Here is a 288,358-nt window from a genome sequence, read left to right as displayed (position 1 = left end):
GAAAGGAAGAATTGAAACTGTCATTACTTGCAGATGACATGATCTTATATATAGAAAACCCTAAAGAATCCACCAAAAAACTTTTAGAAATAATAAATGAATATAGCAAATTTGCAGGATATAAAATCAACACACAAAAATCAGTTATATTTCTATACAATAACGAAGTAGCAGAAAGAGGAATTAAGAATACAATCCCATTTACAGTTGCAATAAAGAGAATAAAATACCTATGAATAAACTTAACCAAACAGGTGAGAGACCTATACACTGAAAACTAGAAACCATTGTTGAAAGAGATTGAAGAAGTCACAGAGAAATGGAAATATATTCCATGCTCTTGGATTGGAAGAATTAACATAGTTTAAATGCCCATACTTCCTAAAGCAATCTACAGATTCAATGCAATCCCTATCAAAAGTTCCAATGACATTTATCACAGAAATAGAACAAAGAATCCTAAAACTTATACGGAACAACAAAAGACCCCAAATAGCCAAAGGAATCCTGAGAAAAAAGAACAAAGCTGGAGGCATCACACTCCCTGACTTCAAAATATATTACAAAGCTATAGTAATCAAAACAGCATAGTACTGGCACAAAAACAGACACACAGATCATGGAACAGAACTGAGAGCCCAGAAAAAAACCCACACATCTATGGACAGCTAGTTTTCAACAAGGGAGCCAAGAACATACAATGGAGAAAGGAAAGTCTCTTCAATAAATGGTGTTGGGAAAACCGGACAGCCACACAGAAAAGAATGATAAAGTAGACCATTATCTCACATCATACACAAAAATTAATTGAAATTGGATGAAAGATTTGGATGTAAGACCTGAAACCATGAAACTTCTAGAAGAAAACATAGACAGTACATTCTTCGACATCGTTCTTAGCAGTATATTTTCAAATACCATGTCTGACCGGGCAAGGGAAACAATAGAAAAAATAAACAAATGGAACTACATCAAATTAAAAAGCTTCTGCACAGCCAAGAAAACCATCAACAAAATGAAACAACAACCTAACAATTGGGAGAAGATATTTGCAAACCATATATCTAATAAGGGGTCAATATCCAAAATATATACAGAACTCATACATCTCAACAACAAAAAAACTAAAAACCCAGTTAAAAAAATGGGCAAAAGATCTGAACAGACATTTCTCCAAAGAAGATATACAGATGGCCAACAGACACATGAAAAGATGTTCAACATCACTAATTATCAGGGAAATGCAAACCAAAATTATAATGGGATATTACCTCATGGCCGTCAGAATGGCTATAATTAACAAGACAGAAAATAATAAGTTTTGGAGAGGATGTGGAGAGAAGGGAACTCTCATACACTGCTGGTGGGAATGCAAACCAGTGCAGCCACTATGGAAAACAGTATGGAGATTCCTCAAAAAACTAAGAATAGAACTACCATATGATCCAGCTATTCCACTGCTGGGTATTTATCCAAAGAACATGAAAACACTAATGTGTAAAGATACATGCACCCCTGTGTTCATTGCAGCTTTATTCACAATAGCCAAGACTTGGAATCAACCTAGGGGGCCATCAAGGGACGAATGGATAAAGAAGATGTGGTATATATATAAAATGGAATACTACTCAGCAATAAGAGAGGATGAAATCTGGCCAATCGTGACAACATGGATGGACCTCCAGGGTATTATGCTAAGCAAAACAAGTCAGATTGAGAAAGTCAAATACCATATGATCTCACTTATAAGGAGAAGATAAAAAGAACAACAAACACACACAGAGAAAGAGATTGGATTGGTGGTTACCAGAGGGGAAGTGGGGAAGGAGGAGGGTGAAAGGGGTGACTAGGCACATGTGTATGGTGATGGATTGTAATTAGTCTTTGGGTGGTGAACACGATGTAATCTACCCAGAAATTGAAATACAATGACGTACACCTGAAATTTATATAATATTATAAACCAATGTTACCACAATAAAAATATATAAATAAAAACAATAAAAAAATAAAATACCTCTGTCCCCAATGCTTTTAGTTGTTGATGTCACAAAATTATATCATTATGCACTGAGTGCCCCAAACCATAAACTAATAATTCTTTTCTATTTTTTTTTTTAATTTTTATTTATTTTTCCCCCAAAGCCCCAGTAGATAGTTGTATGTCACAGTTGCACATCCTTCTAGTTGCTGTATGTGGGACGCGGCCTCAGCATGGCCCGAGAAGCAGTGCGTCGGTGCGCGCCCGGGATCCGAACCCGGGCCGCCAGCAGCAGAGCGTGCGCGCTTAACCGCTAAGCCACGGGGCCGGCCCAATAATTCTTTTCAATTCATTAGCCTCTTAAATTATGTAGAAAACAAAATTTATAGTTACAAACTAAAGTTATAGTAATACTAGCTTTTAGATTAATCATTGTTTTCTTTTAATGTATTAGTCCCTTAAATCATGTGGAAAGGAAAAGTAGAGTTACAAATTATCATTACAATAATACCAGGTTTATAGTGGTCTGTGTATTTACCTTTAGTGAGATCTTTGTTTCCTCATACAGCTGTGAATTACTGTCTAGTATCCTTTCATTTCACCCTGCAGGACTCCCTTAAGCACTTCTTGCAGGGCACGTCTAGTGGTAAGGAACTCCTTCACTTTTTGTTTATTTGGGAATGTCTTAATTTCTCCCTCTCTTTTGAAGCAAAGTTTTGCCACATATAGATTTCCTAGTAGAAATTATTTTTCTTTTATCACTTTAAATACATCAGCCCACTGTCTTCTGACCTCCAAAGTTTCTGATGAGAAATCTGCTCATGATCTTACTGAGACTTCCTTGTGTGTGATAAGTTACTTCTCTCTTGCTGCTTTCAAGATTCTCTCTTCTCTTTAGCTTTCAAAATTTGATTATAATGTATCTCAGCATGGATCTCTGATTTCACCTTATTTGAGCTTCCTGGATGTTTATACTCATGTCTTTCATCTAATTTAGGACTTATTCAGCCATGGTTTCTTCAAATGTTCTCTCTCTCTTCTCCTTCTGAGACTCCCACAATGCATATGCCAGTCTGCTTGATGGTGTCCTACAGGTCTGTCCCTCAGGCTCTGTTCACTTTTCTTCAATCTTTTCACTTTCTCTTCCTAAGACTCAATAATTTCCATTGTCCTATCTTCAACTCCACTGATTATTTCTTCTGCCTGCTCAAATCTTCCTTTGAGTCCCTCTAGTGAATTTTTTCTTTTAGTTCTTGTACTTTTTAGCTCCAGAATTTCTTTTTTTGTTGTTGTTAGGATTCTACTCTTTATTCATATTTCTATTTTGTTCATGTATGGTTTTCTTGACTTTCTCCCCATCTTTCTTTAGTTCTTTGAGCATCTTTAAGACAGTTTTCTTTAGTCTTTGCCTAGTAGATCTGCCATCAGGTCTTCTACCTGGACAATTTCTGTTGATTTATTTTTTCCCTTTTCATGGACCATACCTTCCTGTTTCTTTGTATGCCTTCTGGTTTTTTGTTGGAAACTGAACATTTGAATCTAATAATGTGGTAACTCTAAAAATAGATTTTCCTCCTTCCCCAGGAAGACTAATTTTTTATTATTGTTTTTATATATTGTTTTGGTTTGTTTATTTTATTTGTCTTTTGTTTTCATTTGTTGTAGGCTGTCTCTGTTCCAGTGATAAGCCTGAGGTGTAAATTTAAGGTCTCCTCAAGTCTTTTCTGAGCCTACACCTTTCCCTGGGCACGCACAGTCACTTTCTAATTTTCTCTGTATGTGCCACTGTTTTTTGCAAGTCCTAATCTTTAATGAAGAGAGGGGATAAAAGGTGCTGGTCCCTTAAGTCTCCTGGAAGTTACTTTAGCAGGAGGGGCAGGGGCTTGCAAGAATGAAGGGAGGTGCAACAACAACAGCCACCCTTTTCTTTGTTTGTACCTCTGTGATCAGAAGCATCAATCAGCAATCAGAGCACAGATGCCCGAAATTTGGAGGACAGGGTCCTTATTGCCCATACTGGTGCCTGCAAGCTGTGTGCGGGCTGCTCCAGGAACGGGTGCAGGCCTTCTGCCATGGGGCTAGGGGGTGAGGATGGGTAGCTGTTACTATACTAAGAGCCAAAATTTAAAAAAATTAACTACAATTTACAATTTCCTGTCCAAGCCTCTCCTGAAAGTTGCAAGCCTTCAATAGACTTCTGAGTTCCAGTATACTTACTTCAGAGAGATTCTGCCAAAGCGATTACTGTCTAGGTGGGAAGATAGATTCCTGGTGCTTCCTCCTCCACCATCTTCCCAGAATCCTCCCCTGTAGTTTGTTTTAAAACATTCTAAAGAATGACAGTGACCAGGAATATATTAACAAAAGATTTTCTGAAGCCATAAAGGCCTCTCGTTCCACTGACTGTTTTATATTTAAATGTTTACTTTGTACATATATTTACTTATGGAAAATTTTTTAATTAAATTTCAAAAGCCATGAGATTCAAAAGACAGACACAGCAGTAAAAAAAAGATTTTGAGTCACTAATTAGGAATTTATAAGGAATATCTCCAATTTGGATTTCTCTGCCCTGGTAAGTCTTCTCTTCCTCAGCTTCGATGTCATATTTGCAGTTAGCAGATGAAGCAATGGCCCCGTGCAACATACACCACCACCCCAGCCCAATTCCTCTTTAATGTATTAAACAGAGAAAGATACAATCATTTCTCAGCATCTGAATACTCCAAATAAGAAGTGAAGTTCTTCTATAAGATTAGTAAAAATATCAGAATGCTGGTTACAAAGTCATGAAATTAATAGCTACAGCTAAAATGCCTCACACAAATGCAGAATAGCCCTTTTCATCTGCCTGCATGGAAATTGTCGACAGCCTAACTGGGACTATGGAAAGTAAAGGGAACAGAAAAGAGCCCCCATCAGATGGTGCTCTCAGCAGACACGTGGATGACATCTCATACAACGGAGAAACCACACTAATTCTGAAGTTCAGCAATTGATTGATGTAACTGCAGATATGAGGAACTGTGTCAGTTAATAGCACTGAATAGAAGGCCCAGAGAGAAATGCTTAGAGGATTAGTATTTGTTCCACAAGCAAAGGGCCAAATCTACTACTGCAGACGAATTGAGGTGATAAATGAAAATATTTTAAAAAATGAAATACGATGGAAACATTGCAAGTGTTTGTGTATTCGTGATTTTGTTGCAGTGTCAGGAAATGTCAAGACCCTAAACAGCATGAATTTTCTGAAATCTTGAGATGCAACTAACACGTGTTGTTTTATTCAGAGTGAAGCTCTCATATGGAAATGTTTGTCTGTAGCTCCGAGCTGAACATTGAACGATGAAGCCAAAATGGGGACATCTAACAAAATACAAGCTCCTAGCGTCCATCTGGTTTCAGCTTTCAGTGAAGCACGGGATCAGAGTAGCAGTCTGTTTGCACACCACAGTGTATTGGCATTCAAAGTAAGAGTTGTCAAGAATGTATGAGTTGAAATGAGGATTTTTTTACAAATTGATCTCACCTTGTAGATTTATTGAAGGATATGCCTAGTTTAAATAAAACAGCTTACTTAACTAACATTTTTGTTTACCTGAAGTTAAATTAAAAGCTGCAAATTTTTTAAATTTAAAAATGTGTAAAATGTGTGTGTGTTCACAAGTATTGAGGATTCAAAGCTCAATGCCAACTTTGGTGAAGTGAAGTTAAAACGGTTCACATGCGATATTTAGCCGATATTATTCAGGAATTGTTAAGGTTAAGATGAAGAGATCAATAGGTGCTGAAAGAAAAAGCTTCACCTTTTGAAATAATTTATTAGTCAAAACTTGATTGTAGTAGCGTCAAGATTGTAGTACGAAGTTTCACAAGAAACTTCCACAGGATTTGAAAGTAGCCTTTACAAGAATAAAGTATAAAGTTTGATCTAAAAGAAGTTATATATCAAATTGTCAAAAGTAATCAATTTGTACACTTTAAAAGGGTACACTTTTCTATATAAATTATACCTCAATAAAATAATTAGGTTCACAGAAGCAAACTCAAGTTTCTAATTAAAAAAAACTGAAAATATTTTATTTAGAAGTTTGACACTTGTTCAATAATTATCTTCCCGAATATTTTGTATTTTATCTATCATATTATAAATATATACTGAATTTTTTCACCCAGTCCCATATAGATGGCCCCAAATTCCTTCTAACTCATCCCAGTGTGCTATACAAATGCTACAAATGCCAAGAAATGAAAAACTTATATGTGGCATAGATTTCCAGCTATCCCTCAAAATACATTCTCCCTTCATTCACAGGGTGTAGGCTGAATTGTTGTTCCCTGTGTTAGAATTACACACCCACACCTTTGCCGTATGAGTTCGCAGCATCTCCCAATAGAGTAGGCAGAGTATTTTTCCTCACCCTGTTGATGTTGGGCTTAGTCATGTGACTCGCTTTGATCAATGGAATGAGCGTGAAAATGACAATGTGGCCCTTCTGGGCTGAGTCTCCAGAACATCAAGCATTTCTGCTCACTCCTGTGCACTTCTCTCACGAGAAGAACATGCCCCAGAGAGACACTGCCTTTTCAGCCTGGGTCCCAGAACACATCCATGTGAAGCAGGCCTGAACCCACCCACAGCCTGGCACATACCTAGCCAATGTGTAGCCTTAATCAGAGCCTTCCAGCCCAGCCTAGCTGAACAGCAGGTAACATGCAAATTTGTGAGGGTGAGAATAAATGCTTGTTGTTTAAAAGCCACCAGGTTTAGGAGGGGTTGTTACACATAATTATTGCAATGACCATTGACAAACATACATACTAATGTAAAGCTGCTGGACACATGGCTACCTCGCTAGACTCTGTGTCCCCTGAAGTTGGATGTAGACATGTGACTAACTTATTATCAATGAAATATAAGAAGAAGTGTTAGATGCCACTTTCAGACGTAGACAAGACTATGAATGTGCTTCCTCTTCTCTCTTCCCACTGGCTGGGACCCAGATATGGCAGCCACTCAGCTTTGATAATCCGTATGATGACAGTGCCCTAAGGGACGATGGAACAAGGACTTGGAAGGATTCTGGGCACCTGGATGACCTAGACTGCTCCCTTTGGAACTGTCAGATGAAAGAGAAGTAAGTTCTATATTCTTCCAGGCACCGTATTTTGAGTGTTTCTGTTACACCCATTTAGTTTTACCCTTACTAGTGGAGTTGGGAAACACTGCCTTCTCTGGGAAGTTCTGTGATGTTATTCCCAGAAACTTAGCCCCAAGTCTGCTTCTCTATCCCACTCCCCACGCCCCAGTGACTTTATAAGCCTACCAATATCCTTTGAATACCACTTCTTTTGTGTCTAATCAGTAGAGTCGCTTCCAAAGATTCCACGTGACATAGCAGCAAACAGAAGATATAAAAGGAGACAAAAGCCCTGTGGGCCTTTCCTGTGAAGTTCATCTGGGAAAGTTTATGACACTCATCATGGCCAAGCTCCTGCTGAACTTCTTTATGAAGGCCTTCCAGACCCCACAGAACCTCCCTTCCTCACTCTCTTATTCAAGCCTATCAAACCCTTCAACTCTTTGTTCATTCAACAAACTTTATGGAAGAGCTACTAGGCACTGGACACTGGGGAACAAAGACAAATGAAAGCGTATCAGTCAGAATTTACAACCTTATGCTTCAGTAACATGTGACCCTAAAATCTCAATGGCTTTAAACAATTTATTTCTTCCTTATTCTGCATGACCATCCTGTGTCGGATCCACTCCAGGACCCAGGCTAACAGAACAACCTTGAGTATTTGCTGGTAATCATGGCAAAGGGCAAAAGGAAAGACTATGGCAGACCACACGCTGGCTGTTAAAGCTTCTGACTCAAAATGATACATCTCATTTAATCAGCCAAAGTCAGTCCATGGCCAAGCATGACTTTAATAGAAGGGAGTATAATAACAATAGCAGGGAAGTATAATCCTTGCCACAGAGAAAAGCAGTGTATCTTTGCAAACAAGAAGACAGCCTACCACAAGGAAGGGCCCAGCCGGCCCTCTTTTCCTCCGCACTTCCACTATATCTCTTACGTAATTCTCTACCTGCACCCACTGTGCTGTATCACAAGTAACTGTGTATGTGTCCATCCCTTCCCCACTATTGTGAGCTTCACGAGACAGAGATCATGTCTTATGCATCATCCCAGCCTAGCACATTGCCTGGTTCCAGGTAATTCTTACTTATTTGAAGAATAAAGGAGTAAATGAGTGGATGGACTCAAGTACTCCTGGTCTAGAGAAGGCATGAGATCTGCAAGTGAACACTCACAGAACAATCTTGCTCAATATTTAGGAAGTACTAATGGAGTGACAATGGCTGCTTCCATCCAACAGGCTTCTTCACCCAGAAGGTACAAAAGTACCTCTAAATTGAGATGAGCATGGGCATGGAATTAGCATTCATGACGAGTGGGTTCTTAGATGTGTCATCCTTTACTATTGACTTTGTTTTCAATCTTTGAAGGAAGGTGGGGCAGAGAGAAGATGAAATAGCACTAACTGTGGCAAAGGCAGAGAGGTGAGAAGCTGATGACAAAGCAGGCTGTCACAATGAGCTCACTGATGGAGGCTGCCCACAAGCTGGGAGACTCTCACTCAGGCATCAGCAAGCTTGCTCTTGAGAGATGATTCAAAAGCTTAACAAATACTGCATCCCTGGTCAGACCACCACATGGCATTAAAAAGCTGTGCTCAAGGTGACTTCAACCAAAAAGAAAGACAGGAACATAAGACTCTGCTGCCAGGCCAGCTGGAACTTGGTTCTTTTCTATACCTTAGCTGCCTTCTCCATGACACCTGGCTCCAAATGACCTTTAGCCATTTCCAAATATTGAAACCAATCTCTCAGGGCAAGAATCTGCTGTCATTGAGCCACAGCTCTGTGAAAGATGTGTTTTATCTTTTTTTGGTGGGGGGAGAGGAAGATATCAATGTAGAGCTTGCAATAATAATAGAATTATAGAATGGCAGGACTGGCAGAAACTTAGACCAGTGGCTTAGACCCCCTTGTTTTGCAGCTCTAGGCTGGAAGTTCCTTGAGGATATACCCCATGTCTGTTTGTATATCCAGTGCCAAGCACAGGGTTTTGCCTATAAATGGTGCTCAATAAATGTGTATTGAATTAGAGAAGAGGTGGGGAATTAAGAAAGTATTTATTCAATGAAAAAAAAATTTAATGAGGAGGGAGTGAATGAATGAATGCATGCATACAGTGTGGAAACTGAGACCCAAAGAAATGCAGTTTTGTGCCCAAGATTACGTGGTATCTTGGAAGCAGAGCTGTGATTAAAGCCAGGCCCCCCAGCATCCAGCCAGGGCCTTTTCAAGTGTCATGAGGCTGTGTTAACCCCTGTCTCAGCTCAGGGACTCCCAAGTTCTTTTCTCTCAGCCTCCACCTCTACTCTTCCCAGGATAGGTTTGGGGACTTTCTCCCCACCCCACCCTCACTCACTGGGTGTCTAGGACCCCATGCTACTTCTCTTGGGTTTATAGGTGTCCCGAGGGAGAGCAGGGTGGGGAGACTGTCCTTGCAATGCGACAATCCTGCAGCACAGCCTCTGAATAAAGCGTTGGTGACTGTGGAAGTAAAGGCTTCACAGACCCCAACACAAAGCCGGGTTAGCTGGTTAGCCCCTGGCTCAGATGATGAATGATGTTCACTCAAGTATGAGCACTGAGCTGGTTCCCAGCTGGCTCCTGGGTGCTCAAACAAAGCCCACAATGCCCCTCCTGGTGCCCCCAGAGGGAATCCTCCTCCCTCTGGCTCCACTGACCACCTGTTCTCTTGACGTCCCGCCCCAGCTAGTTTATGAGTGGGAACCTCAGCTTCCCAAGACTTTGGCTATATCTGAGGCCTCTCCAGTCACAGAGGGCGTGGGCATTTGAAATGCAAAGCCAGGAAGAAGGCTTCTTTTCCCTGTTTTCTGCTAAGGAGGGAGAAAATAACAAATGATGGGGCATGGTGATAGGGAGACTAGCCAATATCTCAAACATTATCCTGCCACAAAGCGCTTGAGGGTCTTCAGAACATTTTACAGGGATTACTTTATTAGACTAAGAATATATCTTTAGAAGGTGACTACTTCAAACAATCACGTTTGCTTGTACACATTCTGACATGTTTATTTAAAATTAGTCTCCTGACGGTATTCCTACCTTGCAGTGCCAACACAGTGTGCCCACCTCTGATGGAACTCCATCGCCACGAGCACCTCCTTAGTCATTACCAGTGTAAAATTTGTTGTCTCAATATTAAAAGGCTGTTGCCAGTGAGAAAGGAATGCTCAGACATCAGTCCCATCTGTCCCTCAGGGGTCTCATGGCTGAGTCTCTGTCTGAGTCAGTCCTCAGGCATCTGGAAGTACAGTGGCCACATCAAAAGTGGAGACCATAATCAAAGGTTTGTTAACTGACTTACTGAGGACATTGGCAATGCATCCAATTAAAAAAAAATAATCTCCGCTGCCATATAGACCTCTAACTGTCTCCACTTGCTGCCTAAATATTCCTCTCCAATTTTACTCCACGTAAGTAGAAAGAAAGGGAAAGAAGACTTTCTAAATTTTATAAATTCCTAGTAATTGCCAAGCTCTGAAATGTCCTAGGAAATTCCCTAGCGTCAAGGCCAGCAGGCTCAATGTCTCCCTACGTTTGCACTGTGTATGACTAGAAAGTCTCTTATTAGAACCAACCTGTCTAGAACCTGACTGCTTAATAAAGCCAAACTGAAAGCAGTACGTGAACACAAGGGCTGGTTCTCCCAACTAAAGCCTAGCAGAAACCTGTGTCCTTTACCCCAGCATTTCAGGGAAAGCGCATCTCTGGTCTTCCTCAATTACCCAAATCTTCCTGTGGCCTGGTCAAAGTTGAACTAGCCGATGTCAGACCCTTTGTAGAGAGAGAAATACACCTGTTGTTCTCCATGCTCAAGAGCCATCACCTCAGTCACCAGATAGCTCTGATTGCTATCACAAAACACATATACTTCTTAAAGAATTTCTGCTTAGCTTGTCAAAGGGGGAGTTGGGGGGGACCTGTACAAAGTGTAGCCCGGGAAACCTGCAGAGCCGATTATTCACTTTTTAACACCAAGAGGCCATCAGGTGGAGCAGGCTGGCCAACCTGGGGGCACTGAAGGGGCCAAAGTTGAAAAAACAACCACCTCAGAAGGCAGAGGCAGCACATGTTGGAACTACCTTCTATTTAAGGATTTTTGGCTGTCCAGTTGGAGCTGGCTGGTAGTCAGGTTGTTGACACCAGAGATATTTATCTTAATTTTCCCCATGTAGACACTGTGTGAACTTGTTAATCCAGAGAGCCCATTTCCTGGGAATAATAATAATAATGAGATTTTATCAGGTACACAATTGTTCCAGTTGCCTTCCTTACTCCGCTATTCTGCTGAAGTCTTCCAGAGACGGTTGATACTATTTCTGAAATGGAAGCAAGAGGCAGAGACTGTTGCCCATCACATAGGCAGCCCTCTCCCGGTCCTTCGAGTACTCACTGGGCCCCACTGTAACAGGTCATCACATGTGGATACAAAAGGGCCTCAGGTTAGAGATTTTTCTATTGATTTCAATGTCCCTTTGGAGGACAGAAAGCACATTCTAGCAATTGTTTACCCGGAGGTGAAGTGTAAGGAAGTTGATTTCAGCAGTGGGTCCAGCTGAGGCTCCTCTGCTCCCGCTTGGAGCCTCCGTGCTAGCCACAGGCTCCCCAGCCTGGGGAACATTTGGCCCTTCAAAGATACTCCCCAGAGCCCCGTGGCAAACCCTAGTTCCATTCCATTCACATCTGGCTGGTAAATGGTCAGTCAGTCTAACACATTAGTCTGTGATAGGGAAGTAATGGGTGACAATGACATATGTGTTGTCCCTCCCAATAAAAATAATGTGCATTTAGTGGCCCATCCCAAGATGGCAGAGATCCTCCCTTACATTGTGGACTTGCAAGATGACATAGACGATGATTATATCTACTGTACTTTGAACCTGTAAAGCACATTCACCTACTGTTATACTTAAAACATCAATTCAGGAGTGACATCAGCATTATGGCAGAGTGAGCTGTTCCCCTAGGCTCTCCCCACTAAGATACAATGAAAAGGACATTCATCAACCAACAGAGGGCATCCACACAATAGATAGCTGAGAGATCCACACAGCCATATGTCTGAAGGTGGGGTTGCTGGGCCCCCTAGGAGGCAATGCAATGAGGTAAGTGGATCTCCTCTCCTCCCAGTGGCAGCAATATTGTGCATGGGACCTCGCACAGTGGCCAGCACATGACTCTGAGAGGGGAAGGGGCAAAAGGCAGCCCTTCATGGGAGTGCCTTCACTCTTGGAGTTGCTTCCCAGCCTGCAAGAATGTTCCACACTGAGGCAGCTAAGCCACTGTGGCGGCATCCCCACCAAGCCAAGCAGTCCAGGTGGGCAGCCAGTGAGTGCAAGAGCAGGAGCACGAGTGGGAAAGAAGACACTCCCTCCTCCACATCCCACCTGGCACATCAGCTTGACCAATGGGCCAGGGCAGGGGATCCCCACCAAACGCCAACAGCCCCATTGGAACAACTTCCAACACACAGGCACAACTGCCAGGGGTTGTGACAGACTCAGAAAACACAGTTTCTGCCCTGTGACAGGTGATGACAGGTGGAATCTGCAGATACTACCACTATGCGACAGCAAAGGTCCACCCCATCAAACAGCATGAGGAAATATATTAACACTCCAAACCAGAAGGAAGATGACAAGTATCCAGAAACCAATCCTGAAGTCACAGAAATTTACAATCTAAATGACTGAGAATTCAAAACAGTTATCGTAAAGAAACTCAACGAGTTACAAGAAAATCCAGGAAAATAGTTCAATGAACTCAGGAATAAAAGTAATGAGTGGAGGGAATTCTTAACAAAAGAGATTGAAACTATAAAAACAATCAGAAATGTTGGAGATGAAGAACAGAATGAAGGAGATAAAAAATAATCTGGAATCCCTAAAAAATAGAGCTGATATTACAGAGGGCAGAAGTAGTAATTTAGAGGACATAAATATAGAAATGCTTCAGGTGGAGGAGGAGAGAGAACTAAGACTAAAAAGAAATGAAGAAATTCTCCAAGAAATATGCGACTCCATTAGGAAAGTCAACATAAGGATTACAGGTATTCCAAAGCGAGAAGAGAGGGCGAAAGCAGCAGAGAGCTTGTTCAAAGAAATAATAGCTGAGAACTTCCCAAACCTGGGGAAGGAGCTGCAATTACATATAAATGAAGCTAATAGAACTCCTAATTACATCGATGTAAAAAGATACATTCTCCCAGGCATATATTAGTGAAACTGGTAAAAGTCAATGACAAGGAAAAAAATATTAAGAGCAGCAAGGCAGAAGAAAATGACCTTTCAGCAGATTTCTCAGCAGAAACCTTACAGGCTAGGAGAGAGTGGACCTATCTATTCAAAATTCTGAAAGACAAAAACTTTCAGCCACAAATACTCTGTCCAGTGAAACTAACCTGAAGATACAATGGAGAAATAAAAACTTTCCCAGGTAAACAAAAGCTGAGGGAGTTCATCACCACAAGACCCCCCCTACATGAAATGATCAAGAAGGCCCTCATACCTGAAAAAAAAAAAAAGAGTTTAAAAAGCACTGAGCGGGGCCGGCCCCGTGGCTTAGCAGTTAAGTGCACGCGATCCACTACTGACAGCCCGGGTTCGGATCCCGGGCGCGAACCAACGCACCGCTTCTCAGGCCATGCTGAGGCTGCGTCCCACATAGGGCAACTAGAAGGATGTGCAACTATGACATACAACTATCTACTGGGGCTTTGGGGGAAAAAAAAAGGAGGAGGATTTGCAATAGATGTTAGCTCAGAGCTGGTCTTCCTCAGCCAAAAGAGGAGGATTAGCATGGATGTTAGCTCAGGGCTGATCTTCCTCACAAAAATAAATAAATAAAAAGCATTGAGCAAGGAGATAAATAGACAAAATTAGTAAATTGCAGCTCTTTATCAGAACAGGTTAGCAAACACTTATTATAACATCAGAGATAAAGGGAAAGAAAGCATCAAAAATAACTATAAACACTTCATTTTAATCACAAACTCACAACACAAAATGGAATAAGTTGTGACAACAGTAACTTAGATGGGGAAGAGAAAAGGGGTGGAAACAGCTTAGACTAAGGAGATAAGAGGCTATCAGAAAATGGACTATCTCATCTACGAGATCTTTTATACAAACCTCACAGTAACTACTAAACAAAACATCAGAAACAGAGACACAAATGATAAATAAGAGAAAACTGAGAAAACCAGCAGAGAACATCACCAAACCGAATCAGCAGTTGGAAATACATGGGACGAGAAACAAGGGAAATACAGAACAACCAGAAAAAAAGAAATGAGGGCAATATTAATCCCTCATATATCAATAATCTCTCTAAATGTAAATGGATTGAATTCTCCAATCAAAAGACACAAAGAGGCTGGATGAATTAAAACACAAGACCCGACGATATGCTGCCTCCAGGAAACACATCTCAGCTCTAAAGACAAACACAGGCTCAGAGTGAAGGGATGGAAGACAATACACCAAGCTAATGGCAAACAAAAGAAAGCAGGTATTGGGGGCTGGCTCCATGGCCTAGTGGTTAAGTTCCGTGCCCTCCACTTTGGTGGCCCAGATTCGTGGGTTCAGATCCCAGGAGTGGACATATACCACATGTCAGCCATGCTGTGGCAGTGACCCACATATAAAAAAATAGAGGAAGATTGGCACAGATGTTAGTTCAGGGCTAATCTTCCTCAAGCAAAAAAAAAAAGGAAGATTGGCAATAGATGTTAGCTCAAGGCTAATCTTCCTCAGCAAAAAAACAAAAAGAAAGCAGGTGTTGCCATACTTATATCAGACAAAGCAGACTTCAAGATAAAAAAGACAGTGAGAGACAAAGAGGGGCAGTATATAATGATAAAAGGGACACTCCACCAAGAGTTCATAACACTTATAAATATATATGCCACTAACACAGGAGCACCAAAGTACATGAAGCAACTATTGACAGACCTAAAAGGGGAAATTAACAGCAACACAATAAGAGTAGGGGACCTCAATACTCCACTTACATCAATGGAGAGATCATCCAGACAGAAAGTCAAAAAGGAAATAGTGGAATTAAACAAAAAACTAGACCAGATGGACTTAATAGATACATATAGAACACTCCATCGAAAAACAGCAGAATAGACATTCTTCTCAAGAGCACTTGGAGCATTCTCAAAGATAGACCATGTGCTGGGAAACAGGGCAAGCCTCAGTAAACTTAAGAAGACTGAAGTCATGTCAAGTATCTTTTCTGACCATAATGCTATTAAACTGGTAACAAACTGCAAGAAAAAAGCTAGGAAAGTGAGAAATATGTGGAGACTAATCAACATGCTACTGAACAACCAATGGATCAATGAAGAAATTAAAGGAGAAATCAAAAAATATCTGGGGACAAACGAAAATGTAAATACATCATACCAACTCATATGGGATGCACAAAAGCAGTGCTAAGAGGGAAATTCATAGCAATACAGGCCCACCTTAACAAATAAGAAAAACCTCAAATTAGTAATCTTAAACTACACCTAACAGAACTAGAAAAAGAAGAACAAAGAAAAGCGCAAAGTCAGCAGAAGGAGGGAAATAATAAAAATTAGAGCCAAAATAAATGAAATAGAAACCAAAAAAAAAAACAAAAAAAACAAAAAAAACACAACAGTAGAAAGGATCAAAGAAACTAAGAGCTGGTTCTTTGAGAAGACAAATAAAATGGACAAACCCTTAGCCAGATTCACTAAGAAAAAAAGAGAGAAGACTCACATAAATTAAATTAGAAATGAAAGAGAAGAGATTACAATGGATACCATAGAAATACAAAGGATTGTGAGAGAATACTATGACAAACTAGATGCCAACAAATGAGACAATCTAGAAGAAATGGATAAATTCTTAGACTCATACAACCTCCCAAACCTGCATCAAGAAGAAATAGAGAATCTGAATAGACCAAACAAAAGTAAAGAGATTGACACAGTAATCAAAAACCTCCCCAAAAATAAAGGTCTTGGACCAGATGTCTTCTCTGGAGAATTCTACCCAACATTCAAAGAAGATTTAATATCTATCCTTCTCAAACTATTCCATAAAATTGAAGAAGACAGAACACTTCCTAACTCATTCTATGAGGCAAACATTACCCTGATCCCAAAACCAGACAAGGACAACACAAAGAAGGAAAATTACAGGCCAATGTCACCAATGAACATCGATGCAAAAACCCTCAACAAAATATTGGCAAGCCGAATACAGCAATACATTAACAAGATCCTACATCATGATCAACTGGGATTTACACCAGAGACGCAGAGATGGTTCAATAACTGCAAATCGATCAATGTGATACACCACATTAACAAAATGAGGAATAAAAATCACCTGATCATCTCAATCAATGCAGAGAAAGTATTTAACAAGATCCAACATCCATTTGTGATAATAACTCTCAATAAAATTTGTATAGAATGAAAGTTCCTCAACATAATAAAGGCCATATATGACAAACCCACAGCTAACATCATAGTCAACAGTGAAAATCTGAAAGCCATCCTTCTGAGAAGAGGAACAGGACAAATGTTCACACTCTCACCACTCTTATTCAACATAGTACTGCAGGTTTTGGCCAGAGTGGTTTGGCAAAAAAAAGAAATAAACAGTATCCAAATTGGCAGTGAAGAAAGGAAACTCTCGCTGTTTGCAGATGACATGATTCTACATGTACAAAACCCTAAAGAATGCATCAGAAAACAATTATCAATAATCAACAACTACAGCAAATTTGCAGGGTACAAAATAGACTTACAAAAATCAGTTGCATTTCTATACACTAATAACGAACTAACAGAAAGAGAACTCAAGAATACAATCCCATTTACAATGGCAACAAAAAGAATAAGATATCTAGGAATAAATTTGACCAAGGAGGTCCAAGACCTATACAATGAAAAGTATAAGACATTATGGAAAGAAACCGATGATGACATAAAGAAATGGAAAGAAATTCCATGCATATGGATTGGCAGAATAAACACAGTTAAAATGTCCATATTACCTAGAGTAATCTATAGATTCACTGCAACCTGAATCTGAATCCCAATGACATTCTTCATAGAAATAAAACAAAGAACCTTAAAATTCATACGGGGTAACAAAAGACCCCGAATAGCTAAAGCAATCCTGAGAAAAAAGAACAAAGCTGGAGGCATCACAGTCCCTGACATCAAAATATACTACAAAGCTATAGTAATCAAACAGCATGGTACTGGTACAAAAACAGACACACAGATCAATAGAACAGAATTGAAAGCCCAAAAATAAAACCACACATCTACGGACAGCTAGTCTTTGACAAAAGAGCCAAGAACATACAATGGAGAAAAGAAAGTCTCTTCAATAAATGGTGTTGGGGAAACTGGACAGCCACGTGTAAAAGAATGAAAGTAGACCATTATCTATGCCATACACAACAATTAACTCAAAATGGATTAAAGACTTGAAGGTAGGATGAGAAACCATAAAACTCCAAGAGGAAAATAGAGGCAGTACACTCTTTGACATCGGTCTTAGAAGCATCTTTTCGAATACCATGTCTACTCAGGCAAGGGAAACAAAAGAAAGAATAAACAAATGGGGCTACATCAGACTAAAGAGCTTTTGCAAGGTAAAGGAAACCAGGAATAAAATGAAAAGACAACCCACCAACCGGGAGAAAATATTTGCAAATCATATATCCAACAAGGGGTTAATCTCCAAAATATATCAAGAACTCATACAACTCAACAGCAAAAAAACAACCTGATCAAAAAACGGGCAGAAGACATGAACAGACATTTTTCCAAAGAAGATATACAGATGGCCAACAGGCACATGAAAAGATGTTCAACATCACTAATCAGCAGGGAAATGCAAATCAAAACTACAATAAGTTATCACTTTACACCTGTTAGAATGGCTGTAATTAGCAAGACAAAGAATAACAAATGTTGGAGAGGATGTGGAGAAAAGGGAACCTTCATACACTGCTGGTGGGAATGCAAACTGGTACAGCCACTATGGAAAACAGTATGGAGATTTCTCACAAAATTAAAAATAGAAATACCATATGACCCAGCTATGCCACTACTGGGTATTTATCCAAAGAACATGAAAACACAAATGTGTAAAGATACACACACCCCTATGTTCATTACAGCATTATTCACAATAGCCAAGGTGTGGAATCAACCTAGGGGCCCATCAAGGGACCAATGGATAAAGAAGATGTGGTATATACACACAATGGAATACCACTCAGCCATAAAAAATGATGAAATCTGGCGATTTGTAACAACATGAATGGACCTTGAGGGTATTATGCTAAGCGAAATAAGTGAGAGGGAGAAAGTCAAATACCGTATGATCTCATTCGTAAGTAGACGATAAAAACAACAACAAACAATCACATAGAGATAGAGATTGGATTGGTGGTTACCAGAGGGGAAGGGGGGAAGGGGGTGGGTTAAAGAGGTGATTAGGCACGTGTGTGTGGTGACGGATTGTAATTAGTCTTTGGGTGGTGAACATGATGTAATCTACACAGAAATCGAAATATAATGATGTACACCTGAAATTTATATTATGTCATAAACTAATGACACTGCAATGAAAGAAAAGAACTCTTACAACTCAATAATAAAAGACAAATAAGCCAATCAAAAAATTGGCAAAGGATCTGAATAAATAGTCCTCCAAAGGTAGGTAAATGGCCAATAAGCACATGAAAAGATGCTCAACATCACTAATCCTTAGGAAAATGTAAATCAAAACCACAATGGTATACCACTTCACAGCGACTAAGATGGTTATAATCAAACATATAATAACAAGTGTTTGCAGGATGTGGAGTAATTGGAACCCTCATACACTGCAAATGGGAATGTAAAATGATGCAATCACTTTGGAAAACGGTGGCAGGTCCTTAAAAGATTAAACATAGAGTTACCGTATGATTCAGCAATTCCACTCCTAGGCATATACCCAACAGAAATGAAGACATATATCCACACAAAAACTTGCACACAGGTATTCACAGAAGCATTATTCAAAGCAGGCAAAAACTGGAAACAATCCAAATGCTGATACAAGCTATAACATGGATGAAACTGGAAAATATTACGGTAAGTGAAAGGAACCAGTCATAAAAGACCACATATTGTATGAACCCATTTATATGAAATGTCCAGAATGGGTGGGCTGGTTGGGGAGAAGTGGGGAGGACTGCTGGTGGGTAGAAGGCTTCACTTTGGGGTGATGAAAATGTTTGAAACTTGATTTTGGTGAGTTGTACAACTCTGTGAATATACTATACTATACTTTCAATAGTATGGTATATGAATTGTATCTCAATAAAGCCGTCATAAAAATAAAAAGTAGGGGCCGGCTCGGTGATGTAGTGGTAAAATTCGCAAGCTCTGCTTCGGTGGCCTGGGGTTTGCAGGTTCGGATCTCAGGGGAGACCTTAAGCACTGCTTACCAAGCCATGCTGTGGCAGCATCCCACATGTAAAGTGGAGGAAGATGGACACGGATGTTAGCCCAGGGCCAATCTCCCTTGGCAAAAAGAGGGGGATTGGCAACAGATGTTAGCTCAGGGCTACTCTTCCTCACCAAATACATAAATGCATGCATGCATGAATGAATGAAATGAAGCAAGGAAGGAAGGAAGGAAGGAAAGAAGGAAGGAAGAAAGGAAGGAAGGAAGAATAAGCAATGTCTTAATCGAGTCTTGGGGTAAGACCCAGATCATAAAATGTTGAGACTGGAAGCATTCCGGGTTTAGTGAAACATATCCAATGGATCTTCAAGAAACCTTCCAATTCTTAAATTCAGTTAAAGTGATGTTGCAGAGTTTATTTTCTCTTAAACTTGCTTCATTGGGGAACACAGCATTTGTTTAAGCTTGGATATTTTAATAAAGAGTTGACTTTTTATTTTAAAATTTCAGGATGGGAAAAGATGTTAACTCCTCTCATGGTGGAACACCTTCAGATCACCAACTTTCCACGTGACAGTGCTCTCCCGACAATCTTGCATGAGGTTCAAAACTCTACTGAGTGGAATTTGTTAACTGAACAAACAAAAACACAACAAAGTTACTCATGGTGTATGTCCTTGATAATAAACTTAACGTGAATTAAGCAACAGAAGGAAATATTGGTGAGATGCTCCATTTCAACTTCAAGGCCCTGGAATTGGTAGCTTTTGGAGAGATTCCAAACTTCATTTCATAGTGTCACTGAGTCAGATCTCAAACTTAAGATCCTATCGTGACCTAGAATTGAGATCAAGTACAATTAGTGAAGCAGCTGAGAAAATTACTCAAACAGATCCAGAAATCAATCTCAAATTGTAAGAGAAATTGCAATTGATGTAGACACGCCTGCAGCCTTTGCACACACAAAGTTTTAAACGCAGAACACGTCTCACTCATAATGAAGCAGTGTGTCTTAAGAATTGAAATTGTTCCACTAAACACTAAGTCCTTTTCAGGTGATATTTAGAATCTTCACTGGCCATGACTTAGGACTTGTTTCCAGAACCAAGAGTAATTATTTTCCATCCAAAATAATTCTGTGACTTTCAAATCTCCTCTATTTTTGAGAATTAATTTAAGTGAAACTATATTTTCCTATTTTTACTGTTTTTTCTGCACACAAACTTGTCATTATAAAAATTTAGTTTGCTCAGATTATTCTTCCCCTAAAAAGAACATGCTGACTAAATTTCACTTTGGAAAACTTCAATGTTAATAACTTAACCCTATACCACCCTACTGACCCCTCATTCCCCTAAACACAGAACCAGCCATGTCCCCTCCCTGCCACCAGAGGAAGGAGTAGAGGTCCTTCCTAGCAATACTATCAGCAATTTTAAAACGCAAAAACCGTCTTTTCTTCCAATTTTCCCATAGTACTGAGCACATCTCTATTACATTTTGTCCAAAGGAAAAGTACATTTTTATCATTTTTTCAAATAGTAATTGAAATTGTGTGAGCAGGGCCGGCCCCATGGCTTAGCGGTTAGGTGCGTGCACTCTGCTGCTGGCGGCCGGGGTTCGGATCCCGGGCGCCCACCGACGCACCGCTTCTCTGGCCATGCTGAGGCCGCGTCCCACATGCAGCAACTAGAAGGATGTGCAGCTATGACATACAACTATCTACTGGGGCTTTGGGGGGAAAAAATAAATAAATAAAATCTTAAAAAAAAAAAAAGAAAAGAAATTGTGTGAGCAAACCCACTGGACACGCTCAATCCCCCTCTTGCTCTCAGCAGCATTGGAGGGTTGGCAGCTCTCTGGAAGCTTTCTCTTCTTCTCCCACCTCTCTGGCCATGACTCCTCAGTCTCCTTTGATGATGACTCCTCTTCTACCTGACTTCTAACTGTTGGGACTCCACAGATTCTGTCCCGAATGGAGCTCTTGACCTCCCCCGTGATCCTCCTCCTCCTCCACTCCTCCATGTCTCAGAAATAGCATCTCCACCCACCTGATTTCTTAAACCAGAACCCTGGGAGTCATTTTTAACCCCTCTCTTTCCCTTCTGGTCTCCACATCTCACCAATCACCAAGTTCTGTCAACCTACCAGCTAAATGCATCTTGAATCCATTCTCTTCTCTCCAGCTCCCCTGCCACCACCCTGGTCAAAACCGTCAGCCTCCCAGAACACCCCAGCCCTAATCCCTCCCTCCTTCAGACTGTCTCATACTCCTCCTTCAGGTACCACATTCTCAAGGAGATCTTAAGCTTTTGAGTCCCCAGACTTTTTAAGTTTGCCTCTCTTTTCCTCCAATTTCTAATTATTTAATGTGTGCCTTTTTTTAATGATGATTGCCTCTTCCTCTACACCAGCACTATCCAATAGAAATAGAACGTGAGCCACACGTGTACTTTAAATTTTTCTAGTCGCCATAGGTGAAATTAATCTCAAAACCTTTTACTTAACTCAGTATATTCAAAATACCATTTTAACGCGTAACCACCATGAAAATTATTAATGGAATACTTTATATCCTTTTTTTCGTACTAAGTCTTCAAAATCTGTTGTGCATTTTCCACTTACAGCATATCTCCGTTTGGATTGGATGAACTTAAGTACTCAAGTAGCGATATGTGACTAGTGGTCACCGTACTGGACACTAGGCTAACCTCCCAGAGGGCCAAGACCACGTCAGCTTTGCTCACCATCATAGCGCCAGCACTTAGCAAGTGCCTGAGTATAGTAAGTAGGCAATAAACGTTTATTAAATGAATGAATACGTAAAATCTCCATACTCTTCTCCACAGGGTTGCTTTCGGTGAAGTGCACGCTACTGGTAAGTCTTCAGCTTTCACCACAATCGTTCCCAGAAATAACTGTGTTTATCTCTTCTCCATGCATTAAACTGCTGTCGAAGATACTGTCCATTATCGTGTCAGTGTTTCTTGCGTGGAAAAAAAGGCTATTAAATTTTCCTAGAACTTTCTTTTGACAATTGCTATAATTCATCCTTTCTGAGAGCAAGAACCTATAACCTCCTTCCTTCTACCAGGAGCTCCAAGAAAGGAGGCCTAGCCCCATCAAATACATTATCTCTTTTGTATGTTTTAGTCTTCATTTTAATGATCTTGGTTTTTCTGCTTTACCCACCTTATTGTTTAAATATGTTCCTTATTGTAAGCCTTGCTCCTTAGTGTAAGCATCTCAAATCTCTTTTTAAAAAGAGTCTAGGTATACATTTTTAAAATAAACAAAAGTGCGCACGCTCCGCTGCGGCGGCGCGGGGTTCGCCGGTTCAGAACCCCGGGCGTGCACTGACACACTGCTTGGCAAGCCATGCTGTGGCGGCATCCCATATAAAGTGGAGGAAGATGGGCATGGATGTTAGCCCAGGGCCAGCCTTCCTCAGCAAAAAAAAAAAAAAAAGAGGAGGATTGGCAGATGTTAGCACAGGGCTGATCTCCTCACAAAAAAATAAATAAATAAAATAAAATAAACAATTATGAAAATTATATATGCTATAGTTGTGTGGCTGATTTGCTCAGCATCCATTCTATCTTCTTATGGTAATAGCACCTGATCTCCTTTGGGGGACTAGCGTCTCCTCGATTGGCCACAGTCTGGGGAATGGTTCATTAGGGTACCACGTACAACCAGAGCCAAAGGAAGGGCACCAGGCCAGCTACACAATCAGACGCTGTGTCCTTGGAATCAGCCCCTGAGCAGAGGGGCAAGACTAACAAGGGTGGGATCCATTTTCTCTGGGCACTGCCTGAATTGTCCAGTGGTTCCTGCCCTAGAGCCTCCTGGTTCCTCTCTGTTTCTCAGTCTGTTCCCCAACTGCCTGTGGATACTGTGGGCTCCAAGCCACCCTTCCAAGTTTCCCTTGACTTGAGTTCACGTAGAACTCCGACTTACACGTGTGCCCTGCGGTATGAAACCTGGAAGGCAGGGGCCTGGGGGTGGAGGAAGGGTTGAAGGGAGGGGTAGGGGGGCCATCTCAGGCAGAAGCTGTTTTCTGGTGCTTACAGAAGCATTTCAATATTGTAGTACCTGGTACAGCGCTTTAGTTGGGAACTAGCCAGGTACCAGCCCTGAATATGTGCTCAGAGACAGGTCCAAGAGGAAACACCTTAGACCTTTAGCTTTGGTCGCCTTGGGGAGAGGAGAAGAGAAGCATGTTCATCTCACACTTTACACAAGCCCATACGGCCTGAAATTTTTACAACCAACATATTCTACTTTGTGTGATCTTTTTTAGACCCAGCTAAACGGCAAAGATTTGCTGCTATCTATGAGCTTCTGGAAGACCATCCCAAGATCCCAGTAAATTATTACCAGATATTGTTGTATAAAATATGAGATCCTACACTTTTATTGTTCCAGACCATGGTACAAATGATGGATAAACAAGAGGAAAGGAAGTTTGGGGCCAGCTAGGTAAGCATCCAATCCCGGGACCTTAAGCCAAGTAGCAAGATGTTGAAAAAGACCCTTGAAAATTCTCATCCTGGCATCTCTTCCTCTCTTCCCCTCCGACAGAGGGAGGCACAAAGGTGAAGTAGAATGTCCACAAAGTTGGGCAATGCTTGGAGTATCCTCTGGTTTCCCCAGAATGCCTGTGGGGCTGGAGACAACAGGGACAGCTGGTCAGCCCCTGACCCCGCCACAGTGGGAAGCTCAGCCCCAGGTGAGACGCTCCAGCCTGGGGCCTGAGGCAGCTCCCCTAGAGCAGTGCTGCCCGAGTGTGGGCCCTGGAGCCGCAGCAGCAGCACCCGGAGCTACTAGGAAAGCAAATTCTCAGACCCACAGCAGCTGACTCAGAAAGAGTGACGGTGGGGCCAGCAATCTGTTTCAACAAGCCCTGCAGGGGAATCTGATGCTCATAAAGTCTGAGAGTCTCTGCCTTAGGACATGTTTTCTTTAAGGGAACCCATTGCTGGAGGCCACTTGAAGGAAGGAGCCTGCTGTGTGAGGCAAGGTGCTCTTTACTCTCCAGGAGGAAATGAGCTTCCTCCTGGAAACCTGGGGAGACAGGGGACATTCAGGCTACTGTTGGTGTGTTCCACAACCTGTATCACAGGGGCTTTGAAGCTTCTAACATTATTATATGAATGTAATGAAATACATAGATAATGATATAATGAAACCATAATGAAAAATATAGAGTTTTTTTTAATCTGAGAAAAATGATAACGGCTAATATGACATATGGGAAGCCATATTGTAGAAAAGAAACCCTATTGTAACTTTGAATGATCCCTGACAAACTAACCCAGCTGGATATGCACCCTCCAAGAGATCTAACCGCTCTGTAGAATTTACGACCCCTGCTTGTGCATGTACCTCCCAGCTGTGATAAGATGATGACTTTGTTCTTTTGAGTTCTTTAGGAATGTGATGACCCCAGAACAGAGAGTCTATGCTGATAGCCATCATCAATGAAAACTGAAAGGTCTGGTGTGGCACTCCCAGTCTGTAATATCAGAAAGTCAATATTCCTAACCCCCTCTCCTGTAACACAGTGGCCTATATAACTGCTATAAGTTTTTATGCCCCCTTAAGATGGTTCTTTGAGATATTAGTTGGCCATCTTACCCCTTGCTAGCTAGCTGTAATAAACTGCCCTTTCTTTTCCACCGTCTTGCCTCTTGACGATTGGCTTTTGTCTCGCGGTGAACAGATCATGCCCTTTGTGTGATAACAGAAATGAAGATAGAGAAGAGCAAGACGAGATGGAAAGTTGGACCTGGGATGATTTAAGAAGGAACTTTCCTTTCTGAAGAAACACATCCTACCCGCACAGGCCTCCTTTGTGCCTGGAGTTCCACCAGCAGATCCCCGCTCCTGGGCGTGGCAGCCTGGAGATTGTCAGCTGTCACACCTCAGTGGGATGAGAGCATCTGAGAGCCCAGAGCAAGGTCCTCTGGGGAAGAAGGAGGTGTGAGCTGCTGAAAGGGAAGGTGAGAGATGAAAGGATAACTGAAGTACCCCCTTGGCTGTTCTTCCTGACTCTAAACCCTGATGGGGATGAAAGAGTGAACTCTTGGAAGGAGGCTAGGAAGTGATGTTTCTTGAAACCAGTGTCTTGAGAGATTTCAAGCAAGTTTCATTTGCTTTCAAACTTGTGCCATAACTCTTCCAATTTCCCTCAAGAGGCAATATGAGGGAGGGCCGGTGCTCCTCTCAGGACTAGCTTAGGACTCTGCCATTTATTGGCTATGTGGCCTTGGGAAGTTACTTAAGCTCTCTGTGCATCAGTTGTCTGGTCTGTGAAATGGGGCCTAACAGTACGAGTAAGATGCCCGGCATATAGTAAGTGTTAGCTGTTAGGTGAAGAAGGGATGTGAGTGAGTCAGGAAACCTACAGGGCAGCCACAGGGCAGCCTCATTCTGTACTATTAGAGACCTCTCCCAACCAGGAGGAGTGAGGTGGTGCCTTTAACACAGCAGACCAGTGGCCCTGGATGGAAGCCTGAGGCCAGAAGAACCCAACAGAAAGGGGGCAGTCTTGGAAGAAATACTAAATATAACACAATAACAGAAACTACTACATATACACCCATAAATACAGATTACAGTTCCCCAGATCCTTTGAGGTTGGATGTGGCTATGCAGCTAAATTTTGACCAATGGAATATAAGCGGAAGTGAGCTTACACTGTCTTCTTCCTCTCTGCTGCCTGGAATGGAGACATGATGGCTGGAGCTTCAAGCAGCCATCTTGGACCTTGAGGTGACCTTGAACCTGGAAGCCTGTGCTAACATAGAGAGACGGAGAGACAAGAGCCTGAGTCCCTGATGATTTTGTGAAACTGCCACCAGTCCCGAACTGCCTACTTCCAGATTTCTTTACATGAGAGAGAAATAAACGTCCAACTTTTTTAATCCACTGTTATTTTTGGCTTTTTTGAAACAGGCAGACAAACGTAATCCCAACTGACAGAAATTTGACACAAGTTATCTGATAAGATTTTTTAAGTTTATGAGTGCACATCCATATCAGGGAAACTAGGTATTTCATCTCAGTTCCTGTAGAAAGGGATAGGGAATATCCCAAATGGCAAACGAAAGATAAAGAGGGAACTTTCACAATAATAAGAGAACAATTTCAATGGGAAGATCTTTTGAAATCTTAAATTTGTATGCAGTTAATGCCTCAGCTTCAAATTATGTAAAGCAAAAACTGAGACTATGGGAGAGAGAAATCCACAACCAATGGTGGAGGTTTAACAATCTCTCTTAGTAACTGACAGAGCAAGCCAACAAACAAACAAAAGGAGGTAATGATGTAGAATGTTTAAACAACCCAATTCCCTCCTGGGTATATTCCAAAGAAATGGGATCTTATGTCCACCAAGATGTGTTCAGGAATATTCACAGCAGCCTTATTTATAGTAGCCCAGATCTGGACACAACATTATGGTTATCAATGGCAGAATGGAAAAATGAATTGTGTTGTGTTCATCAACGGAATAGTACACAGCAAGGAAGAGAAATGGACTCCAATATACTCCGCGCATTAATCACATAGATGTGATACTGAATGAAAGAAATCAGTTACGGAGTACATATTCTATGATTCTGGGTGCATGAAGTTCAAAAATGGGTAAAACTGATCTATGATGATACAAGTCAGAATTGTGTTTAACCCTGAAGTGTTATAAGCTGGAAGCAGCGCAGAAAAGAGACTCTTGGGTTGCTGGAATGTTCCATATCTCTATCTGGGAGGTGATTACATGGTTGCATGTGTACATGCAACATTCATCACATCTATCTGTACGTTTTATTGTATATGTTATACATCAATAAATAAAATAAATTGAAGAGGCATTATTTGGAATTTTTATACAAATTAATAAATGCATATCTTTCCAAATACCTAGCATTTTATTTTCTTGTTATAATTATTTAAAGAAAAAGCAATTTTTTTTTCACCAAGCACCATGCATGCACCCCCAATTCCCTCCAGTTAACACTTGGGTGCAATAAAAATGTTTCATTATCTCTATGTGTCTTGACCTGAAAAGGCTTGAAACACCTGCTCCAGGTAAGAAGAAGCCAGCTAGGTTATTTGGGCAGAGCCTGGGGGTAGTAGGATGAGAGATGGAGTATGCTGGGATTGGACTGGGGAAGGACTAGGCTGAGAGAGGTGTAATGGCCAACTTTATGTGTCAGCTTGACTGGGTGACAGCATGCCTAGATATGTGCTTACATGTTATTTCTGAGTGTGTCTGTGAGGGTGTTTCCAGAAGAGATTATCATGGGAATCAGTGGACTCAGTAAAGCAGATGGTCCTCCCCAATGTGGGTGGGCATCATCCAACCCACTGAGGGTCAGAATAGAACAAAAATGCAGAGAAAGGCTGAATTCTCTCTCTGCCTGACTGGCTGAGCTGAGACATCGATCTTCTCCTGCCCTTGGACTAAAACTTACACCATCAGCTCTCCTGGTTGTCAGGCCTTCAGACTCAAACTAGAATTAACACCACTGGCTTATCTGGGTCTCCAGCATGCAAATGGCAGACCGTGGGACTTCTCAGCAACCATAATTGCATGAGCCAATTCCTTATATCTCATTATATATATATACACATATATATATGTATATATATAAACACACACATATGAAACAGAAATATATACACATATATGAAACATATATATATATATACACACGCACATATACATGTATATGTGTGTGTGGATATACATCTTATTAGTTATGATTCTCTAGAGAACCCTGACTAATACAGGAGGCCATCCAGGTTTGTCTCTGGGACGCAGGGATGGGGAGATGAGTCCCAGGAGAAGGAAGCAGCAGCTGGCATGGAAATGGGGGGAGGGGTGAGTGAGAGAGAGGCCCGAGGAAGACACGGGGCTCAAAGGGAAGAAGGAATAAGGGTCATTTCTGGGCACTAAATACCTAAGAGAGTGACACTTTCTAAACAGAGGCAGAGAAGCCACAGGGAAGTTGGGGAATTACAGCCATTTGGGGAATTATGATGCTTGATTTGACTTTGCTGGTGCTGGCAGACACCTTATAACCTGCGTTGAGCTGTGCTTCGTGTGCGTGGCCTCGTGGTAGGTGTTGTGCTGGCACATATGTATGCGGATTCTTCTCAGGAAACTCCACATCCTCTCAGACTCACCTCTGACTGGGCACATTCTGACCAGCTTCACGCAGGTGTCCCTGAGGGCCCCTCAGCTCCCCAGCACCAGGAGCCTCTCACTCCCCACCCCAGGGCTTTTCTGCTGATGCTACAGGATGGAGCTTCCACCAGGCCCCACTGGGGTCTCACACGTGCAACCCTGAAGTGTGGAAGAGTTGACACCTTGCAGACAGCCCTTGACTCACGGGGGACAGGAGCCAATGCCGAGCATGTGTCCCCTGGAGACAGTTCTGGGACACCTTCCATTGGCCTCAGCCAGTGGTGGTGACTGACTTGATAAGGCATCTTGCATTGGTGCTCACTCCTTCCCTGTCTCACTCCCGCCCTTCACTCCTGCTCCAGGGAACACCCCTAAATCGACTGCTCACACTCAAGTTCAGGCCTCAGGCTCTGCTCTTACAGGAACCCAAGAGCCTTGGCCAGGACAGAGAGGGCCTGCAAAGCTTTCTAATTTTCTGTAAGAAGATATTGGACTTACTCTCACCTTTGTGTCTGCTCTTAACCTCTCAGTAAAGGTGTTTGCTTGAGGACATAACTCTGAAAGCTGAGGACGGACTCTCATCAGCACGTGATGTAAGATGCTGTCTTCATGGAGGTCTTGCAGTCTGTCCATTCCTCCGCATGCAACTTGATTTCCTGGTCAAACTAGACCACTGAGAGTGGTGGACCAGGGGACACGTTGTCTTGGCCCCTGTGTGGACTGTTTTTAGTGAAGTCCCCGTGGGCCTCCTGCCACTGCCTGCTATGGAGAGATGTTTAGGAAAGAGCCATGTGAAAACTGCTATTGAATGGTCTGTGATGAAGGAATAGCAGATGTCGTCCTCAACATCTCTCAGTATCCCCTATATAAGGAAACCTCTCTCAGGCTGAAGAGACAAGAGAGGCTGTGCTCTTCTGAGAAGCTTGGGTTTACTTTATGATTATTTTCCCCACTTTGTCCTGGCTGCTAAGGAGCTTGCAGCCACAGCAACTAGAGAGGGCCTTTGAAATGCACCTTGTGCCCTCACCCTACTCCCAGCTTCCCCTTATTTTCCTTGTTGTACTTCCCTTTACCCTACTTTCTCAACTATTTTATTTCGTCTTCTTATGCATATCCTTACAGGCTGCCACAACTTCTCTTTTAGGATACAGATGGGGCATAAATAAATAAGACAGGACGTGGATGATGGAAGCAGTCCACTAAGATGGAGAAAGAGTGCAAAAAGTAAAGGCTGAATAGACATTACTGCAAGAATGATATACAACGGCCAACAAGCAAATATAAAGATCCTCAACATCACTGATAATTTGGGAAATACCAATCAAAACCACTTAATGGTACCCATTAAGATGGCTACCATTAAGAAAGAAAGAAGAAAGGAAGAGAGAGAGAGAGAGAAATAAGAGAAGGAAGAGAGAGAGAGAGAGATAGGAAGTGAAGGAGGGAGGGAGGAAGGAAAGGAAAGAAGGAGGGAGGGAGGAAGAGAGAGAGAGGGAAAGAAAGAAACAGAGAGAAAGGAAGAAAGGAAGGAAGGAAGCAAGGAAGGAAGGAAGGAAGCAAGAGCAAGAAAGAAAAAGAAAGAGAAAGAGAGAGAGAAAGAAAGAGAGAAAGAAAGAAAGAAAAGAAAGAAAGAAAGAGACAGAGAGGAGACAGGGAAGGAAGGTAGGAAGGAGGGAGGGAGGGAAGGAAAGGAAGGAAGGAAGGAAGGAAGGAAGGAAGGAAGGAAGGAAGGAAGAAAGAAAGAGAAGAGAAAGAAAGAAAGAAAGAGAAAGAAAGAAGGAAAGAAAAAGAAAGAAGGAAGGAAGGACAGAACGGAAGAAAGGAAGAAAGAAAAAGGAAAACAATTGGTGAGGATGTGGAGACAAGGGAACACTTGTGCACTGTTGGTGAGATTGTGAAATAGGGCAAAGAATTGGAAGTCGGGTTTTGAAAAGATACGAACCCATGTTCATAGCAGCTTTATTCACACTAGCCAAGAGATGGAGGCAACCCAAATATCCATCGACAGATGAATGGATAAGCAAAATGTGGTATATACAGACAACAGTATGTTATTCAGCCTAAAAAAGGAAGGAAATTGTTCACATGCTACAACATGGGTGAATCTTGGGGACATTATGCTCAGGCAAATAAGCCAGTCACACAAGGGCAAATACTGTATGATTCCACTTATATGAGGTATCTAAAGTAGTTAAATTCATGGAAACAGAAAGTTCTAACAGAGAGAATGGAGGTTACCAGGGGCTGAAGGGAGGGGGAGAATGAGGAGTTGTTGTTGAATGGTACACAGTTTCAGTTTTGCAAGATGAAAAGTTCTGGACATTAGTTGCACAACAATGTGAATGTACCTAATATTACTGAACTGCACACTTAGAAATGGTTAAGATGGTAAATTTTATGTTATCGCTATTTTACCACAGTTTTTTAAAAAGTAAAGACAAGGAAGACAAGCTTATCTTTTCAGTTTTGCTCAGTGTGTTTCCTGATCTCGAGGAGAAAGAAGCTGGTGGTTTCGTTTGGATCTGTTGCATCCCATCCCTGCCATTCAGGAGAGGGAAGAGGGTTTACATCCAACCAGTGAAGGTAAGAAGAAATTCAGTCACCTGGCTCGGATGTTGACAAATATTCAGGATTTGAACAAAGAAGCCTTTCACTTGGCATGATAATCCTTCTCAGATTTCCTTTTTCCTGAGTAAGACTGCCACACAATTATAACTGTTCTTGAATCAGAAGCATATTTCAACTTCTAGAAACTTCTCTCTCAACATCTACCCCCTTGTTCTTATGTACTCATGATAACGTACCTCCCACACACAACTAAAGAAGTGAAATTTTAAATGAAGTGTTTTCTATTAAGGATCCAGGTTATTTAACATATCGTGTAACTACAGCAGGCTAATGGTGCCAGCACAGAAGACAAGGCCAGTGAGTCAGCACTTGTCTAGCTCCCCTGAGGCCGAGCCCTCTGTCAGATGATTCACGTTCACTCACTCTTGTTCAGTCACGGTCGCTTCACTCTTCTTTTCATTCTCAACCTAAGGCCACCCTACTGGGAGGTTCCCATTCCACGGGTTTTTGAAGTTTTGGATGAGGTTAAAACATGATAAGTTGAGTTGAGATGTCTGGTTTCAAAGCCATATGATAAAAGCCAGAGTTAAATTAAGAAACAAGACCAGTAAGAATGTATAAAATAAAGTGAGTTTTCTGTGGAATTAAAAGTGAAAAACTGCTCATTCCCTCGACACACACCACCCCACACCCAAGTATAAAAACCAAGTTAAATTTAGATGGTAATCACACTTTCTCTGTGACCTTAGGAAAACCTTTGACTTTCATCTCATTTTTTCCACCCATAAAATGATCATTAATAATATACTTTTCTGACTCAAGACATCCAATCCTGCTTAAAGGAGAGAAGATGAACCAGGGGTTACCAGAAGCACTGAAGTTGCTATGTGATAGACCAGCAGGCTGGGAAGAGCCTTGTTACCCAGTCGACAATGATGACAGTCAAGAGGCCTTCCCAGTAAATGCCCATGGTGGGGACAGATCCCAGTCCATGGATCTGGAGCTGTGTTCCTCCAAATATCGTCCACAAACATAGGTGATCCCCAAAGATCTATCAAGTGGTCTTTTGATAGTTTGGCCATTTCAGAGGAAAACGTAATCAAATAATTTTGTTTACATGGATTTCAGAAATTTGAAATGTAATATTAAATCACAATTTTCACAGACATCCGATTACATTCTTAATAGTCATTATGTATTTTTTAAAATAGTACATAACATTTCAAAGATTCTGCTATTTAATTAATCTTGGAGTACTTTTGCCTCACAAACATGTTACTCTTGATGTAACATCATATCATCTAATATGGTAGCTAAGATAGGAACAGACTTAACAATTAAACAATTTTCTTCTAAATTGGTATCAACTAACATACGCCACCAGGATTTCTAAAGCATTTTGCAGTTTATGAATGCTTTCAGCTTCATTTCAACAACTCTATGAGGTAGATAGAACAAGTATTCTCTCCTTATTTAGAAGAAACTAAGCCCCCCAAATTTAAGTGGTGTGCTCAAGGTTGAGATAGCTTATGATCCATTAATGTAGCTCCACAAAAATTTGAAATTTAAAGCAAGAGAACAGAGAAATGACCATTCTTTTCACAAAGATACATGATTTAGAGAATTTGGTTTTGTTTTTCTTTCAGATTACTTTGTACTGAGGATGAGGGACTATTTCCATTTGAACTGCCATCAAAAAATAATTTTTTGTTTCATTATACTGTTTGTGGACTATCTTAGGCATAATACTTTCAAAAAAAAAAAAGGATTACTTTACGATACCAATAATGCAAAGGAAGGATGGGTTTTATTATTTCAATTGGCTTGCTTAATAGTTCTCAAGTGAGTTGTCTTTCCTATTCCTTCAAGGCAAAAATTTCTCAAGTTTTAATGCAGAAAAAAAAAAGGATATCAGGATATCTTAAGAATAATGGACAATTGTGCAAACAACTGACTGTGGAGTTGGGCTCTTTCCCAACAGTTGATGGTTCTTCATTTGTTCAAGAATAAAATCAAAGGCATGTTGTTGGGTATGTTTTGACACCGTATGCAAATACTTGTAACAGAACATGAAGAAAGACTTTTCAGGGCTGAATGAAGCCAGACTGGAGTAGGAATCCTCCTTCACGACAACACATGTGTGACGTGCTGTTGGGTCAGCACCTGAATGCAGTCACCCAGGAGCTCTGTCCCTCATTTTCACACCATCCAACACCATCTGACGGAGCCCCCAGCACATGCCGTCATCCTGATGACTTATCATTGTGAATTTGTACTCTACATTCATAGAGGTAAAGTCTAAGGAAAAGAACCAACAAGCTGTTGAACTTCACCTATAACTTAAGCTTTTCATCAAGTCTTATATAGATGCCTCATGAGAGATATCAAAGAATGTCATCCCTCTCATCAATATGAAAACATTATCATTTTTATCATTAATTTTTAAGATTCATGCTTATTTGTATTATTTAAAAATTTGTGACAAATACTTTTTTAAATTAACTGAAAATTTTGGGTCCACATGTTTCTTGTGGACCCAATACCCATTAGAGGCCCTACAGAGAGAAAAAATTCAGAATTATGACACAGGGGTTTGCAAACTATGTTCACAAGGAACATTCATTTTTCCATGAGATGGACCAACTAAAATCATACAACGGCAATTCGCATTTTACCAATCCACAGAATTAAAGTAAGTTTATGGACAGAATTCAGAATTTTCTCGATTATGTTTTTCTGCCATACATTTTCTTACGTTTTTTGATGCATGCTAATCTTGTCTATATATGAGCATCACCAGTAAATGATTAAAACGATAAACTGATAACAAAAAAATATTTACTGAATCTTTTCACTATGTATTTTTTTCTGATATGTATAAAACTTTTTTCTGCTGGTAAAATGATTCCTAGTTGACATGACAGAAATAAATATGAAAATATTTCAGTGTATTATATAAAAAGTGCCGTGACTTCTAGCTTGCCTTGAAAAAAATTATTTCAGAAATTATGTTAGATAAAAATCTTAAACTTCTCCAGGGCAAAAAGAAAATACTACAAATAAAGTAATAAAAGACAAATTGGAAAAATTATATTACAAACAAATACACAAAGAGGCTTTTACAACACAGTAAGAAAAAGAGAGACAACCAATAGAAAATGGAGAAGGGACATGAATTGGCCTTACTCAGAAGAGGAGCTACAATTCACTGGTCTCCTGCAGGTGTGCGCTGATTCCTGGGACAGGAAACCGTGAACAAGCAGAGTAAGGACGACGGCTCCCTAGACTCTTCTCTGCTTGTGGTACACATCCACTGAGCTCATTCAATACTTTTTCACTCTGAATCCATGCCCATAAGCAATCTTCTGATTAATCATTTGTTTTCTCAAGGTTTTGGAACATGAATGGGAGGAGTTGAATTGTAAATCACAACTGCATAAAGAAGCTCTGGGGCCTATACAACAGTCTCATGAAAAGAAACTAACCCATGAGGGAATTGGGAGATGTTAAGGGTACAAACTTGCAACTAGTAGATAAATAAGTCCTGGAGATCTAATGTACAGCACAGTGATTATAGAAAACAATACTGTATTATAAAATTCACAGTTGCTCAGAGACTACGTCCTGTGCCCACCACAAAAAAGAAATTATAAATACGTGACACGATAGAAGTGTTAGCTAACACTATGGCGGTAATCATATTGCTCTCTCTCTATATACATATATGCCTAAAATTTACACAGTGTTATATGTCGATTATATCTCAATAAGAAAAAAGAAACTAACACTTTGTAACAGAAATTTATAGACAACAAAATGCCTTCATTTTGTTACACAACCTTGGTTCGAAAAGTTAATTAGAACAGAAGCCAACAATTTTCTTTTTTTGTGTTGTCCTTGTCTGGTTTTGGTATCAGGGTAATGTCAGCTTTGTAGAATGAGTTAGGGAGCTTCCCCCCCTCCTCAATTGTTTGGAAGAGTTTGAGAAGGATAGGTATTAAGTCTTCTTTGAATGTTTGGTAGAATTCACCAGGGAAGCCATCTGGTCCTGGACTTTTATTTTTGGGGAGGTTTTTGATTACTGTTTCGATCTCCTTACTGGTGATTGGTCTATTCAAATTCTCTACTTCTTCTTGATCCAGTTTTGGAAGGTTGTATGATTCTAAGAATTTATCCATTTCTTCCAGATTGTCGAATTGGTTGGCATATAGTTTTTCATAGTATTCTCTTATAATCTTTTGTATTTCTGAGGTGTCTGTTGTAACCTCTCCTCTTTCATTTCTGATTTTACTTATTTGTGCCTTCTCTCTTTTTTTCTTGGTGAGTCTAGCTAAAGGTTTGTCAATTTTGTTTATCTTTTCAAAGAACCAGCTCTTGGTTTTATTAATTTTTCTATTGTTTTTGGTCTCTATTTCATTTATTTCTGCTCTGATTTTTATTATTTCCCTTCTTCTACTGATTTTGGGCTTTGTTTGTTCTTCTTTTTCCAGTTCCTTTAGGTGCATTGTTAGATTGTTTATTTGAGATTTTTCTTGTTTGTTGAGATAGGCCTGTATTGCTATAACCTTCCCTCTTAGAACCGCTTTTGCTGTATCCCATAAATTCTGGTATGTCGTATTTTCATTTTCATTTGTCTCCAGGTATTTTTTGATTTCTTCTTTGATTTCTTCGTTAACCCAATTGTTGTTCAGTAGCATTTTGTTTAATCTCCATGTATTTGTGGCTTTTTTGATTTTCTTCCTATAGTTGATTTCTAGTTGCATACCGTTGTGGTCAGAAAAGATGGTTGGTATTATTTCAATCTTCTTAAATTTATGGAGACTTGTTTTGTGGCCTAATATGTGATCAATCCTGGAGAATGTTCCATGTGCAGTTGAAAAGAACGTGTATTCTTCGGTTTTTGGATGGAATGCTCTGTATATATCTACTAGGTCCATCTGTTCTAGTGTGTCGTTTAAGGCCACAAAAAGAGAAAATTACAGGCCAATATCACTGATGAACATCGATGCGAAAATCCTCAACAAAATACTAGCAAATCGCATACAACAATACGTTAAAAAGATTATACACCATGATCAAGTGGGATTTATTCCAGGTATGCAGGGATGGTTTAACATTCGCAAATCAATCAACGTAATACACCACATTAATAAAATGAAGAATAAAAATCACATGATCATCTCAATAGATGCAGAGAAAGCATTTGACAAGATACAGCATCCATTTATGATAAAAACTCTGAATAAAATGGGTATAGAAGGAAAGTACCTCAACATAATAAAGACCATATATGACAAACCCACAGCTAATATCATCCTCAATGGTGAAAAACTGAAAGCTATCCCTCTAAGAACAGGAACCAGACAAGGATGCCCACTGTCACCACTCCTATTTAACATAGCATTGGAAGTCCTAGCCAGAGCAATCAGGCAAGAGAAAGAAATAAAAGGGATTCAAATTGGAAAGGAAGAAGTGAAACTGTCACTATTTGCAGATGACATGATTTTATATATAGAAAACCCTAAAGAATCCACCAGAAAACTTTTAGAAGTAATAAACGACTACGGTAAAGTTGCAGGATACAAAATCAACATACAAAAATCAGTTGCATTTCTGTACACTAACAACGAAGTAGCAGAAAGAGAAATTAAGAATACCATCCCATTTACAATTGCAACAAAAAGAATAAAATACCTAGGAATAAACTTAACCAAAGAGGTGAAAGATCTGTACACCGAAAACTATAAAACATTGCTGAAAGAAATTGAAGAGGACACAAAGAAATGGAAAGATATTCCATGCTCTTGGATTGGAAGAATTAACATAGTTAAGATGTCCATACTTCCTAAAGCCATCTATAGATTCAATGCAATCCCTATCAAAGTTCCAACAACATTTTTCACAGAAATAGAACAAAGAATCCTAAAATTTATATGGAACAACAAAAGACCCCGAATAGCTAAAGGAATCCTGAGAAAAAAGAACAAAGCTGGAGGTATCACACTCCCTGATTTCAAAATATACTACAAAGCTATAGTAACCAAAACAGCATGGTACTGGCACAAAAACAGACACACAGATCAATGGAATAGAATCGAAAGCCCAGAAATAAACCCACACATCTATGGACAGCTAATCTTCGACAAAGGAGCCAAGAACATACAATGGGGAAAAGAAAGTCTCTTCAACAAATGGTGTTGGGAAAACTGGATAGCCACATGCAAAAAAATGAAAGTAGACCCTTACCTTACACCATGCACAAAAATTAACTCCAAATGGATTAAAGACTTGAATGTAAGACCTGAAACTGTGAAACTTCTAGAAGAAAACATAGGCAGTACGCTCTTCGACATCAGTCTTAGCAACATCTTTTCAAACACCACATCTGACCAGGCAAGAGAAACAATAGAAAAAATAAACAAATGGGACTACATCAAACTAAAAAGCTTCTGCACAGCAAAGGAAACCATCAACAAAACGAAAAGACAACCTAACAATTGGGAGAAGATATTTGCAAACCATACATCTGATAAGGGCTTAATCTCCAAAATATATAAAGAACTCATGCATCTCAACAACAAAAAACTACCAACCCAATTAAAAAATGGGCAAAAGACCTGAACAGACATTTCTCCAAAGAAGATATACAGATGGCCAACAGACACATGAAAAGATGTTCAAAATCACTATCAGGATAAAGCAAATCAAAACTACAATGAGATATCACCTCACGCCCGTCAGAATGGCTATAATTAACAAGACAGGAAACAACATGTGTTGGAGAGGTTGTGGAGAGAAGGGAACTCTCATACACTGCTGGTGGGAGTGCAAACTGGTGCAGCCACTATGGAAAACAGTATGGAGATTCCTCAAAAAATCAACGATAGAACTACCATATGATCCAGCTATTCCACTGTTGGGTATTTATCCAAAGAACTTGAAAACACCAATTTGCAAAGGTACATGCACCCCTGTGTTCATTGCAGCCTTATTCACGATAGCCAAGACTTGGAAGCAACCTAAGTGCCCATCAAGGGACGAATGGATAAAGAAGCTGTGGTATATATACACAATGGAATACTACTCAGCCATAAGAAAGCACCGAAATCCAGCCATTTGTGACAACATGGATGGACATTGAGGGTATAATGCAAAGTGAAATAAGTCAGAGGGAGAAGGTCAAATACCGTATGATTTCCTTCATTAAGTAGTAGATAATAACAACAATAAACAAACACATAGGGACAGAGATTGGATTGGTGGTTACCAGAGGGGAAGGGGGGAGGGAGGAGGGTGAAAGGGATAATTCGGTACATGTGTGTGGTGATGGGTTGTAATTAGTATTTTGGTGGTGAACATGATGTAGTCCATGCAGAAATAGAAGTACAATGATGTACACCTGAAATTTTTACAATGTTATAAACCAATGTTACTGCAATAAACAAAAAATAAAAAAAAAAAAAAAAAAAAAGAACAGAAGCCAACAGCCTTAGCCAGAAGTTAATGAACAACTCTTAAAACAGCAGTTCTCAAAGTGAGGTCCACAGAACACTGAGGTCCCTTGGGAGCTCGACAGCTTCCCAAGACTTAAAGACTTCTCTGATGAGATCAGTGTTGATGTTACCAATGTGATTTTTTGATATATTGCATGATGAAATGCATCAACATCTAGATAAATTTGCATCAGTGAACCAATGTTTACCAAGTGATCAATACATGATGTTACAAAATCATTGCATGAGTAAAATATCCATTCAAAGTACAAGATAGATAAACGGATTTTAATGTAACAGTACATAAAGTTCATTTGTATGGTTTCAGATTACATTTTAAGAAATTACCACTTATCCAGTTTTGATATATCAAAGTAGAATATAGAGAACTCTCTTAAAAGTCTGCTAAAATAGCCCCACACATCCCCATTTCCTGCACATGTCCATGTGAGGCCACATTTTCTTCACATACTTCAAAGAAGAATAACATATTGACTGAATGCAGAAGCAGATATAGCAATTCTCCAGTCTTCTATTAAGCCAGACATGAAAGAGGTTTGCAAAAATGTAAAATAATGTCACTCTTCTCATTAATAACTTTTGTTTTAGAAAATATAGACATTTTTGCTAAAATATGTTATTTGTGTTAGCATGTAAAGGGTTTATTATTTTTATTTTTAAACAAATTAATAAATATTTTAACATTTCTCAGTGGTAATTTTTAATACAGTAAATATCAATAGATATAATCCTTATACAAAAGCTCTTTGGATTCCTGCATAAATTTCAAGAGTCCAAAGACCAAAAACTTTCAGAACTACCATCTTAAAAGACTGATGGGTGGAAGCTGAGGTTTCTTTTGACCCTGCCGATGGGGAACTGAAGTAACTCATCTGTGGAGAGGGGAGGGGGCTGTGGGTAGATGGTAACCTGAGATTTGAGAACAGGTGAGAAAGTTTGAGATGGTTACTATGGAAAACCAGAGGGCACTGGGAATATAATGCGATGGTGCTCTTGGGGCTCCTCTTAGGTGTTTCCTCTTGGACATCCTTTCTGATGCCAGTGGCCATGTGAGCAGGGGCTTTCTTGCGCGGAGAGCTGTTTCCAGATTACCCAAAGCTGCTGGGCCTCATGCTGTCCTCAGTGTCCTAGAGCCATGCTGAGATCAAGCAAAGGCTGGCTGAGTGTCCCCCACCCATGCCCAGTCTCACATGGCTCAGTTCACCTGTGTCCCGGGGGTTCAGGCCCCGTCCCAGAGACCCAGCATGGTCAGACTCTGTGCTGCTCACTGCCTTCTTTCTCCATTACCTGAGGCACCACGAAGACCCCCTCTCCTCACAGAGCCTCTCCGTTCACATTTATATCAACTCAGGCAAATGGTGGTCTTGAGAGGGGCCTCACCATCCAGTAGTTCAGCAGATACAGCCAGACTCTGAACTTAATTTTGGCTTAACCCGGACCTCCATGGTCAAGGAACATTCTCCCTGGCTGTACTATGACTTCTTCTCCTTGGCGTGCCTCTCAGACCTCTTTCTGCTCCCAGAATCTTCTCTTCTTAGTTCCTTATTAGAACCCAGAGGGGAAAAGTAATCCTCATGTGTCAGGCAGTCATTCCACTGTGGTGATGAGTCATTCATTCTCGTAACAGTTATTTACACAGTACCTGCCACGTGCCAGGCACTGCGCTAATGATGGGGACACAATTGTAAGACATGATCAGGACCCTCATGGAGCTGACAGTCGAGTAGGGGACAGACATTAGACAGACATTTAAAATAAATGTCTGCGTATAAATTGTGATGAGTGCTATGAGGGAAGAGAGTGGGTTCTAAGATCAGCAGAGATTGGGTGAGGGGCAGTCAGGGAAATCCTCTCTGAGGAAGTGGAAGGAAGCCCGTGTGAGCTGGGACCTGAGCAGAGCTAAGAGGATCGAGGGGGGATGGGGTGCAATGGGAATGTTCCAGTCAGAGAGAGCAGCACATGCAAAGGCCCAGGAGGGAATGAACTTGATCAGTTACAGGGATTTAACTAAGGCCAGTGCAGAGTGACAAAGAAATGGTATAGCCCAAGATGAGAGTTGGGCAAGGGTGGGATGACATGGGACTTTGTCGGTAATGTTAAGGTGCTTAAATTTCATTCCAAGTGTGATGATTCCCCATTACAGGGTCTTGAGCACAAGAGGGATGGTCTAATTCTAAAAGATCCACTGAGTGCCAGGTGTGCCATGGATGTTGGGGGTGGGGAGGCGCAGGGTGCCTCAGGAGTGGAAGCCGGATGAGCAATAGGAGGCAATTGCAGCAATTCAGGGAGAGACCAGGCAGCTTGGACTAGAGGGCTGGCATGAAGATAGGCAAGGTGGGGACACTAGGGAAGTGTGTCTCTGTACGTATACAAAGGCATGGCACTGGAGGAGGGGCAGAAAGAGAGGAGAACGTGACCCAGCACGGAGTGCTGAGGAGACCCAACATTTAGAAACAAGGGTCAGGCTGTCATGGGGTGAAGTTGGTGTGAATGACCATAGTCTCCAACAACTATTGAGCACTTGCCATGTGCCAAACTCTGGGCTGAACTTTACATGTGCTGTCACATTTATTATTACATGACCCCTACGGTGGAGCCTTAGCACACGATGACCATGGGAACTTCCACACCAGCCTGCACGCGCTACTTCCAAATGTCTTCCACACGAGGAGATAGACACCTTGGTCTTATATAAGCCACTCTTGTTCCCAGTCTCTGCTACAAGCAGCTGAACCTAATCTAAACCAACAGGGGAAGACGCTGGGATAAGTCATAGAATCCATGTAAGAGGCGAAGCTTCACGCTTTGAGATAGGCCTGCACCAGGACAGCTCAAGCATCCTCAACAGGAGGCCTTCTGCTCTAGGGCACTGCCACTCACCCAACTGGCCTGGGCATCTTCCAGGTTCAGTTCCAGATTCCAAATTCCCAGGAGAGAAAACGTGATCGGCTCAGTGTGGATCACAGGTCCACCCCTGGACCAATTGGCTATGGTCTGGGGACAGGGTCACATAGCAAAAACCTTGCTGCTCGGCTTCTGCACCACCACTCCTGGGTCCACTGCTAAAGTAGCTTGTAGCATATTCAGGTCAGAGTGACCACAGTCAAGGTGTTAGCAGTGGGACTCTGCACGTGCCCCTGGGGCCTTTGAACTTGCTCCTCCCTCCCTCTAGGATCCTCTTCCTCCTACTCTTTGCCTGGATAACTCCTTTAACCCCTAAGATCTTGCTAAAAATGTCCCTTTTTCAGGGAGGCCTTTCTTACTCCACCCCAATCCAAACTAGGTCCCTCTGTTACGGCACCCCATTGTCTTCCTTCGTGTGAAGGAAAATGCTTACGGTGTATGTGTTATGATCTGCATAGACCTGCCTTCTCCACCTGTCTGTAAGATCCTTGAGGGCAAGGACCACATTTGTTTTGTTCCCCACTCTACCTGCCAAGCATCAAAAATCAAGACTAGCACACAGTTTGTGCTCAATACATATCTTTTAATTTAATGAACCAGACCAAACATATCACCTTTTCAATGTTCTCAATTATCTGGAGTCGCTTTTCTCGGGATGTAACCTGATTCCTTCAACCTCTGGCCCAATGAGCCTGTTCTGACTTTCCTGGGTGCCTTAAATTTGTATCGGGGAAGAACCTGCTATTGTAGGAAAAGCTCTGGACGTGGCAGCAGGAGACAGGGCTCAGGTCTCAGCTCTGCCGTCAACTCAAGTCACTTCATGGAGCTGAGACTCAGTTTCTTAATTCGTAAACGAGGATTTTGACGAGATGATTCACAAGGCCCTTCTAGCACAAATGTCTATGATTCTCCTTTCCCATAACAATTCAATAGTCTGTGTATGGTTGAAATTTCCCTAAGTATATGAAAAGAGAGAGATGTAAAGTATATCTGGAGAGAAAGAATATATGTTCTGAACAAAATTCAGAACAGGCTAGCTGTTCTTTAATGTCAATCATCATGGACAGAAAGTGATCAAAATGCAATAAAACGTACAGGGTTGAAGATAATGAGAAAAACTGCACAAGAAAGGGAAAATATAGGTCCTTCTGGTAACATCGAATGAATGGCAGGGGCACCTGAGTCCCTGGTGCACAGAATGCTTTATCTTGTAGAGGGATGGGAAGGAAAGGTGTTCCCCCACTCTGACATCCCACCTCACCTGTCAGCTCAACTCACGCTGAAGCAAACCTCTCTAACTCGAGTCCTGATTTCTTCTCACTGAGATATAATTGACATATAACATTGCACATGTCTAGGGCGTACAACATGTTGATTTGGTACATTTGTATACTGCAATATGATTAACCCCATAGTGTTAGCTCATATCTCTATCACATCTCATAATTATCATTTCTTTTTTGTGGTGCAAATACTTAAGATGTAGTCTCTTAGCAATTTTGAAGAATGTAATACAGTATTGTTGACTATAATCACTCTGCTGTGCTTTAGTTCTCCAGAACTTATTAATTTTCTAGTTGCAAGTTTGTACCCTTTAATACATCTCCCCAATTCCCCCACTCTCCTAGCCCCTGGTAATGACCATTCTACTCTCTGTGTCTATGAGTTTGGCTTTTTTAGATTCCACATATAAGTGATATCATAAAGTACTTGTCTTTATCTGACATCTCACTTTGCATAACATTCTCAAGATCCATCCATGTTGTCACAAACAGCAGGATTTCCTTCTTTCCCATGGATGAATAATATTCCACTGTATATATATATGTATATCACATTTTCTTTATCCATTCTTCCATTGATGGATACTTAGTTTGTTTCCGTATGTCGGCTGTATCAACACAGGGGTGCATATATCTTTTCAAGTTAGTTTTTTCTTTTTTTTGGATATATACCCAGAAGTGGAATTTCTGCATCATATGGTAGTTTTATTCTTAATTTTTTGAGGAACCTGCATACTATTTTCCATAGTGGCTGCACCAATTTACATGGCCACCAACAGCACACATCCTCACCAACAATTGTCATTTGCTGTCTTCTTCATGATAGTTATTCTAACTGGTGTGAGGTGATATCTCATTCTGGTTTTGATTTGCATCTTCCTGATGATTAGTGATATTGAGAATCTTTTCATGTGCCTGTATGTCTTCTTTGGAAAAATGTCTATTCAGCTCCTCTGCCCATTTTTTAATCAGCAATTTAATCAACAATTTTTAATTGTTTTTTTGTTTGTTTCTTTTTGAGTTGTATGAGTTCTTTACATGTTTTGGATATTAATCACTTAACTGATATATGATTTGCAAATATTTCCTCTCGTTCCATAGGTTTTTTCATTTTGTTAATAATTTCTTTGGTTGTGCAGAAACCTTTTAGTTTGATGTAGTCCCACTTGTTGATTTTTGCTTTTGTTACTTTTCAAGTCCTGATTTCTTATCTGAATCTCAGATCCTGGTCAATACTTATTGTTGGACCCCTCCTCCCCACCCCCACCCCAGGGAAATCACCCACATGAGCAGGAGTTTGGCCTATGGCTATTCTATATGGATGACACATCAAAATGCCATGCTGTGTAACTAATGAATGGCACACTGCAGAAACATGCCTCTCCTGAAGAGCTCAGCATATTCATCACCTCCATAACTCTGGCTCTTTGTGTTAAATGTAAAATCTTTATTAACATTGTACTCTTGCATTTATATAAATACTTCTCCCTTCAGACGCATTTAATCATATTTTTAAAAATAATAAGGTATATACTGTACAAACAAGTGGGCTTAGAATTTTCCATCTCAAATATATAATAGGATGCTATTGAAACAAGGTCCTAGTATCAATCATGATAGATCACGTGATTCCCAAATCTTTTTGGGAATTTGGAGTCAGACAAACATTTTTTCAAGGTCCTGCTTCAGCATTTATTAACTAGTTCTTTAACCTCCCTGTGTGGTTTTCTCATCTTGTAAATCCCAATCACATAAGGTCGCTGTGAAAAGTAAACGAGACAACAGATTCAAGTGCTGTGTCTGCGTCTGTCCCACTGTAAGCCTCTTCGTCTCCCTCTCCCACTCCCCATGTGGGGGAATTTCAGGGGTCAGGCAGGGCAGGTCTGGGTCTGCCAGCACCCCATTACTGTGTCACACAAGTGTAACACAGGCTCAGGTTGAAGTGGGGCCTTAGGAATCACCTACTTCACCACTCCACTCTCCTTGGGTTAAAAGATTAGAAAATTGAGGCCAAGAGAAGTAATTCTATTTTTTATTTCATTTAATCAACAAATTTATTTATTCAAATATTTTTTGAGCACCTCCCACAAAAGGCATTGTGTGAGGTCATTGAGATTCCAGCATCCATTTTGAACTCAGCAATGTGCTAGGTGCTATGAACATGAACCATATCAAAGGTGAAATAGTCTTATAGACACACCAACCTTCCCAAGAGCAGTGCTTGAGGAGGGGTGTGGAGGGGTGCAGGAGACAGATGAAGGCAATGGAAATGGTTATGAGTATTTCTTCCACTTCCTTTGAAATGGAAGAAATAAACTAATCATCAACACATAAAGCAAACATTATTGCTATCCATGAAGAATCCATCCATATTGAATCCATCACAATCAATCACAAACCACCCCACAGTTAAGCAGGAAACAACATCTTGCACAGAACATGACCATGTCAAAGACTTAACCCAGAGCATCCAGCAGAGGTTCTTGCCAAGTGATTCTATCCCCTCGAAGGAAGATAAGCATTCATGGCAGGATCAGCTGCTTTCCAGAAAACCCACATGGAGTAGAAATCCTCTTGAGGTACTTTTCACATCTATAATTATGAGGAACTGTTGTTCTTTTAGTGCCCATACTCAGTGAATCGACTACTTCCGGACCCTGCTGATGTCCTCTCAACAATTGACAGGTGGCCATGACAGTGCAGAGGGAAACACTGCTATGTGATCTAGGTGAGTGTGTGTGTATAGCATGTTTGAGAACACACAGGGGTAGAGGTCAAATTGGGAAAGGGCAGAATATCAAGTGTCTAATTCTACAATAATGTTTTGTAATAACCACAAAATATCAGTGACATACAACATTCAGCATTTATTTCTCACATGGCTGTGGGCTGCTCTGCCGGTCTCAGACCTCCCGTAGTCTGCAGGTTGATTGGCAGTTGGCTGGTCCAGGCTGAGCTCAGCTGGGCAGCTGGGCTGTAAGCCATAGGTCCAGTCGGGTGTGGCTCTTCACAGTGTGTTGGGTTCAGGTCTGCCATATGTGTGTCAGTTCTGGGCTCTGACTCAGGGGGCAGCAGCTACCAAGGCAAACTCTTCTTAAGACGACAGCAGAAGCACAAAGGGCAAACAGAAAAATGTGATGCTTCTTAAGGCCTAGGCTCAAAACTTGCCCACTGTCACTTCTGTTCACATTCCATCAGCCAGCCAGTCAGATGGCCAAGCTCAAAGTCCAAGAGCAGACAGCTACACTTGGCTCTAGTGGGAGGAGCTGCAGAGTCACATGGCAAAGGCAACAGGTGTGGGTATAGCATGGGGTGAAGAACAGGGCTAATAAGTCAATGTACCAGACAGGTAGAAAGAATAAGTGTCTAAACCAAAACAGAGTCCAAAGACAGTGTAATATTGCCATCCACTAGCATTTGATCAATAAGAAATACAGCTATAAAAATTTACTCGATTTTGCAAGATGAAAAAGTTCTGGAGATCTGCTGCACAACAACATGAATATACTTAACACTATTGAACTGCACACTTAAAAAAAGTTAAGATGGTAAATTTTATGTTGTATGTTTTTTACCACAATTAAAATTTTAAAACGAGACAGAGAAATTACTGCATTATAGATTCTGCTTGTGGTATCCAGTCTCCAAGATAGCCCCAACAATCCCCACCTCCTGATAGTCACACCTGTGTGTAGTCTTCTCCTACATTGTTCCAGAAGTGCCAAGATTTGGTTATAAAAGGTTGTGGCTTTCATCTTGGTTCTCTCTCTCTCATAACTCACTCTGGAGGAAGCCAGCTACCATGTTGTGAAAACACTCAGGCAGCCAATGCAGAGGCAGATGTAGCAACAAACTGAGGTTTCAAGCCAACAGCAGGCAAGGACCTGACTCCTGCCAACAACCATGTGAATGAGCTTGGAAGCAGGTCCTTCCCCATTCAAGCTTTCAGATGAGACAGCAGCCCTGCTGATAGCCTGACTGCCAGTCCCAGATTTCTGGCCCTCAGAAATTGTACGATAATAAATGTTTGTTGTTTTAAGTGCTAAGTTTTGAGGTAATTTGTAATGTAGCGATAGATACCTAATACCCTAAATGATGATCACTGATGTTGTTAATGATGACCCAGGGCACTGAAATATCCTGACACATTTTCTGAATCTTCAATAAGAAGTTGCAGACAGCCAGACAGCCCCCTGATACTACTGAGGGATTAATATACTCAAATTCCCTGGGTGACACTATTTGTGACCCTCACTCAACAAGGAAGTCTGATTAAGCTGAAACTCATATCCATCTACTCTTTAGAGTTAGGAAGAGTTTATTACAGGCAAAAACTGAGAAAGAGTAAGAGAGAGGAGCCAAATAAAGAGCAATTCGGGGGCCAGCCCAGTGGCGCAGGCAGTTGGGTGCACGTGTTCCGCTGCGGCAGCGGCCCGGGGTTCGCCAGTTCAGATCCCAGGCGCTCACCGACGCACTGCTTGTCAGGCCATGCTGTGGCAGCATCCCATATAAAGTAGAGGAAAATGGGCATGGATGTTAGCCCAGGGCCAGTCTTCCTCAGCAAAAAAAGAGGAGGATTGGCAGATGTTAGCTCAAAAAAAAAAAAAAAAGAGCCATTTGGCAATTTTCATTCAATTAGAAGAATTAACTCAAAGAAAATTTAGAAAATGTATACCACATGAGCAAAATTTTTGAAAGGCTGGAATACTTTGAATTAACCCCATAACAGTCAACTTACTTTTCCTCAAGAGGTTAAAGAAGACACTATTTTTATAAGAGTTATGCAGTATAATTGTATCTTCCATTCAAAGAGAATTTGGAGGAGAAGCTTAGTTATCCAGAGAATTTGTACTTGTAAAAACTATCATCATTATTGCATTGACCAAAAAGTAAGAGAAAATGTACCCTGAGTGCATTTAAACAAAAATAAAATAAAATAAGTAATGCATGTCATTATTTAACATGTTGCCTGAATCAACTGGCCACTGGTAGAGGAGACAAAGTGATGCTAAAGATATGCTAAATGGTATATTTGTTTTGTTTTATCTTAAAGTGGAATTAAGTTTTTAAACTAAAATGTAATTCTTATTCAGTGGCAAGTATTCACAAACTAACGCCAATGAAGGCGTATTGTGCAATGTCATTGGTGTCAGAGACAGTTACCCTCAGATGCAATGTCAGCAGAAACACTAGCAGCCAGTTAAGGAGTAAATGAGGCTGGAGGAGATGAAAGTCAAGATCGACTCAGATTCTTAGCATATCAGATAGTCCTCATTCCTGCTTTGCCTGCTCACTTTGCTGAGTCTCTCACTGCTGCTCTGACTTGTAAATTAGGCAGGAAAGATCCCAATTGTGTGTGTGCATGATGTATCCTACATATAGAAGTGTATAAAATGTATTTGTACAGTTTAAAGTGAAAAAACAAAATAAACACCTTTGTATCTGTATTAGTCAGGGTTCTCCTGAGAAACAGAACCAATGGGATATGTATAGATATGTAGAAGGAGATTTATTATGAGGAATTGGCTCACATGACTATGGAGGCTGAGAAGTCCCACGATACACAGTCTGCAAGCTGGACAGGAAAGCCAGTGGTGTAGTTCCAGTCCAAGCCTGTAGGCCTGAGAACCAGGAGCACCGAAGTCCAAGGGCAAGAGAAGATGGATGTCCCAGCTCAAGCAGAGAGAAGGAATTCACCCTTCCTCTGCCTTTCTGTTACAGTAATCCCCTCTTATCCGTGGCAATACATTCCAAGACGCCCAGCAGACGCCTGAAACCACAGATAGTATGGAAATTTATATGTATACTATGTTTTTTCCTATACATACGTATTTGAGGTGTGACAGCAAAACTAGCATGAATTTCTTTTTCCTTCTTCACAATTTCGTGGATAGAAGACTCATTCATAATGAAGATCTTGGCAACCTTAGCATATGATTTTTTTTCTTTCCTTATTAAGTCTAGAACTTTCATCTTTTCACTTAAAGGAAGCATTTGATGGTTTCTCTTTGGCATATCCAAATTGCCAGCATCACTACTCTTGTGCTTTGGGGCCATTATTAAGTAAAATAAGGGTTACTTGAACACAAGCACTGTGATACCACCATGGTCGATCTGATAATAGAGATGGCTACTAAGTGACTAACTGGCAGGTAGTGTATACAGCATGGATATGCTGGACAAAGGGATGATTCACGTACCCGGCTGGATGGAGTAGGACTGCGTGAGATTTCATCACACTACTCAGAATGGCGTGCAATTTAAAAATCATGAATTGTTTATCTCTGTTTTTTTCCATTTAATATTTTCAGACCTTAGTTGACCTCAGGTTACTGAAACCTCAGACAGGAAAACCACAGATAAGAGGGCACTACTGTATATTTGTGCCCTCAAAGGATTGGATGATGCCCTCTCTCATTGGTGAGGGCCATCTGCTTTACTCAGTCTATCAATTAAAATGCTAATCTCTTCTGGAAACATCCCCACAAACACACCAGAAATAATGTTTTACAAGCTATCTGGGCATCCCTTAGTCCTGTCAAGTGACACATAAAATTGACCATCACACTATCCAATATCTAGGTTAAGAAATAGAATATTACCAGTTCACCAGAAGATGTCTTGTGCCCCTTCCAACACCCTTCAACTTGAATTTTAGGTTAATTATTCTCTTGGTTTTCTACATAGTTTTATATATATATCGTTAGACTATAAATGTATTGCTTAATATTCTTGCTTTTAAACTTTCTGTAAATGGGAATTATGTAGATTTCTTTTAATCATTATGGTTTTCATATGCTTTTGTAGCTGTAATTCATTCATATTATTGTCTATACAGTGTTCTATTGTTTGAATATGTCATGATTTATTAAACCACCTCATCACTAACGCATACGCAGGCTGTTTCCAGTTTGGGGCTATTATGAACGTGACTTCTTGCTCATTTGTGTACATATGTCCTGGTGTATAAACCTGGGAATGGAATTGCAGAATTGCAGGGTATGTGCCTAGTCAGTTTTACTCTATCATGCCAAACCATCTTTCAAGAGTGATTGGTGATACCAATTTACATTTCTTCCAGCAGACGATGAATGTTCTCAATTCTTCATATCTCATGTATACATCTTCAGAGTACAAGTTTTGTACTTCTTTTATTAAATTTTTTCCTAATTATTTTGTTCTTTTTGATGCTGTTATAAATGGGATTTTTCTTCTCAATTTCATTTTCACATTTCATTGCTAGTGTATAGAAACACAATATTTTTTGCATGTTGAACTGTAGCCTCCAACCTTGCTGAACTCATTCATTAGCTCTGACTCCTTGTACATTCCTTAGGATTTTCTATACACAAGATCATGTCATCTGGAAATACAGCTTTATGTATTCCTTTCCAATATGGATGCTTTTATTTCTTTTTCTCATTTGATTGCCCTGGCTAGAACCTCTGGAACAATGTGGAATGGAAGTGGTGAGAGCAGACATCCTTGCTTGTTCCTGATCATAAGGGAAACAGCAGACTTGCACCGTTAAGTAGGATGTCCACTGTGGGGTTCCATGTATGCTCCTTATCAGGTTGAGGATTTTGTATTCCTAGTTTGATGAGTATTTTGATCATAAAGAGATGTTAAATTTTGTCAAATGTTTTTTCTGCATCTATTGAGATAGCAGAAATCATTTTGCCTTTGGGCAAACCTTGTTCTGGGCCATTCAAGTGGCCCTTTTTAGTTATGAAGATGTGAAGCAATTACACAGCCATTACTTCCAGAAGAATGTGTAACAGGCTACTTTGGGGCTTGGCTAAGACCTGGGATTTGGTCTGTGGAGCTCTCCCATGCATCTATTTGAATTCTCAAAATTAAACCAAGATGAAGGACTCTCCTGGAAGAGAAGAGGTACAGACATATCCTCTTCTTAATGAGACATGTCAGATCTGTGAGGCACATTTTACAGGACTATCTACCCCATCCAGCCATCCTGGTAGTTGATGTGCTTCCCAGGGAAGTGCTTGTGTGCATTAAGAGAAGGTATTAGCCACTGCACCCCATTTAACCCCTATCGAATGGGCAGCTGTATACAGGAGCCTTTCCACAGCCACCCTTACTGCGCGAGACTTACAGTGCAGGCTGTCCTCAACCTGGGGGTGATCTGGACCTGGGTCACTATAGTAACTCATGCAGGAAGCAGTGCCTCACCGAGCATCTCTTCAGGTTTCCAGGGCACTGTGTGCCTCAGCTAGCATAGCAGTTCTTGCAAGAGACAGACATGACCTAACAACAGGCCAATGTTCAGCCTCTAGTTTGCCAATTAGCAACAGCTGAGAATCCCTGAGACGACCAGAACCAGCAGGTGGCACTCTCTGGAAGCCAAAAAATGTGAAATTCAGCTCTTGGGGTACCTCTGAGTTCTGCTGTCCTGGAAGAAAGCACGTGAGGATTATTTCACTGGTTCTTGAGAGCAAAAGTGCTGGATATCTTTTGTTTGCCCCATGAGATACACTCTTGACCCTCTTCTTCCCTGCAGGAGATCCACATGCATGGGCCAACTCAACAGACTGCCTAGCTCTCTGACTTCCAATTGGGTTTGGCCATTGGGGTTTGATCTTTAGCAGGAGATCAGAGGGCAAGGAAAGGGGAGGAGAGATCATTTATTCTCCTGATCCCCTCCCTGTTGGGTCAACAAATGGTGTCTGTCTCTCCTCCCAAGGGTACATTTCCTGTCAGACATCTCTATCCATACAGCTCTCTCTCTCTCTTTCTGTCAGCTCACCCCCATAAAGACTCCCTCCCATCACCCCGTAACACCTCTCCTCAGTTAATAGGACTAGGACATTGCCTCTTGTTGCTTTACTAACCCCACCCTCATCTCTGTAAATAGTCCCTTTGTTAAACTCTTTTCAAATGATGCAATTTGAGTATGCCATTTCCTGCCACCACCCTGACTAGTACAGGCATGCGTCACTTAAGGGTGGGGATACATTCTAAGAAGTGCATCATTAGGTGATTTCGTCATTGTGCAAACATCATAGAGTGTGCTTACACAAACCCAGATGGTTTAGCCTACTACACACCTAGGCTCTATGGTACTAATCTTATGGGACCACCTTTGTATATGCAGTCCATCATTGACCAAAACGTCGTTACATGGCACATGACTGTATAAAATACATGTAAATAATTAAAACCTTCAAATGATCTTGGGGGTAAGTCTGTAGGACTTATTTTTCTCAAGTTAGTGAAGTTTAAACTGCATAAAGACTTTTGGGACAGGCTATACACACACATACACACACACACACACACACACTCACACATCCTTTGACAAACCAATCTGGTATTTTCAAATCCAAGAATAAAGGGTTTTCTCCTTTTATTTCAATCTCTTATTTTTTATTTTGACCCTATTTTTTCTTACTCAACCTAAAATACAGACAGTCCCTGCCCTCTACAGGTATACAAATCCCTGTCTTAGTTAGTACAGGTTGTTATAACAAAAATATCATAGACCAGGTGGCTTAAATGACACACATTTATTTCTCACAGTTCTGGAGGCCGGGAACTCCAAGATCAAGGCACCGGCAGATTTAGTGTCTGGCAAGGCCTGCTTCCTTATTCACAGACAGCTGCCTTCTCCCTGCAACCTCACTGGTGGAAAAAGAGGGTGAGGGAGCTCTATGAAGTCTCTGTTATAAGGGCACTAATCCCATTCACGAGGGCTCCACCCTCATGACTGAATCACCTCCCAAAGGCCCAATCTCCTAATACCATCACATTGGGGTTAGGGTTCCAATATGAGTTGGAGGGGACACAAACATTCGGTCCATATATTTCCCAAAGGCCGGGATAGGTTACATTGTGCTAAGCTGTTGATCCCCTCAGCCCTCGGGTGGCAGGGTGGGACCTTGGAGTGTCAAAGCCTAGGGCAGAATCTAGTCTTGAGCAGCCTCATCTGATTGTTCTTGTGGGCCCTGTAAATACAATCTTTTCCTAAGAGTGCCTTGCCACGAAAACAGGCTGAGAAGCTCTGCTCCCCACATATGTTCGAAAATCAACTACCTGTCACACTTTTTTCAGGATCCTCTTGTCAGGTCTAAATAATCCCAGTATTTCCCTCCTCTTTTCCTACATCTTCTGTTGTAAACTCCTTATCTTCATGACAGCTGTCTTCTGACCTGTCTCCTGATTTCTCATGTCTTTCTTAAACTGTGATGCCCTTGCTCTGATACCCACGGCCCAGCACTGTTACCTGATCTCCTGTGAAAGGGTGAGGCAGCCTTCACTCCAGCAGTCTCCTTTCAATTATGCAGAAACAGGTACCCTGCCTGGAGGATAAAATCTGCCAAGAGGTGCCACTTCCTCCTCGCCTTGATACGCAGCCTAAGCCAGGTTTTCATTTAATAACATTTACTGCTGGAAACCAGGAGACACAAGTACCTGTAGGTTGTGGTCTCTGCTCTTAAGGACCTCATGGTGCGGTTTTAGGGAAAAGCCCTGCACAGGTCAAGAGTCACAGGAGAGGCCCCGGCACATTCTTGAACTGCCAAGGAATCTCTGGAAGAGATCAGAGAGGGGACAGATACTGTGGGTGACACCTGCTCATCACACCAGGCTCCTCAGAAAGGCATCCCTGCCGGTCTCCCCTCTCCAGATTCTGACACAAATTAACAAAGATGGTCACACAACAGCTTTTCTCCTTTAAAAGGGCATGTGTTGGCTAGATATCCTTATACATTGTGTGCCTTAAATTAAAACCTACCAGAAGTTTCAATAAAATGGCTTTTTCCCAAATGCTAGTAAGATTCCTTTTCTGAACAAGGAACAAGATACTAAACGTACAACATTTTTGGGGTTTTTTTTTTTTTGAACCACCAAAAATAAACTCCATTTGTGTTTCGTAGGAGAGGTTCATGGCACTGAGCCTTCCTGCACTAACATCAACTACAAATAATAAACTTATGTGTCTAATTTATAAAGTATTTTACCTTCAGCGATCTCAGTGGATTTTCACAACCCCCCTGGGATGTAAGCAGGACAGGTATTATTGTGCCCCTTCTATCAATGAGTAAAACTAAAGCTCAGAGAGCGTGAGGGACTTCCCTGGATCATTCAGCAAGTGAGGAGCAGAGCCCTGACTACTAAATCCCCTACATCCTCAACGCTTCTATTTTAAACAAAGTGGCTTCTTAAAATAAAAAGAATGCCTGAGTCCTAAAATTAAAGCACTTGTGTGGCTAAGAATACTCACTTTCTCCATTAAATGCTGGCAAATTTGGGAAGTAAAGAAAAGCTATATTTGTTATTCTATCACTTCTTAGGTATCTTTTCCTTTTCACTCTCAAAACCAGTGTCTTTATAGGTTTTCTCTATTGTCCTCTTAAAACCTGCTTTCAAGAAGTATATTTCATGTGACTCTCAGTGAGGTATAAATGAAGAATAACAGTTAAAACGTCACCCCTCCAGGAAGACACCTCACACATTTTATGTATATCTCACCCCTAAGCCCTGTAATAGAGCTCTCACCACAGCATTTCAGGCAGAGGTGGCAGAGAACGAGATCTTCTCCTCACGAGCCCATGACATCTTCCCAATTGACCGACCTTACCACAGAAGTCTGGTCCCAGATTTCAGACTGCACTTGGTTTTACTGTCTCCAAGGAGGAGTGTTTTCCACAAGCTCTACTAGAAGAATACGCTGCTGAGGAGACTCAATAGAGAGAAGTCATTCATTTAGGACTCTCATACGTTCTCAATTTTCTAGGGACAGCCCTCTCACATCCTGACCACTGTCCCTGGGATGAGCCACATGGAGGCAGCTGTTTGCAGGATACCAGAAAGCCTGGAGAAGAACAGATTCTGGGGCAAAATCCTCTAAAACTGCATTTAAAACAGTAGCTGTATGATGTCCTTCATTCATTCACACAACAAACTTTTATTGAACTCTACTGTGTAGTATTTCTAGTGGAAATATCAACAAAATAAGGCATTGCCTCTGCCATCGGGCAGGTCAGGAGGTGAGACCTGCAAACAACTATAATAAAGTGATAGGAACTGTAAAATGAGTAGGAATAAGAACACAATGAAAGCACAGATAAAGGAGCAATTAATTATCCTGCTCAGAGGGAGAGGAGAGAGGGGTCAGGGAAAACTTCAGAGTTGGTGCCAAGTGAGAGGGACCTTATGAGGTCACCTTCCCCTCCTCCCCGTCCTTCTTCATTTTCCCCCTCCTCTTCCCCTTCCTCCCCCACCTCCTCCTCTTCTTCTTTCTTTAAACTTTATGTTTTAGAGCAGTTTTAGGTTCACAGCAAAATTGAGCAGAAAATACAGAGTTCTCATGTGCCTCCTGCCCCCACTCCCCACCATGCACAACCTCCCCCATTATCAACCCCTCCATCACAGTGGAACATTTGTTACAATCGATGAACTACATTGACACATCATTATCACCCACAGTCCATAGTTTACATTAGGGCTCACTCTTTGTGTCATACATTCTGGGGGTTTGGACAAATGTATAATGACAGCTATCCATCACTGTTGTATATTATACAGAGCACTTTCACTGCCCTAAAAATCCTCTGTGCTCCACCTATTCATCCTATCCTCCCCACTAATCCCTGGCAACCACTGATCTTTTTACTGTCTCCAGAGTTTTGCCTTTTCCAGAATGTGCCGGAAAATATTTCTTTTTTGTACTGAATAATATTCCATCATCTGGATGTAACACAGTTGATTTGTTCATTCACCCGGGACATCTTGTTTGCTTCCCAGTTTTGGCAACTATGAATAAAGCTCCTCTATGCTTTATTTTTTTTTTTAAAAAATAAATTTTATTGAGACACAATTCACATACCATACAATTCACCCATTGAAACTGTACAATTGGGGCCGGCCAAGTAGCATAACAGTTAAGTCCGTGTGTTCTGCTTCAGCGGCCCGGGGTTCGCCGATTCAGATCCTGGGCACAGACCTACTCACCACACATCAAGCCATGCTGAGGCGGCATCCCACAAACAGGAGCTACAACTCTACAACTGTGATACACAACTATGTACTGGGGCTTTGGGGAGAAAAAAGAAAAAAGGAGGAAGATTGGCAACAGATGTTAGCACAGGGCCAATCTTCCTCAAAAGAATGAATGAATGAATTAATGAATGATTGAATGAATAAATAAACCTGTACAATTCAAAGGCTTTTAGCATATTCACAATGTTGTGCATCCATCACCACAATCAATTTTAGAACATTTTCATCACTCTACAAAGAAACTCTGTTCCCCTTAGCCTTCACCCTCCAATCTTCTCATTCCCCCAGCCCTAGGTTAGCACTAATCTACTCTCTATACAGATTTGTCAATTCTAGACATTTCATATAAATGGAATCATATATGTAGCCTTTTGTATCTGGCTTCTTTCACTTAGCGTAATGTTTTCAAGGTTCGTCCAGGTCCTAGCATGTATCGTTACTTCATTTCTTTTTATAGTAAATAACATTCCATTGTATGGATATACCACATTTTGTCTACACGTTGATCAGATGATGAACATTTGGGTTGTTTCCACTTTTTGGCTGTTATGAATAAAGCTGCTGTGAACATTTGTGTACCTGTTTTGGTATGAATGTATGCTTTTGCTTCTTCCTTATTGCAATAACTTAGTTACACTTTGTCTAAGCTTGTTGCTTTCTGAGATTTTGGTAGTATAACCATGTTAGACTTCCTATGAAATGAGATCTTTGGGGTCTAAATGCGGTTTTTATCAAACGTCTAGGTGCATCAATTTGCCCTCCAGCCAACACTCTCAAAATTAGCCCTTGAATCAGCAGCAGTGATGGTAATGCATAATGCTTAACATTTAAAAATAACACCTTATGCTCTCAAGGTTCTATTCTTGAGTTCCAGAAAGTCAGTAAAGGGTGTGGGAAGAGGAAGTGCAATCCAGCCAGAGGGAACGTGAACAAACATGTGGCACATACAAAAGTACATGTCTGGTCATGCTAAAGCATAGGGTATGTGCCTGAGGTTGAGAGTAGCAAGAAATTAGGCTGAAAAAGTAGAAGGGGACTCAATTGTGGAAGACTATGAATGACAGGATAAGAAGCTTGAACGTGTAACTGAGGGCAATGGGAAGCTAGGTTTTCATAACTGGAAGAATGGCATATCCAGATCTGTGTTTTGGAAAGATGACTGGCAAAAGAGAAGCTGGTTGAGAGTTCATGGGAAATATGTAAATTAATCACCCTATCACATAGGACTCTTTCTCTTACAGATGATAGAACACCGGATGAATTCTGGCTTAGGCAAAAATTTTAATTTATTGACTTATATTTCTCCACATACTGGAGTAGATTCAGCTTCTGACTCACCATTCCTTGGTTCTGCTTTCTCATTGTTAACTCATTCTCAAGTCACTTCTCTTGCGGTCCCAAGATGGCATCAGCCAGGAAAAACAGAGAATTGTTATCCCAGTGCTCTCAACTCAAGTCCCAACGTTCAAGTGAATGGGACCAGCTCAGGTCATAAGAATACCCCTGAAATAATTACCAGGAACCAGAGAATACTATTGGCCTCGTCTAAGTCAGTGCTACTCAAAGTGTGGTCCATGGACCAGTGCCTGTTCCCACATTTTTGTTACCATCTGCGACAAGATAAGTATAGAAATTGAGGATGATTGGAAACTTTTATTACGATTTGACAGAATAATTAAATCGAATAAAAAATTGAGGCTTGTATTTTGTAGGTCTTTGTTTTGTGTGTCATTTTTCCAGTGATTCATTTTTATTGTATTTTACACAAGTGTCAGTTCTCAGTGGATGGGGGTGTGGGGAGGAAGCAAACCAGTGCTTCACCACAGTTTGAGAAACTGTGGTCTAATGTACATGCTCCACTGTGAAGCCTGAGGGCCAGTCAGCACTCTGGAAGCACACAGGGGGACTTTGGGGAGATCTTTACCTATCACCATGAAAGGGGGCAAAACCATTGTTCAACATAATCATCAGACCTAATCTGGAGAGAGGAGGATACTTCCAGACTCACTTTAGCTCTCCTATTTTCTCGTGCTTTCTTCCTAGTTGACTGGCCCTTATTCAGAGTCCCTGTAAGAATGTACTCTGCATAAGCTTTGGATATGGCCATTTTAATAGGCTCAATAGTACATGTGCATTCACCTACCCTCCCCGTTGGAACTTTTATTACTAGAATCAAAGCATTTGCATGGCTCTCCTAAGCCATTAAGAGAAAAACAACTTTGAGCGAGACCAACACAAGGTAACTGCTAAACTGAGCCAAATTCCTTTGTCCTGCTCTTGGCACTGAGGTATGGAAACTCCAGAGCCCTAGAACAGGTCTGAAGGAAAAATATGTTTAAGACAAATTTCAGGGATCTAAGTTTCTCATTAAAAATCATTTTAGAAAGTTGTTTTTGCTTGTTTTAATTTGCCAGGTCAGTTGTATGGTAAGGAAATGCGTGTGGCAATTTGGCAAATTGTGGCTTTCATTTCTCTTTCAAAATAAAATGGAAACAATAAAAACACAAAAATAAAATTTAAAAAAACATAATCTGAAAGAGTATTTTAATTCTTTTTCTATTAAAGCTCTGCAATCAAAATTTTGCTGAAGAGCAACCAGTGTTTTTAATCTCACTGTCCATGGAGGGCTAACACAGGCACAGGATCCTAGAGGTCTGCTGCACTAGAAGTTGGAATGACCTTGGAGAACCTGCTAGTCTAGCTTTCTCATTTTACAGATTGGAAGCTGACGCCAGGACAGGTTTATTTCTTTTCTCCTCAATCCTTTCTTTCGTGGGTATGTGTCTGTGTTTTCTCTCAGAAGGCTTGGAAACTTGATGTCTGCATAGTTTTAACATAATTTAGACACTCAATATGGGACTTCTTTCTTCCCAGGGCCCTAAATCACCTTCTAGCATGAAGGTAAGGACTCAACAAGCACCAGATTTTATCTAGTACTGTCTCAAAATGTGCGGTTTTTGCCTAAGTGAACTTTATAAAGAACTGAGGTAGTAATGCTTTTTCGTGAAAATCTAACGGCAATATAGTATATGCCTCCACGCCTTCTGCAGTAAAACAAGCTGAATGTAACTTCAACGTTCTCTGATGACTGAAGGTTAGTCTAATAAGCAACTGCGGTCCTCCAGAGGAGCAGGTGTAGATGGTCTGAGACATAGAAACAAACACACATTGACTCCAGCAGCGGCCCCAAAATCTGCCATCATTCAAAAAAATCCATCAGTTGTATTTTAGGAGTTTACTTCTTTTTCATATAAACACAATGAATGTGTGTCAAATACACACACACAGTGCAAAACTCACCTGTGACAGAACTGCCTTTAGCAGGTCCCAGACCACCCTTCAGAGTCAATGTAGTTTGGATCACTTTCACCCCCTCAGGGGGCGAGGGAACCACAGGGAGGAAGTGGAAGAGAACTAATGTTTGGTGGGTACTTACTTACTATGTGCCCCAAACTTTCTCATTTCATTTCTTAACTATCCTGTGAGGGAAGAAATATTTTTCTCGTTTTACAGATAAGACCGAGCCCCAGAGAGATTAAATAACTTGCCCAAGGCCACAGAGCTAAAAAGGGACAAAGTATGGATTTGAACCAAGCTTGCTTTGGTCCCAGGCCTGCGTCTTCACTCTACACAATGCTGCCCCAGAGAGCAGAGTCACTGGGTCTTGATCCCTACTTTTCTACTCGATTGTCATACCAGCAGCTATCTTTTGCTGTATAACAAATCACTCCAGAACTTAGTGGCTTAAAACAACAAACATTTTATTTGCTCACAATTCTGCAGTCTGGGCTTAGCTGGGTGACTCTTCTGTTGATCTTGCCAATGGTCACTCATGTGGACTCATCCAGTTGGTAGGTCAGCAGGGGCCTGGGCTTCGCTGGGACCCTGGGACAGCTGGGCTTTTCTCTCAGAGCCTCCCCCTCTTATGTGGCTTCTCCTATGGCTTCTCCACGTAGCTCTGGCAGGGTAACAAAATTCTTATAAGGTAGAGCAGGGTTCCTGAGAGCACAAAAGCAGAACTTAAGGCTTAGATCAAGAACTGATACAGCAGCACTCTGCTACCTCCAGTTAGTTAAAATAAGTCACAGTCTCAGCTCAGGTTCAAAGAGAGACGACCACACAAGGGCAAATACTGGAAGATGTGGACCATTGGGGACCAGCAATGTGACAGTGGTCACCATAATCTTCTTCAGCATTGGCACCACCAACTCTAAAGGCTCCTGTTTCTTCTGTTCCCAACACTTTTCTTATGTCCAGTTTTTCTCTCTTCTCATGTTCGCTTCTCCACTTTCTCCTACCATTTCTCAGCTTTTATGCATTGTAACTGGCCTTCCTTAGCCAGCCACAAATAAAGGATTCCTTTCCTTCAGATCAGTGAACTGACCAATCACATCATGTCAACTCTATTCTTCAGGTCGACAGTCTTTGCAGCTAAACAGAGATTTCTTTGATTGGGTTGTTGTTTTGTTTTGTTTTGCTTTTATATCTGGGTTCACAGCTGGAAGTCTAGTTTAAAGGGAAATAAGACACTGCATCAAGAAGCAACTTAAGTGAATACATTTAAATGCTTTGCCCTTATAAATAAAATCTAGAATCTGTGATACCTCTCTCTAATTTTACCTGCAAGAAGGCAAGATGTCCAGTTCAATGGCCAAATCAACATATAGACATGTACTGTATCTTACAGGCTTTAAATTCCTTTAGCAGTCATTCACCAGGGCAGAGAAGAAAGAGAGGCCTGCAGCAATCAGATAATTCCAGCATTACATTCCAGCAGGTTGCCTCTTACACGTGGCTAAAATGAGATCAGATTCAACTTCCACTGAATCATTCAACCTGTCTGATCACTGCTTTCTGCTGTCAGGAGAGATACAAGAGCACCAAGAATTAGCCAGGGCTGAGAGAACCAGGTGTACAGATGACCACCAGCATGAGGAGGGCAAGGAAGTGAGAAAAAAATTTATAAACAGCCAAGGTAAAGATCCTTGCAGAAAGGGATCATGAGTTTCCATTTGAAATACTAATAAATTAAAATGAAAGTTGAAATGGGGACTACCCTTCAAGAGTTTCTAAATCCACTCACTGACAATGTATATTACTGTTTCTTTTATTCTGTTCCCTGAGGCCAATTATTGGAGCCTTGATTGTTGGATTATATCTCAATGAGACATTTAGGTGCAAAAATGTAAGGGAATTAAATTCAATATGGCTATTTACATATCTAAATTGCTCAAGTGAAGGAGGCAACTGACATAAAATGTCTTTGTTATTATTTTAGACCAATTCATTGACTCTGATCTGTGCTTTATAGTCACAAACATCAAAAGTTGATTGAAAATGTACATAAATTCATACATAAATGAATTATACATAAATTCATCACAATCCTCAAAATGATTTACACAAAATCCAATTAACATTCCGTGAAAATTTTGGAGATATGACTAGCTTCTGATGTTCTCAAGAAGAAAAAACTGATAAGTTCATCAAAGAAATTTTTGAATGAAGAATATGAGATGGGACTAGCCACACTAGATATTTAAATATATTGTAAGGCTATGAGAATTAAAATAAGACAAATAACACAGAACAGATAGTCCAGAAATTGACTTTGTTCTATATAAGAATTTGCTGGAAAATAAAAGTGACATTACCAGAAAGGAAGAACTACTCATTAACTTGTGCAGGAATAACTGGGTAAGAATTTAAGGGAAATAAAATTAATTTAGACCCATCTCTCATAGTGCATAACAAAACAAATCCAAGATACATTAAAAGTTAAATATTTTCAAAATATCCTTTTCCAAATGCCCACTCAAACAAGGTATTAGATCTGTGATTTTAAAACCAAGGATGACTTCCCAAGTTTAAAATCCTCTTAAGAAATCGTAAGGCAAAAGACCAACTGCTCAGATTACATAAAATTTACAACTTCTATTTGTGGCGGGGGGAGGACGGGGGAGTAGCACAAGCAATTTTTTAAAAAACCCAGCAGATTGGGAAACTTACATTCAGAAAATAGGGCAAAAAGTTAGTATCTTTCGAAAATGCATTATTTTTACTACTATAACAAGAGAGAATATTTTCATATTTATTATTTGTTGACGATTTTTTTCTGTCCATGGCCTTCGTTCAGGGCAGCAGAATTAATCTTCCTAAAACCCCGTTTCCCTATGACATTTTCTTGTTACAGGAGTATAGTGTAGAAATTAATCATCAAAAACGTCATTAAAATGGAGTTAGGAGGCCAAAAGGGGGAGCTCTCACAACCTACCTCATAGCAGAGCACAACAGAAAGAAGACAGACTTCTTTTTCTTGACCAGCAAGAAGCTCAGTCAATGAGAGACTATCACAACTCAGCCAATGAAGAGCCACTGCACTTCAAACTCTCAATCCCTCTAATGGACTCACTGTTTACTATAGCCCTCCCAACTTCCTCAGCCCCTCTATAAAAGAGTTTCTCCTCACTTTGCTGCTAGGGACTTGTATATGGCTTGCGATGGCTGCAGACCCTGAATTGCAATTTTTTGCCGATCCTGAATAAATCCACTTTTCCTGGAGAAATCACTGGCTGTCATTTGTTTAAGGTCAACAATAGCAATTCTCTGTCGCTAGCAATTCTCTGTCGCTTGCCATTCTCTAATCTCGGTCATTTCAGTACAACCTTCATATACTCACCATATCCATATACCGTATGTGCCCAATATTTATTTAATAATTTTCTTTAAATCAACTCTGTTTTACTTAAATAAATTTACCTTTCTTCTAACCAATAACTTCTGTGAAATCGGAAGTTTTAAGTAAATGAAATTAAAATATATAACACAAATTTTAAAACATGAATGCCTACCACAGATAATCACCTGTGCTGACTGTGATGGTTAATTTTAATGTGTCAACTTGGCTAGGCTACGGTGCCCCATTGTTTGGTCAAACACCAGTCAATGTTGCAGTTCTGGTGTTTTTTAGATGCAATTACCATTTCAATCAGTCGACTGTGAGTAAAGCAGGTGACTCTCCACAGTGTGTGGGCCTCATCCAATCAGTTGAAGGACCTGAGAGAAAAGACTGAGGTCCTCTGAAGAGGAAGAAGTTCTGCCTCCAGACTGCCTTCACATTCAAGACTGCAGCATCAACTCCTGCCAGAATTTCCAGGCTGCTGGCCTGACTGCAGATTCTGAACTTGCCAGCTTCCACAATCACAGGAGCCAATTCCTTGAAATAAATCCCCACTCCTACCCCTCTGTCTGTCTGTCTGTCTCTCTGTCTCTGTGTGTGTGTGTCTCTGTGTGTGCGTGTGTATGTATACGCATCCTATCCTATTGGTTCTGTTTCTCTGGAGAACCCCAATACCCTTACCAGCCTTTGGGAACACTGACTTTCCAAATCACATTCAAATGTCTCAGTCTGAACGCCAATGCCCACCTTAACCTGGCTCCTCCCTCCTCTTCCAAGTTCACTGCCTGTGATGTTCCAGTGCACACTCTGCTTTACTCCATCTGGTCACCTCACACCTTGTTTGTGCTCTGCAGTCTGATGAAAATGCCTTGGTTTGCCAGACCTCCCCAGTTCCTGCCTTCAGGCCTGGATCAATTACCACATGAGGAGCTAAGGAAGAAATAAAAGGTGGAATAAGATTCTGACATTTAGAAATACGTAAAACCAGCTTTGGAAAGGAACATTTCATCTCATGTGCCAATTCTTACTAATTGGTGGCGGCTACTTGGAATATGTTAAGAAGGCTTCTGAGGCTCTGTCTGAAATAATGCAGTAATCTATTACTGAAGTCTGACAGCAGAAGGGTGATAAGGGATCAGAGTGGTAATAAACAGTACAGATTTGCCACCTCTGGCGTGGTTATTAAGGAAACGAGCCAGGAGTATTTTCCTGAGCCCTTTCCAATTCCTACTCAAACCAGGTATTAGATCTATGAACCTTTTTAAATATGAATTTACATTCCAGTCATTTCTCAGATTTACATATGTAGGGAAAGTCAACCCAGAGCATTCAAACAAAGGTAGAAAGTGAGTGGGGACACGAATATCCCAGCACGCCCACTTAGCTAGTCCTCAGCCAAGCCGCCCAGCACCTGACACCGGGACATCCTTACAAATACATGTGGGGAATCACTAGGTATGAAAATGCTCTTGGGGAACAAAGGTTGCATCGGTCCTTCCCTCACATCCCTGCCTTCTCATCCCCAGGTTGCTGGAATGAGAACAGAAGCAACTCTGCAGCCCACCAAGGTCAGAGTTTGCCCTGTTGATACAGATTTTCCTGAAAATCAACCCAAAATTGTCCTGATAGGAAATCACCCTATGCCCGGTTTTCAATGGTTCTTTCCCATATTCTTTAAGGGTAGGGGTGCGGGGAGCATGATTATTTATACAGGTGGATTAGGTTACTTTCATTCTTTCTGAACTTGGGCACTTCTTTCCAACAAGACAGTGTGATAAGCAGTGAAGATACAAAGAGAAATGATATTTGGTCTGTGCTTTCAAGGAGCTCAGAGCTTAACGGATAGTCAAAGAATATATAGAAACATATCGTAGACCAGGGTCAGCACACTTTTCCTATGACAGGCCAGACCGTAAATGTCTTCAGCTCTGCGGGTCATGTGTTCTCTGCTGCAACTACTCAACTCTGCTGCTGTAGCACAAAAGCAGCGTGGACAGCACTCACGTGGATGGGCGGGGCTGCCTTCCAGTAAGAATTCACTCACAGAAAAAGGCTGCTGGCTGGATTTGGCCTATAGTTTGCTGATCCCTGATTTAGACTCTATTAGACACATTAAGACCTGAGAGGAGCATCTCTCAGAGGAAGAGGTAAAAAAAAAAATGGGTGGATCAGTCTTTGGTTAGTGTGGTCACTTGAATAATCAGAACCTTATTCCTTGCTGGTGATTTTTTTAATTTACTAAAACTCCAAATAAGATCTATAGCATCTCTTGTGAATATATGAAGAAATAAAGCAGTTACATTTAATCATACAATGGCTTTATTCATTTAAAAATATTCTTAATACAAGATTTGCCACAGTCATAATTCATTCAATGAGGAACAATTGCCAAATGTGAAAATGATGTTGTAGAAATCCACAGGGCAGAGTGGAGAAAGCACTAGAGGGAAATAAGAAAAGTCTCATACAACCTGGGCAGTGCAAATGTGTCCGTGTCATGCATAGAGTTCTTAATTTTCAAATCATCATGGAATATTCTGGAAAACCACCCTCACTCCATAACCTCAACAAAGGCTCTCTTTCTCATTCATGTTCCCTCTAGTAACTAGAAATTTATTGAGCAGTAGGGCAAATAAAGAAGTCTGGAAAATTTGATGGAAAACCAGAAAGCACTACTTTAATATTAGGTACACTGATGTTCTAACGAAATCCTGGCCTTACAAAAAGAACTTGATGCTGGCCCTGATATCAGTTCCCCTATGTTGAATCCAGCATATATGGGGTTAAAAACTAAAAAGCCCTTATTCCCCTTCCCTGCTTCTCTAAGGTCCATTCACATGTAGATATTGATTGTTTTAGCCTTTGAATCCCTGAATTCCACAAGGCAAATGGAGGTAATAAATCATTATGCACTGAAGTTCTGGCTAATTACCAGTTTGAGTAATTGAGGTTTGTTACAGGGAAACTGATATCCAAAAGTTATCAAGAAGCTGAAGCCCCCCAACTCCTTGGCTCCCTGGTGCCAATTCTACATCACACGGAGACAAACAAATGGAGGACACCCGTAGCTTCCTTTATCTTGGCCAAAGGCAGGCTAATGCAAAAACATTGAACTGCAAAGCCACAGCTCCCCCTCCTCCATCTAAAACCTAGCGGTTAAGTGCACACCCTCCGCTGCTGGCGGCCCGGGTTCGGATGCCGGGTGTGCACCGACACACTGCTTCTCTGGCCATGCTGAGGCCGCGTCCCACATACAGCAACTCTATAGAGGGATGTGCAGCTATGACATACAACTATCTACTGGGGCTTTGGGGGAAATAAATAAATAAAACTATAAAAATAAATAAATAAAACCTTGTAAACTTTGTAATCATTAATTGGCGGCAGTTTCCTTCCTCTCTCTAGGGCCCAATTTTGCATGGCATGGGAAGATTGATCTATGGGGCCCTAAATCTCCTGCTGTAGATAGAGATAACAGCTGGCCTGGTGCCAGAAGGTCTGGGACCCATACAATACTCCTACTCAGCAAATAATCACAGTCACGAAAAGTACATTCTTTCCCACAGACTTTCCTTTAAAAATCCCAACTCCTAATGCCTCAGGAGGACTGTGGGTCTTGGGGCACGAGCCCACCGCAGCCCCATTTTGCTGGCAAAATTAAACCATTTTTCTTTTCCTCGATCCCAGGTCACTGTGTTCATTGATTCGGCTACAGTGACAGGGTCCCAGGTTTTTCCAGCTACAAACTTGTTTCTGAAAAGTTGATTTGAGAGGTCTATTAAAACACAAAGGCTTTGGGTAGATAGTGCCACTGTCTCAGCTTGTATGACAGAGCAACATATCTCTCAAAGTCCACTGCACCAAGCCTCATGATATCATTAAACTTCACAGTGTCCTAGAGGTTAGGGAGAAAAGTACTAAGTTTTATTGTGAAACCAAATTCCAGACCGATTCAGCTACAGTCAGCAGCACAACCATTGCCATCATACTCAAAATTCAGTTCTAGAGGCGACAACATAAGCAAAACGGAGGACCTGGCCATCTGGCAGTTCACTTCCACATCACCGATGCCCCTACTTGAAACCGGCAAACAGTTAGCCCTTGATGATTAAGCAGCTAGTAACTATGGGGGATCAGAATTGGCCACCTCAAAATATGTCTCTGCCTGAAAGACAGTTTGGCCCCCACCCCCACTAACTGACCAAAAGAATTTGGGATGGGAGGCCTGTCCCCAGAACAGGCCATCACCATACACATCCCCAGGTACTTGGAGGGTCCTTGCTAAGCCCATTCTTAGTTCTGTTACCATTTTAAGAGACATTTACATTTGGAAAGGAAATCTCCATTTGTAAAGGTACATTCTTCCCTGTACCAGGAAGAAGCGGGGGACGGCCTTACCTAGAAACTTATCAAAAGGGAAAGCGAGGACTTAAATCTGCATGATAAACTTACCCAATGTTAACTGTACTGTTTAGGCAATATGCTATCTGACTCCCACTAGGTTCCTATAGGTAACATCTCCCTGGAACCTGAGTCACCATGGTAATGGGTGTTTGAGCTATTTTTTTTCAGGAATTGAACTCCTTGTCCACTTCAGACTGGATTGAGACCACCAACTCATCAATTGGACCCAAGCAGACATGTGTCCAATAAGCGATCTTTTGACGGCAAGAGGTAAAACTCCACCCTCAGGGCATGATAATGCCACCATTCTGTGAACACGCATCCTACGAAGAGGCATGAAGACTGACTACGCTTGAGCAGATCATCAATTACCTCATCTCTCCTCACCCAGTCATTTCAGACCACCTTTACCCCACCCCATAAATATCCCTGAGTCCCTATCTTCGGGAAAGCTGATTTGGGATTTATTCTCCCATTTCCACACTCGGCTGCCTTGTGATTAATAAACCCTCTCTCTCTCTCTGCAATCTCATCATCTCTGTGATTGGCTTTCTGGGCGGTGCGCAAAAATGGACCTGGTGCCATAAGAGACTCTATCCCCAATACAATCATGTGCCTCATAATAAAATTTTGGTCAACAACAGATCACATGTATGATGGTAGTCCCATAAGACTAGTACCATAGAGCCTAGGTATGTAGGAGGCTATAGCATCTAGGTTTGCGTAAGTACACTCTATGATATTCGCACAACGACGAAATTGCCTAAGGACTCATTTCTCAAAACGTATCCCCGTCATTAAGTGACGCACACCTGTATGGATTTTAGTCTTGTGAATGCTGAATAAAGAATTATTCATTTTAATTATTTGTCAGCCTCTCTGAATGAAGATGGTAAAGGCTGACTGAAGCAAAAAACTAAAATTCGCTATTGAATATTCACAAAACTGAGTAAGTGTAGCAGAACTTTAAATTCTATATCTGGGTTCATGTAAGGCAAAAACATTCCATAGGAAAGATGGATTTGAGGATGTATACGATCCTGAGTGTAAATGTCTGGGGACAGGCAGAAATTCCAGGCAGCGTTTCAGACTTTCAAGGCAACAGAATTGGTGAGACCCAAGTCAGGTTCTCCAAACAGTAGGAAGAACTCAGGTACTATCTGGAGTACAGATGGAACAAGCAGAAAATTTAAGGTAAATATATGATATGGTGAAAGGGTGGAGTTGGAAAACAGGATGGCAGGCAGGGCAGAGGGACCTAGAGGGCCCAGGAGGGGTGGAGAGATCTGCCAGGCTGGTGGATGGGGGAGGGGCTGTGGGCACACCTCTTCATGCTGTCCCCTTCCCCACCCTCTGAAACCCTTTGTGACTCTTCAATACTCTGTGATGCAGGCCTGGGACTAGAGTCAGGCACCTGCACTCTCAGAGCTCAGTTGCCTTAGGCAGTCTTGCGATTCAGACAATGGAGTTCAGTCAATGGAACATTCTCTCATTTCTGAATAGCCCTATTGAGTCCTGTCTGAGCTTTGGCTCAACATTCTTGGATACTGACTCCAACCTCACCTTCGTGTGTGGGTTGGCGTTGCTCATTCTGTTTCTGTGCTGCCTGGTGGGGATTCCAACTTTACCAAACTTCTGGAAAACCAAAGACAGCAAAAAGGTAAGGAACCCTGAGCAAGCCCCCAACAGGGACTCTTTATTGTTGTTTGCATGTCTACTGCCACATTTTAAAATGAGTTTGGTTGGCTCAGAGAGACACCCAAGATGGAAAGTCTGAGTAGAGGGTAGAAATCATCCTTCCAGGGGAATGAGCCAGGCAGGGCTGGGGATTCAGCTGGGACTGTTTCACTTTGAAGCTCACAGACCACCTGGGTGTGGTGGAGGATTCTGGGATAAAATCCCAGACTCAGTGATTCTGCAGTCCTGGATTGGGTTATTTAGAGAGTTTGGGATCTCTGCAGGAGAAGACAGTTCCCAGCACTTGATCATGAGTGACAGTCCCACGTCAGGCATCACTTGACCAAAACTTCCTTCATGTTGGGCAGATCAGGAGAGCAGGGCTGAGCCTCTGAGCAGAGGCTGGAGCCCAAGCTCTGTCCCAGGATACAGGGTCCTATCTGAGGGGGCACAGATGGGACTGCTGATCTCAGATGCTACACCCTCCTTGAGCAGAGGACTTCTGACTGAGAATATCAAGTGTGGACCTCATAGACAAAAATGCTTCTTTGAGTTTTCCAACAAAAGAAAAACTGAAAATATTTTATCACCTTTAAAAATTAATTAAAGGAGGGAACACAAAGTTCTATTAATTAAAATAGAGAGTAATATTATTCTTGGATACCTCTAGGAGTTTCCTAGAGTTCAGAGAAGGGAGAGAAATGAGCCCCAGCCCCTCATTCTTTTCTTTTTGTTCTCAGCGTCAGGGCAGAGCCAAGAGGAGAAGGAAAGGCGGAACATCGAGAGGTAAAGTTCTGCCTGTTCCACCTGAGCTCTCCAAGGGTGACCCTTCCTGTCCTTTCCATGAGGTCCCAGGTCCATGATCTCTGAAGATGTCAGTTGCTAGATACCCTCCCTCTCAGAAAACAGGGCCCTCAGAGGAGAGGTTCATGGGAAGGCAGTCAGAACCCTGAGACACTTCTCAGATTCCTGTTCTGCCCGCCTCTGGGCATGAAGCAGTGATGGACCTGGGCAATGGGTGTTGCCTAATAGGTGGCCATGTGAGACGTCGAGAGTCAGAACTTCTGTCTCCTGACCTTGTGAAAGTACTTTGACTTCCTGGATGATCAGATTCCTCTTTGAGGTAACCATTGACCTGAGTTCCTCACATGGTGGTTTTGAGTATTACATGAAATAATGTATGTGAATGTACTTTACAAATGAAGCAACATACACATATGAACCATGTTAATATCATCACCGATGATTTGACCTCATCTATTGATTCTCCGGGCTTTCAGAGTCTAATATCCCAAGGGTCTCCTATAAAGGGACTCCTGTCTAACACCCATGCTTCTCCCTACTCCCTCCAAAACCCACTGTTCTGGTTTCCCAGGTTGGAGATATTACGAGAGGGAAACAGAGGAGGAAAGGAAGCTGATTGCTATTCTGAAAAGGTAACTAGTCTTTCTCTTTCTTTCCTGATCCCTCTTTAGCATGTTCTATGCAATTCCAGGGATTCAGTGCAGCCTGCCCTAGTCATGGGAGGGGGTAACCATAGGAACAGGTATGTGAATGAAGGCCTTGGGGTGAGGGTTCTTGAGTGTATTGTGAAGTCATGGATGTGGGACAATGTGAAGGGGCAGCAGGCTTCAAGTGGCCCCTTCCCTGCCAGACCAGTAGATCCTCCTTTCCTTCTTCTGGTCCTGGCTGCAGCTTTGTACCTCCTGTCTCTCACAGCCCCCTGGGCCAGCATCATAATACCGCCCACATTCGTCAACTGTTATGTCCAGACTCCTCCTGTGAGGTGTGTAACAGCACAACTGCAGAGGTCAATCGGCTGCTATTCCTGGAGGACCTAGAAGACGATACTCTCTCTGTGTCTTCTTTGGCTTCCACAGCTTCTGTGACTGAGTCATTGTTCACTGTGTCCTCTGCCTTCTCAGAAGTCCCTCCAGGAAACCTAATACCAGCCACTCTGCCTGAGCCTTCCTCACCGCCCCCCTCCATTCTCTCACCTAATCCAATGACACCCTCAGCTGATTTTCTTTCACTCTCACCACCAGGTCACTCTCTGCCACCAGAGCCTTTTCTTCCGTTGGGGTCCAAATTCCTAGTGGACCATTCCCCACCCCAATCCCTTGCCTCTCCCCCTCTCCTACCACATGACACTCAGACAGCAGATCCTGTTCTCCAACCAGAGGCCACTTTGTCTCTGCATACCATCTTCTCTCTTGACCCCACTCTTTGCCAAGATATCAATTCTTTACCAGATTTGTCCCAGACAATGAATCCCACTGATTCACTGGCTTGTTATCACACACCACTAACCCTGACTGTTTCACCACCGCCAGACCGCCCTTTAACAACCACTAAATCTAAATCAATTTCCGCCTTATTGAAGCCTGTCCCGGAGAACTCATCTCCAGATAGCCCTGGTGAGTTGTCCACCTGTGTCCCAATAATCAGAGGCACTGACAATTCAAGCCTGTCAGTTTCAGAATTCTCCTCACGGCAAGCTCATGGCAAAGACTTGTTCCCTTCCACCTTGGCACAATGTGATTTTGATCAAGAGTTTCTTGCCCCCCATTCCTCAGAGGCCTCTTTTGGGGGAGACCCTGCCACCAACCTTGGAGAGCCTGGTAACCTCTCATTTCTCAGCCCCGATATCCTGGCACTCCTAGAGAGACAAGTCCAAAAGAGGAGTGATTTCCTGATACGGGAGGAAAAGGAAAAGAAAAGGGGTTCTTTTCCAAAAGAACTTAGGCCAGACTACCAACTAAATTCCTCAGAGAAAATGTTGGAGTCAATTGCTCATAAACACGACCCGGCAGTCTCTCTTCCTTTTTGGAGCAGCAAAGGCAAACCAAAAGAGCTGCACGTGCACCAGCAGCCCCCGTATCCTAAGACCCCAGAGGACCATTTACAGCAAAAACGTGTCCAGCTCTTCTGGGGTCTCCCATCTCTGCCCAGCGAGTCCTTGCCCTCTGCTGACCATGTCTCGGGTGACTGTTCCTCAATCATCATTCGCAATAGAATCTCGAATGCCCCCATGGACCAAGAACCACCAGTACTTCCCCATCCTCTACCTTTGTCCTTGCCTCAGATCCAGCCTCAATCCTTGCCTCAAACCCTGCCCCAATCCCAACCCCTACCTCTCACTCCGGTCCAGCCCCAGGCCCATTTTCAATCCTCACCCCCAATCGTACCATCTGGTCCTCTAGCCCAGACTGAGACCTATGGAGTGAGTTTCCATAGACCCCATAATGAATCAGAGTCTCTCACCTCATCTGAAATTCAACACCTGGAATGGAACGTATTGCAGAAGCAACAGGAAAGTTTGTGGGGTTTACCCTCTGTGGTCCACAGATCTCAGGAAGACTTTTGTCCTTCAGCTCCCAACTCTCCTTATCACCAGGGCTCCCAAGCCCATGTTTCAATATCCATCCTTCCTGGAGAGTTTCCTCTCAGTGAGGAGCTTCGAGGGAAACTAGATGATCACCTTCGAAAGCGGCTCATCCAACATCAGTGGGGCCTGCCCTGCAGGATCCATGACTCTCTGTCACTGATGATACCTCCGAGCAATTTTTCAGAGATACCTGAGTCAGAGAGTGATCGTGGACTCTCACGGGTCTCTGTGAACAAAAATCTAAATGTCAGATTGAGCCAACCCGAAAGCTTCCATGAAAGGAGCTCAGAACTGCTTCAGCTAGAGAAGGATGGGGGGAAGGATCAGCAACACAGCCCAGAGAATGGCCCAAAAGCTCATCTGCTGAGTGACCCAGAGAGGTCTTCAGATAAGGATCTGGGGTATGACTCTGAGAAAGACCTAGGTAGTCACATGGCGAGTCTGTCAGGGAAAAATTCAAGGGCCTCGGGGGGCAGTCTAGTTCAGAAACAACTTGAAAATGTCCTGAAAGTATATTTGAGTAAGAAGTTTGAGGAAATCAATGAGGGTCGGGTTCCTGGGACTGTGCATAGTTCACAGCATGCTATCAAGCAGACATTGCTGCTTTCTGAAAAACCCCACACCCCAAAAAAACAGAGAAATTTGAAACCATCAGTGGGTGGGAACTACACCCTGGATACTTTCCAGGAGCTTTCCTTCATTGATTCCAGTGCACGGCAGATGCTGGAAGCCCATATTAAAAAGTTTCATATGAGAATGCTGTGGGGCCTTCCCTGCAGGGTCCTTGAATCCATACGGATCTCTCAATTGGAAGACGCATCCCAGTCCTTATCCTGTTCCCACTTTCCCTCTTCAACCAACCTGATTTCTGAGCTGGACTCCAAATCTGGGGGCTTCAAGCCCCTTAGAGGAAGCTCTAAATTTGTTCATGAAGACAAAGTGGGAACAACAAATTCAGCCCCTGTCCGGGATCGTCCTGGCTCTGCCACCTCATCTGTGGGCAAGAAAGGACAGGGGTCCTCGAGACAATCACCCTCTGGTATCAACCAAGAGCTTGCAGAGGATGTTCAGAGAAGTAAGGGTGCCAAACAGACCCTTCTGCCTGTCACACACAGCATCACAGGCAAAGCAAGTCAGAGACAGACTCAACTAGGCAACAGATGCCCCCCAAGGCTGCCTGCACGGCAAGCTGGGGCCGGACATGAACCAAAGGAAAAGAGTGTGATTTCCAGGGATGGAGTAGAAACACGACAGGCCAAAAAGATGGAGAAGAAGTCAGAACCTCTCTCCGTGCTCAACGTGTCCAGGGAGATATTCAGGGCCAAGGAGCTCAATGCTCTTCAATCAAAAACTGGTGAAATCTTGACAACCAGCAAGCCAGGAAGCTCCCAAATGATAAATGTGAATGAGAGTAAAGTAGAAACTACTGGGACCACTGAAAGCCCCCCACCAAGAAGACCAGTTCCCAAATCATCAGACCTTAAAGAACAGCTGTTGAGTGAATTAAAGTTTAAACTGGAGAAGAGGGAGCAGAGGCAGGTGAGAGGCCAACCCACTGACAGGTCCCTTGCCTCAGAGAGCTTGACTGACAAGGCCTCACTGACTCATGCCCAGGGTGTCTCTAGCGGGGACGCAGGAGCTTCCCAGGTGCTGCATGTCCATTTGGAGAACAGAGGAATCGGTGTGGAGCAGCGGCAGGAGCCCTGGGTCCCTAAGCATGTCTTAAGGAGGTGCCAGGATAAGAATTTCCCACCAGCTGCAGAGAGAGTGAGCACTCCAGGCCCCAAAGCAGAAGAGTGTGGTGGAGGGGACGCAGGGTTGGGGACATCCCAACCTAGAAGGAAGAGTTTCCCTAATCAGGACATGGCATTAGAGGAGATGCTTGGGAGCAAGTCTTCCCAGACCCCATCAGAGAAGGGACAGCCTCCTCCTAAAACCTTCAGAAAAAAAATGAATGACCTTTTGCAATGGTTTAATCCTGGGATAAAATGCAAAAAGCAAGAAAATTCCCAGGAAAAGGGCAGCCCCATATCACCTGCGCAGAGCAGAGGCCTAGTTACAAGGAGAGCTGCCATGACTGAGACGACCACAGCTCAGAAGATCATGACAGATGCTGGGAAGTCCCCAGAGGAGAAACTGGGGCGTTGGCATGTGATAGATACCACCTGTCCTCGAGAGCCCCTTCCTGCCCTGAGGAAGTTTGGGAAAACTCAGCAGAAGGCAGAAGTGCAGGCCTGGGCAGAGTCCATCCAGGGCCATCCTTCCAGCTACAGGGCTCCCTCCTGTAAAGTGACAAACACCAAGTCCTGCTGCCAGGAAGCTCTCTCTGCCGGCCAGAGTTATCCAAGAGTTAGACGGAGCAGAGACAAGGACAGACACCTCCAGAAAGTTGTGGCCTTTAAGGACCAGCTATTGGATCAAAAGCATCCCTCATCTGTGCCTTGCAGGGAGCCTGTGCCCCATCCAGGCCCCACCTGTAGGCGTCAAGCCAACCAGGGACCTCCAGTTGTTCCCACCACTGCTGAAGGCACTGTGTTCAGAGATCTGTCTCTGCTGATTCAACAGAAAATGCTTCTCCAGAATTTCCAGAGAGGAAAATTTCCCACCCCAAAATAATTCCTTCCTTGTGGACAATATTGATTCTTCCCAATAAATGATTCTCTAATAATAGTGGTGTCTTTCCATGTGCTGTGTTGGGGGCATGGGTTTCAGGTAACTCAGAGTTTGTGCTTCAGGAAAGGAAGGAGTCAGTTCAGCTCTTACTAATTGCTTCCTTTGGCTTCTAAAAGGTCACCAGTCCCCTGGAGCTCTTGATGAGAGACAGGTATCACATGCCCCACAAAGCCCATTTCCTCCCTGGTGAGTTTGAGATGGACTCCGTCTCCTGCCTCTTAGCTTAGCCTTAATGAAAATGTAGAGCAGCCCACAGCTTCCCCTCACTGAATGCTTCTGCTCCCTTCAGAGCAGTAGGGAAGACAGGTCTTCTACATCTGAAGAGGGTCAAGGACAGGTACATTTCTCAGAAAATAACAGTGAGGAAGAAACAGTGGCTTCATCATGATTTAGAAGTCACTGACCAGAGGATCCCACAGGTGGATGAACCCTGAATGGGAGTGTTTGGGGGGGTACTGCTACAGTGGATCCTGGGCTGGTGGGGAGGAACTAGGAACAGCATAGATGCTACTTAAGAATCTGTCACGTGAGTCATGGTAATGTGTTGGGGAAGCATACTTTAGACTTGACACTGAGGTTTCCCTACTGGAAAGGCAGCTGGGAGAAGTGGTTCCCCTCCCTGAGTATTTCTTCAGACTGCCAACAGATGACATTTTGTTACAGAACAAAAGCATCACTGAGCTATCAGTGGTAGGAATGCTGCCCAGGCAGCCATCTACCTCCCAGGGAAAAATGAAGCTGAGAACAAGGAAAAGATGCTTTAGAGGGAGTGGGGAGGGAAGGAAAAATGAAGAGGGGAAAGAATGGCCTTGCTGGTGGAACAAAGCATTATGCCTCATCCCCATATTGTGACCCTGTCCTGCTCCCCCTCTTCTTCAAACTGATCCAGGCACTACCTCCATGAAGCTGATTTGAGCACTGCACAGCACACTGATGCCTTATACCAAAAAGGTACCAGGCTGTTCTTTGAGTACTAAACAATATCTGCAGGGATGTTGTCAGGCATGGCATCACCCTCTTAATGGAGGGTGATCTTGACGCCTTCCTTCTATCCATGCTTGAAGGAAATACACAGGATCTTGCCCTTGGTGTGTAAGGTTCCCCTATCAACATGGTGGTGCCATCTTTGATATCCACGGCCTTGGTGGAGCCATGGTAGGTCTCTCCCAGAACACCTGCAGCTCAGGAAGCAGAGGTGAGTCTTAGACTATGCAGCAGGTTGCAGATACTTGGGGGGCTCACCACAGACTGCACACTTACCCACCCTTACAGTAGGGGTCTGGAGGGAAGGCAACTGCACTTATACAGACTGGGACTCAAACATGGGGTGAGTGTCCTAGAGGGCACTTGAGGTAGTTATTCCAGAAAGACTTGTGAATGCTGAGTGCTAAAAAACAAAACAAAACCGATATCTACCATAGCCCTTTCTCACTCGCACATTTATATTTTCTTGTCCAGAGTTACGCCATTAACCCTAAAATGTCTGAAGCTTAGGGTCAAAGAATGCAGATTTGGTTGAGGCCCTGGGAGGGACAAAAGATGGGAAGGGGCCCAGGGCAGAGAACCTGAAGAGGTGAGGAGGCCATGGAGCTCTCTAACATCCATATGCATGGACCAGCCAGTAGCCCAGTTTCTACATCGTCTTATCTTTTACTTCCATTCCAGTGCAGTTACTGCCGCACACTCCAGAGCTTATTACCAGGAACGCTTCTGCCATCTGGATTAACACAATCTGAGATTCCACCCTCTGGCCTCATCCATGATTCTCCCGGTTTATATGACCCTTGTTAATTTTTCAACTCCAGGCCATTCATTTTTCCAATTACTCCTCGTCTATCCACCAAGCTCTAGTCTTCATTTCCCCCCTCTCCAAGGTAGACTTGATGGTCAACCAGGTAACCAACATTTAAAAAGCTCCACTACAAACGGGCCCCATCCAATCCTCTTTAATCCTTCCTGTCTGGAAAAATCCCATCTCTCTGCCTTTTCCAGGAACGGCTTCCTATAAGTAACTGATCACTATTGAAGTAAATCTCACAATCAAGTCCACTGGTGCCATGATAACTTGAGCCCCAGCACTACCTGGAAATCATTCATTCATTCCACAAATAATTATCCCATGCTTACTAACACGTGAACAAAGCAAATGGAACTTAGGTCACTGGTTCCTTAGTTTATTCTCTCTGATGCTACCCAGTTATTTCAAATCTCCTTCACTTTCCTCAAACTCAGGCCATCTCCACTTGCTCAGCAGGTGTGCTGGACCACCGTTCATAGAGGAGCTAGAAGCCATGAGATGGGAAACTTCCATCAAAACTTTCACGAAAACACTTTCCCATTCCTCCTTTCCTTCTTTCCTGTTATATGAAAAGAGGTTTCTTCCTAACCTCAAAGGAATTGCACTTCCTGAAAAGTCCTTATTGAGAGACCTAAACCCTCATCTTGATGGACTGAGCCCCCCTTGCCAGGCATCCTCTCATCCCCTCCCTCTCCTTATGAGGCACCCAACTTCTTTTATTTTTTTAAGCTGTCTATCACAGAAACGTTTAAACACGCACAAGAGCAGTGTGACTTCCCACATACCCCTCACTCAGCTTTCACAGATGTCATCTGGCACGTGTGATACGGCCCATCTCCCACACTGTGGTTAAAGGGCAAAAGCTCATTGGATCATCCTGCCATCCGTCTCCCAGACGTATGCTATGTGCCGCTGTCACAGCTCTCATACTTCTTTGATATTTACCACCTGTGGAGCACACTGATCCACAGCAGATGGACACAGCATCGGTGATGAAAAGCATTGAGCTTTAGAGGCTTTGGCCATCAGTTCTGCTCTGCCCTGTAGTCAAGCCTGAGGAGTCATCTGAGTGGATTCCTCCCTCAACCCCACACAGAAAGTAATCTTACTGAGCAAATGCAGTGGGGTGGTGCAGTCCCTTAATCACACAGTAACTACAGCAAGCAAAGAGTATAGAAGTAGAAGACCGTACATGTTGATAAGGACTTGTCATCACTATGTAAGAGTTTTCAAATATTTAGAAGAAAATCTTTTCTTGTCATACGTTTACAGTGAGCTATTGTGTTTTGAGTTAAACACAGTAGATCAAACACACTTGTTTATCTCCTCTCCTTCGCAAAATGCCACTAAAAGTAAAAGATTAGATGAAAAGATGCTCAACATCATTAGGCACCAGGGAAATGCAAATCAAAACCACTAGGAGATAGCACTTCACACACATAAGGATGGCTAGAATCAAAAAGTCAGATAATAACAAGTGTTGGTGAGAATGTGGAGAAACTGGAACCTTCATACACTGCTGGTGGGAATGAAAAATGGTGCAGCTATTTTGGAAAATGGTCTGGCAGTTGCTCAAAAGCTAAACATGGAGTTACCATATGACCTAGAAACTCTGCTTCTAAGTATATATATGTTCAAGAAAAATGAAAACATATGTCTACACAAAAACTTGTACACAAATGTCCATAGCAGTATTATTTATTTTAGTCAAAAGGTGGAAACAATCTAAACGGCCATGAACTGATGATTGGGTCAATAAAATAAGGTCTATCCACACAACATAATATTTTTTTTGCAATAAAAAGTACTGATACATGCTACAACATGGATGAATCTTGAAAACATTATGCTAAGTTAAAGAAGCCAGTCACAACCACATAAGATTGCATTCATATGAAATGTCCAGAATAGGGAAATCTAGAGAGATATAAAGGTAGATTAGTAGTTGCTTAGGGCTAGGGGGATGAGAGGAGGGAGGGATGATAGCTAAAGGTTATGACGTTTCCTTTTTTTTTGGTGAGGAAGATTAGCCCTGAGCTGACATCTATTACCAGTCTTTCTCTATTTTGTATGTGGGTCGCCACCACAGCATGGCTTGACAAGTGGTATAGGTCCGAACCTGTGAATCCCGGGCTGCCTAAGTGGGGCACACCAAACGTAAGCACTAAGCCATGGGGCCAGCCCCACGAGGTTTCTTTTTGAAATCATGAAAATGTTTTGAAATTTACTGTTGTGATGGTTACACATATCTGTGAATATACTAAAAATCACTGAATTATACACTTTGGGTGAATTGTATGGTATGTGAACTATATTTCAACAAAGCTGTTAAAACAAGTAAAGGATTTAAAAAGAATAAGCGCTTGAGGATGACAAGAAGGGGAGAAGATATGACAAAAGATGTCAACACATTTTTGGAAGATAGAAATCCACTGGAGGAGTTGTAACTGACTAGCAGGGCAGACAAAGTGCTGGCAAACCAATTCACAACTTAAAACTCCAGAAGATGAATGACCTGCTGGCACGAGATAAGAAAGAAATTAAGGGTTCCATGCTTTAAACATGTTGAATTTTTTTATTCTTTTTTCGTTTTATATTGTGTATAATTTTTAAAAACCTCTTCCTTTTTTTTTTCTTGCTGGGAGAGATTTGCCCTGAGCTAACACTTGTTGCCAATCTTCCTCTCACTTTTCTTTTTTTTCTTTCCTCCCCAAAGCCCTAGTACATAGTTGTATATTCTAGTTTTAAATCCTTCTAGTTTTTCTATGTGAGCCTCTACCACAGCATGGCTACTGACAGACAAGTGCTATGGTTCTGTGCCCAGGAACCAAACCCAGGCCGCCAAAGTGGAGTGTGCCAAACTTTAACCACTAGGCCATCAGGGCTGTCTCTAAAAATCTTTTTTTGGAGGGGGAGTGCTCTTTTCCAGTATTTTGTAAAACCCTGTTGAAATGTTAGCATCTTCAAATGCGCAAAGAGGATTCTGGGTTTCTTGCCTGGGACAGAACCTGAGACAACTGTTTTAAAGTTGGCATTGCACACTTCCGAGGTCTAGGTATGGTGGTGGTGGCAGCTGCGGGAGTCAAAGCCAGAAATCTTAAAGGTTAGGTAACATTCAGGACAAAGAGTCAATGATCCATTTTTGAAATGTACTTATTTGGAAATAAGTAAACTTGTAGAAAAGTTGCACGGATGATAAACAACCATATACCCTTTTTTTATCTAAATTTACTTGTTAATATGTTGACCCATTTGCGATCTCTCTCCTCTGTTTCTGTCTCCTTTCCTCCCTCCCTTCCTTTTCTCTCTATGAACACACACACATACACATATATGAAAAATATGTATACACTACTGAATATTTGAGAATACGTTTCATACATCACGCACTTTCTCCTTGAATATTTCATTAGATGATTCTTAAGAAAAAAATATTCTCTTACATACAACAGGTTATCCTCTTCAGTAAATTTAACATTGACGTAAAACTTTTTTTTTTTTTGTGAGGAAGATGGTCCCTGAGCTAACATCTGCCAATCCTCCTCTTTTTGCTGAGGAAGACTGGCCCTGGGCTAACATCCATGCCCATCTTCCTCCACTTCATATGGGTTGCCGCCACAGCATGGCTTGACAAGCGGTGCGGTTGGTGCGCGCCCGGGATCCGAACCGGTGAACCCCGGGCCGCTGCCGCAGCGGAGCACGCGCACTTAACTGCCTGTGCCTCCAGGCCAGCCTCGACATAAAACTTTTAACTAATCTCCCATTCATAGTCCATGTTTTTCAATTTATTGAGTAATGTCCTTTGTGGCTTTTTTTTAAGCCTCCTTTACAGGATTCAGTCTAGAATCACACACTGCATTTAGTTGTCGCGTGTCTCCAGTCTCCTTTAATCTGGATCAGTTTCTCAGCCTTTCTTTTTTGTGACAAGGCCACTTTTGAAGAATATGTTCAATGTGCCATTCTCATAACCCCTCCTCACCTGGAAATTTTTTGGTGGAGTTTATCTTGCTCAGACTTTAAAGGACGTTTTCATAATTGTGTCATAGGGACCTTAGGGGCAGTCAGGACCAGACTAAGTATTAAAAAAACAACGCCAGAGATTCAAAGATATGTAGAGGGATTTTTTCTGAACAGAGACACCTCCTGCAGTTGAGGGAGGGCACGTGAGAGGGGTGGGCTTGAAATGTCCCTTCCTTTTGGGTAGAGACGATGGTGAAACTGTGGATGCAGGAGAAGACAGGGAAAGAAAGGAGCTGCCGTTATTGGTAAACGCTCTCATGTGGGAGGGAAAGGTTGGGCATCTCTGGCCCAGACTGACTCATCAGAATCAGTGAGGGAATGCAGGCAGGCAAAGGGAGTTTCAAAATGACACAGGGCTTCATTGCAGCAGTTAAGCACTAAATAATGAAGCTGTAAGGGTTACAACTATTAAATGACTAGCTAGCATGGGGAGATGAAATAAATGCATATACACCATCAACAAAAATGACATTCTTGTTTAAAAAGGTATGGAGATGTTAATAGGAATTTTGGTGAAAAGATAGAAAGTAGAAGGGAAAAAAATCATAAAACCTTTAATGGAAGAAGTAACCAAAGGTGTGATTAAAACAACAACAACAAATAGTAACACTAAAAATAATTACAATTGTGCTCATTAGAAGTTATGCTAAAGAGAAGCCCACTCCCTAAACCAAGATGAGTTTGGTCCCGTGAGCTATGGTCCAGCACAACTGCTCTGTAAAACTAAGGAGAAATTTAAAATGTTGTGGGGAGAGAGGGGATTTGGCAGAGAGAAGAAAGAGGGAGCAGCAGGGTAAGACACTGTATGGGTGGAGGGGTCTAGGTTTGAAAACCTTAGGGGCTGAACAGCCTAAGGGAGATTTTGGGGAAAAAAAGAACTACTAAAGATTTTTAAGTTGTTTGCCATGGGTCCATGGGTGTGCCATGCCCTTGTCTCCCTCTTTCTCATGCTTTCTGTTTGTGGTTACAGGCTACTCTGCTCTCTCATCCTTTTTGGTGAAAGTGGATTCTTTTGAGGAGATATGGGGGTTGGGGCTGCTGCTGAGTATATTTCTGGTTTCATAAGGTAAAAACACATTATGTATGAGGGGAAGCTGTAGTTGAGGGCAGAGTAGATCCTGGGGGTATAAATCCCTGGGCATAGCAGACTTTCAAGGATGATGTGGGGTCCAAAGGGAGGTCACCAAGCAGTAAAAGGGTCTCAGGTAATATCTGGGTAAGAGGTGGAATGAACAGAAAATTTCACCAATTGAATTGACATGAGTAAAGCCACAATGGCCACTCCGTGACCCTCAGAAACCATTTGCACTGAAGGAATACAAAGCAGTTGCTTGTGATGGGAACTGGCCCTTCTCCCACAACACAAACTGCAATTGTTTATGTCTCAAGACTCGAGGAACATCGGGAACAGGCACAGACTGGCCATCTGTGTTGGCTCCGGACGATTACCCGGAGTCACAGTGCATGGACACACTAGATAACACTTAACATCTAAAGAAAAGAAACACCAGATGTTCCCATATGTGCCGTCGATGAAATCCTAAATAAAAACCCTTGCTTAGCATTGCCTGGGCAGGAGTCTCACCCGTGGAGGGGACGCCTTGCCCAGGATCCTTTCTCTCAACCGGCACTCCTCGCCTGGCTGTGCTGTTGGGACTTGCCCTGCTAAAGGCATGGTTGTTGTGAGTACCAGGTTTCATGTTACTTTCATTTTCCCATTCTTGTATTCTCATATATTACTGATTTTCTTTTTCTGTAGCTGTTTTAGCCTAATTTTGTATATCTCTATTAATAAACAATCATTGCTTACTTATTAGATATTTGCTCTGAGTGGTCCTTTGGGCAGGAAAGATGCTATTTTTTGACCGATCCGACCCCTTTTGCCTGGTTAAAACACCAATATATAGTAAATATATGGTATGGTGAATGGCTGGAGTTGGAAGGTAGGTTGGAGGTATCTAAATGGCCCTGGAGGGACAGACAGATCTGCGGGGCTGGATGGTGGGGGAAGGGTTGTGGGTTCATCTCTCCTGTGTTGTCCCCTCCCCTGCCTTCAAGAACCTTTGGTGTCTGTGTTAAAGATCTCTGATGTGGGCCTGGAACTCAAGTCTAGAATGTACTCTTAATGCCCAGCTGCCTGAGGCAGCAATGCACTTCTGATGATGTGGACCATCTTCTTTATCTGAGGAGCCTTACTGCACCATGGCTGAGCTCCAGCTCACCTTCCTAGGTATTCCCATCCTTGCCTTCCTGGGTGGGATGGTGCTCCTTCTCCTGTTGCTATGCTACCTAAAGAGGAATCCATGTTTACCAATATTTTGGAAACACAGACACATCAATCAGGTAAGTAAACCAGAGTCCCTCAGAGGTATTAAATTTTTCTTTACAAACAGGTGTGTTCAATGTTATCAATTCCCCCCAAGTACTGTTTTTGCTGCATCTCACTAATTTTGATAAGTTGTATTTTAATTTTCATTTAGTTTAAAATATTTTTTTTCTCGAGCCTTCTTCCTTAACCTATAGTAATGTGTTGTTTAATCTCCAAACATTTTGGGATTTCCAGCTATCTTTCTTTAATCAATTTGTAGTTTAATTCCATTATGCTCTGAAAACATAGTTTGTATGATTTCTATTTTATATTTGTTAAAGTGTGTTTTGTGGCCCAGAATGTGGTCTATCTTGGTGAATGTTCCATGTGAGTTTGAGAAGAATGTGTATTCTGTTTTTGGATGAAGTATTCTACAAATGTGAACTAGATCAACTTGATTGATGGTGCTGTTCACGTCAACTATATCCATACTGATTTTCTGCCTGCTGAACCTGTCCATTTCTGATAGAGGGGTGTTGAAGTCTCCAACAATAACAGTGGATTCATCTATTTCTCCTTGCAGTTCTACCTGTTTTTGCCTCACATATTTCAACACTCTGTTCTTAGATGTATATATGTTAAGGATTGTGTGTCTTCTCGGAGCGTTGACCTCTTTGTTGTTATGTAATGTTCCTCTTTATCCCTGATGATTTTCCTTGTTATGAAGTCTGCTTTGTCTGAAATTAATATAGTTACTCCTGTTTTCTTTGGTTAGTGTTAGCATGGTACATTTTTCTGTGCCTTTTAATCTATCTGTATTTTTATATTTAAAGTGGGTGTTTTGTACACAACATATAACTGAATCCTGTTTTTTTAATCTACTCTGATAATCTGTCTTTTAATTACTGAATTTAGACCATTTATGTTTAGTGATTTTTTTAACATACTTGGATTAATATCTACAATGTCTGTAACTGTTTACGATTCATTTTACCTATTCTTTTTCCTTCCCCTCTTTTTCTGCCTTTTCTGGTTTTAAATAAGCATTTTATATGATTCCATTTTCTCTCTTCTCTTAGCATATTGATTCTTCTACTTTAAAAAAATATTTTAGTGGTTGCCCTAGAGTTTGTAACATACATTTACAACTATTCTAAGTCCTTGTAACATTGTTTTCATTCATTTCACTTATCCTTCTACTATAATCACCTAACACATTATTGTTATTAGTAGTAGTAGTAGATCAATGGAGAAGAAAAAGAAAGGTTTTATTTTAGCTTCATTTAGTCCTTCTCTTCCTTTCCTTTATGTAGATCCAAGTTATAATTTTCCTTCTCCCTGAAGAATTTTTTTTAACATTTATTGCTGGGCAGGTCTGCTGCTGATGAATTCCCTCAGTTTTTGTCTGAGAAATTTTTTATTTCTCCTTCACTTTGGAGGGATAATTTCAATAGATGTAAAATCCTAGGGGGGTGGAGTTCTTTGTTTTTTCTTTTACTAAATATTTCACTACAATCTCTTCTTGTTTGTGTGATTTATGATGAGAAGTCCACAATTCTTATCCTTCCTCCTCTAGATGTAGAGTGTTTATTTTTCTTTGGATTCTTTCAAGATTTTATCTTTTGGTTTCCTACAGTTTGAATATGATGTGTCCAGGTATAGAGTTTTTTAGTATTTACCTTGCTTGTTTTTTCCTGAGCTTCCATAATCTATGGTTAAGCTGTCACTAATTTTGGAAAATCCTTGGCCATTATTACTTCAAATATTTCTTCCGCTCTGTTCTCTCCTTTTGCTCCTTCTGGTATTCCAATTACATGTATGTTACACATTTTGAAACTGTCTCACAGTTCTTGGATATTGTGGGTTTTAAAATATTTTAACAATTCTTTTCCTCTTTGCATTTCAGTTTGCAAGGTTTCTATTGACATATATTCAAACTCATGTATGCTTTCCTTGGCCATATGCAATCTACACATGAGCCAATCAAAGGCATTCTTAATTTCTCTTATGGTGTTTTTAGTTTCTAACATTTCCTTTTGATTCATTCTTAAGAGTTTCCCTCTCTATGCTTACATTCCTCATCTGTTCTTGTGTGTTGTCTACTTTTTCCATTACACCCCTTAACATATTAAGCACGGTTATTTTAGATTCAATGAATGATAATTCCAAAATCTCTGTCACATCTAAATGTAGATCTGGTGCTTACTCTGTCTCTTCAGCTTTTTCTTGCCTTTTTGCATGCATTGTAATTTCCTGTTCAAAGCAGACATGATGTTTTGGTTAACAGGAACTGAAGTAAATAGACCTTTAGTGTGAAGTTTTATGTTAATCTGGCTAGGTGCTGGGCTGTGCTTAATATTGACTATAGCTGTACATGTCAGAGGCTTCAATTTTCTCTAGTGTCCTTGTTTTTGTCTTTCCTGGTGTCTTTAGGTTTCCCTAAATCTCCTCCTCAAATAGAGCCTATGCCTTGCAGCTCCTTCAGCTATGATCCCATGACTATACTGGACTCCTGTGAATGTGGTGGTAAGCTGTTGGGGGAGAGGACATGATTAAATCTCAGTCTTTTAGGAGGCCTGTGTCCCTGGGTTGTGATGTTCACAAGTGTTTCTTTTTTTCTTTTCACTCTTTAGGTGAGACAGGAAGGCTGGAAGGGGCTGTAGTTGGGTAATTTCCCTTCACCCATGTGAGATAAGGCTTGGCAGTCTTTTCCCCTGCTAAGCAGGCTTCTGTTATGGAGAATACTCAGGGAATATTTCAATATGTTTTCAAAAGTGGTTACCTTTCTTACCACCCCTATCCTCCCCCACCAGAAACATCAAAGTTTCTTTATGGCTTTTCACTGTGAGAACCTGGTGGGGTTCCTGGAGGTAAAATTCATGAATAAGTTGGGGGCCCCACCAAGATAGTGACCCCAGGAGTTTCTCACTCTCATGCTACCCCACATGCATCCCTCAGGATTTGTCAAAGTGTCCGTTGAAGTGTTTCTACCCGTTTATGACTCCAGTGGCTTCTGCTCCAGGTAAGCTGATCTTTATTGATTCTCTGCACTCACCTTCTCTGAACATTTCAAGTAGTGGTTTGCCCTGTGACCTCAATTCTATGACAGCTCCAAGAAAAGTCATTGATTTTCAGCTTTTTCAGCTTTTGCTCCTTCTACAGACTGGAGTGACAACTCCAAAGCTCTTTAAGTTGAAGCTGGAACCAGAAGTCACCCCTCAAAGAATGATTATTTACTTTCCCGTTCCTCTTCTCACATTTCCAAATGAGTTTGGTTGGGTTAGAGAGACATCTAAAATAGGAAGTCTGAGAAGAAGATAGAACAATCTTCTAGGGGAAGAGAACGGGCAGAACTACGGGTTCAGAGGGGACTAAAGTTTCCAACTGAAGCTCACAGATCATCTGAGTGTGGTGGAAGATTCTGGACTAAACCTCAGACAGTGATTTCATGGCCTTGGATTAGGTTATTTACAGAATTTGGGATCTGTGCAGGAGAACAGAGTTCCCAGCACCTGATCATGAGTCACATTCCCATGTCAGGCATCACTCATCCAAGCCTCCCTTCATGTTGGGCAGATCAGGAGAGCAGGGCTGAGCCTCTGAGCAGAGGCTGGAGCCTGAGCTCTGTCCCAGGATATAGGGTCCTATCTGAGGGAGCATAGACATGACTGTTGGTCTGATTCTACACCCTCCTTGAGCAGAGAACTTCTGAGAATATCAAGTGTGGACCTCATAGACAAAAATCCTTCTTTGAGTTTTTCTAAGAAGGAAAAATTGAAAATATTTTATCACCTTTAAAAATTAATTAAAGGAAGGAACACACAGTTCTATTAATTAAAATAGACAGTCATATTATTCTTGGATAATGGATATCTGAGTTTCCTAGAGAATGGAGAGAAATGGGCCCCAGTCTCTCATTCTTTTCTTTTTGTTCTCAGCGTCAGGGCAGAGTCAAGAGAAGGAAAGGTGGAACATGGAGAGGTTAGGGTTCTACCTATTCCACCTGAGCTCTCCAAGGGTGACCCTTCCTGTCCTTTCCCTGAGATCCCAGGTCCATGATCTCTGAGAATGTCAGTTGCTAGATACTGTCCCTCTCAGAAAACAGAGCCCTCAGAGGAGAGGCTGATGGGAAGGCAGTCAGAACCCGAGACACTTCTCAGATTCCTGCTCTGCCCCTCCCTGGGCATGAAGCAGTGATGGATCTGGGCAATGGGTGTCACCCAATAGGTGGCCATGTGAGATGTCACGAGTCAGAACTTCTGTCTCCTGACCTTGTGAAAGTACTTTGACTTCCTGGATGATCAGACTCCCCTTTGAAGTAACCATTGACTCATGTTCCTCACAGGAAAGTCCATTGTGAATGATAAAACAACATACATTATGTGAGCTTTGTTATTATTATCATTAACCACGTGATCTTGAATCCTAATTCTTGGGACTCTCCAAGTCCAATCTACCAAGCATACCATAAAGGACATTCTACTCAGCCTCCTAAAAGATCTCTTCCTTCTATCTTCATCACTCTCCTGGTTTCCCAGGTTGGGCAGCTTGTCAGAGCAAAGCAGAGGAGGCAAGGAAGGTGCTTTCTCTTCTGCAAAGGTGACTAAACACTACTCTTCTTTCCTGTATCCCTCTTTTAGTAGAGTCTATGAATTTCTAAGGACTCAGTGAAGCCTGGGACTGACATGGGAGGGAAAATCCTCAGAGTCAGAATGTGAAAGCCTTGGAGAGAGGGAAATAAGGTATATTGTGAGATCAAGGAAGTGGGGAAACGTGTAAGGACAGTATGCATTGGCTGCCCCTTCCTTTCCCAGACCTGCCAGGGTCCGCTACGTTTGTTCTGGTTCTGGCTGCAGCTTTGTACCTCCTGTCTCCTGCAGCCCCCTGGACCCGCATCATGATACCATCTGCTTTCATTAACTGTTATGTTCAGACTCCTTCCATGAGGTATGTAATAGTGCAACTTCTGAGGTCAATTGGCTGATGTCCCTGGAGGCCCTGGAATATACTACTCCCTCGATGTCCCCTTTGGCTTCCAAAGCTTCTGTGACTGAGTCATGGTTCACTCAGTCCTCTGCCTTCTCAGTAGACCCTTTAGGAGACCTAATACCAGCCCCTCTGCCAGAGCCTTCCTTACCTGCCCCCTCTATTCTCTTGCCTAATCTAATGACACCCATAGATGACATTCTTTCACCCTCACCAACAGGTCACTCTCTGCCACCAGAGCCTTTTCCTCCCTTGGATTCCAAACTCCCAGCAGACCATATCTCACCCCAACCCCTTGTCCTTCCCTCTACCACCACATGACACTCAGACAGTGGATTCTGTTCTCCAACCAGAGGCCACTTTGTCTCTACATACCATCTTCTCTGTTTACCCTACCCTTTCCCAAGATATCAACCGTTTACCAGATTTGTCCCAATGAATTCCACTGATTCATTGGCTTGTCATCACATACCACCAACCCTGTCTGTTTCACCACCACCAGACTGCCTGTTAACTGTGACTCAATCTAACTTGATTTCCACCCTACTGAAGTCTGTTCCAGAGAACTCACCTCCAGATAGCCTTGGTGGGTTGTTCACTGGTGTGCCAACGATCAAAGGCACTGACCATTCTAGCCTTGCTGAAATTCAGAATTTCAGTATTCTCTTGCCAGCAGGCTCATGTCAAGTATATGTTCTTTGCCACATTATCACACTGAATATCCCTCACCAAAAATATCGGTTCCCCAAGATTCTAAACTATCAGACATTATAAAACAGCTCCTTAGTTAAAGTTTCAACTGGAGAGTGGGGAACATAGCCAGGCTCAAGACATGTTCCTTATTTCAGAGAGCTTGCCTTCCAAGTCCTCCCTCAGTCCCAGAGCATCTCCAGTGGGGACAAGGAGCTTCCCAGGTGCTGCATGTCCACTTGGAGGACACCCGGATCAGCACGGAGCAGGAGCAGGAGCCCTGGGTCTCTGAACGAGTCTCATGGAAATGCCAGGATAAGAATTTCCCACCAGCTGCAAAGAGAGTGAGGCCTCTGGGCTCCAAAACAGGAGAATGTGGAAGTGAGGATTCAGGAGCTGGGACACCTAAAGCCAGAAAGAAGAGACACTCTACTGAGGACAGAGAATTAGAGGGCACTTCCCTGTCTCTGTCACAGAATGAACAGTTTCCTCCTGAAAGTTAATTCAGAAAAAAGATGAGGCAATTTTTTTCAGTGGATCAATTCCAAGAGAAAAATCACAGGGCAGTAAAGTCCCCAGCAAAACCCAAGTTCATGTCAACCTTTGAGCAGCACCAAGACCCCGCTGCAAGTGCAGCTCTCCTTCTGAGCTGTGGGCCTCCTGAAGCTCATGAGCTCACGACAGCCATTGGGAAGATCCTAGAGGAGAAACTGGCATGTAGGCATGAACCTGAGGCCATGGAGTTAAGTCAGCAGAAGCAGGAACTGCAGGCCCAGGTACAGCCTGACAAGGGACATCCCTCCAACTATGGGGCTCTCTCTGACCCACAGCAAGGGGAATGGGCAAGTACCAAGTCCCGCAGCCAAGATGCTGTCTCTGCTCACCAGAGTTGTCTTATAAGTGTTAGAACTGAGACAGGATCAGACATCTCCAGAGAGTTGTGGCCTTCAAGGACCAGCATTTATGCCAGAGTCAACCGGCTTCCCAGCCCTCCAGGGAGCCTGAGCCCCATCCAAGCCCCACCTGCATGCATTAGGTATGCCAGGTCCCTCTGGCCACCCACACCCGTGATGAAGGCACTGTGTTCAGAGATTTGACTCTTCTATTCAAACAGAAAACGCTTCTCCAAGAATCCCAGAGAAAAATGTCCCCAAAGAAATTATTTAGTCCTTGTTGAGAAAGGCTTGCAGTTTTCATGATAAAACATCTTCCGACGGAGGACCTTTCTTTAGCACAACAGAGGATATTGATCCTCCTCAATAAATGTTCCCACTAACAGAGAGTGGTGTTCTCTGCATAGTGCACTGGAGGCGTCTGTTTGGGGTATCCCGGGGCTTGTGCTCAGGGAAAGGAAGGAAGGAGGTCAGCTCTGACTGATTTCCTCTTTTGGTTTCTACAAGATGACCAGTCCCTTGTAGGGGGCCCGACAGTGGTCTTCTCAGTTCTATCCTGGGTCCTTTATTTGTCCCTGTTTAGATGTCCTCTATTCAAAACACCTTATTTTTTCATAAAAAGTACAAGAAGTTCACTCTAAAAACTTTCAGGCCTTTTCAAAGACAGAAAAACCCTTCAAGTCCAGAACTTGGCTCAACCTATCTTTTCATCTGCTCCCTCACTGTCCCGAACTATACACAGCTGCAGGGTGGGACCAGTTCCTCTGGAAAAATACAGCCAGAATTCCCCCTTGTTGACTCAGAAAGTTTTGGAATTGCAAGTGTGGGAGTGTTTAGGCCCTGATATGGGGGGTTGGGAGAAATCTTCCTCATGGATCTCTTTGCGAGGAATAAATGTCACCTGCTCCTAAGAGCCCTTCTCTCCCTCATGAAGTCTGGGGTGATCAGTCATGTCCCCACCCCTCACTCGACCCTAATGAAAATGGGTAGCAGTTCATCCTCTCCCTTCCTCTAGCATTCCTGGAGCAGTAGGGAGAATAGAACGTGCAGATCTGAAAAAGTCCAGGGATACAAATATTTCCCTGAAAACAGTGGCTTATTTTCATTTAGAGAAAGTTGCCAATTCCACAGTATCTCACAGGTGGGCGGTCAATGGGGGGTGTGTATGGATGGGTTTTGTGATTGTGGACACCGGAGTGGCCAGGGCAGGGTCTGGAAACTGGGTGGGTCCAGCTAAAGAATCTGTTATATGTGGGGTGCTAATCTGTCTGGAAGGCATATTTCGAGCTTGACAATGTTGTCTCCCGGCTTGTGAGGGCACCTTGAGGAACAGGAACAGCCGCTCCTCAGGGAAACCTCCTCAGGATACCTAGCTTGACAGCATTATTGCAAGACCAACAGATCACCTGGCCATCATCTGTACGAATGGTCATCGGGCAGCCACCCAGAATTTGGGGGAAAAGGAGACAGACAGTAAGGAAAATGTAATGGTGGAGTGAGTAGGAAAGGAATCAAAAAATGAGGAGGGGAAGAATGACCTAATCATCACTCTTCACCACCCCATCCTGGCCATGCACTCCACCCAACACTACCTAGACCTCACCTCCTGGAGACTGATCAGGGCTTGGTAGAGCAGAATGATACCACTGCAGCTAAGAGAACATGGCATAGTCTTTGAGCATGAAGACAGAATCTCCAGGAATGTTGTCAGGAGGGTGTCCTCCTATTTGGTGCCTGCCTTCCCAGCCATGCCACATCTCACACTAAGGTTACAGTAATTTAGGGGTGTGTTAGTTATCTATTGCTGTGTAATGGATACCCCAAAATTTCATAGCTTAAAAAAACACATATTTATTAACTCAGTTTTTGTGGGTCAGGAATCCAGGCAAGGCCTACCTGGGTTCTCTGCTCCAGGGTCTCTCACAAGGCTGCAATTCAGGTGTCAGCTGGGGCTGGGGTCTCATCTGAAGGCTCGACTGGGCAGGACCCAGTTCCGTGCTCACTTATGTAGTTGTTGGCAAGATGCAGTTCCTCAAGGTCTGTTGGACTGAGATCCTCAATTCCTGGCTGGCTGTGGGCTGGAGTTGGCTGGAGGCCACCTCAGTTCCTTGTCATGTGGGCCTCTCCAACATGGGAGCTTGCTTCATCAAAGCCAGGAGCGAGTCTGCTAGCAATACAGAAGTTACAATCTTTTGTAAACTAATAATGGGAAGGACATCCCATCACATCACCTTTCCCCTATTCTGTGAGTCAGAAGCAGATCACTAAGTCCAGCCTACACTCAAGGGGAGGGTTTTACACAAGGGTGTGAATATCAGGAGGTGGGGATCACTGGAACCTTCTTAGAAGTCTTCCTAACACCAGGGTTTCTTCTTGGACACCTCAGGTCACAGAAGCAAAAGTGGCGAAAGGTGCCAAGTGGCCTTGTCCTCATCCTTGTCCTCATCCATCTCCATGTCATCAAGGTCAAAGCTGTTTAACAGCTAAGTGGAGTGGAGGCTGGTAAGAAAACATCAAAGAGGGTGGAGCGTCCAAAGGAGGGAAAGGTGGCATGGAGGTAAAGGTAGTGTGGGGTTCTCATGAATGGGAGAGTGAAAGGAGCCCGTAGAACCACCTGACTCACCACTGCCAGTATTCAGACTTAGAGGGGAGGAACAATTAGGTGGAATATGGCTCACCCTGGCTCCACCACAGTCTCTGCACTCTGCTCTAGATCCTAGACCATAAGCCCAAAGAAGCAACCTTCAGCTTCTGTACAGATAGCCAGGCTTATAGAGGAAGCAAACCCTACAGGGTGCAAAGTTTAATTTCTGCTCTTATTAATATATGTAATAGAGCACATCCATCATTTCAAATTTGGTTCTCACAGCTTGAACATCAGAGAGAATGAGTCACACAATCGATGGCAAAGCCAGTACTAGGGAACTCAGAGTATGTCACTCTCACTCTGGGACGTTTTCCACGTACCCATGGTCCGAGAACTTCTAACCAGGAGAGATGGTGGCTTAAAGGGGCTGAGTTACTGGCTGGGGTCACGTAACAAGTCACACCTGGTGCCCAGATATTTGCTTCCATTCAGAGAAACACTGGAGGAGGCAATGAGACAGAATTTGCACACACAGCACATTTAGGAAGTGGCCTGTCCAAATGAGGTGGCAGCACCATCCAAGAGTGATCTCGCACTCTTCTTCTAGTTCTAGGACAGTTTTCCTTTTTCCCAGACTCCAGTTCCTATGGGAAAGCAGGACTGCCATCAAAAGAAGGAAAGTGTATTAGCTGAACAATGATTACAGAGATGACAATCAATTTCTCTAGAAAAAGATTTCATGTGCTTTGTGCCCACACCCAGGGATGACAGTGTTGTGCAATTTCAGGGGGGGTCTCTTTTACATGATATTTTCTAGTGCCTGAAGAACTGTCACTGACATAGAAGGTAATGGGAATGGGCTACCGGAATTTTTACAACCTCAAGCCCACACTCAAAACCTAATGTCAGGGCAAACAAAATGCATGAATTGACTGGCACCTTAATGTGGTTTGGGCACAGGAACCCCAGATCCCAGCTTCAGGCATTGTGAATTTCTCTGGTGCCAGGTGCCAGGGAATCAGTTTCCCTGAGGGAGCCTTCATGGGGATTAAAACTGAGAAGTGTGCCCCAATCTGCAGTCACAGTGAAGGGGTCCAGGCTATGAGAAGGGGCTCTTCTCTTGAGGCTCTTCTTCTAGAACTTCCATAGGCCCTGGATCAGAGGCTACATTTGGCTGTTATTTTCCTGGAGTCACAAGGACAGGTTTGGTCTTCATTAGGGAGGCCAGTGGCAGCTCAGAGACTTGTGGAGTCTGTCTCCTTATCTCTCCCAGGAGACTCAGGATCTGTTCCTTCCTTCTAGGGGGCCAGTGGGTAGGAAAGGAATGGATTATGATGCAAGTTTAGCAATGCTTCACTGTGGGAGGGGGTTGGGCTGACAAAGACAAGACTGGGTAATTCTCCTCTGCAGGGATTCTTGCCCAGCTTGAGACAACTTTCATTTGAAGCAGGATAATTTACCAATGCCAGAGGGGACTCCAGAAGGAATAAAAGTTAACTTTCCCCTTTTGTCTTACAGAAAGTTCTGGGCTTCTGGTCTCAGGTGTTCTTAATGGCTTTCATGTTTCCTGGCCCCAAACAGAAGTTGTGAGGCACCTGTTGTACAGTCCTGTTCAGACCCTCACGTGGGAGGAAAATTTAGCTGGGTGTCCCCAGGAGAGAGGAGACAGAGGTTGACACAAGTGCTGGGTTCAAAGAAAGAGAGTTGTCTAAAGGTAGCAGTGGCTCCAATGCCTAGAGAACAAGGATGTAGAGACGAGTCCCTTAAGTGGATACATTCTGTGTGGAAGTCCTCTAGGAGACAGCACAATGTTTTATAGGATGAAGTGATGTTGCTGAGATGACTAATCAACAAGTCCCCTCATCTTGAGAGCTGCAGCAGACACTGCATGGCTCACACTTGGCACAGAGGCTGTGCGGCCACTCACTGGCCTTTTAACAGGCCAGATGGGCTTGGACAATGAACATCGCAGGGGCAACCAATATGGAATCAAGATCACAGGCTCTTTTCTACATATTTGTTTGACAGTGAATACTAAACTAAATAGGCAAAAGGCCTCCAGTAAGGACTAATGTTGGATATCTTCCTGCCCTTTAAAATAGGGGCTTTGAGCCAGATTTAATTTAGAAATATTAAGTACTGCGTATTGTACTTTGATGTTGTGGAACAAAGTTATGCTTTTATGTTTATTATCCCGCTGAATCTTTACAACCCTTTGAAGTAGGTTTTTATCCTCCTTTACAGAAGGGCACAAGCTGAAGGACAGAGGAGGTAATACATATTCAGTGTGCTAGCTCAGAACAGGGAGCCAGGGACGGAGAGCCTCCTTATAGTGGGAGGGATTCTTTGGATGTAAATGACAGCAAATACAAAGAGGATCTGTTGACTCAGGCACCTGAAAATGTCTGGGAGTAAGGCTGCCCTCAGGCAGGAGGGCGCATGCTGGGGCTCAGTTGATGCCATTAAGATTCAGTTTCTATCCATTTCTTGGCTCTATATTCTGGACTGGCTTCATTGTAACACTTCATGTCTGGCAAGTTCGTAGCTACATCTTCCAAGCTTCAAGTGCAGCTAAGAATGGTTGTCTCTCCCACTAGTCCCTTCAAATGTCCCACTGTGCCTTACTGTCTCCAGCTGGGTCACATGCCCATCCCTGACCAATCACTGTAGCCAAAAGCATGGACCGATCTTTTTGCCCAAGCCTGAGTTATATACCCATCGTTATAGTAAGAGTGTCAGGACAGACAACTCCACTTGCTCTTGGACTGATACTGAGAATGCCCTCGCTCCCCAGAGGGCAATAGAAGGACTATTTCCAGAAGGTAAGTGAATGCCGGGTGTCAAAACAAAATCAAAACAAAAAAGAAAATGGATGTCTACTACAGCCCTCTCTCTCAACACCCCATTTCTGCCTTCTTGTCCAGAGTCATATCATGGACTGAAGCTTAGAGTTGCAGGAAATGCCAATTCTGTGGAGACCTTGGGACAGGAAAGAGGCCAGGACAGGAACTCAAAGTGGGAGGAATCAGTCAGAAGCCCCAACATCCAGCCAATAATCTGGCCTCTCACTGAATACCCCTCCTCATCTTAGAGCCCTTTACCTCCATTCCAGGTCAGTTATGGCCATATCCTAAGAATGTATCACCAGGAAATGCTTGTGCATTCTGAAAAAAGACGGACATTCCACCCTTTACCCTCTCAGCTTCTGCCCTCAGCATGCCAATTCCTCAACCTATTCAGGAACTACAAGCCACTTCACACTTCTCCCTGTCCATCTGACAACTTTCTGTCTTCATTTCCTCCCTCTCCAAGGAAAACTTCATGGTCCATCATTAACCCCAAACCTACATAGCTGTACACTAAACAGTTTACCCCATTCTCCTTTCATCTGACCCACCTGGCAGAATCCAACTCGGCCTTTTTCAGACCTGCCTTGTGTAAGAGGCTGATTCCTCTTGGATAAAATCACACAATTAAGAATGTTGGCGTCTCCATAAATTTCTGTTCTACAGCTACTGCTCAGCTCCACCAGTGCCTGAGAATCCTGTCCTTCCTCCCGTGTTACCATATACCAGGCGCTCTTCTAAGCACTCGGGACACCCAGTGAAGGCAGCAAACAGAGCCCCTGCCTCGACAGAGCTTCTGTGATTGTTTTCTCAGTCAACTCTCTTACCTAAGCTCTCAGAACGATTCCACTTTCCTACAACTTCTCCACATTCCACACTCGTTGAGCACATGTGCTGGACCACCACAGGGGAATCAGAAGCCATCAGATGGGAACTGTTCATCACAAAAACCTCAAAACAACAACAAAACGAAAATGTGACCCCCCCATCCCTTCCTTCCCCTTCCCTTCCCATTATACTGAAAGGTTTCCCTCGACGCTTTCCTTGATCCTCCCAAGCTGGGATCTGTCCTTGTTTTCCAATGCTCAACACTTTTCACATGTGGAATATTTGGATTAATTATCTACCTTCCCAGAGGACCAAGACCATGGCTGCCTCATCACAGCCAGGCACATCCAGCTGAGCTCAGAATCCTCTGGAGGAACAGCCGAGCAATGGGAGGGATTTCTAAGAGGAGGCCCTGCCCAGTGTGCCCTGGGGGCTGGGCCACAACCAGGGGCAGGGCCTGAGAGGCTGTCTGAGAGGTCTGTTTGGCTTAATGGTGTCAGCACAGGCCAGTTGGCCAGATGTCTCACTTCAGGCTTCTGGATCCTGTTTCCATTGCTTCTGGAAGACAAGAGTTGAGATTTAACTCAAAGACAGGTTCTCATGAAGGTTTCTGGATGCCCAAGTGACTTTCCCCCTGTCCTGCCTGAAGGATCCTTCCCTCCACCTGCCTTTCCATCCTGGCCTGCCAGGCGTCCTGTCCTGTCCTGTCCCAACCCCTACTCGAGGCCCAGCCAAAAGATGCTCAGAGGTCTGGAGGCAGGGCTGCACCTGCCAGACACTGCCCCTTTCCCGAGGTCACTTGAGGGAACTCCACCGAGGTGATCACAGCGACAATACTGATGACTGTTAAGGCTTCACCTTGCACTGGCTGCCTGGCCTTGCTCAAGTAACCCAAGTCTCACACTTCATCTATTATGTACAGTGATACTAATATGTGCTAATAGGCTTGGCTCTGAGAACTGGAATGAAGAAGTAAAGAGCTTTGAACAGTTGGAACAGGTAAACTTCTAACAGAAGTTGAACATGTGTTACCTATTATTATCATTCACTTAAAATCATAGACTTCTTCTTTATTATTTTAGAAGTATCAATTTGCCACTCATACATCCTTCCTTCTTTCCTTTTTTTCCTTCCTTCCTAATGAATGTATTTATTTAGTATCCAATATATGCCAGACACTGCGCTGGTCTCTGGAATACATTGAAAAGCAAAAAAAAGATAGAGTCCCTGCCTTCATGGATCTTATAGCCTAACGGGGAGACCAGGCAGAAATTAAACAGTGATCCGAGATCATGTAAATATCCTGTGTTACATTCTAGGAAGGGTTCATGAGCTGGTTGACAGTGCCAAGGGTGTTTAAAACATGGGGATTTGGCCTCACCAGGGAAGAGGGTGTCTTCCTCAAGCGTCCCTCAGGAATTGATATGGGTTGAGAGGTAAAAGGTGAGTAGGAGACTATTTGGCAAAGCAGGGAGGGAGAAGTGCTCCAGGCAGGGGAATCTGGGTGATGGGAGCAGAGACAGTGAGGAGGGAGAAATGTGATGACTCAAAACATTTGACAAAGGCCGCTCGGGCTACTGATCACAACAAGAAGAGGGGAAAGTGAGGGAGGCACAAATTATGCAGAGCTCTCTGGGCCAAATCAACTAGTTAAGTCTTTGAAGCAACGGGGAGCCAGGGGAAAATTTTAAGTTAGGATTTATGTGTATGTGTAGGGTATTCAGATTTTAGTAGTATTATTTGAGTTTCCAAAAGATTACTGTGAATGAATTACTATGAATTAATACTGTGAATTAATGAGTTACTGTGAATTAATATGAAGAACGTTTTGGAGGGGCCTAAAGAGATATGAGGCCAGTGAGAAGGCTATTGCACTAATCTATGAGAGAGATGACATCAGGTGGACCACGCTGCTGGTGGCTAAAGCGGAGTGATGCGGATGCATGTGAGTGGCATTTAACAAAATTCCAAACATTTGGAGATGGATGAGGTTGAGGATGTGGCAGGGAGAGCTGGGTACCATGGCTGACTTCACTAATTCTAAACAAAATTCCAAATGTTTGGAGATGGATGAGGTTGAGGATGGGGCAGGGAGAGCTGGGTACCATGGCTGACTTCACTAATTCTAACGAGACAGAACATTTTTCCTTTTGTTTCCCTCCAATGCCCAAGAGGTCTATGTTGGTGCAACACGTGGGGTCTTTTATAGAGTTGGAAGAGTCAGCAGACTCAAAACATTTGACAAAGGCCGCTCGGGCTACTGATTAGCCGAAATCAAACAGGAAGTTGACTTTCAACCCTTGTCTTTGTTTTGTTCCAGCTGCAGAAATCATTTTCGGTTGCTCTCTGTCTCAAGTAAACAACACTCCCTGTCACCTTACCCCTTTGAGGGTTGGTTCCACTTCTATATTTTCACTGGGACATGATTCTCACTGACAGTGAGAAAGTTCGGCACCCAGACCCGCAGCTGTGAAAATATTTGCTCTTCTCCAGAACTATTAGTACTTCCGGGAAATACGTCCCAGTCCCAACCACTCACTGGTCCCGAAGTGACCCTATCATCTGGGGAGGCAGTAAAGGAAATAATATTTTCAAAACCCCAAATGGCACTCTCTTTGGGCATCAAAAGGTGTAAGTGATAAAACGTCCACCAGACTTAAAGACCAGGGAGTAAACAGGCCCAGACTCTGTGTCAACAACACATATCTCAGCTCAGTGAAATAACGCAGGACCAAGTGTTCTCCTCAGAGGAATAATTAGACAACAGAGCTGGTCAATTTAGAAAAGTAACTATCTTCTTCTGTCCCTGCTTAAGAATTTTTATTACAAATAAAACCCAGGGGCCGGCCCTGTGGCATAGCGGTTAAGTGCACACGCTCCACTGCTGGCGTTTGGATCCTGGGCACGCACCAACACACCGCTTGTCAGGCCATGCTGTGGTGGCATCCCACATAAAGGTGGAGGAAGATCGGCACGGATGTTAGCTCAGGGCCAGTCTTCCTCAGCAAAAAGAGGAGTATTGGCATGGATGTTAGCTCAGGGCTGATCTTCCTCACAAAAAAATAAAATAAAATAAAACCCAATCTTTAGGCAGATTTAAGAGCATAGGACAAAGATTGCTAGACGTTGAACTGCTGTGAGCAGATCCCATGTTTTACGCATCTTTGTATTCAAGCACATCCCTGGTGCTTGTCACGCGGCAGATTCTCAGTGAGTGTTGCTTGGGTAAAGGATTCCTCTACATTTTCATGGGGTATTTCTATGGTATGGGGAGTTAATCACATTTTGCCCAACTCGCTAGAGATGGATGCTTTCTGTACTCTGTATTTATTTTGAACACTGTTTAGCTATAAGGATGTTCTAAAATGAAATAATAAGGAAATCAGTTTTAGGAGAATTTTACATATATAGCTAGATACACTTGCTGACTACTAGTGCAGATATGGATGCTTCCTGGAAGATGCTTTTGCAACCTAAATTGCCCTAAAACGAGGTTATTGATGGGGAAGGAAGGGAAAGTAAGAAAACTCACTGCTTAATTTCTAAACAAGATTGCTATTTTAAAAATGGATTTCAGGTGCTTCTTGTGTACCTGGCCCAACAAGTGGAGATTTAACGATGATTTGTGATTTGAAATGACCCAGAACATGGTCCAACGGTCCCCTGTCTTTGGAAGCAATTGGTCTGTTTTCTTGATTGCTGTTCCGTACTTTCCCACCATCGGCTCCCCGTCAGGGCCCCACTCCTTCTGCTCTGTCCTGGTGGAACAGTCCCTTGACCTCCATTTTCACACTACTCTACTCTAGACTTCTCCTTGTTGCGCGATTACTCTACTACCAGTTCTCAAATCTCGGTTCCCAGACCAGCAGCATTAGCATTTCCTGGGAACTTGTTAGAAACGGAAATCCTTGGGCCTCACTCTGGACCTACTCAAGAAGAAACTTTGGCTGTGGGGTGGGGCCCAGCAATTTTGTTTCAACAAGCAGGTGATCTCCAAGGTGAGAACCACTGCTGTACGTAGAGCTCAGTTCTCAGCCTATCACCCCTTTGCTCAACGCCCTTTATTGTCTTCCTGCCAACAAGCACGTGAGCGTGTCATTCTATCCAAGGCCTTCTGCAATTGAGCACCAGCTCATGTGTCTCTGTCCACGTAGGTGTGTTCCATACTGTCATCCTAATGAGTTACCCACTCTTTCCTCTGCTCTCCTGCCTCCTCTCTCTGTTAACGTTGGCTCCTCTGCTAGGAAAGCCCCTCCCCCCCAGTAGAAACCTTATTCATTTTTTAAAGCCCACTTAATAATCAATATTTATCTAAGAAATTCATACTTGTGCCTTTAAAATCAAATAGTACTGAAGGGTTTATAAAGAAAGACAACAGGCCCTCTCCCACTTCACAACCCCAATCCTTCCTATCCCCTCAGTTCCATTCCCCACAGAAACCACTTTAGCCATTTCTATTGTAGTTCTTCTTGTGTTTACCTCTATTTATATAACAAATATGCAAATACTTCTATTTAAAAGTAATTTTAAAATGTTATCTACTGACTTCTTGCCATGGTAGATAAAATTTGAATAGATAAAATTGTAGGTGCATAAAATTTGGTCAACACCCCATTCTCCTCTTCCCTCTTCTCAATCCGTCCTCAGTTAAATCTTGATTCATGCCAAGCTCATCTTGGCATGAATGCTTTCCTGGAATGCTTTCAGATACTGCTCCTCCCCTGCCCCCACAGAGCTCTATCTCTCTCTTAGTGCACTGTCCCCCTGGCCCTTGTATTACAGCCACGTCTGTATGTGTGTGTCTCCCATCCCCACCAGCTTGTAAGAGCCAGGGAAGTCTCACCTGTCTTTTACTTTCTCTGAATCCTCCCAGGGCAAAGCACAGGGCCTGTGATATAGGGCACACTGAGTAGATGTGGCCATTTTCACCATAAAGTAACATATTTGCCTGACCTTTGAAGCTTGGTGGTGCGACAGCAGTACTAGGAAGGAGTCTTCCCTTTCCAATGTGGTTTTCCAACATTATTGTGGGGAATATTAAACTGGAGTCACGAGTCTTGAGACAGACCAGCCTTCTTGGTGACTTCTTCTAAGACCCTGGGAAAGGCACTTGATGGCTTTGCTGCCATTTTTCCATCTATAAAGTGGCAAGAATAATATCTATGGACAGAGTTGTAGTGAGGACCAAATGCAATAGCACAGGTTATCAAATATAAGGTATTGCATTGATTCCTTATGTTTAAAATGAAAAGGCAACCCATTTTCTGGTTGCACATAGGGCTATGAAGAACATTAAAAACAACTTTTAAACAGAAAACTTCATTTTTAGATTACCCAGGGGGTCTTTCTTCCCAGATCAGCCTAAGATTTTTTCAGGGGAAACTGTATGCCCATCATCTGAAATTTGAAGCAAGAAAATTCAAACATTTGGGACCATTTGTCTATTCTTACTTGAACTTTATTCTTACTTCAAGCTTTTTTTTTAAATAATCATTTTATTGAGGTCATATCGGTTTATAACATTGTGTAGTTTCAGGTGTACATGAGGCTTTGAAGGGACTTCAAGCTTTATCTTGATTTGATGGTTGAAAAATAAAATCAACCAAAGGCACGTTTTATATGCCCTTGTCTGGCCCTATCCATTGGAAAAGTGTGAGTTACTGTTCCATCAAAACTAATGAAACCTTAAATGTACAACCAACTCTCAATCACCAAGGTTAGTGGGACTACATGCATACATAATTATATCTTACATTTATACAGTGCTTTTAACTTCTTCAAAGCATTTTTCACTGTATTGCAGTATAAAACAGATGGATTTTTTTTTTTTTGAAATCCACAAACAAGGAAAAAATGAAATCTTAGAATCAATAATTTCAACTTTGTACCGTTCCAAAGCTATTAGAACTAGTAAAATTTTCTAATAGGATTTTCATTGCCCTACTCTCTTCTTGACCCCACTCAACCAAGGCCAGAAATGACTGAAAGATCTGGAGAAATCTCCAGAGGAGAGGAAGCCAAGGACCTGGGCCATCCACAAACTAGATCATTCGCTCCAGGGTAACTGAGAATAATGGACTGTATGTGTGACTATGGCCAGAAAGTCCAGAAAGAGATGAAAAGGCATAGGAAATGATGTGTGAGTAACAGTATTTACATGGCTCTTGTCACTGTCGTTCTCTCAACAAGCATTATTAAGCACCTACTGTACATGCCAGATACTTTCAACAATGAGGATGGATACAGCAATGAACCACCTAGGCAAGACTGCTACTGTCACGGAGATGACCTTCCTGAATGTGCAGAGAGACAACAAACAGGAACATAAACACACAAACAAGATACCTTCAGATAGCATAAGCTCTGTGAAGTCCATAAACAAAGGAATGTGATAGTCAGAGCCTTAGGGAGGGGATGTTATTGTAGATAAGGTGGCAAGGGAAGGCAACTCAGGGTATTTGAGCTGCAGCCTGTGAGAGGAGCCCACCCTGTGTATGTCTGCTAATCAGAAGATGGAATGAGTGAACTCGCCAAGTATGCTAGAGGGAGCGGGGTCCAGACCAGTCATAGGGGTGTCCAGGACAGTCACAGTTCTATAGTTCCTCACTTTGTATCCTTTTGGGGATATTTCTAAAACCTCTCCAGGACCCCTGACTTATTGCCTCTACAATGGAGTTGCTAATGCTGATCATCTTGACAGCTGCTCTGAGGAATAATGGCTTGTTGTGAGGAGCTACATAAATGCTGAACAATGATCACAGTACGTACCTTTCATTCATGTCAGCACTGTGATCAGCAGCTCACACTTGGATGCCTCAGCAAACGTGGAAATCAACACGGCTGCTCCCTGCGCACACCAGCACCATCCTTTAAAACAGAAAAAATAAATGAGCCGCTGGTCCTGATATCCAAAGTGGTTAGCGATCAACTAACTGTCTGGAGAGAAAGCTGGTGTATGAAGCGTAAAATGGGAGAAGCAAGATAACGGCACGGCACATCACAGCCCAGCGCAAAGCAGAAGGTAACTGGTGAACTAACTGGATGCTTGCTGGTGCACACGGCACCCGCCACAGGGTGGTAAGTCTAACCCCATCAGGATGCAGCGCTGCCACCACCAAAAGCCCGGGCAGACGTCAAGTGGGGTGACAAGGAGCCGAATCAGCAGCATCTCTACCAGTAGCCCCCTCTGACCCTCTTGGCCTTGGCAAGCCTCCCCTGGGCAAGGACTGAGCAGGCAGCACCAAGGGGCTCTACTTTGGAAGTGCACCAAGGAAGTGGGGAGGGAGAGAGGGGGGATGAGCACTGCATTTTCTAGAATAAAATATCCCAATGCCGGGAGATACTTCAGTTGTCGTCACGGCTTAGCCTCCCACACAGAGATACGAATCCACCCCCTACCAGTTCCTCTTCCATCCTCCCAAACCCTCCCCTAAATATACCATTAACACCACAAAAAATGAATTCTTTCTTATGGGTCCTACCATCTCTTTGATATAAATATGCACGTGCCTAAACATTCTTTCCTGTCTCCCACCCCGCATGGGCAATCACACTGTGTCACACACACACACACACACAAGCACACACACCTACCACATACCCCAACTCCTTTGTTAAGCAGTGGCTCAGCTATTCTAGAGTGTCTGTGGAGTGTAGGTCACATAGCAGAAAAGTTCAAACCATTGTTGCTTTTTTTCTGAAAAGCAGAAAGGAAGAAAAGACAATAAAAAAGAAAACCCGTATTTTAAGGCTGATAGTAAACACTTTGCTCCACGTTGCTGAGCAGGTCACTTTCCCACTGTGGGACGGGGAGAATCGAGATGATCTCTGAGGTGCTAAGAACCCGCAGTGCAGACTTCATGTTTTGAGGCTTCACTAGGAATGAGGGGGGTTAAAAAGAATATGGCAAGATAATCCTACTCTTCAGGAAATTATGGTTTAAATTGGGTGGGGGAGGATCAAGATCCTCCAAAAAATCTAACTGATTTTAACCAAATGGAGTAACTTTAAAATGTGAAATACACCAGGATATTCTATTTAAAGTACATTGGGGGAGCATGCTGCACCGCACATGGTAAGTGCTCAGCGAATTTCCTCCTGGTAAGTGAGGCATTTCCATCTGCCAGTGTCTCAGCCTGCTCTAACCTGAAGCATTATTTAAGTAGACCATTGGTTCAAGTGTTTTGTTTCCAAAAATAGTCAATGGAGGAATCTAAAGAGAACTGTCCTCAGAAGACGTGGTCATCATCATGGCCAAATGAGTCTGGACTAAGTTGGTTTACTGGCAGGACTGCCTAAAGGGCTTTCCGATCATTTGTTAAGTGCTTTTAATGCCTTGGCAAGAGTGTCAATCAGGTGGGAGATAAAATTATAAGAAGGGAAGGTACCCGCTCAGAGCCTGTGCTTTTAAATTAAGCTAACCCATACTCAACAAAATCCAGTATCAAACCCCAAAGAATATTCCCAATTATTGACTTGGACCCTTCATTTCACTTTGCCTTGTTTTTTTTTTTTCAAGTGTCTGTTTCTGTTTTTACCTGGCATTGACTTTCTTGACTCCCCTTCTCCTCCCAGCTTCTGGCTCTGTGCTCCCCCTTTGGACTTGAGTAATACTGGCTTTCCCGCTTTTCACCTTTGGCACTCCTTTGAAAACAGGTTAGGTTTCTCCTCCAGCTCTTTCTACTTCTGGCTGCTGCTAAGTTTTCACCCTACTCAGCCAACTTTTGATCCCCTAGCTTTGACCCGACTCAGGGCATCTGTGCTGGGCTTGACTCCTCCAGGTGGGAGCATGGGCAAGAGGAAGGAGCAAGCAAAGAGCAAGCAAGGAAACAGGGAGAATCTCTTGCTCAACTTAAACTGTGCAGAGTCTTGAGGCCTTGCTGGTTGTATAATTTCTGCCTCCTTCTTCCTCTGCTATTTTTATTCCCTCCTATCTCTGACTCTTTTCATTTTTAAGTCTCCACCTTCTAACTGGTCGATACTTTTCTAGTATCCCTTTGTAAGACTTAAATAGGAATGAGAGTAAGTGATATCCATTAGCCAAAATAAACCTGATAGCTAGGAGAAATGGCTGAATCTTTAGTGTCTTTACAGCACTTATCAAACGCCATTTAACCATATTCGTTGGCAAACTGCTCTGGCTTCCCAGGGATTCAGCTGGTAGGTAAGTCAATAAATATTTGTCAAATGAATGAGTGACTGCACGCTAGTTGTGTAGCACTGTGTCAGGTACTTTAAATAATACAAAGTTAAGACTTCATCCTTGGCTGAAGAAGGACATCTTCTCATGTCCATTCACAAAAGGACTGTTTTGAAATATCACCGAGGGCCACAACAGGTTCACTATTTCTTCTAGAAAACAAGAATTCATTTTTTTCTTCAGTAATTTTGAGATCATAATGGTTTACAACATTGCGTAATTTCGGTGTGCGTTATCGTTTATCAATTTCTGAATAGACTTCATCATGCTCACCACCTGTAGTCTAAATTTATGTCCATCACCATACACATGTGCCCCTTTACCCACCCCCCAGCCGCCTTCCCCTCTGCTAACCACTAATCTGTTCTCTTTATCCATGTATTTGTTTATCTTCCACATATGAGTGAAATCATGCAGTGTTTGTCTTTCTCTGTCTGGCTTATTTCACTTTGCATCATACCCTCAAGGTCCATCCATATTGTTGCAAATCCGACGCTTTTGTCTTTTTTTATGACTGAGTAGTTTTCCATTGTATATCTATGCCACATCTGCTTTATCTGTTCATCCATAGAAGGGCACTTTGGTTGCTTCCACATCTTGGTTTGTGAATAAGGCTGCAATGAACATAGGGGTGCATACATCTCTTTGGATCGATTTCAAGTTCTTTAGATAAATGCCCAGTAGCGGCATAGCTGGATCGCATGGTATTTCTATTTTTATTATTTTGAGAAATCTCCATACTGTTTTCCATAGTGGCTGCACCAGTTTGCATTCCCACCAGCAGTAAATGAGTGTTCCCTTTTCTCCACATCCTCTCCAACATTTGTTGTTTTCTATCTTGGTAATTATATCCATTCTAACTGGTGTAAGGTGATATCTCATTGTAGTTTTGATCTGCATTTCTCTAATAATTAGTGATGTTGAATATCATTTCATGTGTCTGTTGGCCATCTGTATATCTTCTTTGGAAAAAGGTCTGTTCATATCCTCTGCCCATTTTTTGATCAGGTTGTTTTTTTGTTGTTGAGCTGTATGAGTTCTTTATATATTTTGGAGATCTACCTCCTGTCAGATAAGTGATTTGCAAATATTTTCTCCCAGTTGGTGGGTTGTCTTTTCATTTTGTTCATGGTTTCCTTTGCTTTGCAGAAGCTTTTTAGTTTGATGTATTCCCATTTGCTTACATTTTCTTTTCTTTCCCTTGCCCAAGTAGATATGGTATTCAAAAAGATGCTAGTAAGACCAATGTCAAATAGCGTACTGCCTATATTTTCTTCTAGGATTTTTATGGTTTCAAGTCTTACATTCAAGTCTTTAAACTATTTTGAGTTAATTTTTGTGTATGGTGCAAGATAATGGTCTGCTTTCATTCTTTTGCATGTGCCTGTCCAGTTTTCCCAACACCATTTATAGAAGAGACTTTCCTTTCTCCTTTGTATGTCCATAGATGTGTGGTTTTATTTCTGGGACCTCAGTTCTGTTCTATTGATTTGTGTGTCTGTTTTTGTGCCAGTACCATGCTGTATTGGTTACTATAGCTTTGTAGTATATTTTGAAGTCAGGGATTGTGATACCTCCAGCTTTGTTCTTTTTTCTCAGGATTCCTTTGGCTATTCGGGGTCTTTTGTTGTTCCATATAAATTTTAGGATTCTTTGTTCTATTTCTATGAAGAATGTCACTGGGATTCTGATTGGGATTGCACTGAATCTGTAGATTGCTTTAGGTAGTAAGGATATTTTAACTATGTTGATTCTTCCAACCCAGGTTCATGTGGGCAAAATGGAACATGCACAAAGCCCTGCTTATGGCATAACAGACACACAAGGGCTAATGAACTATCCAAGGTGAACACTGCATTACTACCAGTGGATATTCTACATAACTTCTTTATAAACAGCAAAATGCGTAAAACATAAATGAAGAGAATAAATTGAGCACCCACAGAACCACCACCCATGTTATGTCATAAAACGTTGACATGGCCCCAGAAGCCTCCACTCACCTGTCTGATAATCTTTACTAAATTTTCTTTTTAATTTGACCACCTCCATAAACTCCTCTAAAAAGTTTAGTTTTACCCAGTTTTGAAATCAAAATAAATTAAAAAAGAAAAACAACTGCATGCACATTCAATACTGAATGTGAAAAAGAAAACTAGTTTTTGGGGCTGGCCCAGTGGCACAGGTGGTTGGGTGTGCGTGCTCTGCTGCAACGGCCCGGGGTTCGCTGGTTTGGATCCTGGGCGTGCACCAACTCAATGCTTGGTGGGCTGTGCTGTGGCGGCATCCCATATAAATTGGAGGAAGATGGGCATGGATGTTAGCTCAGGGCCAGTCTTCCTCAGCAAAACAAAAAAAAACAAAACAAAGAGGAGGATTGGCAGATGTCAGCACAGGGCTGATCTCCTCACAAAAAAAAAGAAAACTAGTTTTTTTAAATAAGATATTTTAAAGCATACAATTCCTATTGGTGATCGAGACATTCACTCTTTAGGCCACTTTTATGTTTGCTGACTGCCAGTCACTCTACTCCTAAATACTTCAAAGGCATTCTTCCCAAAGCTGCCTTTGGCCTTATACTAATGCTTTCCTTGACTCAATGGAACTTTGAAGGAGACTGGGTTCATCATGATGAAATGGATGTTGACATTCCACAATCATCACTGTAATTATTCCTAATTTGTACTTTGCTTCAAAAACTCTCTTCTGCTGCCCCCTAAGTCTGTACTCTCAGACTTTACAGCTTTAATTATACCTGACAATAAACTTCTCTCCCCACAAAATATGTTTGATCACAGACTACATCCATCATTATCTTCAAATATCCTATTTTTTTAAATCCCACTTATATCAGGCTCCCAAAGAGTTATCTTAGCAATGGTGTTTTTAACTATTTCTCTAATTACTGTTTGTAATTATTGCAAATCAAAGTTGTACAAATGATTGGATGCTGGTTGAATCATCTATCAAACTGGGGTGAAATGGTCCTTTAAACTACTGTACTGAACAAATCTACGAGTGAAAACTGAAATGGAACTTGGGCAACTTGGTCTCCATAGAGAAGCCAATCAGATGCTGTAAGGTTAACAAGGTACTTTGTTAATCCTGCTAATCCATTTCTTACAAATTAATTATCTATTGTCAGTTTCCATGAAGAAGAGGACTTCTTGTGGGTCCTAGTGAGATAGGATTTGGGAAGGCAGAGAGCAGCAGGGAAAGCTCCTGGTGATAGGATCCATTGGAGCAAAGGACAGAAGACAAAAAGGAGAAGGCTGTATTCATGAGAAGTGATCTGGACCATAAGTGCTATAATTAGAAGTTTACAACATTGCCACACTGCTTTGTGAAACATAATATTTTTGTTGATTAATTATTTTCTTTGATTCAGGTTTCATATTTTTCATGATGTAATAAACAGTGAGATCTAGTCTCATTTTTCTGTGTATTTGGATACAGTGAGTAGAATGCCCTGGCTGAGTCAATAGTTTCATGCAGGGGAGACTTGAGAAACAAGATTGGCAAGGAAGGTTAGGTCAGATTAGGAAAATCCTTAAAATGCTTATATTGGACTTTATCCTTCAGCAGTCATTTAATGTCTCTCTCTTTTTTTTAAACAGGGAGCACCATGAGGAAAACAGAGTTTTTGATGGTTTCTAAGAGGATAAAGGCCATACACAGGGAGATTAGGTAAAATGATATAGCAATAACTCAGACATTAAGAAAAAAGGTTAGACTAGGGTGGTGATGGTGGCAATGGATTGGAAAGGAAGGAAGGATGGTTGCAGCATTATACGGGGAGAATTCGGATTCTTTCCCTTTGTCTTTTCAGCTACTTGGGTTTAATACTATTCAGTCTTCCTGATTCATTTCCATCCCATTTATATTTTCCTTCTTCCCTTGATAATCTACTTTTTCTTTCCCATTTTTCCCTCTCTTTCCTTTGACTGCATTAAAAAAAAATTCTCTTATTACTTTCCTATATAGGATGGTGACTGAATGAGTCAGGCAGATATCAAATGGGAGATGTGGTTGGAAAATAACCATAAGATTTACTAACTGATTAGAATATGTTGCTCCTTTAAAAAAATTTTTTTAAACTTTTATCTTCAGTTAGAAAGAAGGAAAGAAAAGAGAAGAAAGGTGATGAGGGAAAAAAAGAGTGGAATAGGAAAGGGAGAGACAGAGACTTTCATTCATTCACTCATTCAAGAAGTGCTGTGTTTCCAGAGAAAGAGACAGAGCCAAAGAGACAGGGAAAATGCCACACAATAATTTGTGTTATTGTAATTTTATTATATTTTTCCCCTTCTAACACAGTTGGGTAAGGTATAGATGCCAGGCTGGCAGGCTAAAGACTAAGATGAGATGGGCAGTCTCCTTCCCTCCCTTATTGTCATGTTGTTTCTCATATCAAAAGGTGGAGTCTACAGCCCTCCCCCTAGGTGTAACTGGCTCAACCAATAGGATGCTGTGGAAGTAACTTTCTGGGACTTCTGAGGCTAGGCTGTAAGAATCCTGGGTCTTTTGGAACATTTCCTCTTAGGATGCTTTCTTTTGTAACCCAGCCGCCACTCTGAGAGAAGCCCAAGTCACATGGAGAGGCCACATGTAGGCCCTCCAGTTGGCAGCCCCAAGTAAGATAATAGCCAGCATCCCCTGCCATCTTAGGAGTGAACCATCTTGACGTCCACCCCAATTGGGCCTATAGATGATTGCAGTCCCAGCTGACATCTGACTGCACTTTCTAGGAGACCCCAAGCAAGAACTGCCCAGCCAACCGCAGCCAATCCACAGAACAGTAACAGACAAGAATAAATTACTGTCTTACGGTACTATACTTTTGTGTGGCTTGTTATGTAACAACAGATAACTTCTTTCATCCTTACATGAGACGTAAAGAATAGTTTATCAAATGCTTGAGAGATTCATATGCCACTCAGAATGCATGTATATTTTTCACATACTTTTTTTCTTTTAAAGATCACTTTATTACTCATAAGCCTTGAAACTGCAATCTGAATTGACCTTGATCAGAAATCCTAGGAAATGTTCAAGCAAATATTTTAAGCACTATCATATTTTGAGTACTGGTTCAGGATAAAATGATATCAATGTGAAAAAAATAATTGATGTGTAATCAGAAGATGGAGTTTAAATCCTAGTTCTGTCATTTGTCACTGTGTGACCTAGGGCAAATTATTTAACATCTCTGATTCCTAGTTTCCAATGCTATAATGTATTTGAAAGTATTTAGTGATGCTGACAAAACATATTCAATAAACTTCCATTTCTTTCTTTCCTATGAAAATCCTGCGCTCATAAGTGCAACCATGTCGAAGCTTATCTTACTGCTTCCTAAAACTGAATATTTTTATTATTTATCAAATATTTCCCTTGATAAATATTTCATAAGCTTTCCTAGTGTTGGCTTTACTAGTGTGATCTACCTCACTTTTCCTGTGGAATAGCTTAAAAGATTTTGGGGACTCATTCTGTTGCTAGATTTTCACAAAGGCACTTTTGTGACAACTTTCTTTGCTTTTCACGGACATGACCGTGTTTCATATCTTGAATGTGGTTCCCTACTCTAGTGCAAATTTTAATAAGTGCATAACAAATAAGAATTTTAAATCAGCCCATACATTTATGTATTTAAAGAGTCATACTGATATAATTCATAATATTACCCATTTGCTTTGATTTGAGATGCCAAGTGATTGAAAAATTTTAAATTGAAATAAATAGAAGCAAATTACCTTGCTTATTTGAATTTACCATTTTGCATAATTAGGGTGAACTAATTTAATCTGAAGTTATCCCTTTAAATACCTGATGTCTGCTGAGATACTCAAGGCCACATGATTAGTGGAGTCATCCTGAACATCACTCTGTCTCATAGGGTTGGAAAGTACAAGTGCACCTTATGAAGCTTGGAGATAGATCTTGCAAGCTTGATCTTTTCTCCATTAGTATTGTTTTTCTGTTTTGTTCCCCTCACCTCACTCTAGGCTGCTTTATGTTTTCCAGAGGGACACACATTGCATTTGGAGATGGTCCTCCTTTTGCAACTCTGTTCTGATTGTATGTTACGTTTACTCAGTCTTGAGCTCACACCTCAGTTCTGCAAAGGAAAGGCTGGTTATTCATCTGGTGACTTATGGTTGGAATCCCCAAGACAATGCTCTTTATGGGGACTCAGGTTCCTTCAGCAAGTACCGCTTTTTGATGATGCATTTTAATGAGCCTTTTAAAAATTTGGACACGAGACTACCAGCTACAGTATCTGGAACCCATAATTTTAAAACAGTGTTTTTCAAGCTGCAGGTCCTGACCCGTGAGTAGATTATGAAATAATTCTAGGTGTTGTGACAAGCACTTAAAAAAAATGAAACAAAACAGAATAGATAATATTAGTGTGCTTTACAAGTAATAAGGGGAAGAAAAGTTTCATAAAACTTTTGTATTAGTTTTGTGCATGTGTTTGTATACTGGTTTATATAAAAATTATTTCATCTATTTTTTGAGTTGCTGTCAAGAGTTTGAAAGCCATGGCCTTGGATTTAAAGCTATCTGAAACAGTTTTATAATATAGCAGTTTGAAATGAAGTCCCAACAATATATTTAAAATATAAAAGTATAGATACCTTTTAGTTACATATTTTAAGGAGAGTGGAAAGTTACTTTTCCAGAGAAGCCTAGCCCTGGGATGACTGGGCATTTTCCAAAGGGCCAGGAACCAGTTATCCCAATAAATGGTAGGAGCCTAAATGCTCTTTCCCTGGGAGGCTCCGAGGTAACAGGTTCCTCATCTCATCTGTGATCTTGTTGCCCTGCTGCAGTGGCTGTTGGAAGTACTGTGTCTTCCCTAACCACATCCGAAGGACCCAGTTTTCCCAAGGTCTCAGGCTGCCAGAAAGATGGCACCGCACTTCTCCCCCATTCCTGGGACCTGCACCTGGCTTGGAGAGATGGAAAACTCCAGCCTTTAAATCCCCTTTTTACTAGAGAACCACCCTTTTCCTTCCCACTGGGTCCTGGGAAGATGAGAGGCAGCAGTAAAGGTTACTTCTGTTTTATCCACACCAGGGGAGTCTGTATTTCTGTGTGAAGGTCTACTCATGTAGAAAGTACCATCCCTGGAATTAGAAAATTAATCCTAATAAGAGTAATGGAGGGTCCTCCTTTCAATATGATAATGAGACTTGGAGAGAGATGGCACATCTTTCTGCAGCTGATGGATGCCCCTTTTAGAGGATCTATAACATCCTCCCCAGGTCTTCACTCAGCTGGGCTAACACAATTCAGAACCAAAAGAATCCTCAGGGCAGGAAGGGACCACTTACGTTTCTGACTCTTGTCCACTTTACGTTTCCCAACTTCTCACTTTGCAAGCTACTCTCTCTCCATTAAAATGGCTGCCTACTAAACTCATTAGTGGAATCTGCCATATTGTGTCACTTAACTTTTTCCATCTGCTTATGGATTTTAATTTTTTTTTCCATAGAAAGCCCTGACCTAAATCCTTTACTCTTCTTTTATAATGCTTTTGACATTGCTACTGCTGAAAATCAATCATACTCCTTCATCATTGCCCCTCCCTCTAATCTCCATCAACATTTTCCTGTTATCCAGGTTTTTTAATAAACACTCAAGAGGTAGTCAAAAAGATGGACCAAATCTTTACATGGAACTTTTTTGTTTCCCATGAGACATGTTCAATATGAGCTTTCAGATGAATTAACAAAACAATGTAGATAAATTTGTTACCAGCATTAGAATCTCATTTAAAAATACTTTCTACAGCTCAAACCATGGCATAAGGCAGATTCCTATTTAAGAGAAAGGGGATCATTACATGTTGTCTTGAAGACCCTGAGATTTCCCTTAACAGCAGTGCTATGGGATGATATGAGGCACAATCTCGGTCACCCCCAAGAGTTAATTTAAACGGAGAAAGTGAGATGGTCTCACAAAGCACTGGAATTGATTTTGCCCTGAGCCTCTCCTGGGTTTTAAATTCTGATAATCACGGAATATAGAGAAGGAAGAAACTTGGTGTTCATTCTCACTGCCTCATTTTACAAACCACGAAATTGAGGCTCAGAGGCACAAAGTCATTAAGATAATTCAGTTATTTAGTTGGTTACTTGGACTAGGGTGGTTTCAAAAAGGATGCAGAAAAGTAGAAGTATTTGAGATGTAATAATCAGCACTGACTGACTGGTTGGTGGTGGGATGAGAGATTGCGTACCGAGCGAGAGGGAAGATTCAAAGATGTTGTTTGAGTCTTTAGCTTTAACATCCAGGCAAATGGGAGGCATTCATTTTGAAGGAGGACATACGAGGAAAAGTATCTGAAGAGAAAGATTGTGAGTTCGGTCTGGGAGTGTTGAATTTTGGGCGCCTTGTAAAATCCAAGACAATGTGCTACAATTGAATGTACAGAGGACGAAAACCACGAGATTACTGAATTATCAAAGTTTAGTAAAGAGAGTGTTTCCAAGAGGAAGTTGTCATCATCCACAGCCACTGTGAGGCCAAGCGATACAAAGATGAAAAGCTGTCCATTAAGCTTAGCTGTAAGGAAATCATCGTTGACCTTGGCAACTCCTAAAAGAAAACATAGGGAAAGAGCTCCATGACAACAGTCTTGGCAATGGTTTTTTGGATATGACACCAAAAGCACAGGCAACAAAAGCAAAAATAAACAATTGAGATTGCATCAAACTAAAACACTTCTGGACAGCAAAGGTAACAAGCAACAGAGTGAAAAGGCAACTTATGGAATGGGAGAAAATATTTGCAAATTATAAAATAATATAAGGGGTAAATATCCAAAATATATAAGGAAGTCACACAACTCAATAGCAAAAGAGTAAACAACCAGATTAAAAAAATGGGCAGAGGGGGGCCGGCCCAGTGGCGTAGTGGTTAAGTTCACGTGCTCTGCTTCTACAGCCCAGGGTTCACAGGTTCAGAACCCAGCACAGACCGACACACCGCTTGTCAATAGCGGTATCCTATATAAAGCAGAGGAAGATGGGCACAGATGTTAGCCCAGGGCCAATCTTCCTCAGCAAAAAGAGGAGGATTGGCAACAGATGTTAGCTCAGGGCTAACCTTCCTCACCAAAGAAAAATGAGCAAAGGACCTGAGTTGACATTTCTCAAAAGATACTATACAAATGGTCAACAAGTTTATGAAAATGTGCTCAACATCACTAATCCTCAGAGAAACGCAAATCAAAACCACAATGAGGTATCCCTTCACACTTGTTAGAGAAGGGTGATTATCAAAAAAGACCAAAGACAACAAGCGTTGGTGAGGATGTGGAGAAAACAGAACCCTTCTACACTGTTGACGGGAACGTAAATTAGCAGAGCCATCTGGAAGACCCTATGAAGGTTCTTCAAAAAACTAAAAACAAAACTACCTCATTATCCAGCAATTCCACTTCTAGGTATATATCCAAAGGAAATGAAATAAGGATCTCAAAGAGATGTCTGCACTCTCATGTTCATTGCAGCATTATTCACAATAGCCAAGATATATAAACACTCTATGTGTCCGCTGACGGATGAATGATTAGAGAAGATGTGGTATATATACATACAATGGAATATTATTCAGCCAAAAAAAAAAGACGGAAATCCTGACATCTGCCCCAAATTGGATAAACCTTGAGGGCATTACGCTAAGTGAAATAAGCCAGAAGCAGAATGACATATACTGTGGGATCTCAGCGGAATATAAAACAGTCAAATTCATAGAAACAGAGAGTAGAATGCTGATTTCCAGGGACTGGAGAGATGGAAAATGGGGAGATGTTGGTCAAGGGATACAAAGTTCAATTATGCAAGATGAATAAGTTATGGAGATCTAATGTACAGCAATGTGACTATAGTTAACAATACTGTATTGTATTCTTGAAATTTGCCAAGAGGATAGATCTTAAGTGTTCTCACCACAAAGAAAAAAAGGTAACTACATTACGTGATAAATATGTTAATTAGCTTGACTGTGGAAATTAACTCACAATATATACATATAGCAAAACATCAAGTTGTATACCTTAAATATATACAATTTTTATTTGTCATTATATATCAAGAAAGAAGGAGAAAATGCACAAAAGCCGTGAACAGACACCTTACTAAGGATATATAGATGGCATATGAACAAATGAAAAGATATTTAACATCACTAGCCATTAAGGAAATGCAAATTAAGACCATGAGAGATATCACTATACATCCATTACAACCACAAATACAAAAAATAGTGACAATACCAAGTACTAGGAAGGACGGGAAGTAACTGGATTTCTCATACACTGCTGGTGGAAATGCAAAATGGTACTGCCACTCTGGAAAATAGTTTGGCAGTTTCTTGAAGAACAAAACATATACTTACCATACAACCCCAGTAACACTCCTGGGCATTTATCCCAGAGAAATAATAATTTATGTTCACACAAAAACCTGAACATGAACGTTCACAGCAGCTTTATTTATAATAGCCCAAGACAAGAACAACCAAGAAGTCCTTCAACAGATGAATGGCTAAACAACCTACGATACATTCACACAGTGGAACACTCTATAGTAATAAAATAAATAAATGATTGATACACACTACAACTTGGATTGATCTCAATCTCACATCAAATATTCCATGATTCCATTTGTATAATGTTCCCGAAATGGCAAGATTATAGAGATGAAGAGCAGATTAGTAGTGGGCAGGATTAGGGAAGGTGTGGGAGAGGGACAGGTATGATTATAAAGAGGCAGCACAAGAGAAACCTTTGTGGTGATAGAATAGTTCTGTATCTTGATTGTGATGGTGCTTACACGAATCTCTACATGTGATAAAATGGCACACAGCTATTCACACATGTGGTACCAGTGTCTGTTTACTGGTGTTGAGACTATATTATGGTTATGTAAGACATACTCATTGGGGGAAATTTTTGAAGAATACAACTGTGCTAATTCCTGTGAATCTACAATTCTGTCATATAAAAAGTTTTTTATAAAAGTATATGTAAAAGCCAAAAACAATCTGAAAACATTTCTTTCTTAAAAAGGCAAGCCAGAAATGGAGAAAACAAGTTTGCAAAACATGTATTTGATACAGGTCTGAACTTCAACTCAACAATAAGACCAAAAAAACAAACTAAACTCAACAAAAAATGGGCTAAAGACTTGATCAGACACTTCATTGAAGGAGATTATAAATGGTTAAAAAAAAAGCATATGAAAAGAAGTTCGAGACTGTTAGTCACCAGGGAAATGTAAATTAAAACTCAATAAGATAGAAGATACCAACTAAAATGGTTAAAAATAGGTAAGAGTTACCAAAGCATCTGTTGGTAACCAAAGAGCAATGAGAATTCTCAGGCATTGCTCATGGGCATGAAACACAGTAGAGGCAGCTTGGACACATTTGGCAGCTTCTCATACAATTACATATAAACTTACCAGAAGACCCAGCAAACCCTCTCCTAGGTATTGACACAAGAGAAATGAAAACATGTCGACACAAAGACTTGTATGTGAATGTTCTCAGCTGCTTTATTCATGACCATCCCAACCGGAACAAACCCATGTGTCCATCAACTGAAAGATAACACACTGTGGTTTATGCACACAAAGGAACACTACTCAGGACAGAAGGAATAAAGTAGTGATACAGACACATGCACTAGTCTCAAAAGCATTCTGCTGAGTGAAAGAAGCCAGACAAGAGAGAATATACATTATGATCCCATTGACATGCAAGTCAAGAAAAGGCAAAACTACCGCAATGGAAAGCAGACCAGTGATTGCTCTGAGGAGTCTGAGAGGTAGGGATGGAGGGAGGAGACTCACTGCAAAGGACAGAAGGATCTTTCTGGGATGATGGAAATATTCCAAATCATGATTTTGATGATGGTCATCTACTTTTCATTCTTGAAAACTCACTCATTTATACACCGAAAAGTGCTGAGTTTTATTTTCTGTTAAATACACCTCAACAAAAGTGATTAACAGTTAAAAAAGAAAAAACAGAATTTGCAGTCTAAAGGGAGTCACATGGTAAGGTCTGCTCACCACGGAGACGAGGTGGCTGTAGCTCTCCAGCATCGTCACATCTCTGTACAGGGTCCTCTGTGCAGAGTCCACCTGCCGCCACTCCTCCCGGTGAACTCCACAGTCACGTCCTTGAACGACACTGACACCCGTAACAGCACATTTCTAATCAACTTGAGGGTCCAGAGTCAGTGACATGGAGGGAGAATACCTTTGGAAACTATGTCTTACTATGTTTACTGTTCAGAATTTAAAACAAAATGCTATAAAGGATGACTATCACGGGGCCCTAATTCTGTCTTATGCTTTGAGGAGACGTACGTCATTAGTAAAAAAAAAATTATTCTCATGCCGATTTATTTATTTCTATTTTATACACATATATTGTTACTTAATATAAGGAGGAACGTTAATGCCTTATTTTTTTAGGTAAAGTTATTATAAATAGGATTCCTGCATACATTTCTCATACACCAGCGGATTATGCTGAGCGCTCTGCAGATTATACACACCCCAGCCTGGAAATCTGTGCTGGGGTAATAGGGAACCAATAAGAGATACATGCAAGCCCGGGAAGGTATTACACACCACCAGATTTATATTTCAGGAGCAATGCTCTAGAACAGGGTTTTTTTCAACATGGCACTACTGACACTGTGGACCAGATGATGCTATTTTTGTGGAAGACTGTCCTGTGTATTTTAGGATCTTTATCAGTATCCCTGTCTTCTACTGATTAGATGCCAGTAGCATCCCCAGTTGTGACAATCAAAAATATCTCCCAACACTGCCAAATGTTTCCTGGGGAGCAAAATCGACCCTAGTTAGGAACCATTGCTCTATATGATTAGTGGACAATACCTTAAGCAGCAAAACAGAAGAGCTAATTTACGGAATTACTATATTAAGGCACAACAACAAAGATAAAGAATGGGAAACTAATCCTTATAGGAACAAAATCTGGTCATTCTTTTCTTGTGCAGCTATACACAGAGATGCTGCACAAGCAACAAGGTGGATGCTGAGGCCATACACAGAGGCTGGAACAACAAATAAGAGTCAGAGGTTGGGTCACAGTGAGGCAGATGTTTTTCATTTGCACCCACCCAAAATGCCTGTGGAACCTACAGAAGGAATTATTTGTTTCACTGTTGTTGCATGATTTTGGAACAGAGACAGAGGTCTAAAATGAAAATTAGAATTTAGGAGACATTATTCATTAAGACGATAACTGAAGTCATCAGAGAAAAATGGCTGGTTCAGAAAGGACATAGAAACTGAGGAGAGAAAATGAATAAGTACAGAATTCAAGTGAATAGCAAAATTTAAGCGGCAGGTAGAAAAAGAATATGATATGAAGGCCAAGAAAAAATTTCTAAATGGTGGAAAAAGAAAGCAAAAAGATTAGAGTACTGGAAATTAAGAGAAGAGAGAATTAGAAGCATTAATGATTCCTCTAGTTCAAAAGAACACACTGAGCACACATATCTACAGTTCCTGCCTCCAAAAAAAAAACTCAGGTAAAATACAAAACCTAATATAAAAGTATGACGAAAACAGAATATAGAAAAACGTCCCAGCAGAAGGCCAGAAAATTTGAACAAATTCTGGAAGACAGAGGGTAAGATCCTATTAAATAAGAAAGACAGGACAATGTGGCCCACAATCTATTGCAAAAAGAGAAGTGGGCAGAAAGAGCAGGGCACTGATGAGAGCCCAGAAAGACATCCAAGCTTCAAGTGAACAAGACCTGAAACAAAGTGTGTAGTGGGAAGAACGATGAACAGAGTAAACTTCCTATTTGACTATGGGTGACACTGAAACCTGCAAACAGTTAGCCATTGATGATTAAGCAGCTAGTAACTATGGGGGATAGGAATTGGCCACCTCAAAATATGTCTCTGCCTGAAAGACACTTTGACCCCCACCTCCACCAACTGACCAAAAGGGTTTGGAATGGGAGGCCGGCCCCTAGAACAGGCCATCATAGACATCTCTGGGTATCCGGGAGGGTCCCTGCTAAGCCCATTCTTAGTTCTGGTTACCCTTTTTTAGAGACATTTACGTTTGGAAAGGAAATCTCCATTTGTAAAGGTATCTTCTTTGTACCAGGAAGAAGGGGAGGATGGCCTTATCTAGAAACGTATGAGAACAGAAGGCAGCGAGGACTTAAATCTGTATGATAAACTTAGCCATTGTTAACTGTGCTGTTTAGGCAATATGCTGACTCCCACTAGGTTCCCATAGACAACTTATCCCTGGAGGCTGGGTCACCATGGTAATGGGTGTTTGAGCTATTTTCTTCAGGAGTTGGAACCCCTTGTCCACTTCAGGCTGGTTGAGACTACCAACCCATCAACCGGGCCCACGCAGATGTATGTCCGATAAGCAACATTTTGACGTCAAGAGGTTAAAACTCCACCCTCAGGTCATGATAATGCAGTCATTCTGTGAACATGTGTCCTACAAAGAGGCATGAAGGCTGACTACGCTTGAGCAGATCATTAATTACCTCATCTCTCCTCACCCAGTCATTTCAGACCACCTTGCCCCTTACCCCATAAATATCCCTGAGTCCCTATTTTCAGGGAAGCGGATTTGAGATTCATTCTCCTGTTTCCTTACTTGGCTGCCTCATGATTAATAAACACACTCTCTCTCTGCAATCTCATCATCTCGGTGTTTGGCTTTCTGGTCTGTGGGCATAAACGGACCTGGTGCAGTAACAACATCATTCAAATGAGTAAGGAAAGGCTAGACACTAATGTCACAGGGAAAGCTAAAGGTTACCTGGGAAAAGATAGTTATCTCTCTCTCTCTCACACCACGGAGCAAGATAAAATTAAAAAGCATTCAAGATCTAAATGCAAGTAATAAAATCACATTCTAGAAGACTACACAGAACAACGATTGTACAACGTTACAGTGGGAAATGCACAACTATGATTGAAAATCCAGGAATCAAAAAAGAAAAAACTGCTAAATTTGACAACAATAAAATGCCTTTATGGCGAAAACAAAAGTCACGAGTAAGACAAAAATACAAAAACCCGTAGGAAAATGGTGCAACTTACATCACAGAAAAAGGGCTATAAGGGTATACCGGATACAGTCATTAAAATCAGCACATCAATAGGAGAATGAGTAAGGAATAAAGAGTTCAACAACAATGAAATACAGTGAACTAAACTGAGATCATTTTTAAGCCACACTGGTAAAAATCCAAAGCTTGATGCACACTCTATTTGCAAGGTAGTGGAAAGGAAACACGCGCTCTCAGACTGTTGGCTCTACCTTCAATTACACCCACAACCTGACCACTTCAAAGTAACGAACACCCTTATGATCATCATTTCTTGCTAGGATTACAGAAATGGGCTCCCATATTGTACTGCTTCCACCACTGCCCCACTAGAGTCTATCCTCAAACAGTAGACAGAGTTATTCTTTTAAATTCTAACTCAAAACTATCCTTTTGACTCAGAAAGATAAAAACCCAAACCCTCCATATTATCTAACCAAAAAGAGAGAGATACTGTGTTCATGAACTGGAAGACTCATTATGATCAAGATGTAAATTCTCCCCAAATTCATCTACACTATAAATTCTATAGGTTCTAGGCAATCGAAACCAAAATCTCAGCAGGCTCTTCGGTGCTGGGCAAGCTGATTTTCAAAACTTTCTATAAAGTAAAGGACCTAGAATACCCAAAACAATTTTTAAAAAGAAGCAAGTTGCAAGATTTGCATTACCTGATTTCAAGACTTACTGTAAACAGACACTCATCAGGACAGTGTGGTATCAGCAAAAGGATTAACACAGATCATCAGAAGTAAACAGAGTCCAGGGCCGGCCCCGTGGCTTGGTGGTTGAGTGAGCGCGCTCCACTGCTGGCGACCCGGGTTCGGATCCCGGGCTCGCACCGACGCGCTGCTTCTCCGGCCATGCTGAGGCCGCGTCCCACATACAGCAACTAGAAGGATGTGCAGCTATGACACACAACTATCTACTGGGGCTTTGGGGGAAAAAAATGAATAAATAAAATCTTTAAAAAAAAAAAAAAAAGAAGTAAACAGAGTCCAAAACAGACCCATACATACACTGCTGGTTGATTTCCCACAGAGGTGCCAAGATAATTCAAGGGAGAAAGGACAGTCCTGTCAGCAAATGGTGCTGACAGGTGGCTGTGCAAAGCTGGAGAGCACAAGCATGGCAAGGACATGTTCCTCTACTCCCAATATCTAGAGTCTGCTGCCAGCACAAAATATGAAGACCCTCTGATCCTAAACTTCTCGTTTCAGATTGGGCCAACCAGAACATATTCTGTCCTTTTCTGATTAGCAGGCTTTATACTAAAATAAAATTTAAAAGCTGATCAAAACAGGAAATTATTGATATAACAGATAAAAGACTGAAATCCTAAGGGAATACTATCAATCAAGTCATGAAAATACATTGAAAAATATAAATAAAAATGAACAGTTTTCTATGAAAATGTAATGACCCAAGTCATACCAAGAAAAAAATACAAATCCAATATAGGTTTATGACTAACAAATTAATTCAATAATCAAAATCTTCAAGCACAAAAGTCTTCATAAGGCCCAAATTTACAGGTGAGTTTCACAAAGCTTCACCTAACACAATTTTCTTATCTAAACTATTAGAAAAGAAAAGGAGCAGGACCATTTTTTTATAAGACTATGACCTTGATACCATAATTGGACAGAGAAACAAGAAAGTATAGTCTAATCCAGCTGTGGATACAGAAATAAAAATACTAAATATAGTATTAGCAAAAAGCCCTAGGAAAATATGTAAGAAACAACTTATCACACTTAGCAACTAGGGTCTATACAAGAATTCAAGTTCACATTAGAAAATCCATTATACCATTTTACAGTATTTACAGATTAAAGGAAGTAAGCTACAGCTTTATTTCAATAGATGCACAAAAAGGAATATAATACATTGCACATTCAGGACTAATATGAAATCTTAGCAAACTGGAGAGACTCTACTGTCTTAACATGAGTACAGCCATGTTTGGCCACTCCACTGACCTATAGCCACCAGCACACAAAGAAATATAAAGCTGCTTTCTGTGTGGTGGGAACTGGCCTTTTCCCAGGAACTGGCCTCTCTCCCACGGAGAGAGTTGCAAATTGTAACATTTCAAGGCTCTTGGAGCCGCGTAGCAGGGGATGGACTGACCATCTGTGCCGGGGTAGGACGATAACCAGAGAGAACAATGCACGTACACAATTACTGGGCTGGGACGTTAGCCAGGGGGCTCAATGCACGTACGCCACTGATAACCATTTGTACATGGAAACACTAAATGCTTCCTCTGCAAACTCTGTAATTGCTTACTCCGAAAATTATTGATGGCATAAAAACTGCTGGAAACTGAGACCTAGTGAGAGTTCCACCTATGCAGCGACGCGTTGCCCAGGAAGTGTGATCCTTGCCCAGCCTCATCGATTGACAGGACTCTCCCGGCAGTGGGGCGTGAATATTGTGAATAATTGATTTGATGTGAAGTAATTGATTTGATATGAAGTAATTGATCTGATGTGTTCTCTTTTCGGTCAACCTGGTGTTTCTCTTTCCGGTTGATTTGTGTCATTTCTCTTCAGCCGATGTGGATGTTTTCCCTTTCCAGTCGAGCTGATGTTTTTTCCCTCTTAATATTTGACCTATTCGGATCTGTTTGCAGACTATCACCTTTACTATCCTCTATATAATAAAATATACCTTCAGTTCATTTGTTTGGAGTGGAGAGTGTCTTTTACGTCTCCGATCGAATCCCCGAACCTCTCATAACACCTACTTACCCTGACAAGGTTACCTACCCAATGCTGACAGCAAACATCATAGTTAACAGTAAAACAGGGTATATTTTCCCTCAAAATTGACTTAATCTATTTCTATTTCTCCTTTTCCATTTCATGCATGGATCCTTCCAAACCTTAAATCTATTACAACACAAAGTGGGAAATAAAGAAAGAGCTCCCCTGAGAGATGTTCATTTTCTGTGGGTCCTGGGAGAGTGTAGAGAACTGTGGCTCAGCTGAGGGGACAGAAAGAAGATGGAGGTCCTGAGATTCCACCTCGCCAAATCTCAGCACCCCAGTTAAGGATCATCTACCCCAAAGACATAGGACCCTCTGGGCCTTAAAAAGGCACGAGAAGGATCACGGGCAGGCAGCACCACTGTCTTTGTGTGACTCTGAAATGATCATCTGCAGTTTTTTACTGAGTGAACATGAAGTTTCCTTGATTGATTTAACAATAACACCTGTCTTTCTGACTAACACAAAGAAATAAAAACAACAGATTAGTTGAAATAAGTACACCAAAGGATAAGACAGCATTCTTTCATTAAAATTAACTTAGAAGAAAAACACTCACTATGCATCATTTATCTATTTTTCTCATAGGATTATTTACCCCCTGGTATAGACAATCCACGGTAAGCCTAGTAAAAGAGATAGGATGGGCCGGCCCCGTGGCTTAGCGGTTAAGTGCGCGCGCTCCGCTACTGGCGGCCCAGGTTTGGATCCTGGGCGCGCACTGACGCACTGCTTCTCTGGCCATGCTGAGGCCGCATCCCACATACAGCAACTAGAAGGATGTGCAACTATGACATACAACTATCTCCTGGGACTTTGGGGAAAAAAAAGGAGGAGGATTGGCAATAGATGTTAGCTCAGAGCTGGTCTTCCTCAGCAAAAAGAGGAGGATTAGCACGGATGTTAGCTCAGGGCTGATCTTCCTCACAAAAAAAAAAAAAAAAGAGAGAGACATAGGATGCTGGAAGGCAAGAACTTTTAATTGTTTCAGCTGTGAGGTACTTCCCAAAAGGCCCTTTTGATGAGATGCTTTTGCTGACTTACCTGTGAGAAAGTGAACTGCACTCTTTTCCTTCTGACTCTGTCACAAACAAATTGGGTTTCCCTGAACAAGTCACTGAACCTTTAAAGACATTGGGTCTGAAAGGTTTCGAGAGTTGGAAGTAAACGACTTTGGAAAATCCTTCAAGTATCATCATCCTGGGATCCTGTGAGATCAGGATAATGGTATTAATGTCACACGTGGTGATGGACACCTGTGACAGCAACGCAGCATCTATAACGAGCGGGGGGCCTTTAAGGGGACTGGAGACAGAACTTCCTCCCTCTGCCTGGTTATCCCTTACCCCCGGACCTCGCCCTCACAAGCTCTTCAACAAAGCAGCCTTCCCTGAGCAGCCTGCCCCTGGGCCACCCCAGCTCTCCCTGCTCTTCTCAAGGATGGCTCAAACTCCCCACTCACAGTGTGGTGGCTCCTGAAGGTGGCATCATCATTAAGTCTGGCTCATTCCGAGCAAGCGGATCAGATCTGCTCCTTCCTGGGCTCTTCTGTCTCTGCTCTGAAGCTCTAGACAAGGATCTAAGGTCAGAGAGGTGCTCTCTTCCAGGTAAGACTGCTTGACAGAGGCCCCTGCTTCCTACCTCACAAAGGTTACTTCATTTCAAGGCAACTGGGGTGTGGCTCCGAGAAACAAATTCATTTTAGGGGCAAACACCTGATTCTTGAAATTCATTATAATACCAGACTTAAAAGGCAGCCTGTCAATGCAGAAGGGGCCAGGAACCTCTGTCTGACCTTTGTACCTGAAGAGACACTAGAAATCCCAGAATAGTGGCACATTGTAGGGTTCCATCTGCATTCACTTTCCCTTATACCCCTGGGGATTCGGGGACAGGCCACTTTCCTAAGTGCTGTGAAGGCTGCGATGCCAGTCTTAGGCAGGCGTGATATTAGACGAAGCCCGAGACTGAAGTAAGCACACCTGCCCCTGAATCCAAACTCCCTCACTGCTAGCTCCTGACTCGAGCACATCGTTCCACCCCGCTGAGCCTCGGTTTCTGTTCAGGTGGTTGTGAGGGTACGGTAAGCCTCCAGCGAAAAAAGACAAAGCGTCTTCTAACTATGACAGCAGTTGTCACTTACTCAGGGCTTACTACCTGCCACTTGTCTAAATACTTTACAACGCATGACAGACCTAAGTTCCAAAACGACGCCGTGAGACAGTCATTATTAATATTTTCAGATGAGAACCCTGACCCAGGTTCCCTCTGTCGCCCCTGCCTGCAGGTGACAGAGCTGGAATTTACCTGGGGCCTTTCAGGCTCCAGAGCTCGGGCTCCACCGCAGACCCGGGGTCACCGTCCGCGTTATAAACGCACTCCCACCTCCCCGCCCCCCGCCGCCGACTTGTGCTTTTCTCGGGTCGGGCTGCAGCGGGGCCAGGCACACGGTCCCCGCAGACCCCGGGCCGCCCGGGGCGCCTGCTCCTGACGGGCTCAGCCGCACCTGCGCCCCGGGAGCCCGAGGGGCCGGGTCCCCCACCGGCCTGCCCCCCGCCGAGGGCCCGCCCGGGCGCACACAGCGGCGCTGGGGGCGACGGGGTCCCAGAGACTTCCCGCTCCCATCGCGAGGCATAGGCTCCCGCCCCGCAGCGGTCCCCAGGAGTGTCACCCCGCGAGCGCACCCCTTACTTTCTGAGGAGACTCTCAGGTACCCTAAAGGCTTCCTCCGAGTCCAGGGAAGACGAATGAGGAGGCGGGGCTACGGCTGCACATGCGCAGAAGGAGCCTAGACTCCCCTTCCCACAGTGCCGCGCGGTGAACCGGTAGGATTCGAGACTACGTTTCCCGTAGGCCTCAGCCTCCACGTTTGAGGTCGCTCTTTTAGCGTCTCCGCGTGTCAGAGAGCTGGAGAATGATGGTGTTAAAAGTCTCCTGCGCAAGTTCTCTCCGAGCCTGAAGAGGTTAAGGGTTAAACCTGAACTCTGCCGCCAAATGCAAAGAGTGGTCCTCTATTGGCTCAAGATTGAAATAGCATGTTTTTCGTAAGTCATTTGCAGACGAATTGGGGAAACTTGTATATGGATGGGATGTTGAAAATATTAAAATTATTTAGATGAAGTGTGAAAGAATTTTGAGTTATGTAGGCAAATTAATTTTGGAACAAAAAGGCATGACGACTGCGGCATGTAGGACTGAAATTATATAGCTGAAATTATAATTTTATAATTATAAAATTATAATTATATAATTTTAAAATTATATAATTATATAAATTTTAATTTTAATTATATAAATATTAATAAATTATATAAATAAAATTATATAAAATTATATAATTTTATAATTATAAAATTATAATTTTAATTTTTCAATCTAGGACCTCCACCCCTTTACAGCCACCGGACCCACCAACCCCTGAGCCCCTTCTCCCACCCCTGGAGTCTAGTGTGGAGGTTTTCCTGGGGAGGTGGAGACAGGGAATCCGGGTGTAGATGCTTATAGGAAAGCTGTTGGTTTTGATACAGGAACATTCTTTCTTGCAGAATTCTCTTATTGTTGCAACAAATTTTTATGTTAATTATCTTGGATTTCCGTGCACGACTTTTGCTTGCTTTTTGCTGGCATTTGTAATTCTTTGCCATTCTTTAACGAATTATGAATAAAAGCAGAAAATTGCTGTCAAACTATGTTAAATCAATCATAATAGATTTTAATATAAAGCTCACTAATGGAGAGAAAATGTTCATTTGTTCATATGTTCGTTTAACAAACATTTATTGCAAATCTGCTGTGCAATAGAAATTATTCTAGATGCTGGGATAGCAACATCAAATAAAAGAGATTAAATTCCCTAACCCCAGGGAGTTGATGATCAGGGTTGTTGTGTGGACCTATTAGTCAAGGTCCCCTCAAGAAACAGGTGTCAATTGTCAAGAAACAGTGGGACACGAGGAAAGTCTAATAAACAAGGCTCTAAAAACATGGGTAGGATAGGTAAAGCATCTTGAAACTAGCGATGGTAAGGAGTCATTATCACACCAGGCCTAGAATGAGGGTAGATAATATTACTAGAACCTGGCAGAAAAGGCCACTCTTATGAGAGCTGTGGCCTTAGGAAGAGAAACCTTGTAACGGCCATTACATGGCTCAGCACAGAGAGCCAAAGGAATAAAGACGCAAACCTCACTTGTTCTCCCTCTAATATCCTAGCCTCTGTTAAGCATTTGTAAACCCTATTCAGTAACTATTCCTAGAATTATGCACAGACATCTCCTCCAGACCTTTTTGTCACCAATTTTCCATTCTTATTCTTGTCTAACCCCCTACTACTAGTCAACTCATTGAACTATTGGACATGACTCAGGATAAATCTAAACTCAGGACATGTCTCTTCTTCACAAAGTCAACAACTAAATATACCTCCTTAAACTCTGCCCCCCTGGGAAGATTTCTTTTCACCACACATTTCAGAACCACCCCTAACTGAGACTGTAATTGCAGCAGCCATAACTTGCAATGATGCCACCATACAGTTTGAAGGAGATTCAACTGCTATGTGGCCTCAGATCTCCCTTGGGGACTTCTGGGGAATGATTAATTGTATATACTTGTGACTAAGTTATGAGGAATTTTGTCAAAGGGACACAGCCTCCCTGTCATTGAAGCCTCCTGTCTATAAAGTAGGATATATCAAGGACTGGGAAAGAGGATCTGAATCCCTGTTTTGATGACTTGTGTTAGTTTTCTGCCTATGAGACCCAGAATTTCATATGTATATATAGATATATATCTTAAGAAGTATCTTAGTAGGGTGCCCATCTATTTCATTTCAATAGACTTCATGATCAAAGAGCCACCACCAAAGATCTCTTCAGGTCACCACAAAAGATGGCTGCGTGTCAGAAATATGGAGAGTTTTAAGAAATATTTGTCAGGATCCTATTAAAGAAATATATATTTCATTGGTACAAAATGCAGCATGGGCTGCTCCTGAGTCCACAGGGAGTATACTCGCATTGATAAATTTGGCCCTATCCAAACCTGGTAATTCATCCTTCCTGGTCTAGTTTGCTAAGGACCCATCCTCATATATGCTACCTATTTCTGTTTGTACTATTGAGCAAGATCTTGAGTTCCTTTTGTGTTTTGTGTTTTTATTTCTGGGTTAGACCTTGCAATTTTCCTCCGAGAATAGCTGGTTTTGTATTCCCATTATGGGCCTGGAGTCAGTAAGGGAGGTTGTACAGGCAGGCACTAAGGAGAGTGTGCATCCCCTTTCAGGGGTGAGTTATATTAGGGTCACCCCTTAGGATTTGGAGAGAGAGAAAAGTGAGAGAGCCACTGTCAGAAGTCAGTTAATTTTCACTTCTTTTCCTCAGCTCCTCACAAGCCATGACTTTTAGTAAAGCTTAAAGGCCTTAGAATTGCAGAGAGTGTGTCAGGTACAATGAACTTGAACTGCCTAGTAAGCCTCAAAGGCCTAATTTGCCAGGCAAGTTGTACAGAACAGAGAAGATCTGTTTTGACCAACCAGTAGTGATGTTTGACCATATCTTTCTCCTCTGATAATAACTTTGGGCTTCCTGGATGCTTGGTAAACCCACCTAAGTGAAGGAATACAATTTCTTCACCTTGATCTTGAACTCACACTGAGTCCATCCTAGCAGGGATTGGGGGAAAAGGTGTGCTTACCTGGCATCTGTCCTCATATGGTTAGTGATCATTTTTAGAAGATGCAGGAACATAATATCCCTCTTGAAGATATTCCTGTATTCAGATCTTATCTGAATGAGTACTTGAGGTAATCTCCATCTATTGAGAGCCCAAATATATTGGATTGCTTTTTAAACTGTTCGGACACCTCCATCTGGGAACTGTTCCTCTCCATTTCTGTCGCTATAGATTAGTTTTGTCTTTTCTAGAGTTTCATGCAAAAGGAATCATACAGTTTATTCTCTTTTGTGTGTGACTTCTCATTCAGGATAATGATTTTGAGATTCATCCTGTAGTTGAGTACCAGCAATGCAGGAACAGACTCACACAGAAAGAAACAACTTATGAGATCAAGTGGAACTCATTGTGACAAATGAGTTCAGGCTATATCTGAATCCAAAGACATGTAATTGTTCCAATTTCCAAGTTCCCAGATTTTCCCGATAAAATTTCCAAATTTTCATCTAATATACCTCCTCAAATTGTCAATCCAATAGTTACTGTAATTTTTTAAAGAAATAATGGCCCCAAAATTCCCAAATTTGATGAAAAAATATTAATTTACATGTCCAAGAAATTTAATGAACCCTAAGTAGGATAAATATAAAGAAATTTATACCTAGACACATCATAGTCAAACTGTTGAAAGCCACACACAAAGAGAAAATCTTCAAAGAAGCAAGAGAAAAACAGCTTAATGTGTACGGGAGAGCATCAGTATAAATAATATCTTAACTTCTCATCAGAGAAAATGGACCATAGGAGACAGTGGAATGACACAGTCAAAATATGGAAAGACAAAACTGCTAATGAAAACTTTTATTCAGCAAAACTATCCACAAAGTATAAAGGTAAAAAAAAGGACATTCCTAAATTTAAAAAGACTGGAAGAATTGCTTGATATCAGAACTGATTTATGAGAAATACTAAAGGAAATATTTTGAGGTGGAAGAAAATGATACCAGACAGTAGCTCAAATCAACTGGAAGAAATGAAGAGTTACAGAGTAATAAATATCTGGATTAAAATAAAAGAATCTATAAATATATTTTCTGATTTCTTCTGTTAAATTCTTTAAAAGATGTAAAATTGTATAAAGAAATAATTATAACACTGTATTGTTAGCTTTATAAGGCATATAGATGTAATATGTATGAAAATAATAGCAAAGGAGGGAGAAGGAATAGAGTTATATTCGAGAAAACATTCTATATTTCATGGAAATTAAGTTAATGTTAATTTGAAGTAAGTTAAATAACTGTAATAAGTTACTTAACTGTAATAAGTTAAGAGGCATATTGGAATTTCTAGAGCACACACTTGGAAAATAGCTCAAAAATATAAAAAATAATAGAGGAATTAAAATGATATGCTAAAAGATTTATTTAACACAAAAGAAGTTAGTAAAGGAAGAAAAGAGGAACAAAGAAGACTGGAGTCATAGAAAACAAATAATAAAATGGCAAATGTAACTCTGATCCTATCAATAACTGCTAAATGTGAATGATTTAAACAGCCCAGATAGAAGACAGAGATTGGCAAAATCGATAATAAAACAAGATCCAACTATATGCAATCTACAAAAGACACACCTTAGGTTCCAAGACACATATAGGTTGAAACTAGAAGGATGGAAAAGATATATCATGCAAATAGTAACCAGAAGACTGCTGGAGGGATTGTTTTAACACTGGACAGTGTACATTTTAAAGTAAGAAATATTACTAGAGGCAAAGAGAGCCATATCCAAATGATAAAATATCAACACATCAGAAAGACATAAAAGTTATAAATACATACAAACATAATAACAGAGCTTCAAAATACGTGAAACAAGAATCTGACAGAAATGAAAGGAGAAATAGCGATTCAACAATAATAGTTGGAAATTTCTGTTCCATATTGTCCATAACTGATAGAAAAACAGAAAGAAAGTCAGCAAGGTAATAGAAGACTTGAACAACACTATCAACTAACTCAACGTAAGTGATATATATAGAACATCTAGTCAATGACTACGAAATACACATTCTTTTCAATAGCACATGGAACATTCTCCAGGATAGACCATGTCCTAAGCCATAAAATAAATATCAATAAATTTAAAAAGAATTAAATAATGTAAAATATGTTCTCCAACCACAAGGGAATGTGAAATATCAAGAACAGAATATATCTGGGATATGTACAAATATTTGTAAATTAAATGACACACATCCAAATAACACGAGTCAAAGAATAAGTTGGGAGTAAAATTAGAAAGTAGTTTGAAGTGAATGAAAATTTAAAAAATAGTATATCAAAATTTATGAGATGTGCCTAAAGCAGTGTTTAGAAAGAAATTTATAGAAAGAAAGAAATTTAAACACCTATAGTGGAAGAGAAGAAAAGTCTCAAATCAGTAACGTAAGTTTTCACCCTAAGAAACTAAAAAAGAAGAAGAAACCAAACTGAAAACAAACGAAAGGAAATAATAAAGGTTAGAACACATGTCAATGAAATACAAAACATAAAAATCAATAAAATCAGAAACTTGACCTTTAAAAGATCAACAAAATTGACAGTCTTCTAGCTAGCATCTAGAAGAGAGAGAGAGTACAATTTACCAAAATCAGAAAGAAAAAAGGGCCATCCATACAGAAACTAAGGGATTATAAGAGAATATTATGAATGACTTTATGGCACAAATTAGACAATTTGTAAGATATAGACAAATTCTTAGATCCAAATTTCCACCACTAACTCAAAGTAAATAGAAAATCTCAATAGATCTATAGTAAATAAGAAAATTAAATTAGTAATTAAATGCTTTTCAGGAAAGGCCCAGATTCAGATGACTCAAATGGTGAATTCCATTGTGTATTAAAGGAAGAAATAATCCCATCCCTCATCATCTATTTCAGAAAATATAGAAAGAGAGAACATATCTCACATCATTCTGTTAGGCCAGATTTTATCTTGATAGCAATAGCAAATAAAGATATCACATGCAAAGAAAAGACCAGTATCCCTAATGAACACAGATGAAAAAATCCTTAACAATATATAAGTAAGTGATGTCACCAAGATGGCAGAGTAGGAGACCTCAGCCTCCCTTCCCCCACAAAAATCAACAGTTAGACTGCTATCCACAAACAAAAAGAGCTCTGGGAGAGCTCTAGAGTCCACCTAAGAAACTTCAGCAACACAGCACAACCAAAAACTTGAGAATAGCCACACAAAGAGGGAAAGAAGATCAGCTTCATTTGGCCAGCATCACCACATCCTCCAATCAGACATTGCTCAGCACTAAGAGGGAACTCCTCAGCCAGAAAAATTCTCCTTTCAGGGAAAGGGAGAGTGAAGTGAGTGACCAGCTTCCCAGCCTTTCAAGGTACACACAAAGCACCTACTTAGTTTTCACCCCACCCAGAGACTGGCAAAGCTGAGAAGTATAGAGATGGCTAGGAACAAGGAAGAAGAGCAGAGTTTACCAATATCAGCCACACAGAGGGAGCAACCACAGTTCCATAACCTGCTTTGTAGATGACTCCAGCAGCTTTCACCACTGAAGAAACCAATGGCCAGCATAACCACTGCAAACCTCCTGTAGATTTCATTGGTTATCACCTTATAGGTACATTTTCCCATTAACTGATGCTGGCCACCTGAGTCCCTCACTGATCCCCAATCCCAATCACACTGGAGCCTGGGACCCATGCTGGCAGCCAGCCCAGGCCTCTGCAGCTGCACGGTCTAAATCCCTGTGGCTGACCTCCACCACAGTGCATGCACTCAGGGCTAACCCCTCAATCTGTACACTTGCACACCACTAGCCTCCATTACCATATGTGCACCCATAGGAAGATCTTATAGCTGAGAAAGTACAAGGCCCCTACAGCTTCTTGTGGGCCTGAATTTGGCCCTATCACCCATCACTGGCCTCCACCTGAAACTAGCTCCCACAGCTGCCCACCTGCATGCCCCCAGCCCAACTCTCATCACCAGCCTCCACTGCCATGTACACACCTGTGGAGAGACCATGCAGCCACAGGAGTGCACACCAACTTCCAGGGTGTCTGCATCTGCTTGTGGGCCTGCATCCAGCCCTGTCTCCTGTCACTGGCCTGCACCACTGGGCTCACCTACAGCTAGCCCCTCCAGCTGTACACCTGTATGCCCCTGTTCTAACACTAAACACTGGCCTCCACTGCCGTGGACCTTTGGCAACAACCAGCAGTCATCGTAGTACATGCCAACAACCAGAGCTCCCATAGTTGCTAGGGTGCCCATATTTGGCCTCAGCCCTTGCTCCTTACCCCGGCCTCCAACACTATGTGTGCATTTGCAACTGGGTCTTGCACTATACAGTCACCCATAATTACCCCTGAAGCTGAGTGCGTACATACTACTGGCTCCAGCTATCATTGCTGCTTGCCCTAGCCCTTAGATGCTGAGGTGAGGCTCTGAGAACCTCAACAGCCCTTGGACCCTCTATGAACTCCCTGCAATGTTTACCAACAACCACACAGTTGTCGACCACAACAAGGACTCAGTGGCCTGAGCCAATAAGTCAGCATCTCCTCCGAAAACTGGAGCCACCGTACAACCTCATACTTGGTGTGCTGCACCACTAGACCTGGGGTCACACTGCAGCATGTCCCCATTCACAGGTGAAGTTCTATCCAAAGTAAGTCCATAAAGTCTGGAAGAGGTGACTGTTTCTTCAAATGCACAGAGACCTATGCAAGGCTATAGGGATCACAAAGAATGAGGGAAACATGACTCCACCAAAGAAACACAGTAAACTTCCAATAACTGACCCCAAAGAAATGGAAATACAAGAATTGCCTGGCAAAGAATTCAAAATAATTGTTCTAAAGATGTTCAGAGAGCTATAAGAGAACACAGATAAACAATTTAATAAAATCATGAAAATATTACAAGAACAGAAACAAGTTCAGCAAAGAGATAGAAAACATAAAAAAGAACCAAACAGAAATTTTGGAGCTGAAGAAAACAATGACTGAACTGGAGAATTCAATAGAGAGCTTCAATAATAGACTGGACCAAACAGAAGAAAGAATTCATGAGCTTGAAGACAGATAATTTCAAATTACCCAGTCAGAGGAGCAAAAAGAAAAACAAATAAAAAGGACTGAAGAAAGCCTACAAGACTTATGGGACACAATTAAAAGAAGCAATCTGCACATCATTGGAATCCAAGAAGGAAAAGAGAAGTAGAAAGGGGTAGAAATCTTTTTATTTATTTATTTGCTGAGGAAGATTCACCCTGAGCTAACATCTGTTGCCAATCTTCCTCTTCTTACTGAGGATGATTCGCCCTGAGCTAACTTCCCTTGCCAATCTTCCTCTATTTTGTATGTGAGTCACCACACCAGCATGGCCACAAGTGGTGTAGGTCCATGCCCAGGAACCAGCCCTAGTTAGCTAAAGCAGAGCATGCCAAACTTAACCACTACACCACTAGGGCTGGCCCTGGTAGAAATCTTTAAAAAAAAAAAATAATGACTGAGAACTTCCCAAACCATGGGGAGATATTTGGACATCCAAGTTCATGAAGCTAAAAGATCACTGTAAGATTTCAATCCAAAATGATCTTCTCGAAGGCATATTATAATCAAACTGTCTAAAATCGAAGACAAAGAGAGAATTTTAAAAGCAGCAAAACAATTTCTGTCATACAAGGTAACCCCCCAAAGGCTATCAGCAAATTTCTCAGCAGATGTCTTGCAGACCAGGAGAGAGTGGGATGATATATTCAAAGTGCTGAAAGAAAAAAATGCTGACCAAGAATACTTTACCTAACAAAGCTGTGCTTCCAAAATGAAGGAGATGAAGACTTTGCCTAATAAATAAAAACTGAGGGAGTTCATCACCACTAGACCTGCCTTACAAGAAATGCTGAAAGGAGTTCTTCAAACTGAAATGAAAGGAAGTTAACTAGTAACATGAAAACATATAAAAATATATAATATACTGGTAAGTGTATGTATATAGTCATATTCAAAATACTCTAACGCCGTAATGTGGTGTGTTAACCACTTAACACTAGTAAGAAGATTAAAGAACAAAAGTATTAAAAATAGCTATAGCTACAACAATTTGTTAATGGATGCACAATATGAAAGGATATAAATTGTGAAATTAAAAACATAAAATGTGGGGGGGTAAAAGAGTAGAATTTTTGTATGTGATCAAAGCTAAGTTGTTAACAGATTAAAATAGACTGTTATAGCTATAAAGTGTTTCAAGTAAGCCACAGAGTAACCACCAAGCAAAAATCTATAGAAGATATACACAAGATAAAGAGAAGGGAATCAAATATACCACTATCAAATATCATTAGTTCACAAAAGAAGAGAGCAAGAGAGGAAGAAAGGAACAAAGGAACTACAGAACAGCCAGAAAATAATGAACAAGATGTCGAGAGTAAGTTTTTACCAATCACTAATTACCTTAAATGTAGATGGACTAAATTCTCAAACATAAAGGCACAGAGTGACTGAAGGATAAAAAAAATAGACCCAATTATATGCCTCCTACAAGAGACTCACTTCAACTTCAAGGACACACTTAGACTCAAGTGAAGACATGGGAAATGAGTCCGTGTAAATGCAAACTAAAAGAGAGCAAAGTAGCCATTCTTATATCAGACAAAAGAGATTTTAAGTCTAAAACTGTTACAAGAGATAAAGAAGGTCATTATATAATTTTAAAGGGGTCAATTCATCAAGAGGATATAACAATTGTAAACATATATGCACACATAATTGGAGCATCTAAACATATTAAGCAAATACTAACAGATAAGAAGGGAGTAATAGACAACAATACAACAACAGTAGGGGACTTCACTACCCCACTTTCAATAATGGATAGATCACTGAGACAGAAAATCAATAAGGAAACATTGGACTTGAGCTATACCCTAGACCAAATGGACCTAACAGACATTTACAGAACATTTCATCCAGTAACAACAGAATACACACTCTTGTCAAGCACACATGGAACATTCTCCAGAAGAGATTATATTTTAGGTCTTGAAACAAATCTCAGAAAATTTATAAACATTTAAATCATACCAGGTATCTTTTCTGACCACAATGGTACAAAACTAGAAATCAATAACAAGAGGAAAACTGTAAATTTCACAAATACATGGAAATTAAACAACACACTCCTGAACAACCAATACATCTAAGATGAAATCAAAAGGGAAACAGAAAAATATCTTGAAACAAATGAAAATGGAAATAAACATGCCAAAACCTATGGGATGAAGCAAAAGCAATTTTAAGAGGGAATTTTATAGTAACAAATGACTACATTAAAAAAAAGAAAGATCTCAAATAAGCAACCTAACTACACCTCAAGCAACTAGAAAAAAAAACAACAACCCAAACCCAACTTAGCAGATGGAAGAAGATAACAAAGATCAGAGAAGAAATAAATTTTTTTTTAAAATTTTTATTTATTTATTTTTCCTCCCAAAGCCCCAGTAGATAGTTGTATGTCATAGCTGCACATCCTTCTAGTTGCTGTATGTGGGACGCGGCCTCAGCATGGTGGGAGAAGTGGTGCGCCGGTGCGCGCCTGGGATCCGAACCCGGGCCGCCAGCAGCAGAGCGCGTGCACTTAACCGCTAAGCCACGGGGCCGGCCCTGGAGAAGAAATAAATGAAATAGAGAATAGGAAAAAAAATAGAAAAGATCAATGAAACTAAGAGTTGGTTTTTTGAAAAGATAAACAAAATTGGCAAAACGTCAACCTTTTTTAGAAGAAAGAGAGAAGACACAAATAAATCAGAAATGAAAGAGGAGACATCACAACGAATACCACAGAAATACAAAGGATCATAAGAGTACTATGAACAATGATATGTCAACAAGTTGGACAACCTACAAGAAATGGATACACTCCTAGAAATATATAACCTACCAAATCTGCATCATGAAGAAATAGAAAATCTGAACAGACTAACATCAAGTAAGGAGATTGAATCAGTAACCAAAAACCTCCCAATAAAGAAAAGCCAAGGATCAGACGGCTTCACTGTTGAATTCCACCAAACATTTAAAGAAGAATTAATGCCAATGCTTCACAAACTCTTCCAGAAAATTAAAGAGGAGGGAAAAATCCCAAACTCATTTTACAAAGCCAGCATTACCCTGATACCAAAGCCAGATATGGATACTGCAAGAAAAGAAAACTGCAGGTCAATATCCTTGGTGAATATTGATGCAAGAATCCTCAACAAAATACTGGCAAACTGAATTCAACAGCACATTAAAAGGATCATACACCATGATCAAGTGGCGTTTATTTCTGGGATGCAAGGATAGTTCAACATAAGCAATTCAATAAATGTGATATATCACAGTGATAGAATGAATAGATTGAAAGACAAAAATCATTTGATCGTCTCAATAAATGCAGAAAATGTATTTGAAAAAATTTAGCATTCTTTCATGATAAACACTCAACAAATTGGGTAGAGAGGCAACAAACCTCAACATAATAAAGGCCATATATGACAAGCCCACAGCTAACATCATACTCAATAGTGAAAGGTTAAAAGCTTTCTTTCTAAGATCAGGAAGAAGTCAAGGGTGCCCACTACCAGAGCTACTATTCAACATAGTACTGGAAGTCCTCACCAGAGCAATTAGGCAAAAAGATAATAATAATGATAATAAAAATAAAAGGCATCCAAATCCCTTTGTCTGGCATATCCACAGGCTACCTGCTCATTATTCACTTAAGAGCTGTCTTGGTTATCAGATCTAATGTCGTGGTATCGCAGTGCTTGTGTTCAAGTAACCCTTATTTTACTTAACAATAACCCCAATGCCCAAAGATAGTGATGCTGGCAATTGGGATACACCAAAGAGAGCCATAAAGTGCTTCCTTTAAGTGAAAAGATGAAAGTTCTGGAAAATAAGGAAAGAAAAAAATTTATATACTGAGGTTGCTAAAATCTATGATATGAATGAATCTTCTTGGAAATTGTGAAGAAGGAAAAACAAATTCGTGCTAGTTTTGCTGTCACACCTCAAATATGTATGTATAGGAAAAAAACATAGTATAGATATAGGGTTCAGTTCCATCTGTAGTTTCAGGCATCAACTGGGGTTCTTGGAATGTATCCGCATGGATCAGGGGGGACTACTGTAAGAGAAAGACAGAGGAAGGGCAGATTCCTTCTCTCTGCTTGAGCTCTTCTCTTGCCCTTGGACTTTGGTGCTTCTGGTTCTCAGGCCTACAGGCTTGGACTGGAACTACACCACTGGCTTTCCTGGGCCTCCAGCTTGCAGGACTGCAGATCAAGGGACTTCTCAGCCTCCATAGTCATGTGAGCCAATTCCTCATAATAAATCTCCTTCTACATATCTATACATATCCCATTGGTTCTGTTTCTCAGGAGAACCCTGACTAATACAGATACAAAGGTGTTTATTTTGTTTTTTCACTTTAAACTGTACAAATATATTTTATATACTTCTATATGTAGGATACATCATGCACACACACAATTGGGATCTTTCCTGCCTAATTTACAAGTCAGAGCAGCAGTGAGAGACTCAGCAAAGTGAGCAGGCAAAGCAGGAATGAGGACTATCTGATATGCTAAGAATCTGAATCGATCTTGACTTTCATCTCCTCCAGCTTCATTTACTCCTTAACTGGCTGCTAGTGTTTCTGCTGACATTGCATCTGAGGGTAACTGTCTCTGACACCAATGACATTGCACAATACGCCTTCATTGGCGTTAGTTTGTGAATATTTGCCACTGAATAAGAATTACATTTTAGTTGAAAAACTTAATTCCACTTTAAAATAAAACAAAACAAAAATACATTTTTGCTTGTCTTTTAGCATGTCTCTATCTCTTCTATCTCCTCTACCAATGGTCAGTTGATTCAGGCAACACTTTAAATGACAACATGCATTACCTATTTTATTTTATTTTGTTATTTTTGTTTAAATGCACTCCGGGTACATTTTCTCTTATCTTTTGATCAATACAATAATAATGATAGTTTTTACAAGTAGAAATTCTCCAGATAACTAAGCTTCTCCTCCAAATTCTCTTTGAATGGAAGATACAATTATACTGCAAAACTCTTACAAAAATAGTCTCTTCTTTAACCTCTTGAGGAAAAGTTAGTTGACTGTGCTTGGGCTAATTCGAAGAATGCCAGCCTTTCAAAACTTTTACTCATGTGATACACTTTTTCTAAATTTTCTTTAAGAGTTAATACATCTAATTGAATAAAAATTGCTGAATTGCTCCTTATTTGGCTCCCATCTTACTCTTTCTCAGTTCTTCTTTGTAATAAACTCTTCGTAACTCTGAAGAGTAGGGGGATATGGGTTTCAGCTTAATCAAACTTCCTCATGGAGTGAGGGTCACAAACAATGTCATCCAGGGAATTTGAGTATAGTAAGCCCTCAACAGTATCAGGAGGCTGTCTGGCTGCCTGCAACTTCTTATTGAAGATTCAGAAAATGTGTCAGGATATTTCAGGACCCTAGGTCATCATTACAAACATCAATGGTCATTATATAGGGTATTAGTTATGTATTGCTGGATTAAAAATTACCTCAAAAACTTTGCAGCTTAAAGTAACAAACATTTATTATCTTACAATTTATGAGGGCCAGGAATCTGGGACTGCCCATCAAGCTGTCAGCAGGGCTGCTGTCTCATCTGAAAGCTTGATTGGGGGATGACCTGCTTCCAAGCTCACTCACATGGTTGTTGACAGGCTTCAGGTCTTTGCCTGCTCTTGGCTTGAAACCACAGTTTTTTGCCACGTCTGCCTCTCCATAGGCTGCCTGAGGGTTTTTACAACATAATAGCTGGCTTCCTCCAGAGTGAGTTTGGGGGGGTGGGACAAAGATGAGAGCTTCAGACTTTTGTAACCAAATCTTAGAAGTGACACACCATCACTTCTGGAACAATGTGGGAGAAGACTACACACAGGTGTGACTATCAGGAGATAGGGATTGATGGGGGCCATCTTGGAGGCTGGCTACCACAGACAGAATCTATAATGGAGTAATTTCTCTGTATCTTTTTAAAATTTTATTTGTAGTAAAAAACACATAACATAAAATTTACCATAATAACCTTTTTTAACTGTGCAATTCCAAATACAGCTTTTGTGTGTGTGTGAGTGAGGAAGATCAGCCCTGAGCTAACATCCATGCCAATCCTCCTCTTTTTGCTGAGGAAGACCGGCCTTGAGATAACATCTATTTCCAATCCTCCTCCTTTTTTTTCCCTTTTTCTCCCCAAAGCCCCAGTAGATAGTTTTATGTCATAGTTGCACATCCTTCTAGTTGCTGTATGTGGGATGCCACCTCAGCATGGCCGGACAAGTGGTGCGTAGGTGCGTGTCCGGGATCTGAACCCAGGCTGCCAGCAGTGGAGCAAGCACACTTAACCGCTAAACCATGGGGCTGGCCCCTAACTGTGCAGTTCCACAGCGTTAAATATACTCATATTGTTGTGCAGCAGATCTCCAGAACTTTTTCATCTTGCAAAATGGAGTAATTTTTTATAGCCATATTTCTTATTGATCAAATGCTAGTGGATGGCAGCATTGCACTGTTTTGTGTACTAGGAATTTTGGAATTCCCAAATCCTTTCGGTTTTAACCATAACATCACATGAGCCAACATGATTAATGCTATGACCTTAGTTTCAATAGCATCCTATTGCACATTTCACATGGAAAAATCTAAGCCCACTTGTTTGTACAGTATATAACTTATTTTTAAAAATATGATTAAATGCATTTGAAGAGAGATATATTTATGTACATGCAAAATTTTGATGTTAATAAAGATTTTACATTTAACACAAAGACCCAAAGTTATGGAGGTGATGAATATGCTGAGCTCTTCAGGAGAAGCATGTTTCTGCAGTGTGCCATTCATTAGTTACACAGCATGGCATTTCAATGTGTCATGCATATAGAATAACCACAGTCCAAACTCCTGCTCATGTGGGTTATTTCTCTGGGTGGGGTGCGGTGGTCCTCAACAATAAACATTGACTAGGATCTGAGATTCAGTTAAGAAATTAAGACCCCAACGAGCAACAAAAGTGAAAATCAACAAATGGGACTACATCAAACTAAAATGCTTCTGCACAACAAAAGAAATTATCAAAATGAAAAACGCTTTGGAATAAGAGGAAATATTTGCAAATCATATATCAGTTAACAGATTAATATTCAAAATATATGAAGAACTCATACAACTCCAAAAGAAACAAACAAAAAACAGTCTGATTAAAAAGTGGGCAGAGAGGCTGAATACACATTTTTCCAAAGAAGGCATACAGGCACATGAAGAGATGCTCAACATCACTAACCATCAGGAAAATGCAAATCAAAACCACAATGAGATATCACCTCACACCTGCTAGTATAGATATCATCAAGATGACAACAAATAGCAGGTGTTGGTGAGGGTATGGAGGAAAGGGAAGCCTTGTGCACTGTTGGGGGGAATGTAAATTGGTACAGCTAGTATGGAAAACACTATGGAGGTTCCTCAAAAAATCAAAAATAGAACTACCATATGATGCAGCAATTCCACTTCTGGTTATATATCCAAAGAAAATGAAAATACTAACTTGCAAAGATATTTGTACCCCCATGTTCATTGCAGCCTTATTTACAATAGCCAAGATATGGAAAAAACCTAAGTATACATCAATGCATGAATGGATAAAGAAAATGTGGTATATACAAATATATACAGTGGAATATTATTCAGAAATAAGAAAGGAATCCTACCATTTGTGACAACATGCATGGATCTTGAGGACATTATGCTAAGTGAGGTAAGTCAGACAGAGAAAGACAAATACTTTACGATATCACTTGTACGTGGAATCTAAAAAAGCCAAACTCATAGAAACAGAGAGTAGAATGGTCATTACCAGGGGCTGGACGTATGGGGGAATTGAGGAGATTTATTAAAGGGTACAGACTTGCAACTAGAAGATGAATAAGTTCTGGAGATCTAATGCATGGCAGAGATTATAGCCAACAATATTGCAGTACATTCTTCAAAATTGCTAAGAGACTAGATCTTATATATTTGCACCACAAAAAAGAAATGATAATTATGTGATATGAAAGAGGTGTGAGGTAACACTATGGGGGTAATCATATTGCTATATATAAATGCTTCAAATCAACACCTTGCACACCTTAAACTTACATAATGTCATATCAATTACATCTCAATAAGAAGAAATCAGGGCGTTGGCCCGGTGGTGTAGTGCTTATTTTCACATGCTCCGCCTCAGGGGCCCGGGGTTCATGGGTTTGGATCCTGGGTGCGGACCTACACACCGCTCAGCAAGCCATGCTGTGGTGGCATCCCACATATGAAAAATAGAGGAAGATGGGCAGAGATGTTAGCTCAGGGCTAGTCTTCCTCAGCAAAAAGAGGAAGATTGGCAATGGATATTAGCTCAGGGCCAATGCTCCTCACCAAAAAAAAAAAAAGAAGAAGAAGAAGAAATCAGGACTCGAGTTAGAGAGGTTTGCTTCAGCGTGGGTTGAGCTGACAGGTGAGGTGGGAGGTCAGGGTGGGGAAACACCTTTCCTTCCCATCCCTCTACAAGATAAAGCATTCTGCACACCAGGGATTCAGGTGCCCCTGCCATTCATTTGGTGTTACCAGAAGGACCTATATTTTCCCTTTCTTGTGCAGTTTTCCTCATTATCTTCAACTCTGTACTTTTTATTGCATTTTGATCACTTTCTGTCCATGATGATTGACATTAAAGAACAGCTGGCCTGTTCTGAATTTTGTTCAGAACATATATTCTTTCTCTCCATATATACTTTACATCTCTCTCTTTTCATATACTTAGGGAAATTCCAACCATACACAGACTATTGAATTGTTATGGGAAAGGAGAATCATAGACATTTGTGCTAGAAGGGCCTTGTGAATCATCTCGTCAAAATCCTCATTTATGAATTAAGAAACTGAGTCTCAACTCCATGAAGTGACTTGAGTTGACGGCAGAGCAGAGACCTGAGCCCTGTCTCCTGCTGCCATGTCCAGAGCTTTTCCTACAATAGCAGGTTCTTCCCCGATACAAATTTAAGGCATCCAGGAAAGTCAGAACAGGCTCATTGGGCCAGAGGTTGAAGGAATCAGGTTACATCCCGAGAAAGGCGACTCCAGATAATTGAGAACATTGAAAAGGTGATATGTTTGGTCTGGTTCATTAAATTAACAGATATGTATTGAGCACAAACTGTGTGCTAGTCTTGATTTTTGATGCTTGGCAAGTAGAGTGGGGAACAAAACAAATGTGGTCCTTGCCCTCAAGGATCTTACAGACAGGTGGAGAAGGCAGGTCTATGCAGATCATAACACATACACCGTAAGCATTTTCCTTCACACGAAGGAAGACAATGGGGTGCCGTAACAGAGGGACCTAGTTTGGATTGGGGTGGAGTAAGAAAGGCCTCCCTGAAAAAGGGACATTTTTAGCAAGATCTTAGGGGTTAAAGGAGTTATCCAGGCAAAGAGTAGGAGGAAGAGGATCCTAGAGGGAGGGAGGAGCAAGTTCAAAGGCCCCAGGGGCACGTGCAGAGTCCCACTGCTAACGCCTTGACTGTGGTCACTCTGACCTGAATATGCTACAAGCTACTTTAGCAGTGGACCCAGGAGTGGTGGTGCAGAAGCCGAGCAGCAAGGTTTTTGCTATGTGACCCTGTCCCCAGACCATAGCCAATTGGTCCAGGGGTGGACCTGTGATCCACACTGAGCCGATCACGTTTTCTCTCCTGGGAATTTGGAATCTGGAACTGAACCTGGAAGGTGCCCAGGCCAGTTGGGTGAGTGGCAGTGCCCTAGAGCAGAAGGCCTCCTGTTGAGGATGCTTGAGCTGTCCTGGTGCAGGCCTATCTCAAAGCGTGAAGCTTCGCCTCTTACATGGATTCTATGACTTATCCCAGCGTCTTCCCCTGTTGGTTTAGATTAGGTTCAGCTGCTTGTAGCAGAGACTGGGAACAAGAGTGGCTTATATAAGGCCAAGGAGTCTATCTCCTCGTGTGGAAGACATTTGGAAGTAGCGCGTGCAGGCTGGTGTGGAAGTTCCCATGGTCATCGGGTGCTGAGGCTCCACCGTAGGGGTCATGTAATAATAAATGTGACAGCACATGTAAAGTTCAGCCCAGAGTTTGGCACATGGCAAGTGCTCAATAGTTGTTGGAGACTATGGTCATTCATACCAACTTCACCCCATGACAGCCTGACCCTTGTCTCTAAATGTTGGGTCTCCTCAGCACTCCGTGCTGGGTCATGTTCTCCTCTCTTTCTGCCCATCCTCCAGTGCCATGCCTTTGTATACGTACAGAGACACACTTCCCTAGTGTCCCCACCTTGCCTATCTTCATGCCAGCCCTCTAGTCCAAGCTGCCTGGTCTCTCCCTGAATTGCTGCAATTGCCTCCTATTGCTCATCCGGCTTCCACTCCTGAGGCACCCTGCGCCTCCCCACCCCCAACATCCATGGCACACCTGGCACTCAGTGGATCTTTTAGAATTAGACCATCCCTCTTGTGCTCAAGACCCTGTAATGGGGAATCATCACACTTAGAATGAAATTTAAGCACCTTAACATTACCGACAAAGTCCCATGTCATCCCACCCTTGCCCAACTCTCATCTTGGGCTATACCATTTCTTTGTCACTCTGCACTGGCCTTAGTTAAATCCCTGTAACTGATCAAGTTCATTCCCTCCTGGGCCTTTGCATGTGCTGCTCTCTCTGACTGGAACATTCCCATTGCACCCCATCCCCCCTCGATCCTCTTAGCTCTGCTCAGGTCCCAGCTCACACGGGCTTCCTTCCACTTCCTCAGAGAGGATTTCCCTGACTGCCCCTCACCCAATCTCTGCTGATCTTAGAACCCACTCTCTTCCCTCATAGCACTCATCACAATTTATACGCAGACATTTATTTTAAATGTCTGTCTAATGTCTGTCCCCTACTCGACTGTCAGCTCCATGAGGGTCCTGATCATGTCTTACAATTGTGTCCCCATCATTAGCGCAGTGCCTGGCACGTGGCAGGTACTGTGTAAATAACTGTTACGAGAATGAATGACTCATCACCACAGTGGAATGACTGCCTGACACATGAGGATTACTTTTCCCCTCTGGGTTCTAATAAGGAACTAAGAAGAGAAGATTCTGGGAGCAGAAAGAGGTCTGAGAGGCACGCCAAGGAGAAGAAGTCATAGTACAGTCAGGGAGAATGTTCCTTGACCATGGAGGTCCGGGTTAAGCCAAAATTAAGTTCAGAGTCTGGCTGTATCTGCTGAACTACTGGATGGTGAGGCCCCTCTCAAGACCACCATTTGCCTGAGTTGATATAAATGTGAACGGAGAGGCTCTGTGAGGAGAGGGGTCTTCGTGGTGCCTCAGGTAATGGAGAAAGAAGGCAGTGAGCAGCACAGAGTCTGACCATGCTGGGTCTCTGGGACGGGCCTGAACCCCCGGGACACAGGTGAACTGAGCCATGTGAGACTGGGCATGGGTGGGGGACACTCAGCCAGCCTTTGCTTGATCTCAGCATGGCTCTAGGACACTGAGGACAGCATGAGGCCCAGCAGCTTTGGGTAATCTGGAAACAGCTCTCCGCGCAAGAAAGCCCCTGCTCACATGGCCACTGGCATCAGAAAGGATGTCCAAGAGGAAACACCTAAGAGGAGCCCCAAGAGCACCATCGCATTATATTCCCAGTGCCCTCTGGTTTTCCATAGTAACCATCTCAAACTTTCTCACCTGTTCTCAAATCTCAGGTTACCATCTACCCACGGCCCCCTCCCCTCTCCACAGATGAGTTACTTCAGTTCCCCATCGGCAGGGTCAAAAGAAACCTCAGCTTCCACCCATCAGTCTTTTAAGATGGTAGTTCTGAAAGTTTTTGGTCTTTGGACTCTTGAAATTTATGCAGGAATCCAAAGAGCTTTTGTATAAGGATTATATCTATTGATATTTACTGTATTAAAAATTACCACTGAGAAATGTTAAAATATTTATTAATTTGTTTAAAAATAAAAATAATAAACCCTTTACATGCTAACACAAATAACATATTTTAGCAAAAATGTCTATATTTTCTAAAACAAAAGTTATTAATGAGAAGAGTGACATTATTTTACATTTTTGCAAACCTCTTTCATGTCTGGCTTAATAGAAGACTGGAGAATTGCTATATCTGCTTCTGCATTCAGTCAATATGTTATTCTTCTTTGAAGTATGTGAAGAAAATGTGGCCTCACATGGACATGTGCAGGAAATGGGGATGTGTGGGGCTATTTTAGCAGACTTTTAAGAGAGTTCTCTATATTCTACTTTGATATATCAAAACTGGATAAGTGGTAATTTCTTAAAATGTAATCTGAAACCATACAAATGAACTTTATGTACTGTTACATTAAAATCCGTTTATCTATCTTGTACTTTGAATGGATATTTTACTCATGCAATGATTTTGTAACATCATGTATTGATCACTTGGTAAACATTGGTTCACTGATGCAAATTTATCTAGATGTTGATGCATTTCATCATGCAATATATCAAAAAATCACATTGGTAACATCAACACTGATCTCATCAGAGAAGTCTTTAAGTCTTGGGAAGCTGTCGAGCTCCCAAGGGACCTCAGTGTTCTGTGGACCTCACTTTGAGAACTGCTGTTTTAAGAGTTGTTCATTAACTTCTGGCTAAGGCTGTTGGCTTCTGTTCTAATTAACTTTTCGAACCAAGGTTGTGTAACAAAATGAAGGCATTTTGTTGTCTATAAATTTCTGTTACAAAGTGTTAGTTTCTTTTTTCTTATTGAGATATAATCGACATATAACACTGTGTAAATTTTAGGCATATATGTATATAGAGAGAGAGCAATATGATTACCGCCATAGTGTTAGCTAACACTTCTATCGTGTCACGTATTTATAATTTCTTTTTTGTGGTGGGCACAGGACGTAGTCTCTGAGCAACTGTGAATTTTATAATACAGTATTGTTTTCTATAATCACTGTGCTGTACATTAGATCTCCAGGACTTATTTATCTACTAGTTGCAAGTTTGTACCCTTAACATCTCCCAATTCCCTCATGGGTTAGTTTCTTTTCATGAGACTGTTGTATAGGCCCCAGAGCTTCTTTATGCAGTTGTGATTTACAATTCAACTCCTCCCATTCATGTTCCAAAACCTTGAGAAAACAAATGATTAATCAGAAGATTGCTTGCGGGGCATGGATTCAGAGTGAAAAAGTATTGAATGAGCTCAGTGGATGTGTACCACAAGCAGAGAAGAGTCTAGGGAGCCGTCGTCCTTACTCTGCTTGTTCACGGTTTCCTGTCCCAGGAATCAGCGCACACCTGCAGGAGACCAGTGAATTGTAGCTCCTCTTCTGCGTAAGGCCAATTCATGTCCCTTCTCCATTTTCTATTGGTTGTCTCTCTCTTTCTTACTGTGTTGTAAAAGCCTCTTTGTGTATTTGTTTGTAATATAATTTTTCCAATTTGTCTTTTATTACTTTATTTGTAGTATATTCTTTTTGCCCTGGAGAAGTTTAAGATTTTTATCTAACATAATTTCTGAAATAATTTTTTTCAAGGCAAGCTAGAAGTCACGGCACTTTTTGTATAATACACTGAAATATTTTCATATTTATTTCTGTCATGTCAACTAGGAATCATTTTACCAGCAGAAAAAAGTTTTATACATATCAGAAAAAAATACATAGTGAAAAGATTCAGTAAATATTTTTTTGTTATCCGTTTATCGTTTTAATCATTTACTGGTGATGCTCATATATAGACAAGATTAGCATGCATCAAAAAACGTAAGAAAATGTATGGCAGAAAAACATAATCGAGAAAATTCTGAATTCTGTCCATAAACTTACTTTAATTCTGTGGATTGGTAAAATGCGAATTGCCGTTGTATGATTTTAGTTGGTCCATCTCATGGAAAAATGAATGTTCCTTGTGAACATAGTTTGCAAACCCCTGTGTCATAATTCTGAATTTTTTCTCTCTGTAGGGCCTCTAATGGGTATTGGGTCCACAAGAAACATGTGGACCCAAAATTTTCAGTTAATTTAAAAAAGTATTTGTCACAAATTTTTAAATAATACAAATAAGCATGAATCTTAAAAATTAATGATAAAAATGATAATGTTTTCATATTGATGAGAGGGATGACATTCTTTGCTATCTCTCATGAGGCATCTATATAAGACTTGATGAAAAGCTTAAGTTATAGGTGAAGTTCAACAGCTTGTTGGTTCTTTTCCTTAGACTTTACCTCTATGAATGTAGAGTACAAATTCACAATGATAAGTCATCAGGATGACGGCATGTGCTGGGGGCTCCGTCAGATGGTGTTGGATGGTGTGAAAATGAGGGACAGAGCTCCTGGGTGACTGCATTCAGGTGCTGACCCAACAGCACGTCACACATGTGTTGTCGTGAAGGAGGATTCCTACTCCAGTCTGGCTTCATTCAGCCCTGGAAAGTCTTTCTTCATGTTCTGTTACAAGTATTTGCATATGGTGTCAAAACATACCCAACAACATGCCTTTGATTTTATTCTTGAACAAATGAAGAACCATCAACTGTTGGGAAAGAGCCCAACTCCACAGTCAGTTGTTTGCACAATTGTCCGTTATTCTTAAGATATCCTGATATCCTTTTTTTTTTCTGCATTAAAACTTGAGAAATTTTTGCCCTGAAGGAATAGGAAAGACAACTCACTTGAGAACTATTAAGCAAGCCAATTGAAATAATAAAACCCATCCTTCCTTTGCATTATTGGTATCGTAAAGTAATCCTTTTTTTTTTTGAAAGTATTATGCCTAAGATAGTCCACAAACAGTATAATGAAACAAAAAATTATTTTTTGATGGCAGTTCAAATGGAAATAGTCCCTCATCCTCAGTACAAAGTAATCTGAAAGAAAAACAAAACCAAATTCTCTAAATCATGTATCTTTGTGAAAAGAATGGTCATTTCTCTGTTCTCTTGCTTTAAATTTCAAATTTTTGTGGAGCTACATTAATGGATCATAAGCTATCTCAACCTTGAGCACACCACTTAAATTTGGGGGGCTTAGTTTCTTCTAAATAAGGAGAGAATACTTGTTCTATCTACCTCATAGAGTTGTTGAAATGAAGCTGAAAGCATTCATAAACTGCAAAATGCTTTAGAAATCCTGGTGGCGTATGTTAGTTGATACCAATTTAGAAGAAAATTGTTTAATTGTTAAGTCTGTTCCTATCTTAGCTACCATATTAGATGATATGATGTTACATCAAGAGTAACATGTTTGTGAGGCAAAAGTACTCCAAGATTAATTAAATAGCAGAATCTTTGAAATGTTATGTACTATTTTAAAAAACACATAATGACTATTAAGAACGTAATCGGATGTCTGTGAAAATTGTGATTTAATATTACATTTCAAATTTCTGAAATCCATGTAAACAAAATTATTTGATTACGTTTTCCTCTGAAATGGCCAAACTATCAAAAGACCACTTGATAGATCTTTGGGGATCACCTATGTTTGTGGACGATAGTTGGAGGAACACAGCTCCAGATCCATGGACTGGGATCTGTCCCCACCATGGGCATTTACTGGGAAGGCCTCTTGACTGTCATCATTGTCGACTGGGTAACAAGACTCTTCCCAGCCTGCTGGTCTATCACATAGCAACTTCAGTGCTTCTGGTAACCCCTGGTTCATCTTCTCTCCTTTAAGCAGGATTGGATGTCTTGAGTCAGAAAAGTATATTATTAATGATCATTTTATGGGTGGAAAAAATGAGATGAAAGTCAAAGGTTTTCCTAAGGTCACAGAGAAAGTGTGATTACCATCTAAATTTAACTTGGTTTTTATACTTGGGTGTGGGGTGGTGTGTGTCGAGGGAATGAGCAGTTTTTCACTTTTAATTCCACAGAAAACTCACTTTATTTTATACATTCTTACTGGTCTTGTTTCTTAATTTAACTCTGGCTTTTATCATATGGCTTTGAAACCAGACATCTCAACTCAACTCATCATGTTTTAACCTCATCCAAAACTTCAAAAACCCGTGGAATGGGAACCTCCCAGTAGGGTGGCCTTAGGTTGAGAATGAAAAGAAGAGTGAAGCGACCGTGACTGAACAAGAGTGAGTGAACGTGAATCATCTGACAGAGGGCTCGGCCTCAGGGGAGCTAGACAAGTGCTGACTCACTGGCCTTGTCTTCTGTGCTGGCACCATTAGCCTGCTGTAGTTACACGATATGTTGAATAACCTGGATCCTTAATAGAAAACACTTCATTTAAAATTTCACTTCTTTAGTTGTGTGTGGGAGGTACGTTATCATGAGTACATAAGAACAAGGGGGTAGATGTTGAGAGAGAAGTTTCTAGAAGTTGAAATATGCTTCTGATTCAAGAACAGTTATAATTGTGTGGCAGTCTTACTCAGGAAAAAGGAAATCTGAGAAGGATTATCATGCCAAGTGAAAGGCTTCTTTGTTCAAATCCTGAATATTTGTCAACATCCGAGCCAGGTGACTGAATTTCTTCTTACCTTCACTGGTTGGATGTAAACCCTCTTCCCTCTCCTGAATGGCAGGGATGGGATGCAACAGATCCAAACGAAACCACCAGCTTCTTTCTCCTCGAGATCAGGAAACACACTGAGCAAAACTGAAAAGATAAGCTTGTCTTCCTTGTCTTTACTTTTTAAAAAACTGTGGTAAAATACGCATAACATAAAATTTACCATCTTAACCATTTCTAAGTGTGCAGTTCAGTAATATTAGGTACATTCACATTGTTGTGCAACTAATGTCCAGAACTTTTCATCTTGCAAAACTGAAACTGTGTACCATTCAACAACAACTCCTCATTCTCCCCCTCCCTTCAGCCCCTGGTAACCTCCATTCTCTCTGTTAGAACTTTCTGTTTCCATGAATTTAACTACTTTAGATACCTCATATAAGTGGAATCATACAGTATTTGCCCTTGTGTGACTGGCTTATTTGCCTGAGCATAATGTCCCCAAGATTCACCCATGTTGTAGCATGTGAACAATTTCCTTCCTTTTTTAGGCTGAATAACATACTGTTGTCTGTATATACCACATTTTGCTTATCCATTCATCTGTCGATGGATATTTGGGTTGCCTCCATCTCTTGGCTAGTGTGAATAAAGCTGCTATGAACATGGGTTCGTATCTTTTCAAAACCCGACTTCCAATTCTTTGCCCTATTTCACAATCTCACCAACAGTGCACAAGTGTTCCCTTGTCTCCACATCCTCACCAATTGTTTTCCTTTTTCTTTCTTCCTTTCTTCCGTTCTGTCCTTCCTTCCTTCTTTCTTTTTCTTTCCTTCTTTCTTTTTCTTTCTTTCTTTCTTTCTTTCTCTTCTCTTCCTTCCTTCCTTCCTTCCTTCCTTCCTTCCTTCCTTCCTTTCCTTCCCTCCCTCCCTCCCTCCTTCCTACCTTCCTTCCCTATCTCCTCTCTGTCTCTTTCTTTCTTTCTCTTTCTTTCTTTCTCTCTCTCTTTCTCTTTCTCTTTCTTTTTCTTTCTTGCTCTTGCTTCCTTCCTTCCTTCCTTGCTTCCTTCCTTCCTTTCTTCCTTTCTCTCTGTTTCTTTCTTTCCCTCTCTCTCTCTTCCTCCCTCCCTCCTTCTTTCCTTTCCTTCCTCCCTCCCTCCTTCACTTCCTATCTCTCTCTCTCTCTCTTCCTTCTCTTATTTCTCTCTCTCTCTCTCTTCCTTTCTTCTTTCTTTCTTAATGGTAGCCATCTTAATTGGTACCATTAAGTGGTTTTGATTGGTATTTCCCAAATTATCAGTGATATTACCATAAGAAGATAGAATGGATGGTGAGCAAATCAGCCACACAACTATAGCATATATAATTTCATATAATTTTCATAATTGTTTATTTTATTTTATTTATTTATTTTTTTTTGTGAGGACATCAGCCCTGTGCTAACATCTGCCAATCCTCCTCTTTTTTTTTTTTTTTTTTTTTTGCTGAGGAAGGCTGGCCCTGGGCTAACATCCATGCCCATCTTCCTCCACTTTATATGGGATGCCGCCACAGCATGGCTTGCCAAGCAGTGTGTCAGTGCACGCCCGGGGTTCTGAACCGGCGAACCTCACACACAAGAGCGGAGCGTGCGCACTTTTGTTTATTTTAAAAATGTATACCTAGACTCTTTTTAAAAAGAGATTTGAGATGCTTACACTAAGGAGCAAGGCTTACAATAAGGAACATATTTAAACAATAAGGTGGGTAAAGCAGAAAAACCAAGATCATTAAAATGAAGACTAAAACATACAAAAGAGATAATGTATTTGATGGGGCTAGGCCTCCTTTCTTGGAGCTCCTGGTAGAAGGAAGGAGGTTATAGGTTCTTGCTCTCAGAAAGGATGAATTATAGCAATTGTCAAAAGAAAGTTCTAGGAAAATTTAATAGCCTTTTTTTCCACGCAAGAAACACTGACACGATAATGGACAGTATCTTCGACAGCAGTTTAATGCATGGAGAAGAGATAAACACAGTTATTTCTGGGAACGATTGTGGTGAAAGCTGAAGACTTACCAGTAGCGTGCACTTCACTGAAAGCAACCCTGTGGAGAAGAGTATGGAGATTTTACGTATTCATTCATTTAATAAACGTTTATTGCCTACTTACTATACTCAGGCACTTGCTAAGTGCTGGCGCTATGATGGTGAGCAAAGCTGACGTGGTCTTGGCCCTCTGGGAGGTTAGTCTAGTGTCCAATACGGTGACCACTAGTCACATATCGCTACTTGAGTACTTAAGTTCATCCAATCCAAACGGAGATATGCTGTAAGTGGAAAATGCACAACAGATTTTGAAGACTTAGTACGAAAAAAAGGATATAAAGTATTCCATTAATAATTTTCATGGTGGTTACGCGTTAAAATGGTATTTTGAATATACTGAGTTAAGTAAAAGGTTTTGAGATTAATTTCACCTATGGCAACTAGAAAAATTTAAAGTACACGTGTGGCTCACGTTCTATTTCTATTGGATAGTGCTGGTGTAGAGGAAGAGGCAATCATCATTAAAAAAAGGCACACATTAAATAATTAGAAATTGGAGGAAAAGAGAGGCAAACTTAAAAAGTCTGGGGACTCAAAACCTTAAGATCTCCTTGAGAATGTGGTACCTGAAGGAGGAGTATGAGACAGTCTGAAGGAGGGAGGGATTAGGGCTGGGGTGTTCTGGGAGGCTGACGGTTTTGACCAGGGTGGTGGCAGGGGAGCTGGAGAGAAGAGAATGGATTCAAGATGCATTTAGCTGGTAGGTTGACAGAACTTGGTGATTGGTGAGATGTGGAGACCAGAAGGGAAAGAGAGGGGTTAAAAATGACTCCCAGGGTTCTGGTTTAAGAAATCAGGTGGGTGGAGATGCTATTTCTGAGACATGGAGGAGTGGAGGAGGAGGAGGATCACGGGGGAGGTCAAGAGCTCCATTCGGGACAGAATCTGTGGAGTCCCAACAGTTAGAAGTCAGGTAGAAGAGGAGTCATCATCAAAGGAGACTGAGGAGTCATGGCCAGAGAGGTGGGAGAAGAAGAGAAAGCTTCCAGAGAGCTGCCAACCCTCCAATGCTGCTGAGAGCAAGAGGGGGATTGAGCGTGTCCAGTGGATTTGCTCACACAATTTCTTTTCTTTTTTTCTTTTAAGATTTTATTTATTTATTTTTTCCCCCCAAAGCCCCAGTAGATAGTTGTATGTCATAGCTGCACATCCTTCTAGTTGCTGCATGTGGGACGCGGCCTCAGCATGGCCAGAGAAGCGGTGCGTCGGTGGGCGCCCGGGATCCGAACCCCGGCCGCCAGCAGCAGAGTGCACGCACCTAACCGCTAAGCCATGGGGCCGGCCCTGCTCACACAATTTCAATTACTATTTGAAAAAATGATAAAAATGTACTTTTCCTTTGGACAAAATGTAATAGAGATGTGCTCAGTACTATGGGAAAATTGGAAGAAAAGAAGGTTTTTGCGTTTTAAAATTGCTGATAGTATTACTAGGAAGGACCTCTACTCCTTCCTCTGGTGGCAGGGAGGGGACATGGCTGGTTCTGTGTTTAGGGGAATGAGGGGTCAGTAGGGTGGTATAGGGTTAAGTTATTAACATTGAAGTTTTCCAAAGTGAAATTTAGTCAGCATGTTCTTTTTAGGGGAAGAATAATCTGAGCAAACTAAATTTTTATAATGACAAGTTTGTGTGCAGAAAAAACAGTAAAAATAGGAAAATATAGTTTCACTTAAATTAATTCTCAAAAATAGAGGAGATTTGAAAGTCACAGAATTATTTTGGATGGAAAATAATTACTCTTGGTTCTGGAAACAAGTCCTAAGTCATGGCCAGTGAAGATTCTAAATATCACCTGAAAAGGACTTAGTGTTTAGTGGAACAATTTCAATTCTTAAGACACACTGCTTCATTATGAGTGAGACGTGTTCTGCGTTTAAAACTTTGTGTGTGCAAAGGCTGCAGGCGTGTCTACATCAATTGCAATTTCTCTTACAATTTGAGATTGATTTCTGGATCTGTTTGAGTAATTTTCTCAGCTGCTTCACTAATTGTACTTGATCTCAATTCTAGGTCACGATAGGATCTTAAGTTTGAGATCTGACTCAGTGACACTATGAAATGAAGTTTGGAATCTCTCCAAAAGCTACCAATTCCAGGGCCTTGAAGTTGAAATGGAGCATCTCACCAATATTTCCTTCTGTTGCTTAATTCACGTTAAGTTTATTATCAAGGACATACACCATGAGTAACTTTGTTGTGTTTTTGTTTGTTCAGTTAACAAATTCCACTCAGTAGAGTTTTGAACCTCATGCAAGATTGTCGGGAGAGCACTGTCACGTAGAAAGTTGGTGATCTGAGGGTGTTCCACCATGAGAGGAGTTAACATCTTTTCCCATCCTGAAATTTTAAAATAAAAAGTCAACTCTTTATTAAAATATCCAAGCTTAAACAAATGCTGTGTTCCCCAATGAAGCAAGTTTAAGAGAAAATAAACTCTGCAACATCACTTTAACTGAATTTAAGAATTGGAAGGTTTCTTGAAGATCCATTGGATATGTTTCACTAAACCCGGAATGCTTCCAGTCTCAACATTTTATGATCTGGGTCTTAACCCAAGACTCGATTAAGACATTGCTTATTCTTCCTTCCTTCCTTTCTTCCTTCCTTCTTTCCTTCCTTCCTTCCTTCCTTGCTTCATTTCATTCATTCATGCATGCATGCATTTATGTATTTGGTGAGGAAGAGTAGCCCTGAGCTAACATCTGTTGCCAATCCCCCTCTTTTTGCCAAGGGAGATTGGCCCTGGGCTAACATCCGTGTCCATCTTCCTCCACTTTACATGTGGGATGCTGCCACAGCATGGCTTGGTAAGCAGTGCTTAAGGTCTCCCCTGAGATCCGAACCTGCAAACCCCAGGCCACCGAAGCAGAGCTTGCGAATTTTACCACTACATCACCGAGCCGGCCCCTACTTTTTATTTTTATGACGGCTTTATTGAGATACAATTCATATACCATACTATTGAAAGTATAGTATAGTATATTCACAGAGTTGTACAACTCACCAAAATCAAGTTTAAAACATTTTCATCACCCCAAAGTGAAGCCTTCTACCCACCAGCAGTCCTCCCCACTTCTCCCCAACCAGCCCACCCATTCTGGACATTTCATATAAATGGGTTCATACAATATGTGGTCTTTTATGACTGGTTCCTTTCACTTACCATAATATTTTCCAGTTTCATTCATGTTATAGCTTGTATCAGCATTTGGATTGTTTCCAGTTTTTGCCTGCTTTGAATAATGCTTCTGTGAATACCTGTGTGCAAGTTTTTGTGTGGATATATGTCTTCATTTCTGTTGGGTATATGCCTAGGAGTGGAATTGCTGAATCATACGGTAACTCTATGTTTAATCTTTTAAGGACCTGCCACCGTTTTCCAAAGTGATTGCATCATTTTACATTCCCATTTGCAGTGTATGAGGGTTCCAATTACTCCACATCCTGCAAACACTTGTTATTATCTGTTTGATTATAACCATCTTAGTCGCTGTGAAGTGGTATACCATTGTGGTTTTGATTTACATTTTCCTAAGGATTAGTGATGTTGAGCATCTTTTCATGTGCTTATTGGCCATTTACATACCTTTGGAGGACTATTTATTCAGATCCTTTGCCAATTTTTTGATTGGCTTATTTGTCTTTTATTATTGAGTTGTAAGAGTTCTTTTCTTTCATTGCAGTGTCATTAGTTTATAACATAATATAAATTTCAGGTGTACATCATTATATTTCGATTTCTGTGTAGATTACATCATGTTCACCACCCAAAGACTAATTACAATCCGTCACCACACACACGTGCCTAATCACCTCTTTAACCCACCCCCTTCCCCCCTTCCCCTCTGGTAACCACCAATCCAATCTCTATCTCTATGTGATTGTTTGTTGTTGTTTTTATCGTCTACTTACGAATGAGATCATACGGTATTTGACTTTCTCCCTCTCACTTATTTCGCTTAGCATAATACCCTCAAGGTCCATTCATGTTGTTACAAATCGCCAGATTTCATCATTTTTTATGGCTGAGTGGTATTCCATTGTGTGTATATACCACATCTTCTTTATCCATTGGTCCCTTGATGGGCCCCTAGGTTGATTCCACACCTTGGCTATTGTGAATAATGCTGTAATGAACATAGGGGTGCGTGTATCTTTACACATTTGTGTTTTCATGTTCTTTGGATAAATACCCAGTAGTGGCATAGCTGGGTCGTATGGTATTTCTATTTTTAATTTTGTGAGAAATCTCCATACTGTTTTCCATAGTGGCTGTACCAGTTTGCATTCCCACCAGCAGTGTATGAAGGTTCCCTTTTCTCCACATCCTCTCCAACATTTGTTATTCTTTGTCTTGCTAATTACAGCCATTCTAACAGGTGTAAAGTGATAACTTATTGTAGTTTTGATTTGCATTTCCCTGCTGATTAGTGATGTTGAACATCTTTTCATGTGCCTGTTGGCCATCTGTATATCTTCTTTGGAAAAATGTCTGTTCATGTCTTCTGCCCGTTTTTTGATCAGGTTGTTTTTTTGCTGTTGAGTTGTATGAGTTCTTGATATATTTTGGAGATTAACCCCTTGTTGGATATATGATTTGCAAATATTTTCTCCCGGTTGGTGGGTTGTCTTTTCATTTTATTCCTGGTTTCCTTTACCTTGCAAAAGCTCTTTAGTCTGATGTAGCCCCATTTGTTTATTCTTTCTTTTGTTTCCCTTGCCTGAGTAGACATGGTATTCGAAAAGATGCTTCTAAGACCGATGTCAAAGAGTGTACTGCCTCTATTTTCCTCTTGGAGTTTTATGGTTTCTCATCCTACCTTCAAGTCTTTAATCCATTTTGAGTTAATTGTTGTGTATGGCATAGATAATGGTCTACTTTCATTCTTTTACACGTGGCTGTCCAGTTTCCCCAACACCATTTATTGAAGAGACTTTCTTTTCTCCATTGTATGTTCTTGGCTCTTTTGTCAAAGACTAGCTGTCCGTAGATGTGTGGTTTTATTTTTGGGCTTTCAATTCTGTTCTATTGATCTGTGTGTCTGTTTTTGTACCAGTACCATGCTGTTTGATTACTATAGCTTTGTAGTATATTTTGATGTCAGGGACTGTGATGCCTCCAGCTTTGTTCTTTTTTCTCAGGATTGCTTTAGCTATTCGGGGTCTTTTGTTACCCCGTATGAATTTTAAGGTTCTTTGTTTTATTTCTATGAAGAATGTCATTGGGATTCAGATTCAGGTTGCAGTGAATCTATAGATTACTCTAGGTAATATGGACATTTTAACTGTGTTTATTCTGCCAATCCATATGCATGGAATTTCTTTCCATTTCTTTATGTCATCATCGGTTTCTTTCCATAATGTCTTATACTTTTCATTGTATAGGTCTTGGACCTCCTTGGTCAAATTTATTCCTAGATATCTTATTCTTTTTGTTGCCATTGTAAACGGGATTGTATTCTTGAGTTCTCTTTCTGTTAGTTCGTTATTAGAGTATAGAAATGCAACTGATTTTTGTAAGTCTATTTTGTACCCTGCAAATTTGCTGTAGTTGTTGATTATTGATAATTGTTTTCTGATGCATTCTTTAGGGTTTTGTACATGTAGAATCATGTCATCTGCAAACAGCGAGAGTTTCCTTTCTTCACTGCCAATTTGGATACTGTTTATTTCTTTTTTTTGCCAAACCACTCTGGCCAAAACCTGCAGTACTATGTTGAATAAGAGTGGTGAGAGTGTGAACATTTGTCCTGTTCCTCTTCTCAGAAGGATGGCTTTCAGATTTTCACTGTTGACTATGATGTTAGCTGTGGGTTTGTCATATATGGCCTTTATTATGTTGAGGAACTTTCCTTCTATACAAATTTTATTGAGAGTTATTATCATAAATGGATGTTGGATCTTGTTAAATACTTTCTCTGCATTGATTGAGATGATCAGGCGATTTTTATTCCTCATTTTGTTAATGTGGTGTATCACATTGATCGATTTGCAGTTATTGAACCATCTCTGCGTCTCTGGTGTAAATCCCAGTTGATCATGATGTAGGATCTTGTTAACATATTGCTGTATTCGGTTTGCCAATATTTTGTTGAGGGTTTTTGCATCGATGTTCATTGGTGACATTGGCCTGTAATTTTCCTTCTTTGTGTTGTCCTTGTCTGGTTTTGGGATCAGGGTAATGTTTGCCTCATAGAATGAGTTAGGAAGTGTTCTGTCTTCTTCAATTTTATGGAATAGTTTGAGAAGGATAGATATTAAATCTTCTTTGAATGTTGGGTAGAATTCTCCAGAGAAGACATCTGGTCCAAGACCTTTATTTTTGGGGAGGTTTTTGATTACTGTGTCAATCTCTTTACTTTTGTTTGGTCTATTCAGATTCTCTATTTCTTCTTGATGCAGGTTTGGGAGGTTGTATGAGTCTAAGAATTTATCCATTTCTTCTAGATTGTCCCATTTGTTGGCATCTAGTTTGTCATAGTATTCTCTCACAATCCTTTGTATTTCTATGGTATCCATTGTAATCTCTTCTCTTTCATTTCTAATTTTATTTATGTGAGTCTTCTCTCTTTTTTTCTTAGTGAATCTGGCTAAGGGTTTGTCCATTTTATTTGTCTTCTCAAAGAACCAGCTCTTAGTTTCTTTGATCCTTTCTACTGTTGTGTTTTTTTTTTTTTTTTTTTTTTGGTTTCTATTTCATTTATTTTGGCTCTAATTTTTATTATTTCCCTCCTTCTGCTGACTTTGCGCTTTTCTTTGTTCTTCTTTTTCTAGTTCTGTTAGGTGTAGTTTAAGATTACTAATTTGAGGTTTGTCTTATTTGTTAAGGTGGGCCTGTATTGCTATGAATTTCCCTCTTAGCACTGCTTTTGTGCATCCCATATGAGTTGGTATGATGTATTTACATTTCCGTTTGTCTCCAGATATTTTTTGATTTCTCCTTTAATTTCTTCATTGATCCATTGGTTGTTCAGTAGCGTGTTGATTAGTCTCCACATATTTCTCACTTTCCTAGCTTTTTTCTTGCAGTTTGTTACCAGTTTAATAGCATTATGGTCAGAAAAGATACTTGATATGACTTCAGTCTTCTTAAGTTTACTGAGGCTTGCCCTGTTTCCCAGCACATGGTCTATCTTTGAGAATGCTCCAAGTGCTCTTGAGAAGAATGTCTATTCTGCTCTTTTTCGATGGAGTGTTCTATATGTATCTATTAAGTCCATCTGGTCTAGTTTTTTGTTTAATTCCACTATTTCCTTTTTGACTTTCTGTCTGGATGATCTCTCCATTGATGTAAGTGGAGTATTGAGGTCCCCTACTCTTATTGTGTTGCTGTTAATTTCCCCTTTTACGTCTGTCAATGGTTGCTTTATGTACTTTGGTGCTCCTGTGTTAGTGGCATATATATTTATAAGTGTTATGTTCTCTTGGTGGAGTGTCCCTTTTATCATTATATACTGCCCCTCTTTGTCTCTCACTGCCTTTTTTATCTTGAAGTCTGCTTTGTCTGATATAAGTATGGCAACACCTGCTTTCTTTTTGTTTTTTTGCTGAGGAAGATTAGCCTTGAGCTAACATCTATTGCCAATCTTCCTCTTTTTTTTTTGCTTGAGGAAGATTAGCCCTGAACTAACATCTGTGCCAATCTTCCTCTATTTTTTTATATGTGGGTCACTGCCACAGCATGGCTGACATGTGGTATATGTCCACTCCTGGGATCTGAACCCACGAATCTGGGCCACCAAAGTGGAGGGCACGGAACTTAACCACTAGGCCATGGAGCCAGCCCCCAATACCTGCTTTCTTTTGTTTGCCATTAGCTTGGTGTATTGTCTTCCATCCCTTCACTCTGAGCCTGTGTTTGTCTTTAGAGCTGAGATGTGTTTCCTGGAGGCAGCATATCGTCGGGTCTTGTTTTTTAATTCATCCAGCCTCTTTGTGTCTTTTGATTGGAGAATTCAATCCATTTACATTTAGAGAGATTATTGATATATGAGGGCTTAATACTGCCCTCATTTCTTTTTTTCTGGTTGTTCTGTATTTCCCTTGTTTCTCGTCCCATGTATTTCCAACTGCTGATTCGGTTTGGTGATGTTCTCTGCTGGTTTTCTCAGTTTTCTCTTATTTATCATTTGTGTCTCTGTTTCTGATGTTTTGTTTAGTAGTTACTGTGAGGTTTGTATAAAAGATCTCGTAGATGAGATAGTCCATTTTCTGATAGCCTCTTATCTCCTTAGTCTAAGCTGTTTCCACCCCTTTTCTCTTCCCCATCTAAGTTACTGTTGTCACAACTTATTCCATTTTGTGTTGTGAGTTTGTGATTAAAATGAAGTGTTTATAGTTATTTTTGATGCTTTCTTTCCCTTTATCTCTGATGTTATAATAAGTGTTTGCTAACCTGTTCTGATAAAGAGCTGCAATTTACTAATTTTGTCTATTTATCTCCTTGCTCAATGCTTTTTATTTATTTATTTATTTTTGTGAGGAAGATCAGCCCTGAGCTAACATCCATGCTAATCCTCCTCTTTTGGCTGAGGAAGACCAGCTCTGAGCTAACATCTATTGCAAATCCTCCTCCTTTTTTTTTTCCCCCAAAGCCCCAGTAGATAGTTGTATGTCATAGTTGCACATCCTTCTAGTTGCCCTATGTGGGACGCAGCCTCAGCATGGCCTGAGAAGCGGTGCGTTGGTTCGCGCCCGGGATCCGAACCCGGGCTGTCAGTAGTGGATCGCGTGCACTTAACTGCTAAGCCACGGGGCCGGCCCGGCTCAGTGCTTTTTAAACTCTTTTTTTTTTTCAGGTATGAGGGCCTTCTTGATCATTTCATGTAGGGGAGGTCTTGTGGTGATGAACTCCCTCAGCTTTTGTTTACCTGGGAAAGTTTTTATTTCTCCATTGTATCTTCAGGTTAGTTTCACTGGACAGAGTATTTGTGGCTGAAAGTTTTTGTCTTTCAGAATTTTGAATAGATAGGTCCACTCTCTCCTAGCCTGTAAGGTTTCTGCTGAGAAATCTGCTGAAAGGTCATTTTCTTCTGCCTTGCTGCTCTTAATATTTTTTTCCTTGTCATTGACTTTTACCAGTTTCACTAATATATGCCTGGGAGAATGTATCTTTTTACATCAATGTAATTAGGAGTTCTATTAGCTTCATTTATATGTAATTGCAGCTCCTTCCCCAGGTTTGGGAAGTTCTCAGCTATTATTTCTTTGAACAAGCTCTCTGCTGCTTTCGCCCTCTCTTCTCGCTTTGGAATACCTGTAATCCTTATGTTGACTTTCCTAATCGAGTTGCATATTTCTTGGAGAATTTCTTCATTTCTTTTTAGTCTTAGTTCTCTCTCCTCCTCCACCTGAAGCATTTCTATATTTATGTCCTCTAAATTACTACTTCTGCCCTCTGTAATATCAGCTCTATTTTTTAGGGATTCCAGATTATTTTTTATCTCATTCATTCTGTTCTTCATCTCCAACATTTCTGATTGTTTTTATAGTTTCAATCTCTTTTGTTAAGAATTCCCTCCACTCATTACTTTTATTCCTGAGTTCATTGAACTATTTTCCTGGATTTTCTTGTAACTTGTTGAGTTTCTTTATGATAACTGTTTTGAATTCTCAGTCATTTAGATTGTAAATTTCTGTGACTTCAGGATTGGTTTCTGGATACTTGTCATCTTCCTTCTGGTTTGGAGTGTTAATATATTTCCTCATGCTGTTTGATGGGGTGGACCTTTGCTGTCGCATAGTGGTAGTATCTGCAGATTCCACCTGTCATCACCTGTCACAGGGCAGAAACTGTGTTTTCTGAGTCTGTCACAACCCCTGGCAGTTGTGCCTGTGTGTTGGAAGTTGTTCCAATGGGGCTGTTGGCGTTTGGTGGGGATCCCCTGCCCTGGCCCATTGGTCAAGCTGATGCGCCAGGTGGGATGTGGAGGAGGGAGTGTCTTCTTTCCCACTCGTGCTCCTGTTCTTGCACTCACTGGCTGCCCACCTGGACTGCTTGGCTTGGTGGGGATGTTGCCACAGTGGCTTAGCTGCCTCAATGTGGAACATTCTTGCAGGCTGGGAAGCAACTCCAAGAGTGAAGGCACTCCCATGAAGGGCTGCCTTTTGCCCCTTCCCCTCTCAGAGTCATGTGCTGGCCACTGTGCGAGGTCCCATGCACAATATTGCTGCCACTGGGAGGAGAGGAGATCCACTTACCTCATTGCATTGCCTCCTAGGGGGCCCAGCAACCCCACCTTCAGACATATGGCTGTGTGGATCTCTCAGATATCTATTGTGTGGATGCCCTCTGTTGGTTGATGAATGTCCTTTTCGTTGTATCTTAGTGGGGAGAGCCTAGGGGAACAGCTCACTCTGCCATAATGCTGATGTCACTCCTGAATTGATGTTTTAAGTATAACAGTAGGTGAATGTGCTTTACAGGTTCAAAGTACAGTAGATATAATAATCGTCTATGTCATCTTGCAAGTCCACAATGTAAGGGAGGATCTCTGCCATCTTGGGATGGGCCACTAAATGCACATTATTTTTATTGGGAGGGACAACACATATGTCATTGTCACCCATTACTTCCCTATCACAGACTAATGTGTTAGACTGACTGACCATTTACCAGCCAGATGTGAATGGAATGGAACTAGGGTTTGCCACGGGGCTCTGGGGAGTATCTTTGAAGGGCCAAATGTTCCCCAGGCTGGGGAGCCTGTGGCTAGCACGGAGGCTCCAAGCGGGAGCAGAGGAGCCTCGGCTGGACCCACTGCTGAAATCAACTTCCTTACACTTCACCTCCGGGTAAACAATTGCTAGAATGTGCTTTCTGTCCTCCAAAGTGACATTGAAATGAATAGAAAAATCTCTAACCTGAGGCCCTTTTGTATCCACATGTGATGACCTGTTACAGTGGGGCCCAGTGAGTACTCGAAGGACCGGGAGAGGGCTGCCTATGTGATGGGCAACAGTCTCTGCCTCTTGCTTCCATTTCAGAAATAGTATCAACCGTCTCTGGAAGACTTCAGCAGAATAGCGGAGTAAGGAAGGCAACTGGAACAATTGTGTACCTGATAAAATCTCATTATTATTATTATTCCCAGGAAATGGGCTCTCTGGATTAACAAGTTCACACAGTGTCTACATGGGGAAAATTAAGATAAATATCTCTGGTGTCAACAACCTGACTACCAGCCAGCTCCAACTGGACAGCCAAAAATCCTTAAATAGAAGGTAGTTCCAACATGTGCTGCCTCTGCCTTCTGAGGTGGTTGTTTTTTCAACTTTGGCCCCTTCAGTGCCCCCAGGTTGGCCAGCCTGCTCCACCTGATGGCCTCTTGGTGTTAAAAAGTGAATAATCGGCTCTGCAGGTTTCCCGGGCTACACTTTGTACAGGTCCCCCCCAACTCCCCCTTTGACAAGCTAAGCAGAAATTCTTTAAGAAGTATATGTGTTTTGTGATAGCAATCAGAGCTATCTGGTGACTGAGGTGATGGCTCTTGAGCACGGAGAACAACAGGTGTATTTCTCTCTCTACAAAGGGTCTGACATCAGCCAGTTCAACTTTGACCAGGCCACAGGAAGATTTGGGTAATTGAGGAAGACCAGAGATGCGCTTTCCCTGAAATGCTGGGGTAAAGGACACAGGTTTCTGCTAGGCTTTAGTTGGGAAAACCAGCCCTTGTGTTCACGTACTGCTTTCAGTTTGGCTTTATTAAGCGGTCAGGTTCTAGACAGGTTGGTTCTAATAAGAGACTTTCTAGTCATACACAGTGCAAACGTAGGGAGACATTGAGCCTGCTGGCCTTGACGCTGGGGAATTTCCTAGGACATTTCAGAGCTTGGCAATTACTAGGAATTTATAAAATTTAGAAAGTCTTCTTTCCCTTTCTTTCTACTTACGTGGAGTAAAATTGGAGAGGAATATTTAGGCAGCAAGTGGAGACAGTTAGAGGTCTATATGGCAGCGGGGATTATTTTTTTTTAATTGGATGCATTGCCAATGTCCTCAGTAAGTCAGTTAACAAACCTTTGATTATGGTCTCCACTTTTGATGTGGCCACTGTACTTCCAGATGCCTGAGGACTGACTCAGACAGAGACTCAGCCATGAGACCCCTGAGGGACAGATGGGACTGATGTCTGAGCATTCCTTTCTCACTGGCAACAGCCTTTTAATATTGAGACAACAAATTTTACACTGGTAACGACTAAGGAGGTGCTCGTGGCGATGGCGTTCCATCAGAGGTGGGCACACTGAGTTGGCACTGCAAGGTAGGAATACCGTCAGGAGACTAATTTTAAATAAACATGTCAGAATGTGTACAAGCAAACGTGATTGTTTGAAGGAGTCACCTTCTAAAGATATATTCTTAGTCTAATAAAGTAATCCCTGTAAAATGTTCTGAAGACCCTCAAGCGCTTTGTGGCAGGATAATGTTTGAGATATTGGCTAGTCTCCCTATCACCATGCCCCATCATTTGTTATTTTCTCCCTCCTTAGCAGAAAACAGGGAAAAGAAGCCTTCTTCCTGGCTTTGCATTTCAAATGCCCACACCCTCTGTGACTGGAGAGGCCTCAGATATAGCCAAAGTCTTGGGAAGCTGAGGTTCCCACTCATAAACTAGCTGGGGCGGGACGTCAAGAGAACAGGTGGTCAGTGGAGCCAGAGGGAGGAGGATTCCCTCTGGGGGCACCAGGAGGGGCATTGTGGGCTTTGTTTGAGCACCCAGGAGCCAGCTGGGAACCAGCTCAGTGCTCATACTTGAGTGAACATCATTCATCATCTGAGCCAGGGGCTAACCAGCTAACCCGGCTTTGTGTTGGGGTCTGTGAAGCCTTTACTTCCACAGTCACCAACGCTTTATTCAGAGGCTGTGCTGCAGGATTGTCGCATTGCAAGGACAGTCCCCCCACCCTGCTCTCCCTCAGGACACCTATAAACCAAAGAGAAGTAGCATGGGGTCCTAGACACCCAGTGAGTGAGAGTGGGGTGGGGAGAAAGTCCCCAAACCTATCCTGGGAAGAGTAGAGGTGGAGGCTGAGAGAAAAGAACTTGGGAGTCCCTGAGCTGAGACAGGGGTTAACACAGCCTCATGACACTTGAAAAGGCCCTGGCTGGATGCTGGGGGGCCTGGCTTTAATCACAGCTCTGCTTCCAAGATACCACGTAATCTTGGGCACAAAACTGCATTTCTTTGGGTCTCAGTTTCCACACTGTATGCATGCATTCATTCATTCACTCCCTCCTCATTAAATTTTTTTTTCATTGAATAAATATTTTCTTAATTCCCCACCTCTTCTCTAATTCAATACACATTTATTGAGCACCATTTATAGGCAAAACCCTGTGCTTGGCACTGGATATACAAACAGACATGGGGTATATCCTCAAGGAACTTCCAGCCTAGAGCTGCAAAACAAGGGGGTCTAAGCCACTGGTCTAAGTTTCTGCCAGTCCTGCCATTCTATAATTCTATTATTATTGCAAGCTCTACATTGATATCTTCCTCTCCCCCCACCAAAAAAAGATAAAACACATCTTTCACAGAGCTGTGGCTCAATGACAGCAGATTCTTGCCCTGAGAGATTGGTTTCAATATTTGGAAATGGCTAAAGGTCATTTGGAGCCAGGTGTGGTGGAGAAGGCAGCTAAGGTATAGAAAAGAACCAAGTTCCAGCTGGCCTGGCAGCAGAGTCTTATGTTCCTGTCTTTCTTTTTGGTTGAAGTCACCTTGAGCACAGCTTTTTAATGCCATGTGGTGGTCTGACCAGGGATGCAGTATTTGTTAAGCTTTTGAATCATCTCTCAAGAGCAAGCTTGCTGATGCCTGAGTGAGAGTCTCCCAGCTTGTGGGCAGCCTCCATCAGTGAGCTCATTGTGACAGCCTGCTTTGTCATCAGCTTCTCACCTCTCTGCCTTTGCCACAGTTAGTGCTATTTCATCTTCTCTCTGCCCCACCTTCCTTCAAAGATTGAAAACAAAGTCAATAGTAAAGGATGACACATCTAAGAACCCACTCGTCATGAATGCTAATTCCATGCCCATGCTCATCTCAATTTAGAGGTACTTTTGTACCTTCTGGGTGAAGAAGCCTGTTGGATGGAAGCAGCCATTGTCACTCCATTAGTACTTCCTAAATATTGAGCAAGATTGTTCTGTGAGTGTTCACTTGCAGATCTCACGCCTTCTCTAGACCGGGAGTACTTGAGTCCATCCACTCATTTACTCCTTTATTCTTCAAATAAGTAAGAATTACCTGGAACCAGGCAATGTGCTAGGCTGGGATGATGCATAAGACATGATCTCTGTCTCGTGAAGCTCACAATAGTGGGGAAGGGATGGACACATACACAGTTACTTGTGATACAGCACAGTGGGTGCAGGTAGAGAATTACGTAAGAGATATAGTGGAAGTGCGGAGGAAAAGAGGGCCGGCTGGGCCCTTCCTTGTGGTAGGCTGTCTTCTTGTTTGCAAAGATACACTGCTTTTCTCTGTGGCAAGGATTATACTTCCCTGCTATTGTTATTATACTCCCTTCTATTAAAGTCATGCTTGGCCATGGACTGACTTTGGCTGATTAAATGAGATGTATCATTTTGAGTCAGAAGCTTTAACAGCCAGCGTGTGGTCTGCCATAGTCTTTCCTTTTGCCCTTTGCCATGATTACCAGCAAATACTCAAGGTTGTTCTGTTAGCCTGGGTCCTGGAGTGGATCCGACACAGGATGGTCATGCAGAATAAGGAAGAAATAAATTGTTTAAAGCCATTGAGATTTTAGGGTCACATGTTACTGAAGCATAAGGTTGTAAATTCTGACTGATACGCTTTCATTTGTCTTTGTTCCCCAGTGTCCAGTGCCTAGTAGCTCTTCCATAAAGTTTGTTGAATGAACAAAGAGTTGAAGGGTTTGATAGGCTTGAATAAGAGAGTGAGGAAGGGAGGTTCTGTGGGGTCTGGAAGGCCTTCATAAAGAAGTTCAGCAGGAGCTTGGCCATGATGAGTGTCATAAACTTTCCCAGATGAACTTCACAGGAAAGGCCCACAGGGCTTTTGTCTCCTTTTATTTCTTCTGTTTGCTGCTATGTCACGTGGAATCTTTGGAAGCGACTCTACTGATTAGACACAAAAGAAGTGGTATTCAAAGGATATTGGTAGGCTTATAAAGTCACTGGGGCGTGGGGAGTGGGATAGAGAAGCAGACTTGGGGCTAAGTTTCTGGGAATAACATCACAGAACTTCCCAGAGAAGGCAGTGTTTCCCAACTCCACTAGTAAGGGTAAAACTAAATGGGTGTAACAGAAACACTCAAAATACGGTGCCTGGAAGAATATAGAACTTACTTCTCTTTCATCTGACAGTTCCAAAGGGAGCAGTCTAGGTCATCCAGGTGCCCAGAATCCTTCCAAGTCCTTGTTCCATCGTCCCTTAGGGCACTGTCATCATACGGATTATCAAAGCTGAGTGGCTGCCATATCTGGGTCCCAGCCAGTGGGAAGAGAGAAGAGGAAGCACATTCATAGTCTTGTCTACATCTGAAAGTGGCATCTAACACTTCTTCTTATATTTCATTGGTAATAAGTTAGTCACATGTCTACATCCAACTTCAGGGGACACAGAGTCTAGCGAGGTAGCCATGTGTCCAGCAGCTTTACATTAGTATGTATGTTTGTCAATGGTCATTGCAATAATTATGTGTAACAACCCCTCCTAAACCTGGTGGCTTTTAAACGACAAGCATTTATTCTCACCCTCACAAACTTGCATGTTACCTGCTGTTCAGCTAGGCTGGGCTGGAAGGCTCTGATTAAGGCTACACATTGGCTAGGTATGTGCCAGGCTGTGGGTGGGTTCAGGCCTGCTTCACATGGATGTGTTCTGGGACCCAGGCTGAAAAGGCAGTGTCTCTCTGGGGCATGTTCTTCTCGTGAGAGAAGTGCACAGGAGTGAGCAGAAATGCTTGATGTTCTGGAGACTCAGCCCAGAAGGGCCACATTGTCATTTTCACGCTCATTCCATTGATCAAAGCGAGTCACATGACTAAGCCCAACATCAACAGGGTGAGGAAAAATACTCTGCCTACTCTATTGGGAGATGCTGCGAACTCATACGGCAAAGGTGTGGGTGTGTAATTCTAACACAGGGAACAACAATTCAGCCTACACCCTGTGAATGAAGGGCAGAATGTATTTTGATGGATAGCTAGAAATCTATGCCACATATAAGTTTTTCATTTCTTGGCATTTGTAGCATTTGTATAGCACACTGGGATGAGTTGGAAGGAATTTGGGGCCATCTATATGGGACTGGGTGAAAAAATTCAGTATATATTTATAATGTGATAGATAAAATACAAAATATTCGGGAAGATAATTATTGAACAAGTGTCAAACTTCTAAATAAAATATTTTCAGTTTTTTTTAATTAGAAACTTGAGTTTGCTTCTGTGAACCTAATTATTTTATTGAGGTATAATTTATATAGAAAAGTGTACCCTTTTAAAGTGTACAAATTGATTACTTTTGACAATTTGATATATAACTTCTTTTAGATCAAACTTTATACTTTATTCTTGAAAAGGCTACTTTCAAATCCTGTGGAAGTTTCTTGTGAAACTTCGTACTACAATCTTGACGCTACTACAATCAAGTTTTGACCAATAAATTATTTCAAAAGGTGAAGCTTTTTCTTTCAGCACCTATTGATCTCTTCATCCTAACCTTAACAATTCGTGAATAATATCGGCTAAATATCGCATGTGAACCGTTTTAACTTCACTTCACCAAAGTTGGCATTGAGCTTTGAATCCTCAATACTTGTGAACACACACACATTTTACACATTTTTAAATTTAAAAAATTTGCAGCTTTTAATTTAACTTCAGGTAAACAAAAATGTTAGTTAAGTAAGCTGTTTTATTTAAACTAGGCATATCCTTCAATAAATCTACAAGGTGAGATCAATTTGTAAAAAAATCCTCATTTCAACTCATACATTCTTGACAACTCTTACTTTGAATGCCAATACACTGTGGTGTGCAAACAGACTGCTACTCTGATCCCGTGCTTCACTGAAAGCTGAAACCAGATGGACGCTAGGAGCTTGTATTTTGTTAGATGTCCCCATTTTGGCTTCATCGTTCAATGTTCAGCTCGGAGCTACAGACAAACATTTCCATATGAGAGCTTCACTCTGAATAAAACAACACGTGTTAGTTGCATCTCAAGATTTCAGAAAATTCATGCTGTTTAGGGTCTTGACATCTTCCTGACACTGCAGCAAAATCACGAATACACAAACACTTGCAATGTTTCCATCGTATTTCATTTTTTAAAATATTTTCATTTGTCACCTCAATTCGTCTGCAGTAGTAGATTTGGCCCTTTGCTTGTGGAACAAATACTAATCCTCTAAGCATTTCTCTCTGGGCCTTCTATTCAGTGCTATTAACTGACACAGTTCCTCACATCTGCAGTTACATCAATCAATTGCTGAACTTCAGAATTAGTGTGGTTTCTCCGTTGTATGAGATGTCATCCACGTGTCTGCTGAGAGCACCATCTGATGGGGGCTCTTTTCTGTTCCCTTTACTTTCCATGGTCCCAGTTAGGCTGTCGACAATTTCCATGCAGGCAGATGAAAAGGGCTATTCTGCATTTGTGTGAGGCATTTTAGCTGTAGCTATTAATTTCATGACTTTGTAACCAGCATTCTGATATTTTTACTAATCTTATAGAAGAACTTCACTTCTTATTTGGAGTATTCAGATGCTGAGAAATGATTGTATCTTTCTCTGTTTAATACATTAAAGAGGAATTGGGCTGGGGTGGTGGTGTATGTTGCACGGGGCCATTGCTTCATCTGCTAACTGCAAATATGACATCGAAGCTGAGGAAGAGAAGACTTACCAGGGCAGAGAAATCCAAATTGGAGATATTCCTTATAAATTCCTAATTAGTGACTCAAAATCTTTTTTTTACTGCTGTGTCTGTCTTTTGAATCTCATGGCTTTTGAAATTTAATTAAAAAATTTTCCATAAGTAAATATATGTACAAAGTAAACATTTAAATATAAAACAGTCAGTGGAACGAGAGGCCTTTATGGCTTCAGAAAATCTTTTGTTAATATATTCCTGGTCACTGTCATTCTTTAGAATGTTTTAAAACAAACTACAGGGGAGGATTCTGGGAAGATGGTGGAGGAGGAAGCACCAGGAATCTATCTTCCCACCTAGACAGTAATCGCTTTGGCAGAATCTCTCTGAAGTAAGTATACTGGAACTCAGAAGTCTATTGAAGGCTTGCAACTTTCAGGAGAGGCTTGGACAGGAAATTGTAAATTGTAGTTAATTTTTTTAAATTTTGGCTCTTAGTATAGTAACAGCTACCCATCCTCACCCCCTAGCCCCATGGCAGAAGGCCTGCACCCTTCCTGGAGCAGCCCGCACACAGCTTCCAGGCACCAGCATGGGCAATAAGGACCCTGTCCTCCAAATTTCGGGCATCTGTGCTCTGATTGCTGATTGATGCTTCTGATCACAGAGGTACAAACAAAGAAAAGGGTAGCTGTTGTTGTTGCACCTCCCTTCATTCTTGCAAGCCCCTGCCCCTCCCGCTAAAGTAACTTCCAGGAGACTTAAGGGACCAGCACCTTTTATCCCCTCTCTTCATTAAAGATTAGGACTTGCAAAAACAGTGGCACATACAGAGAAAATTAGAAAGTGACTGTGCGTGCCCAGGGAAAGGTGTAGGCTCAGAAAAGACTTGAGGAGACCTTAAATTTACACCTCAGGCTTATCACTGGAACAGAGACAGCCTACAACAAATGAAAACAAAAGACAAATAAAATAAACAAACCAAAACAATATATAAAAACAATAACAAAAAATTAGTCTTCCTGGGGAAGGAGGAAAATCTATTTTTAGAGTTACCACATTATTAGATTCAAATGTCCAGTTTCCAACAAAAAATCAGAAGGCATACAAAGAAACAGGAAGGTATGGTCCATGAAAAGGGAAAAAATAAATCAACAGAAATTGTCCAGGTAGAAGACCTGATGGCAGATCTACTAGGCAAAGACTAAAGAAAACTGTCTTAAAGATGCTCAAAGAACTAAAGAAAGATGTGGAGAAAGTCAAGAAAACCATACATGAACAGAATAGAAATATGAATAAAGAGTAGAATCCTAACAACAACAAAAAAAGAAATTCTGGAGCTAAAAAGTACAAGAACTAAAAGAAAAAATTCACTAGAGGGACTCAAAGGAAGATTTGAGCAGGCAGAAGAAATAATCAGTGGAGTTGAAGATAGGACAATGGAAATTATTGAGTCTTAGGAAGAGAAAGTGAAAAGATTGAAGAAAAGTGAACAGAGCCTGAGGGACAGACCTGTAGGACACCATCAAGCAGACTGGCATATGCATTGTGGGAGTCTCAGAAGGAGAAGAGAGAGAGAACATTTGAAGAAACCATGGCTGAATAAGTCCTAAATTAGATGAAAGACATGAGTATAAACATCCAGGAAGCTCAAATAAGGTGAAATCAGAGATCCATGCTGAGATACATTATAATCAAATTTTGAAAGCTAAAGAGAAGAGAGAATCTTGAAAGCAGCAAGAGAGAAGTAACTTATCACACACAAGGAAGTCTCAGTAAGATCATGAGCAGATTTCTCATCAGAAACTTTGGAGGTCAGAAGACAGTGGGCTGATGTATTTAAAGTGATAAAAGAAAAATAATTTCTACTAAGAAATCTATATGTGGCAAAACTTTGCTTCAAAAGAGAGGGAGAAATTAAGACATTCCCAAATAAACAAAAAGTGAAGGAGTTCCTTACCACTAGACGTGCCCTGCAAGAAATGCTTAAGGGAGTCCTGCAGGGTGAAATGAAAGGATACTAGACAGTAATTCACAGCTGTATGAGGAAACAAAGATCTCACTAAAGGTAAATACACAGACCACTATAAACCTGGTATTATTGTAATGATAATTTGTAACTCTACTTTTCCTTTCCACATGATTTAAGGGACTAATACATTAAAAGAAAACAATGATTAATCTAAAAGCTAGTATTACTGTAACTTTAGTTTGTAACTATAAATTTTGTTTTCTACATAATTTAAGAGGCTAATGAATTGAAAAGAATTATTGGGCCGGCCCCGTGGCTTAGCGGTTAAGCGCGCGCGCTCCGCTGCTGGCGGCCCGGGTTCGGATCCCGGGCGCGCACCGACGCACTGCTTCTCGGGCCATGCTGAGGCCGCGTCCCACATACAGCAACTAGAAGGATGTGCAACTGTGACATACAACTATCTACTGGGGCTTTGGGGGAAAAATAAATAAGTAAATAAATAAAAATTAAAAAAAAAAAAGAAAAGAATTATTAGTTTATGGTTTGGGGCACTCAGTGCATAATGATATAATTTTGTGACATCAACAACTAAAAGCATTGGGGACAGAGGTGTAGAGGAATAGTTTTTGTATACTATTGAAGTTAAGCTGGTACAAATTCACATTAGAGTTTTATAACTTTAGGATGTTAAATGTAATCCCAATGGTAATAACAAAGGAAACAGCTATATAATATGCACAAAAGGAAATGAGAAAGGAACTTAATTCACAAAATTGTGGAAATTAAACACACTCTTCAACAACTAGTGGATCAAAGAAGAAATCACAAGGGAAATTAGAAAATACTTAGAAATGAAAGAAAACGGAAACACAATATAACTACCAAGGCTAAATTACAAAGAATTAGAAAATCTGAATAGACCTATAAATAGTAAGGTGATTGAATCAGTTATCAAAAATCTCCTGAAAAAGAGCCTAGGTCTGATGGCTTCACTCGTGAATTCTACCAAACATTTAAAGAAAAACTAATATCTTTTCAGTCCTTTTCAAAGTTTTCCAAAAGATTGAAGATGAGGGAACACTCTCTAACTCATTCTATAAGGCCAGTATTATCCTGATACCAAAACCAGACAAAGACACTATATGAAAAGAAAACTACAAATCAATACTCCTTATGAACATTAAAGGAAAATCTCAACAATATGTTAGCAAATTGAACTCAGAAGCATATTAAAAGGAATACACACCATGACCAAGTGAGATCTATTCTTGGAATGAAAGGATGTTGCAACATACAAAAATCAATCAGTGTAAAACACCATATTAAAAAAATGAAAGAAAAAACCATATGATCCTCTCAATGGATGTTGAAAGAGTGTTTGACCAAGTTCCACACACTTTCACGATAAAAACACTTAACAAACTAGGAATAGAAGGAAATTACCTCAACTTAATAAAAGCCACATATGAAAAACCTGCAGAGAATATCATACTCAGTGTTGAAGGATTGAAAGCTTTTCCTCTAAGAGTGGGAACAAGGTAAGTGTGCCCACCCTTGCCACTTCTATTCAACATAGTACTCTAATGTCTAGCCAGAGCAGTTGTCTATCCAGAGCAGTTAGGCAAGAAAAAGAAATAAAGGCATTTAAATTGGAAACAAAGAAGTAAATTTATCTCAATTTGCAGATAATATGATTTTGATATAGAAAACTCTAAAGATGTCACAAAAATCCTGTTAGAAATAATAAATGAATTCAGCAAAGTAGCAGGATACAAAGTCAACATGCAAAAATCAGTAGCATTCCTATACTCAATCAATGAACAATCTGACATGGAAATTGCAAAGACAGTTTGATTTGTAATAGCATGAAAAGAAGAAAACACTTAGGAATTAACATAACCAAGGAGGCAAAAGAGTTGTATGACAGAAACCACAAAACATGCTGAAATAAATTAAAGAAGACATAAATAAATGGAAACACATTTCATGTTCATGGAGTGGGAGACTTAATATTAAGATGTCAATACTACCCAAAGTGATCTACGGATTCAATGCAATTCCTGTCAGAATCCCAATGATGGTTTTTGCAGAAATAGAAAAACCCATCCTATAATTCATGTAGAATCTTGAGTTACCCTGAGTAGCCAAAGCAATCTTGAAAAACAACAAAACTTGAAGACCCACACTTCCTAATTTCAAAAACTACAAAAAGCTGCAATAATCAAAACAGTGTGGTACTGGCATAAAGTCAGATGTAACCACCAATAGGATAGAATAGAGAGCCCAGATATAAACTACCAGATATGTGGTCAAATGATTTCTGACAAGGCTGCCAAGACCATTCATTGGGGAAACGATAGTCTTTCCAACAAATGATGCTGCAAAAACTGAATATCCATATGCAAAAGGATGAAGTTGGACTGTTACCTAACACTCAAAAATGAACTCAAAATGGATCAAGTACATATATGTAAGTCCTAAAGCAATAAAACTCTAGGAGAAAGCATAGGAAAAGCTTTATGACATTGGATTTGGCCATGATTCCTTGGATTTGACACCAAAACCATAGGTAACAAAAGAAAGAATACGCAAATTAGACTCCATGAAGATTAAAAAATTTTTTGCACCAAAGACACTATTTAAAAAAGTCACTATCAACAAAGTAAAAAGGTAACCCACAGAATGGGAGAAAATATTGGCAAATCATATATCTGGTAAAGGATTAATATCCAGAAGATATAGACACCTACTAAACCAACAACACAAAAACAAACAACCCCATTCAAAAATGAGCCAAAGACTTTAGTAGACACTTCTCCAAAGAAGATATACAAATAGCCATAAGCACATGAAAAGATGCACAAAATCACTAATCATTAGGGAACTATAAATCAAGTCTACAATGAGATACCACCTGACACCCATTAGGATGACTACTATCAAAAAAATAAAAAGAAAACAAGAAGTTTTGGAGAGAATGTGGAAAAATTGGAACCCCTGTTCACTGTTGGTGGGAATTTAAATGGTACATTCATTGTGGAAAACAGTATGGTCGTTCCTCAAAAAGTTAAAAATAGAATTACCATATGATCCAGCAACTCCACTTCTGGATATATACCCAAAAGAATTGAAAGCAGGGTCTTGAAGAGATATTTGGATACCCAGGTTCACAGCAGTATTATTCACTAGCTAAATAGCTAAAACGTGGAAGCAATCCAAGTGCCCAACCATAAATGAATGGAGCAAAATGTGGTATACATACAATGGAATATTATTCAGCCTTAAAAAGGAAGGAAATTCTGACACATGCTACAACATGAAAGAACCCTGAGTACATTATGCCGGGTGAAATAAGCCAGTCACAGAAAGACAAACACTGTATCATTCCACTTATATGAGGTACACTGAGTAGCCAAAATCACAGAGACAGGAAGTAGAATGGTAGTTGCCAGGGGCTAGGGAAAGAGGGGAAGGGGGATCTATTTTTTAATGCGTATAGAGTTTCAGTTTTACAAGATGAAAAGAGTTCTGCACATGGATGGTGGTGATGCTGGTACAACATTATGAATGTATTTAATACCACTGAACTGTACTCTTAAAAATGGTTAAGATGGTAGATTTTATGTTATGTGTATCTTACCACAGTAAGAAATTAACCAATTAACATCAAAAATTCAAAGAAACAGGGGCCGGCCCCGTGGCATAGCAGTTAAGTGTGCATCCTCTGCTGCTGGTGGCCCGGGTTCGGATCCCAGGCGCGCACTGATGCAGGGCTTCTCAGGACATGCTGTGGCAGCGTCCCATATAAAGTGGAGGAAGATGGGCACGGATGTTATCCCAGGGCCAGTCTTCTTCAGTAAAAGAGAGGAGGATTGGCATGGATGTTAGCCCAGGGCCAGTCTTCTTCGGTAAATGAGAGGAGGATTGGCATGGATGTTAGCCCAGGGCTGATCTTCCTCACAAAAAAAAAAAATTTTTTTCAAAGAAATAAAGTGTGCAGTAAACAAAATGAACAAATTGAGACTTTAACAAAAATTCTGAAAAAAGACACAAAATATAAATATTACTACCCTTGTATAGCATAAAAGATATTGAAAATCAATCTCCTGAAATTGCAAAGGTACATTTAATGAGTAGAAGTAATAAAATTATGTTTAGTCTTCATTTTTTTAGTAATACAAAGAAATTCCAGCAATAACCTCAATTTGGCTAATTGAAATTTTCAAATAAAAAAACAAGAAACAACAATGGAAAGAATTAATAAAAACCAATCATTTATTAGCAAGTAATATCAAAAATGAAAAATCAAATGTATTTTTGTGTTAGCAGAAATAATTGTGAAAATTAATTTAAACAGAAAATTAATATTTTACATTCACCTCAAAAACAAAGCATCTCACTGACAAAAACAAATTACAGTTAAATTAACCATCAGATGAATTGTGATGGTCCAATGGGCAAGTCAATGCACAGGCAGGTGCTATGTGGGGTTGCCACAGCTGAGTGCTCTCTGGTGACCAGTTAATAACGCATGGAGTAATACACCCCCAAATAATATTTACTGAATGCAAGAGTTTCATACAGGGAACTCTATAAATAGTGTTCAGAATATATTTTCAATGATCTTTCCTTTTTTTTTTTTTTTTTTTTGGCTTAAGCAACAGAAATTTATTTTCTCACAGTTCTAGAGCCAGCCAATTCAGTTCTGGTGAGAGCTCTCTTCCTGGCTAGAAGATGACTGCTTTCTCGCTGTGTCCTCACAAAAGATTGATCATATTTTTAAACACATTTAATTTCTTAGAGCATTTTTAGGTTTACAGAAAAATTGTGCAGAAAGTACGGAGAGTCCCCATACGTCTTACTTTCAGCCTTCAGGCCCTAGTTTCTCCTATTATGATCATCTTTGCCTTTTCCAGAAGGTCATACAGTTGGAATTATACAGCATACAGCCTTTTCAGACTGGCTTCTTTCACTTAGCGATATCCATTTAAGTTGCCCTTTTCATGGCTTGATAGCTCATTTGTTTTTATTGCTGAATAGTGTTCCGTTGTATGGACATGCCACTGTTTGTTTATCCATTCCCCTATTGAAGGATATCTTGGATGTTTCCAGTTTTGGCAATTATGAGTAAAGCTGCTATAAACATTTGTGTGTAGGTTTTTGTGTGGACATAGTTTTCAACTTATTTGGATTAATACCTAGGAGCACAATTGCTGGATTGTATGGTAACCATATGTTTAGCTTTGTAAGAAACTACCAAACTGTCTTTCAAAGTGGCTGTACCATTTTACATTCCCACCAGTGATGAATGGCACTTTCTGTTGCTGCACATCCTTGCCAGCATTTGGTGTTGTTAGTATTTTGGATTTTAGCTATCTAATAGGTGTGTAGTAGTACCTACAGATATCTGTTCGAATCTTTTGCCTATTTTTGTAACTGTAAACTTTATTTTATTTTTTTTATTATTTTTATTTGTATATTTTTATTGTGGTAACATTGGTTTATAACATTATATAAATTTCAGGTGTACATCATTGTATTTCAATTTCTGGGTAGATTACATCGTATTCACCACCCAAAGACTAATTACAATCCATCACCATACACATGTGCCTAGTCACTCCTTTCACCCTCCTCCCTCCCCCCTTCCCCTCTGGTAACCACCAATCCAATCTCTTTCTCTGTGTGTGTTGTTCTTTTTATCTTCTCCTTATAAGTGAGATCATATGGTATTTGACTTTCTCAATCTGACTTGTTTTGCTTAGCATAATACCCTGGAGGTCCATCCATGTTGTCACGAATGGCCAGATTTCATCCTCTCTTATTGCTGAGTAGTATTCCATTTTATATATATACCACATCTTCTTTATCCATTCGTCCCTTGATGGGCCCCTAGGCTGATTCCAAGTCTTGGCTATTGTGAATAATGTTGCAATGAACGTAGGGGTGCATGTATCTTTACACATGTTCTTTGGATAAATACCAAGCAGTGAAATAGCTGAATCATATGGTAGTTCTATTTTTAATTTTTTGAAGAATCTCCATACTGTTTTCCATAGTGGCTGCATCAGTCTGCATGCCTACCAGCAGTGTATGAGAGTTCCCTTTTCTCCACATCCTCTCCAAAACTTATTATTTTCTGTCTTGTTAATTATAGCCATTCTCACGGGCATGAGGTAATATCAGATTGTAATTTTGGTTTGCATTTTCCTGATAATTAGTGATGTTGAACATCTTTTCGTGTGCCTGTTGGCCATCTGTATATCTTCTCTGGAGAAATTTCTGTTCAGATCTTTTGCCCATTTTTTAATTGGGTTTTTAGTTTTTTTGTTGTTGAGATGTATGAGTTCTTTATATATTTTGGATATTGATCCCTTATCAGATATATGATTTGCAAATATCTTCTCCCAATTTTTAGGTTGTCATTTCATTTTGTTGATGATTTCCTTTGCTGTGCAGAAGCTTTTTAGTTTGATGTAGTCCCATTTGTTTATTTTTTCTATTGTTTCCCTTGCCCGGTCAGACATGGTACTTGAAAATATACTGCTAAGAACGATGTCGAAGAGTGTACTATGTTTTCTTCTAGAAGTTTCATGGTTTCAGGTCTTACATCCAAATCTTTAATCAAATTTGAATTAATTTTTGTGTATGGTGTGAGATAATGGTCTACTTTCATTCTTTTGCGTGTGGCTGTCTGGTTTAAGATCATGTCATCTGCAAGTAATGACAGTTTCAATTCTTCCTTTCCAATTTGGATCTCTTTTGTTTCTTTTTCTTGCCTGATTGCTCTGGCTAGGACTTTCAATACTATGTTAAATAAGAGTGGTGCAAGTGGGCATCCTTGTCTGGTGATGGATAGCTTTCAGCTTTTCTCCATTAAGAATGATATTAGCTGTGGGTTTGTCACATATGGCCTTTATTCTGTTGAGTACTTTCCTTCTATACCCATTTTATTCAGGGTTTTTGTCATAAATGGATGCTATATCTTGTCAAATGCTTTCTCTGCATCTATTGAGATGATCAAGTGATTTTTATTCTTCATTTTGTTAATGTGGTATATCACATTGATTGATTTGTGGATGTTGAACCATCCCTGCATCCCTGGAAGAAATCCCACTTGGTCATGGTGTACGATCTTTTTAACGTATTGTTGTGTTCAATTTGCTAGTATTTTGTTGAGGATTTTTGCATCAATATTCTTCAATGACATTGGCCCGTAATTTTCTTTTTTTTGTGTTGTCCTTACCTGGTTTTGGTATCAGGGTAATGTTGGCTTCATAGAATGAGTTAGGAAGCTTCCCCTCGTCTTCAATTTTTTGGAATAATTTGAGAAGCGTAGGTATTAATTATTCTTTGAATGTTTGGTAGAATTCACCAGAGAAGCCATCTGGTCCTGGACTTTTATTTTGGGGGAGGTTTTTGATTACTGTTTTGATCTCCTTACTGGTGATTGGTCTATTCAAATTGTCTATTTCTTCTTGATTCAGTTTTGGAAGGGTGTATAGTTCTAAGAATTTATCCATTTCTTCTACATTATCCAATTTGTTGGTGTGTAGCTTTTCATAGTGTTCTCTTATAATCTTTTGTATTTCTGAGGTGTCTGTTGTAATTTCCCCCTTTTCATTTCTGATTTTATTTATTTGAGCCTTCTCTCTTTTTTTCGTGGTGAGTCTAGCTAAAGCTTTGTCAGTTTTGTTTAAATTTTCAAAGAATAAGATTTAGTTTCATTGATTTTTTTTCTCTTGTTTTTTTAGTCCCTATTTCATTTATTTCTGCTCTAATTTTTATTATTTCCTTTCTTCTACTGGTTTGGGGCTTTGTTTATTCTTCTTTTTCTACGTCAATTAGGTATACTGTTAGATTTTTTATTTGAGATTTTTCTTGTTTGTTGAGGTAGCCCTGTACTGCTATCCACTTTTGCTGTGTCCCATGAATTTTGGTATGTCGTATTTTTATTTTCATTTGTCTCCAGGTATTTTTTTATTTTTCCTTTGATTTCTTCATTGACCCAATCGTTGTTCCAGTAGCATTTTGTGTATTCTCCACCTATTTGTGGGTTTTCTGGTTTTCTTCCTGTAGCTGATTTCTAGTTTCATACCATTGTAGTCAGAAAGGATGCTTGGTATTATTTCAATCTTCTTAAATTTATTGAGAATTGTTTTCTGGCATATAGTATGTGTTCAATAAACACTTCCTGAATGAATGAGTGCCCAACATTTATTCTAGCTCATTACCTATCAACATGAGGGTAGCCTGACAACATTAGATTGGGAATCAGGAGATGTGTGGTTTCGTTTACGTTACCAATCAGTTGTGTGAAGTTGAGTGAGTCATTTGACATTTGGAGTCAATGTCTCTTCTTTCATAAAATAAGGAAGTTTGGCAGATGGATGGCTCCAGATTAAAAAAAATCTATAGTTTAATGATTACCTAAAACCAATTACTTTTGAGGAAAACATTGCTATTGACAGAGTGGTTCTATACACATTATCTCAGGTGATTTTCCTAACTCTCCTGTGTTAGCTCCATTTTATAGATGTTACTGTGTTACTGAGTGTTCTCTCAATCTTATAGATGTGGAAAATGAGGTTCAGAGAGATTAAGCAATTTGGGTCACCTAGGAAGTAAGTGAATCAGAAGCCAGGTCATTTGACTCAAAATCCAGAGCTCTTCTCTGTAGCACTGCCTCTTAAGACTTGAGAGTTAGGATGCTTTTGGCTGCAAGTAAGACAGTTGCCCAGCTAAAGTGTCTTAAATAATAAGGACACTTATTATCTTACCTAAGGAGAAGTCCAGAGGTAGGGCAGCTTCCGGGTTGTTCAGCAGCTCTACATGGACCCAGGTGCTGTCCACCTTTCCACTCTGCCATCCTTAGCATGCCATCTATGTCACTGTAGTCATCATGATTATAAGGTGGCTGCAGTCATTCTGGACGTCAGTAGGCACTACCACATCCACCATATAAAAAGTGATATTTACTCATGCATTTCTTTTAATCGTGGAGGAACACCTTTTCTAGAGGCCCCCATAAGTCTTCTCATCATATCTCATGGGCCAGGATTGGGTCATATACCCATGCGCTAGTTGGAAAAGAGTCTGGGAATGTGTGCATCTGGTGTCTTCACTCTTCCCTCCCTATAATGGGAGATCAACTTTGCCATTATGGAAGGAATGGAGAGATGTGTGTGTTTGTGTCTGTGGTGTGGGGTGGGGATGGCTGAGCAAGTGGTAGTGTCATATTGAGTTAGGTCATACTGAGTTATAATTATTGTTACAATAATACTGTCAGGAGAGTTTAATAAGAAGTTATCTAAACCCTGGTTTATTTCAGGCAGTCTTTGTATGATCAAATTCCAGAATAAGAGAAATTATTGGATAATTCCCTGTAGTTTGTGTAGCTACATATCAGTTCAGTCCTTACTGAACTGGTGGGTTCTGGGGGCTACACGCCATCTCCTATAGAGCAGGCACCTCCACTCTTGTTGCAGTGGCAGCATGGCAAAGTGGCTGCGAGTTTGTGTTCTGGAGCACTACTTGCTTGGGTTTGAACCCCGGCTCTGTCATTGACTAGCCAGGTGATCTTGGGCAAGTCACTTTATCTCTTTGTGCCTCAGTTTCCTCATCTGTAAAGTGGGGATAATAACGGCACAGACCTCATGGGCTTGTTTTATGCATTAAGTCTGGAATATATATCAAGTGCATAGTTCGTGGCCCATAGTAAACACTGAAAAAATATTGACTGTTTTCTTAATATTGTGTGAAGCTATATTAGTGGTAATCCTAAGTAGTGGGAGGCTTTGACTTAAAATCTAATGTTTTTAAGCCCAAACTCTATCACTTTCTGATTATGCAATACCTTAACCAAGTCACTTGGCCTCCTGATTTTCACCTGTAAAATGGGGATAATAATTCCTCAACTGCCATCCTCTGCTGCGTTGTTGAGATGATGTATGTAAAAGCATGCTGTAACTGTTAAAACATCACCCAAATGTAGAGTACTGTTCTATTCAATTTAGTGTAAGAAAAAGGGAGGGGCCAGCCCAGTGGAGTAGTGGTTAAGTCTGCGCACTCCACTTTAGCAGCCCGGGGTTCGCAAGTTCAGATCCTGGGCATGGACCTACACACTGCTCATCAAGCCATGCTGTGGCGGCATCCCACATACAAAATAGAGGAAGATTGGCACAGATGTTAGCTGAGGGACAATCTTCCTCAAAGAAAAAGAGGAGGATTGGCATAGATGTTAGCTCAGGGACAATCTTCCTCACCAGAGGAAAAAAAGCGAGAAAATAATTTACTGCTCCGTGAGTTTCTTATCTGTTGGAGCAGGAATTGGATGGTCACACGCAGACATACATATATGCTAAATATCAGGCCCCATGACAATCTTGCTATGAAATCCAAGCAGATTCCCGCTGACAGCCACACCTTTTCTGCTGGAAGAACAATCCCACACTTTTCTCTATCAAACTCATCTAGAAAGCCATTCAGAGTCCACTGAAAAGCAGACACAAAAGGAATAGAAGGGAGAACCAGTTTGTTGAATACCGTGGCCCAGCTCTGATGTTTTTAGGCCTAGAATACATGTGCCGGCTCTTTGTATTAAATATATTCTGAAAAAAGTAATGTTATTTCAATGGTCTGCTGAAATCTTCTCTCTTGATGTCCTCAAAGCAAAGGCAGAGTGTATTGACTGCAGGAAAAGGCAATACTGTCACCTGTCACCTCCACATCAGTTGGACAGTATATCAGCTGGGTGCTTTTAACTCATCTGGTTTCAGGGCCTTTCCACATAGCCTCTCCAGCAGGGTATTTCAACACCTTACATGGCCACTTGGATCCAAGGGTAGGGGGAACTGCTCACCAAATAACTGTACAAAGAGAGTGGGTTTTGGGCAGAGGTGTTACATTTTGGACATGTTGAGTTTGGGATGCCTGTGAGATGCTGAGGTGGAGATGTCCAGTGTATAGTTGCAAGTATGGAATCGATTGCAGAGCTGAGGGAGAGATATAGAACAAGAGGAGAATCTCAAAGGTAAAGAACATCCATATTTTAAAGCATGCTCCAGAAGGAGAAACCAGTGAAGGAGACAGAGCAGGAATGTACAGAGCAGAAAGAAAAGAATGAAGAGAGAGAGAGACTTAGTAAAGGGGAATGGGCTACAGTTTCAAACAACAGGGAGCATCAAAAGACATCATTGTTCAGGTGCTAAGAGCTTTGTCACCAGGAAGAAGACAAGGTCAAATCCTGTTCCTGCCACTTGCTGGTTGTATGACTTTGAGCAGACCCCTTAACCTATGCCTCAATTTCTTTATGTGTAAAATAGGCATACTATTAGTGCCAATGATACAGAGTTGCTGTTTAAGTGAATTAGCCCACATTATCAACATATGTAACTGATCTGTTTACTATTCCATGCTTGAAAGAGTTTGAAAAGGTCCATGGGTCTGGCAACCAGAAGATCTTTGAATTTAGAACAGTTTGGTGATGACGTTAAATTTATATGACTTGACGGCAACTCTTACTAGTGGTAAATTCCATCGTAACAAGCTTGAAGGAATCCCATAATTTCCCTTATGATTGCATTTTGGTATCCTAGTGTACTTTAAAATAAACAGCAATAAATGTTTTTACAACTTCTATTGCATTTTCAGATCACTACTGTTTTTTTCTTTAGGTGAACATTAAGGATTGCATGGACATAGAGCGGGGGCTGGAACAGAACAGTCAGGATGGCCCACAACTGTTTTTGTAAATAAAGTTTTATTGGAAAACAGCTACTTCTGTTCAGTTATGTATTGTCTGTGGCTTCTCTCAGGTTCCAGTGGCAGAGTCGAGTAGCTCTGACAGAGGCCATATGGACCACAAAGCCTAACGTATTTATTATCTGGTCCTTTATTAAAAAAACGATGCTTCTGCTTTCTTAGGTGTCCTATTTCTGCCTGTGTTTCTTACAGTGTTTCTTCTCCTGACTCTTACTTCTATTTCACTCATCTCTAAGAGCCTAGAATGCAAAGACAGTTACGGCTGAAGGAGTGAAAAACACTATGCAGAAGCAATGAAGATTTTCTTACATAGATTGACTTCCAAAAAGACACTAAATTTGGAGTGTACCTGATCTACAGATATGGTTGTTGTTGCCATTGTGTAGTAGATTTTATTGAACCTGGAGTGGAAACCATTGTTACTGTAGCTAAGTCACTAGGCCTGGCTCTCACTTCACTGTCCAGATCACTGTCAGGCAGCATTCATTCAGATGGCGTTCTTTTCCCCAGCAGAGGCCAAAGGGCCTAGAAATGGCGTAAATTGGCTACATAATGCAGGGACTGAGTTACTCTGGGGCTTTGCTCGGGTGAGATGTGAGAATCAGGCCATCTTTTTCAGGGCCATGTTGGGAACTGGTCAGATTTTGGATCTGGTTACTCAGAGGGAAAAAACAATCTCCTCTTTGGGGAGGTGCATTCATTCTTGTTTAAAGCCCCATTGGTTATTGACACATTTCTCTGGGCTACAGATTATTTTGGTTCAGGGCACCAAGGGTTTTAAGAAAGGGATAATAGGGAGGTGTGTAATTTATGCTTTAATCATAGGCTGAATCAATTTCAACAGAAGCCCCACATTTGGAGAAAACTAAGTGTTATATTGTTTACCTTGGGGAGCCTTTTTTTCCTTGTCTCAGCAGCTACCAATTTCAAAATCATTCTGCTTAGTCACAAATCACCACTTCAAACCCACCTTCTTTTTCCCCAAACCAGCCAAAATTAGAAACTACAAAAGAAGGCACCATTTCTGTGATGGGGTAGAGAAAATGATCTCTTAGGGCTTAGTGCAGCTGGGCCTTGCAAATTAAAAAGAAAGAAACATCTGTTGGCAACGTTCTCATCCTTCAGGTTCAGAGAATGTGGACGTGAGAGCTGAAGGATCTTAGGGTCCTGGACTCTGCTACTCCTGCCCCCAAGGTCACAGGTGAGGGAATCAGAGTCTAGAGGGTTCAGGCCTCTCTCTGTTTTCGCCCCTTTTGTGTAGCCTCCTTCTGCTCCTCCTCTTTTTCTTCAAGCTGCTGTCAATCAAAATGCATTTGTTGTAAGAAACGGCTTGGAAAGTGGTCAGGCCAGATCATCACTACTGACAACCCTGTTCAGTTGGGCCGTCTCACAGGGGCTTTGCAGGTTACCAGGGCTCAAGCCTAAGGCAGAAGGAAGAAACCCCCAAGGAAAGGATTTTAAACCACACTGGACAGTTTCTAGGGGAGGGTTAGGGAGGCTTCCTTAGGTCCGGTTCCCAGGAAGCAGACCCTAAGATGAAAATTCCAGTCTTAGAAGGAAGTGTTCCCAGGAAGAGACTCATAGGAAAGCAGGGGTTGGGACAGGGAAGAGAAGGAGCCCTGCAAGTGTGGAAGTCGGCACAGTCGTGCAGAGGGGAACTTGGGCTCGGGCCACAGAGGAGCCCTGGAGCAGTGGAGGTCATGCCTGAGTGTTGTCCTGGCCAAGGGGCGAGGGAGCAGAGGTGTTTGTCCTCCCACACCTGTCAGTTATTGGTTAAGAGCTGCCCCGCTGTGGGACGGGGGGAGTGGGGAGGCACTTCTCCACCCTGCAGTGGATTCAGTGAGCTGAGGGCAGCCTTCCTAAAAAGAGGCGGACTGCTGTATACCGAAAGGGACAGGCACCTGAGGGGACCTGGGCGGAGCCCTGACAGTGACTCTGCAGGCACCTTCCTGATCCCTTCAAGTCAGGCTGAGGGAGGCATCCTTGGGTTCATCCCTCTCCCCAAGCTCAGCAGGTAGAGTCGATGGTTGAATCTTAGCTTCCTTAGTCTTTGGAATTTTTATTCTAAATGACAGTTGAGGAAATGATGGTTTCAGCTACAGTAAACAGCCACAAATTCAGATATTCGGTTGGCAGGCTTTCCTCTCTGCCTCTCTCAGGGAATATCAGTCTCCAGTAAGGAAACAGACTTAAAAAATAGCATATATTCCAAGTAGCAATTGAAAGGAAAGTAACAACGCAATAAATGTTCTGAGCCTCATGTCTAAGCACCAAGCCACCGCATCATGGTTATATTTTCTCACAGGTGTCTAATCTGTCTGTACCTACAGTAACAGCAGGAGCTGTTGGTGTAGACCAGACTCGACTTCACTGCCCGACCCTAACTCCAAAAGGCAGAATGAAATAAGGGAGGAGAACTCTCTGTCCCTGTGGAGCAGAGGCAGGTGGGGTGGGGAGTGAGAGAGGAAGAGAATGACAAGGTGGGCTCCCCGAGAGGGGCCACTGCACCAACCTAGGAGCCTCCCTTAGTGAACACGAGGAAGATGGGAGCAGCTGGGGTTTATGGAGCCTGCACTGTGCTCCAAGCTCTGTTCTAAGGGCTTCTTAGTGAGGTAACTCATTGAAACCTCACAGTGATGCTGTAAGTGAGGAAGCAGGAAATTGCTGGAGGTCACACCACTAGTAAGTGGCAGAGCTGGGATTCAAACCCCAGGCCTGCTGGCTCCTGAGCTGGACCGCAGTGTCAGCCATGGGTGCTCAGCTGGATTTGGCGTCTGCCTATTGTCTATGAAATTCTTCCTCTTGAGTCTAAATTACGTGAAATCCACCTTTATCCTCTGAGTAGAGCTAGCTTGCTTTCTTCTTTTTTTAATTGATTTTTATCTATTTGTGTAATGCACCAGTACATGTGAAAAGTCTAAGTTAAAGTATCACAGACGAGACATCAGGAAAGTCACGGTTTCCTTTAACTAGCACCCCTGAACTCCTGTTCTCTCCCTGTTAGCACGCTTGCAGGTGTAGTTTACTGTGTATCATTTCAGGTCTTTAGAAGTACATTTAGATGCTTATTCTGTATTCTTTGAAAATATATGGTAGTATTTTTACTTTTTATTTAAAAAGGAAAACATATTAATTGTACGATACCATAGTTCAGATGTTCCCCAACTTTCTTGGTTTATGGCTCCCTTAGTATCTTAATAATTATCTCCTGGTGCCCTGGGTCAAAAGAATATCTAACAGTTCCGTCTAATAAGAGTTAGATCCAAGCAAGTTAATGAGTGTTTATGTCCTGACATAGCCATTACGGCCTTAGTAGCAGTTTAAAACATTACACACATGAAAATAGTATTTTCAGCTCATTGTTAACCACAGTTACTTGCTAAGGGGAGGTGTGTGCCTGTTGGGCGTCCCATGGCTTCTCAGACCCTGGGATCAGATCAGACACTGCCGCACCCATTGCCTGTTCCACACCTGTTTTTGCCAGGTGCTTGCTTTTCATCACAGCAACTGCTAGAAACCCAGCTTTGCAAAAAGTATGACATCAGAAAGAATATTGCATGATCTAATGTTGCAACTGTGATCGTCCTCCAGCTCATGCTTCTCCCGGTGTCCGACAGTGGTCTAGTCTGGCTGTTTCCGTGGGGCACTTCAGTGGGTGATGTGGGAACTAAGTGCAGCCATCATTATACATTGTGCACCTCACCTTTTTTATCCCAGTGTGCCTTGGAGATCTAACCGTGTTACACATGAAGATCTACCTCATATAAGACACTGCTGCAGAATCATCCAGAATATGAACAGACCACAGTTTATTTACCATTTTTCTGATAATGTTGTTATTATTATTACATTATTATATATTATAACATTATTAAAGTGTTATTACTATTAATGTCATTTCTAATATTTTGTAATTTTACATAAAAGTGCAGTGAAAATCCTTGTTACGTCCCTCTTTGTTCACATGGGCAAATTAGAGAATAAAGGACTAGCTGGGCCATAGGCCAGTCAGGATTTAAATGTTAATACATACTAACAGCTTGAGTTTTAACCTCTTTGAAGAAATGATTTCCTGTAACTCCTTGAAACATGGTGACTGCTGTCTTGTTTTCCTTAGGGCCCTATACTCCGTAACTATCCCACTGGGGAAGAATGGCTGTCCTGGAGAAGCATGTCGTGATCACACTGTGGATGTAGGTAATTGAGACGCACAAGGTCTGGGAGGCAAGAGCAGGATGTGAATAGGCCGAGAGGGGAAGGAAAGTCGGAACGGATCACAAACTGCAGGAGTATTTCATAGGACAACGAGGAGGCCAGTTCATGTAGGGGAGACAATTGATTTAGGGCACAGATGGTAAATACCTTGCAGCCATGACATAAATATTTCCTACCCCTCCTTGCAGACACAGTCAATCCATCATGACATGGCAGACACAGCCAGTCCCTCATGGCTCTCATTCCCACCGAGCCTTCACCCAGTCTTGGAATCCTCCACACAGCCCTGGCAGAGGGCCCCTGACTAACTGGTGTGGGCACACAAATGAAACTCACCTGTCATCCCTGGAGGCAGAGAGAAGGTGGAGAGGTAGGTTGAAGTTAGGCAGAGAAGGCTAAGGAGTTCAAAGGATGCCAAGCAAAGAGAATTTGGAAAACATATTTATATTTCAGACTTTATTGGCAAGATGACTGGTGATCCTCCTCTGTGAGACAATAACAATAGGCATTGATCTCTGGCTGCTATTTGTTTTCTCCCCTTAGGTCTAAATTATCCTATTTATTTATTTCTAGAAAAGTAATTTCATCACCAGAGGCCCCTTTTATTATTCTTCTCCGCGAGTCCCATATATTGAAAGATGTGGTCTCCCAATTAAACTGTGCTTATTAAATAACAACAACAGCATCAGCAAATAAGCATTTATTGAGTATTTTTCAAATGCCTGGCACCGTTTAAGTGTCTTATCATTTATTAATTTTTAAAATCCTCAACACAACCCTACGAGGTAGGTACTATTACTATTCCCATTTTATAGTTGTGGAAATTGAGACACAGAGAGGTTAAACATTTTTCACAAGGTGGTATAGCTGGTAAGTGGTGTAATCAATACATTTTCCACTGTTCAGTTATAACCATGTAAAGACCAAGCATAATTTCTGATTAGAAAGAATAATCAAAAGTAGAATAATGGTTTCCAGGGGCCAGGAGGTGGGACCACTGGATAGTTATGGTTTAGTAGGTGTAGAGTTTACATTTTACAAGATGACAAGAATTCTGGAGACGGAAGGTGGTAATGGTAGCATACCATTATAAACGTATTTATTTACTCAACTGTATGCTTAAAAATGGTTAGGATGGTGAATTTCATTTATGTATATTTTACCACATTAAAAAAATGGGGAAAAAAGGAGATAACAAGAGTTCCCAAAATGAGTTGATATAATTTTGTCCAGAAGCAAAGAAATTGCTATTTTAGTTTGTGCAGCATGTCAGGAGTAAATGTATGGTTTTCTGTTAGATTCTCCATGGTGTTGAAATAGTTAAAAGACCCCCCAATTCTTGTTTTTGAAGACTGCACAGATCTGACATCTTGGGCTGGAAACTACTGATTTGACCACTCAACTTTTCAGTTCCTGGGAAAAGAGAAAATGTTCAGGGAGGAGAATAATACATTTTAGAGCAAACTGACCCATCAGGAGGCCACAAGGCCAACGTCACGGGCCTGAGTTCTGGAATCGCACTGCACGCTGGCTTCCACATTTATTCACTGGGGACCTTAGGCGAGCTGTGTAACATCCTGAGCCCAGATTTCTCATCTGTAAATGGGATGGTGGTGACAGCCCGTGGAAACTCATGGAACAGCACCGGGCACTTAGTAAGCACTCAGCCAGTGCTAGTTCTTCTTAAACTTTATGGTTATTCATTTACATCAAACAATGGGGATCAGACAGACCCTTGAGCTTACTGGATGACACAAATGAGACAGAGCGAGGTGTACAGGCTTAACTGATGGTAGGTTCCCCCCTCTTCTTTCCTCTCTGTATCAAGCAGGAAAGGGGGCAGCCCATAAGTGAGGGCTCCTTGACCCATTGATGGATACCTAGTGGCACCCCTCTTATCGTTTTTCTAAACTGCAGTTGTATAAACACTTGCAGACTTTCCCTAAGCAGCTTCAGGGACATCATGGTTAGTGACATCAAAAGCTGCCTGGTTCTCAGTGTGTTGAAGTGACCTTCACATGTGGTGTGGAGAGAGCCGGCCACCGGGGCCAGCATGGTATCTGCTTCAAACACCTATCAGTAACGCGATTCTGAGCTTCCCAGGTCTTGGGGCCTCTTTGTTTTGTGACAGAGCTAATTTTTCTTCTTGATGACCTCAGCCATCTGAAATTAGATATTTAAAAATCATTTGTTCCTCCTGACTTTAGAGGAAGAAATGCCTCTCTGTGACAGGGCTAATGGTGGCTTGGCCCACCATTGACCTGAAAGGCGGCTGCCCGGAAGGGGAGCAGGGTGCTCATGCTGTCTTGGACTGTGACTCTTTGAGGTCATGGATGTCAAAATCTTTAGCCATCTGCAGCTTGCTCAGAGCAATGGAGCTCAAAGAATCACCTAGGAGTCAACTGAAGCCTCTAGAACCTCCCGTTTCAGTGCGTGATCTCTCCCTTATGCTTCTCTCCCAGCAATGGTGTGACTCAACTACTCCTCAGACAGTGTTGGTTCTCTGTAATTTACACCCTTGCCTGCGGTGTTATTATTGCCAAATTGTTCATGTTGATCTTCAGAGGGTGGAACCCTGAGGAATGTCTATGGGAACCAAAGTTGTACTTTGGAGAAAGAATATCTTTGTTAAATTCCTTTTAGTTATTAGGTATGCATCATATGGTCCAGCCATCTGACCCAGAATCTCCGCTTTTTTTCTCCCCAGCACTGGCTTGAACCTAACAAGTCCATCTTCAAGCAAATGAAATGTAAGTGTTGACCTGTGGGTTCACTTTTGTATGAAATGTCCAAAGATAGATTCTGTTTCTTGACAAAGTTTCTCCTGCCAGGGAGGAAATGGAGGGAGTTGAAGATGTGTGGGAGGGTGGGGGCTTCTCTCTCCCGTGAGAGCTCTGTAACTTCTCTCTTATTTGCTGGCTTGGGTCCCCCTTACAGTCACTCTTCCTATAGCCTCCTGTGTCTCCCCCTCCCCATCATCTTACCCTCCTATTTCATTTTCAAAGAGGGGCAGTGGAATTAGATGGTTAAGTATCTGGTAACATAATCACCAGATGCCTGGTTCCTTTCGATTGTGGGAGTTGTTACAGTAAATGGTTCAGGGTGGGAGGTACAGTCTTGAGGGGATGAGTGAAGCAGGTATATTTCAAAACTAGAATCTTGCTGGTCACTTTACTGAAGATTGCGTTATTCTTTTCCATCCCTCAAACTCCCTAAAATAAATATATTTTCTGGGTAATCATTTTCAAGCTCTGGTGTTTTGAAGTGCCTATTTTTTCCTGATGAGCTCTTGGCGAAGTCCTCCTAGAAAACATCTCCGTAAAATATGTGGTCATCCCCTTGGGGCATTGTGAGGAGGGTGTTGACTGGTGGTCCTGGGTGGCATGATGTTTTGTCCTGGTCACCATGCCAGGCTGTAGTCAACCTGCGTTGTTTCTGGATTGGAGGAGAGCTCCTGAAATGCACCTCAGAAATTCACTGCCTGCCCTGAAATCCATCTATCCCTCATGTCCACTTTCCCAGGGCTCTGAAATGTAGGTGATAAATGAGTTTCTCATTGGAGATCAGGTTAGAGCACATTATGTCACTTGTCTTCATTCAAGGGACTTTTTTCTTTTTAAAATATGAAGAAATTATTTCCGGGCAGGGTTTTTAAGTGGGAGAAGGAAGAAACTGAACATGGATGGCACACTAGCAACCAACATATCTATCCCTTAACTGTCTTCTTTTCCCTCGCCCCACCCCTTTTCCTCTTTCCCTCTGTCCCTCCTCCCTCCCTCCTCTGTCCCCTCCTATTCCTCCCCCTTCCCTCTCCCACCCCTCAAGAGCAGACTCTGTCTTGCCAGTGCAGGGAAGTCAGTGGGTTGTTCTGGGGCAGGCTAACCCAGGGCTGCTGTAGGCAATGGGTGCTGCAGGGAGAGGGCGGAAAGATGTGTGAGGTGAAAACAGGGGCAGCATTGCGTGTGGGAGGTCCAGAGAGGTCAGGCTCTTGGGGTGAGGCTGGAATAGAGTAGGGACAAGCATCCAAGAAGAAGTAGCAGGACAGAGGTCTCAGGAGGCTCTGTGTAGAACGATATGCAGGATAATGAGAATCAACGAACATGCCTGAGAAAAAATAGCTGGTGCCTAGCTTTATCCCTTATCTACCAAGTTTTAATATTTTTGTTTAAATATTTAAAAATATTTGGACAATTTTCCAGTAAACTTCTTTATAGTAAATGGTTCTTTGACTTTGGTTCTTAAATGTCATGAACTATTTTTCTAGGCTACACACATTTTTGAAATATAAATTTATCTCTAAAGTAAGATGTATTTCAATACTTAATAGAAGAAAAAATTTAAAATTTGTGAAGAATTTGCTGCTTAAGAGCTTTGTCTCTACAATTAGTAAATCTGAACAACCAACACAAAATTTATAATATTTTATAAAAGTAGTTTAAAGATTGACATATGACTCCTGGCAAATTTCAATCTACTGACAAATGGAATCTGAATCTGGAAAAAAGAATTATATTAGATTCAATCTCTAAACCAGACAAGGTGACTCACTGATTGTATGAACTGGCAAGCATCTTACCCCTCACCCAGTGCCCTGTTGTTAATGACATTCATGAACAAAAATTATGTAATTTTCTCAAGATCACAAACCTGGTTTGGTTGTTGTGGTTGATGACATCTTTTATTATCTGTGTTCTTGTATGTATGTCCTGGAAATATTAATTTTAATATGAATTACAAAAAAAAAATAAGCTAGGGCTTATATATTGTTAACCCAGAGAAACTGGGTCCAACCCCTCGGACTCATCTGTGAATTTACCTAAAGAGTCTGGTTGCAGACCCCAGACAGCTTCCTTCTTGGTATGGGGATAGCTTGTATGCTCTGACTTTCTTTGAGTAGGCAGAGAGGGTGTAATTCCTTGGAGGAACGTTTCTCCATTCCCATCTCACTCACCAGTGATGACTGACTTTCAGGTCCTTTGCATGACTTTATTAAGATCCTTCTGTCTAGAGGTGTTCCCAGGAATGGTGTTTCCCAGGGTTAGCTGAAGATCAGCTGTCTCGATTAACAAACTCTGTACAAAGGCATTATTATTTCAATCTAGTATTTTTTCAAACGTTTCCATCAATGACAGACAGCATATGCTATGGTGGTCCCTTAAGACTAATACCATATAGCCTGGGTGTGTAGTAGGCTATACCATCTAGGTTCGTGTAAGTACACTCTATGATGTTTGCACAACAACAGAATTGCCTAACAACACATTTCTCAGAACATATCCCCATCATTAAGGGTCACGTGACTGTAGTATCATGTTCATGTCTTTTCTAAAAGTTCAGAAAAGTTAAAAGTTAAAACCAAAACTATTTCCTTTCTCCTCCCCATTGTATCTCCAAGCCCACCCCAAAGAAATTACTATTGTTAACAGTATTTTATATATCATTCTGGGAATTTTTATGTATATACAAGCTCCCCCAACATATCTAAGCCTTTTATAAACAAAAATGAGATCATCTCTTATATTCTTCACCTGGTTGTTTTTTCTTAATAATTTTAGAGATTTTTCACTATCAGTGATTGATGATTGGCCTCACTTTTAAAATGGTTTTCTGATAGTTAATTGTATGCATGTATGTAATTTACTACTTAATGGATATCAATGTTGTTTCTAGTATTTAGCTATTATAAATTATGCTGCATTAAACATGCTTGTATGTACATTCTTACACCGTGTGCAAGTACATCTGCACTAGAAATTCCTAGAAGTGGAATTGTTGGATCAAAAGGTATACACATGTTACATTTCCTTAGTGATAAATGTCCATCCAAAGAGCTTATAGTAATTTACTCCACTGAGACTACAGGAGAGTACTTGCTTCCCCCAAATCTTGTTGAAGATAGGTATAATCAAACTTATTTTTATGGTGACCTCAAATTTTTTAAGGAAGAGAAATACTTTATTGAAAAACTAATTAATTGGACAGTTACTTAATTGGATATAAATCTTAAAGTTGGAAAACTTCTTAAACCGAAGTGTTTTCTCCTCTGACCTTAGGAGTCAGTTTAAATTTAATTTTTGAATGGACATATGGTAAAATTGACTGTATTTTGGTGTATAGTTCCATGGATTTTAACAGATAGATAGATTTGTGTAACCTCCAACACAGTCTGGATGCAGAACAGATCCATCACCCCAAAAACCTCCCTCGTGCTGCCCTTTTGTAGTCACACCTTCCTCCCCTAACCACAAGTGACCACTGACCTGTTCTCCATCAGAATGGTTTTGTCTTTTGAGAATGACAAATGAATGGAATCATACAGCATGTCATCTTTTGAGACTGGCTTCTGTAACTCAGCACTAATAACTCGGAGATTCATCCAAATTGCTATGGTTATCGATTAATGATAAAGAAAATCAATGAGAATAAAAGTTGGTCTTTGAAAAGATCAAGAAAATTGATGACCCTCTAGCAAGACTGACGAAGAAAAAATAGAAGACCCAGGTTACCAACATTAGGAACGAAAGAGGGGATATCAGTACCGACCCCACAGAACAACTCTATGTACATAAGATTGCCAGCTCAGATGAAATGGACCAATTCCTCAAAAACCACGAATTACCAAAACTCACCCAATACAATATACATAATGAATAGTTTGATAACTATTAAAGAAATCAGGTTACAAACCTTCCAGAAAAGAAATCTCTAGCCCCCTAGCTATTGCTGATGTTGGTATCAGAACCCCCTTTTCTGCTCCTTGAGCCTTAACTAAGAGTGTCTCCTAGAGCTTTCTCTGTCCACGTTGATGTCCTTCTAGGCGTCTCTGAGTTCTGTCTGGAGATACCAGAAGGAAAAGCGTGGTGAACTCAACACTGGTTCAGTGGTCCTTTGACCACTGTTCTAATCTGCTTGCTGCTGTTTACTTTCCAGAGTCCTCAAATAGCTGTGCACATATTCTGTCCAGGTTTTACAGGCTGCATTCAGTGAGAGAGACAGCGTGGGATGCAGCTAGTCCATCCTACCTGGAACTGGAACCTTAAAGTCATATTTTTAGGCATTCTTTGTCTACTAGGTTGAAATGCAGGTGAGTGACATAATTTATCTGGGCAGTGTTGAGGGAATATCTTGCACATTTCCCTACTCCATCATTGCACGTCTATGGGTACAGAAGTGGATTAAGCTGTTGATCTTTTTTTTTCTTTTTCTTTCCAGGATACTCAGATAATAGGTTGCCTGCAAACAAGGTGTTAATGAAGTGGCATATTTTGGGTGTTTGGTTTTCAGAGTCCTTGCTTTCCATGCAGGGATGTTGCTGTGTAAGACATAGTGACTCTTCTCACTTATGATCAGTAGCTTTTAGCCTTGTCCTCAGAACTGTGCAGTGTAGCCCAGTGTGTGTACATGTGGTGGCACACATCAAGAGGACAAAAATTACATGTCTAACAGGGTCTGGTAACCACACAAATTAGGTTAGCATGAAAAGGTTTTTAAAAGTTACACACTATGACTCAGATGTGCAGAAATGTGACATTATTTCCCCATGACTGAATTCAGCCTACTGTGAGCCTCTATTTCCTTTGGGGGCAAAAAGTTGAATCTTGCCACTTCAGGGTAACTCAAGATCGGCCAGTTTAGAATTTGATCTCTTTCAGAAAATTATTCAGTGAATTTGTAATTTAAACATAGTCACTTGAAAGCGCATACCCTATATTGGGGTGTTTTTCCCATATCAAGAGCTTCCCATCCCCAGAGTGGCATCCTGAGGCAGGGGAAGCTGCATGCCATCATGGCAGTGAGGGGGATGGCCCTCTCCTGCACAGTCCTCTGAGTCCTCCCCTGGCGTGACTTATGTGATTTGGCCTTTGGTTGCTGGCCTCTTTCCCCGCTGCCTCCTCTCTGGAGGTAACTGGTCCCACCTGGCCTCTATCGTGCACTAACAGATGCTGTCGCAACCTGTGGTTACTGCCATGGTCTGTCCTGCAAGTTTGTAGACTCTGCCGTCTGTGCTCCCCACTCCAGGTCTCTTTCACTCGTTGGCTCAGCACTCTGTATTCACCCCTGCGACAGGCAGAAACTGCTCAGCCTCTTCCGTGCCACGCGTCAGCCTCAGGGAAACTCGTGTATACTCTCTAAGGTTTCATCTCTGCTTAAACACACCATGCCGCTATTTCTTTAGTGTTCTCACAGTCCCAAACAGAACACTTCCCCTAAACTACTCTGCGATTTCTTTGTCTGGCCTCGACACCTCACTCCATTCAGCCAAGCCTGGGGCGCTGAGGGGTGCAGGATCCCTTCTCAGAGCTCCAGAGAGCACTTAAACCTGGTGGTGTCCTCTCGGGATCTCTCCAAGCTCTCCACCAGCCCCCCTTCCCCACCCTCTACCCACAATTAATAATGGCTTGTGTCCGTGGGTACAAGGTTAATATCCTAAAACAACAGCTTTATTTATACATAAGCAGTAACTATTTCTCAAATGCAATGGGAAAAAGTGCTACTTTTTACAATAGCGATAACAAAACATAAATTTCTTATAAATAAACATACAAGAAATGTGTAAGTTCTATATAAATAAAACTCTGAAATTTTACTGTGGAGGTACTTGGGAGTAGATAAATTCAGCCCACCTTCTGTGAACAGCCTCAGTCAATGCAGCTGAGCAGGGTCCCGGGAGGCCCAACTCGGTGGATGGAGAAGAGCCGATGTGTGCTTAGTTGCTGATGAGGATCTGATGAGGTGACAGCAAAGATCACTGTGCATAACCATCTCTCAGAATGCTCTGCATAGGTCTGAACGCAGCAGAGAAGCAAATGCAGTTTGCTCTGATCTTCACTTGCAGGGGAATGTATGGGTTTCTTGGATACTTTGCTTTCTCATTATCCACGAGCGTCAGTAAAGCTTGACCACAGTGGCACTGAGGTGACGTTGGAAGGGAGCAGATGGTTCCGTTCTCTGCTATTAATTTGTGCACAGCCATTTAGTGAGGTTCGTGCTTGGGGGCGGGGGCAGGGTGTGTGTGTGGAAAGGACGGATACATAGATGACGGACATTAGAAGTGGTGTTGGTATTTTGCAATCTGGCCAGCTTTTTTATTAATTGAGGTAAAATTCACACATATAAGTTAGTGTCACCATTTCCAAGTGTATAATTCAGTGGCATTACAAACATGCACAGTGTTAGGCAACCATTGCGACTATCTAGTTCCAGAACATTTTCTCATCACCCCAAAAAGACACCCCAAAAAGACCCTGTTCTGGCTGTTTCATATAAATGGAATCATACAGTGTGTGGCTTTGGCCTGCTTTTGGTTTGAAAAATTTATTCATTTATTTGACAAGTTCTTCATCAGTTCCTACTCTCTGTATAGTCCAGGGGGTGGGGGCTGTATGAAAAACAAAAAGAGAAAACAGAGAGATACACCCTGCCCTCCAGGGGCTAACTGTGTGATTGGGAAGATCAAATCAAATACTAATGCCAGGCATTATTTTGTCAGGTGCCAAAATGGCTCACTTTCGTCATTTGTTTTCTTTAAATTCCTGTCTGGGGAGTAAAAATTGAATATGTGTCACAATATAAATTAAGGATGGATCTTTTATTGATGACAAAAGTCTCATTTGAAAGTGAGTACAAAGTTTTAGTTAATAACCCTGGTTAAACCCCTCTCAATTAAACTTGCTAGCATTTCCCTGCATTTGACTGAACAGCTAAGGTATGAATAGTGGAAAATTGTGAACATTTTTATGTCTCCTCAAGAAATTAAGACAATATCATGTCCTTGCACAGGTAGAAATGGGCTTTTCTTAGTCAACACAGTCCTTAGAATTCAAAACGAATCTAGAATCTGTGGAATGTCCCTGGTATTTATGGTTGAAACCCTATCTTGAAAGTGTTTAGGTTTTCTGTTTTATAAATTGTTATTTTATTGTAAAATTAACCTAAAATTTAAGAAGAGTTTAATATATGAGGAATTAAGACCACACTCATGACCATGCTCAGGGGTAAAGGAACATTGAGAAAAAGGCAGGTTTAAAAGAACAAAACACCAAAAGTACTCACAAAAAAGGATATTTGAAATCATTTTTCATCCTTTGTCTCTCCATTTATGCAGTCATCTTACAATTCTTTAGATTTCTGAGGCTTTTGTAAATGCTGTATACAATTGAATATAATCAACGTATGTTGGTTTTAATTTTTTAGTAAGAGCCGTCTTTGAATTCATATTAGGTAGAGAAGCAATGTCATTAATGGTGCACAGTAATGTAGGCCCCAGATCCTCTTGTGCTTTTGTTCCTTAATCCTTTCATGTGAGTGATACCAAAGGAAGAGGCGTTATTTACTTATTTATTTATTTATTTATTTATTTATTTATTTATTTATTTGGTGGCTGTCATATTAAAAAATGAGCGTTTGAACCTGAAGCCATTTGTAAGTCTCGGTGGATTATGCTGAATCCACGATAATCCACGGTTCTCTCTCGAGATCACTGATATGAGCAGGGACCCAAGCTCAGATGTTGTGAAAGCTGATTTTCTTTTCTCGGGAAGCTTTCGTCACACTTGATTTCTGAGTTATGGGATTAGGACCCAAACCTCTCATTCATCAGTAAACAGTTATTCAAAACTCTTTTTCACTACAAAACTCATCAAAAAGTAGAAAGGAATGCTTTGTGTTCAGTGCATACAGTCAGCAAGTAGAGAGGAAACCTCGTGACCTTTGGCCTGGTAGTTTACAATCTTTAAAAAAGGAAAGATTCGATCATTTCAAGTGTTTTGTGATATTGACATTCTGAGTGGTCTCTGGCCATGGTCCTCCAAGTGAGGTCCCTGGACCCACAGCATCAGCATCCCCTGGGAGCTCGGCCCCTGTCCCAGACCTGGGATGGGGCCCAGCAATCTCTATTTTCATAAGCCCTCCAGGTAATTTTAAAGCATGTCAAAATTTGAGAACTCTACTAAGGCAATTTGGATTCTCAAAAGTGTTAGTATTTAGGGGCAGACATTACAGTGTACACTTCAGTGGGTTTAGTGTGTGCACAAAGTTGTGCCACCATCACCACAATCTAATTCCAGAACATTTTTATCACCCCAGTAGGAAACCCAGTGCCCAAGGGATCATTCCCTATTCTCCCCTTCCCCAGTCCCTGGCAGCCACTAATCTACTTTCTGTCTCTATAGAGTTGCCTGTTCTGGACATTTCATATAAGTGGAATCGTGCAATATGTGGTATTTTGTGACTGGCTTCTTTTCACTTAGCTTAATATTTTCAAGGTTCATCCATGTTGTAGCATCTATCAGTACTTCATTCCTCTTTATGGCAGAATAATATCCCATTGTATGGATATACCACTTTCTTCTATCCATTCATCAGTTGGGCATTTGGGCTGTTTCCACCTTTTAGCTATTATGAATAATGCTGCTGTGAACATTTGCGCACAAGTTTTTGTGGAGACCCAGATTCTGATTTAATTGGGTCTGGGGTAGGGACCACAGTGTTGGTATTTTTCACAAGCTCAGCAGGTGATTCTAACGTGCAGTCAGGGCTGAGAACCTCTGGTTTAGAACCTTATTACTCAAAGTGTGGTCCATGGGCCTGCAGCACAGCATCACCAGGGAGCTTATTATAAATATGGGCTCTTATGCCCCACCCAGACCCACTGAACCAGAATCCACATTCTAACAAGATCTCCACTGGGTCGTTCACGTGCTCGCTCAAGTGTGAGAGGCACTGGTTTAGGGAGCTGCTGTGGGTGCTTATCTACCAAGTGCAATCTTGTTCCTCTGACAAAATGCACACCAAACTCTAGATATGAAATTTATTAGGGACTGCCTTTATCCCCTGCACACAATTCCATACAAAGTTGGGGACAGAGAGTGTCATCTGAGCCACCACCATGTCCCCAGTGCCCAGCACAGTGCACATATAAAGCAGGTGTGGGATAAAGATTCCTCAAATGGAAACACCAGTGAGCCCCTGAGCCCTGCAGGGTGTCCAGTGTGCTTTAGGGGAACCAGCGCCCAGAGAAGGCGAGCTCCAGCGCCTGGGGGTGGCAGCGCCTGTGTGATCTGAGCTCCTTACTGACACTCTCTGGATGGGGTTGTGCCTATGGTTCTCACAAGTTGAGTAAAGGTCAGATTGTTTGAGCACTGGAGGTGGTACCTGGGATGGATTGAGTGGTGTCCCCTCCCCATCCCAAGAACCTGGAAAGGAAAAAAAAAGATGGGTCTCTGAGAGTTAAACTCTCAAATGAGCATAGGAAGAAGCTGTACACATCTGCCAAGTTACTTTAGTCAGAACCAGTAGACCCAAGCCTGAGCCTTGAAGGAGAGAACCAACCTGGCTGACAGGAGAAAGACAGCAGATCTGAGGACGGCTTGATCAGCGCAGAGGGCAGAGGGGACAGTGACAGGAGGGGCCTGAGCCAGGGGTTCCTAACTGGCCTGTCCCCTCCCCTGGCTGAATTGTGTATTTTTTGTTTGCAAAAACAGAATTTGTTGCAACATTATAATTCAAAGGGTTTCACTTCTAAATCCAGTCTCCTTGGTTTTCTCGAAAAGCTAGACGCCTTTGGCCTGCCTTTCTGCGGGAGCCCTGGCTGGAGCTGTGCAGGGCGACCCCTTCACGGGAGCCAGCACTCTCCATCCTGCCCCCCGACCCCTCAGCCCTCGCAATTCACTCATTATCAGGTCTGCCTGGCTCTGTGGCGTCTGAGTTTGCCGTCCCCGGAAAGGGGAGAGGACACTAAACAGACGACAGCTCTAGCTGTGAAGACGTTGGCTCCTGGCCTCACAACCAAGTCTTTCTGAGATTCTGAGATTGACTATTGTGAGTCTGTCTGCCCCCAAGACTGGTCCCCGTATACTGACTGACTCCATCTCCTGACTCTCCATTTCACACAGAACCTGGGCAGCATGTACCTGAGGTGCGAGTGGTGGTGACAGTGGCCGTGGTTGTCATCATGTGGGAGTTCCTGCCAGGAACAGTCACTGCTGGGCCCTGTGGGTTTCCTCAGTCCTTCTCGTGTATCTTTTAAAAGGGCCAGCCACCCAGCTTCGGAATCTGCCGCAGACACTTCAGATTTCTGGACTCAGAGGGCCCCTCTCAGTTTCCTCTGCTTGTCCTCTGAGGGGCTTGGCGTGTCTCGGCCACTCCTTGGAGCTGGGTAGGGCTCTGGTGACCCAGTAGATAGGCATGAACAATCCTTCCTCTTCTTCCGGGCCTCAGCCAAAACTGAGGGCGACTCTTTCTCCTTTTGTACTGCAGGTACCTCTTGTTCCTGCAAATTAAGAGAGACATTTTCCACGGCCGACTGCTCTGCTCCTTTTCAGACGCTGCCTACCTGGGTGCCTGTATTGTTCAAGGTAAGTGTGGCCGTGGCTGCCCCACCCTCACCCCCCCTACACTGGCACTGGACTGTAGAGCTCTGGCTATTCAGAGCCCCCCTCCTCCCCCACCTGTGCCCATCCTGCCCATGTTCGTGGTGTGAGCTCAGGCAGGGCTGGGTACTTAGCAACACAGCCCCTACTCACCTTACCCCTCAAGCCAGTGGCACCCTGGTAGAAGGCTGGGCTGTGGTGGTCAGAGGGGCCTCTGCAAGAACAAAAGTCCTCCAGGCCCTGTGGTAGAGCTCAGAGTCTCTCTTTCAAAGAGGCCTGAGTACGTGACTTTATAAGAAGCTCTGAAGGGACGCTGGGTGTTCTGTGCTCTGAGCTCTGGCCGCCAGGTGTTGGCCTAATGGGTATATTGAGGGGGAAACTGTGTCCAGGGAGATAGGTGTCAAACAGGTGTCATTTCAGACATTTGAAATGAAGTGTCAAAGCATTTTTATATATGCACATATTCATACGTGTAGTATGTGTATATATGTGTACATGTACATGGTGTCTAATTCTACAGCTTTTCTAGCCATGGGCCATGGTGAAGAGAGCACCAGGTCACAGTCTGTCATACCTTGGTTTGAAGCTTAATTCTCATTCCTGGTGATTTCATACCAGACAAATTATTTAAGCTTGTTTCTTCATATATTATTTGTTTGTTTCTTCATATATTAAATAGAGTGGTCATGCCTCCTTCACTGCCGTGTAAAGATTTCATGAGAGTTATTTTTAGGGTTCGACAAGCCCCAGAGGGTGGGGCTGTGGGAAACAGAAGCACGTATGACCCAGGGTGGGCTTCTGGATGTTTCCACCTGTAAGAACAAGCTGTTTGAGGGAAGGGCCCAAGGCAGCGCATCGCCATGGTGATGGCCCATATGTACAGAACTGTACATATATTTCCTTTATATTTGAATCCCCATCAAAATATCCCAAAGACATCAGTTGATAAATATTAATATATTTCTTACCCCCAATTAGGTATTTATATTTTCAAAGTGAACTCTTAAAGACCAAAGGGTCTTTAAGGCCCTAGTAATGACTCTGTAATAGTAAAACTTCAAGCATCATGAGTGATCAAATAACTTTATTGGACGAGGGTAGCAGGTTCCTCTGAAACTAACCCTGACTATTAGCTTCCCAAAGACTTAAGAAACAGTCTTGGTTGATAAGATAACAGTGGCTTACTGCCTGTCCATTCACTGTATCAAACATGTATCTCACAATTTTAACACGAATTGTAATGTCATTATAAGCTTATCCAATGGATTTGGTTAACTAAGTTCCTTTCTAAGTGAGTTTCCATAAAGCCTCACTCTCAAGAATCTGAAATAAAACAAGAAACACACATCTCTTGGTCACCCACTCTATTTATTATATGGTACTAGATTCTGGGAACACTAAGAAATATAAGACATGGTTTCTGTCCTGAAGGAGTTTGCATGGTCAAAACAAAAATAAATAGTCAAGCAAATCATTACTTGGCCAGTATAAATCCCCATAAAAATGTGATAACATACTCACTAGAATCACTCCGTTTTTTACTGGTTTCCCACTGCATTTAGAATAAAGATAGGACTTCTTCACAGGGCCTATGAAAACCCATATGCCCTATGTGACAGCCTTTTCTCTGCCATAAGTCCACTTGCTCTCTCTGCTCCAGACATACTATCCATCGTTCAGTCCCTTGTTCTTACCATATGCCCTTCCACCCCAGGGCCTTTGAACAGGCCTTTCCCTGAGCCTGGAAGGCTCTTCATTCCCCTTTCTCTCTAGATAATTCCTTTTCGTAATCAAAACTCAGATCAGTTGTCACCCCCCACCCCCATTATATGCCTTCATTGCCCCCATATGCCTACCCTTCTTGGTATTTTTCACTGTAGCAAATCATTTAATCATTACATAATTATTTTATTAATATATTTCTCTCGATTCAAAGCTCCATAAAGGCAAGGATCATGTCTATTTTTTGCTTATCACTGAATTGCTAATGCTTAGCATATAATACGGCTTCAATAGATATTTGTCTGAATAAATGGATGAATGAATGAATGAATATGTGGACTTATAGAAATAAATTAATCCATATCTTTTTTATTTGATAATAATCATTTAATATATAGTCATCAGAAGTCTAAAATTCACTTAGCAAATAGTGATAACATCCCTACCAGGTACCTGGCACTCTGCTAGGCACTGTAATGCAGAGACAAGGACGTCATCCCTGTCCGTGCTGCCTCCTGAGAGACAGACAAGTGAACAAATAATTACAACACAACCTACATTACAGGTGAGGGAAATCCAGAGTGCTGAGAACAGAGGCAAGAATTAACTCTGCCTGGGGAAGCGACAGAAGACAGAATCTAAGGAGGTGGCCTTTGAGCCCTTGAAGAAGAAATGAAAGTGCAATGGGCAAAATAGAGAGACAAGGCATCCTATGCAGGAAATGGAACGTGAACAAAGTCAAAAGGTTTGATGAGCTGGGTACATCCTGGAAGGATGTACAAGCAACCAAGATAGTTGCTACCACTGTCACTGAGAGTGTGTGGAAGAGAATGACGCGAAATGGGGTGGGAATTGTAGGCTGAGGTGAAGAGACAAGGACATGATAAGTCTGAGGTAAGAACAACACACTCAAGTGGAACTGAATGGCAGTTAGTGGGACGTACAGAATAGAGGTTTGGGAAAGTAATCAGAGAGAGAGAAATGCCTTCACAGGAATGATGGGAGACATGTGGGAATCAGGGACATCCTGTCTCTGATCTCCTTTTCAAAATCATACTTCATAGGGCCGTGTTTCCCACAATTCCCTAAGGACAACAATCATGGCTGTTAAAATACATATTCCAGGGGCAGATCCCAACCACCCCTGCATCAGCATCCCCAAAGGAGAAGTCTGGAAATCTGAATGTTTAACCAACACCCCAGGTAACTCTTACTATCAGGGAAGCCTGAGAAACATTTTCAAAGGGAACTCCCATTCCACCCTCAGGTGAGCTCACATCCTTTTCCCAGCACTGTCTGTTGGCCTGTCAGGGATGTGGCTGTCCAAGAAAATATCAACTTCAGTTAACAATTAACATAATGACCTTTTCCCCCAATATAACAATAAAATACAACTGTGCTAGTACAAGGAAAATACAAGAGTGCTCAGCATATCTTTGGGAGAATTACATATGATACTGGAGGAAAATTTCAGCCAATTATGCTCAAAAGGTAGAGAAACTAAACTCTGTGCAGAAGGAAGAAAGCCCGTGAACTTCTTCCCCGAGTGGCTATGGGTGATTCCTTAGGCCTCCAACTTCATTTGCTTCTCCCCAGGTGACTAACTACCAATTAGTCATCAGCTGAGGACCAAGAGCTGAGTGGCTGACTCCAGAACAACTGAAACTCCTTCAACACTTATGTGTGGGGCTTTTCACTGACAGAATGGAGAAAGGATGTAAACACACAGCACAGCCCAGTCTGAGTTCATCTCATCCCCTGTACTGGAGAAACACTCCTGTGCTGTTGAGAACTTATTGTTCAGAGTTTGAGTTGGCCATTCTGTAATCATTCAGATAGCAACCCTAAAGCCCACAAACTTCCTGTGACCAGCTGGGTCACCGCTCAGCTGTCCATGATGCAGATGTAAATGGAAACTTGGTGTCGGGAACCTGAACCATTGCTAATGGAAAGCCTTTGGCCTTCTTGGGAATCCAGCTGGGTAACTGCCTCCAACCTCAGAACTCACTGAAAAGCAATGCAGTGGAAACTTGAATTTTTCATACAGTTTCCTTCATGGTTTTAGCTGAATAATTTCATATGTCTGTGCCTCAGTTTCTTCACCTGTGATTCATCATAAATACTACCTTTTTAACCTGTATCATGTAATACTATAAAAATAAAAGATGTTTTTAAGAGTTTGCTTGACAGGATACCCAAATTACTTGTTGGCATCAAACTATATTTAAACGGAAGTTTTGTGTTCCAGTGGGCAAATATGTATAATCTATTGTTTTTCTCATTTTTAAATTGGATTGAATGAAGCTAAATTTACAATAGGCACCTTATTTGAGGCAATAAAGCAAATTGCTTGGAGGGAAAAGGTTTGTTCAAAAGCAGAACACCTGAGAGGTAAATACTACCATGTCTGTATTTTATCTCTCTTTCCTAATGAATTCTAAATGTAAGATAAGACGCTCTTAGTAAAAGATGACTCGTTTTCCAAAATCCTGAACTGCTGATTTGATGAAAGGGGTTTGGGGAAGGAGAGCTATGAAAACGGAGAGGGAAAAAAGAGTAATTCCTGGGTGTTACTGAGCTGTAGACAGATTTTTTTTCAATATCAGAAATTGTACTTGGTAGGCCAAATAGATGTATTTAAATGAGGATCCCAGGAAATGCTGGGCATTGCTTTGTAAATAGCCATCTCTAAATTTAACGGATATTATGTCCAGTCACAAAATGATCCACAGGGTTTTCCAAGGTCTCTTGCCCTTTGGTCCACAGTGGAATTTCTCCAAGAGTGTTTACAATGGATGATGATAAGAGTTATATAGAAAAATAGGAGGGCCATGTTCAGAACCTAAGTATATGTGGACACTTGATTTATGACAAAATGAAACTACAAGAAGTAGGGAAATAATGATCATTACAATAAATAGTGCTGGAACAACTGGGTGTCCACAATGAAGAAAATCATGTCAAATCAAAGACGTTAAATAAGAAGTAATTCCCACTGTGTATTTGACATCTCATAGTCTAGAGTAGTGCTTCTCAAAGTCTAGTCTGTGGACCACTTGCATCTAAGTCACCTGGGTGAAACTTACAGATATATATTCCTGCGGCTGCCTTAGACTTGCTGATTCTCTAGGAGTGAGACTTAAGAATCTGTATTTTTATCAAACTCCCCTAGATGATTTTTAGTACACTAAAGCTGGAGATTAACCAGCAGTATGTTTTGCAATTAGGAAAACAGCTATCTGAATCCCAGTTCTGCCACTTATGGGCAAGTTAACCAATCTGTCGAATGTCAGTTTTCTCATCAGTAAAGTGGTGATAATAATAACCTTATAGGTAGGTTGTGATGGTTGAAGGAGAAATCGCATATACAGCGCTGAGCATAGTTCGGGTTCATAGTAAACACTCAGTGAATGTTAAAACTACCTTCCATATCCAGTAAACCTACTAGAAATGAAGTGTTTTCAATCACAAACAACAATTATTGTAAAATTATAATTTTGTACTGGTGTTACTGTATATAAAGGACAACGCCTTAGTCACCCATATTGACCTATAAGTAGAGAGTATTTGATCTTGAGGACTTGTTTGGAGGTACCACCTGGAGAACATAGCTATTCATTCATACACCCCCCACCAATGAAATCGTGGTCCCATCCAGCAGATGCCCCTTTAGGACTCGTGCATGTGATGCAGGGAGGGACATCTGCCCAGTGGCCCTGATGAGCTAAATCACCTTGGTGATCAGTACAATGGCAGATTAATTCATTCACCAACATTTCCTGGAAGATTATGATGTTCCAGGCCCTGTACCAGATGCTGAGCATTAAGAACAAAAAGATATGGTCCTTCCCCTCCAGTAGCACATAGCTTATGAGATATTACAGTGTGTCATCTTCACATCTGCATGTAGTACACATGCAACCTATTGTTTTACACAGTATTTACACATTAATCATTTTTTTTGTTAACTCACTACAAAACTGGAAAAGCCTGGTTTTATGGACAGGGTATTTATGGCTATTCTTTCTGAATCAGGGATAAAAGAAAGATATTAAACAGTAGAGGCATCTAGCATCCTCTCCTCCTCCTGTCCCCAAAAGCAAACATTTTTCTTTAGAACTTTGAGGACATTGCTCCATTTTCTTCTAGCATCCAGCACTGCTGATAGTAAGTGGGTTGCAATGAAAGAAGGAAGGACACGACTCTGGCGAGATAAAAGCTACCTTACCACCTCCCCGGTCTGTACATTCCTCTGCTTGCTCTTCAGCGCTGACGGACTATCAGTGTTGGGAAGTGGACAGCGGCTGCAGAAAGCAAGGAGCAAAGAGTCAATGAGTGGGCCCAACAGTGCCCAGAGAGTCCTAACCAGGGACACCTGAGATTCAGAGGAGACGCTCTGCAGAGAGTCTGGACTAGGTTCCCAGGGCTGCCATAATGAAGTTCCACACACTGAGTGGCTTAAACAACAGAAATGTATTCTTTTGCAGTTCTAGAGGCTAGAAATTCAACAGCAAGGTGTCGGCAGGCCTGTGCTCCCTCTAAAGGCTCTAGGGAAGAATCTGTTCCACGATCTCTCCTCCCTTCTGGCGGATGCCGTCAACTCTTGGCATTTGCTGGCTTGTATCTGCACCACTCCGATCTCTGCCTCCATCATCACATGGCCTTCTTCTCCCTGTGTCTTCTGTCATAAGGACACCAGTCCTTGGATTAAGGCTCACTCTACTCCAGGATGTTCACCTAAACTTGACTAATTACGTCTGCAAAGACCCTATTTCTAAGTAATGCCATTCTGAGGTTCCAAGTGGATATGAGTTTGGGGGAGACACTGTTCATCCCAGTCCAGTCTCAGCAGAGCATGTCTTAGGAGAAGGTGATAAGGGTCAGCTGAAGTGCAGGCAGGGGAAGGGAGGAAAGGCAGGGAGACAGAAACAGCCGCACACTTAGCATCCAGCAGCGCTGAACCACTCAGGGTTCCTTCCCACACGTTCCTCCCTTCACTAACGGGGCCCATGTGTCCATGAGACACAAGAGGCACAGGGCCAGGGTACTTTTAGGGGCCCATGAAAATGTTTCAATCTCTTTCAAAATCTAAAGAAAATCCAACCTGGATTATATTCATACTTATACCAATGCAGTCATAAAATGCCATTTTTTATGTATTTTTTTTATGGAGGAGGGGGCCCAGGAGAGGCCAAAGTGCCCAGGGCACACAGAAGTCATGACGCAGCCCTGGGCACCGATGTTCATGCTCGTACTCTCTGCCTGAAACTTCCTCCTCTCCCATCATCTGCCTCACCCTTCAGGACTCAGTGTAAGAGTCACTGCCTTGGGGAATGTTCCTTGACAACCACCCCTGTTTCCCCTCCGCCCCCTCCCCCACGTGCTCACGCCTGGCTTGGTTTATCTGCTCCTCCTGTGCAGAGTGCTGTCACCACCTATTTCTATGGAGTCACTCAGAGACTAAGCACCAGGTATCATGGTGCAGCAGACGCTCTTTAAGCCCCACCCAGATCCTTTGTCACTGGGGCGCACTCACCCCCAGATGTCAGCGGGTTGGCCACTACTGGCTCACACCTCAAGTCTCCAGAGGAACTGTCCTTGCCTGACAGACTGTCTGGGGTGCTTGGGGGTTTACAGCAGCCTCTACCCATCCCACCCCCAGGGGGTCCATAGCCATCAGTGCCTGGTAGCAGGGGTCTGACAGCCCAGCCCCCGTGTGATGGAGAGAATAACCTGTACATACAATTCACTCTCAGATGGTCCCTGAAATCACTCCAGTGCCCAGCTCTTCCCCTGCCCTGTGCTGTTTCCCCCCTCCCTTTATGGCATTCCCTCAGTGTACCACTTGCATAACAATTCCCATCTCAGTCTCTGCGTCTAGGGAGCATGACCTAAGACACTGAATCGCCGTGACCAGCAGTAACACCTGGCAAAAATTCTCTAATGACCAAACATATTGAATGAATGAATGAAAAATGAAGGAGTAAATGTTAGGGAGACGTGGAAGCAAGTATCAAAAACTTCCTCAGGCCTTTACAAGGGCTGAACCGATAATAAAAGCACTTCAGTCCTTGATAAACAAAAGACTTGAGCACAGAGAGAAAAGGAATGTCGTTCTAGAACAGCAGCACCAGACAGTGGGTTTGCTCACAAAAACTCAGTAACAGTCTAACAATTAGGCCTGAAGAACAATGCCTACTGTGCACCAGCAAGTCACTGTCACCTACACCAACGGACTAAGATGATACTGAGTCATCAAACCTGTTAGAAGTTTCCTTAAAGTCTCTCAGTCTCTCTAAAGACTCGATTGGCCCAGCGCTGGGGACAAGGTGAGTTTTCAAGGATGGGTTATGAAATTGGTTCCTGTGAATTTTTGTGAACAGTGATCTGTTGATGAACGAGCTGCCTTTGAAGACCTGGTACCTTGCGACAGTCCCCTGGTGAGCCTAAAGGTGTGGTCTTCTGGAACCAGTGCGCAACAGCTGGGAGAATGAGAGGAGATTTCACGGCGTGGAATTTCTATCACAGATATGTCTCTCCGTAATTTCAGCAGGTCCCCTCAACCTCTGCAGCAGTTGAGGAGCCAAGCAGATGGCAGGGGAAGGCTTGACTAAGTGGTGAAGTTTCAGCTGCAAAAGGCAATCCTACAATGACAATGCAGAAACTCATCTCCCCCAACGCTTATCTTATTGGCAGAGGGTTCGTGAATCTTTTTAGGAAAACGAGAAGGAAGCAGCGCGTCAGAGTAGGGCATCCTATGTTTGGTTAGGTTCTGTGGAAGCAACCACCACTGAATCCAATGCTTCCCTTGTGTTTGCTGTTCCCAAGGCAGAGGGCCAGACTTGTTTGTACATTAAATAATACTGAGAAGCTAAAGCTTAGGGTGTGCGACATAACAGACCTCCAGCACATGAAGCAACTGCTAACTGCGTTCTGACACCAGCATATCACGGTTTCAGCTAAGTTTCTCCAACTCTGGCTGGCATCACAGACCCTGTCATTTCCTGCTATATCCTATAAGGAAACAGCGAGGTTGAAGAAAGAGCATAATCTGGACTCAAATCCCGCCTCTGATACTAAATAACTATGTGATCTTGAACAAATTACTTTTCCTTTATTAGCCTGTTTCCACAAATGTAAAATGAGGGGAGATGGGGGAGGGGGTAATAGCAACCTCAGAAGGTTATTGTAAGAACTCAGTGTAAAAATGTACGTGAAAGTAACTGGCAAATACATAGTAGACTTAAACTCGTATCAGTTTTCATTCATTTCTATTCTTCCAGCTTGGCAGAAGTTTATGCCAATTTAGCTGTCATTCTTTGAGCCTATTTCAGCTCTGGCTTACCTATAATTTTTTCCGTATCTTCAAGCAACTTTAATATTAAAGGTTTGTTTTCCTTGAAATTCCATAGCCCTTATTCTGTGTGAATGAGACAGTGAGGTTCAGCTTGGGGATTTTAGTTTTGATCCTTTACGATGTGTATATAACAGAAACTATAAATGTATTCATATTCAGAAGCTATAAATGTGTTGTCTTTTAATGAGGACTGTCTGCTTTAAATCAGTTTAAATTACTCACATGCAACAAAAGCGTTATCAGTTGGGATTATTTCTGTGGCAAATAACAGAAAAGCTATTCAACTGGCTTAAACAATTAAGGGTCTTTACTGGCTCCCGTAACTGAAAAGTCCATAGGATTTTCATATGTGAAAATGGCCTGGTTTGGCCCAGGCCTGGTTTGGTCCAGGCTCTGACTCAGTTTTTCTGCAGTTCTCTCAGTTCTGTCTGCCTTCAAATGTTGGCTTTGTTCTTGGGCTGGCCTCATAAAATGACTGCCAGCAGCATTCATGGCAGCTCCGCATTCACATCCAAGGGCAGAGCAGAGGCCAAGGCCAGTCTTTAGAACCATCATACAAAAGTCCCAAGCTTGGCTCTGATTGGGCTACCCGGATACAATCTCTGTAGCTAGGAGAATGCTATGCTCTGACTGGCTTAAACCCTATCAATCACTATGACAAGGAAATGGGATTATTCTGAGTGGCTTAGACCAAGCAGGGCCCTCCTCTGGATCTCAAGATAAGGTTCCTCCCTCCTAAACTTCATGGTTGTCACTCAAGGAAGCTGAAATGGATGTCAGACCAACAATTTCAGTATCTGCTACAAGTAAACAATATTTTTTAGCAATTTAAATTTAGTACAGTGTTCCTAAATGCCTATTTTTCTTTTTCAAATTATCACTTATTTCACTACAGTGAACACTTTCCAAATGAAATATACATTAGCATTCAAGGAAAATGATTGACTGAGAGTCAACTAATACAAGGCAAGACATGAGCAAGAATTTCAGGACATCTAGGTCAGGGGTCTTGTTTCTTGTTCTGTCTCTCTTTCTACTTTCCTTTATTTTTCTCTCCGTCTACTTTTTTGCTAACTTTTCCTTTTTCTCACTTCCTTCCTTCCATCTATAGTCCTCTTTTTCTTTTCTTAATATGCCTTTCAATACATGTAAACATAATAGGATGTGAGATTAGACATTTCCTGACATCTCACAATTTTAGCTAAAGCTTCAAAGCTGTTAAGTGACAGTGTCCTCCTGGGGAGGCACTAGACACAGCCTCTCAGGAAGTATTAAAGGGTACTAAACTCAGGGCCAGCCCCATGGTCTAGTGGTTAAGTTCAGGGTGCTCTGCTTTGGCAGCCGGGGTTTGGCTACACCACTTGTTGGCGGACACACTGTGGTGGCGACCCACATACAAAATAGAGGAAGATTGGCACATATGTTAGCTCAGGGCAAATCTTCCTCAGCAAAAAAAAAAAAAAGAAAAAAAGAGGTGAGGAAGACAAAGTCCTAAAGAACATTGTTAGTTGTGGGAACATTTTTAAAGTTTTACATTACATTTTAATGTAAAGAAAAAAGCTGTTTCCTGATTGTACCCCACTGAATTCACTTTGTTTAATAAACTTACTATATGAATGCAAAGCATCATATATGTATCTTCAATATACTTTCTGTGAACATAAGTAAAGCATCAGTCGTGTCCTGCAGGAAACGGGGAATGTTCAAAGCGAGCAACTGAGGAGTTTGCACAGCTGTGGGCAGGACTGAGGGAAGCCAGCCAAACAGATGGTGAATCCCTGAGCTAGCAACAATGGGGAGCCCTAGCACCCTTAGGCCTGCAGGAGGACAGGGGAGGGAAGGTTGCCCAAGCCCAGGGAGGGATGGAGCTGAGCTTCTTTCTGGTTTGCTGGCGCCTTGGACATCGATGGGCAAGGAAGGTACTGGACACAGAGGAGGATGGAGACAGGTGAAAAGCTCATTGGGATTGGCAAATGGCAGATGTTCAGCACATACAGTATATTTCAATTTCTAAATTCTGGCAAATATAATTATAATTGATATATAAGACTCAAATTACAGAAAACTGATGATAAAGTAGAATTTCCTCATTGAGTCTCCTGGCAAAAATGGAATTACATCCCTCAAGGAGAAAAAATTAACCTCGGACCAATGAAATAGCCTTAAGAGTATAAAAAATGTATTTACACACAAATATTATTCACCTAAAATGAATATATAGAATCATAGGATAAATTAATCACCAAAACAAATCTGGAAATAAAAATGCTTAAAAGGAAAGCTGAAGACACAGTGATCCTGTGTGAGCTCACAAATGGAGGCCACAGCCTCAGCCCGCTTCACCCACATGGACATGTCTGCACAGACCATTAAAGAAACAGCTCTTTTCCCATCTTTGCTAAGACAGGCCCTTAATGGTGTATACTCTGACAACTGCAATCTAAATTCATGACAAAATCATCTCTACTCTAGGAAAACAGAATGCATTGTCCTTCTTAGCATCTCAAAGGATCATTTTTCACCTTTGCATCATTTTTCCATTACTCTCTGCATTCTTATTTTGTGAACTTAAAGTGGTCCACCTAAATTTTCCATGTCTTTTTTCTTTCTCATTGATGAGATAGGGAAGTGAGATTTGTCCAACTAACTCTTTCCTCAACCTGCCCTCCAGTTGGTTCCCACATTCCAATCATCTAAGTCTCTGTCTCTTTCTAAATTCAACTCAGCACAGAGTTCTGTGTTCCTCCATTGCTCTGGAAAACTTTCTTCCTTGTCCCCACTACACACACATATACACATACACACACACATCACACACACACCCCACATACACACACTCCCACTCCCTTCATTTTCCAAGGAAATCCTTCAAGGTCCAGGTTAAATGTCATCCCTTCTCTCAACCCCTCACTAATCTCACCCCATACCGCACCCCCCATCCCCAGGCTGGCCAACGTAATTAAACATCCCCTCTCCTCTGCTTAGTCCCCAAACTTTAGAATGGTCCTCATCACCTACATTACAGTTAGCTTTTCTGGTGACCATCTTCCCATTAGATTGTTACATCTTGGAGGCAGAAACCATAGCATTTATCTCTGTGTCTCCAGTGGCAGAGGCTGAAGGTTCATAATGCATGCTGAAAGAAAGAAAAAAATATCTGAAAAGGTTTTCAAGATGTCTTAAAGGTTTTATAAGCAATAGAAGTAACCCCTGTGCCCTCCCCTCTGCTCCACTGGTGTATCAGGGCCAGGCCACAAGGAGATCGATGGTGGACATCTGGGCTGCCCACTAGGACATTGGCTTCCCACTTGACCCAGAAATCAGGTCAAGGCCACCTCAGAATCTCTTTAAAATAAATATAGGCACAACGTAACAAATTAAAACCTCCTTTTGCCACTTAATTCCTGGCCAAGTTCTGTCGGTCAAGTTGCCTTAAAATGAGAGGTGGCTGTTTATTAATATCTTCCTGTTTACTAATGAGCAGTGAGGTGGCTGTGTTTACAAAATGAGTTGTTGCTGCAACACATTTACACAGTTATAAATAAAGCAAACTGCAAGGAGATTAGCAATGGGAGATCTGAGATTTTGTTTGTTTTCACGAGGACTCTCCCAGTCGCTTCACGCTTAATTACAGAGCAGAGAGGAGAATGATGTCACTTTGCGTTTGATAGATGCAGTTCTGAAGTCTTTGGGTTTCCTTTGCAGTCAGTAAGACAGACCCAAGTGCAGGAAGAGAAGTTTCTGACTGTGAACTTTCAGGAGTTCCTTCCTGGCCCACCCCTCCCCTTGAGTCCCTTTACTATGCACATTAGGTGGGTTACTCAGGGGCGGGAAGTTCCTATTACTTGCAACCCATTGTTCTCTAAACCTGATTGCTAAACTATCAAGGGCCTTAAAAATTCATTTGTTTGTCTTTCTCTGTCTGGCTTATTTCATTTAGCTCATACGTGGAAAATAAACAAACACATGGATAAGGAGAACAGAGGGGAAGGGGTTGGGGGCAGAGTATAAGGGGTAAAGGGGCACATATGTCTGGTGACGGATAAAAACTAGACCATTGGTGGTGAGCACAATGCAGTCTATACAGAAAATGATATATAATAATGTACACCTGAAATTTACACGGTGTTATAAGCCAACATGACCTCAATAAAATAATTTTTAAAAAAAGGAAATTCTTCCCATAATTCAGTATATTCCAAGGAGCAATTGTAATCATTCAAAATTAAATTTTAAACATAAAAAAATTCATTTGTTTTCCTGGCTGAGGTGGGGACACTCCTCTCCATCTGCAATTATCAGCACACAAATCACAACTATCCATCAATGAGGATGGACTTCCCCTGATTTCTAACGCTACACATTGAAGTGGAAAGAACACTTTACTTAGAGAACTAAAGGCTTGGGTCCAAATTCTGGCTATGTCACCAGGGCTGGGCCTAGGCGAGGTGAGCTAGCTGCCCAGAGAGCACAATGTAAGGCAGCACTCACTCCCAGGGTCTCCCTGGTCCTGCCCCATCCATTTCAACCTCTGTGACTCTTTTTTTTAATTGAGGGCAAATTCATAAACCATAAAATTAACCATTTTGAAGTGTACATTTCAGTGGCATTTAGTACAATCACAATGCTGCATAACCACACCTCTATCTAGTTCCGAACATTTTCATCACCCCAAAAGGAAACCTCGTGTCTCGTACCTAGTCACACCCAATTCCTCTCTTCCCACTAGCGCCTGCAGCCCCTTATAGTTTTTCTCTCTCTATGGATTTACCTATTCTGGATATAACCTGTGTGCTTTTGAGGAGTAGTGCTAATAACTAACTCACCTTGTGCCAAGACACTATTTGAAGTTTTATGTGCATTAATTCAGTTAATCCTCACAAAAACCCAATGAGGTGGGCACGAATATCCCCAGCTGAAGGGCTTATTATTTAATTCTCTAATTATTATTTCTTCATCTGTAAAATGAAGAAAATAGCAACACACTAACAACAATTTGTTCAGCACATTTGTGTGAGAGGCGTTGATCTAGGCCAGGACTGGCAAATAGGATTCATCTCTAACCACCTGGGAGTGACTTCCTGTAGAAAGCGGGGAGGGGTTCCTGAGATGGCTCACTGGGATAGAGTACAATCCTGGGCTCATGGTGTCTGTCACAGGCAGAGGAATGGATGACGTGCCATAAGGAACAGAGATCTGCCTTCCTTCCCAGGCCAGTGAGAAAAAAAGACAAGTGACAGGCAGACTGTGCCTCAGTCCAGAGCAGGAGGGAGCACTAACCCTAGGATGTGTTGAGGCCGTGCAGGCCGTTCATAAGAGCAGAGGGTCGGAATGCAGAACAGAACAAATGGACCACGTGCACATCTCTACTATGTGACTCACAGGTAAGGCCTTGAAAAGTTACTGAACCTTTCCTGTTCTCATTTCCTCTTCTGTAAAACAGACAACAAATCCAACTCATAAAGTTCTGGGGGGAATGGCATGAGATAATGTGAGTGAACTGCGAAGCCCAGTATCTGACACATAGTAAGAGCATAATAAGTGGTAGGGAAATAAAAAATATATATACTACATACTATATAGAATACATTATATTATATACTGTGATATTATATATGTAATATTATATATACAGGACATAGAATGGACACAAAGGAGGAATCAAGTCCTCTTGCAAGAGGCAGAAGAGGTCAGAAAAGTCCTCATAGAAGAGGAGGCGCTTAAGATGATACTTGAAAGAATAGACTCTCATGCCCTCCTCATCCTGTTGTTTGGAAGACTTGGTGACATCATTTATTTAAAGCATTTAGAACAATGCCAGCAGTCCAGAAATGTTAGCTGAATGTAAATAGTTTTATTCGTTGCTTCATATTCCATTGTGACCCTCTGAATCAGTCAGGGTTCTTGATGGCAAACAATAGAAATTGCCTTGGCTAACCTAAGCAGAAGAGAATTTTCTTAGCAGAGTCTCAGAGAGCTCAGTGACTCCACAGGAAGCGGCCTCTGAGCAGAGGTGAGGACCAAGAGGGGCCGGGCAGCCGGGGACACACCAGGGCCAGCTCCCAGGAGCAGGCTGCTCAGGTCAAGGCCATGGACACCACTGGACACTCAGCACTGCTGCCAACACCGAGAGCGATTCTCAGTGTCCCTGGGGTGTCCTACCCCTCCCTCAGGATGTGACACCCTGGGTGAGAGGCCCCCCGGCTGATTCCAGGCCAGTCGTCCACATCTCAGCTTTCAGTGGTCATCGGGAGAAGGCATCAACTCCCACAGTGGGAAGTGGGGCCCTGTTTTCCTAGTAAGAATCACGCAGCAGAGCTATTTTAGAAGTAGAAAGGGATCTGGATATAGGTATCAAAAAAAAAGTTTCAGCTATGCCTTAAAGAGCACTGTTTTGACACAGCAGAGAACATTGTACTAAAAATGTAGAAAATCATCATAAACCCCAGAAGTTTCTCGTCAAAATGTAAAATACTTAAAAATCAAGACTTTAGGATCATCTTTAGGTGTTTCTTGCCAAACACCTGCTATATAGTAGTCAATCAATAAATAATAGTGAAGTATCTATAGAGTCAGTAACTAAATGTGTGATTAATATGAATCATAAATAATGATTTCTTCAAATCTTTAAAAATTGGTCTGAAATGTTAATTTCTCAGTTTGAACTCATATACAGGCCAATTTGAGATGTGGGAAGATTAGTTCTGCTCTCTTTACCCCCATTAACAAATTCGAGAGATGTTTTGATCTAATGTGAGTGTGAGCCTCCAGAAAGTCGTCAGAGGGGAATGTGGCTTATGAGCTGACAACAAAAGCTGATTGTTAGGAGTTAGTTGATGATGGATTAGTGAGAGAGAATTCTGATTCTCCTAAAGGATCTGCTCTGAGATTTCCAGGAACCACACAGACCTTTAGACACAAGGCAGGAACCAGAGAAGAGAAAAATTTCTTCAGTAGGAAAATGGACCTCTTAGCATCAGCACTGAAACATACCCAGCTCTCTCCCACATCACATAAAACCCTCCCTCTCCAACTCCCCCTGAAGGTGCTGCCCTACTTCTCCCTCCCCTGACTGCCCCAAACTTCTTGATACTTGTTTATATTCACTTTTTCTGCTTCCTCACCTCCCGCTCATTTAGTGCAATGCAGTCTGGCTCCTCGCCCCACCGCTCCACTGAAACATCACTTGCCAAGGTCTCCAGTGACTTCCTTACAGCTAAACCTAATTCACACCTTTCCAGCTTTGTCTCACTTGGCCCCACAGTGGCTGTGGATGATGATAACTTCCTCTTGGAGACACTCTCTTTACTAAACTTTCATGACTCAGTAGTCTCGTGGTTTCCCTCCTGTGTATATTCTATTGTAGTACAGTGCCTTGGATTTTACAAAGGCACCCAAACTCAACACTCCCAGACTGAACTTGCAATCTTTCTCTGCAGATGCTTTTCCTCCTATGTCCTCCTTCAAAATGAGTGCCCCCCATTTGCATGGATGCTAAAGCTCCTTCATCTCACATAATTTCCATTTTGTTGTTGTTGTTATGGGGAGAACATTAAAGCTCTACTCTCACAGCAACTTTCAAGTATACAACACAGTATTGTTAACTACAGTCACCATGTGTACATTAGCTCTCTGGAATTTATTCATCTTATAACTGAAAGTTTGTACCCTTTGACCAACGTCTTCCCATTTCCCCACCTCTCTGTACCTGACAACCACCATTCCACTCTCTGTTTCTATGAGTTCGATGTTTTTAGCTTCCACATATAACTGAGATCATACGGTATTTGTCTTGCTCGATATGACTTATTTCACTTGGCATAACACCCTTAAGGGCCATCCATGTTGTCACAAATGACAGGATTTCCCTCTTTCTTATGCCCGAATAATATTCTATTTTATATATAAAACATATGAGGGGCCGGCCCCGTGGCTTAGCGGTTAAGTGCGCGTGCTCGCTGCTGGTGGCCCGGGTTCCATCCCGGGCGCGTACTGACGCACTGCTTGTCCGGCCATGCTGAGGCCGCATCCTACATACAGCAACTAGAAGGATGTGCAGCTATGACATACAACTATCTACTGGGGCTTTGTGGGGAAAAAATAAATAAATAAAATTTAAAAAAATAAAACATGAGACATATATATCTCTCACTTTTTTATCCATTCATCCATAGAGGGACACTTAGGTTGTTTCCATGTTTTGGCTTTTGTGAGTAATGCTCCTATGAACATGAGAGTGCAGATACCTTTCAAGATAGTGGTTTCATCTCCTTTGGATATATACCCAGAAGTAGGCTTATTGGATTATATGTTAGTCCTATTTTTAATTTTTTGAGGAACCTACATACTATTTTCCATAGTGGCTGTACCAATTTACATTCCCACCAATAGCACACCAGAGTTCCCTTTTCTCCACATCCTTGCCAGCATTTGTTATCTTCTTTTTTGATAATGGCAATTCTAACAGGTGTGAGGTTATATCTCACTGTGGTTTTGATTTGCATTTCCCAGATGATAAATGATATTAAGCACCTTTTCATGTACTTGTTGGCTATTTGTATGTCTTATTTGGAAAAATGTGTATTCAGATAATTTGCCCATTTTTTAATAAGATTGTTTGGGTTTTTTTGCCATTGAGTTATATGAGTTCTTTATATATTTTGGATATTAACCCCTTATCAAATATATGGTTTGCAAATATTTTCTCTCATTCCATATGTCGCCTTTTCTCTCTGTTGATAATTTCTTTGTGGAGAAGCTTTTTAATTTGATGTAGTCCCACTTGTTGATTTTTGCTTTTGTTGTTTTTGCTTTTGGTGTCATATCCAAAAAATCATTGCCAAAACTGCTGTCAAGGAACTTTCCCCCTATGTTTTCACATAGAAATTTTATGGTTTTAGGTCTTACATTTAAGTTCTTAATTTCAAGTTAATTTTCATGAGTGGTATAAGAGGAGGGTGATATTTCATTCTTTTGCATGTGGATATACAATTTTTCCAACACCATTTATTGAAGAGACTATCCTTTCCCCACTTAGTATTTGTGGCTTCCTTGTCAAAGATTAGTTGACCATATATACATGGGTTTATTTCTGGGCTCTTTATTCTGTTCCATTAGTCTTTGTGTCTGCCTTTATGCCAGTACCATACTGTATTGATTACTATAGCTTTGTCATAAAATTTGAAATCAAGGATTGTGATGCCTCCAGCTTTGTTCTTTCTCAAGATTGCTTTGGCTATTTGGGGTGACCTATTAGCTTCATGAACTTGAATGTCCAAATCTCTCCCTAAGGTTTGGGAAGTTCTCAGCCATTATTTCTTTAGAAAAGATTTCTACCCCTTTCTCCCTCTGTTTTCCTTCTGGGATTCCAATGATGTGTAGATTGCTCTTTTAATAGTGTCTCATAAGTCTTGTAGGCTTTCCTCATTCTTTTTTATTCTTTTTTCTTTTTGCTCCTCTGACTAGATAATTTCAAATGATCTATCTTCAAGCTCACCGATTCTTTCTTCTGCTTGGTCCAGTCTGCTGTTGAAGCTCTCTATTGAATTCTTCAGTTCAGTTATTGTATTCTTCAGCTCCAAAATTTCTGTTTGGTTCTTTTTTATGTTTTCTATCTCTTTGTTGAACTTCTTTTTGTTCTTGTACTGTTTTTGTGATTTTGTTAAATTGTTAATCCATGTTTTGTTGTAGCTCTCTGAATATCCTTAGAATAATTATTTTGAATTCTTTGTCAGGAAATCCCTGTATCTCCATTTCTTTGGGGTCATTTACTGGAAGTTTACTGTGTTCCTTTGGTGGAGTCATGTTTCACTGATTCTTTGTGATCCCTATAGCCTTGCATAGATGTCTGTGCATTTAAAGAAATAGTTACCTCCTCCAGACTTTGTGGACTGACTTTGGTAAAGAAAGACTTTCACCTTTGGATAGGGACATGCTGGAGCCAAGTGTGAGAGCATGTGGTGGCTCCAGCTTTGGGGTGTGTGAGCTGACTTGTTGGGTCAGGCTGCTGGGTCCCAGGCATGGTCAACAATTGTGTGGTCCTTGGCGAGCACTGCAGGGAGTTCGCAGAGGCTCCAAGGGCTGTTGAGGTTCTCAGAGGCACCTCCAGGTCCAGCAGCTAGGGACCAGGGAAGGCAGTGGTGGTAGGTGGAACCAGTGGTGTGTACACATTCAATTTCAGAGATCACTGTGGGTGCCTGTGTAGCGGCAGAGCCAGTTGCAAACACACACTACAGTATTGGGAGCCAAGGTAAGCAGCAAAGGCCAAGGTCAACTGTGGGCACCCTGGCAACTATGGGGGACCTGGCTGTCAGTGTGCACTACCATGGCTGCTGGTTCTCCCCACAGGTGCATGGCAGTGGAGGCCAGTGTTGAGAGTCAGGCCAGGGGCATACAGGTGTACAGCTGGAGAGGATAGCTGTAGGTGAGCCCAGTGGTGCAGGCCAGTGACAGGAGACAGGGCTGGATGCAGGCCCACAAGCAGCTGTGGGAGCCCTGGCAGTTGGTGTGCACTCCTGTGGCTGCATGGTCTCTCCACAGGTGTGCACATGGCAGTGGAGTCTGCTGATGAGAGTTGGGCTGGGGGTGTGCAGGTGGACACTGTGGGATCTACTTCCAGGTGAGCCCAGTGGTGGGGGCCAGTGACAGGAGATATGGCCAAATTGAGGCCCACAAACAGTGTGGGGCCGTGGCTACTGGAGTGCACTTCCTTGGCTGTAAGATCTTGCTATGGGCACACACAGCAATGGAGGCCAGTAGCGTGCAAGTGCATAGATTGAGGGGCTAGCCTTGAGTGCATGCAAGGTGGTAGGGGTCAGCCATGGAGGTCTAGATTGTGCATCCACAAAGGCCTGGGCTGGATGCCACCATGGTTCCCAGGCTCAAGCAGGAGTGGGAGTGGGGAGCAGGGACTCAGGTGGCCAACATCAACTAATGCAAATATGTACCTGTAGGGTGAAAAACAGTGAAATCTGCAGGGGGTTTGCAGTGGCTGTGCCAGCCATTGGTTTCTTCAGTGGTGAAAGTTGCAGGGGTCACCTACAGAACAGGTCACAGAACTGTGGTTGCTCCCACAGTGTGGCTGATATTGGTAAACCCTGCTCTTCTTCCTTTTTCCTAGCCATCTCTATATAGCCATCTCAGCTTTGCCAGTCTCTGGGTGGGGTGAAACCTAAGCAGATGCTTCATGTATGCCCTGAAAGGCTGGGAAGCTGGTCGCTCACTCCACTCTCCCTTTATCTGAAAAGAGAACTCTTTCTAGCTGGGGAGTTCCCTCTTGGTGCTCAGCAATGCCAGCTTGGAGGATGTGGTGATGCACTAAAAATGAGGCTGTTCTTCCTTCCCTTTTTGTGTGATGCTTCTCAAATTTTTTTGTTTCACTGTGTTGCTAAAGTTTCTTAAGTGGACTCTAGCGCTCTCCCAGAGCTCTTTTTGTTCATGGATAGCATCTAAATGTTGATCTTTGTGGGAGGATGGAGGCCAAGGTCTCCTACTCAGCCATATTGGTGATGTCGCTCTCGTTTACTAATATATTGTTAAGGATTTTTTCATTTATATTCATGAGGAATATTGGTCTTTTCTTTGCATGTGATGTCTTCATTTGCCATTGATATCAAGGTAAAACTGGCTTAAGAGAATGATGTGAGACATGTTCTCTCCTTCCATATTTTCTGAAATAGATGGTGAGGGATTGGGATTATTTTTTCCTTTAATAGTCAATGAAATTCACTAGTTGAGTCATATGAATCTGAGCTTTTATTTCCTGAAAGGGTTTTAATTACTAATTTAATTTTCTTATTTATTATAGCTCTAGTGAGATTTTTTATCTCTTTTTGAGTCAGTTTTGGAAATTTGGATCTAAGAATTTGTTTATATCTTATAAATTGTCTAATTTGTGCCATCAAGTTGTTCATAGTATTCTCTTATAATCCTTTAATTTCTGAATGGATGGCCCTTTTTTATTTCTAATTTTGGTAAATCGTATCTTCTCTCCTTTGGGGGAATTCTAGCTAAAGAATTGTCAATTTTGTTGATCTTTTAAAGAGCCAATTTCTGGTTTTATTGACTTTTGTGTTTTGTATTTCATTGACATCTGTTCTAACCTTTATTTCCTTTCTTTTACTTGTTTTCATTTCGGTTTCTTCTTCTTTTTTTGGTTTCTTAGAGTAGAAACTTAGGTTACTGATTTGAGACTTTTCTTTTCTTCCACTATAGGTGTTTAATACGGTGAATTTATTTCTAAGCACTGCTTTAGGCACATCCCATAAATTCTGATATACTATTTTTAAGTTTTCATCCACTTCAAAGTACCTTCTAATTTTCCTTTCAATTTATTCTTTCTTTTTTTTTTTTTCTTTTGTGACGAAGATCAGCCCTGAGTTAACATCTGATGCCAATCCTCCTCTTTTTGCTGAGGAAGGTTGGCCCTGGGCTAACATCTGTGTCCACCTTCCCGTACTTTATACAGGACATCGCCACAGAATGGCTTGACAAGCGGTGCGTAGGTGCGCGCCCAGGATCTGAACCTGCGAAACCCGGGCCGCTGAAGTGGACCATGTGCACTTAACCGCTACGCCACTGGGCCAGCCCCTCAATTTATTCTTTGACTCGTGTTATTCAGATGTGTGCCATTTCATTTCCAAATATTTGCAGATATATCAAATATATTCTGTTCTTGATATCTCACATTCCACTGTGGTTGGAGAACATATTTTATGTTATTTAATTCCTGTTCAATTTATTGATATTTATTTTGTGGCTCAGTACATGGTCTATCCTGGAGAATGTTCCATGTGCTATTGAAAAGAATGTATATTTTTAGTCATTGACTGAAGTGTTTTATACATCACTTGCATTGATTTGGTTGATGGCATTGTTCAACTCTTCTATAATATTGCTGCTTTCTTTCTTTTTTTTCTATCAATTAGGGACAGTAGGGAATTGAAATTTCCAACTATTGTTGTTGAATTGTCTATTTCTCCTTTCATTTCCATCATATTTTCTTTCATGTTTTTGAAGCTCTATTATTAGGTTTGTATGCATTTATAATTCTTATGTCTTTCTGATGTATTGATATTTTATCATATTGATATGGCCTTCTTTGCCTCTAGTAATATTTCTAGTTTTAAAATTTACATTGTCCATTGTTAATACAAGCCCTCCAGCAGTCTTTTGGTTACCGTTTGCATGATATATCTTTTCCATCCTTCTGATTTCAACCTATGTGTGTCTTTGAATCTAAGGTGTGTCTTCTGTAGATTGCATATAGCTGTGTCTTGCTTTATTAGCCATTTTGCCAATCTCTGTCTTTTAATTGAGTTCTTTAGACCATTCACATTTAGTGCAGTTATTGATATGGTCAGAGTTACATTTTCCATTTGGCTATTTGTTTTCTATGACTTCAGTCTTCTTTCTTCCTCTATTCTTTCTTTACAAATTTTCTGTTAAATAAAATTTTTAGTATATTATTTTAATTCCTCTATTGGTTATCTTTCACTATATTTTGAGCTGTTTTCCTGGTGTCTGCTCAAGAGATTCCAATATGTATCTTAACTTACTACAGTCTATTTCAAATTAATATTGTCCCATGAAATATAGAATGTTTTCTCCAATATAACTCTATTCCTTCCCCCGCTTGTGCTATTATTTTCATATATACTACATCTATATACCTTACAAAACCAACATGTGTTATAATTATTTCTTTATGCAATCTTATGTCTTTTAAAGAATTTAACAGAAGAAATGAGAAAATACATTTATAGATTCTTTTATTTTTAACCCAGATATTTATTACGTTTAGCACTCTTCACTTCTTCCAGTTGATTTGAGCTACTGTCTGGTATCATTTTCTTCCATCCCAAAGAATTTCCTTCAGTATTTCCAATAAATCAGTTCTGATATCAAGGAATTCTCCCAGTCTTTTTAAATTTAGAAATGTCCTTGTTTTACTTTTCAAATTGGTGGATAGTTTTGCAGGGTAAAAAAATTTTCATTAACAGTTTTTTCTCTCAGTACTTTGAATACATCATTCCACTGCCTTCTGTGGTCCATTTTGTCTAATGAGAAGTTAGACATTATTTATATTGATGCTCTCCTGTACATAGTAAGTTGGTTTTTTTCTTGCTTCTTTTAAGATTTTCTCTTTGTGTGTGGCTTTCAACAGTTTGACTATGATATGTCTAGGTATAAATCTCTTTGTAGTTATCCTACTTAGAATTCATTAAGTTTCTTGGATGTGTAAATTAATATTTTTCACCAAATTTGGGAATTTGGGGATCCACAATTTGAGGACATATATTAGATGAAATTTGGAAATTTTATTGGGAAAGGCTAGAAACTTGGATACTGGAATGAGAGCATGTCTTTGGATTCTGATATAGCCTAAACTCATTGGGCACGATGAGTACCCTTTGATCTCATAAGCAGTTGTTTCTTTCTGTGTGAGTCTATTCCTGCATTGCTGGTACTCAACGATAGGATGAATCTCAAAATCATTATCCTGAATGAAAAAAAACTACACACAAAAGAGTATGCACTGTATGATTCCTTTTGCATGAAACTCTAGAAAAGCTGAAACTAATCTATAGTGACAGAAATCCAAAGGGACAGCTCCCAGATGCAGCTGTCTGAACAGATTAAAGAGTGATCTAATATATTTGGGCTCTCAATAGAGGGAAAGTATCTCAAGTACTCACTAAGATAAGGTTTGAATACAAGAATATCTTCAAGAGGGACATTATGCTCCTGAATCTTTTATAAAATGATCACTACCCATATGAGGATGGATGCCAGGTAAGTACATCTTCTCCCCCAATTCCTGCTAGGATGGACTCAGTGTGAGATCAATATCAAGGTGAAGAAATTGTGTTCCTTCACTTAGGTGGATTTACCAAGCATCCAGGAAGCCCAAAGTTATTACCAGAGGAGAAGGATATTGTCAAACATCACTACTGGTTGGTCAGACAGATATTCTCTGCTCTGTACACTTTGCCTGGCAAATTAGGCCTTTGAGACTTACCAGATAGTTCAAGTACCTTGTACCTGGAACACTCTCTGCAATTTTAAGGCCTTGAAGGTTTACTAAAAGTCACTGTTTGTGAGGAGCTGAGAAAAAGAAGTGAAGATTAACTGACTTCTGACAGTGGTTCTCTCACTTTTCACTGTCTCCAAATCCTAAGGGGTGGTCCTAGTATAACTCACCACTGAAAGGGGATGCACACTCTTCTCAGGGCCTGTCTGTACAACCTCCCTTACTGACTCCAGGCCCATAATGGGAATAAAAAACCAGCTATTCTTGGAGGAAAATTGCAAGGTCTAACCCAGAAATAAAAACACAAAACACAAAAGGAACTCAAGATCTTGCTCAGTAGTACAAGTAGAAATAGCTAGCATATATGAGGGTGGCTCCTTAGGAAATTAGACCAGGAAGGATGAATTACTATGTTTGGATAGGGCCAAATTTATCAATACTCCCTGTGGACTCAGAAGCAGCCCATGCTGCATTTGACACCAATGAAATACATATTTCTTTAAAAGGATCCTGACAAATATTTTTTAAAACTCTCCACATTTCTGATGTGTAGCCAACTTTTGTGGTGACCTGAAGGAAACTGTGGTGGTGGCTCTTTGATCATGAAGTCTATTGAAATGAAATTGATGGGCACCCTACTAAGATACTTCTTTAGATATATATCTATATATATGAAATTCTGAGTCTCATGGGCAGAAAACTAACATGAGTCATCATAAGAGGGATTCAGATCCTCTTTCCCAATCCTTGATATATCCTACTTTATACACAGGAGGCTTCAACTGAAGGGGAGACTGGGTCTTTTTGACAAAATTCCTCGTAACTTAGTCACAAGTATATACAATTAGTCATTCCCCAAAAGTGCTGTGGTCCTCCCAAGGGAGACCTGTGGCCATATACCAGTCAAATCTCCTTCAAACTAAGTCTACCATGTATGTTGGCATCATTGGAAGATATGGCAACTACAGTCTCACTTACGAGTGGTTCTGAAATGAGCAGTGAAAAGAAATCTTCCCAGGGGTCAGAGTTTAAGGAGGTATATTTAGTTTGTGAAAAGAAGAGACATGTCCTGAGTTTAGATTTATCTTGATTCATGTCCAGTAGCTCAATGAGTGACCAGTAGTAGGGGGCTAGACAAGAATAAGACTGGAAAAATGATAACAAAAAGGTCTGGAGGAGATGTATGTGGATGGAATTCTCAGAATAGTTATTGAATGGGGTTTACAAATGCTTAACAGAGGCTAGGACATTAGAGGGAGGAGAACAAGTGAAGTTTGGGTATTTATTCCTCTGGCTCTCTGTGCTGAGCCATGTAATGGCCATTACAACGGTTCTCTTCCTAACGCCACAGCTCTCATAAGGGTGGCCTTTTGTGCCAGGTTCTGGTAAGATTACCTACCCTCACTATAGGCCCGGTGTGATAATGACTCCCTACCATCACTAGTTACAGGATGCTTCACCAACCCTACCCATGTTTTTAGAGCCTTGTTTACTAGACTCTTCCCGAGTGTCCCATTTTTTCTTGACAATTGACACCTGTTTCTTGAGGGGACCCTGACTAATAGGTCCCCACAACAACCCTGATCATAAACTCCATGGGAGTAGGGAATTTAATCTCTTTTATTTTATGTTGCTATCCCACCATCTAGAATGTCTATTGCACAGAGGTTTTCAATAAATGTTTGTTAAACGAACATATGAACAAATGAACACTTTCTCTACCTTAGTGGCCTTTATGTTAAAATTTATTATGATTGATTTAATATAGTTTGACCAGCATTTTTGTGCTTTTATTTGTAATTCATTAAAAAATGACAAATAATAATAAATGTCAGCAAAAAGCAAGCAAACTTGCTACGTGCACGGAAATCCAAGATAATTAACATAAAAATTTGGTGAAACACTAAGACAATTCGGCAAGAAACAATGTTAATGTTTAAAAACCAACAGCTTTCCTATAAACATCTACACTTAAAGTCCCTGTCTCCACTCGCAGCAGAACCTCCACACGGGGTTCCAGGGGTGCTGGGACGGGGCTCAGCGGTTGCTGCATCCGGTGCCGGTAAACGGTTGGAGGTCCCAGACTGAAATATTATAATTTTACAGCTATATAATTTCAGTCCTACATACTTCAGTCATGCCTTTCTTTTTTTTCAAAATAAAATTGCCCACATAACTCCAAAATTTTTTCACGTCATCTAAGTAACAGTAATTTTAATATTTTCTGTATCCCACCCATACTCAAGTTTCCCCAATTTATCTACAAATGACTTACGAAAAACATGCTATTTCAATCACGAGCCAATAGAGGACCACCTTTGCATTTGGCGGCAGAGTTCAGGTTTAACCCTTAATCTCTTCGGGCTCGGACAGAACCCGAGCACGAGACTTTTAAGACCCTCATTCCCCAGCTTTCTGAACTGCGCAGACGCTGAAAGAGGGCCTCAAGGGCGGACGCCGAGGCCTACGGGAAATGTAGTCTTCAATCCTTCCGGTTCACCGCGCGGCACTCTGGGAATGGCATCCTAGGCTCATTCTGCGCATGTGCAGCCGTAGCCCCGCCTCCTCATTCGTCTTCCCTGGACTCCGGGGAAGCCTTTAGGGTACCTGAGAGTCGTCTCAGAAAGTAAGGGGTGCGCTCGCGGGGTGACACTCCTGGGGACCGCTGCGGGGCGGGAGCCTATGCCTCGCGATGGGAGCGGGAAGTCTCTGGGACCCCGTCGCCCCCAGCGCCGCTGTGTGCGCCCGGGCGGGCCCTCGGCGGGGGGCAGGCCGGTGGGGGACCCGGCCCCTCGGGCTCCCGGGGCGCAGGTGCGGCTGAGCCCGTCAGGAGCAGGCGCCCCGGGCGGCCCGGGGTCTGCGGGGACCGTGTGCCTGGCCCCGCTGCAGCCCGACCCGAGAAAAGCACAAGTCGGCGGCGGGGGGCGGGGAGGTGGGAGTGCGTTTATAACGCGGGCGGTGACCCCGGGTCTGCGGTGGAGCCCGAGCTCTGGAGCCTGAAAGGCCCGGTAAGTCCCAGCTCTGTCACCTGTGAGCAGGGGCGACAGAGGGAACCTGGGTCAGGGTTCTCATCTGAAAATATTAATAATGACTGTCTCACGGCGTCGTTTTGGAACTTAGGTCTGTCATGCGTTGTAAAGTATTTAGACAAGTGGCAGGTAGTAAGCCCTGAGTAAGTGACAACTGCTGTCATAGTTAGAAGACGCTTTGTCTTTTTTCGCTGGAGGCTTACCGTACCCTCACAACCACCTGAACAGAAACCGAGGCTCAGCGGGGTGGAACGATGTGCTCGAGTCAGGAGCTAGCAGTGAGGGAGTTTGGATTCAGGGGCAGGTGTGCTTACTTCAGTCTCGGGCTTCGTCTAATATCACGCCTGCCTAAGACTGGCATCGCAGCCTTCACAGCACTTAGGAAAGTGGCCTGTCCCCGCATACCCAGGGGTGTAAGGGAAAGTGAATGCAGATGGAACCCTACAATGTGCCACTATTCTGGGATTTCTAGTGTCTCTTCAGGTACAAAGGTCAGACAGAGGTTCCTGGCCCCTTCTGCATTGACAGGCTGCCTTTTAAGTCTGGTATTATAATGAATTTCAAGAATCAGGTGTTTGCCCCTAAAATGAATTTGTTTCTCGGAGCCACACCCCAGTTGCCTTGAAATGAAGTAACCTTTGTGAGGTAGGAAGCAGGGGCCTCTGTCAAGCAGTCTTACCTGGAAGAGAGCACCTCTCTGACCTTAGATCCTTGTCTAGAGCTTCAGAGCAGAGACAGAAGAGCCCAGGAAGGAGCAGATCTGATCCGCTTGCTCGGAATGAGCCAGACTTAATGATGATGCCACCTTCAGGAGCCACCACACTGTGAGTGAGGAGTTTGGGCCGTCTTTGAGAAGAGCAGGGAGAGCTGGGGTGGCCCAGGGGCAGGCTGCTCAGGGAAGGCTGCTTTGTTGAAGAGCTTGTGAGGGCGAGGTCCAGGGGTCAGGGATAACCAGGCAGAGGGAGGAAGTTCTGTCTCCAGGCCCCTTAAATGCCCCCCGCTCGTTACAGATGCTGCGCTGCTGTCACAGGTGTCCATCACCACATGTGACATTAATGACATTATCTTGAAAACTTTAAAGACGTTGGGCCTGAAAGTTTCAGTGACTTGTCCAGGGAAACCCAGTTTGTTTGTGACAGAGTCAAAAGGAAAACAGTGCAGTTCCCTCTCTCACAGGTAAGGCACCAAAAAGATCTTACCAAAGGGCTTTTTGGGAAATGAATCCCAGCTGAAACAAACAAACAAAAATTCCTGCCTTCAAGCATCCCTTCCCTTTTACTAGGCTTTCTGTGGATTGTCTATACCCGGAGGGTAAATAATACGAGAAAAATAAATAAATGATGCATAGTGAGAATTTTTCTTCTAAGTTAATTTTAATGAAAGAATACTATCTTATCCTTTGGTGTACTTTAATTCAGTTAACCTGTTTTTATTTCTTTGTGTTAGTCAGAAGGACATGTGTTATCGTTAAATCAATCAAAAGTTTATGTTCACTCGGTAAAAAACTGCAGATGATCATTTCAGAGTCACACAAAGACAGTGGTGGCACCTGCCCATGATCCTTCTCGTGCCTTTTCAAGGCCCAGAGGGCCCTATGTCTTTGGGGAAGATGATCCCTAACTGGGGTGCTGAGATTTGGGGGAGTGAATCTAGGAGCTGTAAGGCAGGTCAAATCTCAGGACCCCCGTCTTCTTTCTGTCCCCTCAGCTGAACCACAGTTCTCTACACTCTCCCAGGAGCCACAGAAAATGAACATCCCTCAAGTGAGCTCTTTATTCATTCCCCACTTTGTATTGTAGTGGATTTAAGGTTTGGAAGGATCCATGCATGAAATGGAGAAGGAGAAATAGCAATAGGTCAAGTCATTCTTGATGGAAAATATACCCTGTTTTACTCTTTAACTATGATGTTTGCTGTCAGCGTTGGGTAGGTAACCTTGTCAGGGTAAGTAGGTTCCCTCCAGGTACCCGTTTGCTAAGATTTCATATTAGTCCTGAATGTGCAATGCACTATGTTGATTCCCTTTTCTGCATCTATTGGAATAAAGCTATAGTTTATTTCCTTTAATCTATAAATACTGTAAACGGTATAAGGGATTTTCTAATATGAATTTGAATTCCTGTATAGACCCTAGTTACTAAGTGTGGTAAGTTGCTTCTTACATATTTTCCTAGGGCTTTTTGCTAACACTATATTTAGTAGTTTTATTTCTGTATCCACAGGTTGGATTAGACTGTACTTTCTTGTTTCTCTGTCCAATTGTGGTATCAAGGTCATAGTCTCATAAAAGAAAATGGTCTTGCTCATTTTCTTTTCTAATAATTTAGATGAGAAAATTGTGTTACATGTAGCTTTTATGAAACTCACCTATAAATTTGGGCCTTATGAAGAGTTTTTGCTTGAATATTTTATTGAATTAGTTGATTAGTTATAAGCCTATACCAGCTTTGTATTTTTTTCTTGGTATTACTTTGGTCATTACATTTTCATAGAAAACTTCATTTTTATTTATGTTTCTCAATGTATTTTCATGAACTGATTGATAGTACTCTCTTAGGATTTCAGTCTTTTATCTCTTATATCAGTAATTTTCTTTTTTGATCAGCTTTTAAATTTTATTTTAGTATAAAGGCTGCTAATCGAAAAAGGACAGAATATGTTCTAGTTGGCCCAATCTGAAACCTAGAATTTCAGGGTTGGAGGGTCTTCATATTTTGTGCTGGCAGCAGACTCTAGACGTTTGGAGTAGAGGAACATGCCCTTGCCATATTTGCGCTCTCCAGCTTTGCACAGCCACCTGTCAGCACCATTTGCTGACAAGACTGTCCTTTCTTCACTGAATTTGGCGCCTCTGTGGGAAATCAACCAGCAGTGTATGTATGGGTCTGTTTTGGACTCTGTTTACTTCTGATGATCTGTGTTAATCCTTTTGCTAATACCACACTGTTCTGATGAGTGTCTCTTTACACTAAGTCTTGAAATCACGTAATGCAAGTCTTCCAAGTTTGTTCTTTTTTAAAACTGTTTTTGATATTCTATGTCCTTTGCTTCTTTATAGAAAGTTTTAAAAATCACCTTGTGTATCTCAAAAAAGCCTGCCGAGATTTTGGTTTTGATTGCACAGAATCTATAGAATTTGTGGTATAGACCACTTTGGGGAGAAATTACATCTTGATCATAATGAGTCTTCCAGTTCATGAACACAGTATCTCTCTCCATTTAGTTAGGTGATATGGAGGGTTTGGGTTTTTATCATTCTGAGTCAAAAGGATAGGTGTGAGTCAGAGTTTGAAAGAATAACTCTGTCTACTGTTGGAAGGTAGACTCTGGTAGGGCAGTGGTGGAAGCAGGTACAATATAGGGGTCTGTTTCTGTAATCCTAGCAAGAAATGATGATCATAAGGGTGTTAGTTACTTTGAAGTGGTCAGGTTGTGGGTGTAATTGAAGGTAGAGCCAACATTCTGAGAGCGCGTTTCCTCCACACAATCTTGCAAATAGAGTGTGCATCCAACTTTGGATTTTTACCAATGTGACTTAAAAATGGTCTCAGTTTAGTTCATTATATTTCTTTGTTGTTGAATTCTTTATCCCTTACCCATTCTCCTAGTGATGTGCTGATTTTAATGACTGTATCCAGTATACCCTTATAGCCATTTTTCTGTGATATAAATTGCATAATTTTCTTACAGTTTTTTCTATTTTTGTTTTGTTCATGACTTTTTTTTTTTTTTTTGGTCATAAAGGCATCTGATTTTTATGTTGTCAAATTTATACTTTTTTCTTTTCTGATTCCTGGATTTTCAGTCATAGTTGGGCATCTGCCACTCAAACACTGTAAAATCATTTTTCTGTGTAGTCTTCTAGAATGTGATTTTATTTTTTGCATTTATATCTTGAATGCATTTTAATTTTATCCTGCTCTATGGTGTGAAAGAGAGAACTATCTTTTCCCAGGTGGCCTCTGGCGAGCTATCCCTGTGATATTAGTGTCCAGCCTTTCCTCACTCATTTGAATGATGTCAGCTGTATTCAAATAGGAAGTTTACTCTGTTACTCATTCTTCCCACGATACACTTTGTTCCAGGTCTTTTTCAGTTGAAGTTTGGACGTCTTTCTGGGCTCTCATCAGCGCCCTGCTCCTTCTGCCCACTTCTCTGTTTGCATTAGATTGTGGGCTACAGTGTCCTGTCTTTCTTATCTAATACTATCTTACACTCTATCTTCCAGAATTTGTTCAGATTTTCAGGTCTTCTGCCGGGATGTTTCTCTATAGTCCTTTTTTGTCATACTTTTATAGTAGGTTTTGTGTTTGACCTCAGTGTGTTTTTGGAGGCAGGGGATGTAAACGTGTGTGCTCAGTGTGTTCCTTTGAACTAGAGGAATCATTTATGCTTCTAATTCTCTCTTAATTTCCAGTGGTCTAATCTTTCTGCTTTATCTTTCCACCATTTAGAAATTCTTTCTCAGCCTTCATGGCCTATTTTTCTACCTACCTCTTCAATTTTGCTGTTTCGCTGGATTCTGTATTTGGTGACTTTTCTCTCCTCAGTTTCTATGTCCTTTCTGAGCCAGCCCTTTTTCTCTGATGATTTCAGTTACCATCTTAATGACTAATGTCTTCTAATTTTCATTTTAGACCTCTCTCTCTGTTCCAAAATCATGCAACAACAGTGAAATAAATAATTCCATCTGTAGGTTCCACAGGCATTTTGGGTGGGTGCAAATGAAAAACATCTGCCTCACTGTGACCCAACCTCTGACTCTTATTTGTTGTTCCAGTCTCTGTGTATGGCCTCAGCATCCACCCAGTTGCTTGTGCAGCATCTCTGTGTATAGCTGCACAAGAAAATAATGACCAGGTTTTGTTTCCTATAAGGATTAGTTTCTCATTCATTATCTTTGTTGCTTTGCCTTAATATAGGTCATCTCTTAAATTAGGTCTTTTGTTTTGCTGCTTAAGGTATTGTCCACTATTCATATAGAGTAATGGTTCCTAACTAGAGTCAGTTTTGCCCCCCAGGGGACATTTGGGAATGTTTGGAGATATTTTTGATTGTTACAACTGGGCATGCTACTGGCATCTAATCAGTAGAAGACAGGGATACTGATAAACATCCTAAAATACACAGGAGAGTCTTGCAAAGAAATAGCATCATCTGGTCCACAATGTCAGTAGTGCCAAGTTGAAGAAACCCTGTTCTAGAGCATTGCTCCTGAAATATAAATCTGGTGGTGTGTCATACCTCCCTTGTAGATCTCCAGGTTGGTGTGTGTATAGTCTGCAGAGTGCTCAGCATAATCCATTGGTGTATGGGAAATGTATACAGGAATCCTATCTATAATAACTTTACCTTAAAAAATAAGGCACTAAGTTTTCTCATTAAGTGACAATATATGTGTATAAGCTAAAAATAAATATAAATAAATCAGAGCATGAGAATTAATTTTTCTTACTAATTGTGTACATATCCACAAAGTATAAGACAGAATTAGGGCCCCGTGTTAGTCATCCTTTATAGCATTTTGTTTTAAATTCTGAACAGTAAACATAGTACGACATAGTTTCCAAAAGTATTTTCTATGTTCCTGACTCTAGACCCTCAAGTTGATTAAAAATGTGCTGTTACAGGTGTCAGTGTCGTTCAAGGACGTGACTGTGGAGTTCACCGGGAGGAGTGGCGGCAGGTGGACTCTGCGCAGAGGACCCTGTACAGAGATGTGACGATGCTGGAGAGCTACAGCCACCTCGTCTGCGTGGTGAGCAGACCTTACCATGTGACTCCCTTTAGACTGCAAATTCTGTTTTTTCTTTTTTAACTGTTAATCACTTTTGTTGAGGTGTATTTAACATAAAATAAAACTCAGCACTTTTCAGTGTACATGTGAGTGAGTTTTGAAAAATGATGCAGTAGATGACCATCATCAAAATCATGATTTGGAACATTTCCATCATCCCAGAAAGATCCTTCTACCCCTTTGCATTGAGTCCCCAGCCTCCACCCCTACATCTCAGACCCCTCAGAGCAATCACCGATCTGCTTTCTATTGCAGTAGTTTTGCCTTTTCTCGACTTTCATGTAAATGGAATCATAAAGTATAGACTGTCTTTTGTCTGGCTTCTTTCACTCAGCAGAATGCTTTTGAGACTCATGCATGTGTGTATCACTAGTTTATTCTTTCTGTCCTGTGTAGTGTTCCTTTGTGTGCATAAACCACAGTTTGTTATCCTTTCAGTTGATGGACACATGGGTTTTTTTCCACTTGGGGCAATTATGAATAAAGCTACTATAAACATTTACATACAGGTTTTTGTGTTGACATGTTTTCTTTTCTCTTGTGTAAGTACCTATCAGTGGGCTTGCTGGGTCTTTTGCTAAGTTTATATGTAACTGTATGAGAAGCTACCAAATGTGTCCAAGCTGGCTTTACTGTTTTTCATGCCCATGAGCAATGTCTGAGAGTTCTCATTGCTCTCTGGTTACCAACAGATGCTTTGGTAACTCTTAACTATTTTTAACCATTCTAGTTGTTGTCTCATTGCATCTTACTGAGTTTTGATTTGCATTTTCCTGGTGACTAACAGTGTTGAACCTCCTTTCATGTGCTTTTTAACCATTCATAATTCTCTTTAATGAAGTGTATGGTCACATCTCTAGCCCATTTTTTGTTGAGTTTAGTTTGGTTTTTTGGTCTTATTGTTGAGTTGAAGATCAGAGCTTTATCAAATATATGTTTTGCAAACATTTTTTCTGCATCTCTGGCTTGCCTTGTTAAGAAGAAAGTGTTTTCAGGTTGTTTTTGATTTTTACATATACTTTAAAAAACACTTTTTATGTGACATAATTATAGATTCACAGGAATTAGCACTGTTGTATTCTTCAGTGGTTATGTCTTACATTCTTCAATTGGTTTCTCTCAATGGTTGTGTCTTACATAATCATAATACAGTCTCAACATGAGTAAACAGACACTGGTACAATGTAAGGATCTATGAAATAAACAATTTGAATAACTCTATAACTATAAAGGAAAAGAATTCTTCATTTAAAAACTCCCAAGAAAGAAATCTCCAGACCCAGATGTTGCACTGGAGAATTCAACCAAATCTTTCAAGAAGAATCAACACCAATTCTACAAAATCTCTTCCAGAAAATAGAGGAGTGGGGAACACTTTCCAGTTCATTTTCTGAAGTGAGTATGATCTTGATACCAAAATGAGACAAAAATCAGTATAAAAATAAGAAAACTACAGAGCAGTAGTCTTCGTGAATATATATGCAAATATCCTTAACAAAATATTAGTAAACAGAATTCTGCAATATATAAAAAGAATTATACACCATAACTAAGTAGCATTTATTCCAGGGATACAAGGCTGGTTCAGTGTTAGAAAATCAATCAATGTAATCTACCTTATTAACAAGCTAAATAAGAAAAATTACAGAAAATTTAATGCAGAAAAATTATGACAAAATTAAACACCCATTCATGATTTAAAAAAAAAAACCCCTCAGAAAAAGAGCAAAAGAGGGGAACTTCTTCAACTTGATGAAGAAAACCTACAAAAAGTCTCCAGTTAACGTGATGTTTATGGTGAAATACTGAATGCCTTCACTCTAAGATCACGAGCAAGGTAAGGATGTCTGTTCTCAACACTCTTATTCAACATAATGTTGGAAGTTCTAGCCAATGCAATAAGGTGTAGAGATCAGAAAGGAGGAACTGAAACTGCCCCTTTTTGTAGATGACATGATTGGCTACATAGAAAACCTCAAGGAATCCACAAAAAAAACTCCTAGAACTTATACGTGAATTCAGCAAGGTCAAAGAGTATAAAATAAGCATTAAAAATCTATTGTATTGCTATATCTATCAATGAGTACATAGACACAAAAATTTTAAATGCAGTATCACTAAAAATCACTAAAAAATAAAATACTTAGCTGTATTTTTACAAGACATGTAGAGGACTTGTATGCTGAAAACTACACAATGTGATGAAAGAAATTCAAGAAGACCTAAATAAATGGAGAGCTATACCATGTGCATGGGTTAGAAGATTCAACATACTAAAGTTGTCACTTCGCCTCAAATTTATATACACATTTAACACAATTGCTATCAAAATTCCAGAAGATTTTTTGTAGACAAGATTTTCCACAATTTATATGGAAAGGCAAAGGAACTGGAATAGCTAAAACAATTTTGAAAAAGAAGAATAAAGTGGGGAAAATCAGTCTACCTAGTTTTAAGACTTAGCTTACTGTAGCTACAGTAATCAAGGTTATGTGGTATTAACAGAGAGATAGATACAAACATCAATGGAACAGAATAGAGAACCCAGAAATAGACCCACACAAATATGTTCAATGAATGTTTAACAAATTATAACAGCAATTCAATGGAGTAAAGTAGCCTTTCAGTAAATAGTGCTGGAGCAGGTGCACATCCGTAAGCCAAAAAAAAAAAAAAAAAATGAACCTCAGGCTAAGTCTCACACCTTATACAAAAATTAACTCAAAGTGGACTGCAGACTTAAATGTAAAATATAAAACTGTAAAACTTTTAGGAAAAAAAGGGAGAAAGTCTTCAGGATCTAAGACTTGGCAAAGAGTCTTTAGAGATGTCACACCAAAAATATGAACATAAAAGGAAAAATTGATATATTGAACTTCATCAAACTTGAAAGCTATTGCTCTGCAAAAGACCCTGTTAAGAGGATGAAAAGACAAGTGATAGACTGGGAGAAAATATTTGCAACCCACATATCCAACATAAGGCTGGTATCAACATTATACAAAGAACTCTGGTAACAGTAAAAAGGCAAACAACCCAATTAGAACATGAGCAAAAACATGAAGAGACATTCCACCCAAGAAGATATATAGATGGCAAATAAGCACATGAAAAATGTTCACTATCATCAGTCATTCAGATTAAAACCACAATGAGATATCACCATGATGGGTAAAAAAATTTTAAATAATGACAATACCAAATGCTGGCAAGGATGAGGAGAAATTGGATTATTCATGTATTGCTGATGGAAATTTAAAATGATACAGCCACAGTTGACAGATTCTTAAAAAACTAACCATGCAACTACCATACAACTCAGTGATTACATTTCTGGGCATTTGTCACAAAGAAATGAAGACTTATGTTTCACAGGAAAACCTGGACACAAATGTTCATAGAAGCATTATTCGTAACAGCCAAAACTGGAAACAACCCAGCGGTTATTCAGCTTGTAGTTAAACAAACTGTAGTGTATCTGTGCCATGGAATACTACTCAGCAATAAAAAAGAATGAACTATTGATAGACACAACAGCCTAGATGAGTTTCCAGAGAATTAAGCTAAGTAAAAAAAAAAAGCCAGTTCAAGCAAGTTATATAGTATATGATTCCATCTTTATAAAATATTACTGAAATGGCAAAATTATAAAAATGGAAAACAGCTTAGGGGCGGATTAGGGGCAGGAAGAAAGTGAGTGTGTGTATAAAATGGCAACATGAGGGATACTTGTGGTGATAGAAATGTTGTATGTCTTGACTATATCAATGTCAATATCTTGATTGAGGTATTATACTATAGTTTTGTAAGATGTTATAATGGAGGGAAACGATAAAGTGTACATGAGGTCTCTCTATTATTTCTTACAACTGCATGTGAATCTACACTTAGCTCAAAATAAAAAGTTTTAACTTCAAAAATCTCAAAATAAATGTGTTTGTTATCTTGATTGTGACAATTTCATTATCAAAACTCATTAAGTTGTACACTTTAAATACGTTTTATGGGCCGGCCCCATGGCTTAGCGGTTAAGTGCACGCGCTCCGCTACTGGCGGCCCGAGTTCGGATCCCAGGCACGCACCGACACACCACTTCTCCGGCCATGCTGAGGCCGCATCCCACATACAGCAACTAGAATGATGTGCAACTATGACATACAACTATCTACTGGGGCTTTGGGGAAGAAAAAAAAAAAAAGGAGGAGGATTGGCAATAGATGTTAGCTCAGAGCCGGTCTTCCTCAGCAAAAAAAAGAGGAGGATTAGCAAGGATGTTAGCTCAGGGCTGATCTCCCTCACCAAAAAAAAAAAAAAAAAAAAAAAAAACTGAAAAAAATAAATAAATACCTTTTATTTTTTATTTTTTGTGTGAGGAAGATCACCCCTGAGCTAACATCCAATGCCAATCCTCTTCTTTTGGCCGCGGAAGATTGGCCCTGGGCTAACATCTGTGCCCATCTTCCTGTACTTTATATAGGATGCCGCCACAGCATGGCTTGACAAGCGGTGCGTCGGTGCGTGCCCGGGATCCAAACCTGCGAACCCTGGGCTGCTGAAGCAGAGCGCGGGCACTTAAGCGCTACACCACTGGGCCGCCCCCAAATACGGTTTATTTTTGCATGTAAATTATGCCTCAGTAAACCTGGGTGGAAGGGAATAACAGTATTTCTCTTTCTTTTCTCCTCCTGAATAGTTCAGTCTTACAGCCATTAGGTGAGCCAAGGATAATAGGCATCCACACCAAAAGGGGGTGGAGGGGGCAGGTAGAGAGGTGTTGCAGTGTCCCAGAGCAGAGTGTTGGAGCCCAAGCAGGGTGAAGAGGGGCTTGGCATAGACTGGTTGCCTGGTGCAGGTGTTGCTGTCTACACAACACAGCTGCCAGGCACGTTGATGTCTAAGCACAAGTGATAGAAGAGGACAGCCATACATGGAGGGGACAGTAGTGATGAGAGATTGCTTACATACAGATCGATCATGTAAATATATTAAGGATAATGGAACCGTATTTCTCATTATTGGGGAAAGAAATTACAGACATGGAAAGGGAGAAAATTAGAATGAACCCTGTGATGTTGGATTGCAACTTGGAGGTATTGGTGTCAACTCACGACATTCAACATATAGCTGTATAGAGAAATAAGATTAAATATGTGAATGCGTGTGTGTATATATATACATATACATATTTCCTAGCTCTGTCCACTGAGAGTCGCCTAGAAGCAGCAACATCCTAATAATAATGAGTACATCTAACACCCTGACCTTGGCTTCTAAATACCATTGTCCATGAAAGCAATCAGGGCTACTTGAAGAAACGCATGAACCCAGGGCTGATGCAGGGAAAAGTATACGATGAGCTTGAAACATCCTATTGTGTCAGAAAATAAGAAATGCTAGAAATCAGAAGAACACAGAAAGCAGGTTGAAGTAACTAGCTCAATCGGTGACAATTTGGGCACCAAAATAAATATTGATAGTAACAGATTGAATTGAATCAAGTAGGAAATCAAGAGTCTGTATTGATATAAATAGCAAGTAAGTAAATAAGTAAATAGAAAATTTGATGTGGAGTGGGATATTTGATCTTAATGGCCGTGCTTTAATTTTGACTCAGATAATGTGAACATATATTACTAATATGATTAAAAATTAATTTCCACGATACAGCACATGACCTAAAGGATCTTACAATCTATTTGGCAGGAATGGAATAGGCTGTGAGAACTCTAGGATTTCTCTGCCCAGCATATTTTTCCCTTTCTTCACCTGGTAGCTGACTAGCTATGGGGAAAATGAAGAGGAAGGAGTATAGAATGGCTCTTGTGTTTCTTGCTTGGGTGTCCAGGTGCTACTAATTGATACTGGGACTATAAGAGGAAGAGAAGGTTGGGGGCAGAGGAGGATAGTGGGTTAAGTTTGGAAGATTGTACATTGAGGATGTTTAGCAAGCAGTTGGTTTCATTGACTTGAAACTCAGGAGAATCTAGCACTGAAATAGCTGACCACATGAGTAGATAACTCATCTAAGGAGGCTGGAGAAAGAGAAAAGCCAGTCGGCCCACGACAGAACCCTGGGTTAATCAGACATTTAGGAAAAGCTTTATGCTGTTTGGAATAGTGCTGTTTATAAGCAAGTACAATTAAAATCAAACAAGGGGAGCAAAATATTAAAATTTCAAAAAATTATAAACTACCCAAATGTCAACAAAAAGTAGAATTTAAGATTCTACTACTTAATAGGATGTTATCATTAAAAATGTTATTTGTGAAAGTTTATAATAACAAAAATATTTATTACTGTTTTTCTTTTACAATACATATTTTAGCAGTATAAAAATAGGCGTAGCAAAATCTGGAAAGAGATGCATCAAAACATTAACAGTAATTGTTTGAAGGTGAGAGTCTATAAGGTTCTTCCCTCTTCTTTTCCATATCTTTTGATTTGCTAAATGATACTTTCTAATAATGGAAACAGTCACAGAAAGGACTCTCTTCCACCCCTTACTAAGATAAACATGGTTACAGTTCCTAATTAACATGGAACCTGGACACATGGTGGGCCCTCAATACAGGCATGAATGTATCAGTACCTGCAACTGAAGGCAGTCACCTGAGATGTTCTTCCCTATGAAAAGCCTGCAGTCCTGCCTGCTGGAGAGCCTCGTGTCCTGCTGACCTGGATCTTGCAGGGCATGACAAAGGGTTCTGCCTCTACCCTCCCTGTCCACTGACACAAATGTCTAGATGGGCCTTTACCTGGGGTTCCCAGGAACCAGTCCTACTAGACTCACTGACGGGTCCCGGGGGAGTGAAAGCTCTTGTTGCTCCTCTGAAAACAACAACCAGCAGACTGTGAGCATCCTTCTTCTAGTCACTGGTCCTGCAGAGAATCACAGATGATGACTTCTTAATTTAGTGTATGGACTGCCATCTTGACGTCTCACTGTCCTTCTGATCTGTGCAGGCACTTCCAAGGCGCTGGGCTCTCGGGGGGCTGGCAAGGTCCATGTGGTAACTGCATCAGGGCCCCCAGCCCATTCCTGAACATTGGCCCTTAACACTGTTCAAAGCTCTTGACTTGTTCGTTCCAGTTCTCAAGACCAACCCTATTAGTACATATTAGTATCTCCAACATAATACGTGAGATCTGAGACTTAGGTTACTTGTGCAAGGCCAGGCAGCCAGTGCAAGGTTAAGCCTTAACACATCAATATTGTTACTCCATTTATTACTATGATCACCTTGGTGGAATTCCGTTGAGTGTGCACGGCAAAGCGAGCCTGTGTTCAGCAGGCGCAGCCCGCTTCTCCCCAGGCCTCTGAGCATCTTCTGAGGCCAGGCCTCATGTGGAGGTTCAGGAGCTGAGAGGCCACAATGCCAATATCTGTTTCTATATCTACTTCTGTATCTATTTCTCAAAAAGAGCTCCAGGGGATGGGTCACCTTTTAGAAGCCAAAGGAAGCAATCAGTAAGAGATGAACTAACTCCTTCCTTTCCCTAAGCACAAGCCCTGAGGTACCTAAAACTCATGCCCCCAGCACAGTACACGGAAAAGACACCACTATTACAGAGACATTGATTGGGGAGAATCAATATTCTCTTCAAGGAAGGAATTATTTTGGGGTGGGAAATTTTCCTCCGTGGGAATTCTGGAGAAGCATTTTTCTGTCTTCAGCAGTGGTGAGAGCGGCCAGAGGCCCCTGGCTGGCTTGACGCCTGCAGGTGGGGCTTGGATGGGGCACAGGCTCCCTGCAGGGCACAGATGAGGGATGCTTCTGACACAATAGATGGTCCTTAAATGCCACAACTTTCTGGGGGTGTCTGTCGTCATCTCTGATTTGTCTAATGCTTGCAGGATAACTCTGGCCAGCAAAAACAGCTTCCTGGCGGCAGGACTTGGTGTTTGTCACTTTACAGGAGGGAGCACTATAGTTGGAAGGATGCCCCTGGACCGGCTCTGCCTGGGCCTGCACTTCTGCCTTCTGCTGAGTTTTCCCAAACTTCCTCGGCGAGGGAAGGGCCTCTCGAGGACAGGTGGTATCTATCACATGCTGACACCCCAGTTTCTCCTCTGGGAACTTCCCAGTGTCTGTCATGATCTTCTGAGCTTTGGTTGTCCCAGTAACAGCAGCTCTCCTTGTAACTAGGCCTCTGCTCTGCTCAGATGAAATGGGGCTGCCCTTTTCCTGGGAATTTTCTTGCCTTTTGCCTTTTATCCTGGGATGAAGCCATTGCAAAAAGTGGTTCATTTTTTTCCTGAAGAGGCTCTCAGGAGGAGGCTGTCCCTTCTGTGATGGGGTCTGGGAAGACTTGCTCCCAAGCATCTCCTCTAATGCCATGTCCTGAGTAGGGAAACTCTTCCTTCTAGGTTGGGATGTCCCCAACCCTGCATCCCCTCCACCACACTCTTCTGCTTTGGGGCCCGGAGGGCTCACTCTCTCTGCAGCTGGTGGGAAATTCTTATCCTGGCACCTCCTTAAGACATGCTTAGGAACCCAGCGCTCCTGCCGCTGCTCCATGCTGATTCCTCTGTCCTCCAAATGGACATGCAGCACCTGGGAAGCTCCCATGTCCCCAGTGGAGACACCCTGGGCATGAGTCAGTGAGGCCTTGTAAGTCAAGCTCTCTGAGGGAAGGGGCCTGTCAGTGGGTTGGCCTTGGGCCTGGCTCTGCTCCCTCTTCTCCAGAATTTAAACTTTAATTCACCAAACAGATCTTCTTTAAGGTCTGATGATTTAGGATCTCGGGGAACTGATCTTTCTGGTGGGGGGCTTTCAGTGGTCACAGTAGTTTCTACTTGAATCTCACTCACATTTACCATTTGGGAGCTTCCCGGCTTGCTGGTTGTCAAGATGTCACTGGTTTTTGATTGAAGAGCATGGAGCTCTGAATATGTCCCTGGACACGTTGAGCACAGAGAAAGATTCTGACCTCTCTGTCTTTTTGCCCTGTCGTGTTTCTACGCCGTCCCTGGAACTCACACTCTTATCCTTTGGCTCACATCTGGCCCCACCTTGCCTTGTGGGCAGTTTTTGGGGGGCATCTGTTGCCTAGTTGAGTCTGTCTCTGACTTGCTTTGCCTGTGATGCTGTGTGTGACAGGCAGAAGAGTCCGTCTGGCACCATTAATTCTCTGAACATCCTCTGCAAGCTCATGGTTGATACCAGACGGTGATTGTCTCAGGGTCCCCTGTCCTTCCTTGCCCACAGGTGAGGTATCTGAGAGAGGACAATCAGGATGGGGCTGAATTTGTTTTCCAGCTTTGTCTCCATGAACAGATTTAGAGCTTCCCCTAAGGGGCTTGAAGTGTCCAGATTTGGAGTGCTGGAGAACCCTGTTCTACAGAAATCCCAAACTCTCTAAATAATCCATTCCAGGACTACAGAATCACTGTGTTTAGGATTTTATCTGGGAACCCGCCACCACACCCAGAGAGTTTCTTGTGATATTGGGATTATAAAAAATATATATTTGGTTACTGAGATGACCAAAATATATTTCTCATATGTATGTGGTCTTACTCCACAGTTCTTGGCTCCAAGCTCCCAAAACCCTTGGAATTTCTTGTTTATGTTACTGCAGGTGACTTTTGGACCCCACCCAAGTGTGGGGGCTGGTTGCCAGGGGAACCAGGCATGTGATAAGAGAATTGGAACTTTCAGTCCCACCCCGTGATTTCCAGGGAGGGGAGGTTGAATCAATCGCCAATGGTCAGTGACTTAGTCAATCATGACTATGTAATGAAGCCTCCATGAAACCCAAAAAGGACAATTCATTGGCCCTTTTTCAGAGAGCTTCCATGTTGGGGCAACAGAACCTTTCCAAGTGCCAGTGTTGGGCCCCAAGCTCCACCAGGACAGAAGCTCCTTTGTTCACACCTTGCCCTACATATTTCTTCATTGGCTGTTGATACATATCCTTTAATATCCTTTCTAATAAATCAGTAATCAGTAAGTGGGTTTTCTTGAGTTCTGTGAACTGTTCTAGCAAGTTTTTTTTTTTTTTTTTGCAGGGGAAGATTCGCCCTAAGCTAACATCTGTTGTCTGTCTGCCTCTTTTTGCATGTGAGCCTGTGCCACAGCATAGCCACTGACAGGTGAGTGAGGTAGGTCCTTGCACAGGAACCAAACCCAGGCCACCAAAGCATAGCATGCCAAAGTTAACCACTAGGCCACTGGGGCTGGCCCTCTTCTTCCTCCTTTTTTCTTCCTTCCCCCACCCCTCAAAAGCCCCAGTACATGGTTCTAAGTTCTTCTGGTTCTTCTATGTGAGCCACCACCACAGTATGGCTACCGACAGACAAGTGGTGTGGTTCGGCACCTGGGAACTGAATCTGGGCTGCCAAAGTAGAGCAGGTCAAACTTTAACCACTAGGCCATCAGGGCTGGCTCCCATTCTAGAAAATTAATCAAACCTGAGGAGGGGGTTGTGGGAACCCCCCGTTTGTATCCAGTAGGTCAAAAGCACAAGTAACAATCTGGGCTTGCAGCTGGCATCTGAAGTGGAGTGTTGTCTGCGAGACTGAGCCCTTTACCTGTGGAATCTGATTCTATCTCCAGGTAGATAGTGTCAGAATTGAGTTGGATTCTGAGACACCATCCTGGCATCCGAGAACTACTTGTTGGTGTGGGGAAGCCTCCACACACACACACACATTGGAATTGGGTCCAGTAACCCTTCTGCAGTTGGTGTCAGTGAATTAGATTTGCTAGAATGTCCCTGGCTCATGGAAACTTGTGGTTTTTGAAGAGAAAGGATAAAAGGGCAGGGGATGAGGAACCTTTGATCCCTGGATGGCTACCTAGTCACCCATAGTATGAAAGTATGGCTGCGCTGCAATCAGTTACTAAAAGTAAAAGTTACAGAGGAATTTAGAAATGGTAGTAGACCTGACTCCTGAGGAGTTGGCTCGTTGGATATGTAAGGAAATGCAAAATAATAAGCATGCTAAATAGACAACTCCCTGGTTATTGCTATCTGTAATAGCCAAAATGAAAGTAAAAGAAAGTGCTGGGTCAGGCCTTGATGCTGAACCAAGCTCTCAGATTTGATTGGATCTGAGCTTCGGCCGTTACCCTCAAAGCCTCCGAGAAAAGGAAAAATTATGCAAGGGCAACAGAAAGTACCTCTAAGAACTGTCATCACCAAGAAGGTAGTTAATGTAGGGAAGGACAAAATCAAGAAACGACTAGAACCAGGGCATACAGTGTGAAGGAACTGGCTCATTTTGTGCATCGGTATCATCAGCTTCGTGAAGAGCCTTTACCAAAATGGATTGTGAGAGTAATCAATTTGAGGGCTGTGTCTTTGGTTTTGAATGCTGCAGAGTGGAAGAGCATGTTTGGGCTGATGCAGAACCTGCAGCTCACTACTGAACAATCAAAGATGGCTGTACGTGATCCAGACACACAGAAGGTTATTCCTGAGGGAACAGCCAGCCTGGAGGACTGATAAAAGCCACTAAAGTGTGTTTATCCTGAGAAGGGGGACTGTCCAACTCCCTCTATGAATGCCAAATGCAACACCCCAGATGAAGCAGCTAATATGCTTCATATGCAAGCCATATGGGACTGGCTTTATGATGTCCAGGACATTCACCCACTGAATATGCTGGTTGTCAAGATGTCACCAGTTTTTGATTGAAGACCACTGAGCTCCTTGGCCCTGAATATCTCTCTGGACACGCTGAACAAAGAAAAAGGTTCTGACTTCTCTGTTTTTTTGCCCTGTTGCATTTCTACTCTGTTCTTGGAACTCACACTCTTCTCCTCTGGCTCATGTCCGGCCCCAGCTTGGCTTGCGGGCAGCTTTGGGGGACATCTGTTGCCTAGTTGAGTCTGTCTCTGACTTGCTTTGTCTGTGATGCCATGTATGACAGGCAGAAGAGTCTGTCTGGCACCCTTACTTCTCTGAACATCCTCTGCAAGCTCTTGGTTGATACCAGAGGGTGATTGTCTCAGGGTCTCCTGTCCTTCCTTCCCCACAGGTGAGGTGGCTGGGAAAGGACGATCCAGGACCGGAGCTGAATTTGTTGTTCCCACTTTGTCTCTAGGAAGAGATTTAGAGCTTCCTCTAAGGGACCTGAAGCCCCCAGATTTGGAGTCCACCTCAGAAATCAGGTTGCTTGAGGAGGGAAAGTGGGAATGGGATAATGACTGGGATGCAGCATCTTTTAATTTAAAGATCTATATGGATTCAAGGACCCTGTGGGGAAGGCCCCACACCATCCTCAAATGAAACCTTTTAATATGGGCTTCCAGCATCTGCCATACACTGGAATCAGTGAAGGAAGGTATTGAGGGAGTAGTCCCCACCCACTGATGGTGGCAAACTTCTCTGTTTTCTTTGGCTGTGCAGTTTCACACAAAGCAGCAATGTCTGCTTGATAGCATAACGTGAACTATGCACAGTCCCAAGGACCCAACCCTCATTGATTTCCTTCAACTTCTTGCTCAAATGTACTTTCAGGACATTTTCAAATTGTTTCTGATCTAGACTCCCCCCTGAGGCCCTTGAATTTTTCCCTGACAGACTTGCTATGTGACTATTTAGGTCTTTCTCAGAGTCATACCCCAGATTCTTATCTGAAGAGCTCTCTGGGTCACTCAACAGATAATCTTTTGGGCCATTCTCTGGGGTATGTCCCTGATCCTTCCCCACGTCCTTCACTAGCTGAAGCATTTCTGAGCCCAACTCAGAGAAGCTTCCAGCTTGGCTCAACTGAACATTTAGATTTTTGTTGACAGAGATATATGAGAGTCCATGATTGCTCTCCAAATCAGATAAGTCTGAGAAATCTCTCAGAGGCATCATCAGTGACAGAGACTCATGGATCCTGCGGAGCAGGCCTCACCAGTGTTGGATGAGCCTCTTTCAAAAGTGATGCTCTAGTTTCTTCCGAAGCTCATCACTGAGAAAAAACTCTCCAGGAAGGATGGAGATTGAAACATGGGCCTGGGAGGCCCAGTGGTAAGAGAGTTGGGAGCTGAAGGACAAAAGTCTTCCGGAGATCTTTAGACCACAGAAGGTAAACCCCACAAACTTTCCTGTTGCTTATGCAACACATTCCATTCCAGGTGTTGAATTTCAGGTGAGATAAGAGACTCCGATTCATTCTTCAGTCTATGGAAACATACTCTGCACATGCTAATCTGAGATAGAGGACTGGATGATAGGATTGGGAGTGGGGACTGAAGGTGGGCCTGGAGCTGGACCTAAGTGAGAGACAGGGACTGGGATTAGGGCAGGGTTTGAGGCAAGGGTTGAGCCTGGATCTCAGGCAAGGACAAAGGTAGAGGATGGGGAAGTACTTGGGATTCTTGGTCCATGGAGGCATTCAAGATTCTCTTGAAAATGAAGATTGAGGAACAGTCACCTGAGATATGGACAGCAGAGGGCAAGGACTTGCTGTGCAGAGATGGGAGACTCCAGAAGAGCTGGATATGTTTTTGCTGTAAACAATCCTCTGAGGTCTTAGGATATAGGGGCTGCTGGTGCACGTGTAGCTCCTTTGGTTTGCCTTTGCTGCTCCAGAAAGGAAGGGAGAGTGCCAAGTCATGGTTATTAGCTTATCAGTTGCCTATAACATTTTCCCTGAGGAATTTAGTTGGTAGTCTGCCATAAGTTGTTTTGGAAAAGAACCCTTTTTCTTTTCCTTTTCTTTCAACATCAGGAAATAACTCCTCTATTGGACTTATCTCTCCAGGAGTGCCAGAAAATCAGGGCTGAGAAACAGGAGGTTACCAGGCTCTACAAGGCTGGCTGCAGGGTCTCCCCCAAAAGAGGCCTCTGAAGAATGGAGGGCAAGAAACTCTTGATTGAAATCATAAGGTGCCAAGGTGGAAGGGAACAAGTCTTTGGCATGAGCTTGCCACTAGAATTCTGAAATTGACAGACTTGAATTTTCAGTGCCTCTGATTGTTGGCACATAAGTGGACAACCCACTAGGGCTACCTGGAGATGAGTTCTCTGGAACAGGCTTCAATAAGATGGAAACCAATTTAGATTGAATCACACTTAAAGGGCGGTCTGGTGGTGGTGAAACAGACAGGGTTGATGGTACATAATGACAAGCCAATGAATCAGTAGGATTCATTTTCTGCGACAAATATGATAAGGGGTTGATGTCTTGCGAAAGAGTGAGATGAAAAGAGAAGATGGTATGCAGAGATAAAGTGGCATTTAGTTGGAGAACAGGATCCACTGTCTGAGTGTCATGTGGTGGGAGAGGGGGAAAGGCGAGGGGTTGGGGTGGGGAATGGTCCCCTGGGAATTTGGAATCCAAGGGAGGAAAAGTTTCTGGTGGCAGAGAGTGACCCGGTGGTGAGGGTGAAAGAAAGTCAGCTAAGGGGGTCATTGGGTTAGGTGAGAGACTGGTCGGGGGGTGGGAGGCTCAGGCAAAGGGGCTGGTATTAGGTCTCCTGGAGGGACTTCTGAGAAGGCAGAGGACGGAGTGAATGATGACTCAGTCACAGCAGCTGTGGAAGCCAAAGAAGACACAGAGGGAGTATCATCTTCCAGGTCCTCCAGGAACAGCAGCCGATTGACCTCAGCAGTTGTGCTATTACACACCTCACAGAAGGGGTCTGGACATAACAGTTGATGAAAGCAGGTGGTATCATGATGCTGGCCCAGGGGACTGTAGGAGACAGAAGGTACAAAGCTGCAGCCAGGCCCACAAGAAGGAAAGAGGACCTGCTGGCCTGGCAGGGGAGGGGCCACCTGAAGCGTGCTGCCCCTTCACGTTGCCCCACATCCATCACTTCACAATACACTCAAGAGCCCTCACCCCAAGGCCTTCATCCACATACCCATTCCTATGGAAACACCCTCCCATGACACAGACTGTACTGAATCCCTGGAATTGTATAGAACGTGCTAAAGAGGGATCAGGAAAGACTAGTCACCTTTTCAGAATAGAAGTCAGCTTCCTTTTGTCCGCTGCTTCTCTCTGGTAATGTCTCCAACCTGAGAAACCGGGAGAGTGGGTTATGGAGGGAGTGGGTAGAAGCAGGTGTTATACAAGAGTCCCTTTATAGGTGACTCTTGGGATATTAGACTCTGAAAGCCCCAAGAATTAGTAGATGAGGTCAAATGGTCAATGATGATGATATCAAGGTTCACATGTGTATGTTGCTTCATTTATAAAGTACTTTCATATACATTATCTCATGTGATGCTCAAAACCACCATGTGAAGCACAGAGGTCAATGGTTACCTCAAGGAGGAATCTGATCATCCAGAAAGTCAAAGTACTTGCACAAGGTCAGGAGACAGAAGTACTGACTCTTGACATCTCACGTGACCACCTATTGGGCAACACCCATTGCCCAGGTACATCACTGCTTCATGCCCAGGGGTGGGCACAGCAGGAATCTGGTAAGTGTCTCAGGTTCTGACTGCCTTCCCACGAGCCTCTCCTCTGAGGGCTCTGTTTTCTGAGAGGGACGGTATCTAGCAACAGACATCCTCAGAGATCATGGATCTGGGACCTCATTGAGGGACAGGAAGGGTCACCCTTGGAGAGCTCAGGTGGAACAGACAGAACCTTACCTCTCGATGTTCCACCTTTCCTTCTCTTCTTGGCTCTGCCCTGACGCTGAGAACAAAAAGAAAAGAAGGAGGGGCTGGGGCTCATTTCTCTCACTCCTCTCTCTAGGAAACTCAGATATCCACTACCCAAGAATATGACTCTCTATTTTAATTAATAGAACTTTGTGTTCCTTCCTTTCATTAATATTTAAAGGTGATAAAATATTTTCAATTTTTGTTTCTTTGGAAGACTCAAAGAAGGATTTTTATCTATGAGGTTCACACTTGATTTTCTCAATGAGAAGTCCTCTGCTTAAGGAGGGCATAGAATCTAAGGTCAACAGTCACGTCTGTGCCCCCTCAGATAAGACCCTGTGTCCTGGGACAGACCTCGGGCTCCAGCCTCTGCTCAGAGGCTCTCAGAGGCTCAGCCCTGCTCTCCTGATCTGCCCAACATGAAGGGAGCCTTGGTTGAGTGATGCCTGACATGGGAATGTGACTCATGATCAAGTGCTGGGAACTCTGTTCTCCTGCAGAGATCCCAAACTCTAAATAACGCAATCCAGGACTGCAGAATCACTGAGTTTGGTATTTTATCCTAGAATCCTCGACCACACCCAGGTGGTCTCTGAGCTTCAAAGGGAAACAGTCCCAGCTGAACCCCCAGCCCTGCCTGGCCTATTCCCCTAGAAGGATGTTCTGTCCTCAGATTTCCTATCTTAGGTGTCTCTCTGAGCCAACCAAACTTATTTTATAAATGTGGGAATAGAAATGGAAACAGCAATAAAGAGTCCCTGTTGGGGGCTTGCTCAGGGTTCCTTACCTTTTGGATGTCTTTGGTTTTCCAGAAGGTTGGTAAGATGGAATCCCCACCAGGCAGCACAGGAACAGAAGGAGCAACCACAATTCACGACTGAATCAGCTCCCAAAGTCCCCATGTCCTTATACCATCACATTGAGATTAGGGTTCTAACATATGAATTGGAGGGGACAAAACATTCCATCCATAACACTCCCCAAAGGCTGGGATAGGTTACATTGTACTAAGCTGTTGATCCCCTTAGTCCTTGGGTGGCAGGGTGGGACCTGGGAGTGTCAAAGCCTAGGGCAGAATCTAGTCTTGAGCAGCTTCACCTGATTGCCCTTGTGAGCCCTGTAAATACAATCTTTTCCTAACAGTGCCTTGCCACGAAAACAGGTTGAGAAGCTCTGCTCTATACAATCATTCCCACATATGTTCAAAAATCAACTACCTGTCACACTTTTTCAGGCTCCTCGTCAGGTTTAAATAATCCCAATATTTCCTGCCCCTCTTCCTATGTATTCTTTTCTAAACTCCTTTTCTTCATGACAGCTGTCCTCTGACCTGTCTCCTAATTTCTTATGTCTGTCTGAAACTGTGATGCCCTTTATTTGACACCCATGGTCCAGCACTGTTACTTGATCTCCTGTGAAAGGGTAAGACAGCCATCATGCCCGGCAGAGTCTTTTTTCAATTATGCAGGAACAGGTACCCTGCCTTGAAGATAAAATCTGCCAAGAGGCACCACTTCCCACCTTGATATGCAACCGCAGCCAAGTTTTCATTTAATAAATATTTGCTGCTGGAAACTCAGAGACAAAAATACCTATAAGTCATGGTCTCTGTCCTTAAGGACCTCATGGTGCGGTTTTAGGGAAAAGCTCTACACAGGTCAAGAGTTACATGCCTGCAAAGGAGAGTCCCCTGCAGCATTTGTGAAGTGCCAAGCAATCTCCGGAAGAGATCAGAGAAGGGACAGATACTGTGGGTGATAACTGCTCAAACACACAACACTCCTCAGAAAGGGATCTCTGCAGGTCTCCCCTCTCCAGTTTCTGATACAAATTAACAAATATGGTCACAGAACAGCTTTTCTTCAAATAAGAAAAATCTCAAATAAGCAGTCTTAAACTACACCTAACAGAATTACAAAAAGAAGAACAAACAAAGCCCAAAGTCAGCAGAAGAAGGGAAATAATAAGAGCAGAAATAAACAAAATTGAAACCAAAAAAAAACAGTAAAAAGAATCAATGAAACAAAGAGCTGGTTCTTTGGGAAGATAAAATTGACAAACCATTATCCAGACTCACTAAGATAAAGAGAGGGCTCAAATAAATAGAAATGAAAGAGGAGAAATTACAATGGCTACCACAGAAATACAAAGGATTATAAGAGAATACTATGAAAAACGATAGGTCAAAAAGTTGGACAATCTAGAAGAAATGGATAAATCCTTAGACTCATACAACCTCCCAAAACTGAATCAAGAAGAAATCGACAATCTGAATAGGCCACTCACAAGTAAAGAGATTGAGACAGTAATCAAAAACCTCCCAAAAAATAAAAGTCCAGGACCAGATGGCTTCTCTGGAGAATTCTACCAAACAGTCAAAGAAGATTGAATACCTCTCTTTCTCAAACTGTTCCAAAAAGTTGAAAACGACAGAACACTTCCGAACACGTACTACAAGGCCAACTTCTCCCTGATCCCAAAGCCAGACAAGGACAACACAAAGAAGGAAAATTACAGGCCAATATCACTGATGAACATAGATGCAAAAATCCTCAAGAAAATATTGGCAAACCAAATACAACAATACATAAAAAGGATCATACACCATGATCAAGTGGGATTTATACCACGGATGTAGGGATGATTCAACATCCGCAAATCAATCAATGTGATACACCACATTAAAAAAATAAGGAATAAAAACCACATGATCATCTCAATAGATGAAGAGAAAGCACCTGACAAGATCCAAGATCCATTTATGATAAAAACTCTCAATAAAATGAATATAGAAGGAAAGTACCTCAACATAATAAAGGCCATATATGAAAAACCCACAGCCAACATCATACTCAACAATGAAAAACTGAAAGCTATTCCTCTGAGAACAGGAACAAGTCGAGGGTGCCCACTCTTGCCACTTCTATTCAACGTAGCATTGGAGGTTTTGGCCAGAGCAGTTAGCCAAGAAAAACAAATAAAAGGAATCCAAATAGACAATAAAGAAGTGAAACTCTCGCTGGTTGCAGGTGACATGATTTTATATAGAGAAAACCCTAAAGAATTCATTAGAAAACTATTAGAAATAATCAACAGCTACAGCAAAGTTGCAGGGTACAAAATAAACTTACAAAAATCAATTGCATTTCTATGTCATAACAAAAAGAATAAAATATCCAGAAATAAATTTAACCAAGGAGGTGAAAGACCTATACAATGGAAACTATAAGACATTATTGAAAGAAATCGATGATGACAAAGAAATGGAAAGATATTCCATGCACATGGAGTGGAAGAATAAATATAGTTAAAATGTCCATACTACCTAAAGCAAACTACAGATTCAATGCAATCTCAATCAGAATCCCAATGACGTTCTTCATGGAAATAAAACAAAGAATCCTAAAATTCATATGGGGCAACAAAAGACCCCAAATAGCTAAAGCAATCCTGAGAAAAAAAGAAAAGCTTTTCTTTTTTAAAAGAACACGTGTTGGCTAGATATCCTTAACATACATTTGTGTGCCTTAAGTTAAAACCTACAAATAGTTTCAATAAAAAAGCTTTTCCCCAAATGCTAATAAGATTCTTTTTCTGAACAAGGAACAAGATACTAAAGTTATAACTTTTGGTGGTTTTTTTCTTTTTGTACCACCATAAATAAACTCCACTGGGGTTTCGTAGGAGAGGTTCATGGCACTTAGCCTTCCTGCACTAACATCAACTACAAATAATAAACTTATGTGTCTAATTTATAAAGCATTTTACTTTCAGCGATCTCAGTGGATTTTCACAACCCCCCTGGGATGTAAGCAGGACAGGTATTATTGTGCCCCTTCTATCAATGAGTAAAACTGAAGCTCAGAGAGCGTGAGGGACTTCCCTGGATCATTCAGCAAGTGAGGAGCAGAGCCCTGACTACTAAATCCCCTACATCCTCAACGTTTCTGTTTTAAACAATATTAATAAGTGGCTTCTTAAAATAAAAAGAATGCCCAAGTCCTAAAATTAAAGCACTTGTGTGGCTAAGAATATTCACTTTCTCCATTAAATGCTGGCAAATTTGGGAAGTAGAGAAAAGCTATATTTGTTATTCTGTCACTTCTTAGGTACCTTTTCCTTTTCACTCTCAGAACCAGTGTTGTTATAGGTTTTGTCTATTGTCCTCTTAAAACTTGCTATTAAGAACTATATTTCATGTGACTCTCAGTGAGGTATAAATGAATAATAACACTTAAAATGTCACCCCTCCAGGAAGACACTTCACACATTTTACGTATATCTCACCCCTAAGCCCTGTAATAGAGCTCTCACCAGAGCATTTCAGGCAGCCGTGCAGAGGTGGCAGAGAACAAAATCTCCTCCTCACAAGCCCATGACATCTTCCCAATTGACCGACGTCACCACAGAAGTCTGGTCCCGGATTTCAGACTGCACTTGGTTATAATGTCTCCAAGGAGGAGTGTTTTCCACAAGCTCTACTAGAAGAATACGCTGCTGAGGAGACTCAATAGAGAGAAGTCATTAGTTTAGGACTCTCATACTTTCTCAATTTTCTAGGGACAGCCCTCTCACATCCTGACCACTGTCCCTGGGATGAGCCACATGGAGGCAGCTGTTTGCAGGATACCAAAAAGCCTGGAGAAGAACAAATTCTGGGGCAAAATCCTCTAAAACTGCATTTAAAACAGTAGCTGTACGATGTCCTTCATTCATTCACACAACAAACTTTTATTGAATTCTACTGTGTAGTATTTCTAGTGGAAATATCAACAAAATAAGGCATTGCCTCTGCCCTCGGGCAGGTCACACAGTTCAGTAAGTGAGACCCGCAAACAACTATAATAAAGAGATAGGAACTGTAAAAGAAGTAGGAATAACACAATGAAAACACAGATGATGGGGCAATTAATTCTGCCTGGAGGGAGAGGAGAGAGGGGTCAGGGAAAACTTCAGAGTTGGTCCCAAGTGAGATGGGCCTTGTGAGGTCACTGTCCCCTTCTCCTCTTCCCCCTCCTCCTCCTCTTTCTCCTTCTTTCTTTAGACTTGATTTTTTGGAGCTATTTTAGGTTCACAGCAAAATTGAGCAGAAAATACAGAGTTCCTCTATGTCCCCCCCCCCCACATACAAACACACAACCTCTCCCACTATCAACATCCAGCACCAGAGTGGGACATTTGTTACAACTGAGGAACCTATGTTGACACGTCATTATCACTCAAAGTCCATAGTTTACATTAGAGTTCAGTCTTGGTGTCGTACATTCTGTGGGTTTGGACAAATATATAATGCCATGTAGCCATCATTATAGTATCATACAGAGTACTTTCACTACCCTAAAAATACTCTGTGCTCCACCTATTCATCCCATCCTCCCCACTAACCCCTGGCAACCACTGGTCTTTTTACTGTCTCCCGAGTTTTGCGTTTTCCAGGATGTCACTCACATAGTTGGAATCAGTGTGTAGCTTTTTCAGATTGGCTTGTTTCACTTAGCAATATGCATTTAAGTTTCCTCCATGTCTTTTCATGCCTTCCATTGTCTGGATGCACCAAAGTTGGTTTATCCATTCACCTTGGACATCTTGTTTGCTTCTCAGTTTTGGCAACTATGAATAAAACTCCAATATACTTTCTTTTTTAAAAAAACCACTTTACTAAGACATAATTCACATACTGTAAAATTTACCCACTAAAAGTGTACAATTCAACAGCTTTTAGTATATTCACAGTGTTGTGCATCTATCACCACAATAAATTTTGGAACATTTTCATCGCTCTACAAAGAAACTCTGTTCCCCTTAGCCTTCACCCTTCAATCTTCTTATTCCGCCTCCCCGCCCTAGGTTACCACTAATCTGCTTTATCTATAGATTTCTCAATTCTACATTTTGTGTGTGTGTGTGTGTGTGTGTGTGTGTGTGTGTGTGTGTGTGTGTGTGTGTGTGTGTGTGTGTGTCAGGAGATCAGCCCTGTGCTAACATCTGCCAACCCTCCTCTTTTTTTGCTGAGGAAGACTGGCCCTGGGCTAACATTCGTGCCCATCTTCCTCCACTTTATATGGGACACCACCACAGCATGGCCTGCCAAGCAGTGCGTTGGTGCGCACCCGGGATCTGAACCGGCAAACCCCAGGCCGCCACAGCAGAGTGCACGCACTTAACCGCTTGCCCCACCAGGCCGGCCACCACACATTTTATATAAATGGAATCATTCAATACGTGGCCTTTTGTATCTGGCTTCTTTCACTTAGCATAATGTTTTCAAGGTTCATCCATGTTGTAGCATGTATCAGTACTTCATTTCTTTTTATGGCAAGTAATATTCCATTTGATGCATATACCACATTTTGTTTATACATTAATCAGTTGATGAACATTTGTTCATCAGTTGTTTCCACATAAAGCTGCTGTGAACATTTGTGTATATGTTTTGGTATGAATGTATGTTCTTATTTCTTATTCACTTTTGCAATAACTTAAAAGTCACACTTTGTCTAAGCTTGTTGCTTTCTGAGGTTTTGGTAGTATAACCATGTTAGACTCCCTATGAAATGAGATCTTTGGGGTCTACATGCAGTTTTTATCAAATGTCTGGGCGCATCAATTTGCCCTCCTGCCAATATTCTCAAAATTAGCCCTTTAATCAGCAGGAATGATGGTGACGTGTAATGCTTAACATTTAAAAATAATGAACACCTTATGTTCTCAAGGTTCTATTCTTGAGTTCTAGAAAATCAGAAAAGGGTGTGGGAAGAGGAAGTGCAAACCAGCCAGAGGGATCACGAGCAAACTTGTAACATATATGAAAGTAGATATCTGGTTATGCTAAAGCATTGGGTATGTGCCTAAGGATGAGAGTAGCAAAAACTTAGGCTGAAAAAGTAGAAGACAATTGTGAAAGACTTTGAATGACAGTTTAAGAAGCTTGAACTTGTAGTGAAGGCAATGGTAAGCTAAGGTTTTTATAACCAGAAGAATGGTATATCCAGATCTGTGTTTTGGAAAGATGACTGGCAAAAGAGAAGCTGATTTGAGAGTTCATGGGAAATATGCACATTAGTCACTGTAACTCATAGGACTCTTTCTCTTGCAGATGATAGAAAACCAGATAAATTCTGCCTTAAGCAAAATTTTTAATTTATTGGCTTATATTTCTCCATAAAATTGGAGTAGATTCAGCTTCTGACTGACCATTCTTTGGTTCTGCTTTCTTAGTATTAACTCATTCTCAAACCACTTCTCTTGTGGTCCCAAGATGGCATCCAGTCAGGAAAAACAAAGAACTGTTGTCCCAGTGTTCCCCATTAAAGTCCCAACATTCAAGTGAATGGGACAAGCTCAGGTCATAAGAATGCCCCTGAAATAATTACCGGACACCAGAGAATACTATTAGCCTAGTCTAAGTCAGTTCTACTCAAAGTGTGGTCCATGGACCAGTGCCTGTTCCCACATTTTCGTTACCATCTGCAACAAGATAAGTATAGAAATTAAGGATGGTTAGAAATTTTTATTGCAATTTGACAAGAGTAATTAAATCTAATAATAAAAATTGAGGCCTGGGGCTGGTCCAGTGGCGTAGTGGTTAAGTTTGTGCACTCAGCTTCAGCAGTCTGGGGTTCACGGGTTTGGATCCTGGGTGCGGACCTACACACTGCTTATCAAGCCATGCTGTGGCAGGCATCCCACATATAAAGTAGAGTAAGATGGGCACAGATGTTAGCCGAGGGCCAATCTTCCTCAGCAAAAAAGAGGAGGATTGGCAATGGATGTTAGCTCAGGGCTAATCTTCCTCATCAAAAAAAAAAAAAATTGAGGCTTATATTTGGTATGTCTTTGTTTTGTGTGTCATTTTTCCAGTGATTCATTTGTATTGTATTTTTCACAAGTATCAATTCACAGTGGATGGGGGTGTGGGAGAGAAGGCAAACTGGTCCTTCACCACAGTTCGAGAAACTGTGGTCTAATCTACATGCTCCACTCTGAAGCCTGGGGGCAAGTCAGCATTCTGGAAGCACACAGGGACACTTTGGGGAGATCTTTCCCTCTCACCATGAGAGGGGGCAAAACCAAATGTCCACTAGAATCATGGGACCTAATTTAGAGAGAGGAAGGACACTTCCAGAGTCACTTTAACTCTATTTTCTTATGCTTTCTTCCACGATGACCTCCCCTTATTCAGAGTCCCTGATAAGAATGTACTCTGCATAAGATTTGGATATGGCCATTTTAATAGGCTCACCATTACATGGGCATTCACCTACCCTCCCCATTTATTGGAACTTTTATTACTAGGATCAAAGCATTTGAATGGCTCTCCTAAGCTACTAAGAGAAAAACAACTTTGAGCTAGACCAACACAAGGTAACTGCTAACTGAGCTGTATTCCTTTGCCATGCTCTTGACATTGAAGCCCTATAAGAGGTCTGAAGGAAAAAAAATGTCTAAGACAAATTTCAGGGATCTACCTTTCTCATGAAAAATGCATTTTAGAAAATTATTTTAGGTTAACTTGCTAGGACAGTTGTATGGCAAGGAAACGTGTGCAGGAATTTGGCTTTCATTTCTATTTTAAAATAAAATGGAAACAATAAAAACAATTAAAAAACATAATCTGCAAGTATTCTGATTCTTTTTGTAGTTTAGGCTCTGCAATTAAGTTTTGCTGGAGAGCAACCAGTGTTTTTAATCTCACTGTCCACAAAGTGCTAATACAGGCACAGTATTTGGGAGGTCTGCTACACACAGCTGGAAGTGACCTTGGAGAACCTTCCAGTCTGGCTTTCTCATTTTACAAATTGGAAACTGAGGCAGGGCAGGTTTTGTTCTTTTCTCCTTAATCCTTTCTTTCGTGTCTGTGTGTGTGTTTTCTCTCAGAAGGCTTGAGAACTTGGTGTTTGCACAGTTTTAATATAATTTGGATACCCAATATGGGGCTTCTTTCTTTCCAGGGCCCTAAATCAGGCAAGGCCTCAACAAGTGCCAAATTTTATCCAGCACTGCCTCAAAATATGCCATTTTTGCCTAAGTGAACTTTACAAACTATTGCGATAAGGCTTTTTTGTGAAAATCTAATGGAAATAGTCTATGCCTTCATGCCTTCTGCAATAAAATAAGCTGAATGCAACTTCAACATTCCCTGATGACTGAAGCTTAGTCTAATAAACAACTGTGGTCCTCCAGAGGAGCAGGTGTAGCCAGTTGGGACATAGACACAAGTGTGCATGGACTCCTGCAATAGCCCCAAACCTATCATCATTCAAAAAATCCATCACTTCTATTTTAGGAGTTTACCTCTTATAACCACAATGAATGTTTATCAAATACACACACACAGTGCAAAACTGACCTGTGACAGAACTGCCTTTAGCAAGTCCCAGACCACCCTTCAGAGTTAATGTAGTTTGAATCACTTTCATCCCCTCAGGGAATGAGGGAACCAAAGGGAGGAAACAGAATAGAACTATTGTTTGTGGGTACTTAATATGTGACCCAAACTTTCACTCATTTCATTTCTTAACTATCCTGTGAGGCAAGAAATATTTTTCTCATTTTACAGATAAGACTGAGCCCTAGAGAGATTAAATAACTTGCCCAAGGCCACAGAGCTAAAAAGGGACAAAGTAAGGATTTGAACCAAGTTTGCTTTGGTCCCAGGCCTGCATCTTCACTCTACACAATGCCGCCCCAGAGAGCAGAGTCACTGGGTCTTGATCCCTACTCTTCTCCTCCATTGTCATACCAGCAGCTATCTTTTGCTATATAACAAATCACTCCAAAATTTAGTGGCTTAAAACAATAAACATTTTATTTGCTTACAATTCTACAATCTGAGCTTAGCTGGGTGACTCTTCTCTTGATCTTGCCAATGGTCACTCACGTGGATTCATCCAGTTGGTAGGCCCACAAGGGACTGGGCTTGGCTGGGACACTGGGATGGCTGGGCTTTTCTGTCAGGGCCTCTCCCTCTTATGTGGCTTCTCCTATGGCCTCTCCACATAGCTCTGGCAGGTAACAAAATTCTTATGAGGCAGATCAGGGCTCCTAAGAGCACAAAAGCAGAGCTTAAGGCTTAGATCAAGAACTGATACAGCATTACTCTGCCACTTCCAGTTAGTTAAAATAAGTCACAGTCCCAACTCATGTTCAAAAAAAGAGGACCACACAAGGGCAAATACTGGGAGATGTGGATCATTGGGAGCCAGCAATGTGACAGTGGTCACCATAATCTTCTTCAACTTTGGCGTCACCAACTCTGAAGGTTGCTGTTTCTTCTGTTCCTTACAGTTTTCTTATGTCCAGTTTTTCTCTCTTCTGTTTGCTTCTCTACTTTCGCCTACAATTTCTCAGCTTTTCTGCTTTGTAACTGGCCTTCCTTAGCCAGCCACAAATAAAGGATTCCTTTCCTTCAGATCAGTGAACTGACCAATCACATCATGTCAACTCTATTCTTCAGGTCATCAATCTTTGCAGGTAAAGTGTTCTATTGACAGAGATTCCTTTGTTTTGGTTGTTGTTTTGTTTTATTTTGCTTTTACATCTAAGTTCAACTCTGGAAGTCAAGTTTAAAGGAAAATAAGACATTACTGCATCAAAAAGCAACTTAAGTGAACACATTTAAATGCTTTGCCCTTATAGATAAAATCAAGAATCTGTGACACTCTAATTTTACCTACAAGAACGCAAGATGTCCAGTTCAATGGCCAAGTCAACAAATCAATGTTTACCATGTTTTACATGCTTTAAATTCTTTAACAGTCATTTCACCAGGGCAGAGAAAGGAGAGAGGCCTGCAGGAATCAGATAATTTCAGCATTACAATTCTAGTTCACAGCAGGTTGCTTATTACACAGTGGCTAAGATGAGATCAGATTAACTTTCCATTGAATCATTCAACCTGTCTGATTACTGCTTTCTGCTGTCAGGAGAGATACAAGAGTACTAAGAATTAGCCAGGGCTGAGAGAACCAGGTGTACAGATATCACCAGCATGAGCAGGGCAAGGAAGTGAGAAAAAAAATTTATAAACACTCAAAGATCCTTGCAGCAGGGATCATAGTTTTCCCTTTGAAATACTAAGGAATTGAAAGTTAAAATAAAAATTGAAATGGGAATTACCCTTCAGGAGTTTCTAAATCCTTTCTACTCTGCTCCCTGAGGCCAGACACTGGATATTTCATTGTTGGATTACATCTCAAACGGACACTTAGGTGCAAAAATGGAATTAAATTCAATTTGGCTATTTTGTACATCTAAGTTGATCAAATGAAGGAGGCAACTGAGATAAAATGTCTTTGTAATTATTTTAGGCGAATTCATTGACTCTTATCGGTGCTTTATAGTCAACAAACATCAAAAGTTGACTGAAAATTTGCATAAATTCATACGCAAATGAATTAGACAAATTCATTACAATCCTCAAAATGATTTACACAAAATCCAACATTCTATGAAAATTTTGGAGAATCTGACTAGATTCTGATGTTCTCATGAAGAAAAAATAGACAAGTTTATCAAAGAAAATTTTGAATGAAGAATATGAGATGGGACTAGCCACACTAGATATTTAAATATATGTAATGCTTTGATAATTAAGACACTACTGAAAGAAGAAAAAATATATAGATAAAGAACACAGACTAGATAGTCCAGAAATTGATTTTATTGCAAATAAGAGTTTGCTAGAAAATAAAAGTGACATCAACAGAAAGGAAGAACTATTTGTTAACTTGTGCAGGAATAACTGGGTAGGAATTTAGGGAAATAAGATTAATTTAGGCCCATCCCTCATAGTGTATAACAAAATAAATCTCAGATACATTACAAAGTTAAATATTTTTAAAACATCCTTTTTCAAATATCCACTCAAACAAGGTATTAGATCAGTGAATTTCAAACCAAGGATGACTTCCTAAGCTTAAAATCTTTTAAAGAAATGATAAAGCAAAAGAACAAATGCTCAGATTACATAAAATTTAAAACTTCCATTTGAAAAAAAAACAGTAGCGTAAGCAATTTTTCTACAAAAAACAACAGCAGATTGGGAAAATTACATTCAGAAAATAGGGCAAAAAGCATCTTTAGAAAAGGTATTGTTTTCTTACTATAACGAGAGAATATTTTCATATTTGTTATTGATGAATTTTTTTCTGTCTGTGACCTTTGTTCAGGGCAGCAGAATCAATTTTCCTAAAACCTCATTTCCTTATGACATTTCATTGTTAACAGGAGTATATCGTGGAAATTAATAAACAGAAACCTCATTAAAATGGAGTCAGGAGGCCAGAAGGTGGAGCTCTCATGCCCTACGTCCATAGCAGAGCCCAACAAGAAAGACTTCCTGTTGACTAGCAAAAAGCTCAGCCAATGAGAGACTGTCACAACTCAGCCAATGAAAAGTCACTACACTTCAAATTCCTAGTCTCCTCCAATGGATTGTTTGTTTACAATAGCCCTCCCAACTTCCTCTTCCCCTCTCTAAAAGAGTTTTTCCTCCCCTTACTGCTGGGGACTTGCACATGGCTTGCCACAGTTGGAGACCTCTGACTTCAATTCTTTACTGATCCCAAATAAGCCCATTTTTGCTGGAGAATTCACCAAAGCTTTGGAGCAAGAAGATGACAAGATCCAATGGATTGGAGGGGGAATAAGAATAGAGGTAGAGAGACTAGTTGGAGAGCTATTCCAGTAATCCAGGTTTTAAAAAATGATGATTTGGATTTAGGGTGATGGCAGTAGAGATGGGAGTGAGTAGACCAATTGAAGACATATTTAGCAGAGCTTTAAATAGCACTTGGAGATGAACTGGATTAAGAAGCAAGGGATGAAGGGATTTGGGAATGACTCAGGTTTCTGGCTTGAGCAGCTGGATGCACAAAAGCACTGTTTACTGAGATGGGGAAATCTGAAGAGGAACAGATTCATGGATGGACGAGCAAGTGCTCCATTTTGGATAAGTTGAGTCTGAGATACCTGACATATCTACAAGGAGATATCAAACAAGTTCCTACATATATAAGACTCTGGAACTCAGAGGCATTATTCGCAGAGATAAAATCTGCACCATAATTGTTTTCCTGTTACCTAACATTTTCAGTGAGAGAGCAGTTTCATCATTGTACCTTCCAGAGCCAATAACCACAAAGTTGCAGCTTAAATTCTAGCATAAACTTGGCAGTATGGAGACTTTTTAAAGACTGTTATAAAAACACTTTCAGAACAACCTTTGACAAATGAAATGGATCACTAAGCTCAGGACCCAGGGCTCCCCAACCTAAGGTTTATTGTGCACCAGCATGTGCTAGGCTACATGCTTTACATGCATTACCATATTGTCATAACAATCCTGCAAGGTGGCTCTATTACTCCGTCTAGTTTATAAATGAAGAAACCAAGGCTTAGAAAGATTAAGCAGCTTTCTCAATGCTATATAGCATCACAGCCCAATTAGCAAGTGACAGCCCAGAAGTAAGTGTTAGTAAGTGACACACTGGAAGCCAAGTGTGTCTGACCCCTTCAATCTTTCACTGTTTTCTTGGGGTTATTGTTTTGCCTAACATGACAACCTAAAATGTCAGCAGTATTTTCTTTCCCTAGAATATGAAATACAACTCCCTTCCCCCACTCCAAGTATCCCTTTTCCCCACAGGGTTTCCTTTCTTTCTTTCTTTCTCTTGGGAAAAAAAAAAAAAGTAGTTCCTACATGAGTGCTGGACAGGGAAAGATGGGCAAGATTCAAATATTCCAATGATGCTGGCAAAATTAGGCTTTCTTAAGGCACTGTTAAATATGCTTATAACTGTGAGCTATAGAGAGAAAACATTCACCCTGGCACTACTGCCTTCACTAGAAAACCATTATGATTTGATGGATGGGGAATGAACATCTCCTACAGCAGCTGCTGTATTAATTACTCAAGTAGGCTTAGCTATGAGGAAAAAGCAGTCTGCTCAGGCATTCAGGCTGTTACTATTGCAAAAACAACTGACCACACCCTCTGCATGGCCTTTGTGGTCTCAATTTATTAGGGTATAAGTCAGCTTCAAAATTAAAACAAAGTAGGTGTGCAAGTTAGAGACTGACAAATTGATTTCAAGGTTGGTCTTGAAAATGTTTTTTAAAGTCTTGTATACTACACCCACTCTAGACTTTCCAGAATGCAGAGGTTCAATTCAGCAAATTATTCCTTTCTTATAGCCAACTACTGACATCATACTCTTTATCCCTAAAGACTTGTGCATTATTTTTAAACTGAAAGGAAAAAAGAAAGACTATAATGGACTGTGTTATCATTTCTTAGGTTTAAGAAATAATTGGAGTTATTTTGAATCTTCCTGTTAGATGGTATGGCAGACACTGTTCGTGAACTATACAACACACGGGATAGTCATACCATCCTTCCTCCATGTTCGTGAACAGTGAGGCTTACAGTTGTCAAGGGACATTTGAGTGTTTTCTGTGTTTTGCTATCACAAACTGCACTGCTATGAACATTCCTCTACTTCCTTCACATGTATTCCAGTGCAAATGTGCAAGAATTTCTCTTAAGTGGGACTGATAAATCATGGGGTATTTTTATAATTTTTTTTATTCTGAAGTGGTTATACCAATTTACATTCCCACCCACAGTATAAGTGTTCCTCTTGCTTCATATTGTCCCCGACACTATTTATTGTTAGAGTTTTTCATTTTTTCCAGTCTCATGGGTGGGGGACATGGTATTATATTATGGTTTTCATTTGCATTTCCTTAACTACTAATGAGGTAGAACATTTTTAATAGGTAAATTGGCTATTCAGCTTTCTTTTTCTATGAAATGTCTCTTCAAGTTTTTGCCCATTTTTCTATGGATTTTTTTTCTAACTGATGTATAGAAGTTATGTATATATCCTAGATACTGACCTTTTGTCAGTTTTATCAATTGCAAATGTCTTCTCCCAGTTTGTGCCTTGTATTTTCACTCTTTGTGCTGTCTTTTGGTAAACAGAAATTCTTAATTTTAACATAGCGGAAGTTATAAATCTTTTTCTTTATGGTTCATGCTTTTTGTATCTTATTTAAGAAATTCTTCCCGACTCCAAGTCAGTAAGATATTTTTCCATATTGCTTCTAACAATTTCATAATTTTGATTTTCATGTTTAAATCTTAATGCAGGTAGAATTTATTTTTACCACATGGATAATCAATTATCCCAGCATCATTTATCCAAACATTCATTCTTTCCCCCACTGATTTGCTTTAAGTTTCCATATATACATGGATCTATTGCTTAACTCTCTATTCTGTTCCATTAGTCTGTTTGTCTATCTTTGAACTAATAGCTTTATAAATATTGATATCTAGTATTCTGATAAAGCAAGTCCTCCAATCTGATACTTCTTCAGAAATGGCTTATCTATTCTTAGTCCTTTGCATTTCCACATGAATTTTAGAATTGGCTCACTGTGTTTATAAAATTGGGATTTTGATTGGAATTGCATCAAATCTGTAGATCACTTCACATAAGTAAAATCTTTACAATAATATGTCTTCTAATACATAGACATGGTACATTTCTCTATTGAGATCTTCTCTAATGTCTTTCAATAAAGTTTTTTAATTTCTGCCATAAAGTACTTGGACACTTCTTGTTAGGTGTCTCCCCAGAACTTAATATTTCTTAATGCTATTGTAAATTTTATTGAATTACACTTTCTGTTGCTATTGTATAGAAATATAATGACTTTTTAGTATATTTATATTGTACCCAAAAGGCTTGCTAAACTTTCTTACTATTCTAATAATTTACCTATGGACTAATTTTCCAATCTTTATATATTTTATTCTTTTTTTCTTGCCATATCACACTGGCTAGAACCTTCAATACAATGTTGAAAGAAAGAAGATTATAGACTCTCTCCTCTTGTCCCTGATCTTAAAGGAAATGCTTTCAACACTTCAACATGGGGTTATGCCAGCATTTAAAGTTGAAGAAACCATGCTGCTAAGTAGTAAAGCAGTTGCTTAAGATCATAAGTCCTCTAAGTGATAAACCCAGGATTCAACATCAATCCAAGACCCATATTTTTTTAATCAATTTATGTCAGTGGACAAAAAAAGTTAACTAGGGAGACTTAAAATAGGCAGAGGCAAGAGAACACATTTGGATTTAAGACAATCTAAACTTCAGGAAAAATAAAAATATAAGCCTTTGAGCTTTGCTAATACTTCAGAAAATCCTGGGAATCAGAATACTGAGAGGCAAACATGGATATAATCCTTCCTTAAAATTGCCTGATGGTTCCCTGCTGCTCACAAGGATAAAGTCCCAATTCTCAACAGGCTACACTTCCAGATTTATTTCTAGCCATCCTATCCCCAAACACCTTTAACTCTGCACTGCTCATCATTCCCCAAACTTGTCGTATATTTTCATGCTCCTGTGACACTGAGCATTCAGTCCTTCCCCCTGTTGTACAATTAAGACTCCTAACCATTCATTCATTCAACCAACAAATACTTAGCAAGAGTCCAGAATGTAGCAAAAGTTGTGGTAAGCACTGAGGATACAATGATGCAGAAAACAGAATTAGTCCCTGCATTTTTCAAGGCTTCCTCTCGAGAGAAGAGGAAGTTGTGGGAGAGAAATAGAGGAAAGAACAGCAGTGCTCTAATTGTCTTTCCATATGCTTTAATTGACTTTTTAATTGGTAAGCTGGGTTAGTCATTCTGAAGCCCCCATCTAACCTATCCCTTTACTTCTTGTATTAGAGTTCTCCAGAGAAAAAGAACCAATAAGAGGATGAATGTATATATATGTATGCATGTATACATATGTATTTATGTATGTATGTATACAGAGAGAGAGAGAGTTATTTTAAGGAATAGGCCCATATGATTGTAGAGGCTTGGCAAGTCCAAAAGATGATGCATAGGCCAGCATGCTGGACACTCAGGGAAGCATTGCAGTTTGAGTCCAAAGGCAGTCAGTCTGCTATCAGAATTCCTTCTTACTTGGGGGAGGGTGGGAGAGAAGGGTCAGTCTTTGTTCCATTAAGGCTTTCAACTGATCAGATGAGGCCCGCCACCCACATTATGAAGGGCAATCTGCTTTACTCCGAGTCCACCAATTTAAATGTTAATCTCATCCAAATAATACCCCCACAAAAACATCCAGAGTAATGTTTGACCAAATATCTGGGCACCATCGCCCAGCCAAGTTAACATATAAAATTAACTATCACACTTCTTATCCTTTCCTCTCTTTCCTACATCCTTGAATTCATTTTTTTTTAAAGGAGAACTTGTGTAGCAGGTGGGAAAGAGGGATAGAAAGAATAAAGGTCAAGGATAGCCATCTGATACTTTTTCTTCCAACTTAAGCTGTGAGAATGGTATGGTTGAGGAAGGACTCAACTGTTCAGCCTGTTTAACCCTGAAACCCCAACAAACAGCATTGTCTTCATGCTCACCTTCCTCAGAAGCTCCTCTTACATGCATAGATCACTCTGCCAACCTTGCTGCAACTAAGGATAAAAAAATCTTATAAAGCAGAATATTAATTTTCTTTCTTAGGAGATGATAAAGTTGTTTGGGGGTTTTGTTCACTTATTTCAAACCCAAAAGGGCCCACATAAATTTCTCACACTAAAAGAAATTTAGTTTTTAATCTGGAATAATAGAAATAACAGAAAATGATTATTTAAAGTCCTATAAAATAAGAATATGGAAAAAAATATATTGAATACAAAACAAGAGGGCCCTTTTGGGGATACTGGAAGCACATGTGTGTTTGTTTTTCTAAATCTCTCTTCCACACAGATGAAAAAAAGAAATGCCAAATAACAAAATGTATCCTGCTTGTAAAATCATGTAAAATAGTTTCTTCAGGATGGGCATAAAGCTCAGCTTATCTACAGAGAAATATCAATCTATAAAGCATTATAAGTTAAGGGTGCAAATATACAAATCTGAATCCACCTTGGCTCAGTTGAACAGTCCACCATCAGAACAGTTTACACTACCATCTAGTAGTTCATTTAGGGAAAAGACATTTGTAACCTTCAAAGTGTTTCAACTAGATAGGCAATCTAGTAGATATAAATAGACTATTTTGTCCTGAGAGCAAACAGGCTAAGAGCAATAACAAACACTTAGATATACAGTAGGCCATGGTGGATAGATCACTGGATTAAAAGTCTGAGATCTGAGCTGTAGCTCTGAGTTCTACTATTTACAGCTGCATGATTCTGGACAAGTCTACCTCTCCAAGCTTGTTTCTCATTTGTAAAATAAAGTGACTGCACTAGACTGGTGTTTCTCAAGTGGCAAGTTATAACACAGTAGCCATACAATCAATTTAATGGGTCACAACCAGAATTTTTTAAAATTTAAATATAACAAAAAATATATCATAGTACATCACAGGTTGTGAGTATTGCTTGATGAAGTAAATAAATGTAAGCATATGTGTCATGTGAGTGTCTGTGCATGTGCGTGTTTCCTGGAACACAATATAAAATGTTTCTGTTGCTATGGGTCACAGACAAAAAAGTTGGAAAGCCTCTAAAATTCCTATCAGCTCTAAATTCCATGTTCCTGTGAATTATGGCCATCCATCCCACTTGTGAGTCACTGACACAGGGTTCAAGCCTGCTTAATTTACAGTTAGAAGTCTGATAGACCTGTCTGCTGAGCAGCAGGATGTCTTTGTTTCTCTCTTACAGTAACTCAAAAAGACATCAATCAAAATAGATAGAAATATTTGCCCAGTTTTGTGTTTTGTTTTATTTTCTTTCTCCAGAGACTACCACCAATCTTTCTAATGCAATGTTTCTCACACTAATGGTCCAAGGACCAACTGTCTTAGATTCACCTGAGGTGCTTGTTTAAAATACAAATTTTTGCCTCCCCTGTCCCATTGCCAGACCTACTGAATCAGAACCTCAGGACATGAGTAATCTGCACTGTCCTCAAGTACCCCAGGTGATTCTTACGTGCCCTCAAGTTTGAGAAATACTAGTTTAATTTGCAATGACATTTTTGAGAAGACAGCTCTTAGCAAGTAATTTTGTTGATCCCCATCCATCCCAACATCCTCTTTCTCTATCTGTGCTATCTCTGTCCTTTCCTCCATTTACACCTCCCAAAAGGAGATGATCCTTGTTCATTCCCATCTCAGGAGGACAGATCTCTAATAACTACAGAGAATTAGGCCAATGGAAGCACCAGTAATTTCCAGGTATAAGATTTATAATATCTAACATACAGCCTGAGACCAAACAAGATTTTTAATATGTTAAAATATACTGAACAGATATTAGACAACAGTGGTTTGTTTGCATGTAATCATGCGTGATACTTTTAAAAAAACCCAAATCCTCTCTCTCAAATTTCCAAATAAAGACTTCTGAGTATTTGCAGTTATATATATCCTTACTATTCAAAATGTGGTCACTATACCAGTAACATCAGTATTGCCTGGGAGATTTTTAGAAATAAACTCTCAAACTCTACATCAGAATCCGAATCATCTGAATTTTAACAAAATTCCCTCAGGTGAACTGTACGTACACTAAAGTTTAAGAAGCACTGCTCAATAAACAGTGGACGTGAAATAGTCAATCAGTAAATGCACAAGTGGCTACGGCCAGGATTAAAGGAATGGCTTCTATGCGTTGTTACGGACTGAATGTATATGTCCCCTCCAAATTCATATGCTGAAGCCCTAATCCCCAATTGATGGTATTTGGAGGTGGGGCCTTTGAGAGGTAATTAGGTTTAGTGAGGTCATGAGGGTGGGGCCCCATGATGGGATTAGTGGCCTTATAAGAAGAAGAGAGACCAGAGCTTTCTCTCTCCATCATGTGAGGATAAGTGAGAAGGCAGCCATCTGCAAACCAAGAAGAGAGCCCTGCAAGCCAGAAAGAGAGCTCTTGCCAGGAAATGAATCTACTAGCCCCTTGATCTTGGAATTCCCAGCCTCTAGAACTGTGAGAAATAAATGGCTGTTGTTTAAGCCACCTAGTCCATGGTATTTTGTTATAGCAGCTCAACCTAACTAAGACAATGCACTAAACAGTCTTTTTTAACCTGAAGTCCATTCTCTTTCTTTTCAAAAAGTGGAGGTCCTAATACTCATCCTGCCTGTGTAGGAAAGCTCATAGCAACAGACAGGAGAAAGGGAGAGGGAGAGACAGAGAGTGAGAGAGAATTTTTTAGAGAAGACCACAAACCTCCATGCAGTTATTGAAGGTTCTGCACTAAATGAAGTGGTTGCAGATGGAGAGACTGAGAAATAGCTGCTATCAGTATGAAGTCCCTGATACAAGGAAATAAGCAAATCAACTCCAGGAGAATCAGACACAGAAAAAGCTCAAGGCCAACATAAAACAGTAAGATGCTAGAACAAGGCTATAGTAGCATTTCTGTAATTGACCATTGAAGTAGAGATTCCAATACCTAGAGTCACAAAAGCAGGTATTATTGTTGTCTGGATGTTCACATGTCACATAAACCCCATAGCTGCTGTCACAATACTTTAGAAAAGCTGAATCTGTTTGGGAGAACTACCTAGACAGACAGGACACAGTTTTAAGACTTAAGACCTAAGAGTTTGATATTTTTGGTCCAAATGGAAAGTGATGATAAAACCATAATTGGAATATCTTTGATATCAGAGAGGCCACTTCTTTCTTAAGAAGTGAGAATGAAATGAGCCATATAGGATTCAAATATCAATAAATGCCCAGTCAGACCATATAGTTCATCTGGCTCTGAGAGCAAGGGAATCTCCTTCCTACTATTAGGTGGTATCTCTCCTATGCTGATAGCTCCTGCCCTGCTCAAACTATCTCCCAGGTCTGAATCCACTTTTGGCCTTCTCCCTGGCTTAATTTTGTTTCCCTAGTTTGAATTAACCTCTAACTCTTTGCCAGTAGTGTGAATCTGACTTCAGACATTCATATGTATCTGGTAATCTGTCAATTACATCTTAAAGAAGCCTCTTTCAGAGCCTTCTGAAATGCTCCAATCTGGACTAGTTTCCCTCAATGCCTTGGTGCATAACTCTCATCCTGGGATCAATCTTCACCATCAATCCTGAGAATTCCCTTGGCCTCATCTGCATCACCTGTTTCATGTACCCTATGTCTTCCTCTTCCTTGTTTTGGTGGAGCATATCCTCCAGTAACTTCCTGGGAATGGGTGCATGGTAGATAAAATACAACACCTTGCAAGTATTAAAATGTCTTTATTCTACCTTCACAATTGATTGATAATTTGTCTGGGTACAGAATTCTAGGTTAAACCTTGAAGGCATTGCTCCATTGCCTTCTAGATTACAGTATTGCTTTTGAAAAATCTGAAGCCATTCTGAGTTCTAGTCTCTGTCTCTCTCTCTCTCTCTCTTCCTCAGTTTATAGAATCTTCTCGTTGTCTCCTGAGTTCTGAAACTTCACAATGATATACCTTATGAAATTAGATTGAAACTGTTTCCTTTGGTTCTGGGGAATTTTCTTATTTATTTGACAAATTTTAAGGAATAAAAAAGAGTTCTTTTTTATTCCTTAAATATTCCTTGTATAGTGTACTCTTCTTGTTTCATTATTACACTATCTTCTCTTATCTCTCTGAGAATATTAACAAAAATAAAACTCTTTTTCTTCTCCCTACATTGCCTTGGTTTCCTCCAAGTTATTTTTTATGTTTGCATGATTTGGTATCTTTCTTTTGTGTATACAGCCTTCCTCAAATGTCTGATAATCTTCGGTTGTCTGCTCATAGTTAAGAGAGGGGGACTAAAAAGCTAATTGGAAGCTCTGAGTACCTGGGTGGCACTTGCCCACCATAAGCTTCATCATTAGATATTTTGGAGGGCCTGTTTAGTTCGGAACCTCCAGTGCCAGTATGTGATATGGTGTGCCAAAAGCTGTTTGGTATCTAACCTGTCAGCCATTCTTTCCTCCATCCTTGCTAACAGAACATTGATTTTTTTTCTTTTTAGGGTGGTAAATTTGCCCAATCCAAGGTGTGAAACATGGTCCTGTGGGAGCAGATGGACAGTCAATAATATAGCATCCAAAGGGCACAGCAATACTTGGTCATGAGTTGGGCAAGCATCAATACCAAAAGAGTACAATCCAGGGGTAGAGAGCAGAGCAGAGAGGGCAGGTGTGCTCAAAGCCACGTAGGTAGCTATATCATGATTCCAGGCTATATCTATCCATTTGCAGCAAGAATACAGAAAGTGACTAGGGAGAGAGGGAATCAAAGGATGTAGAATGCACCAAAAGGTATCAGGTACCAAGCATACTGGGGAGGGAAACTGAGGCAAAAGTCTACCCTACAAATAAAGCCAAGTTGGGGGATGGAAGGGAAAGCTACAACTCAGGGATTACCTACACAGTCAGGGCTCTTGTTGGAAAGCAAGCACTAGGTTGCTGATGTTATTGATTAGACAGCCACCATCTTCAGGACTGGCTCAGGAACTAGTGAGGGCCTGAATCTAATAGACAGGATCCATTATCCGTAGAAAGCTAGGAAAGATGTTGAAAAGAGGAAATAAGGCAGTGACAGACGACATAGGTAAAACATGGATTAAAGAAACATCTAGAGCATCCTAGAGAGGGTAAAAAATTCACATACAAGCAACATGGTTGAAGCAAAAGGGAAAGGCTCAAGACTGATAATTAGTTATATGTACCATTTTGACCACACCTACCGTAAAATATGAAAATACTTCCATACTAGTTGGCAAACAGCAGCTGCACTGAGCCCTCGAAGTGTCCCCCTCACCCTAACCCCTCCTAGGCCTCCTCAGTGGCCCAGATCACCTCATGATCCAGCATATAAATGGCCAGCAGAATGCCTCCTGGACCCTATTCCAGCAACTGTCCATTCTGATTGTCAGTGCTCATGCATCATCAGTTATTAAATATTTTGCTATGTTCCTGAGAGGTTTAACCTAAACTGTGACTATAATAAATGTGTACCTGTCTGATTCATTAGATTGCATGCTAATAATCAAGTTCACAAACGTTTTTGCATGAACAACCCAACTGTTTAACACCTTTATGAATGTGAGTGCAGAGATATTCTAAGAGGTCATGGAAACAATTTTCATCAATAGAGGAGCTTTCCTCACACTGATATGAGGCAACTTCAAGGCTCTCTGGTCTAAACAGCTATCCTTCCTATCCCTTCTGAGTCTATGAGACATCTGTAGTATTTACCAACCAAATAAGGCCCAGTAAAACACTTTCAACTTTAAGATACAAATTCACCTTGGGACTTGCTGTTAAAACTCCACACCCTCCAATAAACTCATTAAAATGACAGGAAAGGGAATTATATACTTTTAAAGCATAATATATAAGGATAAAGAGATCAAGAGAAGAGATCACCACCACAAAAATGAGGAACAGGGAAAGCAAAGGGAAGAGTAGTAACTTACTTGGGAGACCTGAGAAATTTGAATTCTAAGCTGGCAGTGGAGAAAGTCAACAACCAAAGCAAACTGCATTGCACTGCCACCAAAAGGCTCAGGAACTGGCAGCACCAGGTGTCTCTGGAAGTAGGAAGAAGAGGGTGGTGGTGTGAAAACGGAACTAAAAACAAGAAGGTAGGTTGAAACTCTGGTCAGGGAGTTAGACACTCCTACACCTCTCCCCCAACTCTAGTCAAGTAACCATGGCAAAGATCACCACAAAATATTGAAGGTTTATCCTCTAGAGAGGGTAAAACAGAGGATCTATGGTTTGAAGGGCACTAGGCACAAACGACAGTAAGGATTTTGTACTAAAACAAGAAGATAATTTAACAAAACAGCAAAACCACAGATGGCCAATGAAGATTTTTTTATTTTTAAGTTCAACTAGTAACCAAAGAAATATAAATTAACACAGCAAAATGTAATTTTTTCCCTATTAAATTGGTAAAGACTAATGTTAATGAGAATGCTGAAAAACAAACTCTCTCACGTTCTGCTGGTAGAGGGTAAATTGTTAAAATTTTTCTGAGGGTTATATATATCAAAAATCTTAAAAGTGGGGCCCAGCCACTCTACTAAGAATATATCTTATGGAAATAAGAATAGGCATGCGAAGATTTAAATAAAAGAATGCGCCGGCCCGGTGGTGCAAGTGCTTAAGTGCGCACGCTCCGCTGCGGCAGCCCAGGGTTCGCCGGTTCGGATCCCAGGCGTGCACCGATGCACCACTTGGCAAGCCATGCTGTGGTGGCGTCCCATATAAAGTGGAGGAAGATGGGCACGGATGTTAGCCCAGGGCCAGTCTTCCTCAGCAAAAAAAAAAAAAAAGAGGAGGGTTGGCAGATGTTAGCACAGGGCTGATCTTCCTCACAAAAAAACATAATAATAAATAAATAAATAAAAGAATGTTTATAATAAGAAGAAAGAAAATCTGGAAGCAACAACAGATGATAGATTAAATAATTATATATTTATACAATGAAATCATTGAGTTAGATATTTTGTTTGCCTCACATCTGCACTGATCCACCTAACCCTTGCTGGGTACAGCTTCAATATCCACCCTTCTACATTTTCCCCACTCTTTTTCTCCCTACTCTGTGCCTGTAAGGTTAATCTGTATAGACTGCTTCTAACAGGTTCCCTTACCCTCTGGCTTCGGGTTAGGTTTGGCAGATGGAAAGCATCAGCAAAAGATGGATGTTCTGATCAAACATGGAAGGAGAGAGGTCAGGGTACTTATTCCTCCTGCCCCCTCCCTGCTGGGCCATAGTCTGGCACTGGCTATGTGCCTCTACAGAAGGCCAGAGCTCTCAAGAGGTTGCTATAACCATTCCCTCCTGTACCCATTCAGGCCTAGGGATAGTAATGGCTTCCCTGTTGCTAGTTCTGGCTGTTGCAGTATCCCTCAATCCTTCCTACTCTCTTAAATTATTCATTTTAAGTAAATCATCTATTTCCAGCTGGGATCGTGACTTTGCTACCACTGAAAATCATGTTCCTCTTCTATACTCTAAGATATTGTATGGGTTTACCACAATTTGTTCAACCACTATCCTACTGAAGAACATTTAAATTGTTTATAATCTTAGTGATGAGTCTGACTCCTGGCCAAAAACCTATGTGTGTTCTCTCAGGCCCAACCACAGGCAATTAAACAGGCTTTACCTTGCAAGTCTCTTGGGAAAAGCTGCCCTCCCTCACCAGACTTGGTGCACAGCCAGTGCCCTGTAGTCTCGGAAGGGAGTTGTAGTCAAGGACTCAAGCCCCCCAGGCAACCATGCTCTTACATATATCTGCATTCCTAGCACAGGAACCTCCATTTGGAGGCCTCTTTATCAGGAGCCTTTCCCAGACACCTCTGCTGAGACCTCCTTATGTAGGGGGAGAGGAATCTTGAAGACACTTTTCTCCACTCTGACTCAATACTATTTTTCCATTCCCATTCTCTTCTCCTCTCCCTCCTCCCAGCCCCTGGGTCAATAATGGCAGAAACCTTTTGTTCAGGGCTCCCTTGGCAGTGTGAAGATCTTCATATCCTCACATCCTCATATCCTCACATCCTCACATCTGCACTGACCCTTGCTGAGTACTGTTCCATGGGGAAGAATGGAACACTGGGGGAGCCCATGCTTTCTCTTGGTCAGCCTCTTGCTTATACTAGAAGAGTAAGTAATGAAACGCTTGACTGTTACTTTGATTTTGGCAGCTCAGCTCTCTCCAGCTCAGCTCTTGACACTTTCCTACTATAAACATTACTACAAAAAATAGCCTTATATACGTATAATTTCTCACATGGAGTATATGATAAGATAAATTCCTAGAAGTGAAATTCTGGTCAAAGAGTAAATGCATGATTTTTTTTTTTTTTTTTTTTTTGGTGAGGAATATCAGCCCTGAGTTAACATCTGCTGCCAGTCTTCCTCTTTTTGCTTAGGAAGATTAGCCATGAGCTAACATCTGTGCCCATCTTCCTCTATTTTGTATATGGGATGCCACCACAGCATGGCTTGATGAGCAGTGCATAGGTCTGCACCGGAATGCGAACTCGCGAACCCCGGGCTGCCAAAGCAGAGTGTGCAAACTTAACCACTAAGCCATTGGGCCGGCCCCAGTAAATGATTTTGATAGCTATTGCCTAATTTCTCTTCATAGAAATTCTATCAGTTTACTCTTCCCCAGTACTGTATAAGAGTGCCCTAGGTAAGTTATAATCTCTGTGCAATAGTTTCCTTCTCTGTAAAATGGGCATAAAAATAGAACCTACTTCATAGGGTTGCTGCAAGGATTGAATGATTTATCACAAGTTAACTGTTTACCCATTTTTGCCACTCTTATTTAACATAGTATTGGAAGTCCTAGCCAGAGCAATCAGGCAAGAAAAAGAAATAAAAGGGATCCAAATTGGAAAGGAAGAAGTGAAACCCTCACTATTTGCAGATGACATGATTTTCTATATAGAAAACCCTAAAGAATCCACCAAAAACCTTTCAGAAATAATAAAGTAATATGGTAAAGTTGCAGGATACAAAAGCAACTTATGAAAACCACTTGCATTTCTATACACTAACAGTGAAGTAGCAGAAAGAGAAATTAATACTATCCATTTACAATTGCAACAAAAAAGAGTAAAATACCTAGAAATAAATTTAACCAAAGAAGTGAAAGACCTGTACACTGAAAACTATAAAACATTGTTGAAAGAAATAGAAAAAGACACAAAAATGGAAAGATACTCCGTGCTCTTGGATTGGAAGAATTAACAGTCAAGATGTCCATACTTCCTAAAGAAATCTACAGATTCAATGCAATCTCTATCAAAGTTCCAATGACATTTTTCACAGAAATAGAACAAAGAATCCTAAAATTTATATGGAACAACAAAGGACCCCAAATAGCCAAAGGAATCCTGAGGAAAATAACAAAGCTGGAGGTATCACACTCCCTGATTTCAAAATATACTACAAAGCTATAGTAATCAAAACAACATGGTACTGGCACAGAAACACACACACAGATCAATAGAACAGAACTGAGAGCCCAGAAATAAACCCACACATCTATGGACAGCTAATTTTTGACAAGGGAACCAAGAACATACAATGGAGAATGGAAAGTCTCTTCAATAAATGGTGTTGGAAAAACTGGACAGCCACATGCAAAAGAATGAAAGTAGACCATTATCTTACACCATACACAAAAATTAACTCAAAATAGATTAAAGACTTGAATGTAAGACCTGAAACTATGAAACTTCTAGAAGAAGACATAGGCAGTACGCTCTTCGACATCGGTCTTAGCAACATATTTTCACGCACCATGTCTGACTGGGCAAGAGAAACAATAGAAAAAATAAACAAATGGGACTACATCAAACTAAAAACCTTCTGCACAGCAAAGGAAACCATCAACAAAATGAAAAGACAACCTAACAATTGGGAGAAGATATTTGCAAACCATACATCTGATAAGGGGTTAATCTCCAAAATATATAAAGAACTCATGCATCCCAAAAACAAAAAAACTAACAACCCAATTAAAAAATGGGAAGAATATCTGAATGGACATTTTTCCACAGAAGATATACAGATGGCCAAGAGGCATATGAAAAGATGTTCAACATCCCTAATTATCAAGAAAATGCAAATCAAAACTACAATGAGTTATCACCTCGCCCTCAGAATGGCTATAATTAATAAGACAAGAAATAACAAGTGTTGGAGAGGATGTGGAGAAAAGGGAACTCTCATACATTGCTGGTAAGAGTGCAAACTGGTGTAGCCACTATGGAAAACAGTATGGAGATTCCTCAAAAAATTAAGAATCAAACTGCCATACGATCCAGCTATTCCACTGCTGGGTATTTATCCAAAGAACATGAAAACACAAATGTGTAAAGATATATGCACCCCTATGTTCACTGCGTCACTATTCACAATAGCCAAGACTTGGAAGCAACCTAGGTGCCCATCAAGGGACAAATGGATAAAGAAGATGTGGTATATATACACAATGGAATACTACTCAGCCATAAAAAAGATGAATTCTCACCATCTGCAACAACATGGATGGACCTTGAGGGTATTATGCTAAGCAACATAAGTCAGAGGAAGAAAGTCAAATGCCATATGATCTCACTCATAAATAGAAGATAAAAACAACAACAAACACAGAAAGAGAGAGTGGACTGGTGGTTACCGGAGAGGAAGAGGGAAGGGAGGAGGGTGAAAGGGGTGATTAGACACATGTGTATGGTGATGGATGGTAATTAGTCTTTGGGTGGTGAATAGGATGTAATCTACACAGAAATTGAAATATAATGATGTACATCTGAAATTTATATAATGTTATAAACCAATGTTACCTCAATTTTAAAAAGGGGAGGGGCCAGCCCCGTGGCCTAGCAGCCTCCACCTCAGTAGCCTGGGTCCAGTTCCCAGGTGCAGACCTACACCCACTCATTGGCAGCCACGCTGTGGTGGCAACCCACATACAAAATAGAGGAAGACTGGCACAGATGTTAGCTCAAGGCGATTCTTCCTCAAGCAAAAAGAGGAAGATTGGCAACAGATGTTAGCTCAGGGTGAATCTTCCTCAGCAAAAAAAAAGTTAACTGTTTAGAATAGTGCTTGACTATTATTATTTCCTTATACCCTTGACAACACTGAATGCCATTTTATTTTTGCCAATCAGATGAAAAATGGTTTCTCAGTGTAGCCATAATTTATATTTCACTTAATATGAGTGAAGTAAGCATTTTATTTTACGTTAAGGACAAGGAAGCTTTTGAAACTGATGTGGAAATATCTCCAAGAAACCTTATTAAGTAAAGAAAGCAAGGGGCAAAATAGTGAAGTATGCTAACATGTGTGCATAAGAAGGGAAAAAATAACATGTGTACATATTTGTTTACATGTGCCCAAAACAGCTTCAGAATAATATACTGGAAACTCATAACTCTGGATCCTGGGGTGGGGTAGGAGGTGGAGGGGTGGCTAGGGTAAGTATAAGAGAGAGACTTTTCCTACCTTGTTGTACCTTTTGAATTTTGTGTCTTGTGAATACTTTGCATATTCCCCTACACCACCAAAAAACATATTTTTTTAATGAAAGTGTTTTTAAAAATATTTTTAAATCATTGTAAAAAATGTATGTTTAATGACATCGAAAATGTTCATGATAAACTGTTAAGAGAAAATAACAGGTTATAAGACAGAAATGTATATATAATTTGAATCTAATAATCATATATGCATAGGGGAAAAAAGCCTGACAGGGTATAATCAAATGCTTTAACAATAATTATCTCTGGATAGTGGAGTTACTAGTCATTTTGATTTCCTTTCTGTGCTTTTTCCTATTTACCCAAATTCTCTGCTTTGAAAATGTATTACTTTTGCAGCTAGAAGGAAATGTTAGCTTTAAAAGGATATTATACATAGAAATAAAAAATACATAACAAAATAAATACATAACAACATAAATAAATCTCAGACATAATTTTAAATAAAAGAAGCCACACACAAAAAAAAGAGTGTTTATTATATTATTCCATTTACAGGCTGTTTAAGAACAGGCAAAATTTATGTTGATCAAGGCCAGATTAGCCACTACCTGTGTGAGAGGAATGGCTATGATTGGAAAGCGGCATGAGATAGTCTTCTGAAGTATTAGAAATACTCCGTGTCTTGATATGGGGGTGGTTACACGGGTATGTACATATATACAAATACCTTGAGTTATACACTCAAGATTTGGCCACTTTATGTATGTTATATCTCACTTTAAAAATTAAGTCTAGAAGGATATATTCCTAAACACATACACAGAAAGATACTATGCGAGTTATATATGCCATATCTCAAGAAAAAAATAGTATAATGGGGATGTTCTAGGGAACATGCAATGAATGGTAGAGAAAGAGAATGGACTTTGGAGTCAGAGAGACCTAGGTTTAGATTCCAGCTCTGCCACTTATTAGCTCTGTGAATTTGGGCAAGTACTTAACCTCTCTCTGTCTCAGTTTCCTCACCTCTAAAAATGGGAACAATAACAGTACCAACCTCACAGGGTTAGAATCAAATGAGATACTGTATGGGAAGTGCTTAAAAGAGTACATGGGTCATAGTAAGTATTCAGTAAGAATTTCTTCTGCTGCTAAAGGTAAATGTAGACGTTCTCTTTGTTGATCCAACACATGACATGCCTATGCATGAGCTCCCACTTGCACACACATGCACACACACACACACAGACACATACAGATTCTCTACAAATGTCTCTATTCTACTGGCCAAAATTGCCAAGAAACAAAGCAAAAAGAAAAGAGACTAACAGCCAGGGTGATACCATTTTCGGGAAAAAAATAAGACATTAGACAAAAATATTTTAAAATATGCATATTTGGGGGCCGGCCCCATGGCATAGCGGTTAAGCACGTGCGCTCTGCTGCTGGCGGCCTGGGTTCGGATCCTGGGCATGCACCGAGGCACCACTTGTCAAGCCATGCTGTGGCGGCGTCCCATATAAAGTGGAGGAAGATGGGCACAGATGTTAGCCCAAGGCCGGTCTTCTTCAGCAAAAAGAGGAGGATTGGCATGGATGTTAGCTCAGGGCTGATCTTCCTCACAAAATAAATAAATAAATAAATAAATAAATAAATAAATAAATAAATAAATAAATAAATAAATAAATAAAATATGCATATTTGGATTTGTATAAAACATTTTGCAAAGTTTCAAATGAAATTTTCAGAAATCCTAACAGCAAAAGAATATATTTTAATATTCAGAATCAGTATTCAAAATTATCACTGAGAATTACAAATAGAAAACTGGAAAACGCATCAGAAAACTGACATACAGATTTGTAAATGCAATTGTCTTCCCTATTTGGAGGTATTAAGATCAACAATTAACTATGCAGTGAACAATATTAAATCTTCATTTGTAATATTAATAAATGCTGAAACACACCCTGGGATTCTTTTGCTTGGGCCAAAAGGAAAAAAACAGTAATAACTCTTTTTCATAGATTATTAATTAGAATTGCACTTCTGGCCTGGGGAACCAGAAATATATCAGTGGATCAATGGCTAAAAGAGCCAGCACTCCAAAGAGAATTTTCAAATTATAAGAGACTATAGCACAAGTTTAACAACTGAATTATACAAACAAAATGATCATGAAAATACTCAAAGGAGTCTCCTGCAAAAGATTCTCATTGGCAGACAATACAAATTTTAAGGGAAAGTATGGTATTTTAGGGAAAATTCGAAACTCCAAGAGACAATAAGACAAAGATCTCCCCATGTTCAAAATTTAAAACCCAGGTTGATGGGATTTCTTTTTATCACTAAAAACCATTAGTATAATTTTCTGAGGCAAAGAAAGACAGGAAGACATATACAATAGAAATACACAAATCTCGTGTTAGTCAATAACATCAATAATAGTCAAAACTTATATCCTACTTCTCTGTGCCAGATACTGCTCTAAGTGCTTTTCATGTATTTACTAATTTAATGAGGTAGATACTATTATTATCCTTACTTTACAGATGAGGAAACGAAGGAATAGAGATTGTTTCCCAAGTCACACACTAATAAATGACGGAGCTATGATCTGAATTCACTTTTCCAACTTAAACATCTATGCTCTCACCATCCAACCACTTAACTAAAGATATTAAAAAGTATTTAAACTCAGTGATAAGTCATGTTGATAGCATGTATCCTTGATACAATGTGATGAGAATGGTGCTCTCCTCTGTGGTCATCCTCCCCCAAACCCATAACCCCTGTCTAACCATGAGAAAAACATCAGACCACCTCAAATTGATAGGCATTCTACAAAATACCTGACCAACGCTGACTCAAAACTGTCAAGGTCATCAAAAACAAGGTAAGTCCAAAAAACTGTCACAGACCAGAGGAGGCTAAGAAGACACTAGGATTAAATTTAATGTGGCATGTGGATGGAATCCTGGATTACAAAAAGGACATCAGGGAATAACTAGGAGATCCAAATCATGGGACTTAGTTAACAGAAATATACTAATGTTGGTTCCTTAGATGTGACAAATGTAGCACAGTAATGTAAGATGTTAATAAAAGGGGAAATTGGGTGAGGGGATATGGGAACTCTGTACGATCTTGGCAACTTTTATGCAAATCTACAACTACTCAAAAATCAAAAGCTTATTTTTTTTAAGTATATAATCAACTAATTTTATTTTTACTTCCCATCTCCAACCATCCCTTGAGGTATTTCTTGGTGAGATGTCAAAAGATAAGCAGCTGGTGTCAAAAAACACAAAGAGGGAACCAAATGAGAGGTTTCTTTCTCATGCCAGAGAGCTCACTCCAGGCAAAGAGAGTGGGGTGTTTTTTTATAATTAATTTTTTGATTGAGGTAACACTGGTTTATAATATTATATAAATTTCAGGCATACATCATTATGTTTAGACTTCTGTGCAGACTACATGGTGTTCACCACCCAAAGTCTAATTGCCATCCATCACTGTATAAATGTGCCCTTTTATGCCTTTCGCCCTCCTCCCTCCCCCCTTCCCCTCTGGTAACCACCAATCTATTCTCTGTGTCTATGTGTCTGTTTGTTGTTGTTGTTGTTGTTGTTTTAATTTCCACATATGAGTGAAATCATATGGTATTTGGCTTTTTCCATCTAATGTATCTTGTTCTTGGAGAAAGTCCTCTGGAATCTAGCCAAAAGTCCTGAAGGCAAATAAAATAATATGTATTCACCCATCTCTTTTTTTTACCACCCAGGATGTGATTTGTGCCCCACCCCCAACCTAAGGATATTTTTAAATTGGGTACTGACAATTCTAAGTGGTATTTCCATGTTTCCTGTTCATTACAGTTACTACTATACAAAACAGACCTTATATACACTCTTTCCAGGCACCAAGTGCAACTCTGAGGTTTTATTCATTAATACGTTGGACCATTTGGAAAACCAACTCTGACTAAACCCTGAGATGATGGCAGGAAGCCCCCTCTGTTAGCTCAAGAAGAAGCCCCACACTAGAATGTCATAGAGGAAGGCTTTTGTAACCAGACAAACCTGATAGGTGGGCAAGAGTTAGCCAAGAAATAAGCATTCCAGTCAGAAAGCAACATGGACAAAGGCCTAGAGGCAAAAGAGCATGCTGAACTTGCTGTTTTCAGAACTGCAGTAATTTAGTATGCCTGAGTATAAAGTACATGATGGCAAGTAGAAGAAATGAAGCTGGAGAGAGAAGACCTCAAATATGTTTCAGGATATATTTCAGGAAGAAAGAGTCTATTAGGAACAAATATGAAGTCACATGTACACGAAAACATTAAGTGTATGTACAGGAATAGACTTCAGACAGGCCTGAAGCCAAAGAAACCAATCTTCAAGTCAGTCAACGTCTCAGCAAACAATTTTCACAGATAGAATGTTTACATACATTGTGCTATATGCATACCATGGACTACTATACAGCAGTGAAAATGAATAAACTATAGCAACACCACCAACATGGAAGAATCTAAAAAACAATGGGCAAGTCACAGAGGAATACATGATATGATTCCATTTATATAAAGTTCAAAAACAGTGACATATTAACTAGACTTATGGTGATCGTTTTGCATTATACACAAATATCAAATCATTATGTTGTACACCTGAAACTAATATAATGTTATATGTCAATTATACCTCAGCAAAAATAAAGTTCAAAAGCAGGCAAAACTAAATAATACATTATTTACAGCTGTATACATAGGTGGTAAAAACTTATAAGGCAAAAAAGGAATGATCACCCCAAGTTTGGAGTAGAGATTAACTAGGGGTAAGGAAAGAGAATGAGAAGGAAAAGTAGTGAGCTTCAAAAACATTGGGAACATACTATTTCTTAGTTGAGTGGTGAGTACATAGTTACTTATATTTATAATTTTTAAAGGTACATATATATACAGTTATATACATGATATATTTCAAAATTTTTAAGAAAGAGAATAAAAAGTTTAAAAACGAATTTAAAAAAAACTGAAGCAGCCCTAAGTTTATAGATTAATACCCTAAGTTTGCTACTTAATAATTATGTTACCTCAGACAAGTTATTCTCTGTGCATCTTGGTTTCCTGATCTGCAAAAATGGAGAAACTGAGTCTCACAGATATTAACAGTATTTCTAATACCTACCTCTCAAGATTATTATGAGGATTAAATGAAAGAACGTATGTGAAAGCACTTAGAACAATTCCTGGCACATAATAAGCAGTTAATAAATATTAGATGTCTCTGTTATTTTTATTATTATAGCAGATATTTAAGAAATGCTAATTTCCTTTCTGTCCTTTCTTTTAGAAAGGGAAGAGGAACCAGTGCAAATGAAGGTCCATTCTGAATTCCAGTAGAAGAATCAAGCAGAGCCATTAGTGTTTGTAGCTTGCTGCATTACTATTGTATTTCTTCAATTCTGAAATACACATTTTGCAGCATTTTAATGATTCTAAAATTGGGATTGCATCTTAAAATCAATGGACGATTTAATATAGTAGGTTTTTCCTCCTAGAAACCTCTTATTAAAACAAAAATATGTCTTAGAATTGATTGTGTCTCAGAATCAAGGAAATAAAGTAATTATACTGTTGCCATAATAGGCATGGCAGTTTTAACACAAGAATAGCTACGCAACTAGGGAGCAGAGTCCAGGCCTTAGCAAAGCCACCACAATGGTCATAACCTTAAAAAAGCATGAGTTTTCTATTAATAGCCTGATTGCCCCCAAGCCTCTGGAGTCTATGGATCAAACTGCTTGGGCCCCCACATTTTTCTGGTTCTAAACCCTCAGTGTCAATCTTCAGGACTTCAGCACCCCTCCCCAGGTCTCCAGTTATTTCTGGGAGTCCTCTATGCTCAGGGACAGCCCTTCCATTTGCTTCAGCTCTGTCCTTTCTGTAGATGTCCACTCTGTGCCCAGGCGCTTCAGGCAAGGCGTATCTCCTGGTACTCAAAATTTGAGCATCTTCTAGAGAAATTTTCTTGCTAAATTTTCCTGCTTACTTAACGGTCAAGTAATCTGGGTCCCCTGCAGACATGTTAGCAGCAGTCTATGTCTTTGTTGGAATTGCTGCAATTCAGGAAGTGTGTTGGTTGGGAAGGAGGAGGATAGTGAGAAGTAAGTGTCAATCTTGTCTTTTTACAATCCCCTGCTCCCTTTAAAGGCATCCTCCAAATTTCTAGATCCTGACTAGAGAAACACACCAAGCCCTTGGTTCCTTGGCAGAGCACAAACAACCTACATCCATCACCCTGTAACTGACCAAGTCTTTTCTCGCTCACATGCCAGCTTTGCCCACTTTCTTCTCTTAGATTACTCCCCACTGTTGCCCCTAGGACTTATCTTCCAACACGCTATCCTCCAACACGTAAAAAGAAGACAAATGTCAAAACTTCTGGGAAGGGAGAATCTGTTCCCCCCACTTTCCTCATCCAAATGAAAAAAGGGGATGAGGACAACTTCCATTGTAAAATTCCCCCTAAAGTCTGCCCATATTGCCCTTTATTTAGCGTAGTTCATGGGCTTCTTTCCCCTTCATCTTCAGCATTAAAAGGGCAGTTTCTGGTTCAGAGTCTAGGAGAAATTCTGGAACCACTAGTGTTTCTGCAAGCATCAATGGAAAAGTCCATTCTCGGGAACAAAATACAGTGTTTAAGGAGCCCTTGCTACCCACTGTCGGCCTTTATATATACAGCCTTCAAGTTTCCATCAGGAAGAATCTTCATTTTTAATCTAGGGATGTTCCTACATCTTTTGATCATTTCCCTTTCCCTTCTCTCCACCCCTCCATCTCCCTGTCATTCCTTTTCTACCTCTGAGGATCTATGCACAAAATTCCTCTAACAAGCCCCTTCATCCCATGCATATCAACTCACACAAATGACCACTTGGGAGGAGAGGGATGCTGGCTCTTCAGATTCAACCAGATTCTGAATTCTAATTTGATTCCCCCAGGGACTCTTGCCACAATTATATACACCACCAAAGAGAGTGAATAATAGTTGAATAATAAGCTCCAATTTAATATCCTGATAGTATGTTTGGACTTCAGAGAGGAAAATTCTATTCTATAAATATACCTAAGTATTTTTTTAAAAGCTAATTAGTCTATGTAGGAGGGCTGCTGAAAGGAAATGTCACCCTCGTCCTAAATGAAGATCAACTCAACTACCGAAATGTGAGGACTGCTAGGAATAACGTTTGCAGTTGTAAACGGCAGCAAATATTCGAGTTCATGCTGGAGAATATCTATGGGGAGAGTGACGTATGGGCTTTTGTGTCAACTTCGGTTAGTACAAAGGGTTCAACCGATTTTCAGCGGTTTGAGGATGGCCGGTGTGGGTGTGGTAGAAGGAGGTCCGTAAGAGGAATCAGACGTGGTTTGAAGGCCGGACCCGTCACTTACTGTGACAAGGGGGAAGAAACCTTTTCTCTCTGATAATAATCGCGGACTGCCTACCTCACAGGGCCGCTGTGAAATCCAACCACCAAAGCCAGAGTAAGCGGCGCCGAGCCGAGGCCGTGTCCCTCCAACGGCCGCTTTCCGACCGGAAGTCCCGCCTCCGCGACCCCGACGCCGCCCTCCCCCCACCCCTGCCCCACACACCCCCAGAAATGGGCCTCGCGGGCAGAGGCGTCCGCTTCGCCCGCCAACACGTCCACCCACCGCCTAGGCGTCAGTTCCACCGGCCAACATATGGATCCGTCCAGCCTCGAGTCCCACCCCACCGGTCGAGAGTCTGACTCCGCGGGCCTAGATTTCGACTCTGCTGGCCAAGATTATTTCTCCACTGGCCACCAGTTCGACTCTCTCTACCAAGAATTAGACCTAGACCCTCTTAACGAAGATCTTTTTTCTCAGTCCCTGCCAGGCGCCATGACAGAGACCTCTAAGGGCACATATTAATCCCACCCGACTGCCCAACCAGAGGCGCTCATAGGGGCCGAGCAAAAGGAGCTCATATCCGAGCTCACTAAATTGGAGGCGGAAATTGTAAACCGACAGCCCGCGCTGGCAGCCAAAGAGAGACGCTGCGTGGAGCTCAGGAGGAAGCCGGGCCGCACGGCGTTGGTGGGGCTGAGGCAGAGTCTGTCCGAGAGCTGGCACAACGTTCAGGTCTCCAACGCCTACATGAAACAAAAGACGTCAGCTGCCCTGTTCACTATGGGCTCTGCCATATGCAGGCAGCTTGGAGACATGAAGAAGTCGGCCACATTCAGATCCTTTGAAGGTCTGATGGGGACAATCAAGTCCAGAGTTGCAGGTGGCAGAGAGCTGGGCGGTGACTGCCTTCCATCTTCAGCGGGCAGTGGGGATTTCTGGGAGTGGGAACGATCCAGTTCCTGGGAGTAGAGATGATCCGGTTCTGGGGAGTGGAGATGACCTGCTCCGCTTTCTGGATCCGGAATGAGCCCGTTGGTAACCTTGCCTGACCACCTAACCAGTGCAAGAATTCCCTTCCCTCATCACAGTTGCAATTCTACCCATCGAAAACAAGTAGCCAAACCACAATTGGAAAGTTAATTCAGGAAATGGACGGAGTCCAATTTTGAGAAAAGTAATGCCCATTTGTACATAGATATTTGCTGCCGTTGAGAGAAAGAACCCAACGGTTTGTATCCAGTTATTTTACACTGAAGTTTATAGATGAAATGTATCGCTGTACTAACCTTCCTGGGGTTGCATTTAAATGGACGGGACAATGGCTCTGGAGGGTTCTTAGGCAAAGCCCAAACTCTTTTTTGGAAAACCAATCTATCAGAAGGCAGAAGTAGGTTTCTGTTTAGAACTGGAAAAAGGTATGAAATCATCTGTAATTTTATCACCTCCCGTTTCCTTCCTTCCTTCCCTAAATCTCAGAGGGAACCTTGAAAACTCCACCTGCCCACGATTTTTATTTTAAAAAGATGATCAAGAAAACTCGTTTTTCTCTTGAGACCATCAGAACGGGGGGGGGGGGGGGGGGAGTAATATTAGTATACTAATTGTTACATAATCCTATAAGTTTTATAAAACTTGACTTTGTTTTAAAGCTCCTAATTAAACAAAGTAACTTGAGCTTCAGTTTAGGAGATTGTTAGCTACTTTGGCCTCAAGCTGAAATTGTAACTCTACCTTGTGCTTTGTTTCTAATCTTTTTATATATCAAAATGAGGGGTTTTAAGTTCAAGTCCTGTGGCAGCATGTCTCTGCCACAGCAGCATGCCACCTAAAAGG

General features: G+C 41.2%; 3 protein-coding genes and 3 pseudogenes across 24 annotated transcripts; 3 read left to right on the top strand and 3 right to left on the bottom strand.

The window, feature by feature from the left end:
* Window positions 1–59,835: 59,835 nt before the first annotated feature.
* Window positions 59,836–125,750, bottom strand: LOC147914349 (uncharacterized). Of its 21 annotated transcripts, none has more exons than XR_015555357.1 (10): window positions 124,460–125,682; window positions 124,042–124,205; window positions 102,637–102,735; window positions 100,822–101,005; window positions 96,168–96,426; window positions 92,658–92,854; window positions 91,504–91,771; window positions 72,116–72,465; window positions 63,518–63,700; window positions 59,836–60,948 (listed from the first exon to the last, which is right to left on the bottom strand). XR_015555357.1 is itself a non-coding variant. In XM_087444413.1 (8 exons), exons 4-8 carry the CDS (start codon window positions 102,645–102,647, stop codon window positions 91,754–91,756), a joined length of 612 nt encoding a protein of 203 aa, XP_087300539.1. In that variant the 5' UTR covers window positions 102,648–102,735; window positions 124,042–124,205; window positions 124,460–124,564; window positions 125,689–125,740; the 3' UTR covers window positions 91,504–91,753. The 21 variants fall into 21 exon arrangements, 11 of the variants coding, with proteins under 11 accessions (XP_087300537.1, XP_087300539.1, XP_087300542.1 ...); XR_015555358.1 differs by having other exon boundaries at window positions 92,658–92,838; XR_015555359.1 differs by lacking the exon at window positions 92,658–92,854.
* LOC147914350 (spermatogenesis-associated protein 31D4-like) lies at window positions 68,573–74,952 on the top strand. The gene is made up of 4 exons (XM_087444410.1): window positions 68,573–68,834; window positions 69,592–69,637; window positions 70,227–70,287; window positions 70,571–74,952. The coding sequence occupies exons 1-4, from the start codon at window positions 68,637–68,639 to the stop codon at window positions 74,853–74,855; spliced, it is 4,590 nt and encodes a 1,529-aa protein (XP_087300536.1). The 5' UTR covers window positions 68,573–68,636; the 3' UTR covers window positions 74,856–74,952.
* Window positions 125,751–125,847: 97 nt separating the features above from the next.
* LOC147914348 (uncharacterized) lies at window positions 125,848–201,719 on the top strand. Its single transcript, XM_087444198.1, has 5 exons — window positions 125,848–126,041; window positions 188,142–188,217; window positions 190,947–190,989; window positions 201,497–201,594; window positions 201,669–201,719. Exons 1-5 carry the CDS (start codon window positions 125,992–125,994, stop codon window positions 201,717–201,719), a joined length of 318 nt encoding a protein of 105 aa, XP_087300324.1. The 5' UTR covers window positions 125,848–125,991.
* Window positions 201,720–228,549: 26,830 nt separating this feature from the next.
* On the top strand, window positions 228,550–288,088 carry LOC101395310 (tumor protein D55 pseudogene; annotated as a pseudogene). The gene is made up of 6 exons (XR_015555353.1): window positions 228,550–229,572; window positions 229,759–229,924; window positions 230,456–230,511; window positions 234,346–234,506; window positions 244,559–244,642; window positions 284,445–288,088. The product of XR_015555353.1 is annotated as a tumor protein D55 pseudogene (transcript).
* On the bottom strand, window positions 242,160–245,781 carry LOC106800032 (spermatogenesis-associated protein 31D1 pseudogene; annotated as a pseudogene).
* On the bottom strand, window positions 246,826–247,691 carry LOC147914347 (spermatogenesis-associated protein 31D4 pseudogene; annotated as a pseudogene).
* Window positions 288,089–288,358: the final 270 nt, after the last annotated feature.

Source organism: Ceratotherium simum, chromosome 20, assembly GCF_057802395.1.
Source record: "Ceratotherium simum simum isolate JZ-2026a chromosome 20, ASM5780239v1, whole genome shotgun sequence".
Classification (NCBI taxonomy): Eukaryota; Metazoa; Chordata; class Mammalia; order Perissodactyla; family Rhinocerotidae; genus Ceratotherium; species Ceratotherium simum.
The sequence above is the reverse complement of the archived record's forward strand: the minus strand, read 5'-3'. Positions and strand labels throughout refer to the sequence as shown.

Bases quoted from the DNA above. Each gene is read 5' to 3' on its own strand.
- LOC147914350 (XM_087444410.1), top strand. From the start codon at position 68,637: ATGGAGTTCAGTCAATGGAACATTCTCTCATTTCTGAATAGCCCTATT. The intron at 69,638-70,226 runs GTAAAGTTCTGC...CTGGTTTCCCAG, and splicing joins GAAAGGCGGAACATCGAGAG to GTTGGAGATATTACGAGAGG. The intron at 70,288-70,570 runs GTAACTAGTCTT...TGTCTCTCACAG, and splicing joins CTGATTGCTATTCTGAAAAG to CCCCCTGGGCCAGCATCATA.
- LOC147914349 (XM_087444411.1), bottom strand. From the start codon at position 100,800: ATGGTGAAAATGGCCACATCTACTCAGTGTGCCCTATATCACAGGCCC. The intron at 96,427-100,711 runs GTGAGACTTCCC...CTTGTCTTCCAG, and splicing joins TCAGAGAAAGTAAAAGACAG to AAGCAATGGAAACAGGATCC. The intron at 95,992-96,167 runs GTAGATAATTAA...TGTTGTTTTGAG, and splicing joins GGTCTTGGTCCTCTGGGAAG to GTTTTTGTGATGAACAGTTC.
- LOC147914348 (XM_087444198.1), top strand. From the start codon at position 125,992: ATGCAAAGAGTGGTCCTCTATTGGCTCAAGATTGAAATAGCATGTTTT. The intron at 126,042-188,141 runs GTAAGTCATTTG...TGTTTTCCTTAG, and splicing joins ATTGAAATAGCATGTTTTTC to GGCCCTATACTCCGTAACTA. The intron at 201,595-201,668 runs GTAAGTGTGGCC...CTGGCTATTCAG, and splicing joins GGGTGCCTGTATTGTTCAAG to AGCCCCCCTCCTCCCCCACC.